This window comes from Passer domesticus, chromosome 5 (assembly GCF_036417665.1).
Source record: "Passer domesticus isolate bPasDom1 chromosome 5, bPasDom1.hap1, whole genome shotgun sequence".
Lineage (NCBI taxonomy): Eukaryota > Metazoa > Chordata > Aves > Passeriformes > Passeridae > Passer > Passer domesticus.
The window spans coordinates 42,544,111-42,757,297 of NC_087478.1; the positions used below are offsets into that span (position 1 = coordinate 42,544,111).

At 41.2% G+C, this 213,187-nt stretch overlaps 4 protein-coding genes and 3 long non-coding RNA genes across 22 annotated transcripts; 4 read left to right on the plus strand and 3 right to left on the minus strand.

Annotated features, from left to right (window-relative positions):
- Positions 1–417: 417 nt before the first annotated feature.
- UBE2N (ubiquitin conjugating enzyme E2 N) lies at positions 418–52,544 on the minus strand. 5 transcript variants are annotated; one of them, XM_064419713.1, is made up of 6 exons: positions 52,505–52,544; positions 47,705–47,820; positions 43,436–43,528; positions 2,046–2,292; positions 1,723–1,863; positions 418–1,102 (listed from the first exon to the last, which is right to left on the minus strand). In XM_064419713.1, the coding sequence occupies exons 1-6, from the start codon at positions 52,527–52,529 to the stop codon at positions 1,062–1,064; spliced, it is 663 nt and encodes a 220-aa protein (XP_064275783.1). In that variant the 5' UTR covers positions 52,530–52,544; the 3' UTR covers positions 418–1,061. The 5 variants fall into 5 exon arrangements, with proteins under 5 accessions (XP_064275783.1, XP_064275785.1, XP_064275781.1 ...); XM_064419715.1 differs by lacking the exon at positions 52,505–52,544 and adding an exon at positions 51,918–52,020; XM_064419711.1 differs by lacking the exon at positions 52,505–52,544 and adding an exon at positions 50,854–51,680.
- On the plus strand, positions 19,823–35,094 carry MRPL42 (mitochondrial ribosomal protein L42). 7 transcript variants are annotated; one of them, XM_064419717.1, is made up of 6 exons: positions 19,823–20,059; positions 28,920–29,070; positions 30,839–30,902; positions 31,805–31,889; positions 33,582–33,745; positions 34,979–35,094. In XM_064419717.1, exons 1-6 carry the CDS (start codon positions 19,949–19,951, stop codon positions 35,022–35,024), a joined length of 621 nt encoding a protein of 206 aa, XP_064275787.1. In that variant the 5' UTR covers positions 19,823–19,948; the 3' UTR covers positions 35,025–35,094. The 7 variants fall into 7 exon arrangements, with proteins under 7 accessions (XP_064275787.1, XP_064275788.1, XP_064275789.1 ...); XM_064419718.1 differs by lacking the exon at positions 19,823–20,059 and adding an exon at positions 25,786–26,477; XM_064419719.1 differs by lacking the exon at positions 19,823–20,059 and adding an exon at positions 27,406–27,453.
- On the plus strand, positions 50,514–60,920 carry SOCS2 (suppressor of cytokine signaling 2). Of its 4 annotated transcripts, none has more exons than XM_064419729.1 (3): positions 50,514–50,544; positions 52,859–53,135; positions 54,024–60,920. In XM_064419729.1, exons 2-3 carry the CDS (start codon positions 52,991–52,993, stop codon positions 54,470–54,472), a joined length of 594 nt encoding a protein of 197 aa, XP_064275799.1. In that variant the 5' UTR covers positions 50,514–50,544; positions 52,859–52,990; the 3' UTR covers positions 54,473–60,920. The 4 variants fall into 4 exon arrangements, with proteins under 4 accessions (XP_064275799.1, XP_064275800.1, XP_064275797.1 ...); XM_064419730.1 differs by lacking the exon at positions 50,514–50,544 and adding an exon at positions 51,033–51,051; XM_064419727.1 differs by lacking the exon at positions 50,514–50,544 and adding an exon at positions 51,116–51,348.
- A 4,758-nt stretch (positions 60,921–65,678) lies between these two features.
- On the plus strand, positions 65,679–146,302 carry CRADD (CASP2 and RIPK1 domain containing adaptor with death domain). Of its 3 annotated transcripts, XR_010362250.1 has the most exons (4): positions 65,679–66,037; positions 69,289–69,594; positions 139,506–139,863; positions 141,686–146,302. XR_010362250.1 is itself a non-coding variant. In XM_064419724.1 (3 exons), exons 2-3 carry the CDS (start codon positions 69,297–69,299, stop codon positions 139,799–139,801), a joined length of 594 nt encoding a protein of 197 aa, XP_064275794.1. In that variant the 5' UTR covers positions 65,680–66,037; positions 69,289–69,296; the 3' UTR covers positions 139,802–141,622. The 3 variants fall into 3 exon arrangements, 2 of the variants coding, with proteins under 2 accessions (XP_064275794.1, XP_064275795.1); XM_064419724.1 differs by lacking the exon at positions 141,686–146,302 and having other exon boundaries at positions 65,680–66,037; positions 139,506–141,622; XM_064419725.1 differs by lacking the exons at positions 65,679–66,037; positions 141,686–146,302 and adding an exon at positions 66,402–66,528 and having other exon boundaries at positions 139,506–141,622.
- Positions 66,457–92,638, minus strand: LOC135300363 (uncharacterized). Its single transcript, XR_010362253.1, has 4 exons — positions 92,120–92,638; positions 82,374–82,464; positions 73,866–75,803; positions 66,457–68,558 (listed from the first exon to the last, which is right to left on the minus strand). It is a non-coding gene; the product is annotated as an uncharacterized LOC135300363 (long non-coding RNA).
- A 14,654-nt stretch (positions 146,303–160,956) lies between the features above and the next one.
- LOC135300356 (uncharacterized) lies at positions 160,957–161,818 on the minus strand. The gene is made up of 3 exons (XR_010362249.1): positions 161,719–161,818; positions 161,429–161,524; positions 160,957–161,117 (listed from the first exon to the last, which is right to left on the minus strand). It is a non-coding gene; the product is annotated as an uncharacterized LOC135300356 (long non-coding RNA).
- Positions 161,819–181,522: 19,704 nt separating this feature from the next.
- On the plus strand, positions 181,523–199,028 carry LOC135300364 (uncharacterized). Its single transcript, XR_010362254.1, has 3 exons — positions 181,523–181,601; positions 192,354–192,467; positions 194,946–199,028. It is a non-coding gene; the product is annotated as an uncharacterized LOC135300364 (long non-coding RNA).
- The last annotated feature ends 14,159 nt before the right edge of the window (positions 199,029–213,187 follow it).

Below are 213,187 nucleotides of genomic sequence, written 5' to 3' on the forward strand. Positions count from 1 at the left end.
AAACCTTGCTGCTATGCAGATACTCATAATTAGTGCTGTCTTTTGCTCTCAATCTTCTACTTCATTCTGGTTATGTCCATGAAAACACACATTGACGCGTTACTAAAATTAATGTTACAACTGTTCCATCAGAGACTTGTTTCTAAAAGTCACTCCAAATACAATTTCATATTAAATTGGCCAGGTAAGGTCACCCACATACCACAAACTAAAAAAAAAAAAAAGTCAGGAAACAGATGAAGAAAAACAAAACAAAAAAACTAAAAAAAACCACTTGTGAATTCCCCCTCTTTACTGTTAAATCTGTCAGTCTGTCAGACTGGTGAATAAAAACTGTCAATTCTGGACTCAATTTTTTTGAATATGATTGTCACAGAGAAATGAAAACACAGCAAAATAAACTATACAAAGGCAAAGTAGAATAACAAAAAATATTTTACTAAAACATAAGATTTACAGGAGATTTTCCAGACAAGCCATACAAAATGGTCACAAGCTTTTTCTTGGAGGGATTTTTCTACACTTGACAGCAGAATCACTATAATATTAGTGAAGGTGATGGATGTTTAATGTTCCCGTTTTTTGTTCAAACAATGAAGCTTGTCCATCTACAGCGTCTAAGTTAGACTGGGCTAGAGGGTATATTCTAAAATATAACTGGTTAGCTGCTTTTACCAATGCAATTAGCATCACCATAAAAAGGGAGGAGGAGCCCACAAAATTAAAACAAAAAGCCCCGCAGCTAACCCTGCCTACCTTCATTCACAGTGCTTATACTTAAACCATGACTGGAAAAATGATTAAAAGCAGAGATGTGCTGCTGCTTTCAAACAATTTCACAACAATCCAGATGATACTTCTAGCCTCTGCTCATGCGGTACAATAGTGAATTAGGACAAGACACAGATTTGCTAATGTGCATTTAATCACCAAAGGACTGAAGATGTCTGGGCTTTTATTCTGTAATGTTTCTAAGACTGTGTCCATTAAATGCAAACAAAAAAAGGAAGAGGTCTTGGCAGAACAGGAGAAGTGATGCACACTTGATGTTCAAAGCGCATTTAAATATTATTCATGGCATATAGCCTAGTCCATGCTCTGGCTGTAAAGAAAAAGAAACACATTTAAGAAAAGATGCGTTTTCAGGCTTGATTAAATAATTTTAAATTCATATTCTTAAAGATCTTTTATACCACTGCTGCAAGCACACAAACTGTATCAGTTCTGAGATTTTTAAGTGCAATTTTGAATTCCAGCAGCTGTCGACTTTTATATATTATAGAAGCAGTCTGACAGTAGTGGATCCAAAAGTGAAGAGGCATAATATAGCAGCTCATCCATTCCACTACAGCCTGCAACAGATGCAATATCAGAGATGTACTTTCCAGAACCTGTTAATCCATTCCTTAAGCTGTAGAGGACAAGCAGTAGAATGCTCCTTCATTTTACCAGAACTCCAAATCAGACAGACTAGCAAATTAGGACCATCAAAATTCAAGATAAAACATATCAAGAGAGCTTCTTCTTCTATCAGGCCTCGCAGGCTTAAAAATTGACCACTGCAGGCACATTCAGGACACCTGGACTATGACTGTATGCAGTAATTTTTTGTTTCTTCAAGCTGCAGATATAAAACTAGAGGTCAGGTTTTACATACCCCAGCCAGTGATTAGTAAGCCACTCCTAAAACTAGGGAAAAAAAAAAGTTAGAAGATACATCACCTGTTTCTATGGCTTGGGCTTCATTGGTCTTCCATTGCTCAGCTACATCATTTGCTAGTGGATCATCTGGATTGGGAGCACTTAACAAAGCCTGGATTGATAGCAGAACTGTACGAATCTGCAAAGCTGGGGACCATTTATCTGAAGAAACATTTATGGCACTATGAAACACCATATTCACCACAGTCTACAGAAATAGCAAGTTTTTCCAGATTAAATAAGAAGCAAGATATTCTTTAAACACAAGAAAACTCTTCTTAGGGTCAACTTACAAACATCTATATTTAATATGGTAAGAAGAAAGAAAACATAGTAACACTTACCTTTCAAAATATCTAAACATATTCTTCCCAGCTTGTCTACATTAGGATGGTAAATTTTGGTCATGAAACGTACTTTAGGAGCTGCCATTGGATATTCTTCTGGAAGGAATAGTTCAAGTTTAAATGTCCCACCCTCAAAGGGGGAATCCTGTGGACCTGCAATGACCACATGAAAATAGCGTGCGTTGCTTTCATCTGGCTCTGCTTTTATCCCAGGGACTGGCTCCGCCAGCAAGCGCTGGGTTTCCTAGAAGAAAAGGAGGCAATGAAATAAATAAAACCCATTTAAAATAAACACGACCTGTACAAACCATTTTAAAAGCAACAAGCATCCATTTAGCCTATATTCACAGAAACTACGTTAAATACCTTGAAGTCAAAGAACATGTGCAGAAAGGAGATGAGGCTGTGGTAAACTGGTACCCATCTCCTCTCAGATCCTCACCTGCTGTGTGTCTGTAACACACAGTAATAGATAACTCAGCTGGCTTCAATTTTCTTAACTTTTGATTGAACTATCACCAAGCTGCTGTGTTTTTCTCAATATACTTAAAAGCACTTTAAAGAATACCACAATTAAAACACCAAAAGCATTTCCCATTCTACCTTAAATAAAACCCCCATAACTGAAAAGCCAAAGGGATTAATCACCCACAGGAAGTGTTCAATGTTTACTCTTAGCAAGAGTGGACTGGTTTATTAAGCTGAACATTTGTACTGGAATCAGATCCAACTTCAAAGAATTTAAAATGCTACATTTCTGCAACACTAAAGGTGTATTTTAAGGATGTTTTATATATTTAAACATATATATGCATAAATAGCCTTGGTGTGAGCACTTTCAGCCTACACATAACCATGTTTAAAGTCACCCTAACAGACAGCAGAAGACAGTCAAGATGGTCTGTAAACGCAAAATTAGGGAAGGCCAATCTCCTACAGAGGTTTCTTTGTTGCTCCATTCTTCTGCCAATCCTACCTCAGGCACCAAGCTGTGACCATAGCTAAGAGCTGCCCACCCTGCTAATGCACTGAGCAGTCAGACCAAGTCCAGGACATCTTCCTCTCCTCTGCTGTCTGCCTTCACAAATCTTATGGGCACCATTCTAGCTCTTATAAAAAAGAGCCAAAATGGGCAAAAGGACACTAGGCAGGGACAAAAAAATGCTGCTAAAGTCTCATTTCATCACACAATTTTAGTCCCTTTTCCTCTTTCCTTCTAAGAGTGCTTTTACTGTGTACAGTTAATTTTTTCACCACCTTTCTGTGTTGGCTTCCACAAAGAAAAATCATCCTGTTTCTGCTGACAGAAGAAGTCAACTTGTAGGTGTAACATTAATTTATTATTTCAGTTTTATAGCATATTTATTCCATGTATCTACAATAGCACTTCCAGGGATGGAGCACCCACAATTTCTCGGCACAACCTGTTCCACCACCTCACCACCCCACAGTAAAGAATTTCTCTTTACATCGTACCTAAACCCACTCTCAGTTTGGAGCCATTTCTCTTGTCCTGTCAGTACACACACCCTTGCAGTCAGCCTCTCTCCAATACAGTAAGTCTCTCTTTATGCAAGCACAAAACAGACAGATTACCTCTACCTGACTAAACAAATTCTTCAAACATAACTGCACTGCTACATTACTCTGCCATAAATAAGCGTACACAGCATTTGAGTGATATGGCTGTCTTGATGCAGTTAAGTAACACCTCATTTTACAGAAACTAATCAATACATAAAGAAGTAACATCATAGTAATTAATTCCAAAATCCGATTACTCATCTCTGAATTGTCAAGGTCCTACAAATTATAATATAGAATTTATTACTATGTATATATTTGCAAACCTAGAACTAAATTTATCTGGTGTGCTTCCTTGCTGCACCTACATATTGACTACTTGTCTGCATAGACATTACATGCCACTTACACACCTCACTGGAAGCTTTTTAGAGCTGTCTACATTCACTTTTGTGAGTACATTTATATTATACACACAATTTTATAACTTAGTCATTTGTATTCTTCTGGCTATTTACTTGTACACTAATTGTGTAGAAAAGCAGTCATAACAAATTATACATTCAGTGGTTTGAAAAGTCAGTAAGAAACTACAGATGATCCCTGAAATGCATAAACCATTCTCAGTTTCTTTCAGCAAGCTGTCAGTATGAGTGCTGCCTCAGGTAAATGGGACAATTTGGGTCTCTGCCTGTGAATGACCATATACTGTTGGACAGCTCCAGCAGAGGAAAGTGTCTTATGCTAAATATCAACTAATGTGAGCCAACTGAAAACTTAAAAATAAGGAACTTATGGAAAAGACCAATTTTTAAACTTTTGCACAGCTGGACTTTACCAGAGACGTGCTTGTAAGCAAAGCATGGCTTTCATTCTGATGGGCACGCTCAAAGACTATTTTTTAATATTAAGGATAACACATTTTAATAGCTGGGCTGATCTCAGCAGTCCCCAGCTCCCCCTCAGTCACCCCAGTCCCCAGACTGCATCCCTAGTTATGCCAGGATGCTGACTGTAACTACACTGGGGAGCCAATCCTGGCTTAAAATAACCCAGAATCAGCAGCTCTCTGGCAGCAGCATCAGCACTTCTACCTGCCAGCAGATCTGAGGGAGCAGTGCCTGGCTGCAAGCTGCACATTCTGCCACTATAAACCTTTTGTCAGTAAACAACAGGAGAGCCCATATATGAGAAAAACAATTCTTTCCATGCAGGCACCCCATAATACCTAAGGGGCTGTACCACTGTGAGCCTGTCACCTGCTCAGAAAGCCCTTCATGCCTCCACATCCTGTGACTGTGGCCACTTTGCTATAAAACACCCCAGAAAAAGGGGGTGCTAAGAGGAGCGTTTATACTGCATACAGGCACTCAAGCACTGAGCCTGCTCGGAGCCCACACGGGCCCCTTGGGGAACATTAATATTGGATGAAAATTCCACAGAGGCACACCTTGCTTCTGCACTGTGCACAGAGCTCGGTCCCTATCGGTGTCATTGAAGCTGTTTCCAAACAGGAGGAGGATGAACACCTGTGAGGGAACTGGCTGACGCTCATCTTTCACACCCGCCACGCTCTGCTGCAAGCAGAGAGCAAGCATCCAGCTAAACTTTTCCAAAACACTCAAAAGGCCTCGAGCCCATGAACACACATCACTGCCTCTGTGCAAAAGCTTCAGAAAATACAACTTTTTAGAACTGTATAACACAAACAAGCTTGTTAGACTGCAAGGAAGACAGCAAAAATGCCATTTATTGAGAGAATGTGCATTGTTTATATTTAAATACATCAACACCTAAATTCTGACAGTAAATAAGAGTTTTGTCCTACAATTATGAAGACATTAACAATCATATCTTAAATATATTTGGGGGGACACCACAGAAAAGGAACAGACAGGGAGAAATTAATCAGAAAGTTACATGGTAAGGTCTAAGCATATAAAATGCTTAAACATACAACTAGACCCAATTCTAAAGTGATTATAGGGACTCGATTTCCACATTTTAGGGTAAGATGGACAGTGGCAGACATGCTGATGCCAAAATAAATTTGATTTGCTATGAAACTGGCAAAAATAAGTCATATTTGAGAGAAAAAATTGTGAGGCAATGCTATACATCTGGTCATACCATATAAACAGGTCAGGAAGGTGACCTGTCTATAGATTTTAATTCTTTTAAGTATACATTACCAATTAAAAATCCAAAACAAACAAGCAAAAACAATCCAAAAAGAAACACAAAAAAAAAAAACCACTACAAAAAGTAACTACCTACCACCCTGTATTTCACCTACAAGAGAATGATGAGATGTGGATCAAACAAGGAAATGTTGAACTACACATTGATCTTATTCTCTAATGTCCAGAGAATGGCTACCCAATGAAAATAAGTCTCCCAAACACATTTAAATAAATAAATGAATGACTGTTTAATTTCTTGTAACTAAACTTTTAACTTACCACCTTTATTAACTAATCAGGATGATTGAACACATACAATACTTGACTTCCCATGTTATTTTAGGCAGACTTTCTTACATTTTTTAAACTGAGGAAGTGAGTTTTATGCACTCTGTTACTTCCCCCTTTTCCCCCAGAACTGCCTTTGTCCAATTTCAGCTGTTCTTTGTGTTTTGTTTGTCAATGGCTAAGGATAGCCAAGCTCAGGGCTGCTGGAGAGGAAGACATGAACAGCTCCAACGCTACTACTGCTGTTTGGCCAGTTTATTCCAACCACGTGTATACCACCCCTGCCCAGCAAGAATCTCTGACAATAAGGATAAAAAGACCTGGAACACACATACACAAACATGCTAAAAAGGAAATATAATAAAGTCAGAGAAAATTTGGTTTAGCAGTTCTGCTGCTCACAATAAATATTTTTACAATAGAACAGTTAATTTTGTCTCCAACAAGAATACAAACTCCCATCAAGTAAGTGTTCCAGAATCATATTATGTAGTGGTTTTTATTAGCTTTCCTCTAGCATACTGAAGTTTCACAGAAGATATTTGAGCACATATTTTGAAAGCTCTAGAGCTTTCAGTGAAGTTCCCTATGCTGCTGTAGGCAATTATTTCTATTTGTCATATTCTGCAATGTTTTTAGATTGAGATTTCTTCTCACTCCTGTATTTACTCCACTTTTTCCAATTCCAAGTAATGTAAATTTCCACTGACTAAAATAAATTAACAAACCCAAAAGAAGATACATTCCAGTCCATACTTGAAAAAAAAAAAATCTGACAATCACAACTGGTTATGCTTCCCCCCTTTTTATGCCTCCTCTTTTTTATTTTTAATTAAGTGGTTAGAAAACACAGAAGTGTTGAAGGTGTTTTGACAAGCAAAAGCAAAGCTTCCTTATTAACACAGGTGGCCTGCAGCAGAGTGACAGATGATACTGATGGGACAGATGGTGTAGCTGACTGAATAGCAGTATGCACAGCTATTCTTCTATCAAGACATTAAATTGAAAACTAATTGTACCTGAGGGGGAAGAAACCCTCAACCTGTTTTTACAGTAACATGTGAAGATAGGAAGCCTTGGGAAGAGAGAGCATTATGATCTTTAGAAGAGGCCAGCAGAGCAGGAGGCAGAGGTAAGGGCTTTTGAGGTTGCCAAGACTAAGAGAAGGCACACAATGAGGAGAGATGGATCTGCAGGAGAGTAGGTTTCATTCATTCTTTGAGCTATTGCTTGGTTATTCTACTTTCAGTCAAAGGGGGGAAAAATGTTACTGAAAAGCAGACATAACCACCAGGATTCTCCTTGTTCATACACACAGAGTAAGAGCACTTCTTCAAGGAAGTAAACCGAACAGCCTAGAAGATGCTTCCATACAGACATACAGGAAAATCAACTGCTAATGAACATGGAGGCATGAGCAAGCATACAAAGCAAGCATACATTAGAAATATACTATTTCAATCACTTTCAGTCTTCCAGAGGTGTTTACAAAAGCCTCAAGCTGTCAAGGCCCTAGTCAAAACAACTAACAAGATTTCTGTGTGCTACCCTTTCGAAAAACAAAAAGCTACTTCAAAAGTCTTGCTTGCTATCAACAGACTAAGGCAGGACCAAACAAATAACTACAAATAGATAGTGCCAAAATACAAAAGCAGCAAATACCACAATCAGAAGACTCACCTATGCAAGTACTTGCAAAAAAAAACCCAAATGTTATTTCTCACCTAGCAGAGCTACTGCAGCAGGACTGTAAAGCTTCTCTGACAGAGACCACTACAGTACTGAAGGAAGGAATTTTGGCATGGAATTAGACAATTTTAAAAGCTTCTTCATTGCTTTTTTAGAAAGGAGAACTATTTTTTGCTTGGAAAAACAGTGCAATTCTGCTCCCTGTGCTACAGCAATAGTTCACCACCACAACTTTTACACTGCCTGCCAAGTGACATGGCTAAAGCAGTTAGGAACAAATCAATACTGAGCACCCATACAATATGTGACCTTTAATGCTACTGTGTGAATGCCACTAGAATTCAAGAGAAGCTTGCCTGTGAAGTCAGCACAAACTAGCTCAGAGAAGAAATCCAAGTTCCATATCTCTAGACAAATGTGCTTTGCTTAGTAATTCAGCTACCTGCATTTCATTTTCCTGACACTCCAGTTTTCTCATTTCACATTCAATATTACTGCTATGCAGATTACTTTAATAAATAAAACATGCTGCTTATTAATCCACTAATACTGTGCTCTCAATGAATGTTACAATTGAAGGAACACGCTACTTTACAGAATGGTCTTCTGGTCCATATTATGCTTTAATACCAGCTGTGAAATCACCTAGTGAGTTTTGTAAAATCCATTACAACAAAGGTAGCTTAGAGAAATCCTACCACCTTACAGGGACTGGATAGTATAGGGTGATAAATGATCAGCCACTGAAGAAAGGAAAGAAAAACCAAATCTGTGCTGCCTTTCCAGTTCAGCCTATTATGCACTTTCACTTTTGCCCATATAGCTGTCTCTTACCTCATGGTCTAACATAGGAAGTGCCCAATCCGGAGGAAAAGGAAAAAGGAAAAAGGAAAAAGGAAAAAGGAAAAAGGAAAAAGGAAAAAGGAAAAAGGAAAAAGGAAAAAGGAAAAAGGAAAAAGGAAAAAGGAAAAAGGAAAAAGGAAAAAGGAAAAAGGAAAAAGGAAAAAGGAAAAAGGAAAAAGGAAAAAGGAAAAAGGAGAGTGCAGGGCTAATCACAGCAGGATACCAGTGTAACAGATTACTATTCTGCAACCATCCTAAAAAGGAAATGCCTCCTCATTCCAAAGGAAGAAGCTTAACTACCAAGTAGGCTAATTTCAGTAACAGATGGTAAACTACTAAATTAAAAGTCTTCATCCATCTATACAAGTCTTAAACACCAGACTCTGCATATCTCTAACAGTTATCCAAGAACCTTTTCCAGCACTAAGAGTACAGAAAAGCATTCTTATGGCTAGCAACTTTATGCTAGTACCTTAAAAAGACAGATAATATTCAAAGGCTGACATATCTGTGATAAAATTATTCTGAAACTTCAAAACACAAAACATTAATAATGGCCTCTTACATAAAGAGAAAACACTGCAGGTCTTAAAGCTATTAAATATCTGAAATAGCACAATACCACGTCTTTATAAAAGTCTCAGGGGAACGATTCTTTCCTCATATTTTCAGTAGCACATTTGCTACCTCAATTCTCTAAGCAGCAGTCAAGCAATTTCCCTTCCATATCACCTACTAAGACAGAAGTTACACTCCAAGTCCTCTCTAATCTATGTCAGACAGTGAGAAAGTGTAGGCAGTATCTACCCTTACTTGTAGGTTCAACTTACCCTACTTTTATTCTGAACAGATCAGGGAATACAGATGATGGATGTGGACTTAATCTACAACAGGAATTACAGCTCAAATATGAGTGTTTATTGCTGCCACCTTGCCAGAAATTACCGTTCTGCAAATCTACTGGGAAAGCACACCCTGACAGCATTCTCAATGCAACTCAGGAAAAGTGAGCTAGGTCTTCTTAACTACATCTGAAAAATGCTGATCAACAACATCAAAACTCTGCTGCCATCCAGCAGAGGACAGGAACTTCCAATAGAAACCGTGGAACAGCTGGCACTGGCTGTGGATAAAAACATCTTCCACCAGCACAAATGAAAAATAAAATCTGCATATCCCTCGACAAGTTGCTTCCACAAGGGGCTACAGGAGGTCTCCAAATAGCCAGCTACAAAATAAACTTTTTGGTAACCCTGACCATTTACTTTTGTAACAATAGGATGCAATGCAACCCCTCAGAAATAGTCCCAAAATGGCCAAAAAGAAGCATGACTTGTAAAATGAAAAAGGCATCCCAATTGAAAGAAATCAACATCAGCTTGCCCCAATTTTTTCTGTATTTGCATGATCTAATTCAAATGCATTACCAACTGAGCACCTCTACAGGGTGTATATGTCAGATTGCTGGCAGCAGAGGGGCTCCAGGGGTGACCTCTGTGAAGAGAGGCCAAGAGCTCTACCTCACCAGACACGGCCAGCTCCACAAACATGCCACAGGACATGGGTGAACCCTTCAGCCAAGCTGGTGGCACACCTGGGAAAATGTATTTAAGAAAGGACAGCAAACAGCACCATACAGAAAGAAGAGCAAGGGGTAAAAAAAAAATAGGAGTTTGTGAGCAAAACTAATGTGAACAGCAAGGTCAGAGAAGGAGAGTAAGGACAAGCTCCAGGCACTGGTGCAAAGATTCCCTGTAGCCTATGAAGGATCACAGTGGAGCACGTATCCATCCACACTGTAGGCCATGGAGAGGGCCACTCTGGAGCACAGGAAAAGTGTGAGGAGGAAGGAAGAGCAGAGAGGAGCTGCTGTGGACTAACCATAAACCCCCATTCTCCACCCCCCTGCATCCATCAGGGACAGGTGAGTTGGGGAGCAAGCAGTGAAGGACTGAAGTTGAGCACTGGAAAAGGGTGACAAAGGTGATGTTTTAATTTTGTCTTTGTTTCTCACCATCCAATTCTATCTTACCTGGGAGCAAATTAATTAATTAATGTGCCCCAAGTTGAGCCTCTTGTGCCATGATGATTATCAGTAAATGATCTCTCTTTGTCCTGACACATGAGTTTTTCCTTCTTATTTTTTCCCCTGCCTGGTGGAGGTGGGGAGAGAGTGTGGCTGGGTAAGCACCTGGCCAAAGTCAGCCTCATCATAAACCATACACTACTTTTTAATCTGTGTTTGAGATGTTGTATCCAGAAACACTTTAAGAGAGAATGCACTAGACAGTTTTGGACTCCATGGATGATACTGAAAATTAAGAATTTTTGAGAAAGAGATGACAGACTTAAAATTAAAACCACTAGCTCCATTTCCTGCTACAGCTGAAATAATAACACTTATCACTTGCAGAGTACCACACATAACAATTTATGTGGGAGAAAATGTGATGAGGAAAAAGAGAGATCTTTCAGTTTAACTGATTGCTCATCAGTTATTTCAGTATTTGCTTCCTGAGGGAGATCAGACATTTGCTGCCAAATCCGCCAGGAAGATTTCTAAAACAGATGAAAAAACACTACCAATAGCAAAAATCAAAGAGTTTTTTTTTTTTAATTACACCTAAGTTCCACTAATTTTCAGTTATTGAGAATGGAAGTCCTTTGTTTCATTCTTCATTGGCTGTTGAGTTTACAATTAAGTCAAATTGCTTTTCTACCCACCAGTTCAGCACAGTTCTCAGTCCTTCTCGATTAACTTCACTCACATCTGTAACTACCTCCACCATTTCCTTTTCCCACAAAATGCAAGTCTGCCTGAATGGGAAGCTTTAACTTCTCAGCAGCAGTGCTAGTTTGAACAGTCATCCTTCCACGTACTCCCCTGATCAGCCCAAGTGTTTGCAAAGTCAAATAACAGATGAGATCACAGAACTGATTTGGCTTAAGAAATAACTTTTACTGCACAGTTCTGAGCCAAATCAGTTCCTCAGTCTAAGTCCACCTTGGTGGCACAAAAACTTTTGTGCCAGCACAGTCCAAGCTGAATCTGTTCATACAGGAAGGCTGTTCAACCTGAATCAGAATCATAGAACAGCCTGAGTTGGAAAGGACCTTAAAGATCACTAGTCCAACTCCCTTGCCATGGGCAAGGACACCTCGCAACTAGGCCAAGTTGCTCAGAGCCCTATCCAACCTAGCCTTAAATACTTTGAGGGATGGGGCATTCACAACTTCACTGAGCAACCTGTTGTAGTGCCTCACCACTCTCACTGTAAAGAACTTCTTCCTTACATCTAATCTAAACCTGCCCTCTTTCAGTTTGAATCCACTCCCCTTGTCCTATCCCTACATGCCCTTGTAAAAGTCCTTCTCCAGCTCTTGTAGGCTACTTTAGGTACTGGAAGGCCTCTACAAGAATGAGCCAGATTGACCACATCACAAACTTCTGGTTAAGCTAACTTCACTAGGTTGTAACTTCTTCACTTTGTGCAGCTCTCTGCAAAAAGCAGAAGTACAATAATCAACTTCAGCATTTCAATTCAGACTACACAGAGAATACATTTCTTTCACACTTTCATTCTGACCACAGGTAACCCTTGCCAGTTACCAATGTCATTACCTTCCAATAGTCCAGACTAATTTTGGGGGATGAAATAGTGCTTTAACTAAAGCCTTAAGTTTCTATATTGGCACAGAGACAAGTTAAAATTATTCAACAAATGACAATTCCTTCCTGTCTGACTGCGATAAGGGGGAAGATCACACTGATCTCCTTCACCAAGGAGTGATAAATTGCACACAAGAAGGTAAAAAACATGCACATTTTTGCTTTGATTTTTGAGGGGGAAGCAACAGGAAAAAGTGAAACTTATCAGTCAAAACTGTCTTCTGCATATAGGGGTAAAGCTGCCTCAGACAACTACAAAGATTTAATTCAAAACTTAGTATTTCGTTACATCACATTCTGGCACAAATTCTTCCAGGGTCTATCAATTCATTAGCCACAGCTATGTAAAGAACTGGCTGTAACCAGCATCACTGAAAACAAATTGGTTACCTAAGTAGATGTCATATTCTCAGAGAGACTTCAGAATGTTTACACTAAAATTATATCACTGTAAAACAACTTCATTGAAGAAAATCTTCTGTAAGTAACATTACCTTTTAGGACAAATTAAAAACTAATTAGCAGCAAAGCCCATTAAAGTGTAAAGCAAGGGTCAAACACCATAAATAGGAGGCTACACTTTGGTTCACAAAAGCCAGCCCCCACATGAATTCTCTTCCTTGCCATATGATTCCCAGGTGTCAGCATTCCACATGCCCCCTCTTCCTGGACTCATTACTGGCTAGTGTCTCTTGTACATTAATGCTTCTACCACCCTGCAGGTCCCCAGAATCCATCACTAGCCCCAACTGTATCCAACACCACCTCTCAAAAAAAAAGGCAAGAAAACACGTTCAAAGTGTCAACATGTCAAAGGCATCAGCTGTAAAAAAAAAAAAAAAAAGAATAAAACAGTTGTACAGCATTAACTAGTACTTGATATATAGACAGTTGCCCTGCAAACTGATACTACAGCTCTGCTAAGCACACTGTGAATGAACTCTGGATTGCTCACAATCCTCTCACACACTTCTGGCTCTCTAAATCCCATCACCACACAATTTTAACCACTGCAAAACCACTTGCAATGAGATGAGCACAAATGTATTCCAAGTAACAGTGCTTTCCCAGAAGAAAAAAAAAACCAACAAAAACAACCAGAATCTATCCACTCTTGGAAAAAGACCTTGTAGCAAGCAGTAACATGAAGAGGGGCATTCTAAGGTCAGCAGCACCACCCCCGAGAATGACCTCATTCTCAAATTTTCCACAGCAGATTACAGGATTTTGGAACTGCAAATCTGAGATCCTATGCAAATTCCTAAAGGATTATCTATGTGATAGCACAGATAGAGCTCTTCATGGTGAATCTCCAGCTATTGTAAAGTAAGGCATAACTGAATTCACTGAGCTAAGAGTGTAAACCATTCCTGCAGTTATACTGATGGAGCACATTTGTACTGGAGGCTTGCATTCACATACAGTGCAGTCAACAGTCAGAGTGTGGTTAATGCAAACAGGAATTCATACTGAGCTTCTGTCCAAAGGCTATCTACGCTGGGTTTGCATGGCAAGGGTCTGGTAGTGGGGTGGGCCCACTGAGATGCTTCTGTCAGAAGCTGCTGGAAGTTTCTCCCATGCCCAACAGAGCCAGTGGCAGCCAGCCCCAAGACAGACCTGCCCCTGGCCAAGGCTGAGCCCATCAGCAGTGGTGGTAGCACCTCTGAGGTAACAGATTTAAGAAAGGGAAAAAAACCCACAACCTGGGCAGCAGCGGACAAAGAAAAAAGATTATGTGAGAACAACCCTGCAGCCACCAAGGCCAGTACAGAAGTAGAGGGAAGAGGTGGTCCAGGTGTGGGGACAGAGATTCCCCTGCAGCCCACAGTGACACAGGCTGTCTCCCTGCAGCCCATGGATGACTCCCTGCTGGAGCACCTGGATGCACCCACAGGAGGCTGTGACCCCATGGGAAGCCTACAGAAGAGAAAGCTCCTGGCAGGTCCTGGTGAGAGAGAAGCCCATGCTGGAGCAGGTTTGCTGGCACAACGTGTGATCCATGTGGTGTGAACTTGTAACCCACACTGAAGCAGTCTGTTCCTGGAGACTGCACCCTGTGGAAGGGACCCACAGTGAAGGAGTTCGTCAAGACTGCAGCCTGTGGGAAGGACTCATGTTGGAGAAGTTCATGGAGGGACCCCACGCTGGAGCAGACAGTACAGAGAGTTCTGCCCCTAAGGAGGAAGGAGCAACAGTGAAAACATGTGATGCACTGAACACAACTCCCACTTCCCATTCCCCTGCACTGCTGAGGGGTGGGAGAGAGGAAAATCAGGAATGAAGTTGAGCCCAGGAAGAAGGGTGAGGTTGGGGGGAAGGTGTTTTAAGATTTAGGTTTCATTTCTTATTAACCCACTAGGATTTGATAGGTAATAAATTATAATAATTTCCCCAAGTCAAGTCTGTTCTGCCCACGACTGCAATGGGCAGGTGATCCCTCCCTGTGATTCTCCTGACCCAGGAACCTTTGGTTGTACTTTCTCTCCCCTGCTCAGATGAGGGGAGGGATAGAGCTGTGTCCAGCCAGGGTCAATCCACCACACCATCTATGGAAAAATTTGCAACTTGCTTCTCACTATGAATCCACCAGTCACAAGTAACAACAAAATAACACAAGTAACTACAAAAATGTGATTTTGTTTTGTACTATTACACAAAACTTGATGATTCTCTGAAAGTCAGGTAAACGTAACAGACACATACAGTATAACATAACTGCATGCAAAGCAATAAAAATCCATTGGTTTACTATAGGTTTGTGCTTTAAAATTGCTCAAGTATTACACAAGACGGTTCAAACAGGATTATTGCCTCTATCTGGGTTATCTGCTTGAGTTTTCCTCAGTTTTTATTCTACAGGCTCTACTGAAAGCTTCATTAAGGAAAAGATTGTGAAAAGCTACCAGTGTCCTCTGAAGTATCTGTTATTAAGACTCCACATTTTCTTTTTAGAACGTAACCTGACTAGACCTAACTGGAAGGTTTCCTTATCCTCGGGGCTGAGCCTTCTTCTCAGCTTCTCCCGACTACCTGCACAAAGCATCTGTCCTGCCAAGCTCCAGGCTCCCACTACCTGCCTGTACTCCTCCTGCTATCCCAGCCAGCCCAGAGCGCATCGGTCACCTGGCAAGAAGGCTCAGCGAAGGGTTGCAAAACAGCACACGCACTATCTTTCTACACTTGAGGGGAAGGGGGAGAGAGGAGCATGGAGAAGATGGTTTTAAGAAATGTACAAAAACACCTCTGAAAATTTGCAAAATTTTCACCCTTCTATCAAATTTTAAGTTATCCACAAGATTCAAATGGTATACAAAGTGCAAAAAGACATAACATTCTCTGACAAATGCTAAAGAACAGCATTCTTCAGAAGTAATGTTTTCTGTGCCTAACCAAAGAAATACAAAATACCACAAAAAGGTATTAGGTTTAGCTCAAGTCTTTTTTTTTTTTTTTTTTTTTTACTCAGGAAATAAAGTGGTCAGACATGTCACAGAAATCAAAAAGTAGCAGTGACTTAAATTTTCATGTGGGGACAGAAGTCCATGCCTCAAAAATTCACAGCTTTCAAGGAAAAGTAAGAAACTTCAAGTTGGCTGCCAGTAACACTTTTAAAGAACGTCTAGAAAGTTCCAGTTGCTGAATAAATACCTGATTTATATTAGGAAAAAACCTCAAATATATGTCTGATTATACCGACCTCTACTATAGAATGCTCTAAGTGCCTAGCATCACACACACCAAGAAAATCTCCATAAAACCTCCCAGAAATTTTACATTTTGAAGCAGCATTTGTAGCTAGCAATCCAAGAGTTCCCAGAGTTTAAAAAAATACAGCAAGCAGGAGTTCACTGCAGATAATAAAAATAGCTTCACACAGTAAATAGCAAGGAATGTGCATCTCAGACAACACCACAGTATCGTGCAGGGGAGGAAATCAAAGCCTCTGTAATTTAACACTGATAAATTCATTAGAAAAAAAAATCTGAAGTAGCCTCAGCTACTCCTTCAGATGGTTACTTCATGATCGGAGCAGCTGCAGTGATTGTAACAGAAGCACTAATAACAACTGGCTACAGTCAACTTAGAGACCTGTGCACCAAATCATGAATGATGAGATCACTGCAGCAATGAAAACAGCAGGGGAAAAACTTTAAAAGATGATATGGGGCAATATTACCCATTCCATTCACATACTCTGACTGCACTTGACACAGCAATGAGGTGGATTGAATGTCAGCCAAGAAAAAAATTCAGATGCAATTCAATTCCTTACTCGACTGGAGGTACGTGACTTTGCAACATGGGCAAGAATTGATGGAATAAGTGCTTGAAAGTAAAAGTCACTGGGCTTATTTATTGTCTGTTGCAAAGGCTCACCTTTTAATACTGGAAATAGTCACTTTTTGGAAAGAAGTTTACAGCATAAAAACCACACAGCTATGTAAATGCGCCAATAACACATTTTCATTTTATCTTACATTAATAGGTTTTTCTGTCAAGAAGATTCTCATAGGACCCCTGGTGTTGAACTGCTGAAGAAAATAAAAACACCTCTATTCAAAAGACTCAAGGTCTTCCAATTCTGATTATGTCTTTAAAGATTCAAAACCACCTGAACCAATGCCTTCTACTCAACATTTGTGATGTGCTAACAGTCACAATTCTAAAGCAAGTCATCTTTTGAATGTACAGACCATTCCCACACACACTTAAATAAAGTCCATTTCTAAGTAATCTGAGGACAGCAAATTGGAAATAATTCTCTATCTTCTGCAAGAACTGCTTTACAATACCCATACTGTCACCTTTTCATTGAACTTGAAGAGAGTATTGGAAACATAAACAGAGCTCTTGCCACTGCAAGGAAAGCTCCTGCTCTCTCCTGGGCTGGGTGACAGTCTGCATAGCAAAGACGCAGGCTGAGGAGCACAGGGCTGCAAGTCAACCTGAGAGCCCGGCCATCTGCCAGCAGTCGCTCAAGACAGGGAATGCCAACTGCATTCGGAGCGGCCAGCCAGGCTCAGGACTTCATTTCAGCCCAAGTACGCTCTCCTAGCCCCAGGCAGCCATCGAGGGTCTCTCCTGGATGACAACACAAGGGGTGCATGTGGCAAAAAGGGAGAAGGTCTTTTCCTAAAAGTAACCTATGCCATTTATTTATAATGAAATTTATTGCTGCTCATAGCTTGAAGATTTAATTTTCTTTACTGAAGTTATTTTACCATTACTCAGCTCTTTCCTATCTCTCTCTTCCATTTCCTTTCCTGATCTTTTCAATTCTCACTAGCAACTGAGTTCACTCCCTCCCCTCCCTCTAAGGCATCCAGAATAGGAAATTTAACAATGAGTCAAAATTGGCATGACAATTCTCACTCAAGACTCTGAAAGACTTAAGCAGGCATATTTCTGGGTCTGCATCTCTGCAGCTGTGATATTTCAAGACATGACTCTGCACATTTTTGAGGCTGTAGTAACTAGTCAGACTCAAGTCCTAGATCATACACACATGTGGCAACCTAAGGCATGCACAGCACAGGAGCTGAAGAGCTGATCACCTAACACAGCCAAGCTAAGATTTAGTAACTCTAGACTGGCTGCAGACAACTTCCAATGCATACATGGAAATACCCAATCCACCATATGTCTAAGGGGGATCCTTCATAGAAAATCTGGAATTTCTAGGACTCTCTTTAGCCCTCCACTTCTCTTCTCCAGGAGGAAAAGAAACAGTCCCACATCATCACACATTTTTGAAGTGAGTTTTGTAAATTGTGCCAACGTTTTTTCCTAGAAAAGCACGAAGAAAACAAAAGTACCAAGAACAAAATTTATGCACCAGCATAGAGAGGTGCACTTCTCAGTTGTATTCTGGGGACGTGTCAAGAGCAACGAAAATTTAACACAGACACCAGCCTCATGACTGAGCTCTTACTGCAACTCTGTGATAAATACCAGTTCCACTGTATTATGAATCACTGCTCCCTATCACACCTGAAATACATTCAGATTAGCATGCTGTGCACTCAGGCAGCTGGATAGGTGTCAAAATCTGTAAGATTGGTCTTCTTTATTTTTACTACTTACAATTCTGAGCACTAATCGTAGCTTAGTTCTGTTTCACAGAAGATAAGGCTACAGAAGGCTACTTCTGCCTTATTTTACCTCATTATCAGTATCACCTATTTTCTTAGGCAAAATAGTCGTATTTCTTTTTATCCACTATTTAACACTTTCTAAATTAATTTATTTACAATAGTTGCCAACCAACAGAACATCCATTTACTTGCAACAAGCTATGATGATGCTATCATTTCCTGTGAGGGCTAACGAACCTACTGGAATCACTTAATTACTTTTGTAAAGAGAATGATCACCCATTCGAGGGCTTCATTTCGCACCATTACAAATCGAGTAGGAGACAGCAGCGCGGCAAGAACAACTACATGAGCTACATGTCCGAGCTATGCTTTCATAGCTTGCAAGACAGCTACCTGTATCTCCAGTAAGTGACTCCAAATTACTCAAGTCTTCAGCTGGAACTGAATTCGGAGGATCTGCTGAAAGTACCCCAAAGTTAAGAGCCCTTGCAAGGCTGGGCAAATCAAAGTCGGAACGTGATACCGAAGGGCCAGCACGACACCTTAACAGGGGAAGGGCCGACAGCTCCGGGCAAGCGCAGCAGTAACCGGGCTGTCCCAGCGCGCACGCCGGTGCCGGTGTCCCGCCGCCCGCACAGCCGTGGCCCAGGTTTAGTGCTCGCTGTGCCGGTCCCTCACCGCACAGCAGCAAGGCGAGCACGGCGCCGCCGCCGCCCTCCCCCGGCCCAAGCACGCCGAGAGCTGTGCCGGGAAGCCGGGGCCTGGCGGAAGCCCCCCGTGAGGAGCCGCAGGGCGGGCAAAATCACAGGGGGGTGTGCCCCCTGCCTTGCGAGCTCCGGACCGAAGGCTGCGCGGATACCAGCGCTCGGCAGCACCGGGGGCCGCGGGGCGCCGCCGCCGCCCGAGCAATCCCCGCAAAGGGCGCGGGCCCGCGCCCGCCAGGAGGGCCCGGCCGCTCCCGCCGCCCGCGCACGCCGGCACAGCGCGCGGGGCCCCCGCGGCGGCGGCGGGAAGCGGCGCGGGCGGGACGGGACGGCACGGCACGGCAGCGAGGCGCCCGTCGCCCGGCAGGGGCGGGAGGAGGCCGGCGAGGCGGCCCTGCCCCAGCGCGGCCCTGCTCCCGGGCACCGGAAGCGGCGCCCGGCGCGGCGCGGCGCTGCCCTCCGCGCGGGAGCCCGGCCCGGCGCGCCCGGCGCTGCCGGCGGGGCACGGCGGAGCGGCGCGCGGCGGGCGGGGCGCGCGGCCGTACCTTGATGATCCTGCGGGGCAGCCCGGCCATCTTGTCTCGTCGGTGCAGGCTCGGGGCGCGCCTCCGCTCGGGGCGCGCGCACGGCCGGAAAGACCCGCGCCGCGCTTCCTGTGGCACCGCCCTGCGCGCGTGACGCCGGGAAATGTAGGATGAAGGGATCGGCGCGCGGGGGCGGCCCCGGCGCGGGCACGATGGAGACCTGGGCACGGGGCGTGCGCTGGCAGCGAGGAACGCCTGCCCGGCCCTGGCTTTTGGCTTCTGTGAGTGTCCCTAAAGCCGTCTCAAAGGTCCCTTAGAGCACCGGTACCTAAGAGACACAGAGCTACTGACAGAGCCTTCAAAGGGCCACAAAGGCGATGAGGGGTCTGGCACATCTCGAACGAGGAGAGACTGAGGGAGCTGGGCCTATTGAGTCTAGAGAGGAAAAGACAGAAGGGATCTCATCAATACATAAAAATATTTCAAAGGTAGGTATCAAGAGAATAGTGACAGACTATTTTCAGTGGTGCCCAGTAACAGGACAAAGAGCAAGGGCCATAAACTAAAACACAAGAAGTTTCGTCTCAACATGAGGAGGAACTTCTCGAGGCTGAGGGTGGCAGAGACTGGAAGGGGCTGCCCGAGGAGGGTGTGGATTCTCCCTCTCTGGAGACATTCCAAACCCACCTGGACATGTTCCTGTGTCACCTGCTCCTGGTGACCTTGCCTTGGCAGGGAGGTTGGAAATAGGATCTTCCACCCCTAACAATTCTGTGATCTTTGTCTTAGTAACACCTGGATAGCGAGCCTCCTTTTTCAGCAGAAAGAGGAATATCGTAAACGTTGGAGTATAATCACTGCATAAGCATACTAGGACAGCTGCATAGTAACATCTAAGAATGTGCATCATTATTTATGGGAAACAAAAGCACAGAAAAATGAACTAATTCCCCATAGCTTTCTCAGCAGGCCAGCAGCACAGCCAGGAATAGCACCCTATGTACGTATAATTCCCTGTCAAATGTTTTCTTCCGGTTTAAAACAGGACATAATTTCTGTGTACTCTGGTAAAAAGTAAAGTTCTCTGGCAATGGCAAATCCAGGAGAAAGACTCCATGACTCCAACACTTATTTAGATACCAAAGCATCTTCACTGGCCCATACCCTCAAGACAAAAGTAATTGGAAAATCATGTATTTTGTTACAGTGCATGCTGAATTGTTTCTCTTTGTTTCTGTCTTCACCCCTTTTTGTTTTTTCTCTTTTACACTTCTCCCAGAATATTGTCCATTAGAGGACTGGCATATATGGAAGAAAAAATGGGCCAAAAGTTTCTTGAAGGTCTGTGTGATGCAACGACAGAGTGAAACACGGTTGGCTCCAATAAATGCTCATCAGTGTTGAATTCAGTGGCCCCTTTCAAGTGTTGTAGACCAGGAATCTTGCTTCAGTCAGAAACTGCAGCAAGTTAATCTGGCTTATTATGTTTTGACAGCTTTTGTTGCACAACAAGTGGTCTGTCACATCCTGGGAGTTTTCATTATACATCTCCTAGCTTCTTTTATGAAAGGGCTTTTGAAGTCCACTTGATCAGGAGATGGCAGTGAACAAAAACATTGATTTCTGTTGTCCTGTGTACAAAGATTTAGATTGTTCCCCTAAGCCATTTTAGCTCCCAGAAGGATTGCTGCAGAGATCCCTGAGTATCCCTGAGTATTGGGCTGGAAAAGCCATCCAAACTGGCTACTCCAGAATACCAGCTGTAGACTGTCACCTGTAGTCCCCATTCAAATGGGCATTCATTCCTACAGCCCAGCTCCACCAAGGCCTGCCTCCACAGTGGTTACTGAGTGTGTAGTTTCATGTCAAGGGCACACCACTTTTTATTTGCATGGCTGTTCAGAGGGCTACTGCCCTCCTCCTCTGCCACACTGCTGTTCCCTCAGCTCACACCATGATCTCAGCTAAGAAGAGCTGATCAAAAGCACAAATGGTTCCTGGGTGAGCTGCTGTGAACCACGGGCACACAGTTGTACAGGTGAGGCATAAACAAGGACAGGAACCCGTGCCTGAGGGTGTGAGAAAAGGACAGTCTATAGTTCTCTGTTTTAGGGGTAGTGTGAAACCACATACTTGAGGTTAAGTTAGACCTAAACATCTGAGTCAATCTCTTAAAAAGAGGGCTTCTTTCTTCCCTTTCCCATCTCACTCCTCCCTTCCTTCCTTACACATGGCATTTTCCCCGCTGTTCATTCTGAGCTGATGCAATACACTAACTTGGCAGAAAAACAGCCATTCAGTCTAGGCCTCTGCTGGACTGGTGAACTGGTTTGTCTTACAGTGGGGTCTGGCAAGCCCCAGACAACAAGAGGTAATGGAAATGGGAGTGAAATTGTACCTATAGTATCCATGAGTAATTAACTCAGCTTTGGATGCCCCTCAGCCCTTTGGAGAAGCTGCAGGCAGCACTGAGGTCCTGCTCCCCTTCCCTGCCCTGTAGTCCTGATCCACTCTTGTTATTGGTATCTATCTACTGGGGTAGAGGGGGTTGTTGTTGGGTTGGTTTTTTTTTTGCTAAGTTACCCTTCTGACCAGCTCCCTGAGGCATCAGAGCTGGCACAAGAGAAGCAGCAGGAAGCAGAGTGGGATGGTGCAGGTGTAGGACCATCCCTTCCCACAGCAGTGACCTGTTCTGTTGGCTGAGCCAGTCTCGTCCCACTGCACCACTGCAAACGCCGGGATGGAGAGAGAGCACAGTGCTCTCCCCCAAATCTGTGATTATCACACCACTGCCAGCATTACAGTGGCCCTAAGAACAAAGTTAGGCAACCACCTTATTCATCAACAAAGTGTTCTATAATGCTCCTATAGGCAAGGAAGGTGAAGAAGTAATTGCAATTAGGCAATTAATACACCCAGAACAATTCAATACAGCTGCTGACCATCTTCCTGTGACAGCTTCTGGTGTCATCAAATTACCATCGAATTACTCACTGAGTGGTGCATCCAGGCCAGCTGAGCCTGTGGCTGACTAATCTTATTTCCTCCTCCTAGCCCTCTTTGCAATCTTATAGAAGTTTTACTGTAATTACAACTCTCTTTCAAACCCAGATTCTTTATTTTTGCATAAAAGCATTTCTATATTTTGCCAAGTATTGTAGAAAATCTGTTCTACAGCAAAAACCAGATGTATGTATGTACACATACAGAATGAATATTCACAGTAATATCCAAATTTTATATTAAAAATGTTCAGTAAATCCCAGAGTAATTTCACAAGAGTTGCTATGATGCCTGTGTACAAAAGGGGAAACTAAGGCACAGAAGTGCAGTGTTTTTCATTTGGCAGTAATTTTAAGTGTCATTGGACAATTTCAGAATTATCTGAACTGGCAGGACTGGGTGAAACTGTACTGAGAGAAGAAAAAAGGCCCACCAGTTATATGTTTTACCAACTTAGAACATCAAAATGGAGTGCTATGAGTAGGAGCCTTCATTGTAGCAAATAATTTTTGATTTTTTTTTCATTAAGGGGCTGCTTGAATAAAGACAATATTGTTTCCTTGAACTATGGTAATCAACAGGAACACAAATTATTTAGGCTGCATATGACTGCTGAGGCACTGTAGTTTTGTCACCTGTTATTTACAGTTTCAGCTTCCTCCTTATCAGTAACAGGATGGACCAGTGATGAGATGGTGTAAGATATGCTAAAGAATAAAGAGGGCCTACTGACATAAGCCTTGATGTTTACTCTGGGTGTATGACTTAAAACAGAAATCTGTCTGTCGACAACATAACTTGAGAAAACTTTAGAATTAAGATCATAACTAAACTACAGTGTCTCATTAGAAATTTGATTTCTACATTTATAGGATAATCTCATAGAAATTAAGATACAGCATTCCAGGAGCAGAGATCTGTCCATCCCCATTGTTAAGACACAACCTTTGCAATGAAACACATTCATCCATTCACAAATTCAGGTCAACTTCTAGGTATGATTGTGTCATACCTTGCCAGTTTAAAAGGAAATAAAGGAAGCCAAATGCTTATTCCTAGGAATATTTTGAAACATTGGTTTCTATTAAAACAATAAATGTGTATTATATTCAGTTTGCCAATGATCTAACCTGAATGATTTTCCTAAGAAACAATTTCCTAAATATGCCACTGCAGCAAAAGAGCTAGAACAGCCAGGTCCTAATTTTCCATTTCTCAGAAGGGCTCTGTGTGTGTGTGTGTATGCAACTGCTGACACAAAACCCATGCCAGTGCAGATGATATCACTGATTTATAAATTTGTTCTTCTAAAACAGAGCCAACCAACATAGTCCTGCCCTCATCACTACATAGCGTTTGCAGCCTGACTACAGCTCAGCCATCTGATCAGCTGGAGCATTTCCTGGAGAAGTTTGTAATTGACTGTTGGAGTAAGAGCAGGTTGGTGGTTTATCTTCAGTAAGAGAGCAACCTAGAAACAACACTTTCCAGGTTTCCAGAGACATGAAGTCCCAGAGGTCTGGAACTCAGCAGTAGTGCCTCCATAGTATCTCCAGAGGTAAAGGAAAGAGCAGTCTTCCTGCTGAGCGAATACAGACGGAGCGACTCCCCTCTTTGCTGACTACAAGCTGCTGAGGCAGGCAAGGGCCTTGGCAGTTATTAATAACCCCATCTCCAGACATGCTGGAGAAGTGTGTAGTCACGCTTCTGAGCTGTCCTTAAGCAATTCCCATCTCCCTTTGGAAAGCTGTAATCTGTCAGAACATGCTGCTAAGAATACACTTGCAGAACATTATGCGTCAGGGAGGGGGTAGACCTCATCTACTATCTCCTAAAAATCTTTTTATAGAAACCACCTAAAAATAGCCTGGAAGCCTAACAGGGTATGTGGTTCAGCTTTTAAAAAATAAAAAGAAAAGTTCTGTGGTACCTTCAATTGCAGCTTCTCAGAACTAGGATTTAAGTTACAAGATTTGTCATTACAGGGATGTTCTAAAAGCACACATTGCCAGAATAAAATCCTTACAGAAAAAAAGTATGTCATTGAAAACAAGCAGTACAGACTGTAGCTTCAAATTAAAGCTTTTGTTGATCTTTACAATCTCATTAATGAATTAGCTTCATAGCCATTAACAACTCAATGCCACCGGCCTATAATATCCCAGCATTAGGAGACTTTTGGTCACATTCATCAGGAACATTAGAAACTGCACTTTTTCAAACTTGTGTCTGAGGAGAGCACACGTACCTGCAAGTACGTGTCTGTATGCAGTCCTCAGGAGGTACAAATGGCACTGAAGAGTGAAAATTGTCTTTATTAAAGCAAATAAATTTATGTAGGAAACAGTAATGTAGGAGTACCACAGAAGTCTTATATTGTAATCATGACTAGTATACTCAAGCATATCAAGTTTTAGTATTTTGTATTGGGAGGCAATCTCTTAAGGGGCTAGGGAGGTTTTTAATTTTTTTTTAGAAGTTGCAGCTCCATATAGAGAAGATTTTAGAAAGTGTCTTGCACTGGAAAAAGAAACAGGTGACATTTACAGTGGTCTTCTGTTGTGAAGGGAGTTGATTTCGAGTTTTTGTCTTCTGCATGGGTGAAAAATGTCCTTTTGAGAAAGCAGCTAAGAATGAGAGTTGTCAACCATGGTCATCATCATCCCTGAGTTTAGGCAATCTTTTAAAGAAGCTATGACAATTAAGTTATAAGCATCTTTGAGAAAATTCAGAGAAGCCTTAATTTTACTTAGTATTTCCTAGGAAGGAAATGAAGACCTAATGTACTTGTCAGAGGTTCACACACAAACACTCACAAGTAGCACACATTGCATTTAAATACAGGTGTGTCACACTGCAGCTGACCAGGAGAAAGTCAAGAATCCTGAGCAGTTTCCACATTGTCACAAATTGCTCCTGAAAACACTGACTTTTAAATAACTCTGTTTACCCCCACTATGCCTATGGACAAGATATTCCTGAAGCTCACTCTTTAAATGAAAATTCATTCCTTTCTTTTAATTTCCAGAGTGCACTTGTTTCAGACAATTTATTGCCATTTTATTTTTTCAGCACTCAGTCCTTGAGTTTAAAATCCTCAGAGTGTTTTATCTGTCCATCAGTAGAACCACTGTCTTGCTTGTATTGGACGATTGCTTCATTGTATAGGATGCTGCCCTCATCCTATACAGTACAAGGATTTCCTTGTGGGAATCATAAGCTAGTACACAGCAGAAAATACATAGAACTGTGTTGCTTCTGTTTGGTGCACGAGCCCAGATCAGATGCCTCTGTATCTGCACACAGAAACTTGCTGGAATTACAAAGTGAGTTGTCTCCACAAATCTGGAGGAGCTTTGTAGTGGAGCTGTGATTTCTCACCTTGGTTGCATCTCTCTAAGTAGTATGTAACACATTTGGGCCCATCTCTGCCCCCTTTTTCTATGGTGTAACGAATCTAATATTGCAGGGAGCCCCAAAATGGAGGTCTTCCATCTTCCTTCATATAGAAGAATACTCAAGAAGAAACCTTTGTCAGCACTACTGGGAGTGATCAACTCCTGACTACTGATTTCTGGCTATACTTCTGCTATACTGCTAGAAATTACCAGTGTAACTACAACTCTGCAACTACAGACCAAAGTTAAACATTGCTGAAACTGTGAGGCTTTCACTGATGACAACACGAAATTGCAGTGCCACACTCGATGACCAGAAAAGATGCAACCATTGGAAGCCTTCTGGAAGAGGTTGGAGCCTTTCAGGAGACACTAACCAAGAGTGTCCAAAAGGGTAATGCTGTGAATGCAGGAATGGAGACACAGTCTGCTGATGTGACTTAGAGGCTTTGTGGATGTGTAAATGCCTAAAGTGTTGGAGCCATTCCAGATACTAGAGCAGCAGGTCAGACAATTGATTTTTGTCTTTTCTTCTTGTCTTTTATCAATGTTGTGTAAACATAACCTTGTCTTTGAAACACTTTGTGACTCAGTCTATGAAAGAAGTACAGCAGATAGCCCCAGAGCAGCAGTGTGCCTGAGACATTCAGGTGAGTTTTCTGTATGCCTTGAATATTGGAAACGTGCAATTTCATCAACATAAAATCCACAGGCCTTCCCTGTGGAAGATTGTTACAGGTACTGTGAAGATCTGGCTGGCTGAACAGTGGAAGCTGCTGCAGCCACTGTGTAATTTAAGCTGGAAAGCAAGCAGACTATGCTTGCAAGCTTCTGAAATAACCAATAATGTTAGAGATGTCCCTTCGAATTATGGGACTGGAGGGAGTTATTTTGCAGCTAATATAAGACTGTGGCACGCTGGCACATTCCCAGGACCAGCAGGTGCACTGCTGCCTGTAGCGGGGGCGTTGTGCCCCCTCCCTCAGCTGAACAGCTGCTGCCAATGCTGAGGCTGCCTCCGTGCTCCACTGTGGGTTTGAGCTCCCCAGACTCTCCCAGCACGGGGACCGCCAGAGTGAGCAGTCGGTGTTTGACCCAGGGTCCCATGAGGAGCAGCTGGGGGTGTTTGGCCTGGAGGAGCCTCGGTGCCTCTTCATTCTCCACAACCACCTGAAAAGAGGTTGTAATAAGGTGGGGGTTGTGACAGTGTTGTCCACAGTGGCTAACTAATTCATTTATTACACACCAGGTAATGAATCTAGGTTCTTGTGGACAACAGCACAAGAGGAAGTGGCTGCAAGCCACGGAGGTTATGAGGAATTCCTCCACAGGAACGAGTGTTAAATGTTGGAACAGGTTCCCCAGAGAGGTGGTGGAGCATCACTGGAGGTGTTCAAGAAATGACCGGACATGGCGGTTACTGCCATGGCCTAGGTCTCAAGGTGTAGATGGGTCAAAGATTGGACTGGATGATTTCAGAGGTCTTTCCAACCTAACCGATTCCGTGAATATGTGTTTGTGTGTCCGCTTGCTTCCCGGACCGGCCAGGCACCGCTGCTCTTCCTGCAGCCATGTTATTACGAAGGGGCTGAGGGCTTGTCTCCGGTGCCGGAGCAGCGCTGAGGGCGGCGGGCGGAGGCGGTGCGGTGCCCGCACTACGAGTCCCGGCGTGCCGCGGGCCGAGCCGCCGCCGGAGCCGGAAGGGGCGCGGGCGCCGCTTCCGCCGCGGGGCCGGGCGGGGCCGGCAGTGCCCGCGGGGAGCGCCGGGCCGGGGACGGGAACGGGAACGGGGACCGGGACCGGGACCCTCTGCGTGCGTTCGGAGCGGCTGAGCCTGTGCGGCACGCTCGGCACTTTTATAACGGGTACGCTTGCGTGCTCTGACGGCGTAGTGGCTTTGTTCGTAGTGCCGGATATCTTCGTTAGTTCTAAGCCTCGGGTTCCGTGTTCCCGCGTGTCGCTGGCGCACGCGTTGGAGGTTCCTGGGCGCTGTCCCAGGAACGGGGCTGTTCCCGTTCCAACTGGAGCGGTCTCGCAGTGGGGCCGGGAACGGGCTGACCCCTGTCCTCGGACCGGGATCCGCCGCGTTCCTCGCGCCCTTTGTGGTAATGAGCTCCTGAGGGCAAGGTATGAGCAGCTCTGTAAGTGTTGGTGCTCCCCTGACTTCAGCAGCACTGGCACACATAAAGAGAATGCTCAATAATTATATGTCGAAATTGGAAAATGAACGTTTTTGGTGATCATCTGAAGCCCAAAATATGAAGTACTTTCAAAAGGTTCTTGTTTCTTTCTTTCTTTTTTTTTTTAATATGTATGTCTTTAAACTGTTTCCAATTACATTTTTTTTAGGTTTCATTATAAGTTTCTATTTAAAGCAATTTTTTTTTTCAATAGACAGTGAAAACATAAGGTGTCCTGCTTCTGTGAAATTTTGGGTAACATTTAAGGTATTCTAAATGGTGTTTCTGAGTTTTCAGGTGTATTGCTGAGATGGATGAAACTGATTAACTGCATTTGGAGAGTTTTTTAACTCCAGCAAATGTAGTTTATAAATATTCCTATTTTTGTACTGGTTGACGATATTTACTGTTATTATATATTTATTGTTAACAAGAAAAGCATATTTCATGAGTAGTTTTATGGAATGTGCAGAAGGAGGGATGCAAATTTTAGGTGGGTGAGTACCAGTAGAAAAGCCTGTGAGAAGGCACAGGCCTGGAAGCTTTTTTTTTAAAGCTGAACCTTCAAAGACTCTCTCTCAGTAAATAAAGTCTTGTGCTATTTTTGACTGTTAAGGAGACAGGTACCATTATCCTAAGTGATAAGGACTTCTGAACAATTGACAATGAAAAATTATGTTGCACTTTTTTTTTCCTTAAGATATTCAAGAAATTTAATTGTTAGTCTTTTGTATCCTGAATAGTTACGAAACTGGTTTCTTTCACAGGGTGTTCTGCAGAGAAAAAGTTCTTTGAGTTCCATCTTGTGCAGGACTGGTTTCCTCTCTGCTGTCACCATGGCAATGTCACTTAGAGCTGCATGGCCCAGCCTCCTTTGGATGCGTTCAGCTGCAACCTGTAAGCAGGTCCCACTGCAGAGTAAGTAGTGATGAAATTGTGGAAGTCCTATATTAAAATTTGTTCCTTGAGAACCTCTTTCCTGTACTGTTTAAAGTAATGGAAACATGGAAGTGATTTTTCTGTTTGAACAGAGAATCAAGTCTGTTAGTCTGTGCTGTGTTCTAATAGTAATCTAAAGGATATCTTTGTTTTTTTCTTTTTTTGTGCTTTTAAAACTTTCATGGTCCAAGTAGGGTGCTCCCCAAATTTATTGATTAGCTTGTAAATACTACCCTCTTACCACTGATTATCATTGAAGATTTAAATTGATTTTTTCAGATTTAGAAAAGTGGTGAGAAAAGGCTACAGTAAAATCTCATTACTTAACATAAACAGAGAAGAAGTAGAAACAGGCAGTACTATTTCTTAGATTTTTGTCCATGTTTTAGATGTCAATAGAAAGACATAGAGAATATAGTAAAGGTGGTAGAAAAGACAGTAATGGAGAAAATAGAATAGAGATGTTACATTTTAGAGAGAAGTGGGCAAGGAAGGAAAGAAATTTTAGGAAGACATACAAACAAGCTGCAGTTTACTAGAACTCAACTCCTTAATAACTAAGAACAGTTCAATTAGAAGAACTGAAGAGTGGAAGTGCTAACAGTAATTCTGAATTTGAGAGTTTGCATCTAAAATATTTCTGAGAGGACAATAGCTACACAAAATTTTCTTCTTGGCTTTTTCAGCCTTTGCAGTCTTGACAATGAATCCTCTCTCCCTGTTGTAGGAGTAGCCATGAAGAATCCTACTTGTATTAAAAGATTGTCTAAATAAAATAATGTCAGATAAAGTTGAAACCTTTTTATAACTTGACAGAAAGCTCAGAATATGTGAAGACTTGTTTCTTGTGATCATAATTGTGTTCTTAAAGTGTAGTTGTTGAAAAAGCTTTACAGGACACAGAAACTTCCACGTGGATTCGTCTCAGGTTGTGGCAATAAAGGAAGGGGGTTCTCAGTGGAAGTCACCTCCATCCCTGCCCTGGGCCTACATGCCTGCGTTGTTGTGGAAAGCAGTGCCTACAGGATGATGCCTGTGTGAGGGGCTAGGGAACACCTTGTATTAGGTGTGTTTGGACTCTGTGACCTTTAAAGTCTTTTCCAACCTAAACTGTTCTATGATTCTATTAAAAAATAGGAATCAAACCATGGAGAAGGGACTTTGAGTGGTCTGTGATCCAAGCTCCTGCTCAAAGCAGGGTCAGCTCTGCAGTCATATCGGGTTGCTCAGGGCTGGCTGGGTCTTTGAAATCTCCAAGGACAGAGAACTCACAAACCTGCCTGAGTCTGAATATCCCTGGCTGGCTGTCCTCATGATGAAAACATTTCTCTACATATCCAGTCAGAGCCCCTCCTTTTGATTTTTATAATAAATATTGCTATGAATGAAATTACACCCTTCCCTCTAAGTCCTAAGGTTCTTTACTTATATAAAGGATATTTCCTAATGGTGAATTCGGTAGGTGTGTTGTTCATATAGTGATTTCACTCAGGAAAACAATACATCTAGGAAGGTAAGTATAGGTCATAGCTGCCTGGATACTGTGTTTTTTTGATTACACTGCTAGAAAGCTGTGTACTAAAAATGAACTTCTTTTTAGAAAGTATTCGCATTATGTTAATCTAAAAGTGAATATGATTATAATCCCTGATTAAGACTCAATGAAAATTGAAAATGTAAACATTGTTAATTGGGCACAGCTCTTCTTGTTTCCACATTAGAGTTCTTTACTTGGGTTTTATTGCAGATGGAGCTGTGTATCATGCTTGCCATAAATCTACATACTCAGTTCTCCCTGAAGACTACAACTGGTATGTAAACATGCTTTGATGTGTGGCCTTTTCATGTAATGTTCCAGGGCTACTTTCTCTCTCTGACCTGAAGTCATCATATAATATATCAAACACATCTATTACCAGTATTGGATATATGTAATAATATCAGCTAAAGTACTGTCTCTGATAGTAATAATTGTGAAGTTAATGTTTCAATGTAATGAAAAGTCATGCAGGACTCATGCTAAACATGTTGATGATTGCCAGTACCCCTACAGTTTTGTTTGTGGAAGAACAAAATTAAAGTAGTAATTTCCATTGATGCTTGTTGTTAAGACAAAAGGTGCAGGTGTTTTTGTGCTACTGCATGGGAAACCTGTGTAGAAATGGGAAAAGATGATACAAATATAGTGAGAAACACTGAATTCATGACACCACAGTTTTAGGAAGCTAAATGTGCCATGGGAAGGGGAAGGAAGGTGAGAAAAGTTACATTCTCACAATGAAACTCTCAGTAGAACTTCTTGTCCAGCATTTTTTACGTAACAGAAAAGTTAGAACCCCAAACAGAGCTTTGTTTCCTGTTATTTCATTACAGATGCCATACATCTCATAAAGCCATGCTGTCCTAGAGATCATTATCCCCGTCTGTTTAGATTTTTATATGCAACTATTTTGTGTGTTTAGGATTTTTTTTCCAACTCATATTTTCAGCTATTTTAATAATTTATTTTAGCCCTTTTTTTCTTCTTCATCGAAAAAGGAAGATGACTGAGGAAACAAAAACTGAGGTTTGGATCAAATATTTATGACCCTTATTTTATAGAAGATTATTAATGATTCATAAATGCAGGGTCACATCCGGTTTTCTCTGGGACATGGGCTGCTCAGCTGTTCAGTACTTGTGAAAGTTATGAGGTTTTTTTTTATTTTGATAGCAAAGTGGAACTTGCAGTGACTTCCGATTCGAAGACAATTGTCTGCTACCACCCTTCGCTTGAGATTCCATACGAGCATACAAAAGTATGTCCAAGTGTGCACATTTATATTTCTTACTCTTGTAAAGGCATTTAGTAATTCATAGGTTTGAGTCTTTAGAGCATCTTTTTAAATTTGAAATACTTTTTAGTATGTGATCAGCACATCTGTGAAGTAAATGACTGACGAATATAGCTGCTGCCACAAGGAGAAATTTACTCTTGGTTGAATTGAGGGAAGGTTACAGAGTGAGAAAGGTATCACAGCATACAGAAGCTTTAGTAGAATTAAAGAAGGTACTAAAACACTTGTGCACTACAGAGAAAATAGTGTCTGTTTACATGGGTACTACTCAGAGAGGATGATTGGAATGCAGGTTATGGTTCACATGTCCTACTGCACAAGAGAATACAGAGAAATACTGCTGCTACTGTTTTCAACTTGAACTTTAAGTTCCATTCAGCACTGAGTTCATAAAAGCCACAAAGAACTTTAAATATTGATTTTTATCTATCAGTAGTACTTTCAATGTGTTTACATTGATGAAAATAAATCTAGTGTTGTGGTTTAACACCTAGATAAATTTTTCTAGTGTACACTTGTTTGAATTTCCAGTTCTCACGTGCTAGTAAAATACCCAGCTGGCAGCTGTGTTGCTAAAGTACCCAGTGTGAAAATTCTCCATTGAAACCTAAGCCATTTTAGCACTTTTTGCCTTCAAATTACATAGCAGTATTTTTAAATCTGTCAGTTGCACATACCTCAAGAAAAACAGGTGTAAAAGGCTAAAATAAGGGAAAATACATATAATAGTAGTAGTAGTTATGTTCCCAATTGAAAACAAACAACTTGGTTTTACCTGTTGCATAAAAAATTAGAAGTGACATTCTTCTCAAAGGTACATGTCCTGTAAAAGATTTTTAGCAATAATGGTTGTGGTTGTGTTCGAGGGTCTCCAGGATGAGAATCTTGACTCCATGTTTCAGAAGGCTGATTTATTATATTATAAATAATATTATTTATTAAAGTATATTAAAATGCTATACTAAAACTATACTAAAAAGAATAGAGAGAAAGGATCCATCAGAAAGCTAGAAAGGAATAGAACGGAATGAATAATAAAAACCCGTGACTCAGAGAGTCGGACACATTTGGACCATGGTTGGTCATTAAGTAGAAACAGTTCACATGGACCAATCAATGATGCACCTGTTGGTAAACAACCTCTAGACCATATTCCACAGCCATCAGTTAATTGTTTACATTTCTTTTCTGAGGCTTCTCAGCTAGAATAGGACAAAAATCGTAGCAAATGATTTTCATAAAATATCACAGTGACAGATGATGGTTGCTGTGAATAAAATTCTGACTGGGAATGGTTTGGATACTTTTGTGTTAGTGGAACTGAAGCTGATGATTCAGCTAGTGAATTGCGAGATTGAGATCTGCAACAAGGACTACAGGAATGCTGGTTTTAGGGGTAGGGTCATCAGCTGTAGAACCTAAGGTAAATAGGTGTGGCTGGACATATCTGCTCCACGGTGGTGTGGTTTCATTTGGGGGGGGAAGGTGGGGACAATAAACAGCCAGTGCAATTGCAGGAGTTTTTCTGTATTTTTTTTGTTCCGGCTGTTAGATAGCATTACAGATTACTTCTATGTAGCTTGGCTTTTTTACTTTCTCAATTAAATTAAACAAGGAGAAACAGGACATACAAATACATTACTGTTTTGCTAGCCCATACCACGGCCAGATCCAGTGAATAATAAAGAAGAAAACCTTGATCAAGTCTTAAAATCCAGATTGGATGAAAAAGAGCTAAGGAACAGTAGAGGTCCTACAATTGAAGAGCTCAGCAAAATGTTTTATACAACAAAACATCGATGGTATCCTGTGGGACAGTAAGTGTTTTCAATTTGTCTGTTCTCTTGGAAGTAAAGGGAAATACAGGAATAATGTAATGACCAGGTTCAACCTAGGATGAGTCATGTCAGACAAGATGCCTCTAGCATTTGGGCTGCTACATAAAATTTTCAATGCAGTGTTGGATAAGTGGAAGACTGTATTTAATGAGGGTTTTTTTAAACACTGCTCCTTTGATAGACTTTGCCACTTCTTTTCTGTAAAATATGTGACAGTGTAGAAATTTCTCATACATCCAGTTAGCTACTGCTTTGAGTAATTTACTAAGTTCCATACCAGAATCTAATATGTAAAATACCCTCAATGGACATAACCAAATACAGCTTGGAAACATGCATTGCCTATTCCTTAGCAACCTCAATGGGATGATTCTCAGAACTTAACAGTAGAGGTTTTTAATTTGGAAAGGTGAAAAGTGCTCTTTGGTGTGCCCTGTATTCAGAAATGGAGGAGAGGTGCACATATACATGATTGAGCTTAAAGAAGAACTCTGGGCATTCAGGTATACTAATGTAAACAAGCAGCATTCTGGTGTGTGTTACACCCTTCCACTCCATGTTACATCATCATTTGATAGCTGCTAATTTTATAGCTATGGAAACATTATACAGGCAAATTTTGTTGTTGTTGTTGTCGTCCATAGAAAACTTTTTAATTAAGGTGCTTTCGGAGTAGATATAAGGAATGGAAAGATAGGACTTTTATGACCAAAGGGTAGCTGTCACTTTGATGAAGATCAGACAGGATCTGCCTTGTTTAGCATGCATAATTATGAGGAAAGTATGGTTCATTATTTGTTCAGAATAATTTGGTTTTTAGTTTTTCTGCAAAATATTACACTATTTAACATACAGTCTGGCACAGCTCCTTTGAACATCTTTGTTCTGTAGCAATCATTTTAGCCAAAGGCAAGTCTGACCATGTAATAAAATTAACTTCACACAAAGGTTTAAGAATAAACAGCAGCCTTGTGCCTATTCAGCTCTAGAACTGATTGGATTATTGCGTGCTTGTAGCAGATGTAGCAATAGAAATGAGTAGCATTATGTAACTCCACAAACAACAGAGATGACATCTAATGAGTGGTGATGGATTGTGCTCATGTATCTTGTATTTCACTTCCTTGTGTAACCTCAGATGGGGGCAGAAATACCAAAAAAATAAAGGCTGTCCACAGCTTGCACTCACTGCAACGTTTTTTTTTCTTTTAGGTATCATAGAAGACGCAAGAATCCTAATCCTCCTAAAGACCGATAGCAAAGAGAACTTCTTGTTCATCAGGACTTTGCTGTTAATTTTGATTGGAAATAAAAGTTACAGAAGGTGACATGTTTGGCTGTAATAGAACATGCTTAACTTGATTTGACTGTTATTTTCTACTAAAAGCAGCTAAACAACACTGACAAAACAGAGTCAGTGAAGGCAGGTGTGCATTCCTGGTCAGCAAATGGACTAGTCTTAGATCAGGATGTAACAGGGATGGGGTGCTCTGATTAAATTCAAGAGGTCAGAGGCTTATCATTGGTCAAGTGAATCCATACAAGTCTTGTGTCAAAATGGGAAGTCTAGAAATGGATGTGTTAGGGTTGGGTGATTTTGAGTGGGATGTTTTGTTTTTTTTTTTCTTTTAAGAATCTAGTAAGGTGAGCTTGAATATTGAAGTATTAATGAAATATTTATAAAAAATATTACATGAGGTATTTGTGAAAACAAATAGTTTTTCTTCTTCTGTTACACTTGTCAGACACCTGGTTCCATGTTTAATTCTACATCAGCCAAGTGATTGTGTTTAAGCCTGTTGTTGTGGCCACCTTGGTTAATTTTTAGCATCCAAGACACAGTAACTTGCTCTTCTAAATCATCCCCCATTCTCAGATATCTGATAACTTCTGTGTGCAATCATGGTTCTTGGGGGTCTTTTTGCTTGTTTAATCAGTCCCCAACTACCACTCAGTGAGGAGACTGTGTTCATACATAAGTTGGAATAGCTGTATCACAGTAGAAGTTTGGTCTGATTCTACTTCATTGCTTTAGCATTTTGTAGTGCTTAAATGTTCTTCCTCTTGTAGTATTCTATGTTATGTAGCACTTTTTTCCTTCAGGAAAAGGGAAAAAAACCTTTGTTCCAGTCTACAGTTTTAGGCATCAGCCCTCTAATAGAAAGGGCTAGCTTGGAACATTAGCTGCTGCAGAGATGCCAGTGACTTCATAAAGCCTTCTTAGTAGATCCTTCTAAATAATCAGAAAATAATTATCTCATGTACATCATATATTTTTTATTGCATTTCTCTTCCAAAGCAATTTGGATAACCAAGGAAGGGGTTTGTTTCTTCTGTTAGTCTAGTGTCATTTTGCCAGCGTGCATTTTCTACAGATGTTGGTAGACAGCGAGTACCACTCATCGTCTCAGTTGATGTGTTGAGAAACTGTTAGTTTCTAAAGATACTTCTGAATAACCATTTTTCCCTTGAACTTCCTTTATGTGTGAGAAAAGCAATGTTGGATGTGTGTAAAAAGGCTGCTTTTAATACTTGTGGAAATTTATACAGAAAACTAGTGCCAGTGCATTTTTAATTCCAAATGCTGGGTAGCTGATAATGGTTTATCATGGCAGAACATGAAATCGTTTTGCTCCTTTGCTCTGTGGTGCTTAAAAGATATCAGAGTCTGTGCTCAAGCCAACATGAGCCAAGTGATTTTGCCTCTTTATTAATGGTGTGTTGCTCACTTAAGTCTGCTGTTGTGGAGTAATGTCTGTGGGGTCTCTGTGAAGGATGGCTGCTTAACTCTGTAAGTACAATTGCATTGACATAGTAGTGGCTTTTTCTGCCTGGAATATAAGTTTTTAAATATATTGTAGCAATTTGTAATACAACAGATTTCGGTATTTTCATCAATTTGTGGTGCCTGGTATATATATTCACCAGAGGACTCTGGTGTATAAGTGAGCTTACATCTCATACAGTGTTTTATGTTCCAGTGCAGAAAAATGAGTCACTTTTATTTTTGGAGAGCTGAGACCTAATTTGTCACCGTTTGACTTCAGTGTAAGAAGATATATCCTTGTTCTAATTTAAACTTAAAATTATTTTCCCCCATTCTTTTTTCCATATTTTTGCTTATTGCTTCCTAAGGCTGCTAAGAAATTTTGCTTTACAGAGCAAGCTTTACAGTCATAACCTTCTGTTATGACATTTGTTTGTTCTTGCCTGTCAAACCCTGTTTGTGACCAAACATCCACAATCACTGTAGAAATACTGGCTTTCACAATGTTTCCCAAACACTTTTGGATGCTTTTCAGGCATTTTGGGAGCTAAAAATCTATTATGTGCTTGGCTGCTATCTTTAAAGTACTCCCTCTTCTGACCAGTGGCTGGAAACTGTCTAAAACATATGTACCCTGTGCCCTTTTGTTACTAATTCATAATGTTGATGTTTTAAAATCTTTCCCTGTATTGTGATGCTGCTTTCAATCTTACTGTTTTTCTTTTACTAAATCTTTTTCCTGGGTTACCCGAGGCGTGACACAATTAAAATACTACTCTCACAGTTATCTGAAGCTCTCTTCTTTGATGTGTAGGTCCCAAGCACCTGCCTTTGTTTCTCTTCACTTGAAAACTTGGAATTCAGACTTCATCCACTTGATTATTTTTCCACTTCTATGCAAAAAAAAAAATTTTTTTGAAAGTTAGTTTGGGATTTCTGTTTTCTGCTGCCCTTGTTCTTTGTAATTGAAAACTTAATAAGTCTGTTCTGGCACTTTGTATCCCAGTTTGGGCACTTAGCCATTTGTTTTGTATCTAGTAGCTATTGAGTTGCAGAGCATCTTTGGCTCCTTGCTGAGGATAATAGACAGTTGGGTACATCTTCCTGTGGGATTTTTGGTTTTCAGATGTCTCACTAAAAGTCTCCTCAGGCCTTGCTTGGCCTGCACGCCATTAGAAAACTGTTTCAGTCACGTATCAAAAATTTTGCCCTTAACTCGCAGAATCACAGAATTGTTAGGTTTGGAAGGCACCTCTGGAGATCATATCGTCCAACATTTCTGCTAAGGCAAGGTCACCTGCAGCAGGTGACAGGAACACAGCCAGGTGCATTTGGAATGTCTACAGAGAAAACTCCACCATCTCCTTGGGCAGCTTGTTCCAGCGCTCCCGCACAGGAATTCGGAGCATTTAAATCGCAGTTCAATTAATCTTGGTGCCTAGTGAAAAGAATTATTTCCTCTCCTCTAATTATCCCCAGATTAAACCAAAACGATGCTGGTGAGCCGGTGCTTTTCCTTCGGTGAGCGCGGCAGAGCTGCTGTGCGGGCGGTGCGCGGGGCTGAAGGGCTGCTCCCTTAGGGACACTGCGGCACAGGCAGCGCCCTAGCGCCTCCCAAAGGCAAAGGGTTTTTTGCCTCTTTGCTTTAACTTTTGTAGGGTGACTCAGAGACAAAAAAAAGCTCCACCATCCCAGTATGAGGAAAAAATGAGTCGACAGTGGGGCAGTAATGTGATCCATGTGACAAGTGTCATGACTTTGTTTCACTTCCCCGTGATTGCAGTGAAGGCAGCAGTTACCCACCTGCCCCTCCACCCACCCATCCTGCCCTCCCTCCCCACCCCTCCAGATATTAAGTTCCATAGGAAACTTCTCTCTTGCTGCTGTTATAGTAGGTCTAAACTTCATCTGTCATGTCCAAATTTTGCTGTACCACAATAAATCTTTGTGGCAGGTCATTATAAGTCATAGCACCGACTGCTTGTCAAAGCCTGCGATGCATTTCTCAGTTTCTCCAGTCTATGAATTTTAGCAGCTTCTCTGCTGTAATTTCTCACATGCTCATTCCATTCTCAAAGCCAATATAAAGTTATAAAATGGAGAGATAAAATAGATGTAGGCTGCATTCCTCATCCATAATAGAGGATGTATATTTTATTTTAATGCTACAATATAATAAAATTGACCTAGAGCAAACCCACTAGTCATCAGTATAAAGGAAAAAGTTGTTTACCTATGATACATAAAATTTGGGATTATCTCTAAGATTGAGACAGATACTAATTAGGCATTTAAACCTGAGTTAATCTTCACAGGCTCCTCTTACGGTCAGTCAGCACAGAAAAAGTACATGCACAGGGCAGTTGATCTTATTTTAACATTTTATTATCTAGAATATGTCACATAATTGTCCTCTGAAGATGCATTTTTTTCTCTTCTGTGAAGGGAAGATGAAGATGAGGTTTTTTTATCAATATTGGGGCCTTTCTCTTTTTTATTATTTTTTTTTAATTTAGGAGCACAACTATGCAAAATACTCTTAAAATTCACATAAAGCCATTCTTAGTGTTTCTGCTAGCCTTCAATAGTACATAGTCTGTATATAGGAGCTCTTAGTTTTCTACATAGAGTAATTCACACACATTTAATTTGTAAATGTACACTTTGTAGGGGATTTTAAATCTCACCTTGTATTTAATCAACCCTGTAATGCTAAAAATAATCAGCTGTTTGGAGAAATAAGATATTTATTTATATCTCTTTCTAATACCTCTTATGAAATGAGTCTATTATTTCAACTGTTATCTTTAGGTAGTTCTACAAACACAAACATGGTAAATTATGACTTACTGGGCAATTTGCGTGGAATTATCTGAAACTGTAAATACAGTTGATACAGAATTTTAGTTCCACTGTGCATAACTACAGCTGTTGGAACACTGCGGATCAGACAGTGGGAGGTATGTGGAAGCTGCATGAGGTATGTGGAAGCAGCATGTTTGGTCAGCAATTTTGCATCTCCTGGCTTCTGGAGGAGTAGAAGTTTATGGCCTGGCATGCCACTTTATTAAAGGTCATGATGTAGGTGTATGTATCACAAAGTTTTTTGTTGTGTAGAGACAACACGAGATGTTGGCACAGCCACTAGAACTAAGAAGGTTTGCCAACTGGTCTTTATGAAACATAAATACAGGAAAAAGTTGTGCTTATATTCAGCTTTACTGCTTGTCAAGATGAAAAACAGTGTCAGGTCAGAGGCAGTTTACCTTTTAAATAAGACCAGTTTTTGGTATGGTTCATTTAGTCCAACTACCATCATTTATCCCCCTACCAGCAAAATATGAGATTATTAAAAAAATTCTGCAATAACTGGTTTTTAGCATCTCTTCTGGTAAAACCAATAAAATGTTGACCATGAAAGTTACAGAGAAAAATTAAAAGAACAGTGAAAAGTTAGTGCACTAAGCCATTACCATGTTGAATAAAAATTAACCTAAGTAAAAGATTAAACTATTGAAGCATGACCCTCCTGTACAAACATGTATTTCCTACTCACTAATGGTAACAAAACAGAGCTTAATAGTTTCATGCAAAGATTAGTGTTTCTTAAACAATCCTAGTCATTAGCACCAAGTTTTTTAAACACTGCTGAGATTTCTTGTCTTAAACACTGCTAGTTGCTCATTCAAATGGGTTTGATTTGTTTAAACAAATAATATGCTAAGTACTGTTTTTCTGAAGCCAACTTCTGTAGGAGTTACACTGCATTAGAGCTGTGCTGCAGGAGCATTCTTTACCTTTGCTTTAGTTAAGACAAACTGATGATTTTTATTGAATAATAAACAAATGCTAGGAAAAATATTTCCTTGACCCTTAATTAGTTAGCATTTGTTTGGTTGGTATAAGTAGCATAAGGCTTCATATCCTTTTTAAATTTTATTTTGTAATTTTTAATACTGACTGGCTTCAGTACAGGTTCATTTGTTATTTTCCAAGAATAGGTGTTTATAGAATTCCCTTTCCCCCATGCCATTTTTCCTACAGTTAAAAACCTGGCATTAGTGATAGAGTAATAGAGTAGTGGCGAGTTCCACAAAATTTAGAACTAGATTAAGAAAAAAGGATTTCCTATCCAGAGTAGAAGCACAGAGCAAATAAAATTCATGGAAAATTCCTCATAAGCACAGAAAAGTTACAGAGAAATTGCCTTTCTAGAACATATATTTGTATTAAAATACTGAAAGAAACACGCTCTAGTTTTGGGTGCATGGGGTTACAATTCACTGGCTTTTTATGGCCATATCTGTTTGAGAAAGATTTGAAGTGAACCCAGAGAGGCTGCAAGGTGACACCATGGGCTGTGAAGAGAAGAGCAGCAGTGGTTAGTACTTTCACAGTGCCTAGCCAGGCCTTGTTCAGTCCAGGGACAAAAGCTTGAATTGTTAGAACTGGGTCAGTGTTTTGTTTCAAAACGACCAAGATTTTAACTCATGACTTTGTGGAAATGATGCAGGAAAAGCCTTGTGTTTCTTTACCAGTGCTGCATTTATTCTGCAGTGAAAATACCTGTGTAACTCTGGCAGGTGAAGCCAGGACCCTGGGCGTTACCACACCGGGGTGGCGCCGGCAGCAGAGACATTCAGAGACATTCAGGATCCCTCTGGGCACATTGTCACTGTGGCAGTCCAGGAGCAAAGCTCAGGCCCCTGCTGCTGCTCCCACACCTCCAGAAGCTCTCCTGAAAGCAATGGCTTCCCACTGCTGCAGGGACAGCACCAAGCACCTCTCCCAAGGTCACATCTTGCTTGACTTCACAAGATGTGCTCTTCTAAACCACTCAAGCTGGCTGTGCCCTCAAAGCTACTGCATCCCAGAACGTGCAGCACGTACCCTCCCTCTGCTGCTAGGAAAGCACTCTTCTCACAGCCTGCAGGGCAGTTTCACACCATTTCACAAACTTCAAACTGGAAGATAACACAGAAAAATCAGAATTGCATGTTGGCTCTAGAGGGGCACCAGAAGGAGTCCAAGGAGCTCTGTGGTATGTGAATACAGGAGTCTGCTCTAGAGGGAACTAGCCCAGCTAGTGTGAATATAAACCAGCTACATTCCTCTTATGTTCCCAGTATAAGTCCTTCTTGACATCAGGGACATTTTTTTTAAATTTAGAAAGATGAGCTTGCTCTCTGAAATGAGGTAGTGTGAACCCACAGCATTTTTAGAGATTACCTGATCTTAGATTACCTTTGTCTGTTCAGAGTACCAAGTCTGAATGAGTCTGGCACAGGCTTATACATACAGCAACTCACACATATAATTAGTATTTTCTAAACAATTTCAGTCACCAGTCTAGAATTTCCCATTCAGAGATGCCCCAGTTGAGACTCCTGTAAAAATAAAAGGATTTTTCTTCTGAATAAATTATGCGGAGAAGAAAGTGCATTTCTGTAACACCAAACAAAATCTGCACTTAGGAGTACGCATCTTCTTACACATTCAATTTTGGACTAAATTAACCATACCAAAGGTCACTAAATGTCATTGTTCTGTAATTATCAGTCTTCAGAGGAGCAAAGAAATCTGAATAAATGGTTCAAGTTGAGACACTTGGCAAAATAATGAGGTGAAAGGCTTCCAAAGTTTTCTGAAGGAAAAAACTCCACAGTAATTGGGCATAATTCTTAAAATCTTCATTTAGGCATTAAAAAATACAAATGTGTATCCTCTTCAGGGTTCATGAAATGTCAACAAAAGAAAATAGTAGTATAAAAACCAAAGAGCTGTTTTTCAGTTACTCTCAGGGCATAAGGAGTTTGTTTATTCAAAGATCTGTGACACTGGCAAATGAGCTGTTCCCTTTAAATACCTTGCCAGGTGTTGTTTTTGTTTGTTTTTTTTCCCTGTTCAGCTGTACTTGTATGATAAATTAATTTTTCTAGAAATACACTACCAGTTCAGCACAGATTTTTTTAACCATTAATCTCCTTACCTGGCATATTTTGCCCCCTTAGAGCAGTCAGAGCAGCCCAAGGAACATTTTAACCAATCTTAAAATGCCCAGGGAGATTAAAAGATAAACTTCAGTCGATTGCTCTGAAGTGTAACTCAGAAGCATAACTGATCAGTCATCCAAAGAATTTCATTGTTGTTGCTGTGCCTTTTTGATCAGCCAGTCCAAAGGGATTTCATTAACATCTCGCTAGTACCTCTGACTAGGAAGAAATTTTGAATAGATTATGGAAGTCTCTAGAAACAAGCTATTTTTAAGTGCTAAGCATATAAATGCAAATTGAGTAGAAACAGCTGTTATTTACATTCTGTGGACACATGATTTCACTCCCTGATGGATAGGGGAAGAAAAAAAGCCACTGAAAGACTGAAATGCCATTAGAGAAAATGGAGAAATGGGGATCTAATAAAGATACATGCAATGAACCACATTGTTGGGTGGTATGAATTGGTAAAGCTTTCCAGGTTTGCCACCATAACATTATATAGCCCACCTGCCAGGAGGACTTGAGGAGCTCCATGTATTTCGTGGAGAAAGTTGGGGGAGGGGTTGAAGGAATGAAGATGCTGAAACAAAGGCAAATGAACAAATTCCTGTTTCAGCCTTTCATGCAATGGCTAGCTGATAACCTGGCATTTTCAAAAACAGCCTCCCAGAACAAAGCCTGCATTCATAATAAGATTTTGCTATGGACTTATGCTAGTTTGAGATTACGTTCTGAAAAAATTATAAAAGCTCCTGAAAAATGTAAGCAGCATATTCTAGATGAGTGTCCCTGAAAGTAGAAGACTTTGCTGGAGGGAAAAGAAAGCACAGTGTGAAATTTGCACCCTTCATGAACATAGGCTTTTTACTGGCCTGGCAGAGGCTCTCCTGTGTGTCCTCCATTTACCTTGAGCAGGTCCCTGCTGTCACATGTTCCACTGGAAAGCTCATGCTCCCTCTTGCCAGGCCTGCTTCTCTTTGTAACATCACCAGCAAACACCTAGAGTAGAAAGAAATAATAGTCTCCTCAGGAAAGGTAAGGCATGTTTAAAAATGTTCACAAAATATGGCTGCTAATTTGGCCCAAACCCACTCATTCAAATCAGCAACACGAACCTGGGACAGGGAATTAAAGGTGGGATTGTTTGCTGGCTTTTCCTATAGAAGGAAAAGGAGTGGACATAGCCAACACAGCCAAAGCTCAAGCACCACAGAACCACTTGATTCTTAAGAGCCTGGGGAGTGATCTCCAAGATTAGTTCTGTTTGCCTTAGGATTGCTTTGTGCCTGCCAGCACACAAAACCTGTCATAACTCAGGCACAGGTAGGACAGAAATTTCATTCTTGTTCCATTTTATGTACACTCTTACCTGCTGTTCTGTGTTACGCAAAAGATACGTCCGATGGCTAAATGCATTCTTTCCTTCCTCACCAGAACAAAGGCTCATCTACAGCAGCAGGTTTTGCAGCTCCTTCTGTCTAGCATCATGTGGCATGAAATGCTGGGGAAAAATTCTGCTGTGCCTCAGGCATCTTTCCAGATCACATTTATTCACAGAGGGATAATTTATCAGAGAAATGAGCTCTGAAGAGACTACTAAAATTAGTGTTAAATTTTGAAATGTAGGGCAATGGCACTGAAAGTCAGAAAATATGTCTAGCCCAAACTCACACTTTATAAAATGCTTTGCATATTTTGTAATAATTATGGATATTATTTCCCCTTCTCCGTTCATTTATAAGGACAGAGAGAATAACAAACTTAAGCAAATCTGAATTTGGTTACACAGAGCCATCTGTTAATTCTGGTATATGGCAGTAGAGGGCATCTAAGGACTTCAAGTCACATATGGTAAGGGATTAAAATCAGATGGCTGAAGGAGTTATTACTCTCCCCCCAAGCCGTTCACCCCACCTCAGGACAGAATTGCCACCTCATGACCAAACAGCTCACAAGGCTGCTCCTGGTCGATGGCAGTTTTGAAGCCACACTGAAACTCGGGTTGTTCTTAAAATACCAGTCTCAAAGCTGAAGTTGTTAAGGAGGAGATGCATGAGTTAATTTCTCTTCCCTGCTGCAGGCAGAGCTCTATCAGAGCCACAGGATGGTTTTGGGTACAGTACAGGGGGAGATACTCCTTCAAGCAGCCTGTCCAATTTTATCTACTACTGTTTGAGCTTTAATTTCCACATACCTGGAAAAACTGCTTACAGGAGGAGCAAGTGATTCTGGGAATGGACAGGCTGTGCCAAGAAAAGGCAAGCTGTGGACCAATGCTCTTTCCTTAACCAGAAAGAGTAGCCCTATGTCTGTTTCCTCTCCTGAGCCTTAAAACTGACAGCCTGTCTGGCCAGTATTTCATCAGGTTACGTCCTCCCAGTAAGCCAGTCCGACAGAGGACGAGGCGTTGAGCCATCCTGACAAAAAGCAAGCACTAATCCTGACAAACAGAGAGAAGGTGGTTGGCAGCTAGCGCTGTTTTCTTGTCATCTGTCCAGGTTTGTATGACATTCCACATCCAGCCTCTATACTGAAGCAGGGAAAGCAGCCATGCCTATCTTGAGCCAAAAGAAGCCAACACGTCAGAGGCAGGTTAAGGTCATTACCTGACACTAACACTTAATGCACTAATCTGAAAAATGTATTTGAACCCAGCAGCATATTCACATACAAGAGGCAACGTATTTTCAATTAACTGTGAGAAGTTTAAGGTTATATAAATACATTAGTAAACGTTGATTATCCTGTTATTCAAACTCCTAAGTACAGCAACACGTCAGGCCTTCTCCTGAAGTCTATTATAGCCTTAGCCTGAAATTTAAAAGTGGCTCATGCCCAAAAAAAGGTTCTACAACTCATTTAATGATTCACAGTACTCCTAAAATGATATTCATCTGTCTGCTCTCCATGGCAGAACTTTCAATCATAAACACTTAATTGTAGGAATTCATCCTCAAGGCCAAATAGCTCCGGGTGAATTAAACTATCCTTAATGTAAGAACTAGAACAGTGGTTTAAAATTAATCTTTTTCTGATGGGAGGCCATTTATTCAGAGACACATAACCCAGTTTCTACTTCACTTTACTTTTCACTCAAAAATCTCCCTTTTAGAGATAGGCACTGCATCACCTGCTTTAGTTTTCCTTATTAGTTTCAAAATTGACTCTCTGCCAACAAAGGAATTTTATTACTTATGGATTGGCAAAGCATAGGAGAGCTGCCTTCATGCTGTCTGTCAGGAAAACTTTTTTCACAGACATTACTTGCTCTCTTTTACTTTGAGGCGTAGGACTCGCAACTGGCAGAAAAACATCTCAAGCCTCCTCAAGCATAAAAGGCTTGTTTTTTCTGGCAGCATCTAGGACAAGAATGCAAGATTTCACAGTGCTTTCAGCTGTGCTATCTCTAGGATTTTTCCAAAAAAAAAAAAAAAAAAAAACCAACAAACCAAGAGTATATGTTTCTCTAAAAATCGAAAACTTCAAGGACCATGGTTCTGAACATGTGTGTGTATAGGTGTAGTGCATATATATACCTAGATGTTCTTTCTCAGCCAAAAAACCAAGGTAAATAAATATTACAGTCACAGCATTTTATGCTATAATCTGAATATTAAAATCCACATCAAATATTCTCCTAGTAGTTCTTTGAAGACTGTACCAAAACTGGACCTTTCCAGAAGGAAAAGCACCTTGTTTTCTACCTTGTTCATGAGAAAGAAGCATGAATGGGAAGAAAATGCTATCAAATCATGTATATTTACAACTTATTCTCCAGTAACTTTCAGAAATATTTGGCTAGTTTTAGTCAGAGTGAAACTCGATAATTCACAAAATAACACAGAATAACAGAATTCTGCTGTTTATAAAAAAGCCTAACATAGCATAAAGTAAAATCTGCTGTGTAAATTATCCTTGGGCTTTTTTTTATACTTCATACCCTGTGTCACCACGTTCTACTTTTCCTTTACATGCGAATCCAAATTATTTTTATATTATTTTGGTTTTACCTTAAATTGTAAATAGTAAATTGGTGAAACCAAGCAAGCATTACATTTAATTATTTCCATTGAAGATTCCAAGTGGCTAGGTAACCTCTTACTCAATGCAGGTTAGGCCTTTACTTTTAAATAGTAGATAGCACAGGATGAGATGAGAGATGAACTTAAATGCCACCTTTTATGGTCAGTTTCGTGCCTGACAGTGATTATCTGTCTAGCTATCCACTGAACCAAAGGGAATGATCCTTCTTTTTATCAACTGTCTCTGAAAGAAAAGAATCTGGATGTTATTTCAAAGTATTACTCTCTTGGTGCCATCTTTTGATGTTTGCTTTTAAATCACAAGTGCTGCTTTCCTTTGAGAGGACCCCTGATTTATAGAAATTATTCACTGAATTATTTTGTTATTCTCCTTTACCAAATGTATATTATCAAGAAAAGCAAAGCATCCACATATGAATAGATAAAAATGGCAGAAAATAAGGTGGCAGCTGCTAAAGAGTAAAACTGTTTGGTATAAATCTTAATCTATTTCATCAAAACATTCTGTTCCTCAGGCAGCTGGAAAGAGCAGGGTGATCCCATACACTGAAATATTTGTTTTCTCTATGTTTTATTTATTATGTTTTAGGAACTCTTTGTGAAATAAGCAAACCTTTCTCCTGACTGCTAAGTGAGAAATCCTCAAAGAGTTCACTTTGCAGACCTTTCTCGTGCTATGGAGTTACAATTAACTCATTCCAATTTGCTGGAGCTAAAGGCTCAATATTCCTATTTCTCTGCTCAAGAACCCGACTGCAATCCCAGGACAGGGAAACCATGGCAGCTGTACACTGTTGTTTAGACTAGTTCAGGTAAACAGTTGCCAAAATCCGCTCAGTAAGTAGACCTATGTGATAAGCAATAGCTGTCCTTCTAACTGAAGGGGATTTTAACTGACCAAATGGTATGCCATGGATAATAGATATTCTGTGCTGCATCTTTGGGAAGTTAGGGATGAAGAGAGTAAGGAAAGGCCCTTTGTATTCTTCCAGGTAGCTAGGTAACTCTATCTTAATAAATCAGTAAATATTTTCAGTGAGTCAGAGCAAATTTAGCAAAATCAGCTGAGTCAAAAGCACATTACCCCCTCCTCTGCTCACATCATATTATATAAATCAGCATATGAACTCACCAGTAAACTTGGCATACTTTTCAGGAACAAAGTGAAAATCATTTCTAGTAACAGGCACTTCTCAGGACTGTAAAAATGTTGTTGTCTCCTTCCTTGGTCATGAAAGGGATTTTTGCCTAAAGGAAAAATAAAAAATAAATTCACTCATCCTTCCCTGTCTTGAGCATATGCATTTGAAAGAATCAGAAACAATGCATTCAGCTTGTGATTTTCAAGAACTCTTAATGTTCATATTTTCACTACTAATATAAAACTTGATTAAAAATATCTACTATATGGATAATATACAGTCAGAACCAACATTCATGAATAGTAGTATCAGAAAAAAAAAAGGGATTGCTTAAGTTGGTGCCTTTCGTCGCCAGTTGGATGATATGCCTCTAAAACTGGCTCAGAAGCATTCATATTTATATATGCACAGCAATATTTCTCCTAGAATTGCTACCCCAAAACAACAGATTAAAAATAAATAAAGCATTTGGTTTGAATTGTATATAAAATTTTTAAATCCTCACTTGTATATAGTTTTTGTATTAGTGACTGTTTAGAAGAATTACTGTTTGTTACTTGGGAAATTAAAAAAACCTATTTTGGAAAACTAAATTTTCTCAGTCTGGTCCTTCTTTTTTCCTTCTCCATTTCACATCTTTCTCCTACTCCATTCTGATTTTTATAAAGTAAAACTCTTCAGGCAGACGAAACCTGTATTAAATATCCCAGTGCCAAAAAACTAAAAAGTAGCTTAAAGTAGTTTCATGCACTACATATGGCCAATAGTCCCAAAAGTCATTTCATTTAGTCACCTTTTCTTACCCTTACAACTATTTCTTTTCTCTCCTGTGACTGGATAGAAGACTCACGCAGACAGAGGAGAAAAAGAGCAACTAACATTGTTGAAAGAACCAGTAAAATACAAACGTATTCCACCGAGCCTGTAGCACTTTCAGATGTCTCAAACCAGAGAATAAAGGTAACTGCACACAAGAGCACTCCTGTGAGGTACCAGGATTGTCATTTAAAGATAGATTTGCAGTTTTTAAGTTTGAATTTCATTACTCTTGTAAGTTTATCAGATATTTAGTGCTATTTTTAAGAAACATTAGGTTGTCATGAAAAAAAATTTAACAGAACTCTGTTTAGGAAAGATCCTGCTGATATACTGCCTATTTAATATTTATGCTTTTTCCTAACAATATCTGAAATTTTAAGTAACAAACATTTATTACATTCTTCTGTTCTTGTTTCTCATTCACCACATAAATCGTGGTCTTCCTCCCTCTGCCTTTATAGCAGCCAGCTGTGGTTTTAGAAACAAATTATTATGACTTCAAGTGACGAATAAACAGCAGAAGCAAAGGAAGTCTAGAGATACCATCCACATAAAAATCCCATTAATAAAATGACATAGGAAAAGATAACTATAGCAAAGTTGTAAAAAAGCAGCTTTGCATCTAGACAAGACATATTCCTTTTCTCCAAGATGCAAGAGTGAACTTCAAAGAAATAGCCTTAACTTGAACACTGTGATATCAGAAGAATATACTTTCTGAGCAAAAGCTGTGTGCCTACATATACAGAATTATTTTAGTAATAAAAATAGGTCGGTATTAATTTTTTATTGTTCCCCTGAACATAGTGACGTCAGGGCCATTCTGAAAAAGTAATGGAGGTTTTCTGCAAGATCTCATGTCATAGGTTGCTGAACTGTCAACTAAATTTCTAGGGGCACATTATCTCCCCTCTTCACACCAACCCAACGAAAAATCTTAGTGGGGATTCCACAACTGTCACAGGAAGCTGCATCTGAGGCTATCTGAATTTCACAGACAAAAACAGGAACAAGAATGACCTTCAAGACCTAAATTGTTTTAAACCATTTCTGAGAATGCTTAAGAAAGCCCGTGTTTGTTCCTCAGACCTCATTTTAAATCTGTGCTGCTGCCAATGATTAAAACCACCTTTTTTCATAAACTGAATAAATTAAATTCAAAAGCACCCAGGCATTACAAACAGATGAAATCATACTGGCCAATATTTCACTTAACAAAGTAGATTTTTTTTTTCTCTCAGATGAATTTACTTAATCACTAAATACAGAACTTAATTTTTAAGATAACTATTAATGCTCTTATCCTCTGATGCTTAAGAATTATAAGCAATAACTGTTACAAAACCCTTCAGGATTTGTAATCCTTCCTCAGTCATTATTTATTTATTTTTTTAAGAAACGTTGCATTTCAGACGTTACTGGGGAGTGCGACCCAAGGCAGCGTCTCGGTCTGGGAGCTTTCTCTGTGCAGGGAAGCTGCTCCGCTCCCTCAGCCAGACAGTCCAGCCTAATGCATATTCATGTGCCCCTCTGATAACAAAGGCTCCTTCCCCCCTCCCGCCCCGATTTTTAAAGATATTATCTTTTATTATGTTATAGGTTTGGGCTTCTTTCCTGAAATCTTTAAAAAAACACCCCTTAATCCTTCTGCCGTCAATTCTCCCTCCCAGATACCCCCGTGCAATTTGCAGGGAGCCCTGACCTGCAGCCAAGGGCTGGGGTGAGACTACTACGGCTACTTTTGCTTTGTTTTCCCTCTTTTCTTTTCTTTCCTTTTTTTTTTTCTCCCCTCTTTTTATGTCTCTTTCTAAAGTCGGCTCGGGGCCGCCGGGGCAGCGGCGAAAGGTGGCTGGTTACCGAGCAGCACCCACGGCGCAATCAACCGTCCTTACGCTGAAAAACAGCTTCGTGGTTATTAAAAAAATTAATAATAATTAAAAAAAAGGGGGGGGGGGGAGGGGGAGGAAATCGGCGCGCGCATCGGCGGGCAATGGCTGTTTGTAGCAACGAGGTATTTAGCGCCGGAGGGTGAAGGGGGGTGGAGACCAGGGTGGGGTGTCCCAGGAGCTTCGGCCGCCGCAAGTCCCTGGCAGCGAGCTCCTGGCAGCGGCCCCTGCCGCGCTCCCGGCCCCGCGGGCGGGCCCGGCCGCCGCGCTCAGGTGCCCGCGGCTGCTGGCGCCGGGCAGGCCGGGCGCCCCTCGCCCCTCCGGCCCCGGGACGGGCGGCTGCGCTCGCCCCGTTCCCTCGGGGGTGCCCCGTGCCCCGCGGGGCGCCCGCACGGCCCCGCCGGCCCGGTCCCTCCGCAGCCCCGGGCACTGACCTGCGCGTCGCCCGCGGCTCCGCGGGCCGAGAGGAGGAGGCGGGGGGGCCACGGGCCGCGTTCGGCCACCGCTGCCCCGGCGTGACAGGGGCGGCGGCTCGGTGCGTCGGCCCCGGCTGGCCGCGATCGCGGCGGAGGCGCCGGAGCGGGTCCTGTCACATGATGCGGTTCCTGGAAAGTTCCTGGAAAGCAGCCTTTGTATGTAACCATCCCGGGAGGGGGGAGCGGCGGGGGCAGGATGCCCTCGCCTCGCAATCAAAGGCGAGCAGACCGCCCGCGCCGGGGAGAGGCGGGGGAGAGGAGGGTGTTGTTTCCCCAGGAGCACCATCTTCCCCCGGCAGCCTCTGTCCGCCCCGGCACAGCCTCGACGCTTCTCCCCGGCGGCGGGTGCTGTGTCCCCCCGGCCCCCCGACGCCGCCGGGAGCCCGAACAACCTGACCGCCCCACCTCCAGGCGGCGGCAGCGGCGGCCCCAGCCCCGTCCCGCCGAGCCCGGGTGAGTCCCCTTGTCGCCGCTCCCCTCCGCCCGGTGCCCTGCGTCGCTTCGAGAGCCGGCAGCCCCCCGCCCCGCTCCCGGTGCGGCGCTGCCGGCCGCCGGGATGGAGGCTCCCCGCAGCAGGCTGCTCCGGCTCTCCTCGCCTCGGCCGGGGGGCGCCGGGCTGCAGCCAGCCGCCACCGCCTCGCCAGCCTTCCGTCCCCACCGAGCTCCCGCGGCGGCGGCGCCTCGCGGCTGGGCGCTGCCGGAGCCTCCCTTTCACAAGGGGTCGCGCCCGGACACCGCCGGCAGGGCTGCTCCCACCTGCGCTCGTCGGCCCCGCGCCCGCAGCCTCTCCCGGTCACAGGCGCACCTGCGCCCGGTCACCGAGCCGGCGGCGGGAGCTTCTGCGCGGGGGAAAGGAGGGGATGGGCTTTGTCGAAGGATTCCCGCGCGTGTGCCTAGATATGTTGGGATAGAAACCCGTCAGAACACCCTATCAGTTGCCACTACAGTTTAATTTGGAAAAGTTTTTTAGCTCCGCCGCGGAACTTGTTATGGGAGGAACCACCTCAGCGTAACCCCCTCACCTGGCGGCTGCTGCGCACCCTCAGGCAGAGACTGTCCGGTTCGCAAGCACCGGCGGGGGGCTCCCGGTCTTCCCCGTGAGCCCCGTCCCTCCACTCCAGCCAAGCCGGCTAGGCTCCCCCTCTCTGGTACTGCCCGGATTTGTGTCGCTCCTGATGCGGCGGCGCACCCAGGAGAGAAGAGGCTCTTTTTGTCCTTCTCGTTAGCTTCAGCCAAGAGGAAATATTTTTTTTTTATTTTATTTTCCCCCTAATATCACTATTTAATGGAGCGGGAAAAGCATATTTCCTGCCCCGCGCTAATTATAGCGCGTCCTCCACCGCGCTGCCCCTTCCGTTCCCAAGCGGCCGGCGAGCCCCCGGAGCCCGCGCTGCCGGCGCACTCGCTCCGCAGCTTCTCGGGTACTCCGCTGCCCGAGAGGAGGCCTCCCATCCCAGGAACATGGCCCACGCCGGGCTTCCGTTCCTACAGGTACGACTTCGGGGATGACCTTACTGGAAGGCGGCCGTAAGCACCGCAGCGTGAAACCGGGCAGCGCCGGAGCTGGGACCTCTGCCCCGCTCTGCTGCTTTCCTCTCCTCTCTCATACCTTTACGTGCTCGGCTCTCTCCCATGACCTCCTCCCTCCCCAAAAGTCACAGAGCTGCTCGCCTGGCCCAGCCGAGGGAGCGGGGCATCAGCGGGCTCGGCTTTGCGATAAAGCGAGACCACCGTCCCGGGACGCCGCCTCCGCCGAGTCCCCGGCGGAGAGGAGCCGAGGACAGGCTGGGCGGCGGGGGGGGAGGAGATGTCCCTCCCCCGCTCCGCCGGGAGGTGATCTCTCGCCTCGGGTCCCTCCTCTGGATGCTGGGAAGTTCCGAAGCGGGATCGCCAGAAACACGCTCTGCGTCGGGAGCGCCTCTCGCGGGGCTCGCCGCTAACCGCGCTCTCTCTCCGCTCGCAGGCGGCGCCCGGGCTGGGGGCCGGGACCATGCGCCCAGCGCGGCGCTGAGCCCCGCGGCGGCGAAGCGGAGCCCTCTCCTGCCGGCAGCCCCCGACCTGCGAGCGAGCGGGGCCGCGCCCGCCGCCGCCGCCCATGACCCTGCGCTCCGCCGAGCCCCTGGAGAGCGCGGAGAGCTCCGGGGAGCGCTGGGGGCGCCCCGGGGCGGCGGCGCCCGCTGCCGAGGAGTGCCGTGAGGCGGAGCAGCTGGCCGCGGCTATGGAGGAGCTGCGGCGGGCAGGTAAGCCCGGCGGCCGGGACGGGGAAAGCGCCCGGGGCGGCGGCGCTGTCCGGGGGGCGGCAGAGCGGCGCGGCGGGGGTCCCCACCGGGCCGAGAGGGGAACCGGGCGGCGGTGCGACGCCTGCCATCGCCGCCCGGCGCTGCGAGTCGCGTTCCCGCGGCGGAGGGGCGGCGACGACTCCGACCTTCCGCGGACTGCGGCGGCCGAAGCGAAAGCTCCGGCAGCGCCGCGCCCCGGCGGCAGCCCGGGATCGAGGGCCGGGGCGGCCGCGGCGCCGCATCCATCCCCTCGGCCCCGCGTACCTGCGCTCCCCTCGCCGGCGTGGCGGCGGCTCGCCCGGCCCCGCAGGACGCGGGGCTTGGTTGCGGGAGGAGGGAAGGGCGTTTTGTCTTCATCGCAGCTGCGCCAGGACCGCAGCTACCTCGCCGAAGATATTTTCTTATCCTTTAGCTTTCGATCGCTAGACAAAGCTCATTTCAACAGCAGCCTGCTCAGAGTTACCCAAAGCGGGCGTTCCGCCGGCTGCCAGCCTGTGCCTTGCGGACGCAGCGCCGGCCCCGGCGGGAGAGCCGCGGGACGCGTCCCTGCTGCTCCCGGGGCGGCCCGCAGGGTCGGGGCTCCGGTGTCGGCCCCGCAGGACGCTGCAGGAAAGTTTGTGCATGTGTAAGCATACATGGGTAAATAAAAAGTGACCTGGAAGGCTCTGTCAAAACGAGATGTATTGTAAAACAAATGAATTTAAGTAGCAAATAAAATTTTACTGTGCCTGCAGGACTTTAGCGTTCCAACAACAAAAGAAATGGGTGACTAGAAGTATATCAGCTAGAGAGCAGCTTTTAAAACAAACAGAAATAAACAAATCCCTTCTTTCTCTCGTCTTTTAACAGGATGGTACTGGGGCAACATGACTGTTGCTGAAGCCAAAGAAAGGTTACAGGATGCCCCTGAAGGGACCTTTTTGGTTAGGGATAGTTCGCATTCAGAGTATCTACTGACTATATCAGTAAAAACGTCAGCGGGACCGACCAATCTACGTATAGAATATCAAGATGGCAAGTTTAGACTGGACTCTATCACTTGTGTCAGATCTAGACTTAAACAGTTCAACAGCGTTGTGCATTTGATTGAGTACTATGTTCTTATGTGCAAGGATAGAACTGAAACACCTTCAAATGGAACAGTTCATCTTTACTTGAACAAACCCCTCTATACATCTGCTCCATCTCTGCAACACCGCTGCAGAATAGCTATAAACAAGAGCACAAATCAGATCTGGGAGCTGCCATTACCAACAAGACTAAAAGAGTACCTGAAAGAATATCAATACCAGGTATAAATATATTTTCTAAATGCCTCTAACACAGAGTAACTTTTGAATGCAATTCTTAAAATCAGCCAAAGAACTGAGTAACCAGTTGTACAACTCAGCATGGAATTCACTATCAAAACAGTGGCAGTTCTGGGGGAAAGGTTTTTATTTCAGATGCTACAAAGGGAGACTTTATGTAAAATAATCCCAGTGTGCATCCTTGGGGGTTCAACAAGGTGGCATGCTATTCTTGCAAGGAGAGAGAATTGAGGAATCTGTCCAGATTGTGTCACTCTGTCAATAAAATGCTGCACTATCAAATGCTTACTGAAACAGTGGGACCGGGAGAGACTTCATAAGTGGTCAGAGACATATGAGAGTTTACAAGTATCTCAGCTGTCTGATTCCAAGATTAATTTGGTGCTGGCGTTCATATAATCCTAAAAGCTTAACTAGATCACACTGTGATAATCTTGCTAAAGTTATGCAACTAATCAAATCCAGTCAGAAAAATGATCATATACTCAGTTTTTGTTGAACTACTCTCCTGCTTTTCTGCAAGCAAAGGAGTACTGTAAGTAATCAGTCTAGAACATTGTTTTTCAAAGTTTTTTGAAAGCTGACCTTAAGAAGAAATGCCACATCTTTCACAGGAACCCAGTATATTACTGATTATACCAGATTGGTATCTCAGAATCTTTAATGTGTCAACATCTTCACAGTGTTGATGTATCCATGCCATTATATTTATTAAGCCTCTTTTGGTTGAGGCTTTAGAACTATATGCTTCAGACTTGCAGTTCCAATGTCAAAACATGGGTATCAGCAGTTACATGTGTCTTCTACAGTGTAGAATGTTTTCTTCAGCCTGTTTCCCAAAATATGGGGAAATACAATGTGGATTTTTTTTATAGAGGGTTGGTTTTCATTTTTTTTCTTTTTAGTTTTCTTTTTTCTTTATTTTATTTTATTTTATTTTAATTTTATTTTTTAGCTTCCAATTCACCATTGTAGCTATCAATGATTATTCAATAAAGTAAATCAAAGTGCACAACAATCTCCCAATCTTTGTATGTACGGATTTGCTACTATTCAGGAAAGAGTGCTCTTATATAGGAACTTATATAATTTCCCAGCTAATACTCACATAAATGCACATGTATCAGTGAGGATGAATAACCCTGCTTTGCCTTTGTGGTGCTGCTCAAAAGTATAGCTGGATTACATTCAGATTAGTGGCTTAGAGGCTGCCTGCTGAATTCCTGTAGTTGGGTATTAGCACAGGACATTGCTTTTTCTGTTATAGTAGTCTTCCAAACAGGAAGAGGGGACTAAAACCCTCAGTACCTATTCTTCAGCCCAAAGGTAAAGTATTTAATAAAAGAAATACACAGGATGAGAAAAATGGGAAAGCAGTAAAGAGAGAAACAAGGACATAGACTCACCCTTAGTCAACAAATTAAAAGTTTTAATTCTTTCCCTAGCTTATTTGTTGATTAAGCAAAGACCTGTGCTTGAACAAGGAGGGTTGTCAAGACTTGCTGTAATCTAGCTTTGCCCAGGCTGAAATAGAAACAACACAAAATAATCTTGTTTTCCTTGTGACTTAACTGCTCTGTTGTACTTTCAAGATCTGTCCCTTCTCATAAACTCTGGGGCCCTGACCAGCTTATTTGTTGCATCTAAACTCCCAGTGTTACACACTCAGTTTTGTCTGTAACATGCTGACAGAAATGAGTGGCAGAGCCATTGAGAAATAGAAGGCACCAAGAACGTGAGGCAGAGTGGATGGTTCCTTGATAGGACATATACTTGATATGTTCTTGTTCTTTCTGTGGAAAACGGGTTTCTACTCCTCCATTGCACAAATTTTCTGTCCCCATTTTAAACTCAAGCTTTAGTATAGAAATGGGAGGAGTTTTGATCGGAAAAACAAACCAAAATATTTTGTTATGTAAAATTTTCCCCATGTCTTGCCAAGATGTATTTGGAAGTTTTTTACATTATAAGGTGGCCACTTTTTGGTTCCCATGCCCAAAGAGCTCTTGTGTTCTAGGTATGTGTCATAATTACATGGTTCTTGTCATCAGTCTTGCTAAGATCTGCCACCCTCAGGCGGAGGAGCTTTTCCTGTGAGCAGAGCCTGTCAAAAAACTGTGTTCCTGTGAACACTTTTCATTCTGATGAAACTTTTCTTACAGTTCTTGTCTAGCTCTAGCCTGTGGTGAGAGAACTGCTATATGGAATAAGTTCCATCACAGTGACAGACTAATCTGCTGCTGTGTTACCATTCTACTGCTGTGCCTTTTCAGCCAGGCTGATAAGCTTGGGGTCTCTATGGTAAACACATTCTACTAAGGACCTTTAAAACAAATCCCTGCGGGTTTAACATCATGAATACCAGTGCTGGAACAAGCAGACTGAGAAGACAAGAGCTTTGGGGTGCAATGAGACCGCTAGGCTGCAAACTCAAGAAATGATTTGTGGCTTGCTGGTGGCAGACTGTGAGCAGTCACAGGTCAAGTGTACCCCACAGCAGAGCCAAGCTCTGAGGAACAACAAGGGGCAGATGCAGGGAAGCTTGCTGGTTTTTTAATAACAGTTCTCCAAAGCACAAGGGCAAATGGCAGGCTGAGAACAAGCAGTGCTGGCAAAGTGAAAGGTGGTGATTCTTGTAACTAATCAAGTTACTGTGATGTGGAATCAAGTCACCAAACACTGAGCATATTGACCTAGATTTCATACCATTTGTATTAGTTCCTGTGAGGAAAAGTAGGCTCTGTAGCTGTAGTGTGCTCAAAGCTGTGAACAATATTTTAAACAGACTGGAGGGGGAACTAGTCCTCTTTGTATGAAAGCACAGTTCTCGTCCTCATTAGGATGCCAGTCCTAGGGTTGATGCATTGCACTAGTAAAACTAAACCACAGTATAGCTTGCAGAAAGCTTGGCTTCTTTCTAATGCAGCACAGAGGAATGACTTGTTCTGGTACAAAAAATCTGATGATAGAACATGATTAGATTTCAGTGCTACAAAGATCTTGCATGAAGACTGTGTGAATTTTCAGACATAAAATTTTCAGACATGATGTTCAAACATTTAAAAAAATTTTGAGTGGCTTTTTTTTTCTTTACCCTATGGATGTTGCAGCTTGTTTGCAGCACTAGCTTTTAAATTGTGAGCCCTTCAGATTATAAAAATTACTTCTAACTGATATATATCATCTTGAATTGCTAGTGCAGAGTGTGCAGCAAAGCCAGTTTCACAGGTTCAATGTCCATGAGTCAACCAAAAATCATGATAAGGACTTTAATTCTAAGCCTTCTTTCACCCCATGTGTTGGTTTGGTTTTTCTTTTTTGAGTCTTTGAGTCTCAGATTTTCCAGTTTGTACCTGAAATGTTAGAAAACCTCATCAATTTACTTAAAGAGAACATATATATAAATGTAATTGCAAGATGAATGATGAAAATTGAATTGGTGATAGTATTTAGTTTAGCACTAAACCTAGCAGAAGTGTAAACTAGGAAAGTATTTTAGTTGTATGGGTATCTTCCTGCTGGTAGTATTATCACTGGAGACAGAAAATGGTTTGAGCACAAGATGAATGGATAGAGTGGGAATGTAACCAAGCAGTTGTGTTCATTGCATTAGAAGTAATTTTATTTTAATCTTATCTTGTCATTATTGTCCTAATAATATTTTATGTAACCACATTCTAGATAAACAAATAAAAATTATTAGGAAGAAGGAAAAATTGTTCACCAGAATATGGGGAGCAAAGGTTTTTTTTTATATCTTACAACAATGAGGAATTTACTCCTATAATGAGAGTAAGTCTTATCATCTTGAGAAAACAGAATCTACATATGACAGGTGGGGACAGAGTTCTGTGGTTGTGTGGATTTCTGTACCTTAGCCAACTCTCATGTTTTAGTGAAATGTTCCTGCAGGTAAATTACCTTGTAAAACATTGTTTTAAAAACTTTATTTACTTATACGCTCTATTCAAGAGCTTTTTCTTGTATTCCTGATAACAATCCTATTGATTTTTCCTTTGGCTATAATCTTAGTTACTGGAAAGTAAGTCAAATGATATCAGGACTTTGCTCTCCTTAAGCCAAAACACATAATGGAACTGGGAAGAGATATCTTTAGACATGGGTATCATGTCTAAGAGTCATTTAAAATAAAGTAAAATAAAATTTCTGCCAACTTTGCAGTCATTAAAATAATTTTAAATATCGTATTTACTGCTAGAGGAAACCATGGCTTGAGGGGTTCTAAAAACTGTATTGCTAATTCTCAATAACAGTAACAAACTTTGTTGAAAGAAGAAATTTTATTTTGAAAATGTAGAAATTAATGAAATTTTTACTATCTAAACCAAAGGATTTCTAAATAGAATAAGTCAAAGTTAGTTGAAAGGTCTGAGCTGGTTAGTTCTGTATACACAAAGGAAGTGAGGATGACAAGCTGCTTCGGTATCTCAGCCTAGCTCCTGAAAAGCACTTCTCTATCAGCATTAGATTCAGCAGGTCTCAGTATTTTGCCAAGCCATTAGTATGACTGAAAATGCCTGGAAAGAACATTCCACTGACACATAACTTCACCATGGTCTGTTTACAACAACATGGCCATTTGCCACAGTATTACTGAAATGGGGTCGTTTACACAATAGGCTGAATATCAGTCAAAGGAATGGCGAGGCAGAGTTGATCCAGGTGCTGGCCATCACTGGTCCTTATCCCCTGACTTAGAGAGCACAAACTAGGTGAAACACAGCTGCCAGGAACAAGATGAGAAAATATTCTGCTTTTGAAGGAGGGAATTACTTGTCTGGCTTTCATGTCTGAGAAGGGACTGAAGGGAAAGGATATGGAAAAGCCAGCAGCTCCTGTGAGAGGTGGTACTTCTCACAAGGTGTATCAAATAACTAACCACCTGGATGAGCACAATGCTGAAAGGTGTACTAGGAGAGATTAAAGGTCATGGGGAATAACTAGGATCAGTACAGTTTGAATCCACACACAGAAAAAGTCTGGCTAGATAGCTCAATTTTGAGAAAAAAGAAAATTAGCTTATAGCAAACTCAGTGCTGTCCTGGTGCCAGGGTTACCAAGCAGGAGAGGGACTGTGTTTATTGATCAGGTTATCTAAAGGGCTTTAAATTAGCCAGTGCCTTTGAGAAAGTCTATAGAAATACAAAAATATATCACCATAATTATGCTGATTAAGCTGCTTGACAAATTGTGTATCTTATTCACTTAGATTCTATTTTTAAAAAGGGATTGCACTTGAGTTTCATTTTGTTTTCTTCCAGAATTGGAGCCATTATTTTTCCAGGAACTGAAATACCAAAATAATACCACTCCTTTTTTATGGTATTAAGGAGGAATATAATGCTGGAGCAAAAGTCATTTATATTAGCATAGGGAATGAGCTGGCATTTAGTAAGAAAAACTTCAAACCGGTAAATCCAGAAAAAGTGTAGTGAATGCTGCAAAGAACAAAATACACTAAAAAAACCCAAGCAAACAAATTCAATGCTTGTGTCTTGATTTCTCTTTCACTGGAGGGCAGGGTTTATATAACTAAATCCTTTTGATTCCAGTCAAACTGTTCTGTAACTGATGTTTCATAGCTGAGGTTTGCAACTTGGTGCGCTGTTAGCTAACAAATAGTAAATGCAGAGGCATGCCAGGCATGGGGAAAGATATAAAGCCCAGTGCAAATTCTTCTTTTGAAGTTATTTGTATCAGGCTTGATAACAGGATTTTATGAAGAATAGTTGTAAATGTGGTAGCTGAAAGGGGGAAAATCCCCTTTCAAAATGTTTTGTTACAATTTAACTGTATCTCTTTAGGTTGCAGCCCTGAAATAGGATCTGTTTGGCTGAGTCGCTGTACCCATACTCTGTCTCAGGGGGAACCTCCAAATTTGAGAGATTGCTCTGGACCTTTTTTAAACACATTTGCTTTTTTCTTACCCTGACACATCTGGAGGGCAGAATAAGTTGTGGATGAGCTTTTACTGTTCAAGGGATTTTTAGCTGGTTGATTTTCTGTAGGAAGAGCACTATTAAAGACTGAGCTGCAATTTATCCATCTGTAAAGTGGGCGGTGGACTCAACATTCTGTAATTTCTCAGCACGGGGTGAAAAGTGGCTTATACTACAAATAACAGAGATAGGAACTTAAGCTGCAATGAGGGCAATACCTTTGACTGGTTGCACTACTAAAAAGAGAAGGAAGTAAGTTAGGAAAGTGAGATCCTTGTCTAGCTAGATTGCAGGGGATGTGGCACAGCTCCTTCCTCAGCTGGAGTGCTTCAGACGTGTGTTTTCTGTAAGAAAAGCTGTTTGTGAGAAGCTTTCTGGAAATTCATCTGTTTCTTTTAATTCCCCTGACAGAGATTGCAGTGCCTACTGCAGGATGCTTCACTAGCTTGCAGGCAGGCAGCTTTCATTTTGAAAGGGAACAAAATACATCAAGTGAATTTTTAATCGAAGAGTATTTTTTGTTTGAAAACAGGATGCATGGGAAAGGTGTAAGCAGTTGCAAATATCTTGTGAGGCTATCTGTAAAAACATTTCACGAATCATTGCTAGCTCCTGAAGTCTAACCTTAAAGTAAGAACCTTTCAAAATATAGGTATTGTATATGAGTTTGTCCATAGGTAGGTATTGTATATGAGTTCAAATGCAGAGAAAGCAAGAGAAGATTGCAAAAAGCAATAGCTATTCTCCCCCTAAATAAATGCAACCTTCCAGTCTTTTATCTAAAATATTAGAAAACCATTTCACATGCTGTAATTTGCAAGTAAAGTAAGTTGGTTTTGTGAAAAGGTTTCAGACTTCAATCTTTATTCAGTTTTAGTTATTTGCCAATGTTTGATTTTTCAGGTTAAGTAGTGAATTTTCTTTGTTCTTATATGAATAAAATGGTGCTTTACATTTAAAAAGTAATTTAATAAGTTGGGAATAAATAATTAATAAGAGGCTTGCAGTATTTCATCTGTCTCCTCAAAGAATCTTTAAATTAAAATTAAAAATAGAGTACATTAATTAATATATTTAAAGAACTACAAATTCTGAGAAATACTGAGTCATGTTTTGCAAGTATTAATTACACTTTTTTTTTACAATTCACTGGATTTTTAAAATGAAATGTATACAAAAGTTTTGCAGTGGATGCCTGCTTCCTTTTTATAACTATTTCTCATTCAACTTTTTGCTAGAAATTATTTGTATCATAGTAAAAAGCACTATGAATTCATTGCAGTACTGCTAATAAACACTTATTTTTATTATGGAAACAAACGTAAATGTATAGACACTACAGAGTTACTTTAAAGCCTATGTTTTAAGATGCTTTAGAACTTTCTGTGTTATATTTTACGTACGTGCTGGACGTGCCTTTTAATAAAATACTACTTTTGAGGAAGTTCATGACGTGTCACCTATATTTTATATTAATCCCTCTCTTTGATCTGCATTGAATTTAAAGTCTTTATTATTCAAATGAATGGAAGTTACAAAGTATCAGAACAATTACGCAGCAGCCCAAAGGCTTTCAGTGATGTGCTTCAGTCCTGCCATCATCTTTTTTTAGAAGGAGTCATTTTTCTACTAGCAAAAGCCACCTGAAGAGCGAGACCCCCTTCCCAACTGACCACCTCGTGTCCTCAAATCCTGCCAGCAGCCAGCACAGCATGCCTAAGATTTGGTCAACATTTTGGGGCATCATTCTATACCAAACCCTTCCCTTCCCTGGCATCAGCCAGGTTTTCAGTGACTGGCACAGGAGCTTTGGCTGTTTGCATTACAGAGGCCCACAGCTGCGAAGGGAGGGCAACGGGGGCCAGGGTGAGGATGAAGAGAAGAGGGAGGAAGGGAAGGGGTTACTGACCAGGACAGCAGCGGACAGCAAGGGTTTGCAAGACCCTCAACTGGCCTTGGGGCCACCCACTTTGGCTCACCATGACTTACATTTTAACACCGTTTTTGAGACACATCACTTACAAAAATGTTTTCTGCGCTCTTCTTTCAAAAATTGACAGGCAAGCATACAAGATATGTTTCTCTTTTCTCTTCTTAATTTCTGAGGCTTTGTGAGAGATTTAACCAATTAGATGTGCTTTTAATAAACAAATCTACAGGCTCCTATTTTTCCTTTTGTCCCTAAAGCTGGAATGCTGTCCTGCAGACAACTGAAAACAGCACAATCCTAATACATTAAATCTGCTTGTGCCAGTTTTAAGAACACCTTTGGCCTCTTGTTATCAGCAGAAAACAAAGTAGTCTGTAGAAAACAAATTACACATATGCTTGGATACAGCTTGACTCTAATTAGCATAAAGGATCCTCTCAAAAGTATTTTTTAAAAATCTCATCATTCTGGTACAGTTTCTAAAAAAGCTTGAGACTTTTAAGTGAGCTTTTAAAAAGTGCATAATGAATGTAAAAATCTGGGATTATGACTTGGTATAACCTACATGTAAAGTGAATAGCATTGTCAGAAGAGATACTGCTTAGTTTGGTTCCCACAGATTTGGACTTGTGACTCTGAATTCAGAGTCCTTAAAAGTATGGCCTGATGACCACTGATGGCCCCTCAATCTGCAGAACCAGACAGAACAAGCTTTTAAGACTAAATGTCTGAGGATACTGATGTGCAGGATTGACTATGGTTCATTGATCTGCAATCTAGGAAATGCTTTTTTAATCTACATGGTTATCCTTGAGATTTGAGCAGCTAGTGGAGCATTCAGTTGACACCAAACTGGCTCAAATATATGTAAAATACATGTATATATTTGTCCTTAAAACTGAAATAGAACCAAACCATGTCTCTGAAGTTTTGTTGAACTTGGACCAGAACAGAAGACCTTTAGTGAGGGCTGAACCCAAATGGGATTGAAACAAAGAATTTAAGGACTCCTCTCCTTGGATTTAAGTATTAACTCTGTGTGTCTTTATCCTGTACATGTACTATATAATAAAAACCTGGCTGCGTTGCTAAAGATGAACTCAAAACACCAGTAGCATATTTAGTTTCCACTAAAATTTGCAGCACTAGTTATTAACTAGTGGAAGGAAAAGGAAGTGCCAGATTTTCCCTCAATGAGATTTGGACCTCTGGTGCCGTCCTCTTCCTTCCTAGGCTTATCTGTTTCCTTTCACTGCTTTCCTTCTTTCTATCTCTGTTCAGATTGCAAGCAAATACGTGACTAAATGCTGACTGTATAACTGCTGTAATTTCCTTGGGTGGAATCTGGAGTCGCTCTATGCATATCCATATGTTTTGCTAACTTTCTAAGACTTCTTGGATAGTATAAAATTAAAGAGACCAAATTGCCTCATCTGGCAAAAAGATACAGTAAATGCAGTGATGTAACTGTTTGTCCTAATTTTCTATTTTAAAATGCAGCCACATTATCTGCAATTAAAAGCAGCTGTCAGGATTGCAATGATGAGATTCTCTGAAGTCTCAAAGTTTGGTCACTCCCATTCCAGATATAATACAGTTCCTTAGATCACAACTGAAAGAAATTAAAAAAAAAAAAAAAAAGCAGCAGTGACAATCAGAAGCACAAGAAGCTGGGACAGGAAGCTCTCAGTAGCTGTGTGGTGCTGTGCTGAGGAACGATCACACAGATGCTTGTGGTGCCTCTGCTCCCTGGAGCTGCTCTGTACTGTTTACAAACACACCTCCTCACAACCAGCACTACAAACGTCGTGGCAAGAAAATTTAAAACCACCTCAGTTGTACTTTGGCTGCAACAGCAGCATACTTCTTGTCTTGGAGTTACCGATGATGACTTACTTGTGTGGCTTCCAGTCTTGTCAAATATGTTAATGCATTGCTCTTAAACAACCCAGAGGAGTATTTAGATTTTTTTATGTCTGCATTCCTAGCAGACTAAAGTGTGCCTAAGACAAAAAAAAATATTTACTTTGGTTTATCAGATGTATTGTAATAAGGTTATTTATCAATTATTCACAAGCAATTGAACCCCCTTTATCTAATTTACTACCTGCAAATAATTATAGATAAAAGTGTTAGGTCATCAAACCAAAACACTGCTTTAAAACTGCCAAATAAGTAGCATCTCTGCAGAAGCTGGCCACATGATATGTGTATCTATATTTTTTAAATATTTCTTAAAACGAGCATACAAACTTTGCCTTTAAGGCTGATTTACGTTCTGTGTCCACATAAATTCTGAACTGTCAGCTACAAGAAAATCAAAGGAAAAGGATTTATGATTCCTGAGTGTGACTGCTTATCTTTATGCAAAATCTTGTAGATAAATATCATGTTAAGCATAGGCAGAACGTGAACTCTACTCTTGGTTACATTTTTCCATGGCAAGTATTTCTTGAGTACAGTATCTAGGAAAGGCGTAAAGGTTTCCACAACTAGCTTCCAAATACCCTTTAATATTTCAAATACCCTTAAATTTGTACGATTAGTCTAAACAGAGTGTACAAATGGGATTCACAAGGTGACGACGTTTCTAGCAGCAGCTGCAGCAACCACCTTTCCTGCTTTTCCAGAGGGTAGGTATTAGCACGCTGTGCAGACCACAGCCAGCTTGCTGTGGCTGCCTGCAGCTTCAAAGGTAGTACGTTCCAGCACTGGAAGATCTTTTTTTTCCCCCCCTTTCATCGCTATTGCGGTCTCGACATGAAAGAAAAAGGGCTGACACCACTCAATCCCGTGTGACACCTGACACCTATGCAAAGATGGAAAAAAGTTATTTCATGATGTGTGAGCGAAAGTGACACCGCCTGAGTTTTACAGCGCTGTGAATCACAGTCTTCTCTTTTCTACCCTATTTTGGTTCCAGGCATCCATATAAAGTTAAGTCAATAATACAGTATTCAGTAATAGAGGAATAAAACAACAAGAATATGCACAGCAATGTGGTGGACCCATGCCAGCTCTTACTTTCGTCTATTAATGTTTCTTCATTTTTAGGCTGTTCAGATGAAAGTAAAGAAGCCAAATGTGTACAGTATTCGATATAACACTGCTGTGTTTGATGTGACGATGCCAGCACCAGGATGAAGTTCAGCTGAGCGCACACTCACAAATAGCAACCAGTGTGCCTCGAGAGCAATGAGATCAGCTGTTTCTAATGTCATTAAAACTCCAATTTCGTAATTTCTAATTTAATTTTAGACACAACCCCTCCCCTCACTAAACACCCCCACCACCCTGACTCCTGAGAGCGCAGCAGGTCCTGCGAACTCCGGGAAAGGCGCCTCCTTGGCGGAGACACCTCCCGTCCCCGCCCCGGCACCGAGCAGCAGCAGCAGCGGCAGCGGCGGCACGGCCGGTTCCCTTCCCTTCCCTTCCCGGGCGGGCCGGGGCCGCTCGGGGCCCGGCTGCCGCAGCTGACATGGCGGCCGCGGGCCCCTCCCGCGCTGCCGGCCCGGCAGCGGCCGCGCCTCCTCGGCCGGCCCGCAGCAGGGCGGTGGCGGCGGCGGCTTCCGGCGGAGCCCTCCTGCCTTTAACAAAGATGGTGCTCCCCGCGCAAGCTCCGCGGGCGCCGGCGCGTCCTGGGTAGCTTCCCGCTCCCCTCGTGTAAGTACGGGGCGGGGGCGGTGGGTGCTCCCCGCACGCTGCTCGCTCGCTCTCCCGGGCGCTGCCGACGGCTCCACTCGGTTCGTCCCATCCCGCCCCAGGCGCCGCCGAGGGAGAAGCGGGAGAGCGGTGCCCGGAGCCGTCCGGCGGGGCCGGGGCAGGGGCCGGGCTTCCGCGGGGGGCCGGGCCGGGGCGGCGGGGCCGCCTCCGCTGCCGCAGCCCTGCCCGGCGGGAGGCCGGCACGCGGGAGGGCCGGGGGCTGCTGCTGCCTGAGGGGCGCGGGCCGGCGTGTGGGCAGCTGGCTCCCGGCTCTCACCGGAGCAGCAGCTGCCAGACCTCGGCAGGGAAGACGTTAAAAGCAAAACTTGCTGCTTTTTTTTTTTCTTCCCCTTTTTTTCCTTTTTTTTTCCCTGGCGGGATAGGGGGATGTGTAAGACTTTTGACCCGTAGGCTTGCTGTGAGTAGCCAAGAATAATTCATGGGTTAGGCAGGTGAGTGCAGTTGGTGTTCCGGAAAACAGTGAAATGTTTCTAGCAAGAAAACCAAGTGAATGTGCCTTTTTAGTGTCAGAAGGGGTTCTTATCAAAAGTTTTATCCCCATTCATGGACAGTTACTCTGTCAGAGCCAGAAAAATGCAAGCCTGCTAGTGTTGTGGTGATGAGTCAAGGACTGTGCTCATTCGTCGTGTGCTATATTTCTTAAAATTTGACTTTATAATGGAAAAGGTCCATTTTCAGAAGTATCTGGGGAATGTTTGAGTGATCTTCTGGGTAAATGGGCATCTCATATTTTACATTTTCTGTCAAATTACTCAAATAAATTTAATTCAGAGCTTACTTTGAATCCCTAGATACAGGCTGTGATTAAAATTAATTTGTTAATTCTGTGTTGGCTCTGTTGCACTCTGTCCCAACATTGTTACACATCAAAATCCTGATACATTTCCATATATAGCTGCTTAGTTCCTAACTCAGATGTTTGATTCTCACAGCAAACACACACAAAGAAATACTTCATCTTGAGAAAGACCTTAGAAATCAGTATGGCCCATCCTGGAAGTTTACCAGGCCGGTGCCAGGACTTTAAACCCTCAGTTGTGTGCGTTCTGCAGTCAGCAAGGCAAAGGGCTTTTGCAGCAGAAACTCTCCCTTCTGGTTCCTGGCTTGATAGGCATTTCTCAGTGCCCAAAGGTGCAAACCTTTGGTTTGTAAGAGCTTTTATTTTGTGAAAAGTGTTGGGTGCTTTGGTCGGGAAAAAGACGAATTCGTCAAGTTCTGTACAGTCATCCAGCACGTGGGGAGGCTCCTGAGCGGGGACTCTCAGGGTCCATTCAGAACGTGAAACACAAAAATTTTGTAGTATCTGAAACAGTTTTCTGCCTGGGTTGAGATGACCCCCTCAGAGGTGCTGCTGGATGCCTTTCTTCAACTCTGCAAGTGCTTCGTGAGCTCAAGGGTGTTCTCCTAGAAGGAAGAAGTGGTAGGATTTCCTGCCTGAATTTTGCTCTAGTCCAGAGGTTGCTTTCTGTAGTGTAAAGGTACTATGTGTTGGAGACCAGAATCTTCAGCTTCACCTGTGCAAAATTAGCATCCTAACATCAAGTGGGAAAATCCAGTTCTCTTTCTTGCTTGCTCTTTTTCTGTCTCCTTGCTTGCACTACTGTCTCAGTCCATGATGGAGTTTGATGTTTGAACTGTGCTTGGCAAGCTAGGGCACATGGGCTGGCATAGCAGTGTTTGATTCCCACATGATCCCTAGGCAGAAGGTAAGCACCTTGAAATTCACTTCAGTAGATGAGAAATGCACTGGGTAGTCCAGGAAAGATTGACTCCTCCAGGAAGATGCTTTCCAGCAGTGCTTTTGGCCCTTGATAGAAGCATTTTTGGAAACTAGCTTTGTCAGAAGTTGCCACAGACAGGGTTTTCCAGTCTCTCTCTCTCATGACACTGTGCTCTTGCATTCTGTCCAAGATGCTGTTTACATGCCAATATGTTCCCTTGGTCATCCTCCTGGATTTTAACAACCGGGCAACCACAGAATCTTTGATGGGGCCCTGGGAGTCAGGTAAAAAGACTTCATCAGGTTTGATGCAAAAGCTTTGAAAATTCTGTCTCTTCTTGCATCCTCAAGCTGAATGAAGTAGTTTCTGCAGGGTCTAGCGATTCAAACAGCAGTGTCCAGTTTAATTGTGAGAAACCCTCTTGGTAATCACACAACATTGGCTGCCATTTTTTGACTTTTTTATTTACTAATGAGAAAGTATTTAATTGTGTTGTCCTTTTTCAAGTGCCATTAATGGGCCCAGGGATATGTTTGTCGTTAAGGACTGGACTAGACACTTGGATTTGGTTCAGAGGTCTGGCATGGACTGCTGACTTGATCTTGGAAGAGCTGCTTGGTCTCTCTGGACCCTGATTATTCTTTTGTAGAGTGGCTATAAAATGCATCTTTTTCAGCTTTTGTCTAGTCAGAGTGCTAGTCAAGTGAAATGGAAGCTGGCAGAGGGCATCTGATCGCTTCCTGTGAACAGATTAGAAGAGAGGGAGAAGAGCTATTTAAGCTATGGAACAGTTTTGGCAGAAGAAATGCCTATAAATAGAAGGGGATAAATTTGAGATGGAAATTCAAAGAAAGTTTTTTTCTCATCAGAACAGTCGAGTTCCAGAGCAGTCTTCCAGGATGATTCAAGGGTGAGAACAACCTGGTACTTAAGGTACTTTCAACCCCTCCTAAACTTGAATTGCATCTTGTAGGCCAAAGCTACCTGCTGATTCTGTCCCTGCTGCTGCTTCTGCCTGGCTGAGATGAATCTACCAGTTCTGCTGCTGCTTTTGTAATTGTATCAGTGGTCAGGTGTGATATCTCTTTCATTTTGGAGGGCCTACTGTTTCTAAAGGACTGGCAAGTGCTCTAGCTGCCTTTAGTATGGACCCAAAATCAGCAGGATTATTTGACATGGGTTTCACTCCAGCAAAGGACTGGTCTTTGCAATGCCAAATATTCTATTCCTGTCTAGTATTTGCCAGAAACTTGATCATTTTGCCTTGTGAGACAATGAAATCTGAGTGGAAAGAAGATGATGGGGATCATTAGTAGTTTTTCCAGGTTGGTGATTATGAGTTTGGAGGTTTCTCTGAAGGTTGACAAATGTCAGACATCACTTTTGGATGTTCAGATATCACTTCTGGATGTTAAAGGTTGGAGTATTTTAATCTTCACGCATTTCTTTGCTCCTTTTCTCTCACTCTAGGTTGCCAGATGGAAGCCAGAGACAAGCAGCTTTTACGCTCCCTGCGCCTGGAGCTCTGCACAGAGGTGCTGGTGGATGGACTTGTTATTCAGTATCTCTACCAAGAAGGGATTCTCACAGACAGTCATGTTCAAGAAATAAAAGCCCAAACCACTAGTCAGAGGAAAACCATGATGCTTCTTGATATTCTCCCCACCAGAGGACCCAAAGCTTTTGATGTGTTCTTGGATTCCTTACAGGAGTTCCCGTGGGTTAAGGACAAGCTGATGCAAAAGCGTAAGGAAATGACAATACAAGATCCTTCAGGTAAGGCCAGGATTGCTATTGTTGCTATTTGGAAGCTTGTTCTCAAGCCATAATTTCAAAAGTATTGAATGTATCAGTAATTTCAAGTTATGTGTCGTGTAAACTCATGATACCAAGAAAAGGGAACAGCCTGCATTTCCTGGAAGCTACTCAAACACCAGGAAATATTGCAAAGTTTGAGGCAAGAGCAGGGCTGAGTTTCAGGAGACAAGGAGACAGCAGTAAAAGCTACCTTGGGTGAGGCTGGGATATAGGAGGACCCATAATCCATTGCCTCAAAGGGAATGGACTATAAAAAGTAATTTCGACTAGCTGCAGAACAGTGTCTTTGCCATCCATATCTAATATTGTTTCATTTATGTATGTTTTACAGTGGTTCATTCCTGAATAATTTATATTTACCGAGTTTTTGTTTACTTGTATTATTATTTTAATGTAATTATTATTTAGTACTCTATACTAATTTAGATTTATTTAGTTTATTATATTTAGTGGAGTGCAAATACCTAGGATCATTACTTGCAAAATTACTAGCCATTGCTTATTTCTAAAACAAATTCAGGAGCTCATTATTTAGTGTAATCTGTGGGTTTTTGGCATTTAAATGTACTTCTAAAACTAGTTTTCTAGGCTTGATGTTTGTTCAGATGTGATTCCTTTACCAATCTATGCATGCAATTGCTGAGCTGTTTTGAAGTCAAGACTACTGCTTTAAATGCACATTTCTTGTCCCAGATTCTTACAGCATGCACTGGCTGCTAACCTCGTGTTACCAGCGAGGTGGTGAAATAGTCCTCACTTGGGAACATTTTTTCCAAGCAGTCTGATTAATCTTTCTCCAAGCCCTTCCCTCCTGCTGTACCCACATTTGAGTTTGGTTATACATATTTTGATGCACATGACATGTGATTTTTCCAGTGTCAGTGTGCTTTGCATGAGACTGAAAGCCTGTGAAGAAGGGTGGCTAAGACCTGTTGACCATCATGTTCACCTGCATCTCAGTTAGCTGCATGTTCAAGAACATTTTGTCAAGATCTGCTGGACAAATCTGAGATTATTTTACCTTAGGACATTTTTAATGGAATATTCTAACAGCTGGTCTTTCTGTTGGTCTCTGTGTACGTTGCTGTGTGCGTGCTTGGAAATGAGTAAATAATTTTCAAAATTTGGGAATAAACATCCTATGCTGCCTACAGCATAATGCAAACCATGACATTGAGTGTGCTGGAAAAGGCCTTGCTCACTTAAGTACTATCATGCTAGTGCTCTTTATTTGCCTTACAAACGAGCCTCTTCGTTTGATAATTGTTGCTAAAGCTGCTGAATAACCTTGTGTGTGTTCCAGACACACTCAGCCATTAAATACAGTCGGGATTGTGTAGTTCATTACTGAAAAAATTGTTACCAATTTTTGTCCTTTTGATTGTTTTGTGGATTGCTTGTTCCTGCTCTTGATCACTTGTGACTAGTGTGCTGGATTCCTGCATATCAGGTTCTCTGGTTTCGAGTGGGCTGACAGTACTTGATAGTCCTATTGCCAAATTTTGTGTGTTAATTAGAAAAGGCTTCCAGGTTAGATCAAAGGTGACTGTTATTTTTATGGTGGCAATACAGAGAGTAAGAACAGGATAGGAGGCAGAAAGCCAAGTTTGTTTTAGTATTTAGGCATGTTCTTTAGAAATCCAAGAAAGAGAGTACCATCTGTGCCCTCATAAATGCTGAGTGTACCCTGGAATGAATTGGAAGCTATGGTGGTAGCATCAGGGCTGATTACATGCAAGAAAATGTGGTTTGGGATAAAAAACTTTGCTTTGCATTCTAACAACAGACTTGGAAGCTTTTGTCTTGGCGGAGTACATGAACATATGCTTAGCCTTAAGCATGGAAAAAGCCATTTGTTCTAATAAAACTATAAGCACATTTAAAACTGTGTTCTCTAATGCCATGCTAGATAACTCTGCCTTATTGGAAACTCTTCTTATAACTATTTGTCAATGGCAATTTGTTTTAAAGAAGCCATTTGTGGTGAAAAAAGCTTGCCACATATATGCTATCCTTCTTTTGGACCCTAAAACTTTTTAAATGGAAGTTGGTTTTAAGTCCCCCAATTTTTAATTTTTTTTTTCCTTTGGATCATAAATACTATGGATAGTGAAAGCTTTCTGTTCACTTGTTTATGGTCAATTAAAAATCTGTTAAGGAAAATATCCTCTGTTTTTACAAACCCTTTTGCAGGACTAAGGAGTGGTAGTAAATTGATCCTTGATGGAAGGTTTTATTTTCATCTTTTGCTTCTTGGTGATTACATGTAGGATTTTTAAAGTCAGTAATCAAACAGAATATTAGATTATGTCTGTCTGAACCTGAAAACTGGGAGGTATGCAGTGATTTTTTTTTGTGTAGGCCTTTGACTTATTTTGCATTTTGTTACACCTGAGAAGTATAGTTGGTTAAAGAAAATCACAACCGTAATTAATTTAGAAACTTTTAGTTTATTTTCTTTCCTAGTAAAAAACAAGCCCAAACTAACAAATCAAACAAACAGCAATTTCAGAAATAAAAATATTTTTGTTGATATTGTATAAATATGATCTGGTGGACCAAGCAAGTACAAAATGGAAGCCAAAGTCTGAGATCTAGGCAAGATGCTGCCACTGACTCACTGTGAGTCTTTGAGCAAATTCTTTCAAGGCAATGGATTTATTGATGCCCAAATTGTGTAACTCGGTGTAATGTTCATGGAACAGCATAGAGTGGAACTGTAAATTGGCCCAGGATTCAACTCAGATTATGCTGTTTGGCTGCTTGCAAATAAATGAACTTTAAAACCTCTGATATCCTGAGTTTTATTGCTGAATGTCAGTTGACTTAAAAATAATGCTTCTGTATACTGTTATCTGATGTAGTTCCATTGAACACAGAAGACCTTAATCATAATCATCATCCTTAAGCATGAGGAATAGTTTTTCCATGAGAATCAGGAAGGTGATGTGCAGGCAGGTAGGGCCACTTGCATCTGTGTAACTGAAGCAAAGAGACCCAAGATTTCTTCCCCTTGCTTGTTTACTTCATGCAAGGACAGCCTTTTGCCTGGGGTCCCCTTTCTCATAAGGGGACTCTCATTGTTTCTTCATAAGATGAGGAAAGCATAGTTGTAAAACTCCAAAACCTCAAGAAGGAAGTTTAAAGTCGTGTGCTTTTGGAGGTAAGTATTTATGACTTGAATTAATTTAAAGGTGATAGGTATCTTTCTGGCTTGTATAACAGCCTGTGATAAGCCCTGTGCAGAGTGGCATTGCAAGACTTAATAATTATAAACATCAACCACAGCATGAGTTTCTGTTTTTGAAGATCAAAACTTCTGCCATAGTAAGAGTTAACAAAAGTAATGTGTGTCTGTTTCATTGGGAAATGGCTGTTCTGGTTTTTCTGCCCTAGTTTGGATAGCTTTATGCCTTTGTCAGGAACATAAATCTTCAATATAGTCTTATAATTCCAGTGAAAAACTACAGCTGTTGGCAACAGAATTCCCTTCTTTCTAGGAACAGCAAACAGCAACAGTTACCCAATATATTTTGCACTGAATAAGAAAATACAGGTTTTGATGGTGTTTGTTTATCAGATTGTTTTTCTAATCTCTCTCCGCTTGGGAATTTCTCAGCCCAAGTATTGTATTTCTCTACATAATTCATGTGCTGTAAAATAAATAATTTACTTCTAAAAGTGTTAGTACTGCACCTCTTTGTGGTATAGATGACTTCTTCGTTCCACAGGAAATTGCAGCATACTGAGAACAAAAAAGTGAGATACGGTGTTTGCCAAAGGAATACTGGAGCAGCTGCTTCTGTCTGGCAAATGTTAGTGAATTTAGGGCATCAGAATTGCCATGGGAAAGCTGTACTCTCACAACTAGGCAGGGAATATTTTCTAATGCATAGTTTTGTTGTGGTACCTAGTAAACATTAGTGTCCTGCTAGACTTGGGTATTCATTTGAACAAATTTTAGTCTGGTTGAGGTTTTTCCCTGGATGTGTGGGGAGTGTGTGTTGTTGTACAGCTATAGAAAACTTCATGTTATGTAACCCCTTGGATGAAGCATGCAAATACAAAACAAAGCAAAACATGTACTTATGCTGAGAAAGCCAGACCTCCTTCCATACCCTCCCAGCTTTCCTAAAGTCCTTTTTCCACAGCTGGGTTGTGGATTTCTAAGAATTTGGATTCAAATGCAAAAGCATTAGTACATGGGTAGTTTTAGTATCTCTTCTTACCTTTTGTTGGCTGCTTCCTGCTTTCTTCCTATCCTGCTTCCTCTCCCATCTAATGCAGTAAGGAAACAGCCTGATCTCTTGCCTTTTCCATTTAGATGTCAGATAGGAAAAGCAGCTGAGGAATCCCTTTTCTCTCTCTAAAATGGTGGACAGAATACTGTAGTTTTTTTTCCTTTCTTCTCTTTCCCTCCCCTCTCTTGTGTAGTCCAGTGGCAGAAGGGGGAGTTTCCTCCCATGTATGTCTGAAGGAAAGGGATGGGCTTAGCAGCCTTGGCCTCGCTTGGTTGACCTGGAGATGAAGGAATGCCCTTGTGCCACATCCTAATGCCTGGAGGCTATAGGAAATGTTCTCTGGTTATCTGGAGCAGTTCAAAGGCATCCTCATAGGAGAATTTCCCAAACTCTTTTCCACATTCCCATCTCCCCTGAAAATCGGGTGTTACATTTATGGCTTTGGCTGTGCTCCTGACCGCAGCGAGATCTGTGAAGTCTGGCAGTAAAGGTTTGTGCACACACTCAATATTAACCATATGCATCACGATATGGACAAGTAATTGACATCTCTGGTACTGTGGGGCATTCTGTGTATGTATTTTTAGTTTAATGTGTGTATAGATTTTTTCCTTCTTTTTCTTTCAATTTAAGGAGTATCTTGCTTTCTTTTTTTGCTATGTTCATAAGCAGCTGGCTTTATGCTGCTTATATCATACATTTTCACTTTGAGAAGCCTAAGTCTTAGGCATCAGTGTTAGGAAGTTGTGTTTCCAGCCTTGAGCAGTTCCTTTCAGGTAAGTTAATGGAAAAATATACCCATACTTGGTGTTGTGCTCAGTAACACAAATATATGAAGCTAATAATAATAATAGTAATAATGTAGATTTAATAAAACATATGGACCTGGAAACAATAAAGGAGGAGTGAGTTCTGGCAAGAGAGGTGTTTAGACCAGGCGTGCCTGATCAACTACTCTTAGCCAGTGCCACTAAGAGGAAGCAATGGGTAACTGGTATTGAAGACTCCCTGGTATAGGAAGTGGAGACATCCATGTACTGACCAGACTTGCCTTCCAAAGTTTGCTGCTTCCTGAAGGACTGGATCACAAAGGTTGCTAAGACCTGGCCAAGCATCAGACTTTGCTACTCTCTCAGATTGTGATAATAATACTTCAGCAGATTAAAGATGACTGTAGGGCTTGGTGATATCATTTGAAGGGATTGAGTCTAAGCAGTGCTCTCCACAAATCCATGGAGCTGGGTGGAATGTATCAGAGATCTGAGGGAGCCAGACTATGTCTTTGAGAAGCTGTTTTCTGTCATGTTTGGTAGGCTGTGGTAAGCCAAATGCACAAAATGCAGTAAAGTAACAGGGAACATCCACCTTGGGTATACCACAGGTAAACCAAGTTTAACTGACTTGATTCTTGTCTTCTATAACAAAACAGCTGCCTCTGTGAATGACAGCAGCAGATTTCATTTAACTGACTTCAGCAAGGCTTTCAGCATAGGCTGGTAGCATTCTTGTGGCTAGCTGGGAAGGTATGGATTGAATGGATGACCTGCACAGTGGTTGAAAGGTGGGACCACCAGTCTGAGAGGATCATGGCTGCAGCTTCGATGTCCGTCTAACTGGTGGCTAATCAGGAATTGTGTTTTTCAGGGTGGACAGTGGGGCCAGTCTTTATCAGAGATCTGGGTGATGGGAGTGACTATATCATCAGGATGTTTGTAGGTGAATTAACTTTGTTTGCTCACTTGTCAGTTAGTGTTCCATGACCTTCTGAATGGTGTCTGAAGCTGGAAAACAGGATGACTCCATACCTTGGGGATAATTTGACACAGGAGAGTAGGGACTGCCTCTCAGAGGGACCGCAGCAAACTGGATGAATGGGCCAACAGGAGCCTCATGATCTTCAGGAGAAGGAAGTGTGAAGTCCTGCACCTGGGATACAAAATTACCACAAAATAACACAAGATGAACACTGACTGTCCAGTTGGAAATGTAAATAAAACACGGTATTTGTCTTGATAGACAACAAGTATAATGATAAAGACTAACCACACATGAGCCTCTGTCAGCAAGAGCAAAGCCAGCAAGCAGGCTGAGGGAAGTGATTATTCCCCTATACTTGGTATGAAAAGGTTGTATTTGAGATACTCTGCCTAGCTTTATGCCAGCAGTACAAGGGAAAGGTTGATAAACTAGATTCCTGTGAAGCGCTACTGGAGTGGTTAGTTCAATGTAAGCTGAAACAACTGAGTTCTTGGAGGATGGAAGGGCAAGTCAATTCAGGAAACATGGAGTCAGACACTTCCTGTGGGTGTATTGCAAAAGGAAAAGAAGTGGCAGCCACAAGTTGTGGTGAGGGAAGGTGTGATTAAATTAATAAAATTTTAAAAATTCACATGACAGTTGAGCACTGGCCATGAAAGTTTGCAGACCAAGTAGGATTGCCCAAAGTGGATTTGGAATCTCCATCCTCAGAGACATCTAACACTCAACAGTACAAGACCTTGAGCAATCTGATCAGACTTTGAAACTGGCCTTACTCTGAGGTTGGACTAGATGACCTCCAAAAGTTCCTCCCAACCTAATTTTTTTCTGTGAATTGTAACTTTGGTGTCAAACTCTCTGAGCTCAGTGTATGAGATTTTATTCCAAATACAACAGCTGCTGACACAGGGTACTCTGTATGTGTATGTGTGACTTCAAGTTCAGATTAAGAATGTGTTTTTTAAGTGAATGGGAGTGTTTTAATTAGATTTCTTTCAGGTGAATCTAAACTGGAAAATGGTCTCTGGGTCCATAGGAGCAGACTAGAACCAGTTAGAGGTGAAACGTTCCAGCTGTGTGTAGTCTGAGCACCAGATCCTCACCATAATCTATATCATGGTATAACTGCTCTCCTATTGCTCTGTACTGCTTGCTGATACAGATATAACCTTCCCTGGCCAGGGAATGAGGTGATTTTGGAACCTGCCATCTTGGAATTCTTTCTTCCCAGAATTCTGTATTCATACATCCATATAGATGTAGATGAGCGTCATATCAGAGATGCAGCAGCATGCAAATAAATGCTTTTTTTCCCCTCTCTGATTATTTAGGTATCTCTATTTCCCAGAGTTTATAGTACTTGCTCATCTTGGAGTATGTCCATTCCAAATGGCTTACAGAGTTCACTGCCTGTAGTTTTCCATTAGACAAAATGTCTTAATTCTCTGTCAATATTTCTCCTCAACTTGCATCACAATATGATAAAATCATGCCCATGTTTTATATTTCCAAACACATGCATAGATGCAATCCTCTGTGATCCTTGAGATCTTTTGTTAGTTGTTGCCAACTTCCCACAGTTGGTCTTGTTTGCAGCCACTGAAGAAACTTTGTACAGATAGTGATAATTGTTTCCTGGAGCAGACTGGAAACTTTCTTGTAAGGACTTGATGCTGCAGCTTGATAAAGCCACTTGTAAGCATAAAAAAAGAAGATGCAGTTGTTATTTTTGCATTATGTCATCAGTGTAGGCATCCTGTCAATACTAATTAATGGCTCTTGTGGCACATAGATACATGCTAATATGTGTTTCTGAGTAACTGAGAAGACTTTCTACTTAAGATTGTCTAGCCTTATTTTTATGAATTTTTTTTCTTCATTAATATTCTCCTTCAGAGCTGACCAGCTCCTCTTTTAGCACCTTCACAGTTGCCTTGTAGCATCATCTAAAAATGTTTAATTTTTGTATTTTTATTGGACAGGAAAATCTGTTGTCTTTCATAAATTAAGTCTGGGAATGCTATTTAAAAACCAACCAAGCAGACAACACATTCACCTTAACTTATCTGGGTTGTGGAGGTTGCATAACTTCCCAAAGTTGGTAAAAATGCTAAGTAGCATCTCTCAGTAAAAGTCTTGACTCCAGTGAAGTCAGAAGCCAGACTCCTGTTGACCAGAGCAGGACAAAGGCCTTGCCACTGGTGACTAAAATGTTCTCTTGGATGCAAGAATGGATGCTATGTTGTCTTCCCTGCACTGACATGACAGCATGACTTGACCTTCAAAGAAAAATAACTTCCACATCTGGAAAGCTATTACTGCTTTAGACTCCACACTCTTTTTGTCTGTCAACTGAGAATATCAGTTCTCACCAGGAAATGTCACTTGTATGGCAAAGGTCAGGAGGTTCCTCTAGGATACAGTTAATTACACATGGTTAGTGCATCTTGAAGCCCTCTCTGCACTGCCATATGCAACTAAGTTTTCATTCCCTATCTGTTTACAGTCATATATTTGTTTATGTGAAGGAGAACTAGAGCACCCAAGTACCACTCGTTACCTCTAAGTGATACCATTTGTCTTGTTAGGAGATTCATTGTTTTGTATACAAGACTTTTAAAGCCAATTTTTATCTACTTGGCAGGTGTGCTAATGGAAAACCAATCTTGGTGCTTCTTTTTCCCATTAGGCCATTGTTTCAGTATAATGTCAGTTTCTTTTTTTCTTCCTGCTCTTGCTTATTCTGTGAATAAATTTGTTGATGCTAATTAATGTCCCTTGTGCCCCTCAGATACACAGTAACACATGCTCCACAGTACCTGAGAAAACTTGTAACTGAGTAATTCATTCTTGCAAATGAGAAAACCTCATCTATTGATGTATTGGTGAGGAGTTGTACATGTGTTTTGACAATCTCTGCTGCTGCAAACTGAAGTGAAGCTTCTGTGTTCAATTTACATTTAGAGAAGAAGCCAATTTGATTTATGCTATAAGGTTTGTATGTGCAGGAAATAAGCATTAATGCACTGGATCAAGGTAAATAAATCCATATTAGTGCACCACTTCTTCTGTCAGCCTTCTTAATCTTACTGTTTCATCACTTTGCCTGAGATTTTCAAAAGTACTCATCGTTAACCCAAGCTCACTCAACCCTTCTCCTGTCAAGGTCAAGGGTGAGCTCCCCTTGGCTTTAAAGAAGGCAATTTTAGTCCTGTGCATATGCTTTGAAAAGTCTTAGCTTTCATTTGTAGTTAATGATATGTTGAGTTTTTTAACAAGCGGCCTGTTTCAATTTTTGATTTTTCTGATAAAATATGTGCTAGGAATGAGTAAGAGGACTTCAACAGGTGAAGGGCTGACTAAGCCCCTTGCCAGCCCCAAGGATCTCTGGCTGGCTCTGGTGGCAAGTGGGCTCCCTCCACAGGCAGGTGGTGCTGCCTTTAAGCAGGGGCATAGGAGTCCTTGCAAAGTAACCACTGAGAAAGAAAAGCTGTAATGAAAAGGAAAGCTGGTACTTCTTAGTATCTCTATGCAAAGAATATATTTATTTAACTATAATTTTATTCACTGTAGGCAATGGCTTTGTTTGCTCAGCTTTTGAAAGTGACATGTTCCTTATTCATACTCCTCTTTCATTTAATTAAAAAGTAATTTATTTCCCTGTGATCCAGTTCCGCTACATCCCACATAAGATTAGTTTAATATCCATATTCTTGACCAGTAATTGCTGCAGTTAAGGTGGCAGAATACTCTTACATCATCCTCTAGTTAATGTACTCATGGTGGATCTGGTAAGTATATCTGCAAAGTTCTTGTGTTAAAAGCAACTTCAGGTTATAGCTAGAAATGCTATCCAGCTGTTTGCAGTAGAAATGGGCTCAGGATTCCCAGGGCATTCCTCTTGCAGGCACCTGGATTCTAAACAGGGAGCCTTAAATCGTTCCCCAGCAGGCTGCTGGTTGTGCTTTCAGCCAGGTGCCCAGGCACTGCAGCCCTTGCTGTCGGAGCACCCCACACACTGCACAGGCTGCTCTGGGCAGGTCCCAGGCTGCCTGCCAGTGCCAAGCAGTGCAGTGCCTCACTCCTCACTGCTGCTGGGATGCACGGCCAGGTGCTGGCAGCGAGGTGCAGCTCTCACATGGAATAGCGTCATGTTGATGTCACCCCACAGCGTAACAGGGAGGATACCTCCTTGTGACTTCATGTCAAAGACACTTCCCTGATAAGCTCATCTGTGGTTTATATAAGCAGCCCCCTCAGCTATGTTTGTGAATATTTTGTGGAGGCATAGCTCCAAGAGAGAGCTCATATATTGAAGTTTGAGTAGAATAAAGTCCTTTCCAGTAGCTGAAAGAACTTTTTTTAAGTCCTAGAAAGTGATAGGGCTTGAGTTCCTCTCCTTTTTTCACCTGGCTAATTGAGGCAGCTTCTGAGTTGGTGTGCTGGCCTTTGTGAAACCCCTCCTTAATTCCCCTAAGTTTCCTCAGAAACTGTGCATGGATTTCAGCAAAATAATTCAGACCTGTTCTGGGATAAGGGGAGTGAAGATAAACCTGTGCCTTGCACCTGAATGGAGTAGAATTGACCCTATAACTGAGAATCTTGCTTGCATTTATCATTGTGTTTCATTCATCCTGGTTCTCATACATAGCAATGTTAAATGGATCTTTAAGTTGTTCAACTGAGTACAACATTCCTTTTCCTGTGCAGAGGGTAGATACACACACTTCACTTGTCTCTTTGAAGTTGTTACTTATGTTAGAGATTGTGCAGCATCCAGTATGACAAAGGGGTCAAATATGGAAGAAGAAATGAATGATGCCTGTTTAGCACCAATATCTGTTGTTTATTAAAAGGCAGTTACCATGCTTCTGTTGAGATAAGATGAAGTTGTCCAGCTCCTGGCATGGCACTACATTGATCTGATACCTTGCACAAGACAAAATCCTGACAGGAGCTCCTCACTCTCCAGAAGGCAGTAGTCATCTTACATGCTGTCCATATTCCAATTAGTGGAAGCATGTGCACTGCTAAAATTTAATTGGAACAGCTAATGTAAGAGATCTGATTTAATATATTTTTATTGTCAGACTCAACCTGCAGACATTTGTTTGTGTGACTGTGTGCTTATTAGCTTGCTCGTTGGCCTCAGTAGGATTACTTGCTCCAAGTTTACTTTAATTATCCACAGCATTGGGCTATAATGTGTATATAAACAGAGTCTGTAGGAGTGAAACCAACTGTGTTTCCACTGAAGGAAGCGCAGGGAGTCCAGGGGAATATTACAGGGTTGTATGTGTCTTGTTTGGGTTCTGTTAGCATTTTTCTTCTGTTTTGCAATTTTCCACCTACAGTAGAGAATAAATATCAAGTCATTTAGAGAAAAAGTGTGGTGCCTTTATATTCAGACAAATATAATGAAGAATTGGAGTGTAAACTCTGCTGTTCACTTGTGTGTCATGTTCTAGCCTGCTGCATTACATGTTTTCCTGGTGTTTTCCTGGCTAATGCTGATCAGAGACATTCCTAGTGTGATTAAATGTCTACTCCAGTGTTCATTTTGCCATTGCTATGTGCATCCTTTTACAAAATTCTTGGCATACCAGGCTCTGGTTTAGAGAATTTCTCCCTGTTCTTTTTGTTTAGTTTTTATTTTGTTTTGGTTTTGTTTTTTTTTCCCCTCGAAGCCAGATATGAAGGGAACTGTGATTTACTGCCTTGAACTTATGATTTAACAGCTTTTGCTTTCACTGTTTAGTCGCTCATAGACTTGGTAAAATTCATCCTGTATCAGAGTATTTTTGTTGTCTGATTAAAAAGGCATTGTTCTGGGGTTTCCTTCTCTTCTTCTGTATGCACAAATATATTGTTTCTTCCAATCCGAAAGTTCTTTGACAAGTGCTGAAATTACTTAGGGACTTGCAGAAAAATAATCTTGATAACTATAGCAACAGCAATCCCATTAGTTTCTCTGTAAGTCTTCTGTGTTTAAATTACCTGTAAGTGTTAGGAAAGGCAGAACTAGCTTTTTACTTTTATGTATAAGCCTTTCACATAGGTCTTAGATTGTGTGTATTTGTTAGTGTCTAGCTCATGTAATAGTGCCCCTCAAGACAAAGTAAACTGATTTCATCTTGGTTTTTCAACTTCAGCATGCTTTTGTTAAATATGATCAGATATTGGGATTTTGTCTGTAAATCTTCAGAGCTCTAAGTTGAAGAAATATATAGAATGCCCATGTCTTGATACTGCTTTCATGCCAACTGATTCCTTCTGGTAGGGTTATAAATTATTTGTGCAATCATCATTCCTAGTACTTCTTGTACTAAATAATCCTGCTTTACTTAAAATTGCAAACCCTCCTATTTATATAGACAAACACTATTTTTATTTAGCTGTAAAAAGAGAGACGACTGAGGTTTTTTTCAGCATTTCTACTGGGATGAGAGACAGTGAAAGGACAGCCATACTGGGTCTGTTTTGCTTAATACACCCTGGTGTCAGGGAACCTATTGTTAACTTTTGCCAGGCTCTGTCAAGCTGAATATGCACAGTGCCATGAGAGGGAAGCTTGACTGGGGGAATCCTGAGAGTGTGACAGGACCTCTTTCCCCTCTATTTTACTGTTCTGTCTCCAGATGGAGAAAAATGGCATCAGAGATGCCTGTTTGAAACTCCCCTTTGGCCTTTCTGTTCTTACATTTTTTGAACACCTTGACCCTCAAGCCTCTCTTTTACCTTGATAGTCGTATGCAGAAATTTTCTTGGTTTCCCCACATCTAGCCCTCTGGTGCCTGTCCCAGGTAGGAAATCCAGTCAGGACAGTGATCTAGGAAAGGATAAGTGGAGAGTGAGCATTTAATACCAGTGTTTTCAGTGACTGCCTTCTTAGGCATAGGTTTTACTACTCAATTTGATTTTTTCATTTGACTGGAGATAGCTGATAAATATTCTGTCTTTTAACATCACGGTCATAACTGTTTTGATGCAAAGTGATACTAGAATGTGTATGTGAACAAAATGCATATGCCATATCTGGAATACCAAAATTAATTACCTCAGATGTAGAGGCAGAGCACAATCACTCAAAACAAGGTATGATTTAGGATTATGATATGGGAAATGTGCTATTACAAAGTTTTCCCCAACCATTTCAGATTTATAAAATAAATATTGGCATCTGCAGACAAATGCCAGAGAGCATGTAGCAATTTGACAGAGCTGCAACCAATTCTACACTTGTTTTTGTCTATAGGTTATGAGGAAGTGATGAAAGGTGTTCTCAGCTTTGAGTGGGTCACCCTACTTCGGTAGCTTGAATTCAGAATGTATATACATACCTAAGTAGTTTATTTCCTATGGAAAAGGAATATATTTTAGTAACTGAAATTAGGCTGCTCAAGAGAATTGATGCTTTTGGCAGACCACGATCCTCTTACCTTGGGGTGTACTAAGGTTGGCTGTTGAACCTTTGACCATGGGAAGAAAAACAGCTGAATCTGTTGCTATTCCTGGTGTTTTCTAATGGGGAAATATGTATTAAGTGAATGATATTCAGTACTGAAGAAAGATAAATGGCTTGTCTTTAGAATTGTTTTACATCACCTACTTTTTTCCCTCTGTACAAGTTGGTTGTTTTGCTTTAGGCAGCACCCTGGTGAGCATAGTCTTGCATTTGAACAAGCAGTACATATAAGCTGGAGCTTCTTCCTGGTACAGAAAGTGTGTGTCTGCTACATTTATACTGTAAAATGCACTAGAATTTAATTTCAGGCTAGTTTTCTTCATGAGTAAATCCAGAGGAAAAGCTGAAGTTTTCCTGTTGCCTGCAGCTGTTTTGTAGAGTTTAAAATAAACTTGAAAGCTCAATAATTGGTGTAGTTTCGTTACAAAGTCTTGAAATGGAACTTTTTTTTCTTTAAAGGATCTTTCTTGTTTGAAGACAAAGCCATTCATAACTCTTCTTCAAGTTGAAGATTTAAGTTTTGGGTTGTTTTTATTGCTGGGTTTTTTTTCTGAGCACAAATGAAGCATTTCAAAGGAAGATTAAGGAAAAGGTGCTCTTGGTATACAAAGTTCTTATTTTCTTTTGTACCATAAGAAATATGAACCACAGGTAGAAAATAGTTGTTTATCAAAGTTTTTTGGTAAATAAACATGTTTCTATGAATTAGGCAAGGCTGTCCTTTTGTTGCTCCTTTGTTTTTCCACAATATGTTTTTCTGCTTTTGTTCTTACTGTGGTGGAAAAGGTAAATCATCGTCTGTAAAGGAAAATAGTGAAGGACCTTTGGATGGTGACATGAAAATTTTTTTTTTGCTAATAATTTATTTAAATTGTTGTAAAGAATCTTGCCTAGGGAGTAAAGTCATTGAGGCACCTGCTGGCTTTTATTATATATATCTTAAAATGAAGGTGCTAGTTTTCAAGTCTGCTCTGTGGCCTGGACTAAGGAACATATAGGGGAAATCTGAACTTTACACCAGTTAGTGTTAGGTAACATCTCAGAGTAGAAATATCTCACATTCCCATCAAGCGCTGGGACTAGAGAAGGAGCTCTTGTTAAAGGAGCGTAGTTGTCAGGCATCTTAAAGGCTAGCAAAGATATATTTTTTGCAAGTACGTAAATAAAAACATTGAAAGCTTTGATCTTGTGTAAGCTCTTTACTGTTAGGCTTTGAAGCTTTTACAGTAGTTTGTCTTTAAAACTTATAAAAGAAACTGCAGCTGACTGCTATAATACTGAAGATCCTTAGGACCCAGGGGCTGTGAAGCATGATGTTTCAGAGGATGTGCTTTCCAAAGACTTGAATTTTTCTTGCAAAGCACCTCTTGCTGCTGGAGAGGAGTTTTAACACTGGGGTTAGCCCAGGTATTCATAACTTACCACAGAATCGTTGTTAACTACAGCACAGGTTTTTAAGCTTTCAGAAGATTGTGATCAACACCTTGTATTGCATTTGGAAAAGAGGAAACTAGTGTGACATACGCATTGTCATTCTGCTGAGCTCATGTTTCAGTAGCTGCTTAAACCTCCACTTTCTTTACTCAACCTGTTTTATCTGTATGATATTGCACATTATCTAAAGTTTTTGTCTTTCCCCCTTCCTCTGAGGGGACTGAGATATGATTTGCAGCTGGTAACATCTGGTGTTGTCATGTTCTGTCTTGAATTGGCTACTAAAACTGACAATGCATAATTGACTTTTCAGTAATAGTTGCTCTTTTAAAGGGTTTAATTTTGCTCTGTCAATAAGCATCATTGCTGCTTTATGCTATTTTTTCTGATCAGCTGATTTATGACAGTTGAATTTTCCAAACTAATCTGTAGTTTGTGTGGATCTTAATCTTTGTCCAGGACACAATTACTATCCATAAAAAAAGGAATTTCCACTTTTAAGTCAACAGCAAAAAATTATGTAAAAAAGTTCATTGTTTGCTCTGTTCCCACGGGTGGGTGAGATGGGTTGCAGTCACACATGTCATCTTATTGTTTTTCTCCTGAAAATATTACCAGAGAAAATGGGGTTTAAATGATTGTTCACATGACATTTGTGCCTGCAGAAGAGAGATTTAAATGGGGAACTCTGGTCTTGATCTGGACCATGACTAAGTTTTGTCTGGGTGCCAAACCAGGATCCCAAAAATCTGCTCTCTGCTGAGGCCTGGCATGTCCTGGAGGGGTATTTGGGGTATGTTGCAAGCATGGCACAGGGAGCAATGCATGGTTTTATTTTCTAACTCTTGAGGGTTAACATTTTCAAGTCTCTTCTGCCTTTCCTCTTTGTGGAGAATGTAGGAGTTTTTCTTCATGAAAACCAGGGGCAGTGTGTTTGGCAAAATGATACCAGGAGCTGGGCATTTAGGCAGAACAACCAAAAGTGTTGTTCCTGTCGAGAAAGAGCTGCTGATGCTGGGTCAGTAGCAAAGGTGAGGGTGGGATGTGGACAACACTTTCTGGAGCCTGTTAGCTCCCTCTTCAGACTGCAGTCTTGCTGCCCCAATTGTCTGGTTCCATTCATCCCTTCCTTCACATGCATATCTTGATTTTTTTTGTGGTAAATAAGCAGGATGTGTGTTCTTTAAAGGATCTGGTAGCTCTGTGCATTCCTACATCTTGGCTCCCTCACCCAGGCTTAACTGTGCCTTTTACATCCTGTCTTGCAGGTCACAAGACATCTCCTGACATGCTGTTGTTGAGTTGTCTCTGAACCCCCCATGTGGTCGCATCTACAGTTCGGTTTATGTTTGGCTTGATCCAATGTATTTACCCAAATGCCATACATCTCGCACTTGTAAAGACTGATTCTGTTACAGTCTGAGGACACTGCACTCCCTTCTCCTTTAATACTGATGAATTTAGTCCCTGCCTTTATATCACTGTATATGGTCTCTCCAAAGACTTCCTCCTCAAGCATTAAAAAACTAGCCTAAGAGCCTTTTGCTTACACTTTCAGTAAATTACATTTTCAAACCACTCCCAGATGTGCCATCCATTCAATAAGCTGGTTAGTTTAAAGCTTCTTGAGAAATGTGAAAGAATCCCTGGATTACTGAGTTACAAATAAAACTTCACTCATGAAAAATGCATTCCCTGCCCTCTTGGGGTTAACAGTTGCATTTTAATTGTGGCTCTTAAGAAACCTTGTTTTAGTATTTAAAACAAAAAAGTAAAGAGGAAAAAGAGGAAGAAAAATCACTTTGTGTGTTGGTGCCCCCTTGATATCAGTTTGAAGCTGTGTTAGCGCAGGACATAACCCAGCAGAGCATTAACTGGGTGGGAGGTTGTTTCCTTTAATCATTTACATTTGCTGCCTTTTCACTCTCACTATATATTCCCTTTGTAATGGATTTTAAAGATCATTCTGCCAAGGTGTTGAAACAACTCCCGCAGCCTATTGCAGCAGCGACTCCTGTATATTTCTAACCTATATTTATAGCTCTGATTTTCTGTATCCTGCAGATGTCTGACTGGGGCATGCATCTGAGCCTTGCTGTCTCTATTCATTTCTGTCATCCTTTCAAGTACTGTGCAGGTCCTTTTCACTTCTAACCTTACTGAATCATCATGGAGAGCTGTATTCTATGTCTATGGGAGTACATACATATACATGTATGTGTGTGTGTATACAAACACATGTATATAGAGAGTATATGTACTGTAAGTAATGAAGTGGTTACTGTTGGTCACAGTGTGCCTGCATTTTTCTTGAACTGGTGTGCTCATAATGCCCAGGGCTTATAAATTACCCACTTTTCTTTGGGGATAATCAGCAGCCCCATTTTAGGTGAGTACTCTGATTGAGCCCGAATGCATTTATTTGGCTGTTGTTAGCCTGGTCACAATGCTCCTGTCTTCAAATAATTTTCCCTTTATACCAAACTGTTAATTTTTTCTGTGTGCTTTTTTTTTAAATTTTTTTTGGGGGGGCTGCAATTCACTGGATGATGCCTAAACCAGGAAAGCAGAATGATTTGGGAATTTTATTCCCAGTTCTAACGCTGATTTAAAGCATCGCCTTGGGCAAGTGACGCTGGTCTGCTTTCTCTTACATTCACTGGAGGCTGTGATATTCATTTATGCATCTCCTGGAGCTGCTCATCTGGGGTATGAATGCACAGGGTGGATGGACCCACAGGACCCATGGTAGCTAGCTAGAGTGGCTATTGTGGAGTACTTCTTAATCAGTTTCCATATATTTTTGTTGTCCCCCTCCCAGACCAGATGGATTTGAAAGTTCTAGTTCTGAGAAATTGGATTCCTTTGCTCATACTATATGGCTTTTTTTTATCCTTTTTTTTTTTTAAATTCAGTATCTAATTTAATAAAGGATTCAATCAGCTGGTATGTGCATTTAGGAAAGTGGCATGAGGCAGAGGCTTCCAGAGATGCCAAGCAAATGAGCCAGCTTTAGGAGAGAGAAACAATGAAACAGCTGTAAAATAAAAGATATCTTAGCAGTTCACATACAGCTACCATCACAGACAAATAGTCTGCTCTCTTTCTTTGTCATGCTAGAATGTGATGGTGTTTCAGACCTCATTACTTCAGTGGAGGATTAATGCTTTATGATAGGCCACAGTTTTGATGACATCTGTTTCCCTCAGATTAAAAAAAAAAAAAGAAAATCCACCTGCTTCTCCTTTTATTTGGGGACTGCAAAGGGTTAAGGGCTTTGAATGCAGACATATATGGTGCTGTATTGATATTATGTACTTTGTAATAGAAAACAGAACTTTCCAGGTCAAATATCAATAACATTCTATAAGCCTTTCTAGGAAAATATAATTAAAACCATTCAAAGCTGCTTCCCATAACTGAATTTACTGTGTTTTATTGATTTCAGTCCCCTATATACAATAGGATATTATTATTGACTTCTAGGGCTCTGCCTTTTTAAAAAATAAAGAAAACGTAAAATCAGGTGGTGGTATTCTTTTTATTAGAAATCTTGTCCTCCTTTCTCCCTGAAGCAGGTATCATATTGAATTGTTTGAACAAGAAAATGGTGTGGTAGGTCTTCAGCTGAGACTCTGTCTATATTCTGCATTTAAGGCATTTATTCCTTTGCACCCAAGGCCATCAGTTACAGCACTATCTCTGGCTTTATTGTCAAGCTTTATTGACTTGTTTTCATATTCTATACTGTGAGTAGGCTTTGTACTAGGAAGACACTAAATTGCTTAATTATTTCAGACAGAATGAATTTGCTTTTCTAATTCTGTCACTCCCTGTCCTCAAAGCAAATATTTTGTCTTATCATCCACATTTAAATCAGGAGTATATTCCACCAAGCATATTATTTGCAAAATAAATATATTTTGTATATTTGGTAAGTTCTTAAAATCTATTTGTTAGCACAGCCTCTTTATAAAAAGAAAAGCATAATAGTCTAAAAATTTGAATGTTTATAAAAAATAGCTGATACTTGTACCATACTGTACCACTAATCATATTTATTTCAAGGACTTTTACCAAATATTTAGTATGTCTGTGTTTTTAATATAAATCTGTCAGTGGAATATTTTTAGCTATAAATATTAAAAATATGGAACTGTTTTTGCAAATATTACAAAAGCCTAGGAAAAATCCTTTCTGAGAATAGTTTTATTGTTGTTGGTTGTGGGTAGCTTGGCACTTAGGTTAATTACAAAATATCTGTTCAATATTTAAGATTTTTTAAGAAGTCAGACATATGCAGATGTCTAAAATAGATTTGTATGCACTCCTACCCACATATATATCTATATAAAGAAGTGGGTGTAGAAACTTACAAAGAGTTTAAAATAATTTATTTCCATAAAGTTCAATATGCTTCTGTAATACTGGTCTGATTTTCCTGAAATCCAAAGTTCCCAGAAGTTTATAGGGATTGCATTCTAGAAGAGAGGGAAGAATTCAGACAGTTTCCTTTCTATTTGAATTGCGACTCAGAGTACCTAGATTTAACGTTAACTTCCTTTAAAAACATTCAGGCATGGATATTTATTGGTTGTGACAGCCTGGCATATTTTTAGTCCATTAATGGCTTTTTCTAATGCAGTTGGGACTTGGTTGTTATAATAAGGAGCACCCCTCATGTCCCAAGTCAGACAGTGGCAGCACTTAGAAATAGCTGATGGTAAATGTATTCTGAAGGAGATGAAATAAAAGAAAGTAAGTCTGAAAGTGTTAAAAATTGAAGAGGCATACTGTGTATTGAACAACAAAAAAATTTTTTTTTTCTCCTTCAGCAAGTACTTAGTTACTTTATAATAAACTTAATATATACATATGCAGTTGGGAGACAGACTTCTGTGTGAACCATAATTATTCCTTCTGCTCTCAAAATTGCTGTAATTCTGTGCCTGAGTTTTAAAATTACATTCAAAAGATAATATGAGCTATTGTCCTTGTTGCTGTTTGATCTGAATACTCAAATAGGAATTCATTTTGGTGAATAGTATCTTAATTTATTTTTCAGGTCATTTTAAGTCACCTGCAAATTGCAGGCAAGTCTGAGCCATAATTTTTGTATTTAATTTTTTAAAAAAGATCTTAGTATTTCAGTTGAAAATGCAGAAACTTTTACATTTGAAATATTTGTTTAATATTGTAATAGCTGTGTGTTTGGTTGTCTGTATTTTCTGCTCATGATATTAGAAACTACATTAGTATTTAAGAAGAACCAGAATAAATAATTTAAAAATCTGTAGAGTTCTTGCATCATTTTCTTTAGTTAGTCCATGTCATTTATATTTTCTTCCTGTCTGGCTTAAAAATGGCTCAGCAGTTTGATTTTAGATTGATGTATGTCCTTTTTTAAAAAAAGGTGGTGGTGAGTAGAGTATTTGTCAAGAGGAATGTGTAGGATTTTTGTGGACTGTCCTGTTGTTCTCTTACCTTAAAACAAAACTGCTTATAAACACTCCAGGGCAGACTAGGCAGTGGCTGTAGATTTTCAGTCACACAACTCCCTCTTTTTCAAATCTGATAGTGCTGTGCTGTCCTGTGCCGTCTCAAGGAGGATTATTGTTTACAGGCATGATGGTATCATTTAATGTTATTCATTAAAAGTTCACTGTTTTAGCTTGCAGGTGGCATCAGGAAGATGAAACCAGATGCATAGTATTAAGAGACAACAGGAAAAACAATCTGATCTTGACCTGCATCACTTGTTTTCACTGCAGTTTCCCTTTGTCCCCCATTTTTCACACAGCCCATGAATACTTAGAAAAAGACATAACTAAATCAAATTTTTACACACATATGTAAATTTGGCAGAGTCAATTACTTGCCTAGGCCTGCCACTTTTATATTTTTAGCTCTGATCATGCTTGCCATGTGAGAAGCATCACTGCAGTATGCAGAGAAATTGTAATTGCAGTAACATATGCAATGGAATATTTTTTCCAGCTTAAATTGATTATTCTCTTTATCTTTAGAATCATTGTGAAATGCTATGATTTTATTATCAGGCCTCTTGAGGTAGTTAGAATATTGTGTAATACTTCTATGAGTTCAGAAACCAGACTTTACTGTATAAGAGTGGTTAACGCATATGGATACACCCCCAAAGTTTCCAGTAACAATTACATTCCAAGAAAGGTGCTAAATATATTGCTACCAAGAATCTCCTGGTTTTTTCCTCCCTCAATCTTTGATGTCATTTTGGAGAGCCAAGATTTTTCACTTCACCTACTTAAAACTTTTAAACGTGAAATAAAAATTCGCTTTAGATTTTTATCCTATGCGGGAAGCCTGATTCTGTAGCTATCACCTGGCAGAAATTCCCACTGTATTGAATGCGAGTCTTCCTTGTCAGGACTGCAGGCATAGGGCTGCAGTTATAGTCAGCCGTTTGTGGTGAAATTATTCCGAGTCCACACGAGGCTGCTGATGTTGTTATTCTAGCTGAAAACTTCACTACCAAGGCACAAACCCTTGAAAATAAAATTTGCAAGATCACTTGTTCACATTTTATAATTCAGACATGTCAACTGGTTGGTAGCATTAGGATTACTGTTTATTTTAATTTAGAGATATGTTAACCTTTTAAGGTTGGGGAATTTTTGGGGAAACAAGTTCTTAACATCATTTTTTTATATGCCCAAAGCAAAAGCTGTAAATGGATTTAAAATCGTAACATACTTCTTTAGATCAGCATTATACTTACTACACAGTTTCTAACCACGTTACTTTACAAAGTGAGAGCAGATGATAATTGGGGTAGTTTGCAGGCAATAACAACCTGCATTTTCTCACAGGAGCCTTACTAACAGTGTGACATAAGGAAGGTAAAAGCAAATTGAATTAGAAAAACAGCAAACATTGTGTTTTATAACCCAAAATAAAATTCTTCAGCAGCAACTAGTCCTGTAATGTAATCCAATCTGTTTTAATACTGAGATTTTTCCAAGAAAGCAGGAAACAGTAAAGGGTAAGGCTTTCAAACCTCTGCTGTTTCGTTTACAGATCCCTTGTGTTAATTTAATGCTTCTAGGGAACTGGGGCTCTTTCTTTTTTCTCAGAATCCCTTCTCTAGGAAATACTGAGTGGTGTGGTGCTGAGAAACAGTCATGGTTTACAACAGATAAGCCAAAGGACCTGGCTTCAAATTCCACACTTCTCTGAGAAAACAAAACACTCCAATGCGTGCTTCTCTCTAAAACGGACGATTTCTTGCTAACAGGCTACAGAAAATTTACCTTAGAAGGACCTTAGCAGACAATTTGCTGGGCCTTGACATTTTTCCTCTTCTCCTATCCCTCCAGTGCATGCACCAGCATCTAGCAGTTCTGTGCAGTCAGGCATTTTAAGCATAAAAGATAAATATTTACAGCTATTACTTTTGGAGCATTACCCTGAAAGTTTTACTGGCACAAAATTCACAGTCCTGCTGGTGTAACTCTGCCAACTGCAACCCTAGCAGATACAACATTCCCTTCCCAAACCCTGCCAGTGCATTTTCCCCCCTCTCTTTCCCCAAACCAGAGATACCTACCTGGATAACTGGATTTTGAAGATAAAACTGATTTTGTCTGGAAAAAACAGAATGAGTTGCTTGCAAAAAGCCAGCCTGGCTGATGTCAGCTGTGTGTGTTAGCAGCCCAGCTGCTGCAGCTTTCGGAGATGCCTGGGCAATGCGTGTTTTGGCCTCTCGCCGTTTCCTTTCCTTATTTTGCTGGTTCAAAAGAAGGGCTCACAGTGTGATTTCTGAAATCACAACAACCTGGCTTCTGGAGTTTTGTTGTCAGTGAGGTTTGGTTTGTAAGTTAGGAGGTCTGAGTGAGGCTGTGGGGTGTCCCATGGAGGGTGTCAGTAAGCAGCCCCCACTGCCAGGCCCACGTGTGCTTGGGGAAGAGCAGCTGCCAGGAGCAAGCAGGAGGAAACATCTGGAAAGGGATCATCACTAGGGACACGTCTGTGGGACCACTCCTGGTCCTTGGAAGGGCAGAAAGAACAAGATGAGGGGAGAAGGAATAAGGGAGGTGCAGCAGAAAGGAGTGGCTGCCTAACCCCATCTGCCTGTGCTGCCTGTCCTCCAGCAGACTGAGGGTGATGGAAAACAAGGGAAATTTAGGCTAGGAAGGCAGAGAAGTTAATCTCCTCCTCCTCCCACCCCCCAGCAATATCTGAATCAGTAATTAGAATTTTGAGTTAATTGGCAGTGAAATGAATTATGTAAAATTCCTAGAGTTGGGACTATTTTGCTTGCAAGAGGAAGAGAAAAGCCAAGATTGACAATATGCTTTATAACCAGCAGACTCTTCTGTCTTTTTGCCTGGAATTTGCCTGGCATGGCATGAGATTCTCAGGAATTTTGTTCTTGTGGTACAGAACACCCTGATAGACTAATACTTTTCCTATGGTCATTAATTTTTTCATTACTGTGTAAAGACAGGGAGAATATTCAAGGCTCAATCTTCTCCCAGGCCCAGGGTATGCCAAAAGGATCTCAGACTCACATGGTGGGAGCAGACTGAAGGGAGGAGCATTGCCCTTTATCGTAGGTTCTTGGTGCCAGTCCCGCTGCTGGTGCCATACAGCTTAGGAAAGAAAGTTTAGCAAGCAGTTGTAGGTGTGCCATCAAGAATCCTGTTGCAAGCCAGGGCAGGTGCAGCTCCCCTGAAGTCACGTTCATGGTTTAGGCTTATGGCTGTGAAATTAGTTGTTAGTTCATGGAGTTAGCACCAGAGTGGGATGTTGTGGCACTCCAGAGATTTCCCAAAACCAAGGAAATATTTTGAGAATCTTCTTCAGGTTACCCCCATAGAAGCAGAGGGAGAGAAGTCTAAATGCTTCAGTAGGTAAAACACTGCCCTGATTTTCTTCCTTAACCTTTCCTGAGTTTTGATGTAGGAGGGAGAGCTCTGCATCCTTTTCATCAGCAGGTTCAGTTTACATTTGAAATGTTCATTATGTGAGCTAATATTGAGGAACACCAGAAGAGAGAAAAAAACCCAAGGAAATTCCAGTCTTGCTGTACTGATGCAATTCGTAGCAGTTTTAGAGCTTAAATTTTCCTATGGCAAAAGTGCTTGGATCCTGCAAAGAATTCTTGATAATGTAAAAATATCACCCCTACCAATTATGGAAACAAACTTTGAAAAACAAATTAGCTAGTCAAAAATTTGTAAAATAAACTTCCTCTTCTGCCTCTGCTATTCCCAGATTTTTATTTTGTTTTGTCATTTTGTTGTGTAAACCCCTCAGGGTTGGCAGTATTTTACGAAGTTATCACTGATTTCTACTAAACCATGTGTTGACTCTTTGAAAAAGCATATTGTGTGTCTATTTTTTTTGTGTGTGTGTGAACACACTTTGAGAAAATACTAACATAAAAAACATAGAATAACCATTGGGTTGGAAGGGACCTTAAAGGTCATCTCATTCCAACCCCTCTGCCATGAGAGCTTGTGGGATACCTTCCACTAGACCAAGTTGTTCAGAGCACCATACAATCTGGCCTTGAACACTTCCAGGGATGGGGCACCCACAGCTTTTCTGGGCAACTGGTTCCAGTGCCTCACTACCCTCTGAGTAAAGAATTTCTTCCGAGCAAAAAAATATTAGGAAGAGTGTTTGCAAGTAAATATCTTCTTAAATCTAAATCTGCTCTCTTTCAGTGTAAAGCCTCTCCCCTTTGTTCTGTCACTATGTGCCCTAGCCGAAAGTCCCTTTCCAGCCCCTTTTTGGGTACTGGAAGGTACTATAAGGTCTCCAGAAAGCCTTCTTTTCTGCAGACTGAACAGAACTCTCTCAGCCTGTCTTCATACAATTCCAGTCCTGTGATGATCTTTATGGCTCTTCTGTGGACTCATCCCAGGAGGTCTAAGGATGGTCATGTGAAGGTAGATCAAGGTGCATCTGTCTCAGCAACTTGTTTCTAATTAGGATCATAGCCCAGTGGCTGAGGGAAAGCTGCAAGACCTGTCCATAGCAGGAGGTATCTGCCATGCTTTTCCTGGAGGCTGGAACTTGGAAGCTTCATGAGCTTCAGTTTGTATCTTGGTGTTGTGTGGCCTTTCATGATTTTTTTCTCTCCCTTAATTTGAGAACATGCTTGTTGGACTCTGGTGCCTGGAGACTGTGATAGATTTAACTTTTGACCTGCTTTCCCATTGAGTTGCATTTGATGCACTTCAGTTTCCCAAACATGGTTGACTTAAAGGACAGAGATTGGTATACTCTCACCAAGGATGCAGCCTGTGGAGCCATGTAATAAAAACATCAGCCTTCAAAGGCAAATTCCAGTTGTACAAAGAGCTGTATGCAAGAAGACGCTTTCTCTTTAGTCTTCATTTCCTCTTCATTCACCAGCATTCTTCCTAGGTTCAGGAGACCTAAGTGAATTTTTTTTGCTTTTAGGATTGGATCTGTAAAGTCAAGAATGCTTCTGATAAAGAATAATGGCACATGACTACCTAAAGCTGTCAGTTTGGTGTTATTTACATATCTTTGTCTTGCACAAAGACCTGAAGCATTTCCTGTGGCCTGTGTGCAATGCATGACAAACCATCTTCACATGCAAAAAGACAATGTCTATCTGTCTGTCCCTTGTATAAAATAATCTCCAGCAGTGTCACTGTGAGTGGCTGCTTTCTGATTTGCACACTATAAGCATTGTATGTTTCTTTTCTGCATGGGATTAATCTGCAGAAATCTACTGTTCATGTAACCATTGAGCAGTAACCTGAAATAATGTGTGCCCTGGTGTGATCGTTGAGTAACATGGGCAGTCTTCCAGATCTATCGAAAGAGCTGCTTCATCTCTTCACTGGATTTTTTGGCAGAAGGAAGATAATAAAACTCTGCTCTCTGCATACCAGATAGGTACAATCTGTCCTGCATCATGTTAAGTAGGGTTTATTAATTCATAGCTGCTGGGGTTTTTGAAATGATGAAAGTTTGTAGGTGTTCAGTTCATAGAACGTAGAATGGTTTTCCTTCTAGGTTGTAGAAATAATAATAAGCAAGAGAATTATGAAAGGCCTTCCATGGCAAAATATGGACTAAAACAAGTCAACCTTTATGCAAATGTGGTAATCCTTGTTTTTCATGTTAACTTCTTCAGACATTCAGCAAGGTTTTCTGCTTACACTGAAATCCTCAGGGTTCATCCCATTTCCCTTTGTTATGTTGGTGGAAGGTACTGATGTTGTATAAAACAAGCATTCAAAGAGACGTCTTAAAATATAGAGTATACTCCGTGAAAATATATTAAAAATGAAGGTAATGTTAATTTTATTTTTTACTTAAATCTTAAGAGTGTGACTGATGACCTTTGAATGTGAAGACTGGCAGTTATTAATATGAGAATTTTGTGACTGACCATGTGAGGAGTGGTTATAGTTGCACTGTCTTCCATTTACTTATCATTCATTTACAAGCCAGAGCTTTGATATTTCAGGCTGATGTAGAAAGGTTGACTTCTGTCGTGGTTGGATTCCAAGTTGTAGTGTGATTTTGCTTGTAAAAACACTGCTCAGTCTGTTGCTAGAAGCCAGCACAGTGGGAATAAACCAGCAGAGCCAAAGTCATCCTGCATGATCGATTTGCTGGTCACAGTAACATGAGAAATGTAATCTGAGAACCAGCTCTGGTGTTCTCAACAGTCGCTATCTCCAGGTGTGGAGACCTTGATATATATCAGGCAAGGGAAATGAAGATGATTATTTTACTTTTACAGTTAGCAAATTAAGCAGCAGAATGAATGGCTTCCCTAAAGTTTATGTCAGGTTCAGGAACTGAACTGTTAACTCCCAGTCCACTGTCCAAACCACAGATGGTTTTTCCTATCATCAATTTTACCAAAATACATAACTCCAGAATACGTGAATTTTGGGCTGTTGCAATAATGCCTTGTTTTTATAGTTATCACTGTTCCTAATGAATTTGCTGCAACTTATTTTAATGGGCTTTCAGTATGCTGGCTAGGATTCCAGGATACTTATTGTTTGTACTTCATAAAAACACCATGTTGTCTTTCAACAGAAAGGTTTTTCTTTTAACAGTCCTCTTAAGTACATTTCATGAAATAACAAAGACAGCCATTAAAACACAGCATTGAATAGCTTCTGCCAAGTTTCAGTGAACATTTTTTTAAATTTAAATTAGGAATGGAAAACATTTCCTGATCCTAGCATTTGTTCTCTTACTATTTCAGGCAAACTCCTCCTGCTATGCCATTTGCAAAGTGATCAAAATCCCGTTAAGTTCTTTGTCTTCACTGCTGTCATTAAAATTATGTTCCAAAATCTCTGTGCAGTCAGGCTAGAAGCTTTCTTCTAATTTCAGCCTGAATTTTATTGTGGCCTGTTTATATCCACTTGTTCTTAAGTTAACACTGTTGTTTTGCTTAAATAGCTCTTTTACTGCCTCTGCAAAATATTTATGGAAACAAACCTTGTAGCTCTCTTAGAAGTCTACCTCTTCCAAGGTTAACCAAGAGTCCTCTTCTTGTCTAGGCAAAGCTTATCTGTTCTTTTGACCACCCTGGTAAACTTGCTCTGCACCAGTTTGAGACCTGTTTCCTTTAGTATGGGTAATGAAAACCTTTGCTCTGTGGTTGAGGTGAGCTCTTGACTTCTACAGCAAGAGCACTGCAGTGTCCTTTGCCTAGCAGAAGCACATCTGATCCACTTCAGCAGTGTTATTGTCTTTTGTGATTATATCAGGGTGATATAGTGTCATATAATACATACATATATATGATTTTATCGGTGCAATTTTATGAGTTTCTCTTTGATATTTCCAGCTTATGAGTTTCCAGTTTGTGGCATAAATTGGGCTTTCACTCCTTTTGTTCGTGATCTTGCTTTTTCAGTTGCAGTTCTGTAGCAGTGCCTCAAGACCTCAGATAGTTCTTCATATCTGATACCTCCTCAGTCCAGGTAAATATTCAATAAACTATTTTATTTTAGTTTATCAAACTTCCCCCTTTGAAGTCCTGAACTTTTATTACAAGCATTTTAATTATCTCTCTGTTTAGTGTGAAAGAACCCAACTAATGGTCTCACAACACATTATTTGCGTAATCCAGTTGTTTTACAGAAACCTTTGCTACTCCCAAAATCAACCTTAAGAAAACCCATCATCCTCCTTGTTTAACTTTTTTTAATAAAAAACATAGAACCTCACATCCAGAGATGACTGAGCCCCTGCTGCTACTAGATCCATTTGGTTTGCTATTTCTAAGTAATAATTTAAAGTTTTGTTTTCTACTATGAATTGTGTCTTTTGAGTGTCAGGTTAAAATTTCTTTGGGGGAAAAGAGGAAGAGATTTCTTTCAAACGAACTGAGAATCTACTGCACATTGTCTTTCTTTTAAAATTATTTTGTATTATTCATGTTATTCCTTCTCATCTCATTGTCATTATTCATGTTCAGTTCTTGTCCACCATTTTTACTCCTTTTTTCACCTTTCCCAAATATAGTTGTGCTCCAATCCTGATTGTGTTTTCTGTTATTCCTGCAATATATTGCTTCACATTTAGGATCAGCAATTGAAATTCCATTTTTTCTTCTCTGCTCTATGACCTAAGTATTGGTACACAATCATTTCACTTGTTTCTCACTAACCACATCCATTTCCTGTACCGGATTAGGCATAATCCTGTGTTTCCTCTCAATTACTGCACTCTATAATATTGAATCTGTTTTCTTTCTCTTTTTTTTTTTTTTACTCACTGACATTCCTTTGCCCGCTGCCATATCTTTTAAGGGCAGTATTGTTCGAAAACCTAACTCTAAATTCCATATCCATTTGATATGCCATTCTTATTTGTAGATCCAGTTAGATGACAGGTTTTCAGCTGTTAAGGACAGCCTTCCATCATGTGTACCTCCTTCCTGAGGTACAAATCTGACTTCTTTGTCCTCCATCTTTTCTACTGTCAATGGAGCATCCTGCTTGCTCGTGTTCCTTTTTTTTCCCCTTTACCATTTTCCTAATGTTCCCTTTCCCTCTGCTACTCAGTCTTTGCCAACATGATCACCTTTATTTAGGAGATTTTTCATACAATCATGGAATCTTTTAGGTTAGAAAAGATCCCTAAGATCACCAAGTCCAGCTGTTAACCCAGTACCATCACTAGGTGAGGTGAGGCTTACACCACTAAACGATGTCCCTAAGCACCACATCTGCATGTTTTTTTAGTACTTCCTGGGATGCTGATTCCACCTTTTCCCAGGGTAGCCTGTTCAGATGCTTGCCCACTCTTTCAGTGAAGAAATTTTTTGTAATATCCAATCCAAACCTCCGCCGGTGCAATGTGAGTCTGTTTCATCTTGTTCTTGTTACTTGGGAGAAGAGACCCACCCACACCTGTCTGCAACCTCCTTCAGGCAGTTGTAGAGAGTGATAAGTTCCCCTCCAAGCCCATTTTGCTCTGGGCTAAATAACCTCACTTCCTTTAGTTGTTCCTCATAAAACTTGTGATCTTTAACCTTCATTGCCCTTCTCTGGTTGCTCCAGCACCTCAATGTCTGCCCTATAGTGAGGGGCTCAGAACTGGACACAATATTTGAGGTGTGGCCTCACAAGTGCTGAGTACAAAGGGATAATCACTGCCCTGGTCCTGCTGGCCACACTGTTGCTGACACAGGCCAGGATGCCCTTGGCTTTCTTGGCCACCTGGGCACATGCTGATTCATGTTCAGCTGCTGTGGACCAGCATCCCCAGGTCCTTTCCTTCTGAGCAGCTCCCCAGTGACTCTTCCCCCAGCCTGTAGCACTGGATGGGGTTGTTGTGACCCAAGTGCAGCCTTGCCCTATTGGTCCAGCGTGTCCAGATCCTTCTGCAGAGCCTTTCTACCCTCCAGCCGATCAATACTCCTGTCTAACTTGGTGTTGTTTACAAACTTACCGAGGGTGCACTGTCCAGGTTAAGTTCTAGGTGGGCTTTGACATGTCTAAATTTCTCCCTGCATAACCTCATGACATCCATGTAATCCTCCTTAGTTGCTTACCCCTTCTTCCAAAGGTCATAAACTCTCATTTTTTTTCCTGAGTTCCAGCCAAAGCTCTATTCAGCCAGGCCAGTCTTCCTCCCTGCCAGCCAGTTGCTGAATTGCTTAATAGAAAGATTTAACACTGGGCAGTTGCACACAGCATAGTAAAAGTTGATAATTTTAATACTGCTTGCTATTGTATTAAAGGAACATCTGACTACAGTGCATACCAAAAACCCCCAGCATAGCAGCACTGCAGGAAACCATTTTAATATTCCACTGCATGTATTAACAAGCTGCAATTTCTAAGAATATTTTCCTGAAAAGTGAAGATACTTCTGTAAATTGACTTTTACTATCTGAATCTTTCAAAAAGTCTAAGAAATAGATGAGAGTAGCATATTCCTTTCATATGATTAATTCTAATACGATAAATTCTCATTGGGCATTTGAGCCTGAAAGTGAAGGAAATTTTCAGAATTATTTCTTAACATTCATGCAAATATTTTACAGTAAGTGGGAAATTATTACAGTAAGTGAGAAATTATTAAAAGCTGTTTGTTGGTGGAGTCACAGTCAGAGATTTAAATTTTTATTATTTTTGAAGACTGAGGATTTTTTTTATTGTAGAATAGAAAGTTTCAAGCTTTTGAATAATCAGTGGATGATCCTCCCTCCCCAGCAAAACTAACATTAAAAACATATTAAAGTATTGATAAACTATTTCAGTCTGATAGTTGAGTAAGAGACCAAAATTTCTGTTACAATTGCAGGTGTTTCCTGCAGCTGAGTATGAAATTAAGTAAATTTTTATTAAGTTACAGTTGCTATTTGTTGAGCTTTTGCTGTTCCTAGTTTTTTTTTCTTAGTTACTGTTTTCTAGGAATTCTGGAACTAAGAAATGTTCTACTTAGAATTTGAAAACATAAAGCCATCAATTCATTGAGTTTATTTTTAAGCATGGAAAGCAGTGAAACAGAGATTTCTAATTTTTTACTCAATGTGTTATCTTTTAAACTGTTTAATATGGTTTAATTACACTTCATGGTGCAAAAATCCCACAAACAGTAATTGCAGATATGTTCTTACTACATTAAACAACAAACACTTCCCTCTGAAAGAGAGTGATTTTACTAACAAAACAAAAAAAGGAAGAGATAAGTAAATAATTAAAATTTATTTTTTTAAGATACAGAAATTAGGTAATAGCTTGTTGCCATTTGCTGTTCTTTTGTTAAACATACTGGCTTTTTTTTCTCTCTGGCTTCTATGAAAGTAGAAGGTTCCTTCTTTCCTATAATTTTTTTATTTATTTTCTGCATTAAAGAAGCCAATCTTTCTCTCATTTTATACTTTCACTTTTCTAGATGTTTCCTTAGAAGTATTCTGTCTTTAGTCCTTTTCTGCAATTTTCATATTTTCTCCACTCTCATTGTTTTCTCTCAGGGCCTAAGTCCAGTGGTGCTCAGTATTCAGAGGAAACCATGGCAGTATTTTCCTTAAGCTTGCACTTCCCTATCTTATTCTTAATGAGGAAGTCAATCCCTCTGTCAGTCACTGGAGGCTGCAAATAGAAATTTATTATTATTGCCTACTATTTCACAAATTATTTTAAATAAAAAAAAAGAGAGAAGAGGGAAGGAAACTAGGCTAATAAATGTGAAACATGAGAAAATATCACATCAACAGAATTCTAGCTAGTTTTTAGGAACTGAATTTCACTTGCTCTGTTATGTCAGAATGTGTGTCTCAGCTGCCAAACCTATTTTGTTGAGTCCTAATACCCAGTGTAGCTCTCCTTCTCTTTTCAGGGTCACAGTAATAACTCCTAGGAAAAGCTGAAATAAGTGGGCCGTGAAACTAAATGCAGTTTAAGGTAAATAGTCTGGTTCCCACATGATGTAAAATGATGCAGCTCTGCTAATCCTTCTTGGGATTACAATAGTTTCTGCCATCTGAGAAAAGGGAATAATGTCTTTGGTGGAAGACTCTGAGCTGAACTTAATTGAGTGGTCAGTCAAGAGCACAAGTGCACTCCCAGTAGTCAGCCAGTGCACAGCAACAGGTACTTCATTTATTATAGCCCAGGTTTATTTTATGAGGTAGAATTATTGATGTGGGCAAAGAGGGTCTTTTCTAACAGTATCTAAGGAGAAAGCAGGTCCTAACCAGACAACAGCTGGTAGTGAATTCAGCTCTTCTGTAGCTCCGCAGAAGACTGATTTTTTCCCTCTGCATCAGACCTGGCTCTTGGCAGCTTATCCAGCATGCACAGGCCACTGCTTTAAGCCTGTATCTTGCCTCCCTGAAACAGCCTTCAAAAAGCTAAGACTTGCTGCTTCCCAAAGCAATACCTTCCTATTCCTTTTCTTGGCATGTATCCTGGGACTCATTTCACACTTCTGCTATTCAAGACCCAATATCACAGGATATACTAGCTGTGTGCTTTTAGCCAAGCAAATTGTAAGTAAGCAGTACATAATGCCTACATTTCTGCAGAATACTTCAGAACCAGACACAGGATCTGCAATCCATTTGAAGATTTAATGCTTGTTCTTTTAGAGTGATGGGCCAGAAAATTTATCTTTCTGCTGCCTTCCTTTTCTGTTTTCTCACTTGGATTTTCCTGGGTCAAAGCTGTTCCTTTTCTCCAGTGGTATTTCTTCAGTGGATTCTAATGATACAGACAATATCCTTTTCAATAGCTGGTGTTTATTTTATGTCAACCACAGTAAATTAAATTATAGTCTCAATGCTGAGAAAATGACATTGCTGACAATATGCATGCCTTTGCTTGTCATGGTGGCACTAGTAGTTGTGTTCAGAGACTGACTAGGGCCCTCCCTGTAGCATTTACAGAAGTAACATCCATTTCTTCACTTCATTGTAAGACATAATTGAGTGAAGCCCTGTACTTGCAAGTTGTTTTTTCTTCCAAACCTGCAGTTTCTCCCTGCTGAGGATGAACTGAGTTGGACTTTTACTGCAGACTTACTTTTAATAGAGATATCAATTGTGATTTTGCTTTTCTCTTTAGGTTCCCTTTGAGAACTAAACTTCTAATATTTGACATTAATTATTTAAACCTTAAGAGTTTTTTCACATACCATGATTCTGTTAGGCAGAGGTCTCTGGCTGGCTGAAATGTGTAAAAATAGCAAGAAAAAACCCCACCAAAACCCAAGATCCCTCTAGAAGAATTCTCTACTTGTGCTGCTGAAGTCAGGCAGGTGTGGTAAATGCCTGTGCTGCCTTGGAAAGCACGTTTGAATGATTTATTGGTAGATAACTGAAATTATGAAACGTGTTTTAAATGTCATGCAATCTGCACAACATCTTTCTTGAAAGGAGGGGCATGGTCAATCCTTGAAGCTGTACCACTCCAAAAGTGCCTCATGCAGGACTCGGTGCTGGCTGCGGTTGCCACAGCCCTGCTGGACTCACACATACATCAGGAAAAGGCAGCAAATTGCCACCCTTATGATGTCCCTGCTTTTGCTGGCACATACTAGACTGTGTCATGCTTGTCATCCTCTTCTCCCTCTGAAGCCTCCTTTTTCTTGGAGCACACCACAGCTTTTTCTCCTATTTAGCTGCGCTGGCCACAAAGGTGGGTAAGATAAACCATCCAAAATCTCATAACTGAGAGATGCCTGGTGATTTCTCATGCTACCTATCCTCTGAATGGCCATCAGCACCTCAGAATGTGCCAACAAGTTCATCTGGCAGTCACTTCAACTAGTGGGCCTGTAAGGAAGAGGGACCCCTTTCCTGCACATGAGAGGCTGATTTAAAGTTGTATAATGAAGTTCACGTTGCATCCAAAAAAAAAAACCCAAAACAATGAGAAACTGCCTTCATCCTCCTTAGTCTTTGCCTTGTACGTAGTGCAAATTCTAATTTAGCAAAATGGTAAATCTGACTTCAGGAATGGGGTGGTTTCTGCTGGATGGTGAGAGCTGTGCTAGATCCTGATCAGCAGTGTCTCCTCCCTCTTGGTGATGCAGTGTACCCCCAAACCCACCCAGCTACCCAGCATGCAGCACAGAGAACATATGCATGTGTTACATTGTTGGCCTGGAGAGCAAGACAATGATGTCATGTATATGTTTCAGTGCCTTCCTTAGAAAATCTCCCCATTTCCCCCTAGTCATCACATTTTTTGTGATTTTTCTCATAAAAACCTCAAGCTGCTCATGCTTCCACTTTGTGGTTTCCAAACCCCCAGTCCCTTCTATTGGACCTGAGTGTGGCTAAGGCCCCTGTCCTCACCTATCATCCTTTCTGGCCACTCCCAAAAGCATCCATTTCACTTTCCAGCATACACATATGCTGCTGCAGTCTGGTGGATCTTTTTACTGTTCCTTTCCATTGCTTTCTGGAATGAGCTAACTGCTCGGTTTATCTGTATTTTGCATATGCTTAGGGCTGTTCCCAGGCTTCAGGGGGAGACTTAGCACCTGGATTATCTCAGTGCTTGAAGCAATGTGCAAAAGAAAATTCTGTTTCTTGTCCCTGGAATGAGGAATAGCCACTCTTCTCAAAAGAAGCTTCCCAGAGCTTCCTTGTGCACAATAAAAAATGAGCTTCCCTATTTTTTGCTTAGCTGGAAGGCAGGCCTGGATGGTTGGGGAAAAATGTGGTCACAAGCCTACATATTCCTTTCCAGCTCTTTTGAAGGAAGATCTTTGTCTTCTTTTTTCTCTCTCCTGCTGTTGCTGTGCCTACCACTCAGTGTCTCCCCTGGACTCACCTTTGCTTTGCAGCTTTTCCCTCTGAATCTTCCTCATCTCACATACCAGCTGCCTACCCTCTCATCCAAGCAGCTTTTCACACCATATAATGTTTTGCTGTTCTCCTTTCCCAGTGATGCAGCTCAGTGGCTTGCCAAGCCAGGGCACTCCTCTGTCTGTTGGGGAATGTGGAATATACTGGGATGGGGTTGGGGAAGGTTGTGCCTTGTGTGCTTCAGAGCAAAGGGAGCACCTGGGAGGAGGTGATGAGGGCAGGGCTGGTGGAGTTGGGGAGTCTTCAGCTCTTTGCGGAAGATGAAGGAGGAGGGCAAACACAGCAAGGAGCATTGTGGGAATAGTGGCCAGACACTACTGGTCTTCAGCTGTGGAGGCTGCCAGCCTACCCTCCTCTAGCTGTGGTCAAATCTGGGTGCCTGCTCCTGCTACCTCTGCCCAGCCACTGCTAGCTGCCCTCCCCATGATTTTCCTTGCAAAGCAACCTCTTCCTCATGGGGCAGCCTGCAGTTCCCCGTCTCTCCCTTCCTTGTTTCTCCTGCAGTCAGCAGTTCTCCATCTGGCTGGGGAAGGCAGGAGAGGACATAAGGAATGTATCCTAGGATTGCATAGAGGAAAAGATGTTGAACTGCTGCTGTAGCTCTCATTAGCGAGAGTGGTGTGACGGTGAGCTGCTTGTGACTTGGTGGCATGTGTGTCTGGGACCTCTGCCAGAACATCCATTTGGAGTGAGCTCTGCGTGGTGGAGTGATACAAATAGCAGAGGAGCTCACAGAAATCATGCACTGCCAGCTGTATTTGCTGCTTTGCTTTTTATTTTTATTATACAACATGCTAGGATTTAAAAGTGACTTGAAGTGCATTTTTTCGGCAGTAAATCAGAGCTTCCTAAATCCAGTATTGGTAAAAAAATCCTTGAAACTTAGGTATGCCTTATGAGGTTTGAGAGACTAGAGCAGGCAGCTTAAATGTTCAGAGCATCTCCTCATTCCTGAGATTCATTTGCTCATTTCAATAGAATCTATTTATCAAAGCCAAAATATGGAATTTCTCTTTTTATCTGAATTTCAGATTTACCAAAACATAAGGGGAACTGGAGGCCTCTTGGGGCCCTTTTTTTGTCTAGGAAGAAGGGGAAGGCTGATCAGTCCTTTCATTATAAAATTTACTGGTATTTTTTAAGGAACCTCAGCTGCATTTTTAAATTTTTGTGTTCAACTTCAAAATAATCTTGGGGATTCCTTGTTTTTCTGTGTATAAAGGAGAGAAAAAAGCAAGGGAGAAATTGTTTCCTCCCATATTTCTTTTATTCAATATAATAATAGAAAAGAATTCTCCAAATGTTCAAGATAATGATAAAAAATCAGTCTGAATGTCAAGTTGTATTTGTTCACCAGCCTTATAGGAAGTGATATTTTTTGAGCAACATAAAACACACAGCTCTCAGGTGTGTTGAGTTATGAGAAAAGCAACTTGCACACCCAAAACAACCCAACAAACCTAAACATCCAGCTCTTCAAACCACACTGCAGCCAGAGTGGGAATCCCTTGCAACACTATCTTATTCTAAAATTTTTATCCCCAAATTACAATTTTATTTTCCCTCCAAAATATCTAAATTAAAATGAGGACAAGTTGCCAAGCTAATTTATTAGTCAGCAGCAGTGATCTGGTTAGATCTCTCCTGTTCTTCTTCCCGCAGTCCTCTTGACCTTAAAGCACAATGGAGGTTAGAGTGTCTTACACTTGTGGTACCCTGGTGCCCGGTTTCTGCTAAGATGGTCCTATAATGAAGGAAAAAACTTGTACTTCTGTTATGGTGTGTTGTGCATGTCCTACATGTCCAGCCTGTTCTATCTGTCATAGGACTGGTGCACATCAGTGGATATCTCAGGATGATGTGCACTGTAAATCCACATGTATGTGTGAAAGTGACCTCAGTTTCCTGGTAGCAAAACTTTTGGGCTCTATCTGAACATGTCTGGGAACCTTAGTGTCTTTTTCTAATGTCCATATTTAGGAGTTTGGAATGAAAATAATTTCCTAAGAACTTTATGAGTGTAGACCAAACTGATTGTGAATTGTTGTCTGTGGCATAGAAACTCTGTAAGTAAATAAGATGTAAGTTTAAGGGCTAGTGAGTAAATCTTTATTAGTAGGGACGAGCAGTGAAAAGACAGCCAGGGATATGGCTGCATTTATATTAGTCTGGCTTGTTTGGCTGATTTTGTTGCTCTAAACTTTGTCCATTTGCTGAACAGAATTCAAGGGGTTTCCTTGCATGATACTCTGACCCTTGTTCAATGTTCTTAATCACAAACCTAACTTCAAGCATATGACTATTTCCACTAATCACAGGTGTTGACAAAGCCATTTCTGAGAGTCCATTTGCTGTCTTCTCTAAATATAGCCAGTTGTATTTTCTCCTAGCATAAGAAGTTCATCCTGTATTATTTTCCTTTTCCTGCTTTTTCACCCTGAAAACATATTATGCTCTTTCAGACTGGAAGGATTTAATTCCTCTTAATAGAGGAATGAGTTATGGAAAAATAAATGTTTATTAGAGAACAATTCTAGAGATCATGAAAGTTTCAAAAAACAGTTTGCAGTGAAAGCCGAGTGATTGCTCAGAGCGGCAAAATTATATCTCTAATGAAAAGAGTTTCTATTTTCACATGCATAGTCACAACATCACAGAATGATTGAGGGTGGCCATGACCCTTGGACATAATCTAAACTAATGCCTCCTGCTGAGATCACAATGAGACAGAACATGTTGCTCAGTACTGTGTACCATCAGATTCTGAGCATCTCCAAGGGTGGAGACTCCACAACCTCTCTGAGCAGCCTGGTCTAGTGTTCAATCACCCTCTCAGTGAGAAGTTTTCTTGTGTTTAAATTGAGTTTCCTGTATTTTATTTTCTGCCTGTTGCTTCTCATCCTGTCACTGGACACCACTGAAAAGAGCCTGACTCCATCTTTTTTCTCCCCTCCATGAGGAATGGGTAGCTGAATAGGATGCCCTTGAGCTTCTCCAGGCTGAGAGTGCCAGCTTTCTCAGCCTTCTCTTCATTTGTCAGATGATCCAAGCCCTCCCAGTCTTCCTGGTCCTTTGGCTGACTCAGTCCACCATGCCTATGTCTCTCTTTTTTGGGGATCTCAGCACTGGACCCAGCCCTGCAGCTGTGTCTCACCAGGGAGAGAGAGGTGGGATCACTTCCCTTGACCTCCTGGTGGTGCTCTGCTTAATGCAGTGCTGGACACTGTTGGCCTGCTTGCTGCAGGATTGCATTGTTGGCTCAGAGCTTGTGCATCAAGATGCCCAGCTCCTTCTTTAGGGAGCTGCTTCCCAGCCTGTAGTGATGTTTGGAACTATTCCTGCCCAGGATGTGGCATTTAATTTTGTTGAGCTGCACAAGGTTTCTGTTGGCCAATTACTTCAGCATCCTCCAGATCCTTCTGGATGGCAGCAAGGTGCTCTAGTGCATCAGACACTGCTCCCAGATTTGTATAATCTGTGGACTTGCTGAGGGTACCCACTGTCCCAGCATCCACACCATTGATGAAGAGGCTAAATTGTCTTGGCCCCAGGATCTTCTGCTGGGGTACTCCAGCTGTGTCTTGCTAGACTTGGTGCCGCTAACCACAGCCTGGAAAGCTCAGCAGGTTGTTTTGTAGTCAGTTTACCCCCCTGCCCACTTGTCTGACCAAACCACATCCTTGGGCTGCTAGGTTGTTGTGAGACAGTGTCAAAGGCATTGCTGAAGCTGATAAACAACATCCACTGCTCTCCCCTCAGCACCCAGCAGTCATCTCCTTTGAGAAGGCTTGAGTTACCCGGTTGTAGGGAAACCACTGAGGATAGAAGAACAGCTAATACACTGTTGCATTAGGGTCTCAGGCAGGGAATTTGCTAACTAGCTGCTCAAGTCTCCAATCTCTCAAAGCTGTGAAACTCAGTTGCAATTTTAGGTCTGAATCTGGCTACTTTTAAGATGAAGAAATGTATGTTTAATTAATTTAACAAATAATCAGTAAAACTTCTCAAGCGTTTTTTTTTAAGTTATAGTTGCAAAAAGAAAAAAAAAATCAGTGCAAAAATAAATTCTGGAACTTTTAATGCAGCAGGTTAGCAATAACATATGAAGTCTTTAGGCATTAAAGGGAGGAAGGCCTTTCTTCTAGCTAACATTGAAATATTATGGCTCTTCAAATGTGATTAAATTTTTTCTTACTTCAAGTTAAATAATCTGTAGTTTATGATTTTGTATAGTTTTGCTATTCCAGTTGGGGTATTTTTTGTTTCCTTTTGTTATAAATAAATTCTTTCACTTCTATGCTAGTTAATAATTTGTAAGTACTCAATGCTATGCTAGATTTACAGGGAGTAACTTTGTCTCACTGCCTGCATAAATAGTGCTCTTTTTCCTCCTTTTTAAAAAAGTTTGAATTTGTTGCAAATCTGTGGCCACTATTGAGTCATGCTGTGCAACCAGGCCAAGCAGGGATGTCTTGCCTATTTCTGTCTTTCTAAGGATATTTCTAACATTTGGCTCCAATTAAGAGAATGTAGAAATGAGGGACAACAAGATATTTTTTACATGACCTCCAATTACTTAAGGAGAATGCTAAACTTAACATTTGAGTTCTCTTCTTAAAATGTAACTAGTGTATTGGTCATTTGTAACATTTAAGTGCTTTCATGAGGAGAAAATACATGATGTGAAAATAAGGGGTTACTAAAAGGTCACTTTTATAGGAACAGAAGTCATAACAGAAGTCAGTGGCTAGAATCTGAGGCCAGAAAATTTCAAATTAGATGTAGGGTTCATATTTTTAATAGGAGAGGTCACTAACCTCTAGAGGAAACTGCTGGTTGACAAATTAAATATTTCTATTTAGTAAAGACTGAAAGATCTCCTGGTAGATGCACTGTAGCCAGACATAAGTCTGTCCTGTATTCCAACACAGCTGAACCTAGTGCGAGGGCAACAGTCTGTAATAAAAGGGCATGTGATAATGCAAAATGTTAGAGAGAGCAGGGGAGTTCAGCATCTAATTCTAGTCACATGTGGCCCCTTATCCAGCCTGCCACCCTCTGGTGCTGTAGCACTCATCCATTGTGAGATGGGGTCAAAAGCAGCATGTCTCTGGGCTGATACTTTGGACAAGAAACAGTTGTCCAGCCTGTAGACCACTTTATATGTGCTCCTGAGGTTTGGCCAGGGAGACCTTTTGGTGCTTGTAAACTGTCCCCAGGTCCCTCACTGCTAGAACACACCAACACTGGTGCTTGGAGTTCAACTAGTGTCACACTTGTCTGTTTGTAGTCTGGGATTAGGTATGAGAAAATGTTGAATAGGGCAGAGCTGAATACAATGATTTAGAAAGACAAAGGGATCCCACAGAGAAAATCTGAGGACTGAAAAATCTGAGAAGAGACTCATAGCAGAGTTGCTGACATGGCATAGTGTAGCCATACAGGAATGGAGCTGAGGAAATCCATACTTGCCCTTAAGAGACAGAAAATGGTCCAGTGATAAGACCAAGGCAGAAAATGCAATTTTAAGGCTGGGGTTGACAGGAGAAATAGGGAGTTAGAAGGTGCTGTTTAACATGTCCTCCCACATTATGGTTCTGTATTCTGCACAGTAATTCTTCTGTGAACCTCATCATTTCTGTTAAACTTAGTCATACTTTTCTGGAAAAACAGATGCAAAAACCAAAAGTACTGTAGCTCTACATGTCAATTTGTAAAATGCAGAAAACATTTGACTAATTAGTAAAGGCATGGCAGTGTGGATATGGTACTCTCTGATCCCCAGATAGAAGGCACAACAAGTACATATTGTTTATTTGTTGTGATCCTGGGTGTGGATAAGGCTTGAAGGTGAGTCAGATGTGAATTTATAATGTGTGGAGCAATTAAGAAACCCGTATCATATAGTAAAATTATCTTCTTATGACAGCAGAAAATAACACTTAGTCTCCTGTAGCCAGGTCATAGTTCTGTCACTGCTTATGATCCTTCACACTGAAATCACTGGAGCAGTGTCAGTGTTTGATATCATACTGAAATGTGTCCATAGTTCCATGAATCAGAAATAACAGATTTGTGAACCAAGTCTGGGACATCATAAAGCATATCTGTGCATCGGGGTTCAGCTCCCCCTAAACTCTAAAAGTCTTCTCCAGAAATCTCAGGCAGATTACCTGCTGTCATCTGACTTACCTATAGAAAGTCCAACTGTGAGAAAAATTGTTTATTCAAATACCTCTCATAAAAATAAAAATGGCATTAATAATGCATTTCAGAAATCAGTCAATTATAATTCCTAGAAACATTTGTTCGGGACACAGGAGCAGCTCTGATTCTTCTGCATAGAACTGTGAAGATGATAGGAGCTAATGCATTGCTGGGAAAGTGCTATTTGTTGTGAGATTTAGTTTTTGGCTGTGACACATAGCTGTAAGTTGTGTGGTTTTGTTGTTATTTTTATTATATGCATTTTATTATTTGCTTAGGGACTAACCAGGGATCATTATGCAAATGAAAAGCATCATCTTCATTTTGCAGATGGTTCCTCTTCCAAGTCATACTTGGCATAAACTGTCATATCAAAGAAGAAATAATTTGATACCTAAAAGCACGTTATTCATTTAAGTAAGCAGAAAGTTCCTTTGTTACTAAAATCAAAGAAGAGATTCTTTACATGCATAACTCCACCAGTGTTTTGAGATCCCTTTTATACTTACTTTTTGATTACCTTGTTCTGTTGAGATAAAAAGGTAAGAGTCACCATTTTGGAGGAAGCTCCACATACATGGGCTTTTATAAGCCATGTAAATCAAACCACTGGATTTGATTTTTATTATATGAACGCTGCTTTTATTACATGTACCCTGCTTTTGGATTTTGAATATAATTAGTGTACCAATAACCCCACAAATACTTTATCTCATAATAAAAACTTTTTATCTCATAATATGATATTCAAATACTTTCATCATCCTATATCACATCACCTTCCCCTCCTTCTCATTACATTTTAAGCTGCCCAATTTCATTGCCTCATACCTAATTAGCAGGAAACAATTCTGTGTCCTGAGCTATGAAAAAAAAAAAAAATTCTCTTTTAGGCCATCTAACAGAATATCTGCTGTGCCTCTCAGAAATCCCAACCCTTATTTAGTCCACTTGAATTATTTAGCAAACAAACTAACCACCATGCTTCACAGTGCTTTATAAGTGGTATTTGTCTGCATGATGGTAGGCCCTGAATTCAGCACCTCTGTCCTCTGAATATTGCTGAAGTTTTGTAGGCAGCATAGCAAAGGGGAATTTTGTAGAAAGAGGTGGAAAAATTATTATCTGTAACAAATAACAGATTTTTTTCTGCAGGTTAGCCAGCTCCTTGGGGAATGGATACTATCTCATAGAAGATGCTGACTTAGCCTGTTAATGGAGATACAGATTTCTAGATGTACAAACATTCTTTTAATTAGTCCACATATTCAGATGCAGACTTGGATCTCCAAATTGATTTATTTCTTATGTCTTATATTGCAACATAGCCTGGTAGGGGTATTTAACATGAACCTTTGTTTGTTGCAGTTTTTAATGGGAGGCCCTATTTAAAACATTTCCTCTTTGTCAGAGAGACTTGAGGAGTGGCTTGGAAGAAGACCCTAGTGCTGTGTTGCTTCTCTGAAAGAGGCTGGTAAGGGGTACTGATGGAGACAGGTAGGTCTTCAGTATGTCCAAAGGCTGCATTTGGATCTCTGTTTTGTATTCCCTGGAGACTGTTTATCCTGTGAATATGTCTAATCTGCTTTGAACCCAGTTTTACTTAACCTCTGGAACTTCCTGTGCCTATGAGTTTCGTGAGTTGTAGAGTGAGGAAAAAACCCTAATTTTTTCCTTACTGTGTTTTCTTTATAAGCAGCCTGTTAAGGTATATATGGTAAACACCTGTGCTCAAGGGTGGTATGCATCTGACTTTCTTTTCCTTTGTAGTGAGTGTTCCTGACATGGTGATATGTCCTAAATATAAAAAAAGAAAATATTACCTAGAGGGGAGTATGAGGAGAAATGATAATTTAAAGAAGATTATATATTATCTGCACAGATGGTGGCTCTTAATGTTCACAGACTCAGTTTCAAATAAGATAAGAACATACTTTTTTAATGACCTTTTGAAACTTACTGTAGCCCACAAAGCAGTTTGAGATATTGCTGTTGTAAACACACTTGGTTTTGTATGAGCAATGGAATATCCTGTTCCATGGTGCTGTGAAGCTGGACTGGACTGTCTTAGTGGTTAATGGGTCATGTTCCACCTGGAGGCCTGTGACAAGCACGGGGTCTGTGTTGGGACATGCCCTGTTTAACATCAGAGACCTGGGCGAGGAGACCAGGTGCACATTCATCTGGTTTACAGATGACATCAAACTGGGGGAACCAGTCAGTGTGCACAAAGTTGCCATTTGGAGACCTGGATTGACTGAGCCAACAGGAAAGCAATAGGGCCTGGCGTGGTTTAGGAATGGCAGCTCCCAGTTCAGTGCCCCTGGCCAGCCAAGATGCTGCTTGCACCATCTCCCAAACCAGATGCTGCCTGCTCTCAATTCCCACTTCCCCTTCCCCTTCCTGGTGCCAGGACAGAGTTGTGAAGTGGAGGCACAAAAAGGTGAAAATTACAGGTTGAGATAAGAACAATTTACTGGAAACAGCAATGAGATAAGATAATGAATAGTAACAGCAACAATATTAAGAACAAAAGGTATAAGACAGAGAAACTATTTGCAGTGAAAAAAACCAAGACAAAGGCACCACACTTTTCCCTGTCCTGAAATTCCTGAAATGAGAAAGAGTCCCTTAGTCCTGCCCATTGCAAATGGCATAAGATGGTATTGTGTAGCAGTAGGGTCTGGCCACATAGCCTTCCTGGTTACTGTAAAAAAATTGAACTCTGTCCTGGCTGAAGCTTCACCAAATGTGAAGTCCTGCACCTGGAAAAGAAGCAAAATAGTTGACTGACTGAGGGGGCAACTGTGTTGAAAGGGAATGTAAATATATTATAAATAGCAAGCAAATATGAGCCGGCAGTGTTCTGGCAGCAAAGATGGCTGACAGCATCCTGGGCTCTTTTAAGATGAGTGGAATTAGTAAATCAAGGGAAGGTATTATCTCCCTCAACACTCATGAAAGCACATTTAGATACTGTGGCCTATTTTGGTCTCTTGAGCCTGGGAAAGACATCAATAAACTGGAATGAGTTCAGCAAAGAACTGTCATGATGGTGCACCTGCCATTTGAAGAGGCTGAGGGACCAGGCCTTGCTCACCTCAGAAAAGATTGCTTCTGAGGGACCTGACATCTGCCCCTCACTGCTTATGTCAGAGTGATTGAGGAGATGGAACCAGGCTGTTCACACTGATGCAGAGTCGTAGGGTAAGAGTTAAAAGACGTGTTGAAATGGGGATTTCAGGAGAAATGTTTTCTCCACCAGGATGGTTAAGCAGTGGTTTTCCAGGGAGGCAATGCAGACTTTGTTCATGAAGGTTTTCAAGATTCACCTGATCTGACCTGACCTGATTCTACTCTGAGCAGAAGGTTGGACTGGAGATTTTCTGAGGTCCCTTCTAGCCTAAATTATTCAGAGATCATAGGATCCTATCAAATCCACGAAGATTTCACCCAGGGTGCATTTGTATATGCCAGGCAACCACAAGCTTGATGTGTACTGTGGGCAGGTTCAGTTCATCAGGTGTGCTCCTTAGGACAGCAGAGGCCAGATTATTTTTCCTTTACTTATGTGTTACTGTTCCTTCCTGATGCACACCCATCCAATGTGTGCATCAACTCAAGGAAAGTTTCTTTAATGGTATTGTTTGTCCATGTCATTCTTGTTCTGTGTATCTGCTTCCTGTGAGTCCTTCCAATGAAGATATGAAAGAATAAAGCAAATGTGGTACAACTCCCTTTTCTTTCTGTGGCAGTGAGACAAACCAAATAATGTATCCAATCATTTATTTTTATAAAATTTCAAATTTATCCTTTCTAGATTTGTTTGTGAATAAAGATTATCTTTTTTTCTCCTTTCATCTCATTTTTGGATGTTGCAAAATAATCAAATGAAAGTGCTAATCAACTTCTACTACTAATCAAATTTTGTGTATGATTCTTCCACATGGTTTGGTACTATGATTAAATTCCTACTGTCTTGCAGTGTAGGATTTGGAAGTTCTGCCCAAGAGAAAGAAAATAAACTGGAAATAGCCTAGCGTATATTATCTTCTGGGGGTTTGTGCTCTGTCCTAAGAAAAATGCAGTAATGTCATTTCTGATGCAACCAATGACGACAAATTGTCTAGGAACTATGATAAACATGATGATTAAAAAGTGTTTTTGTTAAGGATTGTGGCCATGTGTGCTGCATGGCCTGAAATAAAATCCTGTTAAGGATTATCTAGATATTCTTTGATGTGCTGTAAGATACCTCGATGTTCATGAACAGCCTGCTGTTTGCTAGATGTTATCTTTGTTCCTTAGAGCTCTGACTTCAGTGCACCTGCTCATTATTTTAACAGCAGATTTACAGAAAAGGTTTCATGTTGCTTCATGTTCTGTCAGTTGACAGATGAGTTAAACTCCCACAGAAAGTTTTCCTTCTTAGCTCACTGGGTTCCAAGTCAAGGATTTGATCATAGATGTTTCCAGAGTAATTTGGGAAGCTTAGTAGAGCATGTAGTTCCTGACATGGCATTTTGAAAACATCACATCATATGGATACTTTGGAACTCTGAACCATAAATATGGTACTGTATTCTTACTTTTATAAAAAATGTACAGTAGAGACCTTGATGAACATTGTCTCTCTCATGCTTGACATGAAAATCAAGTAGATGCCTATTTGTTATTTCTCTGGAAAGAGAGCTTGAAGAGTTTTCAAACCCCCAAACTTATGTTCTCAGTATGGACTCTCTGTTAGCTGTTCACTCTCAGAAATTAAAAAACTTGTAACTATGCAGAGTAGAAGGGAAATTAATGAGAAACTGATAGAGAGATTATAAACATTAATGAGATTCCCTATGATGCATCTCATTGCTGCCAAAGGTGCCAACAATAGCAACATTTTAATTCCAGGAGAGTGAGTTCAGGGATATTCATCGTCTTGTTGCTTGTGGTCCTCTTTTCTCAACTAGTTCCCCCAATGTCCAAGAAGATTTGTTAAAGCCAAAGAGAAAGTCATGACTGCTTTCAGAGATGCAAATTGGCTGTGATAGAGTTGGCAATACACTCTGTCCATTGAAACTTCAGCAGCTGGTGCTTGCTTCACAGCCTAATTATATGTCAATCAGCAAAGGTCTTTACAGAAAACATTGGTTATCCACATGGTCATTGTTACTGGTCCAGCTTAGCCAGAACTACACAAAGTTATAACCAAATGGATGATCCTGATGTTCCTGCAACGCATAGCCCAGTGTTGGACAGACTGCTGCTGTGGACAGGGAGCTATCTACCCTCCATCCAACCTTTTTTGTCTGAGGACACAGAGGAGATTTGTCATTTGCCATTCAAGCTGTGATCTGGGACTGCAGATCCTGGAGCAGGACTCTTTATCTTTCCCTACAGTTCCATCAGTGTGCACCTCCGTTGCACAGCCCCTCTGCACCTCTGCTCATGGTACTGTGGTTGCTCATGGCCTTAATACAGAGTTATCCACCAGCAAGGAAAATGCCTTGCCCACAGCATCTTGAAATTCCTTGGAGTTTGTTTGTTTGTTTATTTTTTTTCTGAATGCTGAAACGCATGCATAGCTGTGACCTGTTTTCCATTCTGTGTCACTCTTTGCTAAGCTGTTACCTACACTGAGCCTGACTTTACTTACATTGCCCTGTTCGCTTTGAATGCCCTGTTCTCTTTGCATAGTTGTAACTACCAGTGTTAATCACTGAATCAGAGTGCAGCTGATTTTTCAGCTCCTGGGCAGTCACTTGAGCTAAGAGTTAAGAAAAGACACTACCGAAACAAAAAAAAAAACTCACAAACCTGTGCCTAGTAAATGGAATTAATTATATCTGGAAGTTGCTAAGATGTAAAAAATGCAAAATTTGAATGTAATTTCAACAAGCCACTTCACAAAACAAGTTTCATTTTAAAGCCTAGGAATGGTACACGTGTTTGTTAAAAGCCAACAAGTACAAATATATCTTTGAAATTAACAAGGAAAAACCAAACTATTTCTGGTTATTCAGAGAAAGTAGCAGAATTTATAAATCCCTGCTCTGTAGTAAAACATACCTCATGAAAGTGGTTGGGTTACTAAGAAAATTATAAAAAAATTTTAAAATGCTGAAAGCAAAATTGTCTTCACTATTTGACTCCTCATAACTGTGTACTCTTGAATTACACAGCAATATGTATGTATTTTCAGCAATAGCACTGCATCATTACAGTGAAATGAGTATTGGAAGAGGTGAGGAGCCTTCACTTAGGTTTCACTAAAGACTTCCAACAAAGACAGGCAGTTCTTAATTGACACTTAGTTTCTCTGCAGGAAGTATACTTACCTTTGTGGTGTGGGCACAGTACTCTACAATGATTTTCAGTGGGTTAGATTTTTTTCCCTTGTTTTATTCTGCAGCTAGTCTTCACACTGAGCTGAGGAAGGGTAGCATGTAATTTAATATAATGATGGTTATTGCAGAGGTAATTGTTGCATGGCTGTTATTAAAGGAACGCTTTGCAGCTGATGAGCACTTCACTTCCTATTTCAAAGCTAAAAAACCCTCAACACAAACACACAAAGAAAGAGAAACTGCACCATTTAGATTTTTTTTTTTTCAGAAAGCATTAGAGCATTCTCCAGTATGAGGAATATTCATTAGCTCTCCTTGTATGTGATTTGCTGGCATAAGCAACAAAGGAAAATAAGACAAAGCCACAAATGCTGTGATTGAAGATCCTATGTTACTGGCATAGTAACCACTTTCTGAAGTTTGGGAATAAATGAGTAGATATTTTTAGATATTTTTTTCATAATGGAGACATGTACCATAATTAGCATTTTCCTTTTTGTCATTACTGTTCATAATCCTACTTGTATGCTGGCTGGCCTGTGAATATGCTGGCAGAGAATATGCTCTGCTCTTGGATTAATAATTAGAGTTTAGCAGTATTCTGCTCTTCAGTTTGTACCAAGGTCCAAAGGTTGATTCATAACGTCCCAAGGTTGTGTTCATATGTGCATTGCTTGACTTGTAAGGCAGCTGTCTTAAAGGAGAGATGTGAACTGGGGGAATAGCTTCTAGCTTCTTGGCAAAGCTGCCTACATTTCCAACAAACCTGCAAGGCTGATTTGGTTAACATGCAAATTACAGGAGGTGATCTCAAGGACACAACCATTCAAAAGCAGAGCAGAAGAGGGCAGAACTGCTGTGGTGTTCATATATGCCTTAATGGTTTTAATAAGTGGAACAATCTGTTGCCTGCTTGCAGAGCCAGGTCATGAATTCCCTATCTTGTAAATCTCTTCTGAGATGGGGAAGCTTAGTAGAGCTAAACATCAGCCCCTTCAGCTCCTGAGGCTGACTACAAATCCACAATATTTTCTGTAAGAAGTCTAAATTCAAAGCAATGGACAATATAAAATTATTTAGATTTTAGAAATTCAGGGGGAGTTTAGGGTATCAGAACATACAAGATGGCAGTATTTCTCTTTACTTTACCACCTATATACTTTCCTATATAAGAATTGCCAGTTTTCAGTTGCCAAGTTATAATCCAGATTAGAATGAATTTTGGGAACAGATAAAATGATTCTTAAACACAGCTTGTGTGTACACCCTTTTGAGACACACCAAGGACTTGTGAAAATGTTTTCTGTAAAGGTAAAGTATTCAGGTCAAGTACATAGTATGCTCCTGGTGTCTTAAATTTAGGAATTTTCCTACGCTTCAGCACTGCCTCTCTCAGTGAGTCAGGTTTGGAAATGAGACTGATAGCCAACTGGCTTTTCTTTTAAGAAGATTCAGAATGCTTGAACAAACAAGTTGTGAAAGCTTCCAAAGGGAAATTGCCCAGACTGGAGCTTGTCTGAGGGGAGTTTGTCATCAAGGGGAATTCTCTGACATCTAAGAAATCTTTCACCAGCAGTAGACATCCCTTACACAGAAAAAACACTGCCAAGCACTTATGGAAACATTTGAACTGGAAATGACTGACTAATTGATTGGCTGTGCCTTTTCTACCACTGCCTTTTTTTTTTTTCCTTCTTCATCTTCTTTTCATTTGTTTGTTTGTTTGTTTCCTTTTTCTTTTTAAGTGAGGCAGTTAAGAAACCAAAGACATTCCTGGCCAGGATGGTTTCCTCAATTGACTGAATTTTCCCATTTCCTCCCTTACTTCCACTGACCCCACTGGGACAGAAAGTTCTCCTGCGCCTTGCTCAAGACTCATCTCCTTTAGCAGCTCACATTGAGAGTTCCGCTATTCATTTCCAGACCCTTGATCAACCACTGGTTGTGAATAGAGGCAGGAGGCAAGCCCCACATGCCCTTGGTGTCTGAGAGCAGCCAGAAGAACTACTTCACTGGGAGGGACAGAGAGGTCAGTTCAGTCTTCTGGGAACTGAGGGCTGTGGTTTCAAACCTCCTTGTAAATGAATTGTCAGTGGAGGGATGTTGTGTGAAGGGTGTCAATGGCAGCACTAGTTCTCATATCTCATTGCAAGGGGTATGACATTGCTTACTTTTGAAGTGAAGTGCTTTTGAAATGAAATGTCTCCACTCACAGTGGAGACATACCTCCTTGTGGCCCTCTGTTAGGCTTTCATGTTACTGAGGGGCTCAGCATTTCTCATTGCTTTGTTTCTTGCTCAGTCTGCCAGCTGCTGTGGACCACATTCTCAGAAGTGTCATTGACTCTGTGCAAAGAGGGAGCCTCAGTCTTCAGGAAAGGACCTTCTGAAGGTCCCATAAAAATCCAGCCTTTGAAGACTCCCATGTTGTACTTACCACTTTTCATTTGTTCAGATCTCTGTGGAACCTTCAGCTGTTTGAAGCACTCTTCTTTTTTTTCTTTTTTAGCATGCAGCACAATACCTTTCATCAGCATGTTTTCCCTGGAGTGTTGTTTGCATTTGCCTGTTTCTCTCCAGAGCTTGCTTACTTCTGAAGCCTGAAGTGCTCAGCTTGCAGTATTGGAGCAAGCTGAGTCTCCTGCTCTGGGTCAATTCCAAGATACAGAACTAGTCTTTTCTCTTTTTTTTTTTTCCTTTGCTACCTTGTCAGGCTACAGCATTTCCTACAAGATGACATATCAGAGTAGATAGGTGACAGCTCCCCTGACTTCTCAGGGGGTTTCCCTTCAGCTTCCTGAGCCTCAGGAGAAATTAGCTTTTCAAAGCTCTTCTCAGCATCCTCTGGGGCTGTGTCAGAATTTTTCTCTACAGCTTGTATTTCTTGCTTGAGTGCTTCCTTTGAGGTAATTTCTTCCTCTAGTAAGATCATTTCTTTCTCAGTCATGCTTGACAAGAAGTTTGGTATTGTCTTCTCTTGAAATTGTCTTATCTTGATTAAGATATTTAGCTTGCATGGGCCTCAAGTGCTCTGTCTGTCAGGCAATTTAATGCTGAATCCTCTGGTTCCCCCTTAAATGGCACACATCTCTGTCTCAAAGAGCAGCTGGAGAAGAGAGAAAAATTTCCTTACAGGCATTTTGTGATCTTGATAATTTGACAGGCATTGAGAGAATTGCAAGGACTGCCTGTGAGAATCTACTGGGACAACACATGACTGCTTTCCATTGCCATAGTGCTCAAAATAATCCTTCTCTCTTTCCTCAGCATCTTCAACCTTGAGATTCAGGGAAATGCTATAAAGGAGAAATGTACTTACCTGAAAATCACAATGCGGTGTCTGAGCATTATCAGACATTGAACAGGTTACTTTCCGTCATTTGGAAGGAACATCTTAAGTAAAGTGAGTATTAATATGTGTGAAACAGACTGGCATGATGAACTTTATTGCTATAAAGTATTACCAAGACACCTGCCCCATACAGTTTTTCTGATGTTGCTGGCAGGTGGTCTTGTGTGAGAGCTTTGTTGAGCTTCTCTGTCTGCAAGGAGGCATCTTGAAAGCGCTCCAATGGAGGGTTGAGGACAGTTTGTAGTACTTTAAACTGTCAGTTCCAAACTGATTTAATATAAGCTTACTTTAAAAGCAGTAGTACCAGTCAGGAAGAATTTTACAAGCTGAACATATATTTTTCTGTTCGACTTCCCAGGTGTAGGTTGCAGTAGTTACTGATGTTCAGTGATGGTACCACAGACCAGATTTGGTTTTTTATCACAGAATTTGCATTTTATGGTCACAAATGGTGGAACTTGGAGGGAGACTTTTTGCAAGGACATGTTGTGACAGGACAAGGAGTAGTGGCTTCAGACTGAAAGAGGGTAGGTTTAGATTAAATATTAGGGAGAAATTCTTGGTAAGAGTGATGAGGCAATGGAACAGGTTGCCAAGAGGTGTTGGGAATTCCTAGTTCCTAGAAGTGTTCAAGGCTAGATTGGATGGGGCTTTGAGCAGCCTGGTGTACTGAAAGGTGTCCCCGTCCATGGCAGGGGGGTTGGAACGATACAGTCTTTATGGTCCCTTCCAACCCAAACTATCCTATGATTCTAAGTAGTCTAGCCACTTTCACTTTCCTTTTTAGGGGTTATTTTTAAAGTGTTTCACTTTCTGGCTCCCCTCCATTTGACCTGTGGTGTAATGTTTGGACTAGAGATGCTTCTGGGGAAACATTAAATCCAAACAAACTCCTTTCCACCCTGTTTTTCATGAAATCTTTCTTGGATGGTCACTAAAGTTCTATTTTTCCATTACATTCTCTATTAAACACAGACACGCACTAGAGAGCTCATGGTTAATAACTTTCCCAAACTAAAGCAATTTTAAATGCTTTTTTTTGTTTGTTGTATTTTGGAAGGCAGTTAGAAACACTGTGGTGCTTACTTGTTTTGTTTGTTTAATTTTTCTTTGTTTTGGGATTTTGTGGGAGGGTTGTGATTTTTTGGCTTTGCTTTGTTTTTCCTGAGGATGAGATGGAAGAAGTGAGGAATTGGAAACACTGGAAATCCTTGGCAGAATAAATTTTTCCCCTTGGTAGTATGTCTGGAAATGAGAAGAGACGAGTTGTTAAAGGGTTGGTCTGTTATACTGTAATTTATGGAAACTTTCAGCAGTGACAATGCCTTCAATCGTACCTAAGGACATATGAGTTCCTCCTTTCACAGCAGGATGATGTGTTAGCTGTTTCTGAAGCCATACAGACCATGCAGATGCCACACAGGCAAGCTCTGGGACCATTTCGAAGAGATATCTTTACTTTTGTAGGGAGTGCAGCAAAAGCAGAATGGAATATTTAGATCTCACTATCAGGAATTTAATAAATTGGCCCTTGATTACTGATTCTTCACTAGGTATATTCCAGTAAAGAAAGCAATGAAGGTCAGGAATGGAAAAAGAGAGGGGACTAAATGATATGGGTAGAATTGATGTGAAGATTTGCTGTGGCTGTGATCTGCCTGAACCTTTGCTGAAGCGTGGCTTCCCAAGAAATTGCATTATTTCTCTATCTTGCTTTATCCATGCTTTATTAATTTTATTCATGTCTCATAAAATCATCAGCTTAGGATGCTATAAAATCTCTGCTTACTTTGCCCATGTCTAACATATCTATCTTCTTCCTCCCCACACTCCACACCTGGGATAACATGACATGGGGTCTCCTCATGTCTTCACAGGCTGCCTTTGTGTCAGGGTCCTTAAATCAAATAGTTTGCTTTGTATCCTATTGTTGGATAAAATATGTATTTCATATGTCGCTTTGGTAGTGCAAGCATCTTATGAGACATTCTTCCCGCTGGACTGTTTTTTCAACAATATCTGGTTTGAGTTGATGAATCTGAGAACTATAATCTGTATTTTTATTATGAGCTTCTTGGCACTAATGTGTAATAAATTTACTTCGTTACCCCATCCAAGAGAAATACTGCTAAGTTGAGGGTCATGAATTTTTCATATCAATATCCTGTCTTTAATAAATCCTAGTAACTTCTGCAAAAAATCTGTCTACTTTCTGTTTTGGGATATTCAGGAAGAAAAATATGGGAAAATGAAATATGTTAGTCTGAGACTTCCTAGCTTTTCAGTGCCTCTGTCTCCTTTGTCTTCCTAGTAGAAATCTCCAGGATGTTCTAACTCATCTGGGCTGGAGCAGAGCCCAGAGAGGGAATAGGGTTGGTCCATCCATACTTACTGGGACTCACTTTCCAAAATGTTTTCCCTTCTAGCATTTTAAAACTTCTGCCCTATGAATCCTAAATTCTTTATATATAAGAGCTTCATACCCAGACAAATATTTTCTCTCCATGGCAGTGGCAAGCAAAAGACAGTGTGAGACTGGTAGGCTTGTAGAGTAGTGGCAGAAAACCTATGTGATGGGAGCCATGTGGTGTGCCTGGCATGTGGCACATGACTGAAGCCTGCAGGCACAGCTGGTGGGAGTAATAAAAAGACTTGCTCAGCATAACATTGCCTGGTCCTTTGACTCTGCTAGTATTCCTGTCTTTCCAACAGGCTGACATCTATGATGGCAGCTTGTTCTGATTTACTTTGTTGGGGGTGGACAAACAACCCTCAGGGTGAGCTGATGACTTTGCAGTGTGTTCACCTAAAGTGAAAGAAGGTAGATGAAATAAGAATATAATATGACTGTATGGTTTTATTCTGGTCAGTTTCAGGAGATGATCCATGGGGCCCCTGCTGGTACAAAAACCTGGTACAGGGGAAGATTGCATCTTGCTGTACATCAATAAGTGTAACACCACCTGTTTTCCACACCTAAAACTCAAGCTATGTTCTCATAACAAATGAAAGCTATGGCACAGTACTTTCCAGAATGAGCTATGATACCAAGATTTCAGTTTACTTTGGAAGATGCTACCAGGATGTAATTTCATAGGTGGGTTTTCTGGACTGTTACAACTTGTCAAAACACACTTCAATCAGTCAGATTACTGGAATTCCCTGGGGGAAAGCAGCCTTCAGAGGAATTAAAAACATTGTGTAGCAGCACAAATAGTTTTCTTGCCTGTTGCATAATAGGGTGACTTGCTTGCTTATTCCATGGTTGGTCCTTTCCATGCTAAAAGAAGTATTTGGAAACAATAGTCTAGACTACACTTAATGGCCTGATCTTTTTTTGAAATCACTTTTCCAAGTGAGGGAAGAAACCAAATTAAGGTGAGCACAGGGAATTTCCTAATCATCTTGTACCCTGAGAAAAAAGGTTTGCTGTTTATGTGGAAGACAGGAAGCATGATTTTGCAATTACAGCGTATGACAAAGACTCCAGAAATCCTGAGTTTTTAGTTCCACCACAGATCTGTCTACCATTCCCTCCTCTCCCTGCCCTCTCCTTTTTTAAAATCGGTCTAGGAGGACCTTGGAGTCTTGTGAGGAAGGAATCATGTTGTCTGATGTTGCAGAATATCAGGACCCATTGGTTTTGTTCTGCAACACATCTAAATTTCCTCCTGTGAACAACAGGAGGGTGAATCTAGAGTCAGACCATTGTGTGGGTGGGGGTGCAGGACACTTCATGTGCTGTATAAATAAAGAGATTATGTGTTAGTATTGCTTCAGACAGAAGATGTCTAGAGTACTACCCTTTGCTTTGGGAAATTGGACTGACACCAGATACTAAACCTGAAGATCACGACTTTATCGCTCGTTGTTTGGTTTGCTTTTCAGCTCACAGAGCAATACTTTCCTGCTCTAAATACAGCTTATTACACCAAAAATCAGTGATGCTATTGCAGTTGCAGTGACAGCCCCTGCTTTGAATGTGATATTCCATATGGAAAGCAGCAATTCCACAAAGAACAGCTCAAGGCTCACTGAAGCTAAGGAGGACTGCTGGCTTGGCTGATGCATGCTTCGTGATGCTTAATTTGGCCTGACACCATAACATCTGACCCAGTGGTGCTCTATTGCTGGTGTAGGGTTGCTGTGTTCCAGCTACAGTTGCTGGATCAACACTTGCTGCTGGTCTGCTGAGAAGTGCATGCGTATACACGCAGTTGGGGTGCTCCTTCCGCTATTTCTAGGAGCAAGCAAACTCAGAGGTATGGAGAACAGAGGATGCTGGTTGTTTATCCCCAGAACTCATCATGTTTCCAAGAGCTGTATTTGTGAAGGTTTGTCTGGAATGTGCGTCAACGAGGTCACAAGGTTGGATTTCCACTTGTTTCATGTTTTGTAGATAGTTGTTGAGTTTCAGGAGGCCAGCACCCTGCTGCTGGGTCAGGGTGGCATGGAGTTACATCTTGCTGTGCTATTGAGCCCTGCTCTGCTGTCAGAAGGAGGGATACCCAGAGGAAGCTGTGCTACCCTGTAGTCACTGCACAAACTTGGAGACTCTGCTGTAAGGGTCCCAGTCAGTTAACAACCTAGCCTTATAGGACATTCCTGGACAAAAATATATGAAGAAACCCCAGCTGACAAAGGAATAAACTAAATAAGTAATGTGTTTCTGTCACTGTCTTTTCTGGAACAGTCTTGCCTTATGTACTTGCAATTGCAAATGAGAATTGGGCTTGTTTCGGGGTCAAAAGCTTTTCTTCATGGGAGATGTGGTACAGCTAGAGTAATGGGTCACCTTCTACACCTGGTAGTGCAGGCTCTGTACTGAGTAAGTTTCTACCTGGGAATTCAAATTTTCATGGTAGTAACAAAAATCCCCCAGCAAAACAACCCTTCAACACCACCACTGCCAGTTAGAGCAGGAAGATGGTTGTAGGTAGATAATTAAAAATTGTGTCATGTTAATTATATAGTCTGGCTAGGTATATGCTCCTGTAATATCAAAAATAATACTTTGACGGAGGAAATTAGGGAGATGGCTATTTTTGCATTGGTAAGGAGAGCAGCAGTCTGAAAAGAGCTGGGGTCTGGTTTGGCAGCAAATCTTAACCCAGCAGCTGTCATGCTTTGCCATTTGCTCAGACAAAACATGTGTGAAACAAAGCTGACTCCTGAGTTGACACCAAGACAGTGTGTGGTACATACACACACTTTGTTCTTGTCAGTGACTGAAGGGTCCCAAAGCTGCTCAGAGCCCTGCCCATCAATGCCATTGGAAAATCAGTGGCCTCAGCACCTTTTTCTTCTCCATTACCAGCTGCATCTATTTATGGTGCTCTCTCTATGCATGGGAAGCCTCTTCAGGTTTTGGCTGCTCTGGTCCTCTCCTTGCACACCTGTGCTTTCCTCCCTCCTTCTCGAACATGTGGAGACAGTGGGAATTAACACTGGGAAGTGCAGAGCCAACTGGCAGAAGGAAAGCTGTGCATCTACACTGGGGCATAGGGTTTGATTTATACAACTGAAACCCTGAAAGGAGGTTTGAAAAGATACAGCTCAAGAGAAAAATTCAAGCTGACTTCTTGCCGCATAGCTGGAATCTGTGCTAAGTGAAACAGAGGTACCAGGTCTCTGCTACCTTCCACACAAAATGACAGTATTAACTAGACCCTTATTTAGGAAATTTTAAATTTAAAATATGGCTTCTGAAGCTTACTGGGCCAAAACAAAACAAAACAAAAAACAACCAAATAAAACAAACCAGGAAAAGCTCACTCTTGGTGGAAAATTTTTGTGGGTTATTTCCAACAGAAGCTGAGGAAATCATTATTCTCTGTGTCACTCTCCTTCCTGCTCAAAAAGTGGTGGAAGGAGAGAAAAAGTTGGAGAAGGAAGAGAAAAAGAAAAAAAAAACAAATGTGTTTTTTAAAAGTAGGAGGGGATTTTTGTGATGGGAAGACTTGCAACATAGCTTTGACAGACAAGTCCACCTATCCAGCCGGAGGGCTGCATGCCTGTCCAGCATGGGTTGGGGAACAGACCAGCTGCCTTTCTCTGGTGGGCAGATGTGGTGGCAGCACATTGTCCCAGCTCCAGAATCCTCCAGCAATTGCAACATGAGGCAGGGAAGAGAAGAGAGATTGAGAAGGTGGCAGATGGTAGGAATAAACTAAGTCAGTGCTAGGAGTAAGAGGCCAAAAGGAATCTATATTGTGAACTGTCCTGGAAAAACTATCACTTTGTGTAAATGCAGACATCAGAATTTGATTCAAAGGTATGTTTTTCCATATTAAACCCAATGCCTTAAAGTTCCATGTGAAGCAGCTGGCAGAGTAGAGGTGAGATGCAGATATGTACCTATTTGTTTCCATAACATTTCAACCTCTCTAGCTCAAATAGCAACTGACCCCTTTGGTTGTCTGCTCCCTTTTTTTATCAGTACCTTAGTGGATTACTGTATTACAGTATACTCAGTTCCTTACTCAAGATTATTTGGGACAATCTATTATTTACCTTTCTGGGACCTGGTCAATTAAGTCTTTGATTAAAACTGCAGAGGTGAAGCAGAGCTCCATCAGCATCTGAAGATGGACACCTTTCAAAGCTGTGGTCATGAATAGGAAATCCAGGACAGATGAGCTGCTGGGCTGTTGGCTCCTCTGGTGCTCTTACTTTTTCACCTGTGTAGGCTCAGCTCTTTGGAGTTATTTGAAATAATCATGGCGAACTGTGTACATAACCTAATACATACAAAGCCTTTTTCACAACCTGAGATTGCAAACTCTCCTCCCTAAGTGTTTGTGTTTAGCAGAACATCTCCCCTCCCAGTCACATGGGGAGCATCCAGACAGTATAGTGTGGAAGCCATAAAAGACAGTAGTTCACATACAAGAAAGGCTAGGAGCCTGATGGTTCAGGGTTCCTGAAAAGCCTGGGATGGTGTATAAATGAGGTAATATCTAAAACATCTTCAAATATGTTTCTAAAGAAAATGTTGCACAATTAAACTAAGGCTGCAGAGGAATAAAAAAAAAATAGATGGATTTGTTTTTCTGTTGAGCAGGACAAAGTTGTTGTATTTAATTATTCCCATAGAAAAATGTGAACTTCAAAATAAAAGCCACAGCTGTGTTGTCAGTCAAAGAAAGTATATTAGATTGGGACATACAGAGCTGTAGACCACTGTGTAAAACCAGAGGAGTTCTCACCTTCTCTTTCTACCAGAGGTATGTATTTTCCTGGGCTTGCTGGTTTGGTCTAATGTGGACATTCATGCAGTAATTGTCTTTTTCCTCAGGGTCAGAGACTGATGAGCACTGGAGCTGTGCTGCAGATTGCTTTAGCTGCCTCCTGCTGTCCCCACATGTAGCTCTGATCTTGATAGATATTCTCAAGCTGTGTTCCTTAGGGTCTTTAAAAGTGTATTCTGTGGGTTTACAGAGCTACAATTTTTTTCAGTTGTGTATCTGACATTTTTCTATGTTGCTTGAAATTCTTTCATCAAGCTTTTGTTCAGCTGTTCCAAACAGACTTGCTCTCTGTAAAATCTGTGCTCCTGCCTTACTTACAGACACAGGCATCTTTGGTTGATTGAGTTTCTCTACTTTCATGTGGGAATACTTGCATGACACAAAGAACTGTATTAAAAATGGCTTCTACTTTCCTTGATTGGTTTACTGAGGGGTCTGTTGAGTCTCTTTGTCAAATGCTTTAGACCTGGATTGTTTAAAAAGGAGATGTGGCTTCTTGAGGTGATCTAAGGATACTTCTCCCAAGTCTCACAATCTGCCTGCACAGAGCTTTCTGGAAACAGTAAGGCTTTTTACAGTTTTCAACTCGACTATTCCCATTTACTTGGCAATTTTGGACATGAAAACCTTTATACATGTATAAATGCCAAGATGCCTCAAGCAAGGATTTTTCATGGGTTGCCTGAAGTTCTCAAATGTCTCAAATACAGTATAAATATCACTATGTAATGCCTAGTAAATAGCATGTCTTGAAAAGCCTGAGTTGTAGCAGTACCTTCATGTTCTTGTCAGCCTCTTTTGAGTAGATAAGATGCACTCATTTTCAATCAACCAGACTGAATAAAGATACTTAAATAGATCACTCTTGTGGCTTTAGCATACAACTCCTAGGCTCTGTAACAGACTTAGAAAGCTCGAATCTCCCAAGATCAGAGAACACCAAAGAATTGCAGCCAAATTTCCATCTGTCTTCTGCACTTAGTGCTTGTAAACTTGCACATGAGCTCTCTCATTAGGCTGTTTCCACACTAAAGTGCAAGTGGAAGGCCAGGTAAGGAGGGAGGGAGGGAGGGAGGGAGGGAGGGAGGGAGGGAGGGAGGGAGGGAGGGAGGGAGGGAGGGAGGGAGGGAGGGAGGGAGGAAGGAAGGAAGGAAGGAAGGAAGGAAGGAAGGAAGGAAGGAAGGAAGGAAGGAAGGAAGGAAGGAAGGAAGGAAGGAAGGAAGGAAGGAAGGAAGGAAGGAAGGAAGGAAGGAAGGAAGGAAGGAAGGAAGGAAGGAAGGAAGGAAGGAAGGAAGGAAGGAAGGAAGGAAGGAAGGAAGGAAGGAAGGAAGGAAGGAAGGAAGGAAGGAAGGAAGGAAGGAAGGAAGGAAGGAAGGAAGGAAGGAAGGAAGGAAGGAAGGAAGGAAGGAAGGAAGGAAGGAAGGGTTGTTTACAGTTCTGGTGCTAAATTTTCAACATTATGGTAAAAGCCTCTTGATTTCTTTGATTCTGAATTTGTAGAACCTAAAAGATGTTTGCTTATGCAAAGTAAAAATCCCTTTTTAAGATTGGCTTTCCATTGTTACCTCTAAGAGGTTCCTGTGATATCTGTTGTCAAGGAAATAACAGCCCTGCTGTCTTGTTTGCAGCAAGATTTCAGGTTTGGTTCCTTCAGGGACACAAACATCACTTGTATTTCTGCATCTCTGGGACAGGAGAGATATGTCTAGTTTTTAGTTCTGCCTTTTGGTTTTATTTCAGTCTTACTTAGATTAGACATTGCTGTGCAAAAACCCAAACCAAGTAAAACAAATCTTTTATGGTCTGCCGATCTTCCAGCCTTTTCATTCTGGTGTTAAAACATTTTTATTTCTGATTCGTTAGGTACAAAAGCCAAAATGATTGACATTTTAATTCTGGATTAAAGTCTGGCAGCTAGTAGACTACAGAACTATGAGGGAAAATGTTCTCTATGCATGAGACATGAAAATTAATTGTTTAAGCAAAATATTTTTTCAGATGTTTAGGTTTTGCATATGAATCATCCCACTAATACTAGCATAAATCTTCTACAAATAGCCTAAGTAATGCAAATATTTGCCAATACCTTGTTTAATTTTGAACTTACTTCAGTTCCTTTGGCAAAATGCTATTCCTGAGTGAGTAGAAAAGTAATTGGGTCCTCAGCCCTCGAGTGCATGGTTGCAGCTGTGAGTCATCTCCTTACTTTCCATGCTGTCTTGGGATCCCTAATGACTGCAGAGGATCAGCGTGTTGTGTCACCCGGCACCAGCCGTGTCACAGGGCAGCCACGAGCCCCGCCGCTGAGCACATGCTGCAGGCTGTTATGTCACTGCTGACTCAAGGGGGAAAGAAGTGCTCATCCAGTCCCTGCTGGCGTAAAGTGCCCTCTGAGTTAGGACCTTGCTTTCGGAAATTACTTCACCCACGCTCCCATTTCCACCCTTTTCATACCAGAGTCAAGTGACAGATCTATAACCTGAATTTGTGGAAATGAAATTTTGAAAATTGAATGAATTTGACTTGCATGTATCTAAGACTTTAATATATTTTAATTAAGATTTTGAAAAACTAGGGGATTTGTGTATGCATATATATATATGTACGTGCACACACACAAATACATTCTCACATTTGCTTTACAGAGAACTAAAAGTCTTGTGGCTGTGACCTTCTAAAATTACAGCCCTATTGGATAGCTAAAATTGCTGTGGGACAGTATGGATCTGTGAAACCAGCCATGAGATTCCAAATTGGTTTCTTGCGTATCTGCAACTGACTTGGTACTCGAGAGGGCTGGTTGTGATGCTAAGCCTCCCATTCATCTGAAAATGGAGAGAAGAAGGTGATGCCACCTCAAGCCCACCTTCCTGACACTCATGGAAAGCTCTGTCTTCTGACTCAGGCAGTTGAATTGCATTTGGCAAGCCAGGCATAGCAACTGATGGTAGCTGAGCATTGTATTTTAATACTACTACCTTTTTTTCCTGTGGATTTTGAAATGTTAAAAAGTCTACTAAAATTCATACGCATCCAGAGCACTGATACAAAAGATTGAAGAAAAGTAGTAACCAGCAGGGGTCTATGTCCATGTTGCTTATTGTGGAGTCTTTTACACATATGCAAAATGTCTTAAAAAGGACACTAAACAAACCTGTTGCACTTTGTTTATTTGTTTTGCATGGATGTAAGTGATTAAGTAAAATGCCAAGCAGTGGAGCATTCAGCTGAATGATAGTACTGTTTTAGCTTGCTGTGCGTGGCTTGTTCTATTAATACATGTTTGTGGTCAGGGAGGAACGCAGTCTCACTTCACTATAATATGTGCAGTATTAATTTTGGTTTGACACCTGCCAGGCAAAGATCCTCACCAGCCAAATGCATTCTTCACAACCGAGCTCCATCTGTTGTGCAGATCTTTGATTCTGATATTTCTAATGACTTGAGCCAAAGCAAAAAGAAGAGCCGACTTGAAGGAAAAAAAAATCTTGAGGAGGAATGAATAGTTCTATCAAGGCTAAATATAATGGTTTATTGTCGCATTTGGTTTAAGTCCTGCAAGGGAAATGTGTGATTAGTTTTGTTTTAGAAGAAAACAGTCCTTCATACTGGCAGTGTCATTGTTGTTGTTGTTGTTGCATGGAAGGAATATTGATAGCTGAAGTTCAAGTGCATGATTTTGTTGCTGAAATGCTGTAGTCTTTAGAAAGATTTCTTGATATGAAAGTTGCCAGTAAGAAAAGTTTACTCTCTTTTTGTACTCGGCAGATTAAAAGCCTAAGGAGTCTTTGATTCTTGCATGCAAAGGAGCAGCAGGATTAACACTTGCCACAGCTCTATGAAAGACAGCTCAGGCTTTTTGAAATAAACATACAAGTAACGTCTGTCAAAAGAGGATTGCTTCCAATCCCCTGACAAAAGTTGCATGATGATTTTGTCACCTTGCTGACAAAACAATCATTAATTGCTCCAGTTAGCTTTGTTTTTCACTTAGAGTGGGTGAATTAATCTGTCAGAGCTGCCCTGCCCACAAGGGTAAACATTTGCCTCCTATGATACCATGAGACATCTACAACAAATATGAATGTATTTTATGATCATCACAACTTCATACAATCACCTGCTTATCATTTATTTTCATTTGTGATAGTGTGGAGAAGAAACTTGACTAAGAAATTATGGCTCTGTAGGCTTCAGATCTGTAATTAATGGTTGAAAGTTCTGTATTTTCAAGCACTATTCAATTTACTAGGAACTGCAGAGCATTGAAAACTATATAGAAATGTAGTGACATACTTCAAAATTTTATTTTTTTCAGCAGTATTTGTGGGGTTGACTATTGGTGTAACTGCTGGCCTGTAAAACAAAAACTATCATCTCTACTCTTTCAGACTAGCAGTGTCTTTGTGCTGTCTAGTAGTTCCTGAAAGCTTGAATGTTCCACAGAACCTAACAATTGAGTAGATACTTCTTTTTTCCCTTAGTGTATTGCTGCATGCTGAACCTGTTCATGAATTTATATCAAAGGTACACTGCAAAGACACCATCATTAGCTGTGGTTTCAGTGCTCATGCATATTACTCATGTATAACAATATAAAAATTAATAGGAAATATTCAGCAAATTTTACTTCCACTTCAGGGTCTAGAGCAACATCAAATGCAAAGTATAAAGCCACAGTATGATTAAATCTAATCCTAACTGTAATGTAGGATTAGAATGCCTGAAAAGAGAGTAGACATTATATTATGTTGTGTTTCTGTTTACTTTGCATAGGTGCTTTTTTCCTTGTTTGCATCTGCAGCTGTCATTTATTTATGAAATTAATTATTTTATCTCATGGTATGTAGTAACAGAGAAATACTGTGTGGGATTTTAATTAATTTATTTTCATGGGAGACAAAATAACATCCGCACTGTTAACTGCTGAAACTTCCTCCCTGCTCTTTCCAGTAAAATGTGAACGAAGATGTGAAAACCCAATCTCTTTCAGTTCCTTAAACACAGGGATTGCTCCCTATGGCTTGAAAAGGATGGAAATTGAAGAGAGAATTAAGTCATTTGCAGACTTCTCTGACAATCTGTTTAATATAGGTTAGTACTGAAGATTATCAGAATAGCAGAGATCTGTAGAGGTACAAAACCTGTAGGAGAGATTTAAAAATGTTCAAGATAACTGCACAGCTACTAAAACTGAATAGTGGGAATACAACTGAAAACTTTTGTCATGAAATCTGAATGTTTATGTTTCAGATTTTAGCAGTCTGCTTCCACATCTTCAGCTACTAAGCAGTCCTTAGCAAGTGATAAAGAATATACGAATTAGCTGCTGGTACTGAGCCAAAATAGAAACATTTGTGTTCTTGAATTGCCTGTAGATTTACAAAATTTTATGCTGTTTTTCTTACCGTAATACCCAAAATGTACTTAATGTCACAAAGTGTGGTGTTTTAGAGCTCACAGAGGAGAAGAGCTGCCAACAAATGAAGATATATGTGCTTTTTAATTACATCACTAATGCAGAGTCCCAGCAAGCTTTTGGCAGGAAGGAGCTGAATTTGGTACCTCAGGTGGATTGTGCTTCACTTCAGTGCCATAGATTTGGTTACCAAAGGATCATGGTCACAATTTATTCTGCATATTGGCTGTCATATGTGTGGTGGATTCCAGTTTGTTAAAAATAAGACAGAGAACTTAGTATCTTTAATGCAAGTCATAAAAACCAGCACAATGAGCAAGAATGCAGCCAGTCTTAAAAATGTATTTCATATTTACTTTCATTTTGATTAGTGCCTTTCATAATTTAATTAAGATACTTGGAAATGTAAATTACCATGACAGAAGTATGCTTAAGAGTAACTGTTTTATGATCACTAATTGACAGAAGTTGGTTTTATTCATGCAAATTCTGTATATAATATTTGCATTCATCAGATCAGAAGTTACCAAGTTACAGAAACTGTGAAGCATGACTACTCAAACAAGCATAAAATTCTCCTGTCTGGCACTCCAGTCACTTATGGCTGTAGGTTGGCTTATGAATTTGAATGTGATGTAGGAAGAGGACAGGCATTTGCCTGTAGTTTCACCTGTTAATATAGTGTTGGGAGAGTACAGCTGAACAAAAAAGCAGCAGAGCAGCTGTACAAATGGAAACTTACTGTAACCTCTCATCTTTTCTAAAATATCCAAGTCAAGCCATCCCCCGCACTTAGCCAAGAGTTTCTCTTTATTCCATCCTTCTCACCAGGATCTTCACCATAATCTTGTGTTTCACTTCAATGATCTGTAGCACCTACTGGGATCCCTCAAAATGCTTCTTCTCTGCTGTCCCTTTCATCCAGCATCTCTGGTAGCTCGGGGTAGTTGCAGCTTCTAGTCTCTCCATTAGTGGGAGCGTTATGCAGTGTCCTTCAGTTCAGGTTCTGCAACCCCACCTCGCTGCTCATCACAGCCTGTCCCAACCTCATCTGCCGAGTGTTGTCTTTCTTCATGACACACTCTCAACTGTTTTGCTCTCTCTAGGGGGTTTTTACTCTAAAACAAATGTACCTGTTTATGTGCATGTTGTTTACTGTTGTGACATTCAGTCAGTAAATAATTTCTGTAACATAGCACAGCTGCCAAAACACACAGCACACAGCCTTGGAGCCATGCCCATTCTGTACCCAGTGCTGGGTCTGTGGCTCAGGCTAAGTGAATGAGTGGGCTGGAGGGAAGCAGAACCTCACACTAGATTCATTATTATGTATGGTTTCCTTTAGCTGAAGTGTCCCACGTGCCGCTGATGGCATGTTAGCCATGATGGTTCTGAGGTGCTTCAGAGTCCCTTTTAGCTTAATTTCATGTAGTAACCAGGGCCATGCACTCCTCTGCTGTGGTGTGTTGTGTGTATGCCTGTAGTAGCTTCTGAACCTCTTGTCCAAACTCAAGAAGCCTGTCTATTTGCTGTTGAGTAAAGGAGCAGTTTCATTAGAGTCCTGGGAATAGGTAAGCAGCTGGAGAAGACCTGAAGTCAGATGTAGGATTCACATCCTGGGGGGGAAGTGAGGCTTCTTTGGTTTGCTGCTTGTAGAACCTCTTAATCTAACTTTACTACTTCTCAGGGAAGAACTGTTCTCCAGATGCCTGAAAAGATGATTAAAGAGGACTCTGAAATGTTTGCTTTGAACTCTTCAGAAATCATGATGAGGCTCTGATAAGAGGGTTAAGTGAAGAACAGTTAGCGTCTTGCGTCCAGATCACGAAGGACTCCATACACCTAGCAGGGGGAGATGCTGAGGCCAGATGCACACCCGAGCAGTTACTCCTCTTCACAGTCCCATTCCAGTTATGCAGGGTCTGAAGACCAGACTCTCTGACATGTTTCTGATGTGATTATATAAAGATTAGAGCATTTTCCTAGCATTGTTCCTGCCAAGGGCTCTTGCATGCTTCATTTCAGCATACTGCTTGATTCCCAGGAGAGTTTTCTCTCAAGAAGGTGCTGTACTGGAGGCTAGGAGGCATTCTTGACCCTTCCCAGGGAAATCTTTATCTTTTTTTCTGTAATGATTTACCAGAAGAAGTGGACTATGTCTGTGCACCTCAGCATTAGAATGTGCAGCTCAGAGACTCCCATTTCCTCTTCCAGGGCTCCTTCTGTCTTATCCAATAAGAATGTACATGGTCCTTTTAAGTGGATAAAATACAGAGAAAGTGCTGGAAGCAGAGACCAGTCTGCAGAAACACCTTTCCCAACAGACAGATTTATTAGTTATTAGATAAAAGATGGGCCATAATATATTCCTGACTCTTCAATTGTCCCCTGAACTGCCTGTGGCGTTGTTCTTGTACAATTAAGCAGCAACTCACTGAGACTTTTTCAATATTTTGGATTCAGGTGCAATTTCCATCCAAGCCTCTTTTCCCAGTAGGGAACAAAAGCCAAAAAGTTGGGTTTGTGTTAAAATGTATTGACTCTGCAGGGGAGAAGTCTCTCTGAAACTCCAACAAATGCTTTTGGTCATGCACAAAGAAGTCACACGTACATGGGGAAGGTTCCTTTAGATAAAACTCTAAGGCATTTTTGGCCCCAGCAGTTCTGAGGAGTCAACTGGGTGCTTCACAGGTCACGCAGAAATACCTCAGCCCTTTTGGCTGCTGTCTCCTGTGTGGGCTTTATCTTACATCCTGTCATTTGTGCCAAGTGGGACACAGCTGAGGTGAGTTTGTGTTCTGTTCCCCTGATTTTTCCAGTATCTTCTTGGAGTCTCCTACTTAAAGTTATAGAGGTTCTGAAGAAAAAGAAATGCAAAATGGTGACTGTCTGCCTTTGCCCCATGTGGTTTTTGTATTTGGGTGACTCTGTTTTGTCTGGTCTGTATCTGTGATACTATTTATATCCAGCTGTTTCCTGTCCACACTCACCAGCACCATTGTAACTCTTGGTTTGTGCAGTGGTCTGGAAGTACAGATGTACAAACAGGCCAGAAGTTGTCAACATCTCCTGGTTTTTAACTGGAACAGCTAGGAGTGGATGAGCTTCCTTCAGCAGCGATGGGGAGGAGCACATTCCCTCATGCTACAGCTTTGAATAGAAGGAGCCACAGGTCTTTCTCTGGGTCAGTTTCCACTTCACAACCAGAGTGGAGAGTGTCCTTCCCATCTCCAGCCCTATGGAAGGGGATTTTCATGGTCCCAAGAACCAGCTGGCTGGTGGTCCCAGGAGAGCAGCTCTGCACCAGGCTGGCTGTCTCCCCAGCACAGAGCTGTTGGCCCCTCATTGCTCAGGACCTCATTGCTCAGGACCTTCATTGCTAGCATGAGCAGCTAGACTTCAGCCTCTAAATCTCTGCAGTGTGTGGCCCTGGCACCTCACAGCCTAGACCATGCCCACAGCTGGACAGAGTGTTTCACTTGGTGCTCTTGCTGGAGGTGACAGCAGCACAAATTGCCTTCTCCAGAGCAACCCTCAACACCCTCTGGTGGTGCCCCAAGCACTGTTTCTTCCACATCCTACTTATCAGACCCATCTAGAGCAAGAAAAACTTGACTTTTTTCAAAAATGTGGTCTCGGTATCCTAAAAGTACCTTTGAAATGCAACTGCAGGATCTGCATAATTGAAACTTTTTCTCTAATCTCATTACTTCCCTCAGGCAGTTCCTGACAAGTGAAGAATATAAATGAGGGTTTATAGTAAACATAGCTTAAAAAAAGGTATCTTTAATATTTTTGCAATATATTCAAAGCAGTTTGGGCATGAGCACAGAGAACTCATTTCTATTTCACCTCAAATGCCATTATGTTTATTAAATTAGGAATAGCATTAATCCTAGAGCATATTCAAATCTTTTCGTGATTTTGCATTTGTCATAACTGAAAGATCTCACTAAATATTTCTCTATACCTCTAAATAACATTGCCTGTCTTGTAGTATTTATCTCCAATTTTCCTTAATGTTTTTGTATCAGAGCAGAAAATGAGCTATCACAGAAAATAAAACGAGACTAAAACATCAGTCCTTTGTATTAAATTTAACATTTGGCTTCTGTCCCAGAGTTTTCCACATCCATATTAGAATCAGATGTGGTAGCGTAAGATGAAAAGATCTCCTGGATGGGTTTTATTCTGATCCTTATTAAAGGGCTGATAACAGACTGAAGGCAAGATACTTGTTGTAGTAAAAAAGCCTGCTTATATCAAAGGCTGGATGGACAAGCTGACATGTATTATTGTTAGACCTTCCTGCTTGATCACATTTCAGTATCATAATACCATTCTGCTAGTGGATGTAACATATGAAAACTTCAGTGGGAGAGCAAAAAGCCCACGCTGGCAGGTATTACTGCTGTGGGTACACAGTAGCTGACCATAAGTCAAAGAAAAGGTTTCATATCAAAAAGTATTGTTGGTGACAGCACAGTGTAGATATATTTACTTTATTCTCAACTGTTTGCATTCATGAAAGACACTGCCGTGTCCTGACTTGCCTGTGAAACTGGTATCACATCTGGTGTGACAGCATAGGGCAGCCCCACAGGTATTGCTCAGCCTTCTTCAGAAGTTGTGCATCCTCTGCCCTCTCCACAAACCAGCACTTGCTCCAGATTCCTTTAGTAGTCTGGAGACAGAAAGATGAAAGAGACCTAAATATTCTTTAGAAAGCAATTTTCTCTTTACTCAAAGCAGCTTTGTGTAGTTCTTGTGTATTATTTGGCTGAAATTGTACAAACATTTGCAGGCTCTGGGTCTTCTATGCAAAAACAATTACTTTTGATAAAATGAAGAAATGGTGCTTTCTGGAGTTTCTGTTCTGCTGTAGTGGAGACTGTGAGCATGATATTGGAGCTATAAATTAGGTTTTGCAAAGTGGCATTGCTGTAGGGAGTCTGCTTCTTCAGACCAACAGGCTATAATCAGCATTTTTCAAGGGGATATTTTGCTTGTGTTTTGTTGCAGTATCTTCAGCAAGAGAAGTAGAGCAGCAATTGGAGATTGCATTCACTCTTCATTTCAGCTTTTGATCACAAAGGCTGTCAAAGAACAAATATGCTTTGTAGGTATTTTATGCTGCTTTTCTAAATGCGCTTTTTTAAAGGCTGGCATATGGTTTCAACTTATAGGTAGAGAATAATTTTGCTGTCACTGGCTGTTTACAGCATCAACATCAACATTTGAGTTTATACCCAATGCTCCTTTTACAATCAGCGGAGAGAAATGTGCACATTTAGAGATGTTTAATTAATCTGATTATTTTAGACATCTTCTTTCCAGTGAAAGGGTTTGTATTTTAGAAGAGTCTATTTCTCTTCTCAGCAATAATTAATCCTAGCATATTTAGTTCAGGGGGTGTTACCTGTAGTTAGGTGAGCTGGATCCCACACAGCATGTTTCTGAATATTCTCACTTGGCTGCTAACACTGTTTGTATTAATTCTTTTGGAGTTTTAATTATCAGATTATCCTAGGAAACACAAAAGAGATCAGTTGTGTATGCAGGAAAAGCTTGATTCAGTCCCTACAACATTTTTACTGCTGATAATTACAGCTATCTCAATGCTTCCTATGAAGGCTGTTTTGGTAGTTGTATTGATCCTGTTCTCCTCAGGTACCAGTTGAATGTGAAGCATCTTTTTTGGATGAAGAGTGCATTCTCTTGGGTATGTGGAGAATCCTAAGGGACTTAACATCAGGCAAAAATCTCTGAGGAAAAATGGGACCTCCTTGCATTCTCCTGAAAACATCATCAAGGAGGTCAGATGAATGGAGCTGTGGCACATGCATGCCTGGTTTCAGGAGTGTTACAAGATCTCAGGGATAAGGAAGCATAATTTGTGTTTGTGAACACTGTTGATGTCCTGTTCCTTTGGGTTCACCTGAACCGTGCTTATGGATTCATTCAAATAGAGGAAAAGTCCTGAAGGCTGGTCTCCTCAAGATGAATTTGCCATATATGACAGTGCAGAAAGGGTAAGTAGCATCTTAGGACAGAATTTCCTGCAAACAACCCTCAGAAAAAAAATAATGTAGTACCTATTAACTAAGGAATCAAAGTTATTTCTGAAGTGTATAAATGGAGTCCCAGAATAGGAGTAATAAGGTATTATTGGTCCCAAGTTTGTCACTGTGTCATACTGGTGAAAGCACATTGAGGATGATGGCTGCTGGAAACAGGTTCCCTGAAAGCCTTTCTTGTTCACTACCCCAAAATCTATAATTACTTTTGGAAGTTTTTGCTTTGGTGTACTGTTCCGATGTCTGGGTTACTGACAGCAAAAGCACAAGGCTCCCTAGAATCGTCTGCTGAGCATTAGTTTTCCTCTAATTAATCTTCTGGTTGATTATGTAATTAATTTTTCTAGGTAAATATGTATTCAGTTTCTTTAATTAACTAATTCTTTCACCTCAGCTTTGCTCATGCTTATTCCCTCCTTTGTCAAGGTCTCCCATTAACTCTTGCAGCATTGCCTAGTGACACACATGCTTTTTCTTTCTCTTTCTTTTTTTTCTCTTTTACAGACTTAACTGAGGTTGCACCGTGCGTTTTGAAAATGTCACCAACAGATCAGCAGTTGAACAAGCTGGCAAGGAGGCTGGGGCCTGAATGGGAACATGTAGCTCTGTGCTTGGGTTTGTCCCATACTGACATCTATCGATGTAAAGTCAATCACCCTCACAACCTGCAGTCACAGATCGTAGCTGCATTTGTCCTGTGGAAACAGCGTTTGGGGAAAAAAGCAACAATCCAAAGTCTGCGCTCCAGTCTGATGGCAGAGGAAGTGGATCCTTCGGTGATACAATACATGCTTGAGTGAAGCCATGCTATTTATTCAGAGCATCCATGTATTTCGTTCAATTAAGTGAAGAGGATGAAAATGTATGTTGAAGATCGGATGCTTCAAGCTGTAAAAATAGTGGGGTTGGGAACTGTGATTTTATTAAGCTTAAACATTCCAGTTTTCTGTGGTATCTTATGAATTGTAATTCTTTTCATGCCAGATTAATTTTTAGCAGGCATTAAAAAATAGATCACTCTTTCCTGTTCCCTTTTGTGCTATTTCAGTAGGGATATAGGGTGACAAAGTTCTTGCAAGCAGGCAGGCATGTTGTGAGTTCAGCAAGGTTTTTGATTTCACTGAGGGAATAAGACTTGGTTTAACTTATTTTCTGGACTATGTAGGAGCCTTTTTACTGCTGTTTCATGCTAGTTCCCTGATATTACAGCAAGAAATGAGACTAATCACCATTACTAATTTAACAATTTTACAACAGTTATTGCAGGTGGCTAAATTCACATTTATAAAAGTTTCAGCACGTACAATTTCTTGCTAGGATAGATGGCTGCCACTTTGGTCTGCCTTTGAAAAAGGCCCAAGTGGAAGTAGCAGGAATGTACTGTGCCTGTGGGGGTTTCTGCCATTATAATTTAATAGGTGTAGGTTTCTCAGGCAGGCCCTGTGTGCATATGCCTTGTCACAAGTGGGGAGTTCTCAGGGAAGACACACAGTTCAAAAGTGACCAGAAGTAGGGAAGAACCATGTAAACTGAGCAAGAGGCAGCCTAAAAAAGGAGACAACTTCTAAGTTGTCCATGTTTGTCTCTGCTAATAAACTGGGAGACCTCAGGTGCCTGCAGAGTCTTTGAACTGTGCTCGGTATCCAGGCAACCTTATTTCATGGTGAGGTCAAGCATCCATAGCACATTGCTCTGACCACTGCACACCCAGCAGGGTAGTGGATTCTGTAGGTCCTTTCTGGTCAAGGTGAGCTTCCCACTGCTCTCCCTCCAGCTTCCCTCCAGCCATCCACCAGGCTGATTTGCTTTCTACCAGCTTTTCTACACCTAGTGGGGGCAGCTTTGACACTGCTATCCTCAGTTCTTTGCCAGTGTAATTGTACCACCAATGAAGATAAGATTTTATGCAGAAAAACAGTGAAGCTTTGCTCTTCTTTTCCTTCTCTTCTGTCATGGAGATTTTATTCCTGCTGGAAAAAAGTACCGAGATCTTTGCTGACCAGGCAAGGGGGGATCAGTCTGAAGGATACCCTAAGGCAATGGGAGTGACCAGATCCTCTCTGAGGCCTAATGATAAGAGGCAAAATACATTTGAATTCTCCCTGACCAGTTTGCTGTACAGTAAATGAAGAACAGAATTTTGATGCTGAGTTTCTAGGTCTGCTTATGAGCAAGTTACTTTAGACTGTTTCATCTACAGAGTCATTGCCAAAGAACTTCCCATCCTGCAAAATTTGCTCTATTTCACAGCTTAACAGCCTTGTCTGAAGTTTTTACTGGGGCAAGAATGGACTTCACTGCTTTTCATTTTAATAAATGTGTTCTTTTTGTATGCAAACTTTGAAATACATGGGAAATTAGAAAAGACAAAGAGATTTTAAAGAAATCCCATATGCCTTGGTTTTTAGAAGCATGGAAACAGTAAATATATTCTGGCAGGATCTGGCTCCTGCAGGTTCTGAAGAAATCTGGTAGTATTTTGGTTTTAATCTTTTGTATAGAGTCCTGACTTCAGTAAATTGTGATACTGTTATACCTCACTCAGAGCTCAACTAAGCATATCCTACTTCTAGAGATTAACTGTATCAAAAAATTCCAGATAAACAAGGTAAATCAGTTTAGGGTTTGAGTTTTATTTTTTTTTCTGTTTCATGATGCTTTAATGCCAACATGTTCTTTTTTAGGTGGAAAACCATCCCAGAGCAGGTGTACAGACATTTGGCAAATTCATATGAGCACAGCCCAGCACAGGGAGTGAGATGAGGACTTTAAAGCAATTTTGACAGTGAGATTTACAGGAGCATGATTTGCATATTAAGGAAGAGAGGCAAAGCAGTCTTCCTGGGAGGAAGTTTGGAGGAAAAAAAGCTAGAGATCATTGACAGGAGGAACTACTGAAAATGTGATGTAGAGGAAGAAGTTGACTCCCAGTGTCATAAATGTAAGTACCTTACCTTGCTCTGAACCAACAAGGACCAAGTCTAAACACAGACTGACCCTTCAAGGCAGTTCTTCCCCAGTTAACCCAGAATGAGCACAGTGCTCCAAGGAGGCAACCAGTCTGGGCAGTGAAGCAATGTAGTGGGGACACTCACATGACCCTGGTACCTTTTTCTCTAGGTGAACTCTGCATTTCGTATTCTTCATTTCATGAAATCATGGGATGGTTTGGGTTGAAAAGGACCTCCAAGATCATCTAGCTCCAACACATCTGCCATGGGCGCCTTTCAGTACACCAGTTTGCTCAAAGCCCAAACCAACCTGGCCTTGAATGCTTCCAGGAATGAGGCATCCAAACATATCTGGGCAGTCTGTTCCAGTGCCTCATCACCCTCACAATTAAGAATTTCTCCTTAATATTTAATCTAAACCTGTCCTCTTCCAGTTTGAAGCCACTCCTCCTTGTCCTATCACTACATGGTCCTTGTAAAAAGTCCCTCTTCAGCTTTCTTGTGGGCCTCTTTTAGATAGTGGACAGTGCTATAAGGTCTCCCCATAGCCTTCTCTTCTCCAGGCTGAGCAGTCCCAACTATCACAGCCTTTCCTCATCTAAGAGGTGCTCCAGCCTTCTGGTCCTCTTCATGGTGCTTCTCTGGACTCACTCCAGTGTTTCTATGTCCTTCCTGTATGTGGACTCCTGAGCTGTGAGCAGCACTCCAAATGGGGTCTTATGAGAATGGAGAAGAGGCAGAGAATCACCTCCCTCAACCTGCTGGCCATGCTTCTTTTGATGCAGCCCAGAATATGGTTGGCCAATGTCAGGTTATCCATAACTAATATACTTATTTATATTGTTATATATTAGTATTTATAATGGTTAAGAAAACAGCCTTCAGTAGATATGAAATTTCATGCCAAATAAGGCTTCCTTTCAAGCCAGGTATCTGTCTGAGTATCTACTATGGGCCACTGGAAACCAGATGGGTGAGTATCTTATCAGGTAATTTCTCCAACTTCTTTAGGTGAGCTAAATGTACAAACCTTGCACCTGGTACTAAAATTATAGGAGCCACAGCTAGACAAGGATTATAAAACCTGGCCTCTCATATTGTAGAACAAAGCATATAATTAATAATTTATAGTTGCTTTCACATTCCCAGAGCCTAAATGAATGCTGTAATACTTGAGTTGCAAATATTGAAGGGAGAGGTTTACTTGTTTTATGAGATTGTTTCCATTGCTGATATTTTTCAATTCATCGAAATATTCCTATTAGACTCTTCATTTTTATTAAAGCTTGTTTTTGCACTACACAAATGTGGGGATACATTCATCTGACAGTAGTATTCCTTTAACCCAGGGGATTTTTCCATCCACTTAAAAATATTTTTCTTCTGTATGTAATGCTTTATTTTGCACAAGGATGCAATTAAGACAATTTAATTCTTCAGATGTATAGTAAGGCCTCTTATTCTCTCATAAAACACTCAGAAGACCTTAAAATGTTTATTCTTTTCTGCTGATTTAAGACCAAATGTTATTTATTTAAATCTCGTGGACAAGCCTGCGACTTGAGTGTTGTTCAGGACTGAGGCAACTCAGTGAGTTTCCCCATCTCTCCCTTTGCCTCAAACTCCCTTTTTGTCAAAGTTTGGGTGATGACAGGAGACTTGCACGGGGGCTCCTGTCCTCCCTGCCCACTGTGCATCCAGGACTGGTGCAGGGGGCAGGCTGACTTCCAGCGGAACCCCAGTTCCACCACTTGTGCTGAAGCGTACAGCCACTTTGGGCTTTGGGATGGAGCGTGAGTTTGGCAAAGGTGAGCCAGCAGAAACTGCTCTCTGATGTGTTCAGGTTTCTTAACCAATGTCGAGAAATCCTCGCTAGTGAAACTGGTATTATTGGTATCTACTTATTTGTGACAGAGTTTAGGAGCTCCAAGACAGGAAAGAATAAATATGGCCACTGCTGGAGCTTCCACTGAAACAGATGGCATAACTTCCAGTCCTTGGAAGACGTTGTCCTTGATTTTCTTGCTTGGACTCCAGAGGAGACTTTGACATCCCATTTAACTCTTCTAAGTTGTGAAGAAGCTCTATTAAAAAACTAAAACCAAAAAAAACCTGGTTTGTACTCTGCAAGTACAGGTAGACACTTAGCATGGCATAAGCAAGACCTAAGTGCACTAATTCTCACCTGCATGAGCTATATGGATGATCACAATGGAAGGATCTTCCCAGGGTAAAAGCATGTCACACTGCTAACATTTAAAAGTGGCTGGAGTGTAAAATGAAAATGCAGTCATCTGTGAGCCACTTCACCCAGATATAGTGAGGGAAATTTCCATCTGGAGTCATATTTTATGACAGTCATTGATATATGGAATAAAACATTTTGCAAAAGTCTGGAAAAATAAACAATGTCATATTATATTCAAAGGAAATAAAAGGCATGCTCATCTCATGCTAAACGTGGTCATGCTGCCAATTTTGTTTCTTATTGGAAAGGAAAACAGTCTCTGAGAGCTAATCTGTTTATAAGCTTCCATATTCTCCATAGACCAATGTCAAGACATAGTAGAAGTAGAGCTAAAAAGACAGTTGATAAAATGTTTGTCTGTTTACAGTGAATATTCAAAATCTTTGACCAGATTTCCCTAAATGAAAAGAATTTTAGCGTTCAAGGTGTCTTACTGTCACCTAAAATCTAAAGATCTAAAACAAATCTAGTGATTTGGCTTTTTTCCCCCTGAATGCAGTGTCTTTTTTAATTGATGTCCTGAGAAAAATGAGCATTTGCCAGAAACAAAAATAAGCAGATTAAAAAATTAATATGTGTTTTAGCAGAATTTGTTTCAGAACCTAGCATTTTAGTTGTGAAAAAAGATTAATTGCAATTTCCCTTTGAAACTGGTGGGTAGAGCTGATGATGGCACAGGAAGATTCCTGTCTCTTCTGCAGGAAGAGACTGCATTAAAACATCTGTAGGTGATGCAGGTACCATTTCTGAAGCTGATGTCTGTTCCAAGCCCCAACAGCAAAGAGACAAAAAGTCTCTTATTAACTTCAGTGTGTTTTGGATTAGGCCTTCTTTAATTGGAACCTGCTGAAGCATGGTACTTTTACTATCTCCTTTTAAAAAAGCAGTCTTTTTGGATTTGAGGCAATCAAAAGGAAAGGGAGTTTTCTGGATGTGATAGGAATTATAGGCTATGGAGTCCTCTTTTCACTGCCACAAGTACTACTTTGCACTATTCACTTCAAAGTGCCATGAAAAAGGAAAAAAAAAAAAACAACCTGAAAAGTGGAGTCATGCAGCAAAGGATATTGGTAAATCTCCAAAACCAAGATAATTTTGAGTTTTGGAATGAGAATAATCCATCAAACCGGGGATTTGGTGGCTCAGGAGACTATTAATACATTTGTGGAGTTTCCCACCTTAAGATCAGTGTTGCAAAGCCACTGCTGACCCAAAAGAAGCACAGTGTAACAGAAGTCTGTGGGTTTTCTTTTCTCTTTTTTTACAACTTTCACATCTGACCCACACAGAACCAGCCCTTGCTGTCAGACTTGGGAAAGGGCAGGCAGGATGAAATGAGCCAAGTACTTGAACTGGCCTCAGGCCACGAGAGGGATAAACCCAATAGACCCTGGGGCAAAGTAGGTAACAGTGCTTTGCTGTGGCTACTGAGATTAATGCAGAGAGGTAACTGGTTTCTCAGGATGACAGCCAGACCTTCAGCACACCAGCAACAAGTTCATTCACGTGGAGAGGATGCACAGAGAGCACAGAGAGCTCCTTAACAGCTCCTTACAGCATATGCTCAAAGGTTGTTCCACTGGCTGCTGAGTTACTTCTCTCTCTTGTGAGTTACTTCTTTCTCTTCTGAATCCTGAGAAATAAGACCCACAAGGCAGTATGCCTAGGCATAATATTTAACTGCCCAAGTTCCTGTTCCTGCATGACAGAGTCACCTCCATGAACAGGCTCAGGGCAGGTTAGGACAACACCTTAGCTAGGAGCACTGCTTAAGCTTAGTGCCCATCAGCAGTGTTCCTAGTTGAAGATGTAATTCTGGAGTCAGGATTCATTTTTGGCTAACAATATCACTTTTTTTCTTAAATTCAGAATTGGTCCAGCACTTCCTCTCTGGTTTGGGTTCTGTGCTGGTAGAAGAAATTTTTCCCTGCCATTGGGATGCTTGCACTTGGTCATTTGGCAGCTCTCAAGTAAGCCTGCCCAGTGGCATGCAGCTCAGTTGTGAGCCTCAAATATTAGCCCTTCTGTCTTTGAAAATGTGCAGTCATTCTACTGCCTGTGATTTCTGCATGTCACTGTTCACTGTGTTTTCAATCATTAGCTATTTTATTGTTATTTATTATATTTGTCTGTCTTTGCACCACTATCTTTGGGTTGTCCTGAAGAGAATCATTCAATTCTCCTTGGAAACTAGAGTGGGTGTTTTGGGCTTTTTTTTTACATGTACACTGACCAGCATTCTCTAGGAAGCAAGCACACAGAGATTTCTACACTGCTTCAATGTTTATTTTTATTTTTTAGTGGCTCTTTCTCCATCAGGAGGGTGAAGCTTCCCAGCTTCACCTTGTGAACTTCAGTAAAGGGTTGGGGATGTTTCCACTTGGTTGAGACCAGTCAGGATGAGCTAACAACCGCATCTGCCACCATAGCACCTTAACAGGAGTGGTGCTGGGGACTCATGGCACAGTCATTGCCCTTGAAAGCCCAACAGACACACAGCACCTCTGTAAAAAAAAAAAAAGTATATAAAGATATACCAGCAGAAAAATACAGCATTTAATTTAATTATCTAGAGAAGGCACACCTCAGTGAAACTGCCTCTTATGTGGTGCTTTTATTTTTATGGACATATTTGATAGGCTTTATTTAAATAAGAAAGCAATTGAGTAACTAGAGCATGTGGAGACTTCTGATAAGGATCCGTCTTTCAGGTTATTAAACAAACTGCATAGCAAGTGCTCAATTATTCTTCGAAATGCTTGAGCAACACCTTTGGTTCAGATTCCCATCTAGAATTACCTCCCAGTAAGTTGCCTCCCAGTAATTTCCAAGAAGCAGCATGCAAACAGCACACACCCCTGTTCTGGATAATAAAGACTTCTGAGAAAAATCTCAGGATTAATAAACAAGCCACAAAGGGACCTGGGAAAGCAAACCTTCTGAAGGAATTTTACTTGCCTCTCACTGGGCTCTCTGTGACATTGGGTCTGATGTCTGCATGTGAAATGAGCCTCAATAATTACATATTCTTGCTCTCTATTTCTGGCCCTGACTTTTCAACATTTGAGAAACCACTTCAGACTGCAGCTTGTAGAGTGATGCAGACTTTTGGTGAGCAAAGTTCGATGAAGGCGGAGTGAGCCTGAGATTGTGCACACTTAGGCTTGCTGTCAAAGCAAGCAGCCATTGTACAGCAAGCATGGGGAGCCCCAAAAACCTCTGCAGATCAAAGAGGAGCTCTGAGAAGCATGGGTGTGCTTCTCAGTCATGGTACAAAGCATGTCAACATGGGCCTTGGAAGAGGCAACCAGAGGTTTACACCCTTGTGATACACTTAGGTTTTCTCACCCACTGCCAAATATGTGGGTCCCACAGAACTCTGAAAAAAGGAACTCGACTAAACCCCTGAAACTAGTTGTCTAAAGCAAAAGCTACATAATATTAGCAGGCAAGACTAATAACAAAGATCTGGAGAAAATCACAGTGGAAATGAAGTCCCAAGTCTGGCTGACCTGTTAGCTGTGAGTTTGAGGTCTGTGATTTCTCTGTTTCAGCTGCAGACTGGGCTCCCTGTGAGGAGTTTTTGGTTTCCCTGCTTCCATGTCAGCTTGGGCCTCTGGTGAGTCAGCTGTTGTGCATCTGGTAAAGCCAGGGAATAGCAAGCAGGTCAGAGAGGGACGTGTGTGCATAAGCATGTAGAGGACAAGAATAAAGGGGGTCAAGAGCGGAAGGGAATATGCTTCAGAGCTCCCAGAGAGCTCTTTCCTAGTGCTGCCCCAGGTCCCTGCCTGCTGGTCCCCTGTCCTTAGATGCCAGCACATGCCACAGAAAGCAGAATTTTTCTTTCTCTTTTTTTCTCTTCTGAGGCAAGCACTACCAACACATCAGATTTAATTCTGAAATCCAGCTGACAGATGGCTCCAGGTTTAACATGCTTTCCTGTTAGAAGGGACATTGCTCACAGGGCACCCAGCTGCGATTTCCAAAAGCTAATCCCACAAGGTGTGCATCCTGGCAAGGTGACAAGCCATGAGTGATGAAGCAAAGCCATCCCCCAAGAGAAGCACCAGTAGGCACTTGGCCAAGCACAGCCAACAACAGCAAACATTTCTGACCACGGCTGCCCCTCACCCAGCAGGGGCCAAGGGGGTGCAGAGCCACCACTGTCCTACAACACAGGGGACAGGAGTGCTCTGCCAGTATCAGGTCATGCATCATGCAGGGCTGGCCATCCCATCCAAGTCCTCCTGATGGTTTTCACACCACGGGTTGGGGACAGGTCTAAATGCCCAAGCTATTGGGTGCAGTTCTGGTGGAGCTGGAGGGTGTCATGGGAAGGTCAGGCTCCACTGGCTGGAGAAATCTGCTTGGTCTGAGGCTGTGAGGGGCTTGCCCCTCTCTGATATGGGCCTGTGAGTCAAAGCACAGCCTTGCTTCAATACACTGGCAACCAAAATAGCTGGTTCCTTGGGAACCAAATTAACTCAACAGAAGTATCAGCTGCTTCAAAATCCCTCTCAACTGTCCCATCTTAGAAGTGCAGGTTGTTCTGTTGTTCTCTGAAGTTTTATAAAATGATAGAATCATGGAATAGTTTAGGTTGGAAGAGACCTTTAAAGGGCATCTAGTCCAGCCCATTGCAGTCAGCTGGGAAACAACTAGACCAGTTTGCTGAGACACCTGTCCAACCTGGCCTTGAATGGATTTGGGCATCTACCACCTCCCTAGGCAACCTGTTCCAGACTTGGAAGAGAGTGAAGGATAAGTCCTAGGCCTAGTTCAGAGGATGTATTCCTGCTCGTTCCTCACAGCATCTCTTTGCTGTATGTCCAAGCTGATGCATGGCCAGTGCCACTGTGCCTCCCCTACCATGGACAGTGTGGGTTTGTGTAGACCCTCAGGGTGAACCACAGTGGCTCATACTTGTGACGAGCCCTGCAGAAATCCAACCACAGTTGAGTTTAAGCCATCCATGCAGTGGTGAATGTCACTTCCATGGCAGACATTTCTCAGGTAAAGCCATTGTGTTCTCCTACATGTGCGTGTTGGCAAACACTTATGTTTTTAAGAGCTATTACTGCAACAAAGTGGGAGTGCTGCACAATAGCAAGCCAGAAGTGCAGCTAATAAGAAGAGGCAAATGCAGGGTTGCCACTTTCACTGCTATGACCTCTCCTGGGATCATAAGCTTGGTAGGAGAAAGAGGAAAGGAAGAGTGACACTGTTTGACAGTGGCTATAACTAACATGGTAGGAAAAATCCAGACCTAATGTATGAGAGATGATCATATGGCGTAACAGAATTGCTCATCTGTTAAGCATTACTAAATGCTTACTATACTAAGCATTGCTGATCTCCAGGAAATGTACCTAGGTGAAGCTGAAGATTTTTAAATCTAAAACTGATGGCATAAATCAAACTCTCTTTAGGCTCCTGCAATAAGAGGAGAAAAGGAAATTGCTTTTCAGCCCAGGAAGCATGCTCCTGGTAACTGATAAACTGGCTGTGAGTCTCTGCAGAAGGCATGATGAATAGTGAGAAAGCAAATATCAGAACTATAACAAGCCTCCAAAATGACACAGGGAATGATAGCAGCTCTTTCTGGAGAGATCTGGGGCCACAGGAGATCCCCGTGAGAGGGATCAGGGGAACTGCACCATATATTTAAGGGACCAGAGAATATCTAGTTTGGAACTGCTTATCTTCCAGGGGCTTTCCTGTGTCACTGTAGCTCCTTATCCCCAGAGGCAGAAAAGATGCATGAGGCAATGTGAAGGTATGGACACATTTGCACCGTGCCAGCCAAAAGATGAGCTGTGGCCTTACTGAGGTCGAGAATGAGGAGGATGTGAGCTTGAAGAAAAGAAACCCTACAAGATGGAGACATGACATCATCCTTTCACCAGCTTCACTGACTTTTAGTCAGTGATAGGCATGTCTCCTACACTTTTCTTATGGACAGCAGAATGAAGATGGGCCTTATTGGCAGGCAGTTCAGCCCACCTGTCAGGTGGAAGTGTATGACATCTAGCAGGATCTCTTTTCCACTGACTGTTGAAGGAGTATAGATGACTAGCTTTGGCCAAACATTTAGTGTTATAAAGCCAAAGAATTCATCTAACTTTAGACATCTCCCATAGTGGCACCTACATCAGAGCTGATCTCTGTCACATCCTTTTACAGTCAAGGGAGAGAAGGCAGTGCCTTTTAGGTGCAATTCATCTAAGTTTCTTATGCTTTTTTTCCTAGGATAAGATGAATTCTCACCCCAGTGACTATAATTGATGCCCAGGTCATCCATAGGTTTGTACATTAATTGACATCCCTCCCTTGTATCAAATTAAATCAATGCCCCCATCCCCCATCCCTTTGAGACAAGGTGTTTTCAGCTCCTGATGCTTCTGGCTGCCAATGCTGTTGGCTGCTGCATTAATTCTGCCATCTCACCAGCTGTGGACGTCCTGATAAGGTGAATTTCAGGGAGGCCTTTCTGGGGGTAATAAAGGGTTCATGTATCCAATAAAAGGAAATTGAAACTTGGTAGACAAGCTTCCTTGGAAAAATACCTACTCTGTTTGTCTAAACAGTTCATGCACAGCAAGAGGGATTCTGGAACAAAATGCAGCCTTGTATTCGAGTTCTAGTCCCAGCTGTGTAAAAACACAGAGTGGATCACTGCTATGAAAATAGATCTTTCAGAGGAAACCAGCAAAGGTGAGGGTGCCCAACAAAGGTGATAAAATGCCCAGCAATAGATTGTATATGTTATCTTGACCAAAATACTTGACTGTCTGCTTTACAGCACTGCTGAGCAAATATGTTCCATTTTGTGCCTTGTGAGAGGTTCAGTGGCTTGGCTTCACCCCACCACCCCCACCACCCCTATACCCTTTGTTGCTAGAATTTTAAAAGCTTGAATTTGCAATAGGCTTGCTTTTCCTCATGTCTGTGTGTCTCACCTCAGTACCATTAAAAGTCATGACACATAACAGAGAAACAGCTGTGCAGGAAACTTCAGGCATCTGTTTAATATTAATTGCATGTATTCCTAAAAAGTCATAGCATGTTTTTAAAATTTCACTGCACATCTGGTGCGTCACTGCTAAGGAGTTTTTTTTTAATAGGTTCTATCTGTGAGTCACTGAGAACTATCAGCCACAAGCTGTCCAGATACTGAGGAGATACACAGGCAAGTAAAATGGGAGAGATGTTTCTAAAGAGCTTCTAAAAACCCACAGCTCTGAACAAAATGACAAAGCAACACTGACTGTTAGCTGCCCATCAGCAGACACCAAGCTGTAGGAAATCTAGGTTTAGAAAAGGATATTCCATTAATAAACACTGTGTGGTTTAAAAGATACATCTTCCATGTAAATCCTGTCCCAGACTGTAGGCTTGAATTTATTTTTCAGCTAGAGGACAATCAGTTCTCCTGCAGTTACCCAAAACCCTACAGCTTGTCCCCTTCTGCAATACCCCTTCCCCACTCTTACCCTGACCTACTTGCATTTAGCCATAAGTGACTTTTCCTGCTGACTCAGCAAGGCTCGCATAAAGACAAGTGGTCTCTAGAGGATCAGGTGAAAGGTGTGCTCTTCAGCTGGACACAGCTCTGCAAAACCTGCTCTTGTAGGAGGCCCTCCCGCTGCTCAACACTGCAGTAGAATGGAGGACCATGGAATTGCAGCCTCCACTGGCAGGGTAGGAACCCCAGACCCCAGGGAAAGCATGGCAGCTGGTCCTGCTGGCATCCATGAGCTCCTGAGACTTACATAGCCTTTGAGAAACTTTTTAAGAATGAATGAATGAATGAATGCTTGATAAAAGACTTTTGCACATTTTTCTGTGTCCACCCTCTAAGAGGCGAGGACCCCAAAAAGTGTTGCTTTGAATGACTTATCCCTTATTTTAGAGATTTTTTTTTTCAAGAGTTCCTCTTGCATACTGCTCATGACAGGGTGTTTCTCACTGTCAGCTGTTTGAAATACTGAGTGGTGACAACCAGTAATTAAGTCAGTAACAAATGATGATTTGAAATGTTTATTAATGCCTCTAAAAAAGCACTAGAAGGTGTAGATTTGGAAAAACACAGCTTTGCCAATGTGGCAGAGCAGGTGCACCCCACAGAGAGCTCAGGATCACCCCCCTTGCACAACTCACCAGTAAACAGGGTCCTGCTTTTTACAGATATAGATGAAATTTAACTCCTGTCAGAGTGCAAGTACATTATTTGTGGATAACATTGAAGTGGGACAACATAGAACTTGCAAAACGTTTCAAAGTAATTTTATTTAGCATTTTATTCTGCATTCACAGACTGCAGAAGAAAAATAGTATTTAACCTGCAGAATTGCCACAGCCCAAATGCAGAGGCAAGGTCAGCTCTTTCTGCCGCATCCTAGTTAGACACCCAGGCTGTACATCCAGGGCTTTATCCACCTCCAAGTATTGAGGATGGACATGAAGACAAGCCCTGCTTTTGCTTCTCTCATTGGACAGGGGCAGGGAGCATTACATGGCTGCTGTTGGTGGTAACAGCACATACCTTCTGGGCTGTGCTCTAACAGAAGCAAAGAGCCTTCAGTGAGATAATGAGCTATCTGGGCCAGAATTAAAAGCATCTAGCCATTCTAAAACTTTCTGAACATGGAAATAAAGTACCTATTGTGTGCAGAAGGGCAAGCGTGACCCTGAAGCTCAGATGCAGTGGGGTCCTGAGTTCTCCCTCGTCTGCAGGCAGGCTGGTTGGAACACTGCAGAGCCAGGCTGTGGAACTCTGTGTGGAGCAAACTTAAGTGCTTTTCTAAAATGAAGCAATTTTCCTCCTGCTTGGTACCCTGAGGGCACAATCCTTGGCAGTTTCTACATGCCAAAACTGGTAAACAGAGGTTTGAATGACTGTCCCTGCTCCCAGACCCTCCTCACTGCTGCCGGCAGGGATGTCCTGGCACACGGCAACACTTTTTCACCGTGGGTGGGAGTGCCAGCAAGACATCCTGACCTGCCCTGGCTCAGGTTGGGCCGTGATCATTGTCCAAGACCTTTTCCTCAGTTAGCAAGGGACACCAGGATCCGCCCCAAAAACAGTGAAGGGAATAGATCTTCCTTGGCAATTACCACCAGAAACAGAAGAAATCACCCAGCATGGATCTTGGGTTTTTCCCTCACCAGAGTGCCTCACCTTAAAAAGCTTCCTCCTAGCATGACTTCACCCTGAGCTTCCTCACTGCTGGCAAACAACAACATGACGCAAAAGCACAAAGCCCATCTCAAGCATATGCTTGTATCAGGGACAAGCAGGGACAGCACAGTCAGACAGCCAATGTCCCCGTGCTCCTGAGTGCCACACACATGCCTGTCTCTGTACGTGCACAAGATTTCCATGGCACTGGTGCTTGTGTGCAAAGGGGGCAGCTCTGTAATTTACAGGCTGGGGACATTTGCCTTCACACAGCAATTGTTCTGGCAGCACAAAACAACCACGGCACTGCTGCCAGAAGGGAAATAGTTCCCAGCACACTGAATCCTGTGGCCACTTCGGTGCAGAGCAGGTTGGACCCAGGCTGGTGTGCCTCTGAAGCTAGTGGGTGGGGAGGCCAAGGCAGTGGGGGGCCTGGGCACAGAGCAAAGGCAAGTGCTAAGACATCACAAGAGAGGGAGCGAGCAGTGCACGGCACGCAGAACAAGATCTGTTCAATTCCATCAGTCAGCACTCTCTTCCAGAAGATGACCTATTGAACATTTCCAGGAATAGCTGTGCCAAGGCTGTCAACTGTTTCTTGGAAATACACTCAAGAAAAATGGCTTCCTTCCAGTAGGGATCTGCAGAAAGCCTGGACTGGATCAAGGCTGCAGTCAGTTGCTGATGCTGTTGCATCAGCTCATTCAGGAGCGGAGGATGCAGGGGGCCTGGAGGAAAGGCTGCCTTGTCTCCCCCTTCTCCTTCTGCTTTCACATCAAATGGTAACAATGGGGAGGGAAGCTGTGATTTCTTTTTTGCAGATTGCCTCAGCTCACTTGTATGCTTATCCTTACTTGCAGTCTCCAGCAGTAAGCAGATAGAAAACCTGCAGTGCTGCACGTGACTGGGCTGCCAGCCCGACACGCAACCTACCTGGGCTATTTCACAGGCAGTCACTGGCATCAAGCTGCCAAGACCAGCACATGGCCCCACAATTATAACTTGCTGCCAGCACAGTATTCTTGGTATTCTCTTATCATTTTATTGCTTGAATTAACACAAGAACATAAAGTTACCACTTGGTACCAAAGTTTCACTCCCTGCACCAACAGTTGCGTGGGTAGTGGTGTGGGGAGCTGGGTTGAAACATGCCATGGAACAGTCCTGTTGTGGTGGCCGTGTGCCAGCTGAAGGGTCCTGCTGGCTCAAATCAACCAGCAGGGAGAGGGGTTGCATGTGGCAGGTGGTGGGGTGTACCCACTTGGACCTGTCCCCTGTCCCCAGGGTGCACACCAGGGTCTGCACACCTGCCACTGCCAAACCCACCCCTCTTTTACCAGCTACCAGCAAAATAGAAAACAAGGTTGTGCATTGACCAGAGCTGAAATTGAAGGTAATTGTCTTGCATTTACACCTTGCAGCTCTGGTGCAGCAGATGGCTTTTGCAAAGTGGGGGTCCAAGTCCCTCTTCATGTCTCCCCAGCCACTTTCCACCATTGCCCTCCAACATGCATGTGGGTGAACAAAACATCATGGAAATGAGTGTTTCCTCACTGTAGTTTCTGCTTTTCCCTGTGTGAGAGACTGTAGGGATGCCTTTTCGAGTTTCTCTGGATTGACTCCAGATCTGGATTTGCATTGGGTCCTTCCTGACGGGTTACAAATAAACCAAAGTAATGGGCTTTGGCATTGCTTGGCAGACTGTTAATAGGATATAGAGCCTTTCATTTCTGGATCATTAATTCAAACCAGCCCAGATCAGTAGTGGTCACATTTTGTTGCAGTGTAATAGCTGTATAATAACCTCTCTGAAGAGAATTAGGGAGTCCATCACCACAATTTATATTAATGATAATAACTTTTGTTGGCTTTCTCAGCAAAGGAACCCAGGACTGATTATGCCCCGAAGCTGGGGCTCCCTGGAGGAGCAGGGGCAGGTGGTAGCTGTTTCTGCATCAGCCTACAGCAATCCCTGGGGCAGTTCCTCTGTTCCATTTACAAGGTGAACCTCCTCAGCATGCAGAGAAGGACCACCTGAGCAGTAAGCATCTCTGTAGCTATTAAAAATCAAGCTCCAGATGTAGCCTCAGCTTAAAAAGTCCCCACAGTGCCTGCTTGAGTGTGGAAGTGTAGATTTGCTCTGCATTTGCTTTCTTTCCTTATATTCTTTTATTCTTTACAAAGCATGTTAGTTGAGTCTCTGAGTCAGGACACAGGGCTGCCCAAGTCTCTGCCAGGCCTGTGTTTGACCTAAGAGGGATGTTTTTTCTTTTTTTTTTTTTTTTACCTTCTGACATTCTGAAACCCTCAAAGGAGACAATAATGATATGCAATGTGCTTTTCTAGAATCTCTTCACACTTTTACCCCTAAATTTGCACATGAAGTTATATATGTTGCATACATCCATCATTTGTCTGCATTTTTAAATAATTAAAAAAACTCTTTGAATGATTTATAATTTGCTTCTGAGGAAGGAGAGTTAGACTGCTTTCTTTTTCTCTTTCTGTGTCAAATCCAGTTAGCTGGCTACCATGTCATTTCAAAAATTAACTAAAATAAGCTTTCTGTTTTCCTGGGAGGAATATTTTCATGTTTCTTTCTGGGTGTGGTCAGAATTTTTGGCAGCACTTTGCTGAACTGAAGCAAAGTGTCTGACTAATGCAGCAAACAGGCTAGTACATCATGCCATTTGCAGAGATTATTCATTTCATACCATCAGTTCACATAATTTGTAATTGTTGTAGTGACTACAGAGAGCCCCAGAGCTTGATGATCAGTCCACTTTACATGTAAATGTTTTCAACACAAGACAGAGGGCACTGGGAGGGAAAAGAAGAATACTATGGAAACATGTATAAAATGGGAAGGGGAGGGGGGACCCCTCTACATGAGTGTCAGGGGTCGATAAAGGAATTTATCTACAAGGAAAGCTGTTCATTAATGTGCTGTCTGCAGCAGAGTAATCTGTCACAGCTGATGGTTTTCCCTTCTTTGCATCACCAGCTGTGCCACTCCAAATCTCATTTTTGAAAAAATGTCATTGTCAAATTTATTGTTCCTTTATAAAAGGAGCTGAGGTCTTATCTTCATGAAATATATGAATCGGACAATGGGCATCTGCTGGTTGACTTGCCAATGTCCTTCTGGGTGATCATAACTTACCCTCCACAATGTCTGTCAGTAAGGACTGCATTTATCCCTTGTTCTTCAAGTTTTCCTGGTATGGAGGTGTCATTTTGGGTATCAATTTGCACCATTATATCTAAGTGTTCCTCAAATCTTGCCCTCATGTCTTTCTCCTGCTTTCTGTAGTTGCTGACTACCCACTGTGGACCCACCCTTGAGCTTTAGCACCTGCAGGTGCTGAGGATCAGAGAGCTGAAATCTGATGGAGGAGCAGGATTTGACCCTCTTTTGAATACAGGGAGATTTTGAGACCACTTGTTTCCCACAGAGCTCCATTCTCAGTGCATTAATAATGCAGACGTGTTAATGAGCAGCCTGGCAGCACAGGGAACTGTGGTTTTGAAGGCCAGCTTTCCCAGACAGAGACAGTAGGAAGCTCTTTTAGTGACTGTGTGCAAGCAGTTTAAAACTGGACACAGAGTCAAGAAGATCACTTGCAAACAGTTCAAGCACTGAGTGAAACTCTTCAAACACTGAGTGCTTGAGGAGCCATTGGAGTAGCAACCACAGATGTTATTTGGGTAATACAGGAGGTTATGTGTGGCACTGTCAACCGGGATAAATTTTGGAAAAGCATACACAGGAGCTTAGTATTTTGGAAACCAGAGGTAATAAATAAAGTAAACAACTGGAAACTCAAGTAAAGCCTGAATTCTGTAAGGTGTATAGATAGATCTCAGCTCTATTTAGACAATCATCCACATGTCGTGACAAAGGAAATAAGCCCTTTGATGGACAAAAGCAGGGTTGCAAAGGTATTGTAGTCTATTGTGGAGACTGTGTGCCACAGTCAGGAGTACAAAATGAAGCTGATAGGAAACTTCCCTGGGCAGTAACAGCAAAATCCTCTTGCAAAAGCATGAACAAAGTTAGATCAGTAACTTAAACCACAAGTATATAAAAATTCCTATGTGTGCTTATTTTTGGGAAGACCGTGCTGATTCCAACTGCCCACAACCCCTTTCACTGCTGCTGGAAGTGGCTGTTGGGTGCGTGTGGGGTACTGGGTCATGTAGGGCTGGAGCACTGGTAGCTAAAGGGATGAAGATTATGCTGCAGCATGAGCCTTGCCTTGGAGCAGCCCTGCTCCATGTCTGCAGTTCTGCAGGGCAAGTGTGACAGAGGAGGCTGTGCCTGACCCCAGCATGGGCCCCAGCCAGGCAGAACAGCAACCCTGCACTAGGTATGGACAAGGGACGTCAGGGTGGGCCAGCGTGAGGCAGAGGTGTCTGTGAGTGTCACACAGAGTCCATGAGATGTGACTGCTCAGATATGGCTGGAGCAAGGCTGAGGTTGGATGTTGAAAATCAACATTGGTGGCTGCCTGTCATTGTACTTCCAAATTCTTTCAGAGAAATTTCTTAAGGGTACAGGAACAACACCCGCCATGACTCTCCAAGTTTTGGTCTGGCTTACTTTTAAACCATGAGATTTTAAATGGGAAAAGGCTCAACACAACCCTTGGGTTAATTTCTGAAGCAACCAGCAAGAAAGTTAATTTTGCTGACCTTGGTGACAGTGTTGGTAATTTGATCACTTATTCTCTGAGAAGGGCACTGACATCAGCAACTTGTGTCCCCTGAGTGATGAAACAGCCATCCTGGGAGACAAACTTTTGGTCACCACCAACAAATCCTAGCTTTTAGTCCTCAATTCTGCCATCTGGTGACATGACATTGCCGAATCCTCATGGGCACCGTGGGATTGCTCTGTACACAGTCTAAATGGTGTGTAGGCATATCTAGCTGGGTCAAAAGAGGTAACTCACAAAGGGCAACACCCACGTCCCAAGCCTTTCTCTTGACTGTACAAAACACCACCTTTGGCATATTGATCAATCCCCACTTAGGAAAGATGTAATATGGAAGTCTTCCACATTTCCAACAGCTCTTGTGCAAAGCTCTTGTGTTGCCTATCTCTCCAAAGATGGTACATTTTAAGCAGACGTAGGAGTGCTCAGCAAGCTCCAAGGCACTTTGAGATCCTCAGGTGATGCATACTATAATAATGGACTGTATCATTGTTGAGTACAGATATAAAAATTGTTTCCTTGTACAAGTCTGCTGGGCTAATCAGTTTGATGTTTCCCATCATTTAAAGGAGGAGAATTCTTTTATTCTGCCTACACCCCTGCTTGGAATTCAGACCTTTATCAATCTCCCCTGCAGAAAACCACAAAAGCCAGATTGCGAATTCTTTGCAAATTAAATCAGTTTCTTCATTTTATGACTAGCAGTAAGCTTTTTTATTGATGGATTTCATATGGTAATTTCATTTATGGAACTGTAGATTCCCTATGTGTGTGTCCCCTTCTTCATTAATTTGTTCAGGTTGGTTGAATTCCACCAAATTTGACAGTGAGGTAGAAATCTCAAAGATCCTACAAGTCTTGGAATAACAAGCAGCTGCAGAGAGGAAGGATGCCCAAATTAGTTGCCTTTTTGAGAGCAAAGCTTCTATTATCACAGTGGAGCAATAATTTTATTTAAATTATTTTAAATAGCTCTAAACAGCATGGAATCTTCTGCCTTCTGTCAAGGTCCCAGTGGTGGGACACTGAAAGCAGTAGGTACAGGAGAGGATAAGGGTGTGAGAGGAGCAAGATATCTAGGAGCTGTGGGAGGAATTGAAAGTCTTGTACAAGGTGTTGTCACTGGCACTTGAAGATGGGTGCTGGATTTGCTGTGATGCACAGCAAAGATGGAGGAAAGGAGACAGAGAATGCAAATCCTCAAGGAAGTAGCATGTCCTGCGTCTTGCTGCACCTGGAACAACACATACCTCTGACACCCTTTACACTAATTTTCCACTCTTCATCTTCTCTCTACCAAGCAGCAACTGCCCATAGGCCCTGATGATGATTCAGAGGATTATCTACTCATCTCCTGTTAGCACAGTTTGTTATTTTCCAGACACCCCTGCCTAGCTACCATTGACAACAAATCACCTGTACACCGTTCTGTAGACCACAGACATAATATTTTTGCCTTTCTTCTTGCAGACTGTGACATTTATGAAGTCCTCTAGGTTCACATGCCTGAAGGAAGCCCTGTTTGTGCATGCCAGCAGTTTTCCTTCCTCCTGTTAAAGAGGACTCCTCTCTCTCTGCACTGCTGCTCCTTTCTGGGCCATCATGATTATGTCTGCATCGATGGTGTGAGCTGCTGCAGGGCTTCTTTCAGGACCAGACTTGCCTGAGCTGCATGTGAGACAGCAAGAACAGCGGCTGTGTGGCCAGGACTCCTTCTCCAAAACTGTTCTGGCTGTCTGGCAGACCAGGGGACCTGCAGCTGACAATGCTTCAGAGATCTGGCTCCTCTCAGGAGCTAATCCACTAAACATCTCATGTTCCCAGTGCCCTTTACTGTTCCTCATAAGGAAGTGCTTTAATTAAAATCCCTTAGTTTAGACTCATAGACTACTTTTTAAGGAGTAGCCACTTAATTCAAGCTTCCTAATCAAATAACACTTGTATTGACAGTGCTGATGGAACATAATGGACTCACATAAAAAAACATGAACTGCAGCATAAATGGCAACTTCATGCCTGTTTATGTGAAAAGGACTCATTTTTGTCTTCTCTTTCTGCTTTTTTTCTGTGGTTGGCTCGAAGGGCAATTTTGAAAATCAGCTGTCTTCCGCCACACTCACATAAGATATTTCTGTTTGAAATCTCTCAGAATTGCAGAGATGTATTTATAACAAAAAGGATTAAAAAAACCACAAGAAAACAACTACAAAAACATGGCCTAAAACCAAAGAGATTTGAATGCTGTCAACAAGTAAAAGATGAGCTTCAGATCTGAGACTCATTTCAATGTTTGCCATCTCACATGTGACGAGGTCTGGGTCTGGAATGAGAGCTTGATTTCCCAGGAGGCTTTAGGGATAAAACCCTGGGAGGTGGCTTCAAGCTTTCTGTGTGCTTTGTAGCCCGTGGTGTTTTGGAGCAGCATAAGGACATGAGCAGATGCTGTGCTGTGATGTCACACCCTGGCCACCCACTCACCCTTTGCACAAGTGCTGGAGGTGGGTGGCATGGGAAGCACATCCTGCCTGGGGCCCATCCAGGCGCGTTGCTGGGGCCCGAACACTTCTGCCTGCCTCTGTCATCTCCTGCTAGATGCAGAAGATGCTGAAATGGCTGCTGGAGGCAGTCCTGAGCCTTCTGCAGGTCTTGCTGCCTGGTTTTAGAAAAACACATTACCAGAGAGGTTTTCTTGTGAAATTTTATTATTGAGGGTGGTGTGCATCTGCACACACATTACCACAAATGGCCACAGAAAATCACAGACATCTTATCTGAAAAATATATGGGGTTTTTTTGAGTTTCCCATTCCTTGAGATTTTCATGTTTTGTGGCCCAAAGAAGATGGCATCTTCCCATTTCAAGCTACTGACAGCCACAACACCTCTTCCTCCTCTTCTCTTAAGCCCAGATGCCCACCAGCAGGTTTCTTGAATCTCTCTCTTCCACTGCTCACACTGAGTAGCTGCTTGCTTACCCCAAAATTACAAAATCTGTGCCTTTACTCACTGAAGCATGTACCTAAAACAATAAACACAGCACAATGAAGTCTTTCTTTGCTCTGTTAAGGATAAACAGAAATTAAAACAAGATTGACAGAGACAATACACAAGGACAAGGCAGTAACTACTCCCTTAGCAAACACAACACACACTCAGAACGTGGGAAGTTTTCACAAACTCTCTCTCAGATGGGTCTTTCCATCCTGCTTGCTCACAGCCTTCCCTCCTGTCAAGGATGGGGTGCACCTTCTCTCCCCACAGCCCCACATATCAATGGACCCACAGGACAACACAAGCATGCAGGGGATCACAGTGGATCCTGGTGCTTACCCAGATAACCTGGAGGCTGCAGCAACTTCATGGAGTCAAAGCACTTATCCAGAAGTCTTTACAATTCCAAGAATCCTGCATCATTTTTGCAGGCACCTGTAGAGATAAAAACTTAGAACAGCATTTATACATGCTGATGAAGATGTGAAGCTGCCATGCACAAAGGCTTTTTACAGCACACATTACTTGCTCCCCCATGCACTTGGCAAGGAGCCTTATCCTCTTTTCCGCCAGGAAGGGAACACAGCAGTTTTGATAGCCTTATCAAGCAAGAAGCCGAATATTCACACCTCTGTTCAGCTTTTACAAAGATACAAGGAAGAAAGGTAGCTTGTGGAAAAAACAGCAATCAGGTGAGCCAGTCTGACAAGGTGGCTGCACCTGCCCAAGTGTTAGGCAACAAAGAGAAATCCACAGTGATTCTGTGAAAACTACCATGACACAATGACAAGAGAAAATTAATTCTGTGAAGTTCACCCCACAGAGTCATCCGTGCCTCCACCAAGCATGCCTTCACAGTCAGGAACAAACATGAAAGAAAATCCTTGTCCCAAAGCCCATACCAACATAGACCATATTCTGCAGTCCCAAGCCCATTCCACCACTGCCATAATGGTCTGGCACTGTGCTCCCACCAGCTTAATATGTTGTGGTCAGCACAGCTGTGTCATACCCATGGCACACTGGCAGAGGAGGGGGAGTCTCTTGCTTATCTGACAGACCTGGTCTGAAGCAGGTGTGGAACCTGACACCCACTGGAACTGCTAGTGCACAGGTCTGCTCTCTTGTTCCGCTGCTGCCTTTTATTTCCCTTCTGTCCTGACATGGCTTTCATCCAGGCAGGGCTGGTTTTGGAATGGGCATGGTGGTAGCAGTGCCACTCCTTGGTTGTGCCTGTGGAGGTAGGTAGCCAGAGCTGAGATGGGGCTCAAAAGGCCACCTGAGTGTTTGCAAAAAAGCCCACATTGACTCTCTTGCACCTTACACCTAGGGTGGTCTTCAGATTTTCTATACAGTGCTCCTCACTACAATAATTAAATAATCCATATTAGTTTAAAAAAAAATCAACCCCCCCCAAAAAACAAACAAAAAACCCCAAACAAACAAACAAAAATAAACCAAACAAGAGAGCGAGGATCACAACTGCTGCTTTGTGGGTTTGCTGACCTTTGTGAGAGCCTTGAAACATGGGTGGCATTTGAGAGATACAGGTGTCCCAAGATGGTGCAGTGAGGCCTGTCTCAAGGGAGAAGCTGCAACCCAGCAGGGATAACTGCTCCAAGAATTCCTTATTCATCCCCAACACCTGCTGGCTGTGCAGGGAACAGGAATGTTTGCTATCACGCCCAACAATTATCTTCTCAGATAACACCATCAGTTATGCAAAATCGTAATAAATGTTTTTTCTTTTAGTAAGTCTGTAAAAATTGTTACTTTCATCAGACAAGCTCCTCTATTTAAAGCTAGTGAGGCAAAGCAGGAAGCAGCATCAAGTTGCAGCCTGCCCCAAAACAGTCCTGCTACCTCTTTCCCATCAAAGACAAGATGTGGATTTCCAATGTGAACTTTTTTCAAGCCTTGAGTGCCTTTGTCCTACACAGTCCTCAGCCAGACAGTGAACTGTGGTGGGCAGCAGGAACATCCCCATTTCTCCCATGAAGCCTGATTCCCATTCCCACTTAGGGCTCCAACAGTTCCAAACCCATCAGAATCCACAAGGATGCTCAGGCATTCCACCACCCATTTCTCAGCAGCTAAAGCTCCTTCTGATACCATACACACCATGAATTATAATCTCTGCCCATTAGTCAGTGAAGCTGCACTTCTCATGGTTGTAAGTGTGGTTTCCAGTGAGCAGCTCTCACTGCCCTCCTCAGCAGATCTGCACTCCAGCAGCTCTAAGATGGGTTTGATGCTATAAACATGTCATGTGTAATCATTCAGAGCCATGTGTGGGTCATCTTTGCAGTCTATGCCCATCTTACACAATATGATGAGAAGTGTTTAACTACCTCCCAGTCCAGCTGCAGCCTTAAATTGGGGTTGCTATGTGAGGAAGAGCAGCAAGGAGCAGTCTTCTCCGAAGTGCAGTGTTTTGCCTGCCCAGGATCTATTTGGACAAGTACAGGAGCTGCTATTAACACACTTTCCAAAAAGCCACCTTTTTCCTATGGGTTGGAGAGGAGGCAGCAGGCCAAGCCATGTAGCAGAGAGGGCCCTGTAAAAGGAAACAATCTGATGGCTTTGAATTATCCCTTTTGGGGAGAAGAGAGTCAATGGCATGACTCTCATGAAATTCCAGTATGCACTCTTACACAGCCACTGTCACAGGGTATGTCCGTTGGTACTGGAACAGTAAATTTTAAGATACTTTGATGATTAGCACCCTCACAGGCTCTGGGGCTGCTGGCAGGAGAGCCAGAGCAGCCCCCTTTCCCTGGCAAGGTGGGTTTGTACCCATGTGTCCAGAGGAAAGGCTTATGAGCTTTGCCAGACACCAAGAAGGTGTGGGGTTTATAGCTGTGAAATCTTTCCAGTGAACCAAGGAAGTTTCCTAAACACTAAAAGAATCCTTTATTTTTTTTGAGTCCTTGGGAACTGGTATTTTCTCTCTTTTCCTCTGAGTGGAAATGCCATCTATTAGACAAATAAGACTGCCACAAGCCCTCTTCCCCTCCATTAGATGCCAGCAGTTGTGTACCTCTCATTGCATGTCAGACACGCACATCAGGAAACTGGAGCTGCAAAGCAGAAGTGGGGAACAAATGTATCTGTATTGGTTGCTCTAAATTTTGTATGGTTCCTGGAGGAAAATGTGGTCTAGAAGCTGCATGCATAGCTCCCTTCCCTGGACCCATGTCAGCCTGAACAAACCATATTATGCCTGGTATGTTGGACAAGTATTTGAATAATTTGAATAATTATTTGTCTTGCGTGTTTAAATTATTATTAATAAGCATCCATTTATCTCAAACCCATGCCCAAGTATAAATAAAGAAGTTTTTCTTCCCTTAAAAGCTTCTGGTTTTCCTGTAATGGCTTCACATTAGATTTTTAACCCACTAGATTGAAGACTTCCTCCATGCAGCCTGGAAGAGAAGAAACAATTGTCATATGTCATGGCCTGTGTAAAATCAAAGAGAAAATAGAATACATAATTTCAAATGTAATTCCAGCTTCTGTTAAATCAGAATGGCCCCACTGTGCAATTACTTGATGATATTTGAATACAGTGCTTTAACACAACTTCCTAGTGTCATCTGTTACAGTTCTAACACTCAGGCAATTTTTGAACAATGGCAATGGGGTGTGATTTGGCAGTAAGAACCTCAGGAAGCCATATATTTCCCCTTGACACAGTATTATCTAATATACTAGCTATCTCAGGTTGCAGCAGCTCTGAAACCTAGCAGAGGGGTAACAGAAATAATAAAATTCATTTATTGCTTATTAGACATGAAGCAATAACATTTTTAGCATTCCACCTCCCTGCTCCTACTACAGTCTCTCCTGAAGAAGGGGGAACATGCCACTGGAGTTTAAGGCTCTCTGCTTTAGAAGCTCACTTTATGCTGGTGGCCATGCTCAGTACAATTGGCTCCCCACACACTGTGGCTTGGCAAAGAATCTTCTGCCCAAATGGAGGCTCCAAGACTCTCTCTCTCTGCTGTAGCAGAGGGAGGGGCTGCACAGTGCTCCCCAAACTCAGCCATGCAGGAGGCAGCGGGGAGGGCCCATGGGGCTGAGCAGAGTCTGGATAGGGGTGCAGCCGTGCTGGGGAGCTGTGGGGCAGGAGAGGTGGGTGGTGGGCAGCTGGTGGCTCACTGGCTGGCTTGCCTGCGAGAGAGCATTTTCTGGGATGTGCTGTTTGGGGCACAATGTAGCTGTTAGGACTGGTGTGGACAGCAACTACAGTTGCTGGAGGTCTGGAAGGTACCACCACTTCTGGTAGAAAGCCCATTTTAGGGGCAGACACAACCTGTGGTGTTGATGTTCTTTCTGTTCTTGGTAACTGAATTACAGTTGTTAATTACTGTAGAAAACCTTCAGGCATGTCCTATGACTGCTTTTAGAAATTAATTGAGGACTTTAAAATCCTGTCTTTGAAATTATTTCTTTCTCATTGCCCATTTTCCTTCCTCTGTTTCTAAAAAAGTCTTTCCATTTCATTTCCTCTCATTTCATCACCTCTTTCTTAATGGATATTGTGTACCTGTTACACAAAGACAGAAGATTTCCCCAAATTTGGCATTTGATTGTTTCTAATGTTGAGAAAGAGCCTGAGCGTGAGGCAGCAGACCAGTTACCACACTCTATCATGTGGATGCTGCTGCAGGACAGATTCTGCTTTCATTTACACCGACATAAATCAAGTTGGTTTATGGCATGTAGTCATGTATCTACATCAGATGTGAGGTCTGTTATCCTCTGAATTTCATCATAATGTCAAAGAAATATGCTTTTGAAAAAAACATAATTTTTTTCCAATTAAAATACTTTGAAAATCATATCAGAATTAAAAAAAAATTTATGTACTTAACAGCACTGTGATTTTTAATTCAATATTCACAATGCCCGTATATTATATGACAGCACTGCCTCTTGCCTGTTACCACCATCTTCACCCAGCACAGAAACTGTTCACAATGGGATTTTCCTTTGACTTTAACCCCTCAGATTTCCATTCATATTGCCACACACAGTGCACATTTAAAATGCTATAAAAGATATTAATAATGCCTGAATCTACAAAGCAGAACACAGAAAGAGAAAGGATAGAAAAGCAAAACATAATTCTCCCTGTTGAAATTTAAGCAGCACAAAAAGATTAATTCTCCAGCTCTTTCCAGAAGCGTCATGGGATCTTTAAAGACCACAGACAAACCGGGCCAAGGTCTTTAAGCCCCTTCAGGAGTAATGCTCTCTTCACACCATATAAACCATATAAAAGAACCACTGAGGGAAAGCCTCCCAACAATTCGAACAGCTGTGTAACCCATAACCTGACACGGGAGGGTTTATGTGTCCATGCCCCCAGCACATCCTCCTGCCTAGTGCCGAGTGGTGTGCAAGGTGTTCCTGCCGAGGACAGACGGACGCGTGTCCCTGGCAGCGCGTGACGGACAGTGCGCGGTGGTGCGGCCACGCCGGGGGAAGCTGAGCAGGGAGAAGGCTTTGCCTCATTATGGCAGCCTCTTGAGCAGGCATTTGTGACTGCCCAGACTGCTGCAGATGGGTTTAATGAGATTAACTCTCAAAATGAGAGCTCTTCAAAAGAGATGTATTAACAATTGCCTGTATTCTTCTCTTAATGAAACACATCATCTGCTTGGGATGGAAATAGAGGCACACCAGCCCTGCCAGCCTCAGCACCACTGACACAGTGAGCTGTTTGTCTGAAGAACTCTTTGTTTTCCAAGTTAAACACTGTGACTTGAGCTGTTGTCCTTCCTCACTCCTGTGCCACAGCAGGACACAGCCATTAAGGTCCTCCTGGAGCGCAGGGTCTCCTCACCTCTGCAAGACTGAGGTGGGAAGTGAAATCTTTTCCAGAGCTTACAGGGGAAGCAGGGGTTTCATCCTGGCCAGCAGCACACCATGTCCAGAGTTCCCTTGCTGCCCAAAGCCTGTGGGCCCCCCCAGCCCGGAGGGGAATTAGTGGTTGTGGGTGATGCAGACACAACTCAATACTGTTGCTGACAAAGTGCCAACCTGAGCAAAACCCAGATATGCACAGCCTTTGGAGAGAAAGAGGACGCTTATGAATGCCAAGAAAAGTGACATTGCCAGATTGATGGCAAGCTCACAGCAAAAATACACATCTGCAGATGAAAAGGAAGGAAAGCAAGTACAGAGAGAAAAGAGCCCAGCAGCAGGAGAGAGGCAGTGGCAGGGGAGTTCAGCAGCCTACCCACAGGCTGGACAGCTTACATCAGCCCCAGAGAGACAGTTTCCTGGATGCAAGTTTTGGATCTCAGAGTAACTAGGCCAAGAGCTTGCACATCAGAGGGAAAGCTAATCTCCATTCAGTCTTAATTAATTTTTACAGCAGCTAATTAAAAGAAAATGACAGTAGCTGAGTATTAAATAATTCAGGACAACCATACAATTGGACTCACAGAGGAAAAAATAAAACACCAGAAAATGATAGTGTTCTGGTAAACATTAAAAGATATGATGAACAGTGTAGTTTAAAAGGCTTTAAAATTAAAATAGAATCCCTAAAAAGTCACCTATTCAAAACAGTTATACTATTCAAAACAGTCAGAAGATATGCATGGGATTGAATAAGACGGAACCAGGCACAGCACAGGAATGCCAAGTCCCAAGATTTAAGAGGTAATTTGAGCCAGTCCTTCAGCATTTAGAAATCTGATCCTACTGAGGGCAATAAACAGGATTATAAATTATGGTAGGTGATAAATTACCAGGAAATCAGAAGGATCAACAAAGGCTTCAAAGAGATATCACTAAAAAAAACCCCACTACAGATAAAAAGAAGTTTTCTTAAGTCTGTCAAATGTGATAGTCATAGGAAAGAATCCACAGGACTGTGGGACCACCAGGGTCCAAAGGAAGCAACTGAAGAAGCACAAGGCAAGTTATATTCCACTGTAAGTCTTCACCTGTGTTAATTTTGGACCTGTTCCCAAAGAGAAGATGAAGCTGTTGGGGAAATATCACAACTGAGGTGTTGGAGCAAATTGAAAATGTGGGAGCTGCTACTTAGAGATAGTCTAGCCAAGTGGGAAGGTACTCCACTCCTCAAGAAGGCTGATAGGCTGAAAGAAGTGTGCCTGAGGACTTCAAATGGAAAGCTTATCCAGTATTAGCACACATATGGGTTAAGGTATGGCAATGATCAGTAATTGCTGTATTCATGTCTCAGAACTGGTTGAAACTATCATTGAAACTTGAGCAGTGTAACATCTGAAAGCAAAGTAGGTTTGAATTTCTACATAGATCTAGTCAGGTATCACCCCTGCAGATAAATGGTGAGAAAGTAAGAGTCAGAGTAATGTCATGACAGGAGGCAGAAAGCAGTGGGCAGGACTACAGGCTTATTTTCATTACAAATATATGGTGAAACAGAAGATCCTGAACTAGTGCCTGTATTACTCACAATGTTTATGAATAATTTGGGAATCAGTGTGAGTTGTAAGATAGCAAAATTATGGGTGATTCAAAGAAGGAAGTAGACAGAGATTAGTCAAATACAGTAGATCAGTAGATTCTTGGCAACTGCTTACTTGATCCATTTTTAAAAGCCCTGATAGTGGAGATTTCACTGTTCCCCTTTTCCAGTCTGCTTCAATGCTGCACAGTCCTTGCTTTGCAGAAATTTTCCTGGTAAGCAGTAACCTCTTTTCCTTGCTGTGTTGTCTGACATTACTTTTCATCCAGCCTTTGCAGACATTGAGAAGTTTCCTATGACTTAGCTTTTGTATATGTAAAAAATTATTTTTATGTGTAGTAACTTGAGTGTGTCATTTTGAGATATTTAAGAATTCATCATTTTTCACAGGAGCCTCCTCCAAACTATCCCAAATTCCTCCAACCCTTCTCCCTACCAACCCCTAGAGGAAAAATCCATCTTGAGTCACTGTGACCTAAGTGGAACACAACCTAACCAACACCACATATAGCAAAATAATTACATCATATTTCATGGACTGGTCATTTGTATCCATCATAACACAGCTGTTGCTTATTTTGTGTCTGAATTCTTTGCTAGTAGTGAATTTGCAGACTATTATACCCCCAAGCTGCATTACTCTGCATTAGTTTGGCATTCTTTTCCTATGTTTCTGGAGTTTGCTATAACTATTTAATTTTTAAAACCTTTAATTTAGCCTTTTTCAGTTGCACCCTATTTCTTCCAAATAGTTTCTTCAATTTGTCAAGATCATTCTACCTTCCCATCTTGTCTTCTGTCATCACTGCAGCTTCTCCCAGTTTAGTCATTCCTATAATTAAAAAACATATGCCTGCTCTCCATGGAATTGTTGAAAATCTGGAATAGTGCTGGATGCAGTAGAGATATTGCTGAGCCTCAGCAGATACTTTTTGTGAATTTGAGAATGAAGTGTTGAGCACTAATCTCTGATTACATGCTTTTAACCAGTAATGGTTCTTTCTAACATTTATCTACTCCTTTTTTCTGGGCTTGTTTGTGGGAATGCCATCCAAGGTGTGTTGAAGACCTTAATAAAATAAAGGTATATGCCATTCACTTAAGTCACAAGACCTGTTGCCTTGACACAGAAAGTAAATTATAGTAGTTTGACATGACAGATCCTTGTTAAGTGTCATTTATCTGTTTTTTGTCTTCCAGCTGCCCCAAATTGTGTGATTTCTTGTTCCAGAATTTTTCTATGAACTGAAGAAAAGTTAATTGCCTTGTAATTCCCCTGTTCCCATATAACGATGGGAAATATGCTGACCTTTTTTTTAGCCTTGTGATTTATCCACATTTTCCTCTGACACTCAATTGTAGACCTGCTCCTCACTAGGATAGATCAGACTTTTACTGTAACATCAGGGACTCTCTACCTTCCCTTAATCCTTCCTCTTTTACATTTGTTTTCTTTGTTGATCTTGCCTGCTAGATCTGTGAGTAATTTGAAGACTGCTTTCTTAAACCCATTCTCTTTATTTTGGTCTTTTCTCATTCCATTTTTTCTAATAGTTACAGGATATGTCATATCATGGTCACACTTTTACAGGTCATCTTCCCTTCCATGTTCTTATGTACAAGCAAATGAAGATCCTCTCTTCTGGTTGCTATCTTCATTCTCTGCATTAACAATGCAATGCTATTCATGGAACAGCCCAAATCCAATATTGAGGACTGTCTCTATACTGCTATTTTTCTCTTCTATCAAATTTCTGTGTGGGAGTTAATCTCATTAACACCACCTTTTGTGTTTTGGGTGGTTCTATTAGTTGCTAAGAAGTTGCATTCATCTGATGTTCCTGCTATTGCAAAATTCTACCGTGCTCATGCTTCTGTAAATCTTCTCCTTTTCTATTTACTGTGCAACTTGATGTCTGTGAAGTAAAACTGAGATCTGGATTATTTACATTAGGTAGAAGATGTGAGTAGTTCTTTCTCCCTTCTAATAATAGGTCACTGACTCGTAAAAAGCAAGAAATCTGAGATGAATAAAAGGAAACCTTTTCTTCCACAGACTTATTATTAGACCATTCATTGCCATGGGAACTCTTTCTAGCTGAGATATAAGATTCAAACAGCCACATGGGGTATGGATGTGGATAGAGTACATTTCCAGAGAGTATGTGTACTGAAAACAGCGTTGAATTGAGCAGCTATACCTTATTCTCCAAAACTCCTGTCAGTCTCTAACAATGCAGTGCCAGGGTGACTCATGTGGTGCTGAAGTGGCATTAGTCTCCCAAGGTGAGCATTTTTTATGCAGGAGCTAAGGAACCTTTCTGAACTCCCTAAATCAACTCTGCCACGTGTGGAGCAATGCAATGGGCTGTTCCTCCCAACCTGTGCACAGCTGCAATTGCCACTGCACCCATTTACAACTCTGACGCCTTCCCCTGAAGCATTTGCTGCCAAAATTTATGGAGGACATGACAAGATTTTCAGACTGAAACAGAGCAGGAGCTGCTCTCCTGTTGCTAAACTTCAATAATGTTTTGGCAGCAGTTTCCAAACCATTTTACTTACAATCCCACTTCCCATGTCACGCATCTACTTTTGCTTGCCCTTCCGGACTCGAGAGCCTTTCTGCCGAAACTGCTGTTTTATGGCATCATGTGCTCCCCACATTCCCTTCCTCTACATCCACATGTTCCCTGCACTCCTACCTCACCCTGCCACTCCTGTCCCTCCTTCTCCATCTGCTCTTTTTATCTGTTCCCCTCCTGCACCTCCGCCCTGCGGATGCTGCCATGCTTTCTTAATTTCTGTTTGCTTCATGTGCCCCATTTCCCCACCAAAACTCTGTGAAAGTTTTGCTGCATTTTCAGAGTCCTTCTAGATTTCTGTTTGCCTCAGTCCCATGTCCCTCAGTGAGTACTCCCAAACTGTCCAACTCTGCTTTGGCATTCCACTGTATCATCTATGATACAACTTGCTTGTGACAGTCCTCAGATTTCAAGAGGTGCAGTTCCTGTCAAAGGAAGCTGGGATTTTCCTGGTATCGTTCATTTGAGAAAACTGCAGGGAATGAAGAAGCTATGGGGATGGAGAGCTACATTTGATCATTTATTGGGAATTTTGCTGTAATGACTCATATCTGTAGGATTGGATCAAAATGCAAGTGGTTTCTTCCTGAGTGGGACAGTGATGGCCATGGGGGTAGGGATGGTGACTATAAAGCTCCTTGCTACTATCCCCTTACTAGGTCCACCTCTGCAAAGAGTAAAAATTTGGTTTAAGGGAAAGGAAGGAATGGCATTATTTAGAAAATACCATAGAGAAAGAAAGCTTAGAATGCATTAAAATTGCTTTTGCTGGCTCTGTTCATGAAGGAGAGAAATTTTATGGCCTAGAAACACCACCTACAATGGCAATGAAGACAAATCTAGAAAACTACTGGAAAAATATGTAAAGAAGACACTGATTAATTTCCAAAGTAATTTTCTGGGAAATTTGTCTTCATTGTCATTAAAGGTGTTTTTAATAAAGAGCCTGATTAATTTCCAAAGTTAAGACTGCCCTTGTTTAGACAGAAAATCATGTTTGCCATGTTTCCACTCTGGTGATTTACATTTTTCACTTTGGGCATAGGCCAGAAGGATTTACAGCTTGAGAAAGGATCTTCCATCTTCCTAGGAAGTTAAATCATTGGCACTGCTTCAGCTTTTCTGTATAAAGGAGATTAACATCATATTGACGTATAAGGTCGAACGAACCACAAAACAGATGTTTGGATAGTCAACTGAACCCAATGGAAAAATTCCATTTTGATCAGTTTGAGGTAGGCCTAGTCGTCTTGTGGCTGTGCAGTATACTAAAATCTGGACTTTATAAATGAAACACTCATTAAAAAAGAATAAAATTCCTGGAGAAACACAACTGCCTCAGATTTCTTGTTTTATTTTTTTAAACTGCAATAATCTCTGACATAGCTCGTCTAGCCCAAGTGGAATACATTAACATCAGTTATTCTAATAATCCCAGATTTTCAGGTGATAACCATCTCCTAATAACAACATGTCCCCATTTAAAATACTCTTGATGCCTCTGTGTTACCCTTTTCACAGAGGTTGCTCTGGGAAGAAGAGTGGACAACCACTGTGAAGAGGTGTTTCGCTGTTGGGTGTTTACTTCATTCCCAAAGAGCACCGTGAGTGACCTCAGTTAGAGCAGGGTATAAATACTGGGGTTAGCCATGGCCATTCTTTACCAATCGCACACACAACGAGCCATAACACAGGCCTGGGCTGCTCAATCCATCAGCACAGTGATGCTCTCAGGCCTTTCCAGCCAAGCAGCCTTAATTAGCTGCTGCTGCTGCACATGTGATTACCCTTTCTTGTGTTTGCTGTGCTTTACTGGCATTTTCAGCCAGATATTTGAATACTTTCCATCTTTATGGTACACAGAAAATTTCCTTCCTTTCTAAGCTAGTCAGTTTACCAAGGCAGCCTCACTGGCTTTTTCTTACCTGAAAGGGCATTACAGCACTGACATTTTTTAATCTCACCTGTGGGGTGAAGGGGAAAGTATAGCCCCTCTACCACATTAAAGCCTTTCTTTTAAGCACACTTATTACTGTTCATTTTCTCTAACATAAGGAGTTCATTTGTCAGAGCAGCAAGAGCAGTAGGGAGGCAAACAGACCTGTCTGTAGTGTGCCGTGATCCTCCTGTGTTGTAGGTATTAGACACTTGGATCCAGTCCTTGCTCACAGCCTGTGTAGGGATGGTCAAGGATGCTGCTGCATCTGCCACTCTTTTGGGCAAATTTGGTTAGTTAAGTGGTGAGAAATAGAGAACCAGCCAGCATTAGCTTTTTTCACCAAGACATTTTTGAATATGCAATACTGCATATACCAGTGTGTCTCTGATTACATCACAGACAGATTGTGTTTGTTAAAGGAAACCTGGAGGTGAATCTGACCTTAAACCATTAGTAATCTGGATAGGGGAAAAAGCCCAAATTAAGACTTAAATGGAGCAATTGAAGTGAAGGTTTTTTTAGTAATTTGATCTGGCAATATCTGTATAAGCAGAGGAAACACATGATACACATTGTGATTTTTTTATTAAACCTCAGACTTGTAGCACTATCATAAAAAAATAGTGACTTTGAAGTATCTTAATAGACTGAGATACTTATTTAGACAAGAAATGTGGTCTGAGGGATGGGGAGATAGTCAAAAGTGAGTCTACCTCTTCCAACAGTGCTACCTCTGAATTCTGCTTTAATCAAGGACATTCATTTTAGGCCTTTCATTATCTACAACATTTGCAGTTATGTTGACCCTCACTGATGACTGAGTTACTCCTATGCTTATACCAGAGATGAAGATAGATCTGGTGTGTGCAGAATCCTCTGTGAACTGTTTACTGTTCTTCCTTCTGTTACTCCCTTTAAAATGAGATTCACCTCCCCTGACTTCACATGATTTAGATCAAAAAAGAGAGAGAGACACCAACCATAGGGTGTAATTCATGTCACTTATGCTAAATTTCCTTTCTCACCACCCTAAATGAAGCTTCTTGGAGTGACTTGCCCCCTTCACTGACTTCAGACAGTAGCTCTGATTTGGTGGCTTGAGGTAAATTTGATCAATGATCATGCTAATGTTCATGATGACTCTACACTTTCCTTTCCCAAAAAGTCAGAGAGCAGAAAAAGAGACAAAACCTGCCAATGGCATCCAAGGTACCTAAAGCATAACTCAGTCTGTAAACCCCATAAAAGGAATTAATTTTTGCTTTTTCTCCTCCTTCTGGACTCTTCTTCCTTGACTTCTGCCAAATTTTACTCTTTAAATTTCATGTTCATCTTCTTTTTTGGAAATAAATACCTGACCCTGGGCTGGAGACCTGCCATGGCTTCCTGATAAATGGGTTCTGCTTAAACAACCTGTTTCATCATCATCTAATTTTGGTTTCTACTGCCCTTTTTGTCTCTCTCCACTTCAAACACATTATCATGTATGCTTGTTAGCCCAGCAAATATTTATTTTAGGTCCTAACTGGAAAAGTTCCTTTCCATTCCAGGGATATTTTGAAAGTCTGGAGGTGAGTTTGGGCATGCCTACATGGATAAGCCCAGACAAGTACACACATCTGCCGTGATCTGATTTGATCAAATGAGAGCCTGTTCTGGTCTGGAAGTCATTGAGCCATTTTCCTGCAGCTCTGTGCCCAAGCTAACATACCCTGCAGAGGAGCCCACATCTGTCTGCACTGATCTGTGTAGACATGCCTTATGCATATAAAGCACTTAATTCTGGTTCTCTTCCTCCTGTTGGTTGTTACTCCTGATGCACATAAATGTGTGTGCACAGTCCCATTTTGTATACCTATTACAATCTACAGGAACCTGAGTGGCACAAAGGTATCACATGAATTATTTTTTGCATATAAAAAATGCTCCCTTCTGATTGGGGAAGGAAATGAAAAGCAGCCTATATCCTCTATTTCTGGAATGATATACTGGCAGATAAAAATGACCTGGCCACACATTCCATCTCTAATTCGTGAATTGTGATGTAAGTGAAATTAATTGAAAAATTGGCACATGTAAATGCTTTAATCCAGGCAATATACTCCAGAAGGAATCAACAAAAGAGAAGTTTTAGTTCAAAAGGCAATCTTTTCCAGCTACATCTGAATTTAATGTTCACTCTCTGAACTCACAGACGGTATTGAAATGAGCAAAGGGAATACAGATCCTGAATTTATCCATGTGCAAACAGCAGCTTGCTATGCAGATGCAGACCATGGCCTGAAACCAAGTAATGTGTTTTTTTACAGCCCTTGCTGCCCCTGAATCCTTGGGGAACCTCTGGCTGGTGCAGACTTCCTGCTGGAGTATTGGCAGAAGGCAGGCTGGGGCAGTGGTCTCACCATGCTCAAAGAGTGCTCCCCTGGTGCTGTGCTGGGAGCTGGTCCTGCTGCCACTGGGCTGGCATGCCTCTCCACCCTGACCAGCTGGCATCAGTGCCCAGGTGTTCTGCACGCCTGGCTCTTGGCACTGGGCACAGCTTTGTGGGGCACAACTGGGATGCAAAAATCTTGTCTCCTTTCCCCCTTTTTCTCACATTAGTGGAAAAAGAGCCTTCAGTAAGTGCTTGAGAAAGTACTTCTCCACACAGTGCTCTCACCAGCTGTGGAGAGCACACACTGATACATGAAGTGGATGCCTATGGATTTATTTCTGCGGTTTTTGGCTAAACAATCCAAAGGTAATGGATGCCTTAATTACTAAATTAAGTAATATTCTCCAGTAGCCAGTGGTGTATTTACCCCCTTTTGTTTGCAGTGACCATGAATTGCTTCCTGATCTTGCAGCATTTAAATAAGCAGCTCTGTGTTCATACTGGAGGACATACCTCTGCTTCTAAGGGCTTGTCTGCAAAGGAGAGGCTAGTGTGCATTAACTTAGGGTATGAATTTACAGTGCTCCTGGGGTATCCCCACGTGATAGAAAAGCTATAAGGATGGAAAATGTCAAATTATGCCTAGTGGAATGGTTTGTTTAGCTAAACCTGGTCTCACTGGGGATAATGCCTTATTCAGATGGCAATTTTGGTCACCTGGCAGATGTATGTATAAGTTCACATAGCTTTTGAATAATTCCACATATTCTCATCCCATTTTTGAGGCATGATATCCATTCTTTCCAGTGAGTGTTTTTCTTGGCCTTTTTCCAGATATGAGTGATTTGATAAAATCCTTGCTCAAATGTAGAGTTTCTGCAGTTGTAATCACTTTTGGCAACCTGCCCAATAAGATAAGCTGATTTCCAAATATTAAAGAGATGGGACTGATACAAAGCTTTACTCCATAATCCTTGAAAAACCAACAATACTCAGCACTCCATGAAAGGCTGTTCTTGGAAAAATAAGACCTGATTTTTGGTACAGAGTCTGAGGGCAGTAACAGAAACCTTTCATTTCTCTTTATAACATCAGTGATACCATGATTCTGTATTTTTAAACCAAAATATCTCTTCAGCCTATGGATAGGTCTTATAACTACTTCTGTACAAAGACAGAGAATTAGTAGATGTACATCTACTAATGTACATCACTCCAGCATTCTTTGGCAGTGTTATTGGTATCTGCAACATCCAGACTTTCCAAAGCTGCTGCCTTCCTGAATGTGCACATAAAAAGGCTAAAAAGAGAGCCTTAGACTCACACTTACTCAGCGTGTTATGATGGAAATTCACTTGGCTTCAATGATCATAATGACATAGATGATAAAGAACCAGGTAGTCTTACCAAGTTAACTCTTTCATATAATGGCAGTACCATGCAGGCTGCAAAGGACCTCAGAAGGCCTCCAGTCTAACCCTCTGTTCAAAGCAAGGTTTGGTCTAAGATTGAATCAGCTTGCTCAGGAATTCAGCCACTTGGGACCTTTAACCTTCCATGGATGGAGACTGCACAACCTCTCTGGGCAGCCACTTGTTGACTGTCCTGATGAAGAAATTTCTTCCTACATCCAGTCTTTGCATTGTAGCTCAGTCATGAGTTTTCTGACTTGTCAAGTCAATTTCCTGTTATACCTGTTTGTTTTTCCACACGTTAGGGACTATTTTGTGCTTAGAAGGGTGTGTCAGTAAAGACCTGCCAGTTTGCCTAAGTCTTCAGAGCTGATTTCTACATGATACAGACCTCAGTGATTTGAAGAACCTGAAGTCCGTGCTCTCCTGAAGTCCATGGTCTTTAATCTGCTACTTGTCTTCTTCATTTCCTTCAGTATCTTTAGGTCCACTCTTTCAGTGTCTCCATGACCAAACCTGTTTTGTTAATACAGGTCTAGGGTGTGTATGATCCCAGCTTGGCTTATCTAGTACCTGTGTGAAGCAGTTGACACTGACATCTTCTGGAAACCTCCTGGCTTGCCTGTATCCCTCTCTAGTGCTCTTCCAGCGTACATCAAGGAAGTTAAAATCTCCCAAAAGAAGCAGAGCATGTGATCCAGAAATATCAAGTTCTTCAAGGAAGGCTTCACCTTCTTCCTCGAGCCAGTTTAGTGGCCATTAACAAACTGCCACCAGACTGAAGCAAATATTGATTACTTGTCCCAAACCACAAATTCTCCCCTGGCCTGCTGTCTGCCCATTGAAGAACTCCTTATATCGGAGCTGCTCTGTCTCATATCCACACCCCCTTGTCTCATTGCCTGTCTTCACTGAAGACCTGGTATCCACCCATCACAGCACTCCAGTTGTGTGAGTTGGCCCAACAAGTCCCAGTTACTCAGTAGTGGTGCAGTTCCTCTTCACCAGCCAGACTGAGGAGACAAAACCTGGGCCTCCAAGCCCTTAGCCAGCACCCCAAAACCCATGTAATCTCTCCAGATATGCTCAAAGTCCCTGTCAGTAATATTTGTGCCCATGTGGAAGAGCAGCTAAGGTAACAATCTGATGCCAGACAACCCTTGGTCATCTCTGCCAAGTGCCAGATGCAAGAATACATCAGGTTGGCAGGAAGAGACTTCTGTATCCTGCAATAGGATGTCTCGAGCTATGACTGATCTCCTGTTCTTCTCCATGCAGATGCTTGGATGAGAACTAGCCAGGCAATGGCACTCTCCTGAAGGGAAGTCATCTCCCCCAGTCCCAGGGGAATGCACGGGGTCTGTACCTGCAGAACCACAGGACAAGGAGGACCCTTCCACAGGATTTCTGAAATGATGCAGCCTCCCCAGTCATGCAAGCTTCCAGCTCTCCTTTCCAAATCCAGTGTCTGGGCTCTTGGCTCTGCAGGGTTTCTGCAAAGGCTCTTTTCCTCTTTTCCTGTTCACCCTCACCAATGGTGTTTATCCATTCACCTCTTGCTGGCACTTTTCCTGAGAGGCCCATGAGGCACATGACCCATTCCCTCATCCAATACTGACTTTGTATCAAGAGTTTCTAAGAAATATCCATTTCTTCTGCATGAAAATCTTGTCCAGATGGGAAAAGAGAAATCTGGCCAAATATAAAGCAGCTCAGCCAGAGCAGAAACATCATTCCGTGCACATGCAGTAACCTGGATGTGTCCAAGAAAGATAAAAAATCCCAAAAGCCTTTTCTATCCCTCAACATGAAGCATGGAGAAGCCTTGGCTTGGGGTCCCCAGCACCACAAACACTGTAGGAGGTAAACTTGGCCCAGATCGATCTGACCAGATGACCCTGGGCTGGAGGAGGGACTTTGGCCACTCAGTGCCCTAGGACTGCACAGAGCCCATCTGGTCTGGTGATGCCTTCCAAAGCTGTAGGGAAGGGCATCAACAGGGCTAAAGCTAATGAAGAGATACAGTCTAAAGCTCAGCCTTCCTTTGAAGTGGAGCAATACAAGTTATTCACAACCAAAAACTGCATTTGCAAATCTGAGGGGATTTCTATCTAACAAAGTAAACACATGAGGACAATTGAAACCAGTGGGATAGAAAGGGAGAAAATTATTATATATAACACCATTCATGTGTGATGTATTTATTTTACACACTTCTCCATCAGTAATGGAAATGCCATCTATGCCTTCAAGCAATGTGGAATTTCCTTCTCATGACCCCCCTCCCTAACCTCTGTCTCCAGAGAGACAAAATGTCATGCCCTGAAATCAAGCAAGCAATTCTAATAATTATCTGCCACTTATAGTGCCTCTTTCCTGCACAGCCTAGGGGCACCCCATCAGCTTCATGTGACAGCTGGGGAAACCAGAGGAAAGCAGTTAGCGATTGCTCTGGGTCTCACCAGAACTGGAGGGTAAATGTCCTGCCCTTCTGTCCAGCCCTTGTCCCTTGGGCTATGCTGCTTCATCACTGATTTGGTAGTGAAATTACAGCACTGGTATGACTAAATCCTCTATGGTTTTCACTTTTTTTAGCAATTGTAAACATCAAATCACTGTCCTGGTTATCTTAGCTGAGATGGTGGACAAAGACAAGCGCTTTGAGGGAAAGAAAATAACAGGGGTACGTAGTGTGGTTTCAAGAAATCATTTAATGACAGGATGTGGAGAAACTCAAAGACGAAAATATCAGAAGGAATGACAGGAATGGTGCCACAGTAAAGGGCTGCTGAAATGCAGGGAGCAGAGTGAAGACCTAAAAAGGCAGGCTTGTAGACGGCTCATATAGCATCACAGAAGACATTGTTGCATGCCACACACCAGAGACATTAAATGAATGTGGTGTTACCCTGACGTCAGGAGAAAAGTGGGATAGAGCACAGGAATGTGAGGGAGTGAGAAAACAAGAGCAAGTGTACCTCACCTTTATTCCTCACTGCAAGTGCTTTTTCACAGCTTGTGGCAATCTGCTACCAGAGATAGCAACAAAAACTGCACAATGGAATGTGTTACAGACACATACATGATGAATGCCAAAGGATCAGGAGCTGCCCTTTGCATTCACCCATAACCATGCACATTCTACCTTCTTCAAGTAAACAAGCTCTGAATCAGAGGAAGCAGATTGCATGGGGAATCTCAACCCCTATTATCAGCACATCCCTGGTCCAAAACTCCGAAGAATCCTGGGGCCCACAATGGGGACTAAAATTAGAAACTCATTACAAAAATAGAAGAGTGTTTCTTTTAATAGCCTAGTTTTATTTTGAGATTCTCTTTAGGGAACGCCCCACTGAAATGTGATCCACTGCCAAATCTTTGACTACATAAAAGTTGTCTTATTTGTAAAGATAGTGACTTATTTTTTATTTTTATGTGATAGATTATAATTTTAAAATGTATAAAAATAAGCTGCCATATTCTGAAGAGGCTATCAAAGCGGGGTGCTTGGGCTGTTAGCAGTGAAGGAGAAGGCAATTTCCCTCCTGCCCAGTGCACACAGCAGTAGCTGGCCTCACCATATCTGCGCAGTGCTGAACTGAGACTACATGCCATGTGTGGAAATGTCTACATAGATGTTTCAAGGAAACCTCAGGAGGGGATAATGCCACACTGAAACCCTGGTAGATTATTGACTGCTGCGGATTTATTTCCCATGTTCTTAGTGATACAAGTGTAAGGGCTAAATAACAATGCTCTTTGTTTAAGTGAGCTTGATACACTTTCGTGGAATTTTCAGACCTTTTGTTATTGAAGTCACAGCATATTACCAAGCCTTCAAGTCCCAAATTTACGCAGATGCATTTCTGGCCATTAGCCAAGTCATAAGATGGCAAAACATAAGCCTTAAGAGCAGCAGGCTTATGAAAATATACCATTTACAACCCCTGCCATGAAGTACTCTCAAAAGCCTAATTTTAGATGTGCACACTGGAATCAAATAACAAAGTGATCGATGGGGTGACGAATGGAGGATTTTTTATTCAAATGTCAATTATAATTAACCTAGAGCACAATATTATTGTGTATCAGGGCAATCATGGTGATGTGTAACACCATTCTTGGAACCTGGCAGGACATCCTGAGAAAGACGTTCCTTGCCTCAGGAAACAAAACCACCAAACATTTCTGCCAATGCTTGTCCATGAAGCTTGCTTTGTGCATCAAGGGCTGGCCTTGGGCACCAGCAGACCAAGCAGCTTCCCTTGGCCTTTCCCTTCCCACCACCCTCTTCAATGCTGCAAGGCCACCTCCGGGGCGTGTTCCTGCACCACCACCCGTGTCATCATCTGCCTATTTCATATTGCACAATTGCAAACCGTCTCTGCTCAGGAAAGAGCAATCGCTCTGGGTATGTGAAGGAAGCAGAAGCTCCTGGTGCTTGGGCTCCAGGAGGCTCTGAGAAAGCAGGAGGCAATGTCAGTCCTCTCCCATGGGACTGGCTTCATCACCCACATCCCTGGTCCTCCCAGCCTGTGGGATGCCAAGTACTAGTATGCCAGGGACTGGCTGTGAGATGCCTCTCATACCTGGGACTGTTGCACTCATGCTTGCTTTCATATTTTTTTTCTCCTCTCTTTCCCTTACTTTGGACAGGGGGTGGCAGCCATCTGTGAGACAAGTTGGAGCCCCTTCAGCAGCAAGAGGAGCTGTCAGGAACGCTGCTTGGTTGGTTTTCTTTTTTTTTTTGGTCTACTTGTGCCATAATCTCTTCCCAGAATCAAATTATTTTGCTGTGTTTTGCCAGTATACCACCTAGTAAGACAGCATCGAACCTACAGCTGTGTTGCAGCAACTCATACATAAAGCCTAGGGCCAAGAGCTTCAGAATCTGAAACCCACACTTTGGCTTGTGGCACAACTATATACGTAAAAATGGGAGGATCCCAATTCCCCATTCCACTGCAGCGGTTTTGCGCTAGTTTAACGCTCAATTTCCATGTAATGAGGCTGTAATAAAAGAAGCATAACAGAGTAGAACGGTGTGCAACAGGCTGAGGTCTCATTTACAGGGAGCCCCAGAAAACTGTCAGGTCAGTGTAGAGAGTGATATGGTCATCCCTGAGCCTTCTTTTCTCCAGACTAAACAACCCAGCTCTTTCAGCTGCTCCTCATCAGACTTGTGCTTCAGGCCCATTCCCAGTTCCATTGCTCTTCTCTGGACATGCTCCAGCACCTCAGAGCCTTTCTTGCAGTGAGGGGCCCAGAACTGGACACAGAACTTGAGGTGTGGCCTCACCAGTGCCAAGTACACAGGGCTGATCTCTTCCCAAGTCCTGCTGGCCACGCTGTTGCGGACACAGGCCAGGATGCCTTTGGCCTTCTTGGCCATCTGGGCACACGCTGGCTCATGTTCAACTGTTGTTGACCAGCACCTCCAAGTCCTTTTCTTCTGAACACTTTTCTAGCAACTCTGTCCCCAGCCTGTAGCACTGTGGGGGGTTGTTGTGACCAAGTGCAGTAGCCAGCTCTCGGTCTTGTTGAACCTCATGCAGTTTGTTTCTGGCAGCCACCAACTGGATGTAGCTCCATCCATTGCCACTCTCTGGGCCAGGCCAGCCAGCCAGTTTTTAATCCAGCAAAGAGTGCAGATGTCTAAGCCATGGGTGTGAAGATTTTACATTACTCATCTCATAGTAAAGCTACATCTCAAGGAGCTAGTTCAGGTGGCTTTGTTGGGAGATTTGTACTTGGGGGAACAGAGCAACCAAACCACCCCAAACTAAACCAGCGTGCAGACTGGAGAGACAAGGGCTGCCTGGATTATTCCCTGTGATATGCGGGGCAATGACTGAGATCCCATAGGAGCCTTTCAAACTCAAAAAATACTCTTCAATCACAGCAGAGCTGCAAAAGGTCAGAGTGGTTTGACTGACAAACCAGCAGAGGTTTGCTATGAAGTGCCTCTTTGTTTAAAGACCTTAAAAGGGGGAAGCTTAGTAAAGTACAATAAATAAACTCTGGCAATCCACTTTGAACAAGGTTCTTATCTATGATTTCAGAAAAGAGGGGGAAAGCAGCAAGTCTGGGGCTGAGCCAGTAGCAACATGCATCCAGGGAGTTGTACCTTCCCTGGTGGTGCCTGGGCTCCTCTCATTGATTTATACTTCTATTTGAGTATAGAAAGCAATAATAAAAACTTGTGCTCTTTAATATACTGAAGACTTGTTCTTTTATCAAGAACAGCAGTCTGGCATCTCATCTACATAGGTGAGCATAGGGTTTGCATTGTCATCCAAGGTAAGAACATACTGGTGTCTGTCCTGGCTGCTGTAATGGAGGTCTTATTATCAAGCAACAATTAGGCAGGAAAGCATGTGTAAACAATTTATTGTAGCATATAAATGCTTTCAGGAGATGGAAATACTAGCTACAAAACTGCTCTGTGCTTGAGTGGGAAAAGGCACAAATTCAGTGGCTGGAAGCCAAAACCATACAAATTCATATGAGATATAAAATTTAGATTTTGACCTATGAGGTTGTTTAACAGCGGACCACAGGCATTGGTGAAGTTCTCATCTCTTGATGTCTTTATATCAGAAGTGCAAAGCTTTGCAGAAGTCATGTTTTAATCAAGTGCTAACTGAAGAAACTCCCAAAACTGATAAGCAGACCAGAATAAAAGGGTTTGAGATGAACTGAGGACAGAGTTAGGCAACTGCTTTCGAGTCACTCTGTGATCCTGCCAAGATAGCTGTCTATAATAAAACTCACCAACTCACTCTTTTGAAATCAATATATCATCCAAAACCCAATAAAATACAATTTGTTTCTTTGTATTTGTACTAATTTAAGTCCCAAACTGACTTTTCTAATACCTAATGGTCTTCGAAGGCTACAGAATCTTTAACTCAGTTCTTGGCTTCACTGTGTATCTTCTGGTTATTTCAGGACCAGCAGACATTATACAGAAAAAGTCAGAAGCTTTGCTGGCCACCATGTCAAGCAGGGAAACCTCACTCCTAGGCAGGCTTTCCAGTGCTCAGCCCATTACAGGGCACATCAGTTTCTCTCTGAACCTGTCCTAGGGATGACTTCTTGGCCAACAAGAGACCTTTTGTGCCAGGACAACACAAGATGATTTGAAATAACTTTGTTTTAACCATAAATAAAATACTCCTCTTTGATTTCACCTATCTACTCATATTTGGATTTTAGATTTATTTTCCTACATGTAGACTGATTCTCACTGGTTGATAGCTATTAAAGTATGTCGGTTTGTTGCTAAAAGTAGCTCATACTATGGTATTTCCTTTATGGTAGCCAAGATGATATACTACATACATAGTAGAAACATAGCATAAAAATGCAATTCTTGTGCTGAATGAACAAGAAAAGTTTTAATTGGAACAGGCTACACATTTATAACAAATGATACCTTAGGAAAAAAGCATTATTCATAGACATTTAATCAGACTAATCGTTTCTATAAGTATGATTTTCAGCATTTTAGAGCTAATAGATGTCACCCTCTCACATGTCATTTTTATAAATTGGAAGAGGAAACTTGGCTTTTTTCAAATCTCAACTGGTTTCTCAAGTTCTATTACAGTATTGAAGTAGCTATTGGATTGAACACATCTGATAGGAAGAAGATATCCTTCCAGTAGAAGAGACGACAGATGGCCAAAAAGAAATTTCATGCTTTAGCAAATTTAATTTCCAGAGTTGAGATAGGGATTTCATGAGTAAATTGACTTTTACATAGATTTCATTTAAGCAGATATATACTGGCTAAAAAGTGTTATTTACATAACTTAAAGTTTTTAATAGTGTAATATCAGGGGTTATCACAGGTCATTATGATTGTGTATTTGCCTGAAAACTGTTTTTAATAAGGAAAATAGCACCTTTTTTTAACCTTATTCTAGCTAATTGCCTGGTTTTATATTCAAAGATCCTTAGGATCTTGAGAAGATTTTTGCCTGTCTGTTGCTGACAATTATCCTATGCAAACTACTCAGCCTTGTCACAACCTTGTGACTCACTTCTGCACTTGGATCATGTAAGGATAACTAAACAAATGCAAGTTTAGCAAGACAGGAATCTCTCTGTCTTTGAAGCACCTAAGAGTTGAATTTCACAGATTCAGGGAGTTATACTTTCCCTTTTCAGTCCTATGCTGTTTTTTTTGAAATGCTTTTTCCCCTCCCTACCATGCTAGATCTTCTTTCATGGAGAATTTTGGAACATTTTTTTTTCATTCCTCACATATGTAACAATTAGTCTCACAGTCCACAAACTTCAACACTTGAGTGTAAGATATTGCCCTGAAAAATACCTTTTGTCTTTAAAAGGAAACAGCAGTATTTCAGCTCCCTAAATATATGCAAGGTTTGATTTACCTTTCCATCATAAAGGCATGTTGTCTGTGAAAAAGTGTGGAGTCCAAAGACACATAGATAAATGAACATACATATAGTTGGATATTTATCAAAAATACATATATATGTACATATAGACATGCACAATTTGTGCAAGATTAGCCAAAAATGAGGTAAATCCAAGAACAGATTAAATAAATTGCTATAAGAAAATTGACATCTGGAGACGTTTCTTCAGACTTAGTATGAAGCGCCTGGAAAAAGTTTATTTCTTTTTCTATTCTCCTTCTCAAAGGTATAATTAGTGGTTTTCTGTGCGTGAGGGCCAGCACATGTATTATATGTGTGTTCCTGTATGCTTTACATCCACAAATGTGTGTATGTGTGGGTATATAAATGTATATACACACAGATATTTTAAATATTGTTTGTCACTAAAAATACTTCGCAATTGAAAGTAAACAGGAAAACAGTGAAATAGTAATGATATATATTATTTCTGTTTCTGAACTGAGAAACTCAGATAAGAATGTGAAAAATTATTCCCACTGGGAAAAGTAACAGCACTGAGGTGAGCTCTTATTGGCACCCCTCCATGACCACAGCTCCAGCAAGGAGCCCACCTTCCTCAGGAGCCCAGGGCCAAGTAGGACTCCATGCTGGTGCAGATTCTGCCTACCCTGAACCAGATCAGTTCACAGGATCAAGGCCAGAAGAAAAAACTGCTTTGCTGAAGTCAATGAAGCTCTCAAAGCAATCTTTTAAAATAAATGTTCTGCTACGTAGCATACTTCTCTGGGATGCAAAAAAGATAAGAAAGGGAAATGAAAGCAGCATCAAGTATAATTTGCATTAGCTTGTGTCACTGTGATGTGGCCACTTCCATTGGTTTTTCCTAAAATTTCTAAAGGTGCATCATGCATTTCTAATGGTATTCAGCTCTGCCATTGCTGTTGGTTGGGCTGCCTTATATATGTAGTTCAGATTTTATTAAATAAGTCATGCAGTAATCATGGAGAACATTTTAATTTTTACTAGATGGGTGTCAGCAATCAAATCAGAAAAGAACAAAGATACTTCATCACAAAGGACTATTTCTACCTTTAGTTTAACAGACCAGTTTATTAAAAGAATGTCCTTGGTATCAGCCTAATGTAATTCTTGGTTTGTTTTGCAAGTAAAAAGAAGTTTCATAAACTTCACTTGAAAAGGTTATACATGCATAGAAGTGAAAGAAAGATGAAAAATCAACAATCACACCCAATCTAGGATGATTCATCTTCCATAGAGGAAGAGATAAAATCTCTCTTTTCTGTTAAAGGAATATGCAAAAAATTCTGTAAAACCATTGAGCAATATTGAAAAATAAATAAAACTGCAATCAAATGGAACATAAAATGAGAATAAGATTAAAAATGTACAATGCCTGTAGGCAAAAGGTAATGGTCAAAAAACAGTCAGATGAACGGAAATACTTGAGTCTACATGAAGATATTGTTACAGGATATTGCAACGAGAACTAGGAGAAAGAAAAGAAAATTAGTGTAGCACGAAGGTAAAAATCATAACAGAAAGCATAGCTGTCTGTTGGTGGAGAAACTGTATCTGTGTTAAAGAAATCCTTGGCAGTCAAATAATATGATTAAGTCATCCACATCAACAAGTCCTAGGGTATCACTCTGGATTGAAATTGTGGGTTATAGGTTAGTACTGGGGCAACATCAGTGGAGCACAGTGGTGACCACAGCCTCCAGGACCAGAAACAGAATAGTCATGGAAAATTTCAGTCATTGCTTATCCCCCTGACAATGGGGAAATGTCATTGCAGGCACCACATAGAGACAGAAGTTGAAGACATCATAAATGATCGTGTTTTCTCAAGAAAAGTGAAAAGAAACAGTCTCCAAACTGGTCTAGATGAATACTATATGTATATAGAGAAAAAAGCATTATACCAGATGCAGATCAAGATAGAATCATAGAAAAGATACTCTGTAGCGTCTAAACTACCAAAGTTTAATGCTCTAAAAGGAGAAAAATGTTAAAAAGTTAATTACATTATCACAGCACTTTAAGAAGGATGGTTAACAAAATCAGAGAAGCTTATTAAGAAGAAAAAGAAGAAAAAGAAAGAAAAAAAGGAGAAGAAGAAACAGAAGAAAAAGAAGAAAAAGAAGGTAAAGAAGGAAAAGAAGAAAAGGAAAAGGATTCTTTGTGTCAGAATTCAGCACAGAGAGGCTTAAGGAAGTTTGCACAACAAGTCTTTATTTACAGGGGTGAGGCTGAGGGGTTATGTTAAATTGAACTGTCAGTAGAGAGGTTTTTGAGCAAATCAATAAAGTGAGAATAAAGCAACACATTGCTAGGAACAGGTAACAATCACTCGAGGGATCTAAGGGAATTCAAATATAAAATTGCTGAACTTTTCACGGTAGTGTGTAACCTATAGCTTATATTGGCCCAGGTTCCAGAGTAATGGAAGGTGGCAAATGTGGCCTCAATTTTTAAAATAATCTCCGGAGGGGAGCCAGGAAACCAGAGAATGGTAAATTTGACTTCCTGCTGAGGCAGACTGATGGAAGTTATAATAATGAGCAGAATTAGTAGACATGAATATATACGGCTTACTGGAGATAGTGGACAGGGTTCATAAATAAAGAAATTATGCCTCACAAATCCTGTACAGTTCTTTGAAAGGATCATTGCCCTTGTAGACAAGGGCAACTTGAGAAAAAAAATTACCTTTGGATTCCTGAACCTTTCTAAAATATCCCTTCCTAAACAATCTTACAGAAACCTAACGTCAGGGGGAGATTGCTGTGCATTAATAACTGCTCAAAGGAGATGGAGCAGCAGGCAGGAATAAATGGTTGCTATTCTTCCTGGGGCAGTAACTCGGGGAATCCCAGGGGGATCTGGCTGGGAATGGCCACAAATCACCTAGAAAAGTTGAAGAACATTGAGAAGGGAAAGTTTGCTGGTCTTTGGAAATAGTCAGAACAATTGAAACCAAAACATACTGAAGAATTTCAAAAGTTTGCCTCATGCTGAATGGGTGATAAAATGGAAGATAAAATTAATCCTCGATAAACATGAAGTAATACACACATGGGAATGCAGTCCTAAGCATACTCTGGCAATTATCAGATCCAAATTCAGCTGGTTTTGTTTGGGAGATGACGGACAACTCAGGATGGTTCTCCAAACACATTTGCTTGACAAAGATTCATTGTCAAAAATTTGAACAACATTAGGGATGGACTAAGAGAAAGCAGCATTATCTTAATAGTGCTGCCATAGTGTAGTGACAGGATGATCTCATGTCTCAGCCTCTGTCTCATAAAGGAGGTGGAAATTAGAAAACTTCATAAAGAAAGGTAGCAAAAATGAGCAGAGGCTTCTATGCAAAGTGAAGCTTTATATATGAAGACTGCTAACATGGGAAAAAGGTCCAAACAGGACACACCTAAGATGTATAAAAGTCTTGAATAATATGGAGAACCAGGAGGACCAAACACTTCTGCTTTTCCCAATACAAGAACTGGGATCATTCAGCAGAAAGTTTTAACAGCACACCTAAACCAAACAAAAACAGTTTTCCACATAGCACACATAAAATTGTGGAAATGACAAAGGATGCCATGGAATTTTAGCATATGAAGAGTTTTAAAATAAAATCAGGTGGCTATGGAGTGAGATCTTTGAGTGTTAAATAGCAGCTCTGCTCAGCAAGCCTCTAATCCCTGATTTCTAGAAACTGGGAAAATACAACAATATAAGGATTATAATCAGCCTCTTTCTCATGGACATTACTTGCAGCTGCTGTGGCCAGATGGGATAAATGGACCCTTGCTCTGACCCAGGATATCATCTTTAAATTCTCTGTGTGCTTTTGTTCGCTTTAACAATCTGTTATCTGACAGTGATGAAGCAAGAGAGAGATGGCTTGATGGTTGTGGTGAAGCTCAGTTGCACAGAAAACTTGAAGGAAAAGAGCAAGATTCTTTCACACCTCATAACAGCTCAAAAAAGCTGATAATTTTCCATGCCCAAAGTCTGTCATGTTAAAAGGTAAGTAATCCCTCAGCCCAGAATATTGTGTGGGTAGCAGGTTTGGGTAGAAAACAAGAGTATGCTGTAATTAATGGGAGGAAAATTAATAAAATAAGCCTGAGCTGTGAAGTTCTAATGGCACTGAAAGCTAAGTGCCAGGCACACTCACCAGGCACCATATCTAGTGTATGAATTAGCACTTTCCTTTTCAAACTTTGAAAATTCACAGGCATAGAAATCCCTGAAATAGGAATAGGGGAAAGGTGTGATGAGCTGGGTCTACCACACATGAAAAATATGATTCTCTAAAATAATCACAGTCATTTTTAATAACACAAAATCTCTTTTTTTAAGTAAAAAAGCTTGTTAGAAGAACACAAACTGGAGCTTTTTTAAACACACATTGCAGCTTTGTTTTATACAACAAAGACTGTGTACAGTGGAAGCTGCTCTGCCAGCTGACAGCTCTTCAATTCCTGGGAACTGCTGCTCTCTGGTGCTCATCTTCCAAACAAAAATCTGGGACAAATTCCCTTTCATTCACTTCACTCTGCTTTCGATGTTGCTGCTGAACTGCCTCATCAAGAGAAGAATCAAGATGCAGTAATCATGTTCAGACACACATCCTTTCTAATTCAGTGTTGGGAAATAATGTGCACTTGAATTGTAAGATGGGCCTATGCAATATGTAAATGAGATTCAGTCAATTTGCAGATTGGGCTTTGTACAGCACAGTGTCTTCTATGCATGTGACATAAACAGCAAAGAAAATTCTAATTTTGGTAGTGGTGGTAGCCTAGTTTAAACATTTTCAACAGTGCATGTCTGGACCCCTCATTTCAAAATTATTTTCATTTTGAAATTGATGGAGGCATCTTGAAAATGGGGTTAAATAACCTGAAAATGAAACAAAGCCCTCCTTTTTGCAACTGGATGGTTGATACACTGTTTTCCAAGGAGACTGTTTGCTTTAAAAAGAGTATAAATCCTGTGCTGGGTCCCTACAGTCACAAGGACCTTTGATGCATTTTGCAAGTGATGGCTTAATTTCTGTTTTGATTTTATAGTAGAGAAACTACATGGGTGAAATAATGAATGATTTGGTAATATATCTTTCACTATTTATTGCTTATTTTCATCACGGTTCTGCCATTTTTATTCCCTCTGCAAGTCAGTACATCTTCCTTGATGTGAGAGGCTGTTGAACTAAATAAATATAAAGAAACTGTCTGCAGAAAAATGTCTATTAGAAGTTCTCTCCTTTCCGTTTTAGATAATTATGTCCTATAAACTGCACAAAGGAAATAACAAAGTCAGCCAGTAAATCAGAGGCAGTAAGTAGAAAAAAGGACTGTTGATGGTATCTTTAACTGCTGAAAATGGACATATGCATGAAACAGCAATACTTTACAAAATCATAGTTATTTCTGACGTTACTGAAATGCCTGCTGCTCATTACAAAGATTTAAGAGGTTGATGCTGGGAAGGGTATCAGTTAAATTTAATGAAAGTTGCAGATTCATGCTTTCTGGTCTACTGCAATTATATTTGACAGAAACTGTAGAAGCATTTAGTTCACCTTTAGCTGATCATCAAAACATCCTATGTTGTTGATCGCAGTGATTTCAGCATCCACTGCTTGTCATAACTCTCTAGAGCTTTTATTAATGCTTCTATTTCCTACTTGTGCTGCTTTTGTTAAAAATGCTTGTCTTTTAAACATTATATGCACCAAGTTCAGGTACAGAAAAATTGTGTAAGCCTACCTATCTATCCAATAAGAGAGTTAGGGAGTTAAGAGGAAGAGGGCAGTAAGAGGTGCTAGTGCTGGCAAAATTTATGTATACTTCTAAAATTTTAAAAATACACTCGTCATGTATTAACTGATAGTAAAATGTCAGCAGAGGAGTATCCTGTTTTATTTTTTTTAATATACAGATGTGGCCGCATTTCTGTTCATAGGGAAAAGCAAGGCACAACTTCCCAAAGATATTTTCTGGGTTTTGCAGCAAGGAGCCTCAGAGAAAGAAAAAATAATTCTTATCTCAATTGCTGCTCCTCTTGTTGTGCTTATGTGAAATGTGTTCTGGAGATTTTCTACCTGATGTGACCAATTGCATCCACGTGTGTGTGTCGGGAGACAGTCATGAGATTTTATCCAGTTGAGTGCTTCTGCAGTTTCAGTTTAGATGCAGTGTAATATAGTATAATATAATAAATATAATATAATAAATATAATATAATTAATATAATATAATATAATATAATATAATATAATATAATACAACGAAGTAATTAATTAGCCTTCTGATATCATGAAGTCAGATGCATCGTTCTTCCCAGATGAGGGGGTCGCCTGCTTTCATAATATACAGACACTTCATATAAATACTGCTTTTCCGAATCGTCCTTATATAGTCATTTTTATTGTCTCCTTGCATTGTGTGTTCTGGGATATCTGTCTCCAAAAAGATTATTATTTTCATACCATTTTTCCATGTACAAATGTGGGCTACATTTTAGCTGCCAACAACTCAGGAATCATCTGTAGTTATATGTTCCAGCTGAATACTTCCGAGGCATTTACATGTTGTAATAGAATTGTTCTTTGTATCATCCTACAAAATTAGGAAACTGTGAGGTAATTTCCAATAAACAATTATCATATAATTCACTGGGTGTTTGGGGGTGGGGGGAAAGTGGATGCAAGGAAGCCCTGGTTTCTTGATTATTGTGTATCCCTTAAATGAGTACAAGGTAAACATTGGTGAAATAGGTAAAAGAGCATGGCCTGCAACTAACCCCAAAATACAAGACAGAGATACAGAGACAGTGTCTATGAGGAAGGAGAAATTAAGAGTTAAATCAATGGAAATTGAAGTTTGAAAGGATGCTGAGGGCAACAGAAGTTCAGACTCATCATTGAGGTTCACTTGTGCTGCCCTGCTGATGAAGAAGTTATTGTACTAGATACATAACTTCCAACAGTTGTTTTGGGTCTATGACCTCATATAAATCCTTTCTTGTGTATCTTTATGTTCAGATTTGCAGCTTGAGGGTTTATAAGGAGGAGAGGGCCATTGATATCTTGACCTGCTCTGTCCTGCACCATGCCTGGCTCCAAAGTGTACGGACGTGCTGTGACGTGAAGAATGAGGTCTGGCACCATTTTGCATTCTTCCTTTTCTGCTTGCAGTTTTTTCTTATGTGGTGTGGGCCTGTGGAAGCAGTGGAAACAGAGGATCTGACCTGAATAGATAATATGGGAAGGGTAAGGAGCAAGGAGATGAAAGAGAAGGGGAGAGAGGTTAAGGTCTGAGAAACCCCAAGACATGCTGCAGGAGGTGAGGAGTATAGCCTATGTTGCCTTCCATGTCTCACCCTGGACATTCATTCAAGTGAGCCCACATTTACAGATTGATTTGTTGCAGTCATGGACAGGTCCTGGAAAAGATAAAGTTCTGCCAAGATTAAATGATTGAGAAAATCCTTTTGCTTCTGATCAAATCCAAGAAAAACTGGTGGCATTAAAGATTCCCATTGAACATTGACTGCTGTCTAACAGCTACTGCAAAAATGTGATGGGACCTGCCTGGAGAAAAGTGAACTGCTGTTTGCACAGACCCAGCAGAAATGTAACCACTAACTGATTGAAAACGTTTCTTGTGTAAAATATTCAGCTTTGAGAAATAAGGCCTTAAGTACTAATGTAATTTAGATTGTTCTGGATTTGGCTGAAGCTCAGAAGCTTGCTTTCTGTCTGTACAAATAAGGCACTGAATGTCCAGTCAAGACATTCCTAAAACAGAGCTTCTTACAGTTTAAAATTAATTGCTAGTAATAAGTCATTATGATTTTATGCAATAAACTAAAGTTCTTAGTGTAGTTCTGATAGTTGCAGCCAATTCTTAAACTTCCAGGAACTGTGCTGTGGGATGTAATGTTTCTATAGAGATTTTTTAGTTGTGTCACAAAATAGGTCTACAAATGTACAGCAGGGTGTTCCCTCCTCTGCAACCTCTAAATCTCTCAACCATATATTACAATCGTCTTTCACTCAACAAGAGAATGTCTTCCCATAATTGTCTTTCCTGAAGATGTCTTCATGCCTTCCAAAAAGATGGAGAGCAAAGACAGAAAAATAAATGGAAGTTTTCAGTTTTCAGAGAAGTAAAATCTTGGCTCTACTGTTGTTGCTTTTGCTTCTTTATGTTGTTACTTCTATTCTTCCCTTGTGCTCTTCACACACTGCTTTATTTTATGTTCATATTCAACTTTGTGTTAGAAATAACCTGAGATTTACAAAGGAGACATTATTAGAAAATATGAATATAGTATTGTTCACTCTATTTTAAATAGCAAGTTACTATAACACATTTAAATGGAAATAGGTTCTTCTTTTTTTTTTTAATAAACCGTTTTCTGTTGGAAACTAAAGGAACTGTAGGGCCTAATAAGTAAAGCTAATTTCTTTAAAAAATAAAAAGGAAAGGAAAATTACATATGGAATAGGATTATTGATATACAATAAATATATAATGAGCTATTTCTTCAAGCTGCTAAAACCAATATGAAAAGCTGTAAAAATATTCCTAATGACTAAATTTCTTTACTCAATTTATTTTAGTGGATTTCTGTAGATCTTATGCATATTCCCTATTAAAGCAAAAGAAACTGTAAAAATAATTTTGTTGGAGAGAATTTTTAAAGAAACACTGCAATTCCTATTGAAACTACAAAACAATTTTCAAAATAATTTTAGATATATGAACATTAACTCTTTATTGAAAATCTGGCTCAAAGGACTGAGTGGATTGTAAGCATGACATTTTTATTCTGACTTTTTTGACATGACACAGTTCAGCAAAACAATTATTTTTTTAATTAACAACTTAAAACATCCTTATCATTTTCTACAGAGCAAGATTTTTTTTCTGCAAATTATAATAAAAATAAAAACAAAACAGATTCCATAACTTCCAGAACAATGTCTTCACAAATTAAATATTTCTAATTCATCCAAAGTCTTAGTTTGTTTGGTTTTTTTTTCTTTTTCCAGCAATACTGGGGAATATTGTTTCTGCAAAGAAAAAAAACAGACAGTTTCTGAACACAAGAATTGCTGAATAAAAGAAGCTAATCTTGCAACATGTTTGTTGAGAAACCCTTAATATACTTCCCTGTTTAAGACCAGCTGGGACATCATAGAAGACTTTTATGCATTTTCTGATTTTAATTAATCCCTCAGGGTTCTCCATTGACCTCAGGACTGTTACACAAGGATGAGATTTGTCTTTTTGTTAGAAACAATTCTGTTTATAAATATGTCTTTAATTTTGGTGGGAGCTGGGTGGATTCTTTACTCTTTTTCAGTAGAGCACTATGAGTACAAAGCTATTTGTCCTTTGTTTGGCTTCTGCTTAATTAGACTTTTAAATTCTAACCAAGCTTGTTAAGGAGCTCACCTGATGCTGGGCTGCTGTCATAAACCCAGCTTTCATCACAGGCTCACATGCTCCTGCTTGCATCTGCCACATGCTTTCTAGGGTTTTCTAGGTAAAAGAGGCCAAATTTGTGCCTTTCAAGACGTGGGTAACCTAAGGGCAGAGTCTTATGTGACTTCTCTTTTTTTCAGGTGTGATTTCTGAGCTCACAAAGCTGGGAGCTCTCAGAGAATTGGAGCTGGATCTCCATGCAAAATTAACTGGGAACAAAGAAGAACAGGATAAGATCACAGTTAACCCTCCCATTAAAACCACCCATCTTTGCCTTGGTCATAAATCTTCATGTGTCAACCTAATCTTTGATCATATTCGCAGCAAGAAGCTGTGGTGCTACAAAGAGCCCTTCTCAGTCACTTAAGGAACAAGAAGTGAGTGTTGTTGAACTTGTGTATTTAGGTAAATTCCTATCTCTGTGTCAAGAAACTTGTTCATGTATCAGTAAGGAAAGGTGGGGAAAGGAAGGTAGGACAAAAACTTAACACAGCTACACAGAAGGTGAAATGTCAGCATTACACCTCCTTCAGGGGAGGGTGAATCAGAAATGTTTGCCTTCCATACATCCTTGCTTTGAAGTGGTTCATTTTGGCTTGATTTGACTGCACAGGAGACATTGCAAACCAGCCTTTGTGCTGATACTGTCAGCCCTCGGGTAGGTGAGGAATCTGGTGTAGACAGGCACCACAGCACTGCCTAAAACGTGCTGGAAAACATCAGTCATGGGGATTACACAATGTATTTCACTGCTGTTTACATGCAGAAATCTCACCATCGGGGTTAATCTTGTAGAAGCAAGTACAATTAGGTGATATTTTGTATGTATGATAAAACCTGAGCCACAGGGCTCTGTGCCAGGCTCCATTCTCATAAATGTGTAAATCCAGAGCAACTCCCCTAACTTCAGTGGAGATTACATCAAAGCTGAGCTCGAATTCTTGTTTTAGGTTCTCACTGCCTGCACACAGCCTACAACATTGCCTAAACTGATCCCTGGCTGCCTCATTTCTGGCACCTTAAAGGAACAGTTAACAAATATGTACATATATATGAGGGGTTGTATTATTAATATTATTACTGTTATTATTATTATTATTATTACTACTACTACTACTACTTATATACTCATATATATGTAGTCTGAATTATTATTAGCTGTGCTGGAAATAGAAGTCTAGCACCAAGAATTTTCTAGTATGAATTTTGCATTTTAATAAGTTCATGTGCACCTATGTGACATTCACACAGCCAGCAAAATTTATAGATGCATTAGTCCAGAAGAAAGGGAGGAGAAATGAAACTTTATCAGAACAACAGAGAGGAAGATAACGTGGCAATTTCAAGGTCAATATTCCAAACTTAGAGCCCTGACAAGAAATACTCAGGATGACTACACTGGAGAAAATAATCAAGTGTTTTATATTGTGTTTTGGATCTTTGACAGAACTTTTAAGTCAGTTTTCCCATTTCCTATAGGAACTTTAATGAGGATATCCTGTGGCTTGTGTAGGCCAGTTCCACAGAAAGAACTTACAGAGAAACTATTTTTAGTCGAATTTCCTACAGATATCTGGCTGTTGACATGATTATAGAGCCTAGAGATCCATTTGTCTTTCTCCTTGTCCTACTCAGTGATTTTTAGCCAGTTGCAACCGTATCAAAAGAGAGTTGTAGAATCCTTAAATTAATTACATTCTTACAGGTTTTGTAATCTTTTGGGTCTGGGTGGAGAGAAGAGACCTAAGATAGTACTTTTGCTATGAGCTCTGAAAACTACTACAAGATGTTAAAGGAAGATACCCAGGAGAAGGGAAGTTGAAATGTTCCAGCCATAGGAAATGGTTCCATCAGAACTCACATTGTATGAGATGCAGAATGTCAACAGTCACTAAGGCTTGAGTAATCAGAGCTCATTGGAATCTCCTGCTCAGGGAACTGCCTGCTAAAACAATGAGAAACATGATGCTTCCACTGCATGATAAGGTGTAGAAGGATAAAATCTGAATGCAGTTTTAAGACATTAGTCTAGTTTTCTGATAAATCACTAGTAATTTTTTAATTGCCTGTGACCCTTTAATAGCTACTTTAAAAATCTGTTCTAAAATGATGTCACCAACTTGTTTCTATGTGTGGAATTCTTTAGGAGACTTTAAAAACAAAATTTTGTGGCAAATGGTAGAACCTTGCATAGAAGATTTGTTGCCTTTGGGTTTTAATCTGGAGCTTTCCAAGAGCCTTGAAGACAAAATTTTTACTTAAATATGATTTCTGTACTCCACATTCACCTTAGCAGATACAACTCACATCCCTGGATGGGGTGAGTCCTGGGAACTTAACCACTCTATGTGGAATCTCCCTGTGCCCCTTGCATCCTCCACCAGGGCTCAGCATTCATTTAAGATGAAAAGAACAGGCTAGAACTAAAGATTTGGAAGAAACTATTGAAAATAGAGAACTCAGATCTTGAGTTTGCAGCTGTCTGGACAGTGGACGGGAAATAAAAGCTCCAATTTCGTGCCTCCTTGCAGCTGTTAACTGTAAAGTTTAAAGCTGACATATTAGGCACCAAAGACAAACAAATCATGTGCATGTAATTTATTATCCCACAAAATAAAGTTGGAGTTCCTGTAGCGCATCTTCAGATGGGAAAAACCACACCAAAACCTTTATTTTTAAAATGCCAACAAGTCTCACAGAGAATGTGTATCCAAGTGTCACAGATGGCAAGCACCACGCTGTAAAGTATGCAAAAGTACAAATTCATCCACTGAATCTTCCATGAGGGGGTACTGTGCTCATACTTGGAAAAGAAATGTTCAATTAATTCCCAGGAAGTCAAACTTTCTAAACTATACAACTATTGATACAAGTTTAATGTTTCCAGTCAATACTGATATGCTTTCTTAGCTGCTGAAAGAGACCCTTTCACTTGGCTTAGCTGCACTTCCAGAGACCTCTCCTTTCCCAGGGGACACGCTGTGCCCCCATCCCTAATGGCTGCAATCACAGAGTGGACGTTTCTGTAAGGCCTTTCACGGCACGGCACGCTGCTTTACAGACGTGCTTTCTGCCCGTGCTGAGACCCCGTGGAGAAAGGGGGAAAGGTGGTTCCTTTGAAAACAAACACAAAAACAAGCAAGCAAATAAAATGTCTTTTGACATCTCCCTGTGCCTGCGCTGTGTGGTGTGGGCAGCACCACAGCTGAGTTGGCTAAACCAGCCATGCAGCGAGCTGAACCCATTGCTTTCCTACCAGCCTTCCCAGCGGTGGCAAGGAGCCAAAGCCTGTGCCTTATCTCTTGGACCCTGCCTTCCACAACCACAGCGGATGGTGAAGTTACCATTTCCCAAAAAACATCTCTCCCTGCCATCCTCGCCCAGGGGCTCCCGGGGCTGCAGAGCCTCCCAGTGCATGGTGACCTCTCCTGCACCCACCTCTGCTGAGGTGCCAATTCCGAGCTTCTTTAAGCTGCCCCAGTGGCAGAACACACAGAGCTCAGGCTCCCAGGCAGTGCCAAACACTGCCCATGGAGCAGGGAACAGCAGCAGCCTCTCGTGTGGTTGGCTGCGGTGTTACTCATTATTCCAGCCGGATGCATAGCTGGAGTTACAATGATTTCTACCAGCTTGAGAATAAAACCCTAAATGTGCAATTTCCTGCCCTAAAGGCCTTGAATTTCAACTATATTTCAAATGTGGGCCTCTCATTTACCTGAAAAAGAATAAATGCCTAAATCTCACTCAGGTACTGGTTTTAGATTCTTCTCATCACTTTCCCAACAATTCTTCTTAGCCGGAAAATTTAACAAAAGCAGGTTTATTCAATTCCATGCACATAAGCCAAGTAAAACTGGAACTGAAGGGCAGCAGTAGAAGAACTGGGGTCTGGAAGGCAAAGGCCTAATTAGCTGTGGTGTGTTAGAAAATCTGATAACAAATACAAAGCAAAAGGCGTTTTAGATGATCTGCACTGACAAGGAAGACTCCTGTTGTTTCTTAACCGAGAAAAATGGTAATAAACCTCCTTGTGTGCCGAGTTCGTTAGGGCTGGAATGCATTGTGACTAAGGAAAATAAAAGCAGCTCTGACACTTTTAAGTGATGAGAGCTTTTTTAATGAGACTAGCTGGCCTGACTTTCAAATGTTCAATGGACTTCTCTGAATTGAATGAAAGTGGCTTCATAATTGTAATGATATTGCAAAATAAATGCAGGCTAAGTTGAACCAGTTAGATGTGGTACTGTGAGTCAACTGTAGAGTTATACTTACAGATTGTATTTAATGAATATGGAAGTTGGTTGATATGGAGATAAAAAGGTGTTTAAAAAAAGGTACTTTGGAGCTCCTTCTCAGGCTTGTGATTTTACACTTCTTCTTTATCACCTTGTGGCTGCCATGCCAAGCTTCTCCAAATGTGGAACTTGTTTGAATTCTGAGTTTTCTTAGTACTGGTTTTAATTTTAGTAATAGAGTTCATTTGGATTTTTTCTGGATTCTGCTGTGCTAAAACACAGTTACAGGAAACCACCAGTTTTCTAGTGGAAGAACCTAACAAAAACTATCAACATTTACAACACTTACAACACTTAGCATTTACAACAAACAGAGCAGGAATGTCAGTAAACATTTAGGATCCTGCTCTTTATTATCTTGGCAGTGAGTCTTCTGAGTTAAAGCAGGCCAAGGGCAAACCCCAAAGTAGTTTATGGAAGGTGTCCATAAACTGTAGACTTTAAATAGCAATTAAAAATCTATTTGTAGGCTAAGGTCCCTCAGAGTTTTCCCCTTGTTGTCCAATTTTTGAGTTCAGTTTCTTAACATGTAAAATTAAACCTTCTTGAAGAAATAGAAAGCAGAGGGAGGAATTACCCTGGCATCTCACTGGAGTTTACTGGGTGCAGTAACTGGTTTGGATGAATCAGGAAGAGGCTTGTACAAAGACTGCCATTTCCCACCTCTGCTTTCTGCAGGATTGCTCCACCAGCCCCGGAGCCATCAGCATCTGTGTCAGCTCATGTCTTGCCAGAAGAAGTTGTTGACAACCTTTAGTGTTATGATTAATCCACAGGCAGAGCTTGCAGGAGATGCACTGTGAGTGCCACTCCCTTTTGACTGGCCCGACCCCGGGGAGCAGGCAGAGATCACCTGCAGAGGAGAGGGGGTGCCCTCGCTGTGTGACAGAGGCCACATTGCACACTGCCATTGGACACAGCACACTTGTAGCTGCCAAACTACCTGCCCTTAGCTGTCCTGAGAGGCTTCTGATGAAATGGTTGCTTGTGGAAAATAACCTTTTTGTTGGAGTGCATTCAAACTGGGAGGGTTGAGGTGGGAATGCCCATCCCATTCAGTGAGAATGCAGTTTCACAGGGTCAGTCAGACAGTGCCCTGGGGCAGACAGGTTGCCTGCAGCCCCATGTCCCCCTGTGTTCTCGGCCATCCCAGTGGGGAGAGGAGCCCTGACCTTCCAAACCTTGATGCAGCAGAAAGGCACATTTGATGTGTTTATTTGGGAAACAAAAGATTCCTTATACCTTGACAGCGGGGCTGCCTTCAAAACCCTCATTCAAACAGAGATGTGTTTGTTGAATTCCTCTGCACTGAGTATATACATGCCTGAGATTTTAATTCTTTCATAACTGAGAAACACTTGGTCATATTTCTATCTGAGGTATCAGGATGAGAATTATTATATATTTGTGTGAATTTTGGTCTGTTTAGATCAAGACTGGGCAAAAATCAAGTATGTGGGACTTCAGAGGTTCCCTGGGCAGAGAGACTTGGGTGGAGGGAAATCTCTTCTCCCCAGGGGCCTGTTTTGTGACAAAGTATGTCATAAAATCTCAGACATGGAATAAAAAAGCCCACATATTGCTTTTGATAACTACTCACCCTCAGGCTTTCCGAACAGATGGGAGCACTAAACACCAAAATTCTTCAGCTTACAAACTGGCAAAAGGCCCAGCAGCGCTGCTAACAGAAGGAGTTGTACGAGCTCTTCATTATTTACAAATTTAAATTCTTCTGGAAAGAATTACTGTAATATGTAGGACATGATCCCAGGGTTTTGGCAAAATGTATTAGTAACATGAGCTCTTGATCCTAGGAATTAAATTAGATCTTGGAAGGTTAAAGTGTGATGTTGTCTAATGTACCAGGAACTTTACATCTAATGGAAAGTTGTTTACACCTGTTGCAAGTGCTTTAGTTAATACATGAAAGTTGGTCTTTCCACAAGGGAATAGACTGGCTGTTCCTCTCAAATGGTGCCTTTAGAAATCAGGTGAACACTTCTGGGCTGCAAGCGTGATTATAATACCAGTGACACATGACCAAAATGCTACCTATAATTTAGCTCCTCTTTTTTTGTCAAATGCAAATTTTGGTCCCAAGTATCTCATTGTAGAAAGTTCCTGCAAATAATTTAATATTTAGACTCTTGTTTACAAAAAGAATATTTTAAGAGGCAGTGGTTTTTGGTTTTAGGTATTATCATAATAATTTACTTTTAAGGATTCAACTATATCATATCAAAGTAAACCTCCATATGTACTTCTGCCTTTGTAGCAGGTAATCAAAGAGGGCCTGGAAGCACTTGAAATAAAATGGTGGGAATGGAGGGCTCAGCTGTACAGAGCTGTTTCTGTAATTTCAGGAAACGAAGGACGTTTGGGTTCTGATGCCAGTGGGAGCTGGGAGCTGCTGACTGAGGCAGCATTGAGGTAGTGAGATCTGCTAGGAAGGGAGTGGGAAGCTTCATGCAGGCATTTCCTGCTTCCCAAGGAGTCTCTGCCAACACACTTCATCTTCTAATTTGGTAAGGGACAATCCATCTGGCATATCAGCTTTGAAGAAAGTATGCCCACATTTTATACTGCAGGCAGCAGCTCCTGAGGGTCAGGACAGTGAGAGACACCCAGGCAGAGATTCAATGAGAGGTAGCTTCCTGCATGCCATATAACATTCCTCTCCAGAGGGCACCCGCCCATCAATGGTGTGTGGATGTACCTCTCTCCAAAATACCTTCCTCACTAAACTTTCCCTGGCATTTGTATTGTTTCCTTTAAATGTTTTGGTGTTGACATGTTGTTTTGTTGGGAAATTCCTGTCTGTCTCTGCTCAGTATCTCCTCCTTCAGTAAGCTGTCAGCGCTTTTTGATTTGCCAGGCTTATGGCAGTCACATAACAAGGAAATTTGCAATATGAATCAGTGATACATAAGTGTCTCCCAGAGGATGCAAGTGATGGAAATCACAGTTATTGGTTATTATTGGACCAGTGGGAGCTTAGGTCTGGGAAAGAGATCATCTTACCAGTTTCACTGTAGTAAAAAGAGCCCCTTCTTTGTTCCCTTGAAGCCACTAATTGCAATGGCAGTTACTTTTGGGCCCCAATTTTGGGACCATCCACATGGAGTAAGTGAAACTCTTTGAAGCATAGGGATTACCCTGAAACTCCAGTTTTTGTTGGTTTTGAGTCAGACCATACCTCCAGAAGCAGTCAGACTATGACTGCTGCAATGCATTTCAGGAATATCCAAATCAGCTTTAGCCAAGATGCAACAGCACTGATTTTTTGCAAGAGTTGAAGAGAGCTGAAGCCTACTGTTGTTGGGCTGTGTTCAGAATAGTGGGAGGGAGGCTCAGACCCTATATCTTTGGATCACAGTGAAGGCAAACTATTTGTTCAGCTGTGTGTGTTAAGGTGGGCAGGCTCTTCCCCTGCTGAGGAGTTTAGTAGATCTCTCACTGTTTTATTCTCCAGCCTTCTCTACAGAAAATCATGCAGCTTTTTTGGGGTTTTTTTCCAGGAAATCTTACATTTCAGTTCATGCCAATTTGCCTGCATGGGGCATCAATAAAAAGCAGCTGACTGAGTCAGGCCTCCTTCCATGCATTTGCACTTTTGCTCCTGTCAGATCTTCTAAAAAATACACAGTTGTGTTTGACAAGTGCTCTAACCAGAAAAACTCTGAAGGACAAAAATTGTTGTCTTTGTTTAGCACATGGATCTAGGGTTTATCTACATGCTGGCACGTCCTGTGGCACTTGGGCTGTGTAACTCCCTTGTCCCCCATCCTTCTGTCCCCCACATTTTCTTCATTAGCTTAATTCTTTAAACAAATATCCTTCTTCCCCACCATTGTGGATGCAGTTGTCAATCATCTGCCAAGTGCCTTAGCAACTAGAGCCCACATCCTAAGACCTGCAAAAGCTAAAGGTCCTAATCCAGCCTGCTCTTACAACTGCTGCAAGCAGGCAGGTGAGAAATGATGCAAGCAAAGAGATTTTTATTAAGAAAAGGGGACGTGGCTGTCAGTCTGGGAAAACACAACACCCATTACACTTAAAAATGGAGCTGAGTACCTATTCGTCTTTTCCAGTAATGGCCAGTACTCTCCCAGTGCCTATCTAGCTGCCAGTGATAGTCCTCTGCACCAAGGTCCTCACAAGGGAGAAGCAAGAGGATGCAGGGGCCTGGAGCAGCCATAACAGCTTCCAAAGCTGCTGCTTGCCCCAGCTGTGGGGTCTGGAGGGGGCTGTCTGCTCCCTCGGGACACAAGGTCAGGGACAGCAATAACAACGTCACATGGTGTTGGTTAACCTGTGAGTAAATAGCTCATGCAAATAAAACCTCATTGTAGCACCTCTGTGGGGAAAAATAAAAAAAAAATTAAAATGGTGATTGGACTTGCCAAAGGAACATGAATGTGTTAAGAAGAAAATTTTAGTGTTTTGGAGGATGTTTTTCTCCTGTTGGGGAGCAGATATCAAAGTGCTTGGTGTCCTTTGAAAGGAGGTAACTTTGCTCTGAGCCAAAACCAAAGGCAATCCAGCAGCTGAGGGGCCATGGAGTAGGGCAGGAGAAGGACTGTGCCTACATACACGTGCATATTCACACCCCCATTAGGCAAGAGACTGCAAGAGCTTTCTCTGAACGATTTCAGCAGTGTTTTGACTTCTACAGTCCAACACATTCCAACCATTTAATGAGAATCTGGGGATTTTTATTGAGCTCACATTTAGGGAATTGAGCAGACCATTTTCCTGTGGCAACATCAGGTCTGTACCTTGCACAGAAATGACATGAAGTCACCCTTAATTCCTTTCCCTTAGTTTCTTAAATCCAGGATGTAGGAGAATACAGGGGAAGTGAAACAAGGTGATATAAAGCTAACAAAAAAAGTGAAATTCTTCTCAAAGTCTTGACATTGAAATGCATGCCTGAAACTCATTCTTGCATAAGCTAATATCAGGCAAGTGAAAGCTACTGGCTATGAAGAGAGGTAAATTTTTTCTGTTTCAAAGATGAAATTCCCTCCACAATCAAGAACAGCTCTCTGAGGTTATTTGTCAAGCCCTCACCATGCTGCACTATAACGAATTGATTTCAGGCAGAGAATCAGTGAAATTATATCTGACTTGGCCAGCTGCCAGCAACATAAAAGAAATTATGATTTCCAAGAAAAAATTTATGATTTCCAGGATGAGGACATGGTCTCTATCACCTGCAGAACTATGAATTGTAGGTTAGTGGCTCTCATTGTTTTGTAGGAAAGGCTCAATTCAGAGAACTGGTAGCATTATATGCCTTTCCCTCGACCCCCAAAACCCTGCAGCTCTTCTTCCTGTCACTTGTCCTTTGTGCTGCTGCTATCATCACTCCCCTCTTCTCTGGCCATCCAACACAGGACTGCTGCCATGTCCTCCCTTCCTTTTGTCATTGTCCCTCAGAGGAGAACCAGCTGAGTGCTTAGTCAGTGGTTTTCAGCTGGCATCTCTCCAGGTGTTGTTGGAGAGGTGACTCATCTTCTTTTATCTGAAGATACTGCAAAATTAATATGGGTTTTCTAGTAAGCAGTTGTATCTGTTGAGATATGTGCTTTTCATGTGCATTTTCACAACCACTGAGGACTGCAAACAAATATTCTCAGGTCTAAATACATCATTAGACTACAGTGACAGTATTACATTTATATTCAGGAGTTCCAAACAGAGAAATGGCTGCTTAAAATAGTGAGGATAATGTGAAGAATCAGTTTGAAAAAACCTGCAGTTGATTAAAAGCATGCCTGAAACAACACTTTTCTAATGATGGGGGAGGACATGGTAGCAATTTGGTATAGGATTAATTGATCATCTTGTTTCACTAATATTTTAGTTTATGTAACAGCAGAGATGCATGGTTTATTTTCAAGAAAATCCTCTCATATCATGAGAATCAGATTTTTTTTAGCCCTCTATAAATATTTGATGTTTATTAAATACTTCTTAACATGTTCTTTTAGATCTTCTTGTTGCTAATCCTGCTCACCTGTCACTTGTGCACTTTAATAAAAAGCTGCTCCATGACTCTTTTGTGAGGAAATATCTTGACTGCAGCTGACTGAAGCCCCAGCTCTGAGAGAATGGTTTTTGTATGAACCTTTGGATAACAGCAGCCCCACAAAAGCTAGTGTCCCAGGGTAAGGTAAATCAAGGCATACTGTTAAAATTGCAGTCTTGGATTTGAAGAAACTGGTTTTGACAAGTGATTTGGTAGCGGCACCCAGTGGCTAAAATACAGACTGCAAAATTTAATAGCCCCAAAATTTCCCAACTCTGTTGTGTTCGTGTGCATCAGGCAAAAAGCTTCCAGTTAAGTTCAGGGAGCTGCAAGCAAGGGGAAACTGTTTCCAGCCTCTTTTGCGAGTATTAAAAGAGTTAGATGTTGAGCTATACCCTTGGAATATGGTCTTTTGCACTGGAACAGCTAAATATACATATTTTCCTAACATTTCCTTGCACACATGCTGCAGTTGCCATGGGAGGATTATGTAACCATTTGTGGGAAGAGATGTGATCCTCACAGGAAGCAAAATATCTTCAGTGATTTCCTATATATAGTCTATGCTATGGCACACTATAATATTCTCTGTCTTTGACACTACATTTATTTCTGTTTACACTTGCATGTTCATCTTGCATATAATTATATATATATATATGTTACATATAATAGTGTGTGCTTGTGTGTGTGTTTGCACATGTACTTTGTAGGAAAACAAATAGGCTGATCAAGAATATCAATGCAAAGGGTCCACTATCTGCTGGTCCCTTGTTGCTTACAATTCAAAAGCTGCCACAGGGCTGTACAGTATCAACACCTCACAAACCAGACATGTATCTTCAGGTTTGTGGAGGGGTTGTAATATTGGCCCCTGAAAGCATCATCCCACATGACATGAAGGCAGCTGGTGCTCCTCTCCACTGCAGGTTCGTCCCCAGGTGTGGGAAACAGAAGCAGCAGAGCTGCAGTGACACTGGCTGTGACCTAGGTTAACTGGACAGGTGCTACTATCCCTTCAGTGTGGGTAGGAAACCTTCTGCTGCCATATTCTCTCTGCTGTCAGCAAAAGTCTCATGAATTTCCCCACGACATGGGCTTTTACAGCATGGCCTTGAGCCAGGGGACTGAGCCCCAGGACCCTTCAGGAACCCTCAGGGATGAACCTTGGGGTGTTTGTCCTTAGAGGGACAACTACTCTGACAGTAGCAGCTGGAAACCTCTTGTTGTAATAATTAATATATTTGTATATTCTCTGTTGAAGCTCTTAGTGCACCACATAAAAGTAAAATAACATTTTCAAGGCAGTGTAAGATCAGTACTAATATGAAAACTGCCAACACACCCTTCACAGGAGATAATAAACACAGGTGTTGCAAGGTACAGGTGGTTACCAATCTGTGGCCAGCTGTGGTGGCTCAAAGCAATAACTTTGTGTGCAGAAAGCTGGGAAGCAGCAACAGAAAGCACCATGCAATGTTCAAAAACTAGAAAAGCTGGCTGATGTGAGAGGAAGTGAGAGTGAGCACTATCTGAGGGCTCAGCACCTCACCTGCTGGCGTGTGGTTGTAAGGACAAATGACAGATCACTGCTGCCTTCTCAGACTCATTTGTGACGCTCAAGGGAAAGGTGTTAAGCACTCACACCATAAAGAGCCTTAAAAATGTACACCAGCAAGTGCCATGTTGTTCTGTTCCTTGTGCTCTAAGAAAAATGCCTGGCAGGACAGTTGCCAAAGTGGTTTTTCTTCCAGTTGTTTCTCTTAGCTGTAAGTCTCCTTCCTACCCCACCAGACTTTAGTATCAGAGGAAAACGCACCTACCACTCAAAATAGTTACAGATGCAATTCTCGCTTTGGTGAGTTGTTCCTCCTCTGGAAACCACTGGCTGAGAGAACATCCTGCTGTACAAACATTCACTTCTTAAGTGGAAGCTGCTGGAGTTAGGAAGAAGCAAACATCTCTGACTCCCACCGCTTTTCCAGGGTTTCCTCCTCACACAGCAGAACCAAATTCTTATCAGTCACCCATCTTCATGGATACTTCCACAGGCTGCATCATGAGCTTGATTCTCCATTTTCAGTCTCCTGCTGCTGGGAAGACCCTTAAAGGGCAGGATGGAACAGGAGACTTACAGGGAGAGTTTCCTAAACAGCCAGAGAAGACCAGGTTCAGCTCATGCATTCAGGCTCTGCCTGTATGATTAATGTAGCACAGAAGCAGCTCATTTTGGGAGGCAGAAGATTCTTCACCACTGATGACTCTTACAAACAGGAGAGATAAAAATCTCTTGAGAACTATTTACTTGTAGCTCTTCCTCCATTATGAGAGAGAGGATGAACTAGAAGACTTCTCAAGGTACTCTGCAGCCCTATTTTCTATGATTTCTAGTTGTTTTTTAGGTTTTTAGGACTGAAATTTTCAGTCTCTAAAGTTCTTTGACTGACTTGAAGGGACTTTCTACACTGATTACAATCCCAGTCAAAAAAATAAAAATAAAGAAAAAGAACAAAAAACCTCCAGTACCCCAAGAACGGTGCTATTTCTTACTTGCAAATGGCAAGTTTTATTCTAAGTCCATCAAATGCAGAAAAATATTTGCTGATTAGTTAACGACAGTTCAAAAAGTACTGATTAACATATAAAGTTTGTGTGGCTTTTGAAATTGAACTGTAATGATGATTCACATCCGCTTTTCCTGTTTCAGTATTTGCTGTCTTTCATATTTGAGATAATTCTTCTACCTTTAACGAACATGTATTAGTGAAATATTTTCTCATCAGTTTTGCAAGGCAATTCTTTGCAAATGTTCTACTTCCAAAACCTTGACCTTCTTTTGCCTTGCTCAAGCTTAGTGGTCTCTGCAGCTGTCACAGCATGAGGGAACCTTCCCTTTTCTCACAGTGGTTGTAGAGGCCAGCATCCCCAGGTGGACTTTCAAGAACCTCTTCCTAATCCCTGTAAAATGCAGGAAGTCCCAACAGGACAAGAGAGTGAGAATCCCCTTCCTCACTTCCCCACCCTACAAAAAAACCAAAACAGCAGTTTGAATGGGGAGAAGGAATGATTAACACAGGGGACTAATAGAGAATGAGACAAACGAAAATGCCATCTCATCACCATAGAGAACGCTACTGGCTGGAGTTTGTGATAAAGATATGAAACAGGAACACATAACACATCTTGCCCAATAAATGCTGTCATCCCTCTTCCTCTTACACATTATTTGTGCCTGTCTCAGGCCTAATTATTTTCAGCTACTTTGAGTCAGAACACCAATTGCAAATTTGGTGGGACACTGTGGGACCACTCAGGCAAGACGAAATCTGCCAGCAATTCCTGACCAAGGATTACATCCTTAAATGCTGCCCAGTGATAGATCCTTTGAGACTTCACTTTCCTGACATTTCCCAATGTCAAAGCTGAACCTTACTCACTGTAGTTTTCCTGTCATGCAATCAACCGCAGACAAGGGGAACAAACAGTTTCTTTTTCTGTTGCATAGTTGAAGATTGCAATCCTCCTTAGTTTATCTTTTTCTCTTTCTGGAGAAAAACAAATTCAAACCAATTCTAATCAATTATAATTAATTGTAATAATTATAATTAATTATAATACAAAATTAAAGTGTTGTCTTCAAAGAACTATTCTGATTTTTGGGTGGTTCTTCTCCTCCTTCAAAGAGGAGAAGCTCAAAAACTGAGGCAACACATCAGCTCTAGCCTTGCCACTGTTGAGTGCTCTTGTAGGCAATACTGCTTACAGTGGATTTTTATCTCTAAGTGTGATGCTGTTGACTCTTATTGCAGCTTGTGACAGGCTACCCTGTGGACTATTTGCTATAAAACTGTGTGTTACCATGTTTCTCCCAAGCTTTTGGCTGCAACACTAATTGTTTCAGTGACATGTGGAATCCTCTGCTTTCAAGGAACATGCATCATTGCTATAGCCATGGATTTTATAGCCAAAGAAATTATGTGGGTTTTTCTTTTCGTGTATTTTGTTCTTTTTGCCCCAAGCTACTTCTCCAATTTTTAAAGATCATTTTGAATTACAATCCCACCCTTGAATATTGCAGACAATGACCCCGGGAGACTTTTGTACACAGCTGTTAAAAGCTGACTTTTTGCTTTCACCTATGAGTCAGTTTTGAAAAGTGCTTCCCTTAGCCTGCGTTGAGAGATTCTAAGTACCTTGACTAGAGAGAGACTTCATTACTTCATTACTGCTACTCTTCTAAAGGAAGTGACATATGGGCTGGCAAGCAATGTTGATATAGAGCAGTCCTGCAAAGATTGTTATTTTTGCAGCTCTTCCCTGTGTAAAAAGCAAACTTCTTCTTTTGCTTTTTGAGCCACTGTTTGACTTCCACTTTCTTTTGTAACAGATCTATTTTTTTAACTATCTTTTTGAATCCTGGCCTAACTACATGTTATCTATTAATTTTTTAAGACAGTAATTCGAAGGATTTTTGTACACATTGAATAGTCACAGAAATACTTAACAGAAATTCTTATGCAGAAAACTAGTTCTCACTAGCATACGTTTTGGATCAGGATGAATTCTTAGATTCTGGGTCATTATCATGTAATTTATACTTCCACAGAGTGGCATTTTATTAAATGTATATCTTTGTTGTAGTGCCATGTTATCTGGAGTATTGTTTGGATGGGAATTCTCACAATAGATTATTTGGTAAATTAAAGAATATAGAGATTATAAGATAAAATTAAAAGTTTATAGAAATTATGGAGATAAGGAAATACAGAGAACACCATCACCTTTCAGGCATTGATTTTGCAGACAAACAAATTTTTACTTTATTTTTCCATCAGTGCAGACTAAATATTCTTGTTTGTTTCAGATCCTCCTTTGGGATAAACTGCTATTTCTTCATTGACCACAGCAGACTTGTGACATTTTATACCATCTAAGGACCTGCCTCTGGTATATTTCAGCTAGAATATTAAAAGCAATATACTTTTGACAAAAAAAACAACAACAACAACAAAAAACCCAAAAATGTAACATCTGGTGTCCTTTCCATGTAGATTAAGTAATGAAAGGTTTTAAAGCATGGGGAGCTTCAATTTAAGCTCTATTTCAGTTTCAGACTGTACAGTAAACATTTCATTTCATATAAATGGTGTTATTGTAATACCTAGAGGGCTATTTGGATAGGAGTTCTTCTGGCAGATTATTTACTGAATTACTAAAGTTAGGGTATATGGGGAACATAAGGGATCTTGGATGCATTTGTAGATTATGAGAAAAGCCACAGTCACTTGTAACAAGAGAGAAGAGATACGAAACCTTTTTGCAGATAATAAATAAGCTCAATGACATTTGGAATTGGGAAGCTGACTGATCTCACTTACATGGAGGTTTCTTGCTTCCACTGACCTTCATTCAGGTATAGAATCCACCATCCCTGTTTTCCTCTGCCAATCCAGAATCCTCTGGCTTCACATTCACAGTGTGGACTTCATTTGAAAAAAGGGCAAACAGGGCATGCAGCACAGGTTTATTTGCCCAGACCTGGCCCTGAACAATGTGCTACACTGAAAGGAGAGGAATGGGGGAATATGTGGGAACTTGGTCATAAAATGAGCTGTAAACATCTCCCACGAGAGAGGGGATTTGCAGGGAGCATGGAGCATTTTAGAAACATGAAGATAAAAGTGCCTGAAATATTGGGGGGGGGGGCATTCAAAAGGGAAAAATAACAGGAGAAATAGAAATAGAGCAAGAGGAAAAGAAAAAAAAATGAAAAAAAAGAGAAAGAGAGAGAACAAAGAGAGAAAGAAAGAGAGAAAGAAAGAAAGCAAGAAAGAGGCAGAGCAACCTGTCTGTTGGACTTTTTGTCACAAGAGTGGCAACAATGGAAAGACTGAAGACAGGCTTTCCAAATGGTGCTCCAGATTGATGTACAACAATGGTTGCACATAATTGTACAATAATGTACAATGATGGTTGGGGTACAACCATCCACTAATAGGCTTTTCTGAGCAAATTTGTTGGCAAATCATCAGAGACAATGACAATTCAATTAGATCCTTCTCAGAGTGAACACAGTGAAGGGAAATGTTAGGAAAACAAGAAACAACATCAAGCAAATTCATATCATATTCAGTGGTTTGTCCCTGTTTCTTTCAGAGACACCATTATTCAACAGCATTCAAAGGAAGGAAGCTCTTGCATTATAGTACATTTTACTAATTAAGAACAATTTCAGTTGTAATTAAAATACTTAATTCCACTGCTCCTTGGTGGCAAAGGTAGTTTATATCTTGGGTCTTTCTATTAACTCAGAGTAGGAACACTAAGAAGATTATTTGACAAAAAATGTCTTTGTAGCCTCTGGACACAAAACTGAAAGTTCTCTTGGTTAATTTCATTAGCTTAATTAATTTGGCCAACTTAATTAATTAGATTTTCATTAAAACCAATAAAAAAGAAACTAAGTACTGCTCATGTGTTGATAATTTTTTTTAAAAGGGCTCATTAAAAGATTGTCCCTACCCAGACAACTTTGAAAAATGTTCTCTATAGAAATTGAGGTGTTTTATGTACCAGGCTTCTCTTTCATTCTGTTGCCTTTCTGATTCTTCTTAGATGACTTTAGAAGAAAATCCTTATCAGCTGGCAGACCAACCCTGCAGCCTGCAGGCACTGAATATCCTGCAGCTTGGGCTGATTTCTCTGCCTCTAACATCCTGTTTCCATCCAAACAGTCTCTTCAGGACAAAAACAAAGGGGGAAGTGAGACAGAGATACACAAAAAGCAATTGCCAGAATAACAAATAAGGAGTTAAACTTGGGTCAGCTTTTACTTTTCCTTGAAGACTTGCTCATGGAAAGCAGCCATGGAGTCAAGGGAGGGAAGGTCAAGCACCAGCAGTGAGAGATCAAAACTGATCTGAGCACCAGAATAGCTTTCAGGTTACCCCCTGAGTGGAACTAACCTCTTTAATTGCCTTCCTAAACACAGCTAGTTGCAAAATTATTTTTCTCTGATGAGCCATCCATTTCATAGCATAATTGCCTAGATCTTTGACTTTGGGAAACAATACAGCTATTTTTCTTTCTCTCAACAACAGGATTTCAAAATATAGAAGTCAGTAGGCAAGCAGAAGTAGATATATATGTAAATAAGTGCTTAGTTACACAGTTCCTTAAATGAATATGCATTTGGAAAAACATTTTCTTTCATGTTTCAAAATCAATTTTAATTCCACAAATCTCTCTCTGTTAACCTGTGTAGCACCAAGCTTTTATTTACCTCTTTGCTTACAAAAGAAAAATCCAAGATGCTTTTCTGCAGACATGTTTGACCTTTGTGTAATATAGGCAAGTTTTTAATTTGTTGATATGGACATGTGGAGGCATGTATGCTCGGTAAGAGCTGAATGTCACAGTCCATGTTCCAGATGGGACCTCTCCCACAACTAGCTTCTGGGCTCTAAGGGAAAAGATACATGAAGGGATCTCTAATTTCTGGCACACAAGAGTGTGGGGAAGCTCCTTCTCACAAACTGCCCTGGCAAAGCAGTTTTGGTAAGCTGTCATCTTTAGCCAACCTGCTAGAAAGTAAAAGATGTGACATCAGTGCAGTTGCACTGTTGAAGGGTGGACTTAGAATACTCACTGAATTTAGATCCAGCAGATGCTAGTGGGCCTAATGGCAAGCAAAAGTAAGACTTCATATTATAAGTGACTGTCAGGATTAATGGAAGGGTATTTTAATACTTTGGAACACATATATGATTATGGCTTGTTCCTTTGTTCTTAATATCCTTTAGTAATCTTTTCTTAAAGTTAACAAATGCCCCTATCCATCTGCTGCAGTGCCATTTATCTGTAATCTGATTCAATTCCCAAGTAATTTTGCTTCAGGTTATGGAACTCTGGCTGTGACCAGACTAAGGACCACAGCCAAAAGGCAGAGTTATAAATAAGAGTGTGTTTACTCACATCTCCAGTGGGCGTACACTAAATCGGTACCATTTGGGGAAATTAGAGAAGAGAATGGTGGAAATAAATAGTAATTGCT

What these genes read in the sequence shown, in the direction of transcription:
- SOCS2 (XM_064419729.1), top strand. Translation starts at nt 52,991, where the DNA reads ATGACCCTGCGCTCCGCCGAGCCCCTGGAGAGCGCGGAGAGCTCCGGG. An exon ending in GGAGGAGCTGCGGCGGGCAG is followed by an intron (nt 53,136 to 54,023) that starts GTAAGCCCGGCG and finishes GTCTTTTAACAG; the next exon opens with GATGGTACTGGGGCAACATG.
- MRPL42 (XM_064419717.1), top strand. Translation starts at nt 19,949, where the DNA reads ATGAGGGGTCTGGCACATCTCGAACGAGGAGAGACTGAGGGAGCTGGG. An exon ending in CTCCCTGAAGACTACAACTG is followed by an intron (nt 30,903 to 31,804) that starts GTATGTAAACAT and finishes TTATTTTGATAG; the next exon opens with CAAAGTGGAACTTGCAGTGA. An exon ending in CGATGGTATCCTGTGGGACA is followed by an intron (nt 33,746 to 34,978) that starts GTAAGTGTTTTC and finishes TTTTTCTTTTAG; the next exon opens with GTATCATAGAAGACGCAAGA.
- UBE2N (XM_064419711.1), bottom strand. Translation starts at nt 51,181, where the DNA reads ATGGTGCTCCTGGGGAAACAACACCCTCCTCTCCCCCGCCTCTCCCCG. An exon ending in AAAGTATGCCAAGTTTACTG is followed by an intron (nt 43,529 to 47,704) that starts GTGAGTTCATAT and finishes TTTCTACTCTAG; the next exon opens with GTGTTTGCTGGTGATGTTAC. An exon ending in AGCCCAAGCCATAGAAACAG is followed by an intron (nt 1,103 to 1,722) that starts GTGATGTATCTT and finishes TTTTCTTTACAG; the next exon opens with CCAGAGCATGGACTAGGCTA.
- CRADD (XM_064419724.1), top strand. Translation starts at nt 69,297, where the DNA reads ATGGAAGCCAGAGACAAGCAGCTTTTACGCTCCCTGCGCCTGGAGCTC. An exon ending in GACAATACAAGATCCTTCAG is followed by an intron (nt 69,595 to 139,505) that starts GTAAGGCCAGGA and finishes TCTCTTTTACAG; the next exon opens with ACTTAACTGAGGTTGCACCG.